This window comes from Schistocerca americana, chromosome 7, assembly GCF_021461395.2.
Source record: "Schistocerca americana isolate TAMUIC-IGC-003095 chromosome 7, iqSchAmer2.1, whole genome shotgun sequence".
Classification (NCBI taxonomy): domain Eukaryota; kingdom Metazoa; phylum Arthropoda; class Insecta; order Orthoptera; family Acrididae; genus Schistocerca; species Schistocerca americana.
The window spans coordinates 606,375,596-606,663,953 of record NC_060125.1 but is presented as its reverse complement, the minus strand read 5'-3'; the positions used below and the strand labels follow the sequence as shown (position 1 = coordinate 606,663,953).

General features: G+C 40.1%; 1 protein-coding gene across 4 annotated transcripts; it reads left to right on the top strand.

Annotated features, from left to right (window-relative positions):
- Positions 1–64,534: 64,534 nt before the first annotated feature.
- On the top strand, positions 64,535–206,659 carry LOC124621912 (protein tramtrack, beta isoform-like). 4 transcript variants are annotated; one of them, XM_047147414.1, is made up of 11 exons: positions 64,535–64,659; positions 65,846–65,956; positions 66,170–66,283; positions 71,934–72,044; positions 99,283–99,540; positions 111,129–111,290; positions 144,331–144,414; positions 145,173–145,254; positions 146,673–146,909; positions 176,354–176,589; positions 204,283–206,659. In XM_047147414.1, exons 2-11 carry the CDS (start codon positions 65,897–65,899, stop codon positions 204,544–204,546), a joined length of 1,608 nt encoding a protein of 535 aa, XP_047003370.1. In that variant the 5' UTR covers positions 64,535–64,659; positions 65,846–65,896; the 3' UTR covers positions 204,547–206,659. The 4 variants fall into 4 exon arrangements, with proteins under 4 accessions (XP_047003370.1, XP_047003371.1, XP_047003373.1 ...); XM_047147415.1 differs by having other exon boundaries at positions 64,540–64,659; positions 65,853–65,956; XM_047147417.1 differs by lacking the exon at positions 64,535–64,659 and adding an exon at positions 64,873–65,152 and having other exon boundaries at positions 65,853–65,956.
- Positions 206,660–288,358: the final 81,699 nt, after the last annotated feature.

The following is a 288,358-nucleotide window of genomic DNA, read 5'->3' as shown; positions in this document are numbered from 1 at the left end:
TCTAACGTCTGCAACAGTAAGAAAACGTCGACAGAGTCGCACACTCCCATTATGTTCAATGTCCATCGTGAGAATACTTAAGCAATCAACAGTGCTCTTCTCTTTCCAAAAACTATATTGTGACATTTTTATTGGGTTCCCACAACCATTCTAAATGTAATTTTGAAGGCATTTAAAAGTCTTTGCTAAACACGATGACAGTGCAGTTAGACGAAATAAATCTGCTGTTAATGGATCTTTACTAGACTTTAGTATAGGTACAATAATTTGTGTGGTTCATTCTTGAGGAATCTCGCTTTCTGGGCATATTGTATTAAAGACCTGCACCAATATGGTTTTTGTTGCTGTCGGTAATTTAGATTTCATAGGGTAATTTATTTGATCGAGTCCTGGTGCCATGAGAGCAGAACATTTAAGCATCATTTCTAATTCTTGGATTGTGAAAGATTTTTTAAATATTAGGTTGGTGCATAATTTCATAGCGTTTCTGTTTTGCATGTTGGCATTCTGGTTGCTATGGGTTTATTTATCGATTGGCATGTGGCTGTGATATTTTTCATGTCTGGTGCAAAGTGATATCAAAAGTGCGTGAGAGTTTTTTTTTGTCATGTGTTATTTTTTATCTTTGCCGTAAGGCTATAGAGTCTCCTAGTTCTTGTTACTTCTCTGTTGTTTTCTTAGTTTCTTCTCATTGTGAGTTTTTGCGAATAAATATGTTTTTGTTAACTCATTATACCGGACGGGTATGCAATTATTTGTTGTAGGCAAGTCGCCTGCATAATTGGTGACCCTGACGTGATCTGAACACGCAACCTTCTGATGTGTAGAAGGGCAATGACAACCACTACGGTTTTTCTCTAAAAAGTTACAGACTGCGCAACAGAAGTGGAGCATGTATGACAGAGAATTATTCACAATCTACGAAGCAATTCGATACTTCCGCCCACAAATAGAGGCTAGACCAGTTACTGTGTTTACATACCACAAACCCATAACATTGGCTTTTAAAAACACCAGTGATAAGTGCTCACCAAGACAGTTCGGTTGCCGGCCGCGGTGGCCGTGCGGTTCTAGGCGCTGCAGTCCGGAACCATGGGACTTCTACGGTCGCAGGTTCGAATCCTGCCTCGGGCATGGATGTGTGTGATGTCCTTAGGTTAGTTAGGTTTAAGTAGTTCTAAGTTCTAGGGGACTGATGACCTAAGATGTTAAGTCCCATAGTGCTCAGAGCCATTTGAACCATTTTGAACAGTTCCGTTATATTGAGTTCATAAGTCAGTTCGCGACAGATATACGCCATTTAAGAGCCACAGAAAATTTAGTGGCTGACTATTTTCCACGTATTTGCGGGATTTCAGAAATTATAGACTATGATAAACTTGCAGTGGAACAGACCAAGGATGCAGAGCTACGACAGCTATTGAACGACCCATCTACAGGTCTGAAGTTCGAGCAAATTCTGGTGCCTAACTCCAAGCGGAAGCTGTGGTGCGACTTTTCTCAAGGCAGACCAAGACCATTCATTTCAGAAATATTGCACAAGACCGCATTCGACAGTGTCCACACACTGTCGCACCCAGGAGACAACGCTACAATCAAGCTGCTGACAGACCGCTATGTGTGGCCTTCTATGAAAAGAGACGATCGCCTTCGGGTACGTTCCTGCATTCCTTGTCATCAAAGTAAAATAGGACGACATGTGCGTGCTGATATTGGAGATTTTCAAGGTACCTCTGCCAGATTCGCACACGTTCACGTCGACCTGGTTGGACCTCTCCAACAGTCAGAGGGTTACAGATATTTGTTTACGGCCATAGATAGGTGCACAAGATGGGCAGAAGCAACTCCAATAGTCGATATTTCAGCCGAAACTACTGCGAAGACGTTTCTGTGAACGTGGGTTGCCCGTTTTGGATGCCCCCTTCATGTCACAATTGACCAAGGACGTCAGTTCGAATCTACGTTGTTCCTCGAGCTATCCAAAATGTGCGGTTTCCAACGCCACCACACGACTACCTATCACCCTGCCAGTAATGGTATAGTCGAACGATGGCACAGAACACTCAAAGCAGTATTGATGTGTCATCAAGAGAGATGGACGGAAGCATTACCATTAGTGTTGTTAGGCCTGCGGACAGCTTACAAACCAGATATTGGTGCATCAATTGCCGAGATGGTTTATGGCGAGCCGCTACGGATTCCTGCAGATTATTTAGTACCAACCTCACTACCTGGATCAGATGGCCTCATACACTGGGTGCAGCAGCTAAAACGTCACTGCACAAATATACGTTGCTCGCCACCTTCTCGCCATGGCAACCGTAAGGTATTTGTACACAAAGACTTATACAATTGCTCTCATGTAATGTTGCGAACAGACTCAGTCAAATCGCCTTTACAAGCACCATATACGGGCCCATTTCAGGTGCTGAGTAGAAATGAGCATACCATGGACATAATGTACACTGGTGTTCCGACAAAGGTATTGATTGAACGTGTCAAGCCAGCATGGGTTTTACCCTCTCCGACCTCTGACACCACGCCTGTGCATCAACACATGATGGACGCAGAGCATACCGAAACACCAGTCAGTACATCGTCCGAGATAGGAACATCACCGCCCCCGAGACACCCGACGCACACCAGAGCTGGACGTCAAATAAAATTCAAGTATCAAGATATCCCTGGGGCTCCGCACTTTAAGGGCGGGGGGGGGGGGGGGGCTGTGAAGCAGTGATATTTTTCGTGTCTGGTGCAAAGTGATATCAAAAGTGCGCGAGGTTTGTTTTTGTCATGTGTTGTTTTTTATCTTTGCCGTAAGACTATAGAGTCTCCTAGTTTTAGTTACTTCTCTGTTGTTTTTTTAGTTTGTTCTCACTGTGAGTTTTTGCGAATAAATATTTTTTCGTTAACTCATTACACCGGACGGCTATGCAATTATTTGCTGTAGGCAAGTCGCCTACAGTCATTTTTTATTTATAGTTAATTGTTTGTCATTTGTAGATAGTGAGTGGAGATGTGGACACTAGAAAATGGGAATGCAAAGTGGAGAAATCGCAACATTTCCGACGTATTCTTCTGTTTGAGTTCAATAGAGAGGTGACAGCCACAGAGGCAGCCAGAAGCATTGACGCCTTGTTTGGAAATAATGTCGTTGGACAAAGCATTGCAAGAGAATGTTTTTTCTTGTTTTAAGGAGCATTGATGATTGTTTAAACGTGTTGCGGAACTAGTTGTATTTACTTAATTGCAACATAAAAACACTGTAACTCATACGACTCCTTTACTAGAAAATTAAACAACAGAACAGCATAAAAACAAATGAGGAAACATAATTCAGAGAGTGCGCCATAGATAATAATTATAAATGGCAATCACTCACACACAGTATTACACTGCACTTCAAACGCATTAATCCACAATGATCCACGTCAGTGTACTCGACAACTGGCAGATGTGATGAGCTGTGATCACTCCACCGTCGTGGTGTGCCATTGGCATGGAATGGGAAGGTTCAAAAATCGAGTGTATGGATATCGCATGCTCTAAGCCAAAATCACAAAAATCAGCAGGTGGCCATATGTACATCACTGCTCAGTCACCATCAATTGGCTTGTGAACAACATCGACCATTCCTATCCTGTATCGTTACTGGTGTTGAGAAATGGTGTCTTTATGCTAACATAAGGAACAGGAAGGAATAGTTCAGCTCAAATAAAACAGCAACTTCGCATACAAAGACCTCTGCATATCCACAAAAGATTATGTTATGCGTCTGGTGGAACAGTGAAAGTATGGCGTACTATGAATTTGCTTCCCAAGGTGTAACCAACGCTGTTGACATTTATTGTCAAGAAACTGAGACATCTAGCAGACGTAGTCTGAGAACAACGACCAGGAAGACTGCATGAAGTGCTGCTGCTTCACAATAATGCCCGCCCGCATACTGTTAGACTGACAAAAAATACCATACAAAGGTTCGGTTGGGAAGTCATTCCACATCCACCTTATTCATCTCATCTTGTGACCTCAGATTTTCACCTTTTCTACTTTCTGTCGAACAACCTTCAAGGAACTTCCCTTCAGGATAAAGATGCGCACATGATTTCTACAGTCGCAGAAACGAAAAACTATACTTGCGTTGGCAGACTGTTGTAAATAGTGAAGGAGAATATATTATTGATGACTAAAATCTGTATCATTTTTATCTGTTGTGCTTATTAATCTCCTTGAGAAACGCTACGAAGTTACACACCAATCCAATAATTCACTAGGTCCTTGTGCTTCTTCATGAATGCTGTTTTAAAACTGTAATGTTTCTCTTCCTGCTGATGGAGGTGCAATATTCTCTGCAAAGTCTACAAGACAACTGTTTACAGATTTTGGCAGTAGAGTTTTACTGTTGATTCATCTTATCTTTGCTCAGATGTCTGAGAGAGCCATATTTCTTCCAATCCTTCCACTGTATTTTTTCTAGGAAGATTTCTTCTGAAGTTTAAGGAATTGTTTAGCTTTTGTATCCTCTTTCTTATAGTTGTGTTTTCCCATGTGCTATTTCGTTTGTACTGTGTAAATCCTAATTTATGTTTAGCAACTACACGTGAACTTTCACCATTGCACCATGTTCTGTGAAATAGAGGCTGCAGTGAGAATATTTGCTAATTTACTGTAGATACTATAATGGTCCTTCTGAAATGTCAAATGTACTATATTCTTTATGTAAAAGGCTTTAATAACTAGTCCAATTTTCTTTCCTTACATTTAGTCTCGGTTTTGGTTCATAGATAATATCAGTTGGTGAATTATATACTGCTATTTCAATTAGAAAGTGATCGGAGCCTATTGGATCTGAGTTAACTTTCCATTAAAGTGTGTCTGTTAGTGATTCTGAGCAAATAGAAAAATAGATTTTCTCCAGTGTGGCACAGTAAGCAGTCTCGGAGACCCATTGTATAATATAAAGAAATTTACACACTGCTTCCAAAATGCTTTTTCTGATGGTGTCATTGATTTCACAGCCCCACGAAGAATTATGAGCTTTTAAGTCTGTGCATATCAATGATGGTGGATTAAATAATGAGTACCATTCTCCCATTGTTATTTTAAATCTTGATGGACAGTACATTGAGATTATAGTTAAAACTTGTGATGACATATGCACTTTTGCTGTTAATGCTTGGAAATTATGTATATTGGCAAAAATCTACATATTGTGCAAGTAAAAGCCACAGATGATCTTATTAACAGAACTACAACTCCTTTTCCATGTACGTTTTCCACATTAATTGTGAGCTGCTACAGGCAGAGGACGTGCTTTGTTAGTGCCGCACTTTTTAGCGATTTTCATCGAGATAAACTTTCGGTACAGCGTTCTTCTTCGGCAAGCTAGTGCAGAAGTGTGCACAGAATCAGCTAAGTGAAAAATCCGAGCAATGCGCATTTTTATTTACTTAGAACAACCGACTTATTTAAAGTTCTAGATACGCGTATTTTACTGTTCGCATCGCTTCTGCGTAATCTTTCGCTGATAGTATCAATGCCCGTCTGTATTGTGAGATACTGTGAAGTTTCGAACATTGGCGAGTGCCATGGTAAACTAGTACTGTTATCGTTAATTGCAGGGCTAAAGTAAATTGTGCTATTTAAAAAAAAAAAAAACAGAACAGTAGGCCTATATTCGTGTATCGTTCAAAACAATCGTCCTCTTATTTCATCGTAAAACTACATGAGAAATAGATTAGTTTGAGAACTTTTGGACGCTTACAAAACTATATTTTCGTAAGTTTCTGGGAAGAGTGTTACGGATACACAATTTATTTCGTAGCAAAACAGCGTTTGTGGTTTACAGTTCAGCCAAAGAATACATCATCCGTGAATTTCATTGTATCTCAACACAAATAAACGTGCATTTTTGATAATTCTGGAAGCTACCATTGTTCTTTACATCATCTATGAGCAATCTGTGGTAAATCCCTGTTTGTAATTCAATTACTGTAACAGATTTTCTAACAAACATATTGTATTACATCTAGTTTTCCCTTAACGACGAGTAGTCCTATATATTAACTGCATTTATCGTAAATTAACTCTGTTTTCAAATCTGCTAACAACTATAATTAACATCAAAATGCTTTAGGAAACTAGTAATTTTTACTAAAGGTTTTTGTGTTGCCTTAGTAGAAATCTTGTTTTTGTGTATCAGCTTCAATTCTTATAGGGATTTGGTCTCTGCACCAGCCAAAATGCAGCCCAACTGTGAATGCTGTTTTCAAAAACGAGACGAGTTGATTGACATTGATAAGCAGCTGAAAATCGCCCTGACTTCTGTCAAACCATTGGCAACTGCTGTGAATCAGTGTGTTAGAAGAGCTTCTAAGACTCGCGTACCTGTGATACCTGTACCAGAGGTACCTCGAGTACTGTCCTCTCCTGTTGATCCTGTGTCCACTGCAGAAAGTACATGACGTGTCATTATCTATACATTTGACTGCGAGTGGCTTATCAGTTGTAGATCTAGGCGTCCTGTAAAGGATGGAAGGGGCTCAGGGAGGACTCAGGGTATTCTACCGATCCCCCTAACCAATAAGTTTGAGGGGCTGTCTTTCACTGAAACCGAAAGTGAGACTCACTTCATCTTTTCTGGGGAAACCTTTCTTGTCCAGTCAGTGGGGGTTAAACACATAGGAGTAGGGGTCTGTTAATCGTTGGCAGTTCAAACATATCGTGAATGACGGTACTCCTGAGTAAAATGGCAGCAAGCGACAGGAAAGGACACCAGGTGCACTCAGTGTGTATACCTCAGTGCCTCATTCAACATGTTGAACAGGCCAACCTGGCAGCCATTTAGGGAACAGGGTGCAACCAACTGCAGATTGTGGCACACGTTGGAACAAATAATGCCTGTTGTCTGAGCTCCAAGGTCATTCTTGGGTCATTTCAGCGACTGGCAGAGAAGGTTGAGAAGATAAACCTTGCACATGGAGATTCAACGAAGCTAATAATTTACCTCACTGTCCCCAGAACTAATTGTGAGCCTTTGGTTCTGAGTCGAGTAGAAGGACTGAACCAAAGATTTCAAAGATTCTGTGACAAGCTATACTGCGACTTCCTGGAATTGCGCCCTGGGGTTGAGAACTTTGGGGTTCCCCTAAATAGGTCAGGTGTGGACTACACATCAGAAGTTGCTACTCAGGTAGCTGACTGTGTGTGGACTGCATGCAAGAATTTTTGTCCAGATAACGACAGCTGTAGAAAACCCAGAAGTATCAGTATAATATCGAAAAAAAGCCTCCCACAGGTGAGAGTATTAAAACCCTAACGGTAAACTGCCAAAGCATTCGCAACAAAGTGCCAGAGTTTGTAGCGCTCGTGAAAAGCAGTCAAGTTCACATAATACTAGGCACAGAAAGCTTGTTGAAACATAATATTGATAGCAGTGAGATTTTTCGGGAAAATTAAGTGTGTATCGAAAGTATAGGGAAATGGGAAATGGAGTTTGTGTATTTGTCACAGTAGACAAGAAATTCAAATCCACTGAGGGAGAAACTGAAGCCTCATTTGATATTGTTAGGCTAGATTCAGTATCAGAGGTGAGCATAAAATGATAATTGGATCTTCCTATCACTCACCAGACTCATCTCCTAATGTAACCAAAAACTTAGAAAGAAAACCTCAATTCACTTTTATGTGAGTTCCCCAGTCATACTGTAATCATCGATGGAAACTTGAATCATCCAACGATTAAATGGGAAAATTAAAGTTTTGTTAGTGGTGGACATGATAGGATATACTGTGAAACTTTGTTAAAGGGCTTCTTTGCAAACTACATAGAACATGTAGTTAGGAACTGAACTCATGATGGAAATATATTGGATCTAATGCCAACAAATAGATCTGACCCCTTTGAGGATGTCTACATCAAAACTGGTATCAGTGAACATGACACAGTTGTGGTAACAATGATTACCACAGTACAGTGGACAACTGAAACAAGCAGAAAGATATAAATGCACAGTCAACTAGATAAAAAACCAGTAGTTTCGTATCTCAATGAATAATTTGAAACTTTCAGCACAGGGCAGGAGCATGTGGAAGAACTCTGGCTCCAATTTGAAAGAACAGTTGACCATGCACTGTATTGATATGTACCCAGTAGTACAGATCATAAAGGGAGGGAACCTCCATGAGAACAGTCACTGTAAAGAGACTTCTAAAGAAACAGACATTACTACATAATAGGTGTAAATCAAAGCATAGGGTTATAGATAGAGAAATGCTAAATGAAATGCATTTGGCTGTCAAGAGAGCAATGTGTGATGCCTTCAGTGACTCCCATAGCAGAATATTGTTGAGTCATCTTTCATAGAACTAAAAAGAATTTTGGTTGTATGTAAAGGATCTTAGAGGCACCAAAATTAGTGTCCAGGCCCTAGCAGTGAGACACGAAGTGATATTAAGGATAGCAAAGCAAACGCTGAAATGCTTAAATTCCTTTTTCAAATGTTCCTTTACAAAGGGAAACCCAGGATAATTGACCCAATTTAAACCTTTTACCATTGAAAAGGTGAATGAAATAAGTATTAGAGCCAATGGTGTTGATAAATAGCTGAAATCGTTAAAACTGGACAAAGCACCAGGCTCCTATGGAATCACTGTCAGATGGTATACTGAACTTATGGCTGAGCTGGCCCCTCTTCTAAATATAATCCACCATAGATCCCCCGAACAAAAAACTGTGCTCAGTTCTTGGAAAAAGGCATAGGTCACATACGTCTACAAGAAGGGTAGTAGAAGTGATCCACAAAACTACCGTCCAATATCCTTGACATCGATTTTATTGTAGAATCTTAGAACACATTCTGAGCTCAAACATAATGAGATATCTAGAACAGAATGGCCTCCTCAATGCTAACCAACATGGATTTTGAAAACATCGATCATGTGAAATCTAAGTCATACTTTTCTCACATTATATTATGAAAGCTTTGTATCAAGGCAACCAGGTAGATGTAGTATTTCTTGATTTCTGAAAAGCATTTGACTCAGTACACCATCTATGATGATTGTCAAAAGTATGATCATTAGGGGTATCAGATGAAATTTGTGACTGGATTGATGATTTTTTAGTTGCGAGGACACAGCATGTTATCTTGGATGAAGGGTCATCCTCAGATGTAACCCCAGGGAAGTGTGTTGGGACCCTTGCTGTTCATACTGTATATTAATTACCTAGTAGACAATATTAACAGGAAAATGAGGTTTTTGCAGGTGATGCAGTGATCTATAATGAAGTACTATCTGAAAGAAGCTGCACAAATATTCTCAGATCTTGATAAGATCCTGCTCCAGTACAGCACTCATGGCTGCCGCATCGCGTTCACTAAGTGGGGCCGAGGCAGTACCAGGTAAGCTTTAGTCTGACGATAATTTATGGATTTGTAGTTTTAGCTTGACGATGTCCACTATGGACAAACCATAGATACTGTTATTCTGAAGAAGGTTGGGTTATCCCAACTGAAACCAAGATATATTCTAGGTAAATGGTGCAACTGAGGCTGTTCTTTATTAAAATTACAATTAATATTTATACAGTTGCTGACAGGGCCGTGAAACGTTAGAGATATTTAAATATGATATTTGTAGCCCTGCCTTTAGGAAGCGTTTTTGGTTAAATGATAATCTGGGTTTCAATAATTAAGGAACATATTTTCAAAACGTATTAAGTGCACTTTTGAACTATGATCTATTTATTGTATGCTCCTCAATGGCACTTTTACTGACAGCTGTCATATGAATAAGCTCTAAATTGTTAATCTAATTAAGACTTCCATGAAGCGGAAAATTTGCCAAAAATTTTATCATCAAGAGATATGAACTCAGCATTCCTGATGCCTTGACTGCTAATGCCAAACCGATCTGTTTATTACAGTTTCACACCTGTGTCTTTCATATTATGATCGTTTAGTTGCAATCAAATACTTCCTGATAAGATCTGTATTACACTGCAAAAGATCACGTAAAATACATATGTGAATATTTGCTCTTGATATAGATAAGAAATTCTCAAAACACATTAGATTCAGCACAAAAAATGCGTAACTAGCGAAGTGTTTCGTTATTTAAACATGAATGCCGTAGTTGTAGGCATTCCAGAAATATCGATTGCCATGAATGAAATTAAGAAATGGCATTTCTTAAATACCTTGTTTATAAATACGAGAGGCTACTTTCATAAGTGCAACTGAAATATTTGGTTGCCCATTCTCAAACAGTTTTCATAGTTATGTCCTCATATTGTATGAAAGATCATGAAGCAGATTGTGGTGAACAGCTATCTGCGGTTTCACGCACAACTGTTTGCATTTTTTCTTTATTTTAAAACAATGAGCTCGTGACCAACAGCGCATTAAATTCTGTTGTGCAGACGATCTTTTACTCTGTAATACAGGTCTAACAATGGGCAGGACAGCAATGACATGGTGTGAGTCAACATCCTCGCTATTAATTAGCGGAGTCGCTGGAATCTGCTAGCTTTGCACGTGTGGCAGCCATTCCACAAAATCTCGTGGGTGGCGGCGCTCGAGTATTCGCACTCGTGCGCGGTTTTTCCCTTTAGGTCAACCGCTGGCAACGGTGTAGCGGCCACACGTATGGAAGAGACAAAAGCGGAAGCCAATGTGCTGGACCTCGGTTGCGCGTGACCGTTTATGCTGATCGCTGATTCTGCCGGCCGCGGACCACTTGCGTGTGTTGCAACGCGCACTTCCCACTGACGCGTAGACGAATTTGAATAGACACGGAGTCCCGTCGCCTTCGCGAATTAAAAGGCGTCCCGCGAGACGAGACGTGTTTTGCGCGTTCAACTCGACATGCGACCCTCATCTCACAGCAAACTCGTGACTACACCGCGCTCTCCATCACTGAGGAGTGTGCACCTTCCAGTGTTAGTGGTTTAGCTATTTACTGCAGTCCGCGACCGCGGGCTGTGAACATTTCGGACCAAACAGATAGCTGTTTAGTCACGTGTTAGGCCGATTTTTTTGAGCCTTCACACTTAACTTCGTGCGTAGGTGTGGCAGTAAAAGCCGGCTCACCGCATGACAGATTTGAAAACCATAAGAACAACCTGTTACTAGCTTAACCCATTTCGAAGGGTCTTATGTGTTATACGGATTAGCATGTCATCATAGTAATGTGGCCATTATGATTCAGTCAAACGACGTGCTGCAACTTACAATATATTGTTGATTAGAGTGTTATGTTTCGTGTAGTTATACTGGAATGGGTTCAAAATATAAACAAGTTTGTGCTTTTCTTTTTCGTCTGCGAACAAAATGAAGTATTTAAAAACAACCGAAATTACACTGATAATGAACATCACTTCAGAACCTGACGAAGACATCTCGCAGCAGTCAGGAACAACAAAACTGAATGGAATACATCATTACCAGCGTACTGAACCACAGCCAGGTACATCTAATTTCAAATTACTCATCCAAACCCAATACAAAACTACAACCAGTATGACATAGGTACCTTTTCTTCACAGACTGCCGACACGATGATCAGGAAATATATGACTAAATTACAAAAGCTTCAGTTTCACTTTGAAGTTAGAGATTTCCTTGTGGCAAAAGAAATTTAAAATTTCAGCATCAGTGGGTCTCAGAGTTTTAGTAGTTAGCTTATCCAGAAATAAATGAGGGCGCTTTCTGCAAATCCTGTGATATTTTTGCAGCTAAATTCCAAACAGAGAAAGGTGCACATATTCAGTTGAGCTCTTTAATAAAAAAAACCGTTCATGATATAGAAAAATGCTAAACAAGAATTCAGAGATCATGAAAAGAAAGGGTATCACGTGAAAACCTGCATTTCTACTCAAAATTTTATATTAGTGTTTGAAAAGAACGCAGATAACGTTAACATCCAGATGAACGCACATTAGAAAAAAAAAACAGTTAGTGAAAACAGAGCAGAGCTTTTCTCTATTGTTAATATTGTTTTGTTTTGTGGACGAGATGGATTACCACTGGGAGGATACAGAGATTATGGACAGCTGTCAATAGATGAACGTGCAAGTCGAAATGATGGTAAATTTAGGGCATTACCAAGATTCCGAATTGAGGGAGGAGATGAAGCTCTAAAAGAACATCTTGATAGTGCAAATGCTTATGTGACGAATCTGGGTAAAGGCATTCAGAATGAAATTGTTAAAGCTGCCAGTGTTTTAATGTCCAAACAACTTGTTGAGAGAATTAACAAATCTAATTTTTCAATCCTCTGAGAGATGACACAGCTGATATTTATGGAACAGAACAGTTCATGTTTTGTGATTGATATGTTGATAAAGACAAAAATGTTGATAAAGATTTCCTCAGATATGTTCTTGTTTATGATCTGCGTGGATCAGCTTTGGCTGGTGTTATAAAACGAAGCCTTCATCATCTGAGATTAAATCCGAATGAAGTCTGTGGATTGGGCTGCGACGGCACAGCAAATGTGAAAGGTATGTTCAATGGCTGTGCCGCAAAATTCGAACAGTTCTAACCACTGGCAATTTATATTCACTGTGCTAACCATTCATTAAATTTAGCTCTTAACTTTTCATGCATTGTTTCTGTAATCAAAAACTCCTTAGGCAGCGCAAACAAAAGCGTTACATTCTTCAGAGCTTTCCCTAAAAAAATACTGAAGGACAAAATATTAAAGGTTAATGCCAAAGTAAGGAGAACAAGGCTTATTAAATTCTGTGAGACCAGGTGGGTAGAGAGCTGGTTGTTGTTTCCTTCTTTGGTGAATTATTTCCTCTCATCATTGAATCCTTGTCCGACATACAAGAATTTCCAGATACAGAAACTTCAAGCCAAGCATTTTCAGTTTTGTCAGCAATACAGAAACCGACATTCTTGGTGTCAGTGGTTGTAGCTAGCCAGGTTTCTAGCCTGTCACATAGTTTAGCGGTTTACTACAATCAAAAGAGATGGACCTTAATATATGTCTTGTTCTGTGTGAGAACCTAGAAAAGGAAATGGAAGATTTTCATCACATTTTCGCCCAGTGCACAGGGAGGCAGAAAGTATGGCTGAACTTACTGGAATTAAGCTGGAAATTCCAGGGACCACAGGGACACAAACATAGCATCCTAACTTCGAGAAAAAGAGTTTAGAAGACTATTCTGGGCTTTCAGTTTTTCTTCCTTTCATATACCGTTTCATCAGTCAGCTCAAGAACAGTTTTCTAAACCATATGGGGATACTAAAAAACACAGACTTTGTTGCCAAAAATCGTAGTGCAAGCATAAGATGAAAACTTAGAAACTACTGTTGATGCTATGGTAAATCAGTGACCTAATGATTCTGATACATCACCAGAGTTTCTTCAATTAACTGAGGATGTGGAGAAGAAATTCCCTGAACCAGACAGATCTTCACTTACTGCCCACAGATTGTATTAGATCTTTGAATATGTGTAATGAAATTATTTTCCTGGTACTAATAAAGTGCTCAAACTTCTCTGTACATGGGGTTGGGTTGATTTAGGGAGGAGACCAAACTGCAAAAGTCATCGGTCTCATCGAATTAGGGAAGGAAGTCAGCCGTGCCCATTAAAAGGAACCATCCTGGCATTTGCTTGAAGCGATTTAGGGAAATCACGTAAAGCCTAAATCAGGATGGCCGGACGCGGGATTGAAACATCGTCCTCTCTGCACATTGCCAGTAGCTACAGCAACACAAGAACATTCGTTCTCAACATTACAGTACATGCAGACATGCGTAAGGAGCACAGTGGGAGGGGACAGATTAAATGGATTGGCCTTGATGTATAATCACAAAAATACAGAAATAAAAACTGATGAAGTATTGGATGAAACGTCTAAGAAGCCTTGTCGCCTTGCCTTGTAACTGCCATTTCGTCATTGCTTGTGTATTAAAATCAGTATAATGTTTGTGACTATGCTACTTTAGTTTTTATTATTAAATTTTACCAATTCCTCGAATCCCCTCCCCTCCGCCCAGAAAAAATCCTGTGTCCGCCCCTGGATAGCATTGGGAAAGCCAGATGTGACAAAAGAGGTCTATCTGGTGTGCAAGATGTATGAGACATGCGAAATACACTCAGAAGAAGTCTTGAGCAGCTACCTAGGCAGCCCACATGCAATGGAAATATCTTAGACCTTGTAACAGCAAATAGGTCAGATCTTATCAACAATGTCAATAGGGGAAGTGGGGGTACTTTGGGACATGGGGCACCTTGAGACAACATCATTTTGAATAAAATTTAGTGCTTTAGTTTGGCTTTTCCTGCAAAGCTGTATAACTTTGCCATGGAAAATGCGAAAGAACTTCATATGTTTTGGCACAATTGTATAGCATCTGAGAAATACTGGAAGGACTGAATTCTCACTAGTGACGTAAATTTTTCTGCACTCAGGTAATTTGATGTATTTAATTTGTTATGGAATTAGTTTTTGTGTAATTTACATCTGCTTATTGCATATGCATTTGTGCTTAACTAAAATTGTTCAAATTAGTTAGAAATTGTTTATGGAGGTTAGGACTATGATTTTACTGTGGGAGGTTATGATGAGGCATATTGAGACAAAGCACAGAGGGGTGGGTTGGGACATCATTTACAGTGTAAATACTCACTTGAAGTTGGAAAGAAATGGATATAGTTATTTTAATTAATGCTTTTTGCTTTCAGAGTGTATGTTGAAGGCTTAGAATGACACGAGAACGAAAAAAGCATAAGGTTAAGGGTACCTTTGATGAAGATACAGTTAAGGAAGTATTAAACTTGTTCTACAGGGAGATTCTATCAGGTGTGCTTTAAAAAGATGAATTTAAAATTTCAGACTCTTGCTAGATATGTAAGGAAATTAAGAACTAATCCTGCCAGTGCTATAGAAACGAAAGCTCACTGTGATGTTCGCAGAGTTTTGTCAGATGAACAAGAAGAGGAATTTGTTAAATTTTAATAGCTAATGCAAAAAGATGTTCTATGGTCTCACAACTTTAGAAACATGTAAGTTAGCACATGAGACAGCAAAAATCAATAAAATAGAATGTCCTGAAACATTGGACAAACATTGTACGGCCAGCAAAGCCTGGCTCTATGGATTTCTCAAGCGCCATTCCAACTGCCCCTCCGAACTGCTGAATTGTGCAGTGTAGCAAGAGCCAGGTCCTTCAATAGCTTCAATGTGGATATGTTTTTCGATAATTTAGATACATTACTTAAGAAACATACAGAACTCTGTGACCCATCTCGCATCTACAACTTGGATGAGACAAAAACCGAAACCACCCAGCAGCCTTCGAAGGTAATAGCACAGAGCAGAATCAAACAAGTGTTCAAAGTTATCAGCGGAGGAAAGGGGACTTTCGTAACAACACTGCTTATGATCAATGCTGTGGGCAACACCATAATGGTTTTTCCATAAGTTCAATTTAAAAAGTACATGCTTTATGCTGCACCTACAGGAACGCTTGGACTGGCTCATTCCTTGGGTTGGGATGATTTCACTTAACTTTGTAGGCGTCATGCAGCATTTTATTAAATATTCCAGGAGTTATATAACTCGTCAAACACTGATAATTTGCGATAAGAACGAAAGTCACATGCCCACTGAAGCCACTAATAGGGCAGAAACTAATGGAGTGCACATATTAACTGTTCCCCCACATTCAATCCACAGAATGCAGCCACTGGACGTTGGAATTATGAAGCCATTTGAGGTTTATTATAATGCTGCTGTAGAAATGTGGATGAGTGAACATCCTGGACAGTCATTCACCATCTATAACGTTGCAGCTTGTGTAGGTACAGCCCATGTACGTGCAATGACTCCAAAAAATATGATCAATTCATTCAAGAAAACTGGCATTTTTCCTGTTAACAGGCATGTTTACACAGATGATATGTTTCTGCCAGGTAAGATCACTGACACACCCCATCCCCCAGATGAACAGAGAGAAACAGTACAGGATCCTACAACTGAAGGACAGAACAGTGACCAGACAGCACTTGAATGCGATCTACCACAACAAAGTGGTGATCCTAGAAGGAAGGCTGATTTTTCACAACAACTGGGAAGTTCACAAAGTTCAAATCACACAGACATCAATTCTCCTCCATCTTCAAGTTACATCAACCTGGAACAGTTCGATGGCTATCCAAAAGCAGAAAGAAACAACAAGACTAGGAAACCTATAGAAAAGGGGAGAAGCAAAATCATCACTGATATGCCAGAAAAGGTAATTCTGGAAGAAAAACAGAAGTAGGCCTACAGGTTATAAGTGTATAGACAAATCTCTTCAAGAAACAGAAAGCTAGGTCTGAGAATGAAGACGAAATGCACTACATTGATGGAACATCAGACTGGAAGATGATATTGCTCAATTAAGTGAAGATGAAGTTACAGTTTAACAAAACCGTGATATTGGACAGCACGTTCTCGTTAAGTTTATCAGCAAGAATATTGTAGTCCATCATATAGAGAAGGGTTTGAAGCCGGCCGGCTATTGAAGCCAGCCAGTGTAGCCGAGCGGTTCTAGGCGCTTCAGTCTGGAACCGCGTGACCGCTACGGTCTCAGGTTCGAATCCTGCCTTGGGCATGGATGTGTTTGATGTCCTTAGGTTAGTCAGTTTTAAGTTGTTCTAAGTTCTAGGGGACTGATGACCTCAGATGTTAAGTCACATAGAGCTCAAAGCCATTTTGATGGGTTTGAAAAAATCTGATGATGAGGACTTTGAAGTTTGTTTTCTAAAAAAGTCGCAGAAGACTGAAAATAATTTCTTTTGCCCTGTAGTTGAAGATATTTCTAATGTCCAGATGTGTGATATAGTTATGGTGTTACCTCAAGCTCAAAAATGTGGAAGAACAAAACGCCAGCAATCGCTGCTTTCTTTCCCTGTTTCGTTTTAGCGGTGTAACATTCGTTAAAATAGTTTTTTATAGAAGTAGTTCATAACATTTTCTTTCTAATTCTATTTCATGTTTTATCTCACAGTAAAACGTTTCAGCATTGCAACTGTTTTGTGCCTTTTTCAACCAATAAAATGTTATTTTCTTCAGAGAAATTTTATCTTATGACTTAGTTTAAAATACTATCCACAAATAATTAAAAAATAGGAACAAAATCAATGTTTCTAATCTAATTGTAAAGTGTCTAATTCTTCCCCATATTGTCTCAACCTTCCCCATACAGCGTCTCGACGTACCCCACCAGTGAGGCAGTATGAGACATTGTATATCGTCCATATTTTGAAAGAATTTTCGAAAACCAGGCAAAATTTACATGTGATTCCATAAATCATTGTATTTACAATAAGTATACTCCCAAAAATAGTGATAAAAACCTGTACAGGGGCTACTTACAAATGTACAGCGCTCTTAATTTTTGTGTCTCAATGTTCCCCGATTTCCCCTACAGAAAAGGGGATTAGAGACCATGATGTCATATGGCAACTATGATAACTGAAGTTAATAAATCAATCAAGAAGGCTAGGAGAGTGTTTCTGCTAGATAGAACTGATAAGCAGTTATTAACATCCTACTTAGTCAGTGAATTGGCACCACTTAACGCCAGTGAGGTGGACATAAGGAGTTATAGGTGAAGTTTAAGCAGATTGTAAATCGTGGTCTGGAGAGTTTCGTGCCTGGTAAGTGGATAAACGACAGAAAACACTCACCATGGTTTAATAACGAAATTCGTAAGACACTAAGGAAGCAGAGGCTATTGCACTCTAGGATCAAAAGGGGACGCACAAACGACGACAAGCGAAAATTAGTAGAGATTCGTGCGTCTGTGAAAAGATCTATGTGTGAAGCGTACAACAACTACCACCGTCGAGCCTCAACAAAAGATTCTGGTCGTATGTAAAATCGCTAAGCGAGTCTAAGACTTCCATTCAGTCCCTTATTGACCTGTCTGGTATGGCAGTTGAAGACAGCAAGCGAGAGCCAAAGCATTAAGTTTCACATTCAATAAACTGTTCATGCCGGACAACCATACAAACATACTATCATTTGACCATTCGACAGACTCCCGTATGGACACATAGAAATAAGCATACCTGGTGTAGAGAAACAACTTAAAAAATTTGAAAACAAATAAATCATCAGGTCCAAATGGAATCCCAGTTCGATTTTACAAATAGTACTCTACGGCATTGGCCCTTTACCTAGCTTGAATTTGTAGTGAATCTCTCGCCCAGCACAAAGCCCCAAGCGACTGGAAAAAAGCGCAAGTGACTTCAGTGTATAAGATAGGTAAAAGAACGGATGAGCAAAATTACAGACCAATATCCCTAACTTATGTTTGTTGCAGAATCCTCGAACACATTCTCAGTTCAAATATAATAAACCTTCTTCAGGCTAAGAAGCTTATGTCCATGAGTCAGCTTGGTTTTAGAAAGCATCAGTAGTGTGAAACTCAGTTGTTATTTTCTCACATGATATACTGAGAACTATGGATCTAGGGCAACAGCCAGATTCCATATTTCTTGACTTCCAAAAAGCATTTGACACGGCGCCCCACTGCAGGCTATTAACGAAGGTACGAGCATATGAAATAAGTTCACAGACATGTGAGTGGCTCGAAGACTTCTTAAATAATAGAACCCAGTATGTTGTACTCGATGGCGAGTGTTCATCAGAGACAAGGGTATCGTCAGGAGCGCCCCAGGGAAATATGATAGGACTGCTGTTGTTCTCTGTATACATAAATGATTTGGCGGACAGAGTGGGCAAAAAAAATGTTTAAATGTGTGTGAAATTTTATGGGACTTAACTGCTAAGGTCATCAGTCCCTAAGCTTACACACTACTTAACCTAAATTATCCTAAGGACAAACACACACACCCATGCCCGATGGAGGACTCAAACCTCCGCCAGGACCAGCCGCACAGTCCATGACCGCAGCGCCTAAGACCACTTGGCTAATCCCGCATGGCCAGGGTGGGCAGCAGTCTACAGTTGTTTGCTGATGATGCTGTGGTACACAGTATGGTGTCGAAGTTGAGTGACATTAGGAAGATATGAGACGACTTAGACAAAGTTTCCAGTTGGTGTGATGAATGGCAGCTAGCCTTGAGTGTAGAAAAATGTAATTTAATGTGGATAAGTGGTGATTACAAACCTGTAATGTTCGGATACGGTACCAGGCCGCATTAAAGGAAGCCATCTAAGCAGTTCAGAGGAGGGCTGCTAATTTTGTTACCAGTAGGTTTGAACTAAACTTAAGAGTCGCAGAGATGCTTCAGGGACTCAAATGGTAATCCCTGGATGGAAGACGGCGTTTTTTCGGGAACCGGCATTTGAAACTGACTGCCGACCGATTCTGCTCCCACCAACATACATTGCAAGTAAGGACCACAAAGATAAGATACAGGAAATTCAGGTTCACATTTAGGCGTACAGACAGTCGTTTCTCCCTTGCTCTATTTGAGAATAGAATGGGAGGAAAAATGACAAGTAGTGGTACGGGGTACCCTCCGCTATACACCTTACGGTGGCTTGCGGAGTATCTAAGTAGATGCAGATGTAGAATATAGTAGTTTCAATTACAAAGGAATCAGTTGCTGACAGGTGTGAAAGTTACCGAACTATCAGTTTAATAACTCCTGGTTACAAAATACGAGTACTAACACGAATTCTTTACAGAAGGATGGAAAAACTGGTGGAAGCCGATCTCGGGGAAGATCAGTTTGGATTCTGGGGAAATGTAGGAACTTGTGAGGCAATACTGACACTGCGAGTTATCTTAGACGATAGGTTAAGGAAAGTCAAACCAACATTATAGCATTTGTAAACTTAGAGAAAGCTTTCGACAAAATTAACTGGAATACTGTCTTTGAAATTTTGTAAGTAGTAGAGGTAAAATACAGGGAGCAAAGGGCTACTTACAACATGTACAGAGATCAGACGGCAATTACAGTACAAGAGTCGTGGGCCATGAAAAGGAGGCACTGGTTGAAAATAGTGATGTGACAGAACTGTGATAACAGAAGCAGAGGGGGAAATAGATGTAAAAAGCAATTTTAGTGGAAGCAGAAACGAAAGCAGATGGCGAAACAGTGGTGTACGTATTAAGAAAGAGTAACAATTCTTTATGAAACACAACTTTTTTTACCTTAATACTCAAATCTTTTCGGCAGCATATGTAACAAAAAGTAATTTTTCCGCTTTTTCACAGTGCAACCTATTTCGTTGTTCTTCATATATGGGGTCAGCTCCACTAAATAATTGTCCACTGGCTATGCTACTGGGAGGAGCTAACCAGTACTGGCGAGCTAAAGGCACTAGATAGTGGTATTTGTGTCTGTTTGATTTCCACCACATTACTGGATCATCTTTTGCTGGAAGTCTTTTTTTCCATTTTGTACTCCAGTAGGTTTGATTGTAGCATGAAAAGCAGATTGTCGTTTTTGTTAGTCATAGTCAGGTCTTGCTGCTCTTTGTTCATATTTAACATGTATTCTAACGTTTGCAACGATGTTTCTAATTGAAATTCTGTGATTAAGACACAAGTTGTTGAAGGCTGATTTTCAATTTCAAATCGGCACCCTTTGGAGTTAGCAGGTATGCAGTCATCTTAAGATGAGTTTGGATCTCTGGCTTGCATCATCATCATTTCAAATATTTGGGATTCAACTTGCTCTCTGACAACATCACTGAAAAATTTTGACTTGTATTGTGGATCTAAATACGTTGCAATTGCGCACATGTCGTTTTTGGTCAGTTCTCCAAATCTCATGCTTGAATTATAGTCATCATGTAATTTTCTTGTAAAATTTTGGAATTGTTCTGAAGTATCAGCGTTTGTGTCTTTATGCTGTAATGTGGTCTCAAGAATTTGAGTTAGCAGTATGACTGATGAAATACTCATTTGAGAACTGCTTAAGTTTCTAGTAATTTCTTTCAATGGTTGCCTTACTTCTACAAAGTTTTGAACATTTATCTAGTCTTCAAAGGAGATCATCATGATTAGATTTGAACATAAGCACAAAATTAACGAATGTTTTAGCTCTGAAAAGCGTTTCATCATACAGAACAGAAATAGAAGAAATTAAATTAACAGATAGGATTTACATAAAACGAAAACATACAATGCTTACACTAAAGATATACCATAAAATTAAAATTCGTTTATATATATTTAACAATATTTTTCCGTGTTGTGTAAGCCTGAATGGCAGATAAATCAGGTTGACTTTTTTCCAGCTCAGTTTGTGCTACCAAGGAATGACTGAAATGGGTGTCAATGTTTTTCAGTTTAGCAGTAAATTGTAGGTGCAATTCACATTATCAAAGCCAGATAACTGCAATGCTTTAATCATGTTAGATCCATGACCACAAACAATAGAATGCTCTCCTTAATGATCTATGCCCCATTCTTGAAGTATCGTTTCAAATTTTGTCGATATAACGTCACCTATATGACGTCCAGTCATGACTACATTTCAGAATTATAGCAATCTTGTGAAAATATTTTGAAATACCATGAGTAATTACACTAAGTAATGGAGTTCCCAGACTGTAGATCAGACCACACATCAGTCCTGAAAGATATTTCTTCAACTTCTTCAAGTAAATTTTTGATTTTTCTTGCTAGCATATTGTGCAAGTTATCTTAGAAATATGAAGTAAAAAATCATGACCTTCCAACTTATACTTTGGAAGAGAATCTTTCATTACTTTGTCAAAGCCAGTACCCTCAACAATATTAAACGATAAGTTCTAGATGCCAATCATATCAGCGATCATTTGCTTAGACTTTAGGTGTAAGGAATCCCAATAATTATTTACTTGCAGACTTTGTTGCAATGTAAGTTGTTGCTTAGCATCTTTGGCTGAGGTAAAAGAAACCTATAACAATGACACAATAAAAGTAGTAAAATATCCCAAGAAATCACATACATAAAAAGTAATATAAAAATAAAATTCCACATTCTTAAGTAAAGCACATCAATAATTCACAGCATGTCCAGCTAAAGAGACAATTGTAAAAGATTGCTTCTGAACCAATTTATAAATTACACTGCAGTTTCTCAGTAGGGTGTTAATTTATAAATAGTGGATTTTATTCTTCATATTGCACACTAGGTTTCGGTAATTAATTTACCATCTCTAGTGTTTATTTTAGAACTGATAATGAAAAGAAGTTATTGACACCTGGTATGCAATATGGAGAATAAATGCAATAAATAAACAAACATTCCACTAAGTAAATGCAACTTGATTGGTTTTTATTCAAATTATAAACAGCTGCATGAGTACCAATACCCTTCTATAGATAAATGGAAGACAAGATTCTTAGAAACGTTCTTCTATAGAGTGCAATAACTTTTTAAAGTGCTCATCTAAGAGGGGCAGGGATGTAAAACCAGTCTAAATTTCGTGCAGTGCTGCCAACATGCACATGTGTGCAGCTCATGTACTACAGTGATGTATTTATTCCGTGTCACAGACTGTTATATGCTTATATCGTTAAGCACTGGCGGCAACAAGGAAAGGCACATTATCTATCTACTTGTATCAACACGACCTGACCAGAGCTAAGGGTTGTCTGAGCTCTTTAAAATGTTATCATATTGTGAATAGTTTGGATAAAACAACTTCGTACCAGCAGTGGACAGAGCTCATTCTATAATAATAGAACTATGTTATTAGTACAAAAATCAGACAATGGAAAATCCATGATGGAATGCAACAATATTATGAAAAGGATAGTTGCTACTCACCATATAGCAGAGATACTGATTCGCAAATAGGCACAACAAAAAGTCTGTCACAAAATAAGCTTTTGGCCACCAAGGTCTTTGTCAAAAATAAATGGCAGACACACAAGTACACACACACACACACACACACACAGACACACACACACACACACACACACACACACACACACACACACAAATGCAACTCACACACACATGACCGCAGTGTCTGGCAGCTGAAGCCACTCATTATCTCCTTGACATTGTGTGTCACAACTGTCCTTTTCATAATATTGTTATGTTATTAGTACTGACTACATTATTATATAAACATTGATTAATCTTTTTTTCGCCGCCACTGAAAGTCTGATAGTTTTATCTAACTTCTCAAACTCTGCAAATTTATTGGTGTGTAATGATTTAAAATCACTCTTCAATGTGGTGGTTGTGAGCTCTTTTCGCAAATATAGTTTGTCAAAATTTGACAATTGGCACTCAAATCATTAATCTCAACGAAGTAGTTCCAAATAAGACTCGTTTTTGGCTTCATTATTGCACTGTTAACTAATGTTAAACCACAAAACTGATGACTAGAAAACGCTGTACATATAGTAGTATTATACAGCAACAAAAAGTCCTACACTGCCACCTCATGAACAAAACACAAGTGCATAGAGTGTCAGACCATCTGTGTGATTGGGCAGAAGAGTTTCTAGTAAACATGATACAGCATGTCATTCTCAATGGAAATAAATTTTCAGACAAAAAAGAAACTTCAGTTGTACCCCAAGGAGGCATTATAGGACCATTACTTTTCACAATATATGCAGGTGACCTAGTGGATAAGATTAGAAGTTTCATGAGGCTTTTCGCAAGTGATGCTGTTGTATACAGAGAATCTGCAGTGCTGGAAAATTGCAGTGCAATGCTGGAAGGCCTGCACAGGATTGATGCTTGGTGCAAGGATTACCAATTGACCCTCAACATAAAGAAATATCACGTATTGAGTATACATAGACAGAAAGACTCATTACTGTATGATAACACCATTGCAGGACAATCACTGGAAGAAGATCGATTAATAAATTATCTAGGCATAAGTGTACAGATCAATTTAAAGCAGCGCGACCATGTAAAACTAACTGCAGGCAAGGCATATATTAGACTGAGATTCATTGGAAAAATCCCCAGAAACTGTAGTTCACCCAATACTTGAATATAACTCGGCAGTTTACGTAGGAAATAGAGTAGATCCAAAGAAGGGCATAGTGTTTCGTTACAGATTCATTTAGTAAGCACAACAGTGTCAATGATATGTTCAACAGATTCGAGTGGCAGACACTGTAACAGAGGCGTTTGCATCACAGTGTGGTTTACTGTTAAAGTTTTGATAGGGTATATTCCTAGAAGAGTCTACAAATATTTTGCTTCCTCCTACACATATATCTCAAACAGACCATCGAAATAAAATTAGAGAGATTCGGGTCCACACAGAAGCTTACCAACAATCGTACATCCCACAAACCATTTGCGACTGGAACAGGAAAGGGTGAAAGTGACACTGGTGCACAAAGTGCTCTCCGCCACACACCGGAAGATGGTTTGTGATGTATAGACGTAGAAGTAGAGATAGAATCAATATACTTCCAGATATATTCCTAATGTCACTATAGTCTTTTGGCATTGGTCTCACAAGCCATCTAACATCATCTAATAGACAATCGGTCCATGCACGAAAATGGATGGTACCAATAGATTACAAAAAGCCAGGCACATAACTTTTGAGGTAGTCATTTCTCGGGTTCTATTGATCACAGAGGTAACAAGTCAAATATTTTGGATAGCCCTTGCGCTAGCGACCGTTTGCATATTTCTATCTGAAGAATGGATATACTGTAGCTACCCTACAGTTCAGGGTCAAAATTTAAACGCTACACACTTCCTTCAGCCAACACAAATAGATCAAATCGGTTGATTATTTTCAGTTAGGTGCAGTGTGGGGCAGGCTTTACACAGTTTGAGTTCCTGAGAAAACTGCGAAAAGCGATAATTTTTGAGTATCAAAAGTACCAATTGTAGTGATGGCCACATCTGTAATTATATCATAATCTGTTATGGAGAACCAGATGTTGGAAGTTACTGTACTGCAGAAAACTGGAAATATAACCATATAAAATGTCTCAAATTGTAACTGTACACTCTTCAGACATTTGCATTAATCTAGAAACGCCATTTTACCATTTTCGAAAATCTTTATCTGTTACCAGAGAACACTCAAAAGTCATGATTTTGTGATACCAAAAGTACCAGTTGTGGAGATAGCCACTTCTACATTTGCTGTTCACGCCAAATCGTCAAAATTTTTACACATATGTTCTTAAGATGATGTTTCTGGGGAACCCTGAAATATTTTTCGATATCGGTATCTGTTAGCAAGATTCAGAAGTTCAAAGTTATTGTACTTATGCACGTATTAATATGCACATAATATCCGGCCTGAGGCTAAAATGTGTATTTAAATGACGTAGTGAATATAATGCAAGGGTTCTGGGGTCATCGCAAAGGTTCTGAGGTCATCAAACTATTTTAGTCGCCATTGGTCAATAAAACTTTATGATACGCTGTCTCTGTATAATGGGCACTTCTTCATGCCTATACAATTTGTCCTGAACTGAAAATTATTCGATGGGGCCACCTAGCGGCGTAATAATATTATTAAACGTTATTTTGTCATACGAAATTCTTTGTACTGCGAATCAAACAGCGCAGTTTTTTTGGTATACTGTAGCTGTAGCCTAAAAATGTTGTGTATTTTTGCGTAAATTAATGAAAAGTAACTTAAGTTGATCGGGTGACCATTTTGTGCCAACCTTATATTATGCATAGTTATTTGTTGTTTATATGTGTCAAAGTATGTAAATGCGCCGAAGTACGTAGATAAACTGTCAAAACTTTACTGACCTACAGAATTCGATCCATACAAGCACCACAACCTACTGTAAATGGGAAAAGAGAACTCGCTGAAAAATGGTCCTACCAGAGAACAAAAAAGGCGAAAATGATCCTCTTTAATAATACTCTGACAGAAAACTAAGGAACCAGCTGTGTCCTCACATAAATTTTAGCATGAAAACATACCTGCACTTTCTTGTGCTTAAGGAGGGTAGCAGAGAGACAGTGACAGTGAAAAAGAGAGGAGACTGTGCCAGTGGGGGAGACAGAGAGAGGAGACTGTGATGGTGGCACAGAGAAAGTGGCAGTGAAAGAGAAAGAGAGATGAAGCAAGATAATAGCAGTGGGTGCCAAGGAGAGAGAAGGTAGTGATGATCAGTGAGAGACAGTGCCAGTAAAAAAGAAAGATGGCTGGAGATAGTAGCAGTGAGAGCAAAAGAGAGAGGTCACAGTGGAAATGAGATAGAGAGAGAGAGAGAGTGGAGGCCACACATATGCCTGAGGGGGTCTGAACTCATCTCCCCCATTCCCACAACAAGCGAAAGTTAACACGAAAACATTTTCCCACTTTCTCTTGTCCCCTTAAAACATGTGTTAAAGCGTGCCAGTCTAGGGGTCAAAAGCAAAACATCCCCAAGGACATGTGTAGAGAGGAGAGAATGGTGGTTGAAGATTAAAACAGCAGACTGCAAGCCAGAAATGAGAGACAGTGGTAAGGAAGAGCAAGAAAACGCACGAAGACAGCGACAGTGGGTGAAACAGAGAGGAGAAAGTTCCAATGGAGAAAAAGGAGGCAGAGGAAGTGAGATATATATAGACAGTGGCTGTAAGATGAAGATACTGAGTATGAAAGCTTAACTACAAATAGAGTGTAGGTAAGGGATTTAGAATGTTCTGTGTCAAAAGTGTGTGAATATGTCCATGAGCCAAAATTTTTCTCGAAGAAGGCAGAATTAGGATTGAGGCAGCTGGTTCCCAACTTTTCTGTCAGAATCTTATAAAGAGGAGCATATTCGCTTTTTTGCACTCCGACAAGAACGCTTTTCAGCTATTTGCATATATATTGTAAACAGTAACATCCCTATTACTCTCCCATGGGGTACGCACAAGATTACCTTCAGTAGGCCAATTTTATCACATTAAGAGTACTAATTGAGTTATATCAGCGAGAAAATCTTGAATTAAATCACAAATCTGTATCAATAGTCTGTACACTCATATTTCGCTCACTGAACAACAGTGCTAATTGGTTACTTACGTCTGAGTCCCATGCTTCATAACTGTGATCTTCTCGGTATGATACGGAAACACACACACACACACACACACACAAACACACATACACAAAATGTCTGATGACCCTCCTTGAAAATGCGCTTTTTTCCAGCTGTACGGTATCCGTTGTTACTCCAGAAAACTATGATAAAGTACTGTATAAAGGGAGCGAATTCTTTCACGTGATCTCTATAGTATCTCACACATATCTCATCCAGTACAGATGTCTTTCAAATACTGAGCGAATGTAGTTGATACTCTATTCGACCATCACTTGTCTCAATATCTAGTATTTCAGCATTGATCTAGTGACTGAGAGGACGAAATGTGTTACAATATTCCACAGTGAAACTACTTTTTGGCCTTCTGTAATCTTCCTTTCTGCTGACACTGTGCTCACTGAGCCGTTGACTGGACGATTTCGATCCGCTTACTCACTTTATCTAAGATTCTTATGAGTTTCAGTCAGATTGGTTGCCAAAAGTTTACTTTTGAATTCATTGAAAGCATTTTGTGTTGCTTTATTTATGATTATTTTGGTTTTATTCAGCTTTTGTTAGTCAAACAGACTTTGTCTTCTCTGTGTTGTTGTTGTGGTCTTCAGTCCAAAGACTGGTGATGCAGTTCTCCACACTACTCTATCATGTGCAAACTGTTACCTCTGAATAACTACCTATAACCCACAGCCTTTTCAACTTGCATCCTGCACTCATCTCCTGATCTCCCTTTACAATTTTTACCTGTCGCACATCTCTCCAATACCTTGGTGTCTCAGAATGTGTCCTATCTACCGATCCCTTTTCTTGGTTAAGTTGCACCACAAATTTCTTTTCTCCCCAATTGTGTTCAGTATCACCTCATTAGTTACAGAATCTCCCATTAAATCTTCAGCATTCTTCTGTGGCACCAAATTTTAATAGCTTCTTTTCTCTTCTTGTCTGAACTGTTTATTGTCTATATCTCACTTCACTACAAGGCTGCACTCCAGACAAACACCTTCAGAAAATACTTCCTAATACTGAAATCTACATTCAATGCTATAAAATTTCTCTTCTACAGAAAGACTTTTCTTACTATTACCAGTTTACATCTTATATCCTCTGTGCTTTGGCTATCATTAGTTGTTTTACTGCCCACATAGCAAAACTTATCTACTCCTTTTACTGTCTCGTTTCCTAATCTAATTCCATAAAAATCGTTTGATTTAATTCACCTTCATTCCATTACCGCCATTTTGCTTTTCTTGATGTTAATCTTATATCCTCCTTTAAAGACACTGTCCTTTCCATTCAATTGCTTTTCCAAGCCCTTTGCTATCTTTGACAGAATTACAATGCCATTGACAAACTTCAAAGCCTTTATTTCTTCTTCCAGAACTGTAATTCCTTCTCTAAATTTTCCTTTGGTTTCCTTTACTGCTTGCTTGGAGTACAGATTGAATAACATCAAGGATAGGCTACAACCCTGTCTCACTCTCTTCTCAATGACTGTTTCCTTTTCATACCCCTGACTATTATAACCGCCGTTTGGTCTCTGTGCAAGATGTAAATAGCTTTTCTTCCATTCTTCTGTAAAGAATTCATGTTAGTATTTTGCAGGCATGAATTATTAAACTGATAGTATGGTAATATTCACACCTCTTAGTTCAAAAATGGCTCTGTGCACTATGGAACTTAACATCTGAGGTCATCAGTCTCCTAGAACTTTCAACTACTTAAACCTAACTAACCTATGGACATCACATACATCCATGCCCGAGGCAGGATTCGAACCTGCGATCATAGCAGTCGTGCAGTTCTGGACTAAAGGACCTAGAACCACTCTGCCACTGTGGCCGGCACACCTCTTAGTACTGACTTTTTTGCAGTTAGAATTATTACATTCTTTTTGAAGCCTGAGGCTATGAATCTATCTCATACATTTTGCACACGTGATAGAATAGTTATCATAGCTGGCTCTCCCTTGGATATCAGTAGTTGTGACGGAATGCTGTCTACTTCAGAGGTCTAGTTTCGACTTAAGTCTTTCAGTGCTCTTTCAGATTCTTCTTGCTGTATCATATCTTCCATATCACCTTCATCCACGTCCTTTCCCTTTCTATAAGCTTTTCCTCAAGTTCATTTTCCTTGTATGGTCACTCAATGCACCTTTCAGGTGTCACTTCTTTGCTTAGTACTCGTTTTCCAACTGAGCGCTTGATATTCATACAAATGGTTCTCTTTTCTCCAAAGGCCTATTTAATTATCCTATAGGTGGTAATTATGTTTCCCCTAGTTAAATATGCTTCTGTATCCTTACATTTATCCTGCTTAGTTATTTTGCACTTCCTATCAGTCTCATTTCTTAGACGTTTGTATTTCCTTTCACCCACATCATTAGCAGCATTTTTATACTTTCTCCTTATATCATTTCATTAGGAATCTCCCGTGACATCCAAGAATTTACTTTAGGTTACTTGATTTGCTCAGAAATTCGATTTCTGAATGATAAATCCATTGTGTAATCTTTCATTGCATACAGAATGTAGATGAAAACACTCTTACCCTATTGCACAGTTGCACTACACTGCTAAACAGTTACATATCCAAGAACATAGCATGCTTCATGGCCCTTTGATGCTGGTCAGATGCTGCCTCCATAGTGTCGCAATTTTAATGCACATGGTGTTGTTATGTAAGGCAATCTACTAACATGCATTGGTCTATATGAAAGTTTTAGTTTTTCTAGTTACATTTCTTATATTTAATTAGCACTCTATATTTATTCTTGAGTCAGAAACATACACATTTACAGTAACGATATATATGTATATGTTCATAACATTATTCAAGTGGCTCTGAGCACTATGGGACTTAACTTCTGAGGTCATCAGTCCCTAGAACTTAGACCTACTTAAACCTAACTTACCTAAGGACATCACACACACACACACAAATATATATACATATATACATATATATATATATATATATATATATATATATATATATATATATATATATAAAAATCATGAATTACAATTGTCATGCATGCATCGTCGTGTGTGGGTCACATGCTCTTACATATTTGCCTTTGCAGCTGTTCTGTTAGTCAGGTAAGTTCACAAATATAAATAATAGCTGAATGAGTAAAATTCAAAAGAATCAGTGACATTATCCAACAATCAAAAATATGGATATATTCAACTGAACATTTATTTTCCATTCTCAAGAATAAAATTTGTGAATGGTGTGATCTACAATGAAACAAATAGATGGTAATAAAAGAGAGCTACCATTGCGAACAAGGACAAACCACAAGCCACATACTTCAGTGCCCTTTGTGCCCTGCATCCTGCACGGTAGTAAATTAGCCCTACTTGTCATAATGCATTACTAATTGTACTTGTCACTAAAAAGTAGCCAAGTAGCAAAAACAAATAAGAGAGATGTGACAGGATGTTAATGAAAGGAATCCTGTGTTCCGTCCATTGAGATAATGAACTCTTGGTGGACAGCCTATTGGAAGATGGACTGAAGGTGTCAAGAAGCAAGCAGAAGAAGCTTGGATACAAAAAGTTGAAGATTGTAATGAATGGAGACGCCTGAAATATCTTGCACGAGGTGACTTATTACTGCAAAAGTGCTGTCGTCCCCTTCCTCCATGAGTTTATTCATTTTAAATATAAAATACCAAAATCTTGTGGTGCATACTATTCTATGAGACTTACTCAGCATTAATGGATTAGCTATTCTCTCCACTTACTCAGCATTAATGGATTAGCTATTCTCTCCACTGCTGTCGATCAGCTGTACTCTTCTTTTTCCAAAGAAAAGGTGTCCCAAAAATGGAAAAGACAAGACCATTGGCGAACTCTATAGCGACTGGAACTGCTAAGTCCGCCTAAGGTGCATTTCTCTCAAGAAAAATGCGTTCCAGAAACGGAAACAACAAGGGGGAAAACAAGACAGTTAAGAGATGTATTGGTTTCCCTGTTTAGTTCGTTAAATACCACCCTTTTCAATAGAATTAATTATTCTTTCCCCAAGAAGAGAGCATACAAATGTGATTGTTGCAAAAAACGTGTGATCAAAAATCGGTATAAATTTGAAAACTTAATAAACCACAGAATAATGTAGATAGAGAGGTAAAAATTGACACACATGCTTGGAATGACATGGGGTTTTACTAGAACAAAAAAAACGTTCACAAAAGGTCCAACAGATGGCTCTGGACAGCAAAACGTCAGTGACTGCGCATGTCAATCGTGTATAAAAGGAGCTGTAATGAGAGAGAGAACCAGATGAGTCAGCAGTCGCAGCATGTTGACGTTACCTGAAAAGGCGCTTTTAGTGAAGTTCTATTATCAGAATGGGGAATGTGCTAGTTCAGCGTTACGATCCTATCGCCATAGGAAGGGGATTCGACGGGTAAAGGTCCATTGACAAATGCAGCTGTGGCGAGAATGATTTCGAAGTTCGAAGCCACGGGTTGTTTGGACAATAGACCCCGTGGTGGGCGACCGAGCACAAGGCGTAATGCTACTGAGACAGTTCAGGAAGAAATGGAGACTGTAGCGGGTTCGTCTATGCACGGGGAAGTCAGCGCACGTGCAGTCGCATGTCGCACCGGCATCCATACACCACCGTCTGGTTGGCACTGAGGCATACACTCCAATGCTATCCGTACAAAATACATCGACATCATGAACTGTTACCTGGCGATTTAGTGAAACGGAGGGCATTTGCGATGTGGGCGTTTCAAAAGATGGCGGAAGATGATGATTGGTTGAGTAATGTGTTGTGGACCGACGAAGCTCATTTCACGCTCCGAGGGTCTGTCAACGCCCACAACTGCAGAATTTGGGCTACCGAAAATTCTAGAACTGTCGTGGAAACTCCATTGCACGACGAGAAAGTCACGGTATGGGTTGGATTTACCACATCTACCGTTATCGGGCCTTTTTTCTTCGAGGAAATGCGTGATTCTGGTTTTGTAACTGCTACCGTGACAGGTGAGAGGTACGCCAATATATTACAGAATCGCATCATCCCCAGCCTGGCTGATAAACACCTGCTGGAACGTACGATGTTTATGCAGGATGGCGCTCCACCCCATATTGCTAGACGCGTGGAAGGTCTCTTGCGCGCGTCGTTTGGTGATGATCGTGTGCTCAGTCGCCACTTTCGTCAAGCTTGGCCTCCCAGGTCCCCAGACCTCAGTCCGTGCGATTATTGGCTTTGGAGTTATCTGAAGTCGCAAATGTATCGCGTTCGACCGACATCTCTAAGGATGCTGAAAGACAACATCCGACGCCAATGGCTCACCGTAACTGTGGACATGCTTTGCAGTGCTGTTCACAACATTATTCAAATGGCTCTGAGCACTATGGGACTTAACTTCTGAGGTCATCAGTCCCCAAGAACTTAGAACTACTTAAACCTAACTTACCTAAGGACATCACACACATCCATGCCCAAGGCAGGAATCGAACCTGCAACCATAGCGGTTGCGCGGTTCCAGACTGAAGCGCCTAGATCCGCTTGGGCACACCAGCCGGCCAACATTATTCCTCGACTACAGCTATTGTTGAGGAATGATGGTGGACATATTGAGCATTTCCTGTAAAGAACATCATCTTTGCTTTATCTTACTTTGTTATACTATTTATTGCTATTCTGATCAGATGAAGCGCCATCTGTCAGACATTTTTTTAACATTTGTATTTTTTGGTTCTAATAAAACCCCATGTCATTCCAAGCATGTTTGTCAATTTGTACCTCTCTATCTACATTATTCTGTGATTTATTCATTTTTCAAATTCATACTGACTTTTTGATCACCCTGTACATAAGTATATAACGATGTAATAATGTGATCAATTATTGCCAATTGCAAAATACTTATACAATCACCTTATGATGTCTCTCTCTTAAATTAAATAATTCAAATAATCGTTAATAAGTTATCAGTGTTACTGACAACATATTATAACGAAGTAAATGTAATGCTGTTCCATTACAGCCTTGAGTAGCAGTTATATGGAAATTAATGTCAAATTTTATTGGCATAGCAAAAAACAATTTCACTCAAGTGATGATAATGTAGTCTTGGTGAGTCCACATGGAATGCAGAACAGGGAATCAGTGATAATAAAGCAATTACAGCATTGGTGATTTCAGCTGTAAATAGAAATATTAAAAAAGGTAGGAAGATTTTTCTGTTTAGTAAAAGAGACAAAAAGCAGATTTCAGAGAACTTGACTGCTCAACACAAAAGTTTTATCTCAAGTACAGATAGTGTTGAGGATCAGTGGACAAAGTTCAGAACCATCGAGCAATATCCACTAGATGAGTATGTGCCAAGCAAGATCGTAAGAGATGGAAAAGAGCCACCGTAGTACAACAACCGAGTTAGAAAACTGCTATGGAAGCAAAGGGAACTTCATAGCAAAAATAAACATAGCCAAAGCCTTGCAGACAAGCAAAAATTACATGAAATGAAATGTAGTGTGAGGAGGGCTATGCGAGAGGCGTTCAATGAATTCGAAAGTAAAGTTCTATGTACTGACTTGGCAGGAAATCCTAAGAAATTTTGGCCTTATGTCAAAGCGGTAGGTGGATCAAAACAAAAACTCCAGACACTCTGTGACCAAAATGGTACTGAAACAGAGGATGACAGACTAAAGGCCGAAATACTAAATGCTTTTTCCAAAGCTGTTTCACAGAGGAAGACTGCACTATAGATTCTTCTCTAGATTGTCGCACAGATGAAAAAATGGTAGATATAGAAATAGATTACAGAGGGATAGAAAAACAGTTAAAATCACTCAAAAGAGGAAAGGCCGCTGGACCTGACGGGATACCAGTTCGATTTTACACAGAGTACGCGAAGGAACCTGCCCCCCTTCTTGCACCGGTGTACCTTAGATCTCTAGAAGAGCATAGCGTTCCAAAGGATTGGAAAAGGGCACAGGTCATCCCAGGTTTCAAAAGGGAAGTCGAACTGATGTGCAGAACTATGCACCTATATCTCTCACGTCGATCAGTTGTAGAATTTTGGAACACGTATTATGTTCGAGTATAATGACTTTCTGGAGACTAGAAATCTACTCTGTAGGAATCAGCATGGGTTTCGAAAAAGACGATCGTGTGAAACCCAGCTCGCGCTATTCTTCCACGAGACTCAGAGGGCCATAGACACGGGTTCCCAAGTAGATGCCGTGTTTCTTGACTTCCGCAAGGCGTTTGGTACAGTTCCCCACAGCCGTTTAATGAACAAAGTAAGAACATATGGACTATCAGACCAATTGTGTGATTGGATTGAAGAGTTCCTAGATAACAGAACGCAGAAATGTCATTCTCAGTGGAGAGAAGTCTTCCGAAGTAAGAGTGATTTCAGGAATGAGGCAGGGGAGTGTCATAGGACCGTTGCTGTTCACAATATATATAAATGACCTTGTGGATAACATCGGAAGTTCACTGAGGCTTTTTGCGGATGATTCTGTAGTATATTGAGAGGTTGTAACAATGGTAAATTGTACTGAAATGCAGGAGGATCTGCAACGAATTGATGCATGGTGCAGGGAATGTCAATTGAATCTCAATGTAGACAAGTGTAATGTGCTGCGAATTCATAGAAAGAAAGATCCTTTGTGATTTAGCTACAACATAGCAGGTCAACAACTGGAAGCAGTTAATTCCATAAATTATCTGGGAGTAGGCACTAGGAGTGATTTAAAATGGAATGATCATATAAAGTTGATCATCGGTAAAGCAGATGCCAGACTGAGATTCATTGGAAGAATCGTAAGGAAATGCAATCCGAAAACAAAGGAAGTAGGTTACAGTACACTTGTTCTCCCACTGCTTGAATATTGCTCACCTGTGTGGGATCCGTACCAGATAGGGTTGATAGACGAGATAGAGAAGATGCAACGGAGAGCAGCGCGCTTCGTTACAGGATCATTTAGTAATCGCGAAAGCGTTACAGAGATGATAGATAAACTCCAGTGGAAGACACTGCAAGAGAGACACTCAGTAGCTCGGTACGGGCTTTTGTTGAAGTTTCGAGAACATACCTTCAGCGAGGAGTGAAGCAGTATATTGCTCCCTCCTATGTATATCTCGCCAAGAGACAATGAGGATAAAAATCAGAGAGATTAGAGCCCACACTGAGGCGTACCGACAATCTTTCTTTCCACTAACAATACTAGACGGGAATAGAAGGGAGAACCGATAGAGGTACTCAATGTACCCTCCGCCACATACTGTCAGGTGGCTTGCGGAGTATGGATGTAGATGTAGATGTAGATCAGGACTGCCACTGGAGTAGTACCACCATCGTTCCGTTTATCCTCTTACTGCATTCCACAAACACATGAAAAAGTGGTTTACTGAGTACAGTATGAGACCAAATTGGTACAGTTTTAGACGTAATAGTTTATACTTTCAGAAAATCTTATCAGACTGTCTTTCTTGTACGTGCATTAGAAAATTATGAGAATAGGAATGATATAATTTGTATTAGTGGGTTAAACATTAATTTTTTTTACTTTATTCACAATTAGTATATAAAAAACAAACATTTGCTGTCATATGATGACATCCTAGAAATTGTCACTGCATAATAACATTATGACAGAAAGGAGAGTATATCAGTTCCACATCAGTTACATAACAATAGCCATTTAGAATTTGTAGCAATTTGACAAAGTGTACAACACGTTTCAAGTTTCCCTCCGTTGTTTTTGATAAACATAAATGACAATACAACTTGCCATTTCAAAACACGCAAATTTTGTCCATTTTGTAGATGATACAACTATAGGAATAAAATGTAACATCAGCCCACTTACTGAAAGGGTTCATTAAGCACAATAATTTTCTATTATTCCAATTTCGAACTTTCGTATTCGAAGGAGGAAGTTGGTGATTGAAATTTCGTTAGAAGATTCCGTCACAACGTAAAACACCTTTTTGTTAATGACATCTGTCTTAAAACTTGTATCATGTCAGTGACACTCTCTCACCTATTACGCCATAATACAAAAAGTATTGCAGTTCTGTGAACTTTCTCGATGTACTCTGTTAAGACTTGAGGTAAGCACCCCACATCACATGACAGTAGTACTAAAGATGATGGACAGATGTAGTGTAGGCAGTCTCTTTACTAGATCTGTTGGATATTCTAAGTTATCTGCTAATAAAACACAGGCCTTGGTACGCCTTCCCCACATTTCCCATGTGTTATTTCCAACTTAAGTTGTTCATAATTATAATTTCTAGGTATTTAGTTGAACTTATGGCATTTAGATTTGACTGATTTATCATGTAACTGAAGCTTAATGTATTCCTTTTAGCTCTCATGTAGATGACCTCACACTTTTCAAAATTTAGTGTCAATTGCGCCAATTTTCGCACCATGTACATACATCTATTCTAATACGTTTTGAAATGTGTTTTGATCTTCTGATGACTTTAGCAGGCAATAAACGACAGCATTATGTGCAAATAACCTAAGATGGTTGCTCAGACTGTATCATAAATCGTTTTTATAGATAAGGAACAGCAGAGGGCCAATAAAACTACCTTGAGGAACTCCAGAAATCACTTTTGTTTTATTCGATGACTTTCTGTCAACTACTACGAACTGTCACCTCTCTGACATGAAATCATGAATCCACTCACTGAGACGATATTCCATTAGTACACAATTTGACTATAAGCCGCTTGTGAGGTATGGTGTCAAAAGCCTTCTGGAAACCTAGAAATAGGGAATCAGTTTGAACCCCTGTCAATAGCACTCATCACTTCATGTGAGTAAAGTAGTTGTGTGTCACGAGAACGATGTTTTCAAAATCCATGTCGACTGTATGTCAATAGACCATTCTGTTCAAGGTAATTCGCAATGTTTGAGCACGAGGGGATGTATATGATTGTTATTTGGGAGCTATTGCATCAGCATACTCTGAAAGGGACCTAACTGGTATGCAGTCTGGATCGGAAGACTTAGTTTTATTAAGTGATTTAAATTGATTTACTGCTTTGAGAATGTCAACTTGTAAGTTATTCATGCTGGCAGCTGTTCTTGATTCGAATTCCGGTATATTTATTTCTTATTCTTTGGTGAAAGAGTTTCGAAAGGCTGTAATTAGTAACTCTGGTTTGGCAGCATTGTCATTGATACTATTTCCACTGCTGTCGCGTGAAGAAGGCATTGACTGTGACTTGCCACTAGATTATTTTACATATGACTAGAATCTCTCTGGATTTTCTGCCAGGTTTTGAGACAAAGTTTCGTTGTGAAAACTATTATAAGCATCTCTTCCTGAAGTCCACACCAAATTTCGAGACTCTGTGCAAGATCTCCAGTCTTGGAGAGTTTGCATGCATTTAAATTTGGCATACTTTTTTTATTGTTTGTGCAACAGTGTTTTGCACCGTTTTGTGTACCAAGGGGCATTAGCTCCGGCGTTTGTTAATTTATCTGGTATGGGTCCTACAACTGCGTCCAATATTGTCACGTAGAAGAAGGTGTAAATAGATGAATGATGAATACTAACTTCACTTAACGAAGGTCTATTCAGCACTTGCACATACAAGAGCGCGGAGCGAACTGCCTCGAGCCAGAACACATACAGAATATATACAGCTACAGAACATTCCATTACAATGATTCTGTCAATTTGTGGATACTTCTAGAATGTACTCAAACCGAATATAGAAATTAAAGCTGTGCAGTCGCGGTGAGTTTGGAACTCACGACCCTCTATGCAATAGTTTAGTATCATAACCTCTACACCACAATGCTACTCAGATTCTTCTGCGACATTGGTCCCTCCCTAAGAGAACATCTTCTCGGTGTTACGTCGTCCTAGTCCGGGAACGAGTCATCGGGCCTGCATACTCCGACTCCTGATGACTGATTCTCGCCCTGGCAGTGATCTTCTTAGAACTTCTTTTGCCGTTACGCTCTTGGTCACCTTTCCGCTTGTTGCCACTCTCTGGAGCTTCGAATTTACCCTGGGTTGCAGGATCCTTATAGTACTCCATTCGAAGGACGTGGACCATATCTCTGGTCTTTCGCCGTTTTGTGTCGGGGTCGAAATCTTCAACTTCATAAGTAACATCAGACAACTATCTTACAACCTTATAAGGTCCAAAGTAGCACCTGAGGAGCTTCTCAGAGAGACCAACCTTCCGAACAGGAGACAAAATTCAGACGACGTCATCAGGCTGGTAGACAACAGGGCAGTGGCTCGTGTCATACCTTCGGCGATCGTTTTCTTGAGCCTGCAGCGTGCAGAGTCGAGCCAACTGCCGAGTTTCCTCAGCTCTGGTTAACAACTGGCCGATGTAGTCGTCGTCCACGTCATCAGGATGTAACGGAAACACTGTGTCCATCGTCGTAGTCGCCTCACGCCGATTCACCAGGAAAAATCGTGTAAATCCTGTGGTGTCTTGTTTGGCGGTGTTGTAGGCAAACGTTACGAAAGGTAGCACATCATCCCAGTTGCTCTGCTCAACACTGACGAACATTGATAGCATGTCGGCCAAGGTCTTATTAAGGCGTCCAGTAAGCCCATTAGTTTGCGGATGGTAGGCAGTCGTCATGTGATGATTAATGTTGCACCTACAGTTTATTTCTGTCACAAGATTCGATTGAAAAACTTTCCCTCGATCCGCAATTGACGAGCTTGGGGCACCGTGTTTTAATACAATGTCTTCCACGATAAATTTGGCTACCTCGGATGCTTCAGCTATTTCCACGGCTTTTGTAATGGCATAGGGTGTCTGGTAATCAGTGCAAACAATAATCCATCTATTGCCACTAGCAGACGTTGGAAATCGTCCGAGGAGGTCAATTCCAACACGCTGGAAAGGCGATTCGGCTGGTGGAATTTGTACGAGTCGGCCAGTTGGTTTCTGAGGAACTGCCTTTCTCCTCTGGCACTCTCGACAGTGCGACACATAGTGATGGACACTCCTAAATAAACCTGGCCAGAAAAATCTCTTGCGGATTCTATTGTGTGTCTTAATAAATCCTAAACGTCTGGTCTCAGGAATGTCATGAAATTTCTGTAGAACATCTAAGCGCATAATTTGAGATATCTTGGCGTCCTTCTTCTGCTCAGCAGAGAGATCCTGGAGTGCAGCAAGACAGTCTCTATCTTCATCAAAGCCTTGGTGGTCTTGCACAGGGTTTCTTGAGAGACAGTCGGCATCTTAGTGTTTTCTTCCACTTCTGTACACTATGGTAATGTCATACTCTTGAAGATGTAGTGCCCAACTGGAGAGTCGTCCTGTTGGATCCTTAAGACCTGTCAACCAACAAAGTGAATGATGGTCTGTAACAACTGTGAATGGCCTTCCATAGAGATACTGTCGAAATTTGCACATGACCCAGATCACAATAAGACCTTCTCTTTCTGTAGTTGAGTAGTTTCTCTCGGGTTTTGTAAGCGTCCTAGAATCACAGGCTATAACCTCCTCTTTTCCGTCCAAAATTTGCACCAGAACAGCAGTGACCCTATACCCGCTGGCATCTGTGTGTAGTTCTGTAGGTGCTCTCTCATCATACAGACCAAATACAGGGTCAGTCGTCAGGGCTTTTCGCAGCACATCGAAAAAATCTTGTTGAGTACCACCCCAGATAAATTTAGCATCAGCTTTTAACAACTCTTGGAGTGGCCTTGCTTGATACAAAAGTCTGATAAAACGACGGTAATAAGAACATAATCTGAGGAAGCTTCTCACATCTCTAAATTCCGTTATAGATCTCAACTTTTCTCGGTCTGGCCGCACACCTTCGTTTGACACAATGTGTCCAAGTATTTTGATATCTTTTACTCCCAAGAGACACTTTCTGGGACTAAGTTTCGGTCTGCCTTGTTGGAGACACTTAAGAACAGCCCTAAGTCTTTTTATCTATCTATATCCGAATCCCACTCCAGCTACTGCCGGGTCTGGGTGCTGATGAGTCCTCTCCATTTGGCTCGGTCCTCCCACCACTTTTCTTCCTCCACTTGCTGCCAGGTCACACCTCTCCTCTCAACCGACACTCTCACTCCCATTTTCCACCGTGTTCTTGGGCGCCCTCTAGGCCTTTTCCCATCCATCTTTAGTTCTTCCATAATTTTGGGGAGTCTCTGGCCATGCATCCTCTTAACATGCCCATACCATCTTAATCTCTTTCTATCAATTTCTTCTCTCATACTTTTTTGTTTGAGGTCCTTTCTAATTTCTACATTCCTTACTCTGTCCATTCTTGTTTTTCCCTTAACTGCTCTGAGAAATTTCATTTCCCCTGCTTGCAGTCTGCTCCAGTCCCTTTCTGTCATTGTCCATGTTTCTCCACCATTGGTGACAATAGGGATGTAATAATTCTTATACATAAGGAGTTTTGCTCTTTCTGAAACCTTATTGTTCCAAATCAGATGTTTTTTGTTTGGTAGAAATTGCCTCCCTTCTGTAACCTCCTATTAATTTCGTTAGTTATTCTTCTATCCCTAGTGAAACTTTCTACCACTTTGAGGGGTTCTCCATTCAAGGTAATATTTCCGTTGATTCCTTTCTCCCTTCCAAATACCATTACTGCACTCTTATCTTTATTTATTTTTAATCCATACCTTGTCATTATTTCCTTCCACGCATCAAGCTATAACTGTACATCTACCTCTTTATCACCCCATATTACCATATCATCTGCAAAAATCATCTTTTTATGTGTTTTATGTGTTCATTAAATGTCTCTGACGACACTATAATGTCATCTAAATAACAAAGACACATCATCCACTTCAGGTGACTTAGAAGATTATCCATCATTCGTTCAAAAGTTGCTGATGCATTACACAAACCAAACAGCATAACCTTAAACTCATACAGGCCCTCGGGGGTGATGAATGCAGTTTTCTCATGATCAGCCTCATCTACTTTGATTTTCCAATATCCCCGAGTACACATTCATGGTTGAGAAAAACTTAGTCCCCTTCAGACAATCTGGTGTATCGTCAATTCATGAAAGAGGGTAAATGTCCTTTTTAATTATCTTATTAAGCTTCCTGTAATCAACACAAAAGCGCCAACTGCCATCCTTCTTCCTGACGAGGACCACTGGTGACGACCATGGGCTCTTCGAAGGCTGAATGATGTCATTCTTCATCATTTTCTCTACCTTGTTGCGAATTATTCGACGTTCCATTGCTGACACATGGTATGCTCTCTGGCTTATTGGTTGATGGTCTCCAGTGCTAATCCGGTGCTTCACCGTCGATTTGTCTAATTTGCTCTTCACCAAGTGGATTGAAGCATTCAGAGAACTCTTGTAGAATGGAAAGTAGCTTCTTCTGTTGTTCCTTAGTGAGATCTGGTGATAGTCGAGCTAGAAGATCTTGTCTCATAGTGGTAGCGCTAATTTCGCCCACAGATTCGGCGTGGGAGGTTTCTATGACCCTCAGCTGTTCTGCAATTAATGGCTCAGCATTTGATACGCACATGCGTCTGGGAAGGATCTGCGGTTCTCGGCGACAGTTAACTATCTACAGTTCACCGAATCCGTTCTTAAATGAGACGACAGAGGTTGGGATGACCAAGTTATACTTCAGTGGTATGCTTGTCTTACATTTCACTACAAGACCCATGGGTTGATGCATGGCATGACACGCGACAGTTACCTTTCTAGCGCTTACTGCAGGAATGATCACTTCATCCAGTACACACAGTCTCCACACACTCGGATGCACATCTTCCTGTCCTCAGTATCTTATCTCATATAGCATAATCTTCAAGCGACCACAGTCTATAATTGCCTGAGAAGCTTTCAAAAAGCCCCATCCAAGAATGACATCATGACTACTCTCTCGTAAGATGATGAATTCTAAGGGCTGTGTATGGCCACTTATACCCATACGAATGACAAATCTTCCTGTAGGTTTTACATATTTCCCATTAGCCACCTTCAGGAGAGATGTTTTGCTGTCGACGAACACGGTTTTCTGCAGCTGGTGACGGTACTTCTCCGAAATGACTGAATATGATGCTCTAGAGTCCACAAGAGCTTGGGCTGGTTGGCCATCCATGAGGATATCAACGAAGTTTCCTATCACTTTTGAAGTGATCGAAGGCGAACGATTTTTCTCTTCAGTGGTCTCATCTCCAAGGAAGGTCGCACCCTTTAGATTTGCAGGTTGCAGTGGCGAAGTGATCGGCTGGAACTTCTAAACGGCGTTGGAGACCTTGATCGGCATGTTGGGGAGCGTGCTCTCCAGCGGCCAGCTTGCGGCGATGGTGACCTACATCGTCCTGCACCCACATCTTCTTGTTCATCTTCGTCGTCCCGGAGTTGGCGTCGGCTAAAATCGGTCTGCTGTCTTCTGGCGCGGTCGTCGTCAAATATCCGCAGCCTTTCTCGACAACGGCGTACCACATATCCTGGTCGTCCGTAGTGGAAACGTACTGGTTGGTTATTCTGGGTCCTCCAGACGTCAGTCTTCACAGGTGCCGAAACAGGTTCCTCATGCTGCATTTTAGGAACATAACTTCGCATGGGTCTCGATTTTTTCTACCGTTTTAAAGGGAAATGAAGGACGCGAGATTGAGTTCAATGTCTGTTCCACTTCCTCCCTTATGACCTCTTGAAGCGTCTCGGTTTATTGCTCGCCGTGCAATCCAAATGCCTTCTGAACTTCCTCTCTCACTATCTGACGAAGAACACTTGTGAAATCAGTTCCTTCCTCCACCACAGACGTCGATACGACGTTTGGAAGCCGTTCAAACTTCTTGCATGTAATTCTTTTTTGATGCATTGTCTCGATATACTGGCACCATTTTATGAAGTTGTCTTCTGTCGAAACCTCCTTCAGGAGTAGGGTTTCATACATGTCCTCAGCAACGCTCTTCATGAGATGTGCAACGTTATCTTCCTCCTTCATTCGAGGCTCCACAATTTTACACAACTCCAAGACGTCTTGAATGTAGGATGCTGTAGTTTCTCCTGGACGCTGTGCCCTGCCCTTTAGTTTATCTTCAGCCTTGCACTTCTGTCGTTGTGTGTCGCCGAAATACTTGCGCATCTCCGCCTGGAATACTTCCCAGTTTGTGAACTTCTCCTCGTTGTTCTCATTCCATTGTTTGGCAGTGCCCTCCAAGTAGAAAATCACGTTAGCAAAACACACAGTGAAATCCCATTTGTTAAATTTGGCTATACGCTCATATACCTTCAGCCACTTGTTTGGATCTTGGCCATGGTCACCAGAGAACCCGGAAGAATTTCTCACGTGGTGGCACACAGTTGCTGTCATCGTAACGTCCTCTTCTTCTTCTGTCTCCGGTAGATTGCGATCTGTTGAATATGGCTCCAACGCGGTTTTCTCGGCACGTAAATGGCGGCCCTGTCGTGTCCAGATAGGAGCCACTGTGTCGTCGATAATGTGCACTATCACAAGTCCCAATGCCCAGCGCTACCAGCAGAATAGTCTCACGTAGAAGAAAGTGTAATTAGGTGAATGACGAATACTAACTTCACTTAACGAAGGTTTAGTTTATTCAGCACTTGCACATACAAGAGTGTGGAGCGATCTGCCTCCGGCCAGAACACATACAGTATATATACAGCTACAGAACATTCCAGTAAAATGATTCTGTCAAATTGTGGATACTTCTAGAATGTACTCGAACCGAATATAGGAATTAAAATTATGCAGTCGAGGTGTGTTTTGAACTCACAAATCACCATTTAGCACTTTAGTATCATTTCAAGATGGCGGTGAAAAAAGGTTCACGAAAATCGAGTTCCGCGAAAAACGTAAAAAAGAATGAGTCTTTATGTATTCAGTGCAAAAAAAGTATCGTTGTTCGACCTGGAAAATGTTACTGCTGCGAAGTTAAAGCAAAAAACGCAAACGAAATCATTACAAGATCAAAATCTAGTGAAAAAACCGTAGCAAATGCAAATTCAGTGACATCGACATGTAAACATTGCGATGATTTTCGTCTCGTTTTAACTGCAAAAAACAGTGAACTCAGTGAACTTAAAAGGACTGTAGCCTTATTGGAGAAACAGCTGCAACATCTTGGCTGTAAAACTCAACAAACAGAGCATGGTCTGAACCTGGAAGAAATATCGGCTACGAGTGATGTAATCAAAGGAAGAACTACTGTGGAAACCAGCACAAAACTTGGAAATAATAAGTGCACCAAATAGTTATAATGACAAACGTGATTCCACAAACAATGTCAATTAGGAACATATGAGTCCAGATAATAATGACAAACAACAGCAGCCGTGCACTGTAAATTTTTCGCGCATGTCGCATCCTAAACAAAGAAATGTGATTAAAAAATCAGTCGACTGGCCTCAAGTGTGCAAAAAAGAACAAAAAGTGTTGATTTTTGCCGATAATCATGGACGTCAGATAGCAGAAAAGGTAGCAGATACACAAACTAACGCAAGTGTCCAAGCCTTTGTCAAACCAGGAGCAGGCATTGCAGAAGTGACAAAAACAGTGGTAAAATCGTGTGAAAACCTTAACCCAAAAGACTGTGTCGTAATTTTTGCAGGTGCGAATGATGTTGCCAGAGATAAAGGTAGTGAACTCATCACTGTTCTTGAAAGTGTGCTACCCAAATTAGGCAACACAAATGTAGCTGTTGTAAATCAACCACACAGATACGACCTTCCTCCTTGGTCATGTGTAAATAAGTTAATAGAAAGAGTAAACAAAGAGATAGATATTGTATGCAAAAAGTTTCTGTACGTGAACTTAATAAATGTAAGCACGTTAGACAGGTCCATGCACACCAGCCATGGCCTTCATTTAAATCACATTGGGAAACAATTTTTGGTTGAAGAAATCTGTCGTCTAGCAAATTGGAATCACAATAGGCCTAATATAGAAGCAGTCCAAAGTACTTTGGACAAATGGGTCATAAAGAAAGATGCAATGTCTTATAAAAAGGGTGAAAGGCACTTTTTAGGGAAGTAGACTGTGTCACAAATAAATGTGATGCAGAATTAAATTGAAAATATAGACTGAAGATTATGCACCAGAATGTACAGTCATTAACAAACAAAGTTGATGAAATAAATATACTCCTCAATAGTGAATGGAAAGATGTATCAGTGTTATGTTTTTGCGACCATTGGTTACAAAATGAGTGTTTTCAGTACTTAAAAATATTATATTTTAACCTTGCAAACTGCTTTTGTAGAATGGAATCAAAACATGGGGGAACTTGTATATATGTAAAAGAAAATGTAGATTATAAGAGTATAACATCTGTTTGCAAACTTGGTTGTGAAAGAGACTTTGAAATCTCAACTGTAGAGTTAATGTCTGAAAACACTATTATTTTATGTGTGTATAGATCTCCTGTTAGCAACATAAGTGTTTTTTTGAAAAAATTGGACCTTGCTTTAGGCAAACTTAAGACAACTGGGAAAACAGTGGTACTATGTGGTGATTTTAATATTGACTTTCTGAGCCATAGCCCTCAGAGGGAAACGTTTTTAAATATTATAAAAGCCTACAATCTTTGTCTTACTGTTAGCTCTCCAACACATGTAACTAAAACTAGTGTCACTCTCCTTGATCAGGTATGTGTAAACATGGACAAGTGTACATCAGAAAACTTTGATACCGGCTATAGTGACCACCTTTCACAATTACTGACCATACCTGTAAATCACATTTCGACCAGTATAGAAAATGTTATCCATAAAAAGATTTATAGTGGGAAAAATATTGAATGCTTCCAGTACCTAATCAGTGAACAATCTTGGAGAGAAGTATATGATACCTCTAATACTAACGAAAAGATGGAACATTTTTTGAACATTTTCAAGCATAACTTTGACATAGCTTTTCCACAAAGGAAAGTTATTTCCAAGAGCACAGATGGATTCAGAAACTGGATTACATCAGGCATCAGAGTATCTTGTAAAGGGAAGGGGGAACTTTTTCTGCAGTCAAAAACTAACAGCAGTCCAGAATTTATTAATTATTTCAAAAAATACAAGCTAGTTTTGAAACGCATCATAAAGGAGGCAAAAATTAAGGAAAATAACAAATATATTATGAAGTCATCCAATAAAACTAAGTCCATGTGGAAAGCTGTGCAGGATCTTACTGGGAAGAAGACAACTCACAAAAATATTGTGATATCACATGATGGCAAGAATGTCACTGACCCTAGGGAAGTTGCAAATAGTTTCAATTCTTACTACGCAACTGTTGCTGGGAAATTAGTGAAGGAAAAATTTGGAAATCCACCTAATACAACATGGAAAGAACTTTCATCTATTGAAATAAATAATATATCCATGTTTCTCAGTCCAGTAAGCCCAACAGAGCTCCTAAATACCATTAATTCACTGAAGAGTAAGTACTCAACTGGTATTGATGATATTCCAGATTATACTATAAAAATAACAGCAAGACAAATACTTTCACCTTTATTGGACATATGCAATTCATCCTTATCATGTGGTGTCTTCCCTCAGCAACTGAAAATGGCAAAAGTAATACCCCTATATAAAAAAGGTGATCATCAATGTATGGGTAACTATAGGCCTGTGTCTCTATTGTCAGGGTTTTCGAAAATTATTGAAAAAGTGTTCCTTTCAAAACTAATTACATTCTTCGACAAGAATAATATTATTTCTGGATGTCAACATGGCTTCAGACCACAGAGATCAATTGAAACTGCCACTTTCAATCTGATAAACCATGTCGTAAATGCAGTGGACAACCACAGAAATATCTCAGGTTTATTCTTGGACCTAACAAAAGCTTTTGATGTGATTGATCATTCTATACTCCTGAGGAAGCTCGAATGGTATGGTGTAAGAGGTGTGCCAAATCAGTGGATCAAATTATATTTGGAATATCGTTCTCAGGTAACTGAAATTAAGTACACAGAAGGAAATGAACTCCAGGTACACGTTTCAGAACCATGTGGACTAACTCATGGTGTTCCAGAGGGCTCCATTTTAGGTCCCTTTCTTTTTTTGGTCTACATTAATGATTTCCCATCACACGTTAGGGATTCTGAACCAGTACTGTTTGCAGATGACACCAGTCTATTGATTGAAGGGAATAATGAAGAAAATCTTACTGCATCTGCAAAAGATATTACAAAAGGAGTGTCTGAATGGTACCAGAAACAGGCTAATAGTTAATCCCCAAAAAACTGTACTAATGAATTTCCACACTGATCAAAATAAAAATCCGGCACAACCTGTAATATGTATAGATAACCAAAACATTAGTTCTGTCAATGAAACTAAATTTCTTGGGCTTCATATCCAGGAAAATCTTAAATGGAACACTCATATCACAGCCCTAAATTCAAAACTAGCAAAAATGAGCTATGTGGTAAGAATTCTCTGCAACAGTACTAGTGCAGAAACAGTTAGGGCTGTATACTTTGCTCGTGTACATTCAATACTGAAGTACAGTATCATTTTCTGGGGAAATGTACATCAGGCCATAACAGTTTTCAGGAAACAAAAGGCAATTATAAGAATAATGAAACAAGTGAGCAGAAGAAAATCATGCAAACCTTTCTTTAAAGATCTAAAGATCCTACCCCTTCCCTGCATTTATATACTGGAAATAGTCACGCATGTCAAAAAAAGCATACTGAGAAAAGAAAACCTTTTTCCTCAAAGCAAAAGTGTCCATGATTACAGTACCAGGTCAGACAGTGACATACATGTCAATCATTGTAACACCACATTATGCCAAAAAGGTGTATATCATGCAGGAACAAAACTTTACAACAGATTACCAAGACATATGAAATCTCTTACTGAACTACAAAGCTTTAAAAAGTCTGTGACATCCTACCTTCTGAAAAACTGCTACTATTCGGTCTCACAGTATCTTATGCAAGAAAAAATGTAATTTGTATCTTTAATTGTAGAAATAAGTTATAAATATACAGTATTTCAAAAATTTGTAATTATTAACTGTATAGATCCAATTTGTCATAAAAATTTATAAAATTTATGTTTGATATTTGAAAATCCAATAGTCAAAAAATGTTTTCTGTCCAATATCCTGTGTACAATATATGTACTTAAAAAGAGATTTATATGGACAAATAAATAAATAAATAAATAAAAACCACTACACCACAGTGCTCAGCTTATTCTGTGACAATGTTATTGCTTTAAATTGAAGCCACATCCGATTGTTTCGTCGAACTTATCTCCGGCTTTAGACAGTTTTCAGTGCCTATAACGATTTGAGCGTCAGTGCTTTCTATTAGTGCTGGGAGCTCTGGTACTTTCCAACACAGCTATGACAATTTACAACAGTTATATTGACAGTTCCTGAATCTACGATCTTCCTGTGTTCGACCTGCACAATTTGAGACTGAAACCCATTCTGTGTTTTCCGAAGACCCTCTGACGTAAAAAATCTCCAAGTCCACGCCACACAGGCCATATAGCCGCCGTCTGCATTTAGTGGACTCCTGACCTATTTCGTGGAAACTGAAACAAAAAGTTGTTACTATTGTTGACTAGTATGATGCACAGGCCTCCAGCCAATCTTATGTCAGCATAAGAAACACATGCAGTCAAAATGTTCTGGAAGAAAAGTGGTATTCTACAAGCTTCAAATTACGGTGGACCATCCTACCAGAAGAGGAAAATTTGTGTCTGTCTGCAGTTTCTTATTCATAATCTGGTGAACATAACTTTCTTCTACTGGTGTTGCTGGAATGAGGTTCACCAGGCTTGGGTGGTCAATTTCGTTTATCTCAGTTTGTTTGTTTACCGCTTTCAAGCAGTTATCTTGCCACTGATCCCACTGGTCCAACAATGAGATGGTATCATGCACGAGGACAGGCTATCGAATCTCAGCGCTTCCTCTACGTGATTCCTCGAATGCTTTCTTGGCTACATTGTTTCCCCATATCCTGAAATTTCATAGGATACAGGATAGCACTAGAGCTTTGTCCTGATTTTGCACCTACTGTCAGGTAGTTCGGATAGTTGAACTTTTTCATCTGCTGGACATTTTTTGTACAGTTTCCAGATCATTAAAAGAGTCAGAGCAGATTAGAAACGTTCTCCTGTGATGGCTTCTTATGTTCTTCCATGCCTTCAGGACTCTGTATACCTCTGTATCGTAATCTGTTATCTGTTCTGGAAGGTTGTGAGGGAAAATGGCTAAATAACTACCCTACTTGTATCCACATAAAGATAAAATCGTGATACAGTCTTGAAACTGAAAGGAGCAAACTGTTCAAAATGCCATGTGCAATATGAGATTTCGTGCACTCTGTCAAGATTCAAATTACTTTGCTTCTCTGAAGATGACAAGGCAGAGTTTGTTTCACCTCTGACTTACTATTGTGACGTCTAATGCATCCACATTCATGAGACATTCTTTAGCACAGATCCAGAACAGCTTGATCCCATGTGGCCGATTACTCATACAGGGAGTGGTCACAAATGTGGAAACACCGACAACACAACATATTACCATGCCTAATATGGTGTAGGAAAACAGTTCGCAAACAAACAGCTTCCAATAGTTTTCGAATGGATTAATACAGGTTCTACACTCCTGGAAATGGAAAAAAGAACACATTGACACCGGTGTGTCAGACCCACCATACTTGCTCCGGACACTGCGAGAGGGCTGTACAAGCAATGATCACACGCACGGCACAGCGGACACACCAGGAACCGCGGTGTTGGCCGTCGAATGGCGCTAGCTGCGCAGCATTTGTGCACCGCCGCCGTCAGTGTCAGCCAGTTTGCCGTGGCATACGGAGCTCCATCGCAGTCTTTAACACTGGTAGCATGCCGCGACAGCGTGGACGTGAACCGTATGTGCAGTTGACGGACTTTGGGCGAGGGCGTATAGCGGGCATGCGGGAGGCCGGGTGGACGTACCGCCGAATTGCTCAACACGTGGGGCGTGAGGTCTCCACAGTATATCGATGTTGTCGCCAGTGGTCGGTGGAAGGTGCACGTGCACGTCGACCTGGGACCGGACCACAGCGACGCACGGATGCACGCCAAGACCGTAGGATCCTACACAGTGCCGTAGGGGACCGCACCGCCACTCCCCAGCAAATTAGGGACATTGTTGCTCCTGGGGTATCGGCGAGGACCATTCGCAACCGTCTCCATGAAGCTGGGCTACGGTCCCGCACACCGTTAGGCCGTCTTCCGCTCACGCCCCAACATCGTGCAGCCCGCCTCCAGTGGTGTCGCGACAGGCGTGAATGGAGGGACGAATGGAGACGTGTCGTCTTCAGCGATGAGAGTCGCTTCTGCCTTGGTGCCAATGATGGTCGTATGCGTGTTTGGCGCCGTGCAGGTGAGCGGCACAATCAGGACTGCATACGACCGAGGCACACAGGGCCAACACCCGGCATCATGGTGTGGGGAGCGATCTCCTACACTGGCCGTACACCATTGGTGATCGTCGAGGGGACACTGAATAGTGCACGGTACATCCAAACCGTCATCGAACCCATCGTTCTACCATTCCTAGACCGGCAAGGGAACTTGCTGTTCCAACAGGACAATGCACGTCCGCATGTATCCCGTGCCACCCAACGTGCTCTAGAAGGTGTAAGTCAACTACCCTGGCCAGCAAGATCTCCGGATCTGTCCCCCATTGAGCATGTTTGGGACTGGATGAAGCGTCGTCTCACGCGGTCTGCACGTCCAGCACGAACGCTGGTCCAACTGAGGCGCCAGGTGGAAATGGCATGGCAAGCCGTTCCACAGGACTACATCCAGCATCTCTACGATCGTCTCCATGGGAGAATAGCAGCCTGCATTGCTGCGAAAGGTGGATATACACTGTACTAGTGCCGACATTGTGCATGCTCTGTTGCCTGTGTCTATGTGCCTGTGGTTCTGTCAGTGTGATCACGTGATGTATCTGACCCCAGGAATGTGTCAATAAAGTTTCCCCTTCCTGGGACAATGAATTCACGGTGTTCTTATTTCAATTTCCAGGAGTGTATTTGGTTTTCAAGGTAATCTTATACCATTCTTTCTGTAAAATAGTAGTAAGTTCAGGCGGAGATCTTTCGAAGTGGATAGCGATCACATGCCCCATTCTCCAAAGTAGACCACAAAAACTCTGTAATATTGGGATCTGGCGATTGTGGCGGCTAGGGGAGATGCGACTACTCATCTTCCTGCTCACAAAACCGCACCTGGGTGGTGCGAGATATGTGAACAGGGGCCTTGTCGGTTTGAAACGGAGCTTCACTATTGGGGAACAAATATTGAACCATGGGACCATGGGACCTTATCAGCCAAAATGGTCACATACTCCTTAGCAGCAACGCGATCTTGCAGAGTACCGTGGGCTTGTCAGATACTATGATATGGTTGCACAGACCATCACCGAACCCCCGCCATGTTTCACTCCAGAGATGTAAACTCTGCTAGAAGTTGGAATGATCACTAGAGCAAATGGCATTCTTCTGTTGCTCCACAGTCTAAGTTTTACGGCTTCAACACGACGTTTCCCTGTTACGGACATTTGTATCACTGAGGACTGGTTTTGGAATTCCAGCTCGCCCTCCAATTTCCTGTTTATGGAGTTCCCTTCATGTTGTTGTAGAGCTGCCAGTGTTCGTGAGTGCAACATTTGATTCTGTAATGACTTTTGCATCTGTCGTCCTCTTACGAGGGTTGGAACTTAAATAGTGGCAACCATTTATTCACAATCGATACAAAAGAGTTACATGTTTGCACTTGTTACTGTCCTTCAAAGTAGTCACCAGCATTGTGTAGAACCCGATGCCAGCGATGTGGTAGGCGTAGTATACTGTAAGCACAGCCTGTTCTGTTGTCATGCAAAATGATGGGTGGGTTGCACAGGAAGTGTCTCCGATCTTTCGCAAAGCTGGTCGCAGGTGAGCCTCCAAAAGCGAACAGTAATACTCTGCATTGACGGTCTGCTGTGCAGGAACATTATGCATTAGGATATCACCATCACAGTCGTACACGAGAACCACCATAACTTTAGACCTCTCCATTCACACCATCAACAGAACAGGCTCTGCCAACAGTATACTAAGCCGTTCACATCCGTGTCAACGCGTTTTACATAACGCTGGTGACTACTTTGAAGGGCAGTGAGAGGTTCAAACAAGTAACTCTTTTGTATCGGTTGTGAATAAATAGTTACCATTATTTAAGTTCCAACTCTCGTAGTTTTCGTCAGTCTACTTCAATGACATCCATGACGATCACTCTACACCTCATTTGTCCACGCTGTGAATTAGCTGATGATGTTTTTTTTTATTTTCCTTGCATACAGTATAAACTTTGATATGACCCCTCTTGAAACACCAAACACTTCAGCTGTATTTGTTATGGAAGCACCCTCCATACGTACACCAATAATTTGCTCATGCTTGAATGCACAGAGCTCTGAAACAATGCACTAACAATTACACAGAACACTATTCTGAAATGGCTGACGCTTGTAATGTACTGAGGACATTGCACAGGTACTGGTCATGATCTATAAACACAGTGCAGATTAGCATCAGCATTTTTGTTCAATGACGAATTTCTCGTTGTGTTTCCGTATTTTTGTCCTCTCCTATACCTGTTGAGTCATTTCAAAATGTACAGTTAGTTTTTGCTTTGTTCTTAGGTCTGTCAGGTGTGGTAGCCAGTTTAGTTTCATGTCGCATATTAGGATAAGAAGTTGCACACGTTCCTTTGAATTTGAAACATTCATTGTCTCCCATTTTGGGCATTGTGGTAGTTAAGATTCAACAAAACAAATGTTGGGCCATCAGTGCATAGTGTAATCTGGTAGTCATTTACCTCGCTCAGCCACAGTGTTCTAAATAAGTTATTGTGAGTGAATTTTGGACACTTCTTGTATCAATTTTTCACCCACTTTTTTTGTTTGTTTGAAATAACGTTGAGCAGTCACCACTCAAGCAGTGTCTTGACGATCCAAAATTTCGAACTAGACTAAATATTGTACAGTTTTATTGCATAGTCTAGGAAGAGCTTCAGAAACTTCCTTATTCTTCTTCTTCACTTCATGGAGTGGATATCCAGCCTTTCTGTCTTCAATGAAGTCCTCTGCTCCATAGTCGTCCTACAACTGGCTTTCATATTGGTTAATAACTAATTACTTGATTAACTAATTATTAACTATTCTGGGAAGATACTACAATTCCCTATGGTACCGTTCACATAGGGATCATGAGGATAAGATCAGAATAATTACTGCATGCACAGAGGTATTGAAACAGTCATTCTTCCTGTACTCTATATGAATGGAACTGGTACAGTGGGATGTACCCTGTGCTATGCACTTCTCAGTGATTTGCAGATGACACATGTAGATGTAGAACTAACCTGTATTCACCCATTCTGTTGATATGAGACGTTGTTTTCATTTTATGTGCCCTAGTTCTGTTTTGTCATTTACACAGAATGTAGTAAGTTCTTTTCTTGTAATATAATTTTATGTTTGATCTCTTAACTTCCATTAAAAGTTTCATTTTGGCTGACTGTATTCTTCTTTTATCATTCTTAGTTAATATCCAATATTCACTTCCCTGTATTAGAGTAGGTGTAGCTATTATTTTGTAAACTCTATCTTTACATCCTTCCTTGTCTTATTATCCAGTCTTCTGTGTTTTGTGACACATATCATTCGGAAGTTATTTCCATATTCACTGCTAATGTCACAGCATAATAGCTGGAAGTATGACAACAGTTGTAACAATTGTTCTCCAAGCACTATTTTGGAGGATCCTGGAAATTTACCTTTGGACTCTGTTACTTCAGTAATTTCACTGACATTTTTAGTTTATAATTCTTACATATTTGACTTAGGTGTTGTATTACAAACCAGAGCTCTTTTTTGTCTTCTGAATCGATATTTGGTCATGGGCAAGGGCAGAGTATTTATGTGTGTATGTATGTGTCTTGGTATTAATGTGGTACATTATTTAACTTCCCATTAATATACTAAGTGTAGTAGATGAAAGGCTACACCATTGTTGCAATTCTCTGTTGATATTTATTGATCCTGTCTTCTATTTATCTGTATTTCTTACAAGTTCTGTGTGCTGGTACAGATCTTCTATTACTTGTATTAAATGTCTTAGACGTTCTCTTTTTTCTGTGTTGTTCTAAAGCTTTCTTCTGTTGCCTCTACTGACAACCTTTTCCATAATCTGTGAATGTAATGAGAGTTTGGAGATAGTGTTCTCATTGTCTTTCAATTAACTGGTGTGCAATAGTAACATTTTCACCACAGTATCAATTAAATCAAATGTTATGTAGCTAGGGCCTCCCATCAGGTGGACCGGTCACTTGGTGCAAGTCATTTGATTTGACGCCAGTTTGCCTACTTGTGCGTCGATGTGGGTGAGATGATGATGATGAAGACAGTGCAACACCTAGTCCCTGAGTGGAGAAAATCTCCGACACAACTGGGAATCGAACCCAGACCCCTTAGTATGGCAGTCCATCGTGCTGACCACTCAGCTATCGGGGCAGACTACAAGATCGATATTTTCTAAAGTAATTTTGCGCCTCCCCTGGTAGGGCATTAGCTATCTTTTTCATTCTATTGTCAGTAATTCTTGTGTAGAGTTTGTAAGAACCATTTAGTAGTTTTATTCCTCTATAGTTCTAACATGCATTTTTCTTCCTTTTTTGTAGAGCCATGTCACCTCTGCTGTCAGAGCCACGTACCACCTGTATTTCTCAGCATTCTTTTAATATGTGTAAGAGCCTTAGTTGTAACTTTAATCCTCTACATTTAAAGAGTTTCCATCAGGCCCAGCATCTTTTCTGTTTTTCATCTGTTTCTGGGTTCTCTGTATCTCATCAAATGTGATGTCATCTCCTTGATACACATGTTAGTCTCCTTAATCCTCTGAAGTTGTCATTTATCCTGTTTCCCATATACATCAGTCCCTTGAAGTTGGTAGTGTTTTGCCCAAGTCTCTTTATCTTTGACAGTTTGGAGATTTCTTTCTTGCTTGTTAAATTATTTCGTGAGTTGATGGGCCAACTGTTTACTTTGTAGATCATTTTCTATAGTTGATATGAATCTATCCCATGATATTTCTTAAATCTTTCTTCTTCCTGAAATTCTTCTTTTCCCTTACAACTTCCATTGCTAGTCTTTTAATGGATGTTTATTTTTCAAAAATATTGGAAACTGCTATGAAAAACAGACTGTCCAACTTCTGTGGAATGAACAGATTGGTTTCAGATCTGAAAAGGGCAAAAACGCTGCTGTAGCAAAATTCACAAAAGTAGTTTTAGGGGCTCTAGATAAAGGAGAACAAGTATCAGGCATTTCCACAGACCTCAGTAGAGCATCTGTCACAGTCGATCATGAAATTCTTGTAGATAAACTTGAAGCATTTGGAAAAAGGGGGCTGTAAATAAATGGTTTAGGAGACAGAGGGTAGAGATAACACAGATATCAAGTAACTCAAACAGTATGGTGGAACATCTTTTAGATCAAGCATTCTGGAATATTGGAGTCCCTCAAGGGAGTGTGTTAGGCCCAATACTGTTTCTCTTTATGTTAATGAATTTCCACTGTTTGTCACATGAGAAGAAATAGTGTTGCTTATGACAGTAATGAAATAATTACAGATAGGACACTAGAAATGTTAGAAGTAAAAGCTGAAAAAGCGCTTATGGTGGTCCACCACTGGTGAAAAAACAAAAAAAGTATCTCTTAATGTGAGAAAGACTAATAACATGAAATTCTACATGAACAAAAAACTTAATGTAACAAAACTTAAAGTACATAATGATACCATAGAGAGTGTAGCTGGCAACAAATTTTTAGGTATTTATGTTGATCAAGAACTAAAATGAACACACTGGAGTACCTGGAAAAATAATTAACACAGCATGCTGTGCCTCATGATGATTAAACATGGTATGTAATAGCTGAAGTGGAAGAACAACATACTTCGCACATATATTTTCTATCAGCAGTTAAGACCCAATATTCTGGGATGTGAGAGCGCATAATGTAGAAAATGTATTCAAACTGCAAAAACGAGCCATCAGAATAATGAGAAATAGTCATAAAAGGGCCCACTGGATCGAGTTATTTCAAAATGGGATAGTCTGACAGTTTCAAGTGATTACTTAGTTCAAACTAAAACGTTGAGCAATATGAGGCACACAGTTCCATATGTGATGTTCAAACCATATACAGCGATTGCATGAACCTAGATAGTATGAAATGAAGCGAAGACTCAAGCCACTATGTTTTATCAACCAGTCAAGTTATATAAAACACTGTTAAAAGAGATCAAAAGCGTAAAGGAACTCTATAAATTAAAAACATATCTTAAAGAATATTTACTAAAAAGTAATTTTCTCTTAGTTAAAGTGTCAGTGCAACTAAAAATTATTACAAGTAAATAATCAGGCTTCCAAGCAACATAATCCATTGTAGTTTGGAATTTAATCCATGCAATACAAAACCAAGGTGTATCATCGGAGGAGTCTTATCATTAATTTATATCGTTTCAAGCAGGTTTTTTCAGCCTTATGTAATTTAGTGATGGATAGTACACACACACACACACACACACACACACACACACACACACAAGGTGAGTCAGGAGGAAAGGTACATGCTTTGATGGGTGATGGTATTAGTGATTCTGAACAAAAAACTTCATGTGGACGTATGTTAGTAAACATGTTAGTTTTCTGTATTGTTCGGTGAAAGAAAATAATAACAACAGTGTATTTAAGTGAAACCACATAGTAACTGTTGTAGTTGGTAGATTATTTATGAAATATGGATGCCTTTCAAATTTACTGCAGAGGAATACGCCGATATTGTGTTTATTTATGTTAAATGTGATCATAATGCTACAGCTGCAGTCAATGCATATCATGTATGTTACCCAACAAATTCAATACACATGAGGCATTCCTTGCTCGCATTATTTATACAGCAGACGAAATTAAGAACAATCCTGTGAAACTGGAACGAGCAACAAAATCTGTTCATACATGTGAATTTAAATGCATTGAACTCGGTGGAGACATTTTTGAAGATTTATTGTGACTTTATTGAGAAAGTCTATGTACACTGTACAAATACCTTAACACTGATCTTTGTTTTGTTCCAGTTGAACATGAATTCACAGGTGCTATGGTGTTAATAAAAGCAGATTATCTGACACATTCATACAGCTTCTGTTGAAAACGTTGTGCAGTTGTCTGGAATTTAAAAAACAAACTTAGTCAAGTAGTTAATAAATTAAAAATTTTGCGAAATTATGCCTTCCCTTCTTTGGATGTTCTGGAAAACTACTGCAGATATGTCTGTGACATATTTTATTGGAGTCACCAGATGAATAACAACAAAATAAATGGAAATCTTGCTTTACTTTAACCTCATACAGTTTTGAGATGGCTTCATGTTATCAAAGGTGTTAAATTTCATGCAAAATCCTTTATTAGTCACAACTGCGTAAGTAAACACTTGAGGGCCTATGTTTATATGAACTTGTTTCTTTAGTTTTACTTGTAGAGTAACATTAAAATATTTACATATCTCCGTGAATCACACAGTGTTTATATATATATATATATATATATATATATATATATATATATATATATATATATATATGTGTGTGTGTGTGTGTGTGTGTGTGTGTGTGTGTATTTATGTATATATGTATATAACACAGCACCATCTAAGTATTTATAGTATATGTGCTGCACAAAAACAGTAGGAAACATCTGTACCAGCAATGGTTTGCACAATGTTTACATAATGAAATAATACAAAACAACGGAAAACCTAAAGCCTTTCATTGTTTATTTATTTGTTCATTCATTTACATGATGACAAATTTCTTTTTTACAGATGTCATAATTACTTATTTTATATATACATTTAAAAGAAATTCACGGTTTGTATTTGTATCATCAATTTCTTACATATGTCTTGTTTTTGTCATAATATTAGGTACCTCTATCATAAATAATGCTTGTAAGTATGTGTATTAATGACATCCACGTAAGGAAACATATCTATAGACGAATGAATGATTGAATAAATAATTAAATAAATGAAGCTTGAACAGTTGTTTTTCAATTCTGTGGTGACATTGTTCTATATTATTTAACTCTGTAGATATTGTGCAAACTATTGTTGGTACAGATGTTTTATACTGTTTCTTGTAACACATACACATTAAATACTTTTCCTTTGGTGTTGTTTGATTTATTTAACTGTTCCTTCCACCTAGCCAACATGATTATCTGTACTGTAACAAGATATTGATCACTTTCTCCATGGACTTTTACATCTTGGAGGAGTGAACTAAGTTTTCTACCTACTGTACAATAATAATTAAGAGACTGATGCTCTCTTACATTCTGTACATTTATAGATTTCTGTTTTCCTACAGAATGTGTTGATAATTTTCGTATCATTGAATTTGGCAAAAATTATAGATTTCTGTTTTCCTACAGAATGTGTTGATAATTTTCGTATCATTGAATTTGGCAAAATCTCTGAGTTCTTGTCTGCATTGACATGTTTTTAATATGTGTACTCGGCTCTCCTCTTATTGTTATGTGTCATATTTAATTTTGACAACTAGTTTTTGTAAATCTTCATGAAATCTCTCCTTTTTCCCCATATTCACATATTGTTGTGTAATATTCTCTATCTGTTTTTAGCTGCACTGTTACAGCTCATACATTTACATAATTATAACTCTGAATTTTTTCCATTGTTTATCGATTAATGCTGTGACTCCAGCATTGTGCTCTTGATTAATTTACACCATTGTAGGTCATTATATAAGAATTAATTTCTTTTTTTTCTTTTAGTTTTTATTTTGTTTCAGGTATAATAGCTATATTTCTTTTTTATTTAAATCACTGTTTGTTTTGTTCTAATACTTTGTACCTTTTTGAAATTCCTAATCCCTTGTCTTTAGTATGCCAGGATCGTGTTCTTAGAGATCGATTTAACTTATTTTCTTTAAGTTTTGTTTTTTTGTAATGGTACTAGCTTCTTGATAGTGTGCTGACACCTCTAGGCCACCCGAAAAGCCCGTTTTAAGGCGGTAGTGATTTGTGTTTCACCGCCGCTTTTGCCTACACTCCATAGAAGTATACAATAACAGCGACCAACTAGAGGCCATTTATGTAGAAGTGAAATGGGGCAAAGTTCCTTTTAATCCATAGATGAATTTCTTAGCAGATAGTGCATTTGTGATAGTGCTACATTTATCAAAATTGGTTGTTGATGAAAACTCATTTATGTAAGTGACCAGGATGCATCCTTTTTTTCTTAGTGGAAATGTATTTTATTTTTAAGCCGAAAACTCACACTGCGACAGTTTGTCACGAATTTGATTCACGTAAAATGCAAAAAACTGAGTAAACTAAAATAACCCAATATACCTGTAACAGAGTTACCTATGTAACTAGTGCATAACGTAAGTGGTTATTTTTGTCTGTAAATATGTTGTGATATACATGGTGATTCTTGATGACATTAAAGATATGTTGTAGAGGGGAAAATGAATCAATCTGTAGTATGGAACCCTGGTTCAGAATGACTGTGTCGGAAGGTCTACGCGAAAATTGTTCTGATATCTATAACAGTGGACTATATGTACCGGAACTGTTGTTGCCAATATTGTAGGGTAGGCAACTTTCAGAGGTAGCAGACTGGACGGAAACAAGAAAAAGATATCTAGTAAACATGGGCTCCAGAACTCATACCTTACGAGCTATGAGCACTTGTTCATATCCGATATTGTGAAACACCTCCATTCTGCTGCAAGCTCTTTGGTTTCCATATTTTTGGAGCAGGTAGTTTGGACCAAAACAAGGGAAAAAAAGTGTAGTAAATATGTGATCTTTGCTGGGCTTTTCCGGATTTGGGTATTTTACCTCTTACTGATACATTTACCCTTCTCCATCATCTGTGATAGTTTGTATTCTCTCTGTGTATGCAGGCTTTTCTAATTAGAAACCAAATAACGATTTAGGTGGCCCAGTGACAAGGCAACTTAAAATGTAAATGTGTAAAATGTGATTTATTAGTCTCATTACATACATTGTACTGATCATATGATCTGTTGTACAGGAGACACATCAAGTTTAGCAAAAATGTATAATGATTTACAGAAATTTTTTTACACTATTTTAAGAATGATGCCAATAAATACAACACTACTGAATTTAGTATAAATTAACAGTTTACTAATTTCCTTTGTTGTACACAGACAACCATGCATCATTAGCTATAGGCTTTTATTGTTCAAAGTGTCAGACTGTCTTCCATGAATTTTTCCATGGTGTAGTAAAATTTCTCTATTAAATTATTTTGAGTAGACTTTCCAGCGAACCAAGGTACAATGTTGAAATATTTCTTCCTTTTAATTTGTTATATATTTTTAGCCCCATGTACAGTGGTGCCTGAGCATAAATCTTTAAGCGATGTGAAGTAAATTTGATGTTTTCCTTGTGAGGCTACCATAGCTATGCTTTTGAAGATTATATTCATTATTATATACAAAAATCAAAATTTCAAAAACGTAGAATGAAGTAATTGTTAGTATTTTTAATTTCTTGGACAATGGGCGATATGCCTTTTTTTTGGACAACGCACGCGATGGAGGTGAATTAAAAGCGCCGTCCTGCTCTCAAAAGTTAGTTTCTCATTGTAACTATAAGCGAATGCCACACTAGTACTATTGTAGAAGTCACGGCCCATTCCCTGCGTCATTTTTGTTCATTCCGAGCAAAGCTTCGTACCGAGTTCAAAAATAAAAGTACGCTGTGAAAGTTCATATCTGAGATCAGTATTTAACCTTGTCGAGAGCCCTGCTTAAAAAGTCATAACGCGAACTACTTTAAGTGGCAGTGGAGCACACCACAGAAACGGTTTTATCAAATGGCATTTCATTTGCAAAACGTCCTGAAGCGATACCAACTTTCACAAAAAAGAGTATACCTCAATTGCGCATATGCACATACAATACGCTCTGTATAAAGAAAGTGTAACTCTGTTATTACAGTGGCTTGCCGCCTCACTTATATCCTAATAGTTTATTTCTTGTTCAGAGATCCCATGTAAGAATTTTAATTTGTCCGAAAACTTAAGTCCTTGAAGTTCGTACAATGTTCACAGATGTTAGAGGTGGGCCAAACGGTTATTCTGGAGTAACCGTTATCACAGTTCCAGTTATTCTTTGATAACCGTTATCGTTAACGGTTATTAATAACTGCCAAGTTATTTTTCGCTAGCGAATACCGATAACTCCGACAGTTAAATAACGACATAGTTGGAATCTATCAGTTTAGTTATCAGTATAACTGCGAATAGTGTGAAATAGCAGGAATGTCGTATGAATCGTGTCATAACCTCAGCTTATTAACTCCGGGTACATTTTAGTTGATGTTAGAACGATTATTAGTGTTTCAGATTCGATGTTTGTAGGTTATCGGTCGCAATTAGAAATATTATCTTCGCAGCTGCGACAGAAAGTACGCGGAACTTCGCCAAAGCAATGTTTAAGTAAAATGTTAACAACGTGCGTTTTTAAGTATGAAGTAATATGTAAACTGAGTACTGTAGGTTAAATTCGAAGCTTAATTTCTTGTGCTGCTCACATAATAGAATAAAGTGTACAGCCTTGTAATACAACAAAAAATATACGTAATGTGACAGATTCGTTTACTCCTGTGCTGTAAAAGCTAGTCCTATTGGGGAAAGTGTGAGTACGCTAATCCAAGTTTTATGTCAGATTTGCAAACTGCTCGATTTCTCCAGCGACAGCATGTTTATAACATATGAAGACATGCAGATCGAAAAGGTTGACAGTGTTACATTTCTGGGACTACAACTCGATAATAAATTCAGTTGGGAAGGGCATACCACATTTTTTCATTCTATTATTTCATAAGGGAACATATTCTGTGGTAACTCATCAAACGTAGCAAAAGTTTTTCGCATGTAAAAGCGTGTAATAAAAATCGTTTGTGGTATCAATTCAGGAACATCATGTAGGAACCTGTTCAAGGAACTTTGTATTCTAACCACTGCTTCCTAGTATATTTATTCCTTAATGAAATTTGTTACAAGTATTTCCAACCAATAGCTTAATACATAATATCAGTACTAGAAATGGGAACAGCAATCTACATAAAGACCTAAAATTACTTACCTTGGTCCAAAAGGGGTCCAATATTCAGCAACATGTATTTTCAATAAGCTGCCAGCAAGTCAGCAACCATTAAAAACTTGGTTTCAGATAAGGCACGGTTTACAGTGTGTTTGAATGACTATTTGATACATAAGTGTCTGATTCCACCCATCATCAATATGCCGGAAATGTCTATTTTAAGTGTGTCCATGACGTCACTACATATACATGGCAACAAACACGAAGATACATATAAATAATACAATAACATTTCCCACCAAAAATACAATCAAACCAATGGGACAACTGCGGGAAGTTGGGGGTTTTAGGGTGAGGACAAGCTAGTAAAAAAAACACACCATGATCCCAAAACACAAAATGAAGAACAAAATGAAAAAAAATACAGCATTCTGCTACACCAACAAAAATCTGCAGGAATCGGACACTTCCCTTGAACAATATAGGTCAACTATAGGTGACCATACCAAAACACCAATACCCACAACTAAAAGTACGAAAATTGGAATCAGACATTTCCCTTGACCTACATAGGTCAACCTCAGATGACGATACTAAAACATCAACACACACAATTATGAAAATGGGAATCGGTCATTATCCGGTGACCTATATAGGTCCACCACAGCTACTGATGCCAAAAGATCAACACCTACAACTGCGAAAAATAAAACCACAATCCCAAAAGTCCACAAATCAATCATCCCTACATAAATTAAATCACATTCAATACTTCATAAATACACAAAACATCACAGCTAGAAAAAAAAAAAAAAAATTAATTACCACCAGCAAATTCCGGCACTGCAACCTAGATCGACAGCCCCCCCCCACACACACACACACACAAAAACCAACTCATAAACACCGTGCCGTAATGACATTCACACATCACAACACCTTTACGTCGAAGCAGACGGGTGGAATCAGACGCTTCCAGTGACCCCTCCTTCTACTCTGTAGATGAATATCGTAACAGAGACTGATGGACCAGCTTAGGTAAAAATTCTGCTATATTTCAGTTTTGACAGCATTTGGTTGCAACAGTCAAGATCGGGTATTCTGTGTACGATAAATTTATTAAAAGTACGTAACTGTGTTTTATTCTGTCAGTGTACCAATTCTGTAAATATTAGCAGTTACTGTGATATATTCACGTATTTTGACAATCTCCTGACAAATGATGAGGATAATAATTATTATATTCCACTGTATTATGTTATACTTTCTGACATGTTATTTGTCATTCGTGATGGCCAGCGGCTATTTCCGTAACAGTACGAAAATATTTGTTCGCTCCAGTTACTATCCTCTCTGGAAATATCACCTGGAACTACGACCTTTAACTGGAGTCACCGAGTCAGGAACGTCTAGACACACAGTTATTCCGTTACCAGCTTCCAGGTTATCTGTGGTGGTAGCCCGATAACTACCAGAGAACTAGAACTACGAGCCAATAACGATAACTGCCAGAGGAGAATACCGGCTCTGACAGTTATTTCCATAGTCGCTCGAATTCCTTAGTAACTTTCCTTGTACTACCCGTCCAAGCTAAATTAACACGTAAGGCGGTGACTTAAGGGAACGACCGTACTTGTTAATGCCTGTACTGCAGCTCCTATCAGCCACGGCTCGGACATTAACTTTATTTAATTGTTTATGCTAAAAGTAACGAAGGCCCACGAAATAGTACACAGTTCTTATCAACAGATGGCGCGCAGTCTCACAGTTATTCCCATGGTCTATAGAACGCCTCTAAATGCGCAGTACGATCTTCGGTCAACAGATGGCGCGAGGCACTGTTGACACTAAACAGTTATTGAAATAACTGCCAGAATCAGAGGAACGGTTATCGCAGTAACCGTTACTTCTCAGTAACCGGTTATTTCTATCAGTTACGTTATTTTTTGCCACCTCTATAACTGCCAGAGGAGAATACCGGCTCTGACAGTTATTTCCATAGTCGCTCGAATTCCTTAGTAACGCTCCTTGTACTACCCGTCCAAGCTAAATTAACACGTAAGGCGGTGACTTAAGGGAACGACCGTACTTGTTAATGCCTGTACTGCAGCTCCTATCAGCCACGGCTCGGACATTAACTTTATTTAATTGTTTATGCTAAAAGTAACGAAGGCCCACGAAATAGTACACAGTTCTTATCAACAGATGGCGCGCAGTCTCACAGTTATTCCCATGGTCTATAGAACGCCTCTAAATGCGCAGTACGATCTTCGGTCAACAGATGGCGCGAGGCACTGTTGACACTAAACAGTTATTGAAATAACTGCCAGAATCAGAGGAACGGTTATCGCAGTAACCGTTACTTCTCAGTAACCGGTTATTTCTATCAGTTACGTTATTTTTTGCCACCTCTAACAGATGTCGTTGCACACGCAATGATTGTTACTCAGTGGTGCTCACCAACAAAATACGGAGTGATATTGCATGTAAAAGCGGAAAGTTCTCAATTGAATTCTATTTTGACAAGTTAACTGCGTTTGTTTGCGTGAGTATAATGTAGATATAACTTGCGACTGGCTTTTAATCATGCTGCAAATCTAATTGAATATGTACAGACGTATTGTTATAATTTGTGTGCAACAGTAAGCTTTATTGTTTGCTGTTAATATGGCGGAGTAGTGTTCATACTCTTGCGGTTTTCGCGCCCGTGGACAATGTGTTATTTTTATAAATTGAGTAACGTTTCTTAACTGGAGGACGTGAACCAGAATTACGAATTTGACCACGCGTATTGTATGCTTTGTTGTCGAAAATTAAGATAACCTCATAGCGATTCAATATGTTAGGTTACGAAAGGAGATAATACAGTATTGTGTATTGTACACATGTATCACTATTGTGTATCAATTATGAATGTCGTTATAGTAGAAATGGAGCGAAGTGTGCATTCTCTTCGCATATCAGTAAATGTGAAGTGCTCAAAGACACATGTTAAGAAAACGAGAGGAATCGGTTAAGACTTGTTTTGATACATCTGTGTGAGTGATTCAGATTGGTTATTTATTCGGCATGTTTTATTTCGTAAGTGTAGTACCATTGACAATAAAATATTTCCAAATCGTTGCAGAATAAATGATCTTGGGGTTTCGGGCAGTGACATTAGGGATTAGGAATGCGCTGTGCCCAATCTTTTACTGATGTAAAATTTTTCACGTCCCTTGTATTTTGTAATGTTTGCGTTGTATGTGTTCAGAACAATTGATCATAATAAAGCCGATTATTTTAGCATTGGAACATAAACTGTGATCCATTGTAATGCCTTAAAGATGCGAACCATAAACTTTAAATACGACATAAACAATACATCTTCGTAAATTGATGGGCACTTACATGAAATCATAGTATGCAAAAAAGGTGAAGACTCGAAATTTAATTATGGTAGTGTTATAGAAATTGTTGATTCATTCATCATTGGCTTTGTGAGGTGGTAATTTTCGGAGTTGGGATGACGAAACCAGATTTAGCAAGAAATCGTTCCATTGAATTGCATTAGTTGTTTTAGTCAGCTTTATACTTTCTTACGTTGGGGAGTATGAACGAGACAGAAGTCCTCAGTTTAAAATGAAAGGGACGATGTTGACAAAGTTTGGTGCATGTGTGAAATGATTACCTGACTGTTAAGTTGTGCTTATATTAAAATGTGGAATGTATCATCTTTCTTTCCTCTATAGCCTCCAGTCTCCAGTCGTATACTCCATTTGGAACTTATCAGAACAGTCGTCATGGCATCAGGTCAGCTTTTCAATCTGAAGTGGAACAATCATACCAACAACATTCTCCAGGTAATTAGTTATCTAATTTGATAGTAACTATAAAAGTGCATCACAAATGGGACAAAATGTTTGTAGTTTACATTTAAATTACATGTGATGTATATTTAGTAAGACAGCTAAAAAAATATTCAACAGTTTTTGAGAAGTTATTGCCCTCCATTTGTCAGACAGAAATAAGTCTCTGTACTTGTTACATTTTACTGATGTGAAAATTTTTTGTAGGTGTTCATGGAGCATTTGAGTTGTGAGAATCTTGTTGATGTCACTCTTTCTTGTCAAGGCCAGTTTCTCAAGGCACATAAAATGATACTTTCTGCATGCAGTCCGTATTTCCAGGTCAGTATGCTGCATTTAATGTTTTGATGTTATGTATGTGTCTCTTCATGGGAAATACGGAAGCGTCCGATCCCACCCGTCTGCTTTGACCCATGACGTCACAAATATGGCGGAAACAAAAACAAACACAAACACTTTCCACAAGAAGCCTAATGACACTAACGGGACAAGCGCGGGAAATGGGGTGTTTTGGGTGGGGGGCAAACTAAATATAAACAAATTTAGACGCCTTGCGTAGCTACAACGTGTAAGTGAAGACAGCCATGCATGAATACCCACCCACCTCCCCAGCGGTCGTAACCCCTGCAACCCATAGAAGATAAAGATGCTTCAGTAGCTGATCAGTGTTTTTTGTCTTTAAAAAAAAAATCTCACGGGATAGAACGAACAGATCAGAAAGATAAATATAATAAACTAAAACAGAAATTCGAGGAAACAGATAATTAAAATAAGTAATAAGTGTTTTTAAATTTAAAAAAAAAATCTCATGAGGTAGAACGAACAGCTCAGAAAAGTAAATAAAATAAGATAAAACAGAACTGGAGACAGCCACACTCAAACCAAACTCCGCGCCGTCATGACGTCACACACGATAACACACTTACGTCATGGGTCAAAGCCGACGCGTGGGATCGGACGCTTCTGTCGACCCTCTTCATGTATTGTGTCTTGATGATTACAGTAGGCATGTTTGGTTTGTTCATCATGGGATTGATGCACCAACAGCTTACCAGCACTTGCTGTGAATATTAATGGAAGTTTAATTTGCTCTGTGTATAGAACACAGTTTCAAAATGTAAAGGACCATTAAGCATTTCCAGACACACACTGTGTATTTAAGGTCTTGAAATTAAATCTGTAACTGGTACACCTTGGTACTACGCCCATGAGGGGAATTTCTTTTTTCGAATGCCGCAGTATGCATGACACCACTGAACTGTGTATTCCTGTACCTCCTTAGCATTCAGTTGTCTACCAACCTACATCATCATCATTGCAGGCATGTCTTTGCTAGTTTTGCTTCTGTAAGGGTGATCGAGTCCGAAGAACGAATGTGTACCATTAGTGAAAGTTGTTTTTCCTTGCCATCATTTTCAATACTTCGCATTTGTGCTACTGTAGTTAATAAAAATGAACGAGATAGATATTACTGATACTCTAAATGAACCACTGGATAGTGATGTTGATGACGTAAGTGGAAGTGACAACAATTGATCCAAACTGTTTCAATACTTAGCATGAATGAAACTACTGAAATTAACTGGTAAAGATACTGAATGATCAAAAACTAAGATATTATAGAAATGTTCTATTTTTCATAAATGACGTAGTCATTCAGCTGAAAATGTTACAATGAAATCTCCACACAAGTTATGTCTGCAGAAATTTTTATACAGAATTTAAATTGTTTCTTAAAATTTTGAAGCATAGCTTATTTTGTGTTCAAATGTAAAGTTTCAGCTGTTTATCTTATATTTGTTGCTGTGTTACTGATGTATAGGGCTTTGGAAAAGTATATTTTTCACGTTCTGCATTTTGTGCACTTCCCTGATTTTGATGTATATGTATAAAATTTTTAGGTGTGCCAGTTGTGTGTTAAAATAATTCTTTTAAGTATTCAGAGGTTCATCAGCCAGCCATTATCATACATTTCATGCAAAGATTGCAATTTTTATTTGAAAGGAGGTCACATGTGTGTTAGATTTGTACTTGATGCTGTTTATCTTGTGACTGCTTTGTGAAAACTTGTAGCAGAATTGAAACAGAATCTTGTAATTTTTGTTAAAGGAACATTTTGCCTTTGTGATCTGTGAGGTATCAATCATTAAATTAGCACAAATATTATTTCTTTTGGTGATTAATAATTTGTTTCTCTGCGGGTTCATGCATGGTTGTATGCGTCAAGTTATAATTCACTTCTTAGTGTTTTATCTGCACTGTCAGTTTAACAGCCAATTCATAAATTTCATAATGGATAGTCTACCGGCCTCACTCATCACAGAGATGTTGCAACCTTAATTGTCTGTTTTGTATTTGATGCCACAGCCATATTTTTATTAATAGACAGTTCCATCTTTCATCTAGGCTGTTAACATAGTAACTGCCATTTACACTACTGGCTATTAAAATTGCTACACCAAGAAGAAATGCAGATGATAAACGGGTATTCATTGGGCAAATATATTATACTAGAACTGACATGTGATTACCTTTTCATGCAATTTGGGTGCATAGATCCTGAGAAATCAGTACCCAGAACAACCACCTCTGGCCGTAATAACGGCCTTGATACGCCTGGGCATTGAGCCAAACAGAGCTTGGATGGCATGTACAGGTACAGCTGCACATGCAGCTGAAATGTAATGTCCACTGTTCAAAGTGCCGTCAGTGTGAACAAGAGGTGACCAGTGGCACCCGATACCATCACACCGGGTGATGCGCCAGTATGGCGATGACGAATACACGCTTCCGATGTGCGTTCACCGCAATGTCGCCAAACACGGATGCGACCATCATGATACTGTAAACAGAATCTGGATCCATCCGAAAAAATGACGTTTTGTCATTTGTGCACCCAGGTTCATCATTGAGTACGCCATCGCAGGCGCTCCTGTCTGTGATGCAGCGTCAAGAGTAACTGCAGCCATGGTCTCCGAGCTGATAGTCCATGCTGCTGCAAACGTAGTCGAACTGTTCGTGCAAATGGTTGTTGTCTTGCAAACGTTTCCGTCTGTTGACTCAGAGATCGAGACATGGCTGCACGATCCGTTACAGCCATGCGGATAAAATGCCTGTCATCTTGACTGCTAGTGATAAGAGGCAGTTGGGATCCAGCACGGCATTCTGTATTACCCTCCTGAACCCACAGATTCAATATTCTGCTATCAGTCATTGGATATTGACCAGTGCGAGCAACAATGTCGCGATATGATAAACTGCAATTGCGATAGGCTACAATCCGACCTTTATGAAAGTCGGAAACATGGTGGTACACATTTCACCTCCTTACACGAGGCATCACAACAATGTTTCACCAGGCAACCCCGGTCAACTGCTGTTTGTGTATGAGAAATCAGTTGGAAACGTTCCTCATGTCAGCAAGTTGTAGGTGTCGCCAACAGCGCCAACCTTGTATGAATGCTCTGAAAAGCTAATCATTTGCATATTACAGCATCTTCTTCCTCTGTAGCACATCATCTTCGTGGTGTAGCAATTTTAATGGCCAGTAGTGTATATTACTTTAGCACCTAATTTTGGCTCTGTGCTGTTTTCAATTGCTTCTTCTATAATTGTAATTTTCTGTTGTAATGCTGTGTGGGCGTATACAGATGTGCATATGCCATTTTAATGTCAGTGCAGTCACAAAGGAAAGGGGCAAGAACAGCATTTCTTACTCATCAGCAAATGTTTTTGCTCATGTCTACTACGATAGCATTAACGTGTTAAAATGACGGACACACGTTTGTAAGCATCGTACTGGGTGATAGTGTAAAATTATGGCAGTAAGAGTATCACTTGAAAATGACAGTGTTGAAATCATCTGACCTTATAGCATTTGACAGTTATTGTATAAAATCCAAAGAGAAAAATGTTATTGCCTTGAGTTAGAAACTGAATTCCTTCAGTCTCGACTTAATGCTGTATAGCAGTTCTCAAAGGTATGGATTTAACGTGAAGCAAAATGTTTGGTATCAAAATAAAAAAGCAGCTTTTGCCATAATTTCTCAGCATTGTTGTTGTTCTTTGTAATAATTTTGATTGCTTGTAATTCTCCTGATATAATTTGATGGTATTCTGTTACATTCCACATTGCAGCCATACTGCCATTCAAGTTGTCACACTTCAGAGTGACAATCTTTTCATCTTCTACATTGTATTGATACCGATAGTGATGTTTGTGCTGTCAGTGAGATTGACTGGTGTGCCTTAGCAGCATTTTCATCTTTGTCCATTGTTGAAGTCTTTGGTTTCTTTTGAGTATAACCCTAGACATGGGCCCTTAGAGAGTGATATTGTCTGAAACCAGAACAACTGTCCTCCTCGTGTAACTTATTTCGGGACTAGCTACGGCTTAGTTACCCAGTCTTGAATCCTCATGTACACTTCTTTAAAGTCTTTGTTGAACCCCATTATATACTCCTGTAATGACATTAGTCATTCCACGCTATTTGATCTCTCATATTTTCTTCGCAGGGTTGGTGCATGACATACTTCCAGTTGTTCCGTGAAATTATTATTTCCATTAAGGTACAATATTTCGACGGCTGATCCAGCATTCTCCTTCAGGTGTTGGATGTATTGCTGTGATATGTACTCACTGCCTCAATTCTAGCCGGGTGGTGTACTTTCATAAGTCCTCCTTATAGGCGGTTCGATTCCGATTCCCGACATTAGCTGCACTCTTTGATGCCCTTTTGTTTCTCGGAGCTGACACTGATATTCTGCGAAATGCAAATTCTCTCAGTGTTTTCCAGACCTGGTGGGCGTGATCACCAATGAGATCTTAATAAATTGAGTGCCTGACTCCAAGACTCATTTAAATTGAAATCTCCATCCTTGTTTATCAGGTTTTCGACATTTTTATTTTGACAAGCTCCTCAATTATACAGTCCCGGAAACTTGGTGTTTACACCACAATACTGCTCTCATTGTGTTTTATTTCATGATTATATTTGAAGCAGTGCTTGGTGACAACTGATTTGCATGGTTGTTGTAGTTGGGCGTGTTGCTGATGTTCCTTGTATCTGTCTTCGACTTTTCTGATGTCTGCCACATATAAGATATGGAACGTTTGCCTGGAATGTGATACATACCCAGCTCTCTTCTCTCAGGGTGTTCAGTGTGACTGATGTTTCTGTTTGGTTCATTGGTGAATTTTATATGTGCTTAAACTCCCAGTAATTTGAGTGACTGTGACCTTTCCAGCTTTGCTGTGTTCATGAGTATTCATTTTCATTCACTATAGGTAATAGGCATTTCTGTAGCTCTTACAAAGTTCCACAGTGTCCTAAGGTGATTCAAAACCAGCCTACTTTCTTGCCCATGGTGTTCTCAGACAAAAGTGACCAGCTAGCATCAGTCAGAGGTTTCTCAGAGCAAAATAATGAACTGTTATTTCATGCATGGGACTAAAGCAGCTATTTGTTGTAGCCAGAATGCATATTTCACTTTGGAGTATTTTGTGGGTAGTTGTAAAGCTTTCTAGCTGATTAAAACTGTGTGTTAGACCAGGACTCAACTCTGGACTCTTTAGCTGCTGAGCACCCAGGTGACCCAGTGTCAATCTGTAATTCTGCCAGTATCTCTCTATTTTTAATTTCCAAACTTCATAGAAGTTATACTGCCTACCTAGCAGAGGAACTAGCATTCCTCCCAAAAAGATATTGAAATGACTTAACAACAGCCTAGGGGGCTGTTTCCAGAATTGAATCTTTCACTCTGCATGGAAGTGTGCATGTGTTTGAAACTCTTGGCAGATTAAAAATCTCCCTCCCTCCCTCCTTCCTTCCTTCCCTCCCTCCCCCCTCCTCCCCTCTCTCTCTCCCCCCCCTGTGGGTGTGTATGCATGTCTGTCTTTGTTACCTATTTTGATTTTATTAAATTTTGATTGCTGCAAGAGTGTCAAAAGTTATTTCTTTTACATGTCCAGGAACTATTCAACCAACATCAACATCAGCAACATCCGGTTATCATTATCAATGGAATGAAGTTTGTGGATATCAAACTGGTTGTTGAATTCATGTACAGGGGAGAAATAAAGGTAAACGAAGCAAAAGGAAAAATATATCTGGATCAATTTATTTTTCATTATGTAACTTGATATGTTATAATGAACTTAACTGAATTTTTGTAAAATTTTACTGGGATGCTTTTTCTAGTAATTGTCATAAATGCTTCAAAGTAAATAAGTGTGCAGTAAATTAGTGCTACACTTAATTTCGATATCTCTTGTGGCAAACTCATAGACTGTAATAGTGTAATAGAATAGGCCATCTTTTGCTGTTATGTGTTCCTCATATTTTTTTCACTATTCTAAGTCATTAGATGTGAGGGACAAGTCTACACATGCGGTGAGGTGTACATGCCATTATTTCAATGTATTTGCCCTCAGTAATATCTCTGGCACCACTAGTAAAGTTTTGCAATCGCGAATTCAATACTTCAGAGATATATCTGATATGATCCATTAAAAATGGTTTTTGAAAATCAGGGATATATGTTTAGTTATTTGTTTGACACCATTGTGCAACTGTCAACATTGCACCAGTGAGTTTTTGGCAACTTTGAGACATTTATATCGGGCAATATTTTTTTAAAGAAGAAAAAACAAGGCCAGCGTATACAACTTTTTTTGCTCTTTCTTTACCAAAATAATAAAAAAGTGATTATTGGGCTATTTTCATGTGGATAATTTGAAGCAAAGTCTGCTGGAAAAAATAGAATTTTGGAAAAAAATGTTATGTTTATCTTTTTATGTATCTGGAAGTAATTATGGGATAATGCTGAAACATTGCATGTAGTAACTTATCAATACAAGATCTTAGAATATAAAATTTCCTTCTCCTACTGCTTTTCAGTAGCTTGCAAATTGAGGACAAAGTTGAAGATTTTTCTTAAAAAACCATTTTCATTGGAAATTCCATGTCCTAACCCACCTGAAAACTATGTTTGGGTTTGCAATGCAAGCACATAAATCACTCTTTAAGAAAGGAGATGTCAATAACTATTGACCTGTTTCACTGCTGACATCATTTTCCAAAATTTTTGAGAATGTTGTGTGTTCTAGAATAGTATCTCATCATAGCAGCAATAGTATCCTTAGCGAATCACGGTTTGGGTTTCAGAAGGGTTGTTCTAATGAGAATGCCATTGTTCACTCAAAAGATATTACAAACATTAAATAATAAACTAATGGTGGCTGGTATATTGTGTGACCTCTCTAAGGCATTTGATTGTGTGAATCCCAGTATTCTCTTGGATAAATTGATGTTGTATGGGATAGAATGTATAGCTAATCAATTGATTATGTCTTACGTAACCAAAAGAAGGCAGAAAGTTGTACTTAGGAATTCAAGCAGTATAGTCCAGGGACATAATTCTGACGGGAGAAATCACATATGGGGTTCCCCAAGATTCAATCTTAGATCCACTACTGTTCCTTATATCTGTAAACGATCTTCCATCTAGTATACAACAAGCTGAATTTGTTCTTTTTGCAGATAAAACTAGTATTGTAATCAATCCCAGCATACATACAAACACAGAAAGAATGGTAAACAAAGATCTTAAAGTATCATTGACTGGCTTTCTAGTTTTTTAGTGGCAGGCATAAGACATCCTGTGAAACTTCATTAAATGCCATCTCCGAAAACTGCCTAGAACGTACAGTTGTTAATCACACTCATGGTGTAATGGCAATTGGACGTAATGGCAACAAATAGATTTGACCTCTCTTAGGGTGCCCACATCAAAACTGGTATCAGTAACTATGACACACTTGTGGCAACAAAGATTACCAAAGTACAAAGGACAACTAAAACAGCCAGAAAGATCTATATGTTCTGTAAACTAGATAAAAAACAAAATCAGTAGTGTCTATCAACGAGGAACATGAAACTTTCAGCACTGGGCAGGAGCATGTAGAGGAGCTCTAGCTCAAATTTAAAAGAATAGTTGACCATTCACTGGATAGATATGTGCCCTGTAGAAAAGATCATAATGGGAAGGAAACTCCGTGGTATACAGCCACTGTAAACAAACTTCTAAAGAAACAGAGATTACTAAATATTAGGTGTAAAACAAAGCATAGGGCTATAAATAGAGAGATGCTAAATGGAACACATTTGGCTGTCAAGAGATCATTGTGTGATGTCATCAGTGACTATTGTAGCATAATATTTTCAAATGACAATTCACAAAATCCAAAGAAATTTTGGTCATATGTAAAAGCTGTTAGTGGCATCAAAGTTAGTGTCCATTCCCTAGCGAATGAGACAGGAACTGAAATTGAGGATAGCAAAGCAAAAGCTGAAATGCTTAACTTTGTTTTCAAATGTTCCTTTACAAGGAACACCCAGGAGAATTTCCCTAGTTTAATTCTCGTACCACTGAAAAGATGCATGAAGTAAGTATTAGTGTCAGTGGTGTTGAGAAACAACTGAAACTGTTCAAATAGAACAAAGTTCCAGGGCCCAATGGTATCCCTATTGGATTCTATACTGAATTTATGGCTGAGTTAGTTCCTCTTCTAACTACAATGTATCATAGATCCCTTGAACAGAAAACCGTGCCCAGTTCTTGGAAAAAGGTACAGGTCACACCCATCTTCAAGAAGTGTAGTAGAAATTATCCACAAAACTACTGTCCATTATCCTTGACATCGATTTGTTGTAGAATATTTAGAATGTATTCTGAGCTCAAATATAATTAGGTACCTTAAAGGAATGACCTCCTCAATGCCAACCAGCACGGATTTAGAAAACGTCGATAATGCGAAACCCAGCTTGCACTTATCTCACATACATAGTGAAAGCTTTGGATCAAGGCAAGTTTCTTGATTTCCGAAAAGCGCTTGATTCAGTACTGCATCTACACTTACTGTCAAAAGTACGATCACAGGGGGTATCAAGTGAAATTTTTGACTGGATTGAGGATTTTTTTGGTAGGGAGGACACATCGTGTTATCTTGGATGGAGAGGCATCGTCAGATGACACTTGCTTTTCATGTTGTATGTTAATGACCTTGTAGGCAGTAGTAGAAGCAGGCTCTTTGCAGATGATAATGAAATACTATCTGAGAGAAGCTGTATAAATATTCAATCAGATCCTAATAAGATTTCAGCTTGATGCAGAAATTGGCAACTTGCTCTAAATGTTCAGAAATGAAAAATTTGCACTTCACAAAACAAAAAAATGTAGTGTCCTGTGACTATAATATCAGTGAGTTACTGTTGCAATTGTCCAACTCATACAAATACTTGGGTGTAACACCTTGTAGGGATATGAAATCGAATGATCACATAGGTTCAGTCATGGGTAAAGCAGATGGCAGATTCAGTTTCTTGGTAGAATGCGGAGGAAGTGCAACCAGTCTACAAAGGAGATTGCTTAAAAATAACTCATGTGACCAGTTCTAGAATGTGTGGGACCTGTACCAGGTAGGACTAACAGTGGATATTGAACATATATAGAGAAGGGTAGCATGAAACAGGTTTGTTTAATCCGTGGGAGAGTGTCACAGAGATAGTGAAGGAACTGAACTGATAGACTCTTGAGGATAACCTATTCTGAGGAAGTACATTAACAAATTTCAAGAACAAGTTTTAAATGATTACTCTAGGAATATACTACAATCACATACGTATCGCTCATGGAGGCATTATGACTATAAGATTAGAATAACTTCTGTACACATGGAGGCATTCAAACAATGATTCTTCCTGCACTCCAAAAGTGAAAGGAACAGGAAGAAACCTCAACAACTGATACAATTGGACACACTCTTTGCCTTGCACCTCACGGTGGTTGGCAGAGTATAGATGTAGATGGTCTCATCCTAAATTGTAAAAAGACAACATATTAAGCTCTGCACAGATGCAGATACTACACCAATGATGAGTGTAACACATGGAGAGGAAATAATAAATAGGGTGGAAATTTCAAAATTCTTATGGGACGTTAGAATTACTGCAAATCCGGGGGAGAGGGAACTCAGTAAGTTGACATATTTCGCGTATTTTCATTCAGTAATCAAACAGTGGAAAATTCAGATCGGAATAATGACAGTATTATGAAAAGGAAAGTTGCTACTCACCATATAGCAGAGGTGCTGAGTCGCAGATAGGTACAACAAAAAAATTGACAGCAAATAAGCTTTTGGCCAAAAAGTCCTTCAGCAGAAATAGACTAAAAACACACACACACACACACACACACACACACACACACACACAAGCACACAAGCACAAATGCAACTCACACACACATGACCGCAGCCAGTGACTGCTGAGGTGGCCTCAGCAGCCAGAGAGACTGTGATCATGTGTGTCTGACAGACAGCAAAGTAAATCAAACAATGGGAAATCCAGGATGGAATGTAGCAATACCAGAGAAGGAAAGTTGCTACTCACCATATAGCAGAGATGCTGAGTTGCGATAGGCACAGTAAAAAGATTCACACACTCATAGCTTTCGGCCATTAAGGCCTTGGTCAGCTGTAGACACGCATACACACGTATGCACACACTCACACAAATGCAACTTGCACACACGTCTACAGTCTCAGAGAGCTGAAACTACACTGCGAGCAGCAGCACCAGTGCATGATGGGAGTGGCGACTGGGTGGGGATAAGGAGGTGGCTGGGGCAGGGAGGGGGAGGGATAGTATGGTGGGAGTGGCAGACAGTGAAGTGTTGCAGTTTAGACGGAAGACAGGAGAGAAGGTGCGGAGGGGGGAGGGGGTAAGTAGCGGAAAGGAGAGAAATAAAAATAAATTAAAAGACTGGGTGTCGTGGTGAAACGACGGCTGTGTGTTGCTGGAATGGGAATAGGGAGGTAGCTGGATGGGTGAGGACAGTAACTAACCAAGGTTGAGGCCAGGAGGGTTACGGGCATGTAGGATGTATTGCAGGGAAAGTTCCCACCTATGCAGTTCAGAAAAGCTGGTGTTGGTGGGAAGGATCCATATGGCACAGGCTGTGAAGTAGTCATTAAGATGAGGGATATCATGTTTGGCAGCGTGTTCAGCAACAGGGTGGTCCACTTGTTTTTTGGCCACAGTTAGTCGCATGTGGACCGACAGCTTGTTGGTTGTCATGCCTACATAGAATGCAGCACAGTGGTTGCAGCTTAGCTTGTAGATCACATGACTAGTTTCACAAGTAGCCCTTCCTTGGGTGGGATAGGTGATGTTAGTGACTGGACTAGAGTATGTGGTGGTGGGAAGATATATGGGACAGGAATTGCATCTATGTCTGTTACAGGCATAATTATCATCCCAACCTTGTACAAAACAAATCTGTCATGCAAAACAAATCTCCCATGCCTTATCTTTCCAGTCCCCCTCACCTCCCAAAGTCCCACTGTCTGGCCACAGAAAAGCATTCCCCTTGTAACTCAGTACCATCCAGGACTGGAGCAACTGAATTACATTCTCCGCCAGGGTTTCAGTTACTTCTCGTAGTGCCCTGAAATGAGAAATGTCCTGCTCATTATCCTTCCCACACCTCCACAGTGGTATTCCGCCATTCTCCAAGCCTACACAATATACTTGTCCATTCTTACACAACTCCTGCTCCCTCCCAATCCCTTACCTCATGGCTCATACCCCCCCCCCCCCCCCTTTTAATTTTTGAATAGGTTGTGTTAAACTGTCAATAGATGAAATACCCGTAATTCACAATTGTTGCTTTTAGTTGGTAGGTAGGTTGCAGCTTTTGGTTGATAATTTCGAATGAGTGCCAATGTCTGCACATTGCTCATGTGTTCCGATATCACAGAAATCTTTGCCATTGAAAGTTTTGTATGCTTACTATCTGCAAAAGAAGAAAGATCAAACAGAAGCTGACAGGTAGCGATATCAGAGACAATCGAAACATTAAACACAGAAAAGAAATAAAATTTGGGGTCATCTTCTTTATGCTGTGTGTACTGAAAAATAAGATAGCCTTCTTGAATGCAGAAACTCGAGGCTCTTCTGCATTAAGAACCGAGAATCTTATTATTGTCACTTCATCATCATGAGTAGCACCAGGGTCCAAGAAAATATCAGTTTTTGAATGAAAACATTGTATGCAGTTGGAATTTTCACACACAAACGGGATCATGAAACAACTTCCATGTCCCAGTACTCGGGGAGTTTCTAGAAACCTTCAATAAAATCCAAAAGTGGATTATTTTTCTGTGGAGGTGATTACAGTAACCCATTGTGGGTCAGATGACAAGCAATGATAAAATGTAAAAAGTGGAACTGCAGGGAACTGTGCAGTCCATCACTAAGGACTAGTCTCATGTGCAGGTTAACGGCATGCCTTAAATTTACAGTTATTCGGGGTGTATATTACCCGGGGCAACTAGGAAATCCGGGAAAGACCCGGGAATTTTTTCATCCGGGAGAAAACCGGGAAAAACCCAGGAATTTTTTAGAATTCCGGGAATTTTTTATTGTTTTAGTTTTCAGTTAAATTTTTCTAACTTTGACTGGTAAGAACCAATACTCTAACAAAGGATATTAATGTATCTCGCTACTGCAAAATAATACTGCACCAATTAAAAGCAAACGAGAGAAAAAAAACACGAAAATAAAGCTTAAGTACTAAAGGCAATGCACCATTTACAACAACAAAACACAGTGCTCACACAAGCGTTTGCTAACAGCAAAATGTGTCAAAAGGCTTTAGGAAGACTATGCAATGTTTCATAACAACAAATAGCCTCCGATGAACGTGATGTCACAACTGTTTACATTAGATTCGTTTGAGTGGTTGCGAGCGAGCTTATGCGCATGTGCACTTGAGCTGTGTTTGAGAAGTGCCTTCTCCCGCTTCTGGCTACAGAAGTGTGGCATTTAGCAGTATAAGCAATAGCAGCAATCAGCCAGATGCTATCCGGAAAAATTTTACTGGTGCGCCTAAGCTGCCAGATTCACGTATGCGGAACAGGCCGGGAACTAGGGGGCGGGGGCATAGGTATCTGACCTGGGCGGAAGTTTCAGAGGAGGGGGGGCTAAATTTATATTGTTGAGGAAATGGACCTTGTTTCACAAAGTGCCTAGCATCCAGCGCACGTTGGTATATCGATTACTCATATGATTTTGAACGCATCCCTGTTAGTTTTTGAACATTTTTGAACAAATTCTAAGATGGTTTCTGAAATAATTGTAAGCTGATTTTTGAATGCGTGCATAGTGTACGTGATGTCTCTGCTAGGGGAATCCCCGTTGCATCTAGAAATAAACTTTCCTGCAGACCAAAGGCGATGGGTCTGTACGAGCTGAGCGGAATAAAGCCGAATGGGTGAATGCCAATTGCCGTTTATGTGGTTGATTGGGTTTGCAAATGATCAGTGTTGTTATAACTACTAGCGAATTCCATAGATTCAGACTAACAGAGTGGAAACAAATGACTAAAAGGAATAACAGGCAACAAATATTGCGTATTGTCTCCTCCGTGTATCCAGGAAAATGAAATTTTGACAGAAAATTTTTGTCCAGACCGCTACACTACTAAGGGCCAGTTATACAGTCCCCAGCTACCAGCCGCTAAAGTTTTATTCTGGGGGTAGTACGGAAAACGCGTTGTACGAACACGTAATAATGCCTAACAGGAGAATAAATGCGGGATAACTAAACTGGTGATAGTGGCTGGGTTAGTGAAGTTAACCAGGGAATAAGTTTTGACACTGGCAGGAGTAGTTACTGAATTAATGATGACAAGATTGTTTGTTAGAACGAGGAAGGAGAAGAAACGGGACTCACACAAATTACGGAAGAATATGACGATTCCAAATTTGTATAAAAATTTCGTACCACTACTTTTCGATCTAATGCTTCATAAGCTAGAGAGTATGAATGAAATGTGAAACTATTTCCTGACATAAAACTTTTTGCTTGTGGTAGGCCTAATAGGCATTTGATATTGGTACTTTGTGAATTATATTCTGTCGTGTTATAAACATAACCATTCTTGCCAAGGCAGTCTAGTTTATTTGGTGTGTGTAACAATTGCTGCAGTATTAGGCAGGCCTATTTTGTTTTATCTAGCAGTGACAAAATACACGTAATCAGATCGAGAAACCACGCCATTCTTGGGTACAATTTGTATTAGCAGCTTTTTTAGTATTAGACAACAACATTTCGTTTTTTCAAGTGGCAAAACGTTTAATGAAGTCTGATGATGAGATAATAGATCCTTTCACAGAAAGGAAAGGACACCATGTAAAACTGCAGCAAGGTTAGAGAGAAAAAAAGCTGGGACGTAAGGATTGAAGAAATGTGTACCGTCTTGCTTGTCACTTGTCTTTACTAATTTTATGTATCCTATATTTAATTTTATGTCACACAAAACAGCAAGTTATTAGCTAATAGGCAGTAAAGACTGCAAATTTTCTGAAGAGTTCTTGTTCTGCCAGTTACAAATAATCCCATCCAGTATTAATTGCGAGATTTTTTAAAAGAGGGGCAGGATGTCAAATCGGCTGACTGGGAGCAGGAGAGGCACCACAGGACATTTCAATTTCGACTGTCCTGAATATAGTTTGATGGCACCCATTACAAAATATTACATGTTTGAGTTCCACAGATCGAAATACAGAGACGTGCGATAGAAGACTGCTGTGTGAAGAAGCGTGGCACTGCACTTCGGCACACTTAAGACCAAATAACATGTTTTACGTTCCCTTGAACATAGATGTTTTATGTATCAGACTCTTCAGAAAGATGTGCGCTACAAAATGAAGATATTTTATAAAAGTTGATTTTTTTAAATTTTTGGCTTCCAATCTCAAACGCTCGAGGGAGGGGTAGCGCCACTATCTAGTATTGCCCCGGTTTGGAAATATCGTAGATCCGGACCTGATGCACAAAGCAGTCTGAGTTGTAGTGGGGAGGTGGTAGCCTCCACATAACCCGTGTTTACGTTAAGTGATTTTGCTGTTTCCTCTTCGTTTATTGCTCTCACGTCAAATGAAAACAAAATGGTTGTCTTGGCTGCGAGCTATCAAGTGAATTAAAATACATTCACATAATTACGGAAGGCTAAAATATGTTGTTAGTTTCGGATTGTATTTTGTTTCCACCTTTCTGACAGTCAAGCATTGATCGCTTTGCAGAACAATGAAGTTATTTTTGTTGGTTTGTTAAAGAAATTTGACTTTTGTTAATCTTTTCTGCTGAGACAGTCAATTTATTTGAAATGAAGTGTTTAATTCCACACTATTGGCTAGTTTCAAATGTTAGCTGCATTTCAAGTTCACATTTTCATCTTCTAGCACATATGGCATTATGCCTTAATAAAGAACCAAACATTAGATAATACAGTACTGTTACTCCAAGAAAATTTACATCAGAATCTGGACATACGAATGTGCACTTTAAGCCGAATGATGCATTTCAGTATGGTTCACAAAATTCCCACGCTCTTGGAGTATCCTCCAATATCTTGTTTCCTTTATGACATAATGTAAGATCTTTTAATGTTTTACATGTACGAACGTATGGGCTTCCTGCGTCATCGTAGCTGCGCAAGCGCGGCGACGCTTGTTATCTGGCGCTCTCTGGCAACTGCTGAAACGAACCTATTTCTAACAGGTCGCGGGAAAATATTCTGAATAGTTCTTTGAAAAGTGTTACTTTCAAAGTAAATTTCCTTTTACGCAAGAAGAACTCTGTGGGCGAATGTCCGATGAATTTCTTAAATCACAGAGCGTTTGACTATCATTCAAAAATCAAATCTTTGAGGACGACCATTTACAATATTTTCGAGCCCGGAAAATCGGACATTTATGTCGTCGTTAAAAATTTTACTGGCACTTTGTGTGATATATCTTAAAGTGTAATTCTCTTGCAGCTTATTAGTCTTAGAGACCAATATTATATGTAAAAGCTTTTCTTTTCTTGTAGCAACGCTATGTATATTAATTTAAACCATTACCTTTTCCTATTTGTGTGTTAGCGATACTTAACAGTGATGTTGCTTTTGGCTGACTACATCATGTGTCCTATGCTCTGAATATCCGCTGTCCTCGGCCGGCTACAAAAGCGCATCGCAATTTTTATTTCAGTCCTTCGGAAAGTAACGTGCGGTGTTTGGTGGAATTGGAATTTATACTTTCGTTACACGAAAATATGCTGTGTGCAGGTTGCTGCACATCAGACATCTTTCCAAAACGTGTTTTTTTTTCCCCTGAGTTTAGTTTTCTGAAGTTCCTGGAAATTATACGCTGGTGTATAAAACCACAACAACTGAAAGGATTGATGAGTTCTACAGTTCTGAGGAAAAAGTGTATCTTCATGTGGGAGAAAGTGTATTTTTAACCGGGAAATCCGGGAATTTTTTTTTTCTCATCCACGTATGCACTCTGTTATTACCTCCTATAATGGTACAGTCGGTCAGGCAGACCTGACATCACATGTGATACAGGGGGTGTCTGGAAAGTAACTCATCATGCTTTAATTAAATTATTGATCGGTTTTTGTACCTCAGCTTAAAAATTCTTCAAAGTATGGCCATTCTGCATCAATACATTTTTGCCAGCATGATTTCCATGTGTCATAAGCTTTCTTGTACATCTCAATTAGGATACTCTTCAGGGAAACTGCCGAAGTAGCTTGCATGTTGTCCACTGACTTGAAATACTTTCCTTTGAGGTCCCTTTTCAGCTGAAGAAACAAAAAGTGTCTTGACAGGGCTGGGTTGGGACTGTAGGGTGGCTGCAGCATTGTGGTCACCCTGATCTGGGTCAGGCAGGCCATGACAACAAAGACGAAGTGAACCAGTGCATTGTTGCGAGGGAGCTTCCACAAAGCGCAGAACTCCTTGATAATACAAGCAACCCAGTGAATCAACATCTGGAGTGCTTCCTTATAAAATTAAGTGGTGATGGTCTGGTCATGGGGTACTAACGCCTTCAGAGGGGGAAAAACTTGTGGGGAGAGAGAGAGAGAGAGAGAGAGAGAGAGAGAGAGAGAGAGCACAGACTTCACCCAGGACATGCCAACCTTTTTAGCACTGACCTGTGCTGATAGGAGTTATATGTAAGTTTCTGTTTTGTGTGGGAAAGTGATGATGTATATAAGATTTTTTGCAGTCTGCAGTCCTTACCTATTTACCTATTACATTTATTTTAAAGAATAAAAGGATTTCCATATTGTATACACATAGTAATGGAGGAATGTCAGATTTCTTAAACAGAGGTTTACAAGAGTCTTTAGGCTTGCACCCAAACAAAATTGTAATGGCCCTTTTTTTGTAATTCAGAAGTGCTATTAGCTGTTTCAGAGTTTCCCCAGAAGGTGAACCCATATCTGAGACGAGAATGAAAGTAGGCATGATATGCATTCATTACTGTTTTCTCATTACAGCATGATTTTAATGAGCAAAGAGGGTAAACATGTTTTGCTCAGTTCTGCATTGAGATATTCAATATGCTTATTCCATCTGACGTTGCTCTGCAGCCAAAGTCCTAAGAATTTGGTTTCAGTACTGTAACCAACTGGTTCGTCATTGGTAGAGACTGATGGGTTGGTGGGGCGAAGGTGTCGTGCCATTCTATACTCTGCCTCTGACTTTGGATTGTACTGAGACTCATCCCCAGTAATCATGTTGTCCAGGTAATTGGGATAGTATTCAGAGAGTTCCTCGAGTTCTTTGCCATTCTTGCACGGTGTTGCTTTTGTGCATCAGGGTCATTCCATGTCAAAATATGCAATAATTCTAGGATTTGTATCCCTATATATCAGATTTTCACAAAACTTTGCACATTTGCTTATAACATGGGAACTTCTGCAAAATCTTATTTGTCTCAGACTTTGACTTTATTTTATATCAAATTTTAAATGTGGTGTTATTCTGATAGCTTGCTCTGTAAGAATGTCAGTGCTAAATGGTACTTATCTACATAAATGCCCATGATTCAGATGTTTATGAAGCTTTTGATTTTGAATTGATTTCAGAAGCTACGTAAGGCATGTACTTAACAGATGTTGAGTTATTGAAGCAGTAAAGTTACAAAGAAAATATTTTATGCAAGGTTATCAAATTAGCATATTTAAGTTTAACTCATTCTGGGCAGGCAAGTTAATCTTTAAGTGTGAAAATTTATTTCCTTTCGCAAGACAAAGTCAGTAATTTTTTAAAGACAATATATATGATTTATGTGTTCAGCCAACCGCCTACTCAAAGTGATTAAAAAGTTTTCTTGGACAGCAATAGCTTTTTGAAACTTTTATAGGCATGAAAACAATGCAACTTGCTGAATTTCATTGTTGAGAATAACTGGCATGCAACAGTTAGTCTATTTGGCCTCAGTTGCTCTTTATCTTTCTGTGAGACAGGTCATGTCTGTTAGTGGTGCAGTCCTATTATTCCACTTGTATAAAGTGTTTTATGTGAATTAGTGCTCAGTTAATTGTAATGGAATATGTGAATTCATGCACTGCTGGCAACTTACTAAAAACACCTTGTCATTTGACAACCTATACCTTTGTAAAAACTCTACAAAAAATAGAAGAGCTGAGTGAAGAGTGAGATTTGATATTGCTGCGATCCAATATAAGCTTTCCACAAGATCAAGAAAGTGCTACTGTATGTGGACATCGCAGATACCATTACTTAAAAAGGTTTTGAAAGTTATCAAAGAACTTGCTGTGATTCTTTCAAAAAACACAAACAGTTAAAAAAAATCCTTGATGTCAGCTTGCTAATCTTTGTCTTAAACATTAAGTGCTAACTTTGTCTTAAACATTAAGTGCTAAAAGAATCTATGTAAAACCAGGCCAAAATCTGTGCACAACATGTCATAAGATTTGTGAACAAAAAACTGACATCAGTGATAGAAATTAAAGTTATGCAGATGACCCAGAGGTGACATTTCACAAATCAGTACCAAAAAGTCAAAGTATTGAGGACGGAAGTAAAACTTTGTATGATTTGGGGTGCTGTCCCTTTAAACTTCACACCATTCCAAATCATGTGGCAAAAAGAAGCTAGAAAAAGTGATGCATGTTTTGGGAAGAAAAGTTTGCCGGGCATTAGATTGCAGTATTGAAGATTCTGACCATAGAGAAGAAACATTTGATGATGAAATTGTTACGAAAACCAAATAATTTCATGTGTTGCTATTGTTAATGAAAGAAAAAGTGGCTAATGTACAAGTACCTGAAAAAATTCACATTTTAACTTTAGCTCCACGCTCTTGGTCAAAAGAAAACAATGTCGGAATTCAATGTTAATGAGTATGTGGTTCAACAAGCAAGGAAAATGAAAATGGGTATTTTATCAATTCCTAAACCAAAAAAAGGGGGGGGGGGGAGTTATTGCTGATGAAGTGGTAAAGATTGTCACTGATTCCTAACAAAATGATGAATATACTCAAGTGTTACCAGGAGCAAAAGACAAAAGTTAGCATTCAGGACTCATCCTTTGCAACTTAAGAGAACTGTAATCTTGTTTTAAATGGGAGAATCCAAACATTTAACATTGGTCTTTCAAAATTTTGTTCACTAAGACTGAAGTGGTGTAGTCTAGCTGATGCTGCCAACACTCATTCAGTGTGCTTTTGGATGCGGAATACATTGAAGAAACATACAATGAACTTATAAAATTTCTTGTATGTGACTCTGTAAGCTATGACTGCATATTTAATCACTGTGATAATTGTCCCAATGATGACAAACTGTCAGAATCGTTAAAACAGAAATTAGCTTACAAAGATGCCGGTGATGAAATTGAGTTCAGCCAGTGGATAAACACAGATCATTGGGCAGAATTGGTAAAGCAGTCTGCAGCTGTTGGTGAATACATAGACTTGTTGATAACAGAATTACAGGCACTTAAACCACGTTCATTTATATATGAGTTTCAGTCAAAATCATTGAAAAACAGAAAGAAAATCTAAAACCAATTTTGTTAGTGGACTTTGCTGAAAACTACAGTTACCATTGGACAAGAAACAGCTGTACACTCCATCCTGTATGTGTTTATGTGGCAAATGAAGAAAGTAAATTGATAACAGTGAACCACTGCCTTATAAGGGATGATGGGGAACATGGTTGTAGGATTTGTAAATGCTTTCCAGAGAGAGATGGTTAAGTGGCTGGCAGAGCATACCCGCAAGTGAAGAAAGTGATTATTTGACTGATGGATGTGCTGCTCAATATAAGTATTTATTTATTTAATCGTGTGGCTAGGGCCCTCCGTCGGGCAGGCCGTTTGCCGGGTGCCAGTCTTTCAATGTGACGCCACTTCGGCGAACTGCAGTCGATGAGGATGATAGGGTGATGATGAGGACAGCACAACACCCAGTCCCTGGGCAGAGAAAATTCCCCGAGCCAGCTGGGAATCGAACCCGGGTCCAGAGGATTGACAATCCGTCACGCTGACCATTCAGCTACCGGGCCGTGATATAAGTATAGAAAAAGCTTTAAAAATTTGTGTGAGCACAAAAACGATTTTTCTATTGATCCTGAGCATTCCTTTTTTGCTACTAGCCATGGTAAATCTGTGTGTGATGGTTTAGGAGGAACTATAAAATATATATTGAGAAGAGTTAGTGTTCAACTAGTGGATGATGCACAAATAACAACTGCATCTGGTGTTTATGATTTCTGCAAAGCTAATATTGACTAATGTTTTTTTCACTTCTTAGAGAAAGTCAGTGTAGGCTTCCTTTGCAAGAACATCGAGAAGAGATTTTCAGCAACCTGCACAATACCTGGTACCAGGAATTTTCACCATTACAAACCACTTTCTTGTGATTCGTTAGAGATTAGAAGAATAATTTCTTCTGCAAAGCCTTTCCTTGTTTTCTTTTTTTTTTTTTTTTCATTTAGTGAAAATGCTCCACAATGGACATGCACTTGTCCTCAACAAAATTCTCTTGCAGCAACTGTGTATGATGACAGGTGGTACTTTACCTTCGTCAGAAATGTCTATGGTGAAGAAGGAGATGTTGAACTACCTTTTCTTCACTCATCTGGACCAACAGTGTCATCCTTTTTTCCTGAAAGGAAGACTCTTGTTACGTGCCTTTGGAAAAATTTTATGGACTGTTGGTGTACCTAAATCAACATCATTAGGCAGAATGTATTACTTTAATGAAAAAGGTATGAAGTTAATAGAATATAATTTGACACAGTGGATTAAAAATAGAGATGCTTGTAAGAAGTTTCATTGATAGTTTAAGGGATCTTCACCGCTGAACATGTACTTTTGTAAGGGATCTTCACTGCTGAACGTGCACATTTTAAATTAACATTAGTGTGGCTAGAATGATGATTATTTAAAGATGCTAATTTAACACCCTAAATAAAGTTAACCCTTGTAATGAAAATTTTTCAATTAAATTTATAACTTTGGCTCTGTACTTTCATGAGACATCCTTACTATATCTTGATGCAATAATTTACCAACAGCCGTATGTATTGTAGTAATTTATTTTATGAACTTCTTATGTGCTACCAGTTTCAGTATTACATTGATGCCATCTTCAGGCCAAAACTGGTAGCACATAAGAAGTTCATAAAATAAATTTCTTCAATACATACGGCTGTTGGTAAATTATTGCATCAAGAAATACATGCCAGCCGTTGTCCCATGGTCCATAATGGGTCAACGAATATCGTTTCTATAGGTTGTCAGTTTACATAATCTGATTTGAATGATCTTCTGAACGAAGATGTGATATACATACGTTAAATAAACATACATCCAATATCTATCAAATCTCAGGGTGCCTTTTCTTCTTCTTGCCCCCCCCCCCCCCCCCCTTTCAGAGTTTCGATAAAAATGAGTCTTGTATCAACTGTCGGAAAGTGTTTTACATATTTAAAAATCGTTTTTTAGACCACGACAACTGAAGTTGACTTTCTGTATTTCCATACGTCAAGAATAGTTATAAATTTGTTTTCTAGTAAAGATACACCCCTTCTGTGACATCTGGAGAAATATGACAGTGATGTGTGTTATTATTATTATTATTATTATTATTATTATTTTTGTCTGAAGTAATGCTATCCAAATGACAAACTTCAGTGTGGAGAAATTTTGCACTGGACTATTACCATGCAGAAAGTAACAAGTAGAAAAAGTTTCATGAAAATCTGAAGCAGTGGGTGTCACGTATGGTGATCTTACTTAGAATTATATTTTTCATCACAACACGAACTATTGTGATTTCAGATTTATTTGTGTATCCATTTGTAGAAAACCCATTAATAATTTTATTTTATTAAAATGTGTACTGTCTTGAGAATTATTTAAGATCAATTATAAGTTCCCACCAGGTTGGAGAAATGTGATATAAGCATTTTTCAATGTGTCTGTACTTGATTCCGGAAATTGGAAAGGAAAACATATTAATTTTTTTGTATTGTTCTTTGTAACTTTACTGCTTAAATAATTACAAGTCTGTTAAGTGTGCGCTTCTCTTAACTTACGAAAAAAAAAAAAATCCATATCAAAATCTTCAAAAAGTACCATTTGGCATTTTGACATTCTTGCAGAGCCCTGTTATCAGAATATTGCTACATTTAATATTCTATATAAAAAATGTTTGATCCTGAGAGCAAAAAGATTTTGCACAAGTTCTTATGTTATTAGTATAAGCAAATGTGCAAAGTTTCATGAAAATCTAAGATGATGGGTGACGTGACCTGCGTGATTTGATGTCAAAGCTCTCCACACAAGTTTTGCACAAATCTTCCATATGGGAAAGTCTTCTGATAGGATCTTGTGAAAAAACCATTTTCGGCAAATCCAATTATTCCAACATCAAGCAGACAATCATTCAGTGGTCTGAATTCAGTAAATGTGCACACGAGTCATATAGTTGTCTGTTCACAATGCTTGGGCCTCGTCGGCAACCTCTTCCCGACCTTCTCTAAACATCTTGTGTCACCTGTTTGACTGCGATCTGGAAAGGCAATCGTACCTGAAGGCCTCGTTCAGCAATCCCAAAGTTTTCAACAGCATCTTGATGAGCTTCTCGTAAAACGTAGTTTGGGTTCAGCTGCCACAGACTGGTCGTGTGTGTGTGTGTGTGTGTGTGTGTGTGTGTGTGTGTGTTGCATTTCTGTGTGTGTGTTTTTTGTCTATTTTTGTCAAAGGCCTTGTTGGCCGAAAGCTTATTTATTTTGTTACATTCTTTTTGTTGTGCCTATCTGCAACTCGGCATCTCCACTATGTAGCGAGTAGCTACTATCCTTTTCATAATATTGTTACCTTCCATCCTGAATTTTCCAGTGTTTGATTTCACATAAAACTTTTATCACATTGTATTGCTCCAAAGTTTTCTCCATTGTGAATTCAACGCGAGCACTTCATTGAGGTTCACAGAAGAAGCCATCCTAACCCTCCAAGAGCACGGAAGAAATTGAGTAACCTATCGCTGGAAAGCTAATGCCCCCCCCCCCCCCGCCCCCCCCCCCGCCCCCATGATTGCGCCACAAAAAAATTCAGTGCATTCATTTCTGGACATCCTGTATGCATTACAGCTGAACTGAAGGTGTGTAAGCCCCTTGAAGGCTTAGAAATCGTTCTAATAAAATGGCTTCTTGGGAAACCATCCTAGTAAACTGTAATCATGAAATAATGCAAATATTCCCATTTTCAGAAATTTGTTTTGATTGAAAATCACCCCGAACCTCAAGATTTAGGATTTCAGTGCATTGAATGATCGCTAGGATCACTTGGGGAAAAAGAAAACTACATAACCTCTTATCAAAATGTTCCATAACCTCTTATCAAAATGTAAGTAGATGAGCCAATCTACCGTATCTTCCTTCGTCGTCGGCGTTGTTGTTACCGTGAGGCACCGTTGTACCAAGTGGCAAGGCGCGTCGATCTTAAGAGCATGAGATATAGTAACCTTAAGTCGTTGACAACACACAACGGTCACGGTAGAACCTGATTTCAGAATAGCTGCAGTAGTTAGGATCTATGAACTACCCCCTCTTGACCAGGTCCCCAAAACTTAACTCGTAACGAGATCCCTTCGAAGGAAATTGCCATAACGATCATCTATAAAGGCTTCGTACAACGATAAGAAATGTTGCAGTTCATGGAATAACAACAGATACGACCAAACTATCTTGTTTCATCTGTTTTATTTAATGTAACTTTGTTCACAGTTTTATTTCGCATTCACTACTGGGTCATTCCATGTCAAGTCACCCAGGCCTTGACACCAACCATGTCAGATTTTGATGAAACTTGGTACAATTACTTCTTTTATCATCCTGAAAGCACTTGTAAAATTTTTTTGCTCTATCTCTTATAGTTTTTTTTATAAATTTTTAAAGTTTTTAGATTTGGCGTTGTTTCAGCAGTCGGAAATCGTAACTTAAACGTGTCCTCACAACTAAAAAAATTTGTATGTTAAAGAATACTCAAGATATCAGTATGAAATTTTGGAATAAGTTTGTGTATTATATCTAAATGTTAAAAAAACTACAATAAAGATATATTAAAATCTTCCAAATGAAAAAAAATTACAAATAGTTGTTGGTTTTTTTTTTTTGTTTAGTTTTACAAAAACTGCAATATCTAGAGTCTCAGATCTGATAGAAAGCTCAAATTTGTTTTAAAATACTCTTAATTGTATAGGCTATTAGATAAAAGAAAAATTATGTTGGCTTTTTAACCTGTTCAATAGTTATCTAATTTTTTAAATAATGTTAATTATATTTTAAAAATAAAAAGTGCCAAGTGACTTAGACACCAAAAATAAGTTTTTGTCTTCTTGGAGTAACAATGTATGCTCGGATTTTGTTTTGTTATTCCTGTGTTTTGAAGTAAAAAATTATTACAGTGTTAAATAGTGCTTGGATAGTATTTTATTAAGTTTATTCGAGATTTCAGTAAGTACTGTTACTTAGTTTACAGAGATTCTTTTCCAATATCCTATAAAAGTAACCAGAACAGTAATCAGACCAAAAGTGAAATCAGTATGTCAGATATTCAAACCTGTAGCGTAGGGTTATTTAAAAAATCTGACTGTTTCCAAACAACCTACACACCTTCAAAAAAGTTACAACCGGTACCTGAATTGAATTGAGTGAGGAAGAAAAAAATTTGATCCACTTACGATCTGGAATTAATCTGTGTGAATTTAAGAATATATGTTCACACCACAGCTGGTACTTTTTAAATGTTTTTGAAAAGTATCAAACAACATGTGTAGACCCACTAAAAAAAACACAAAAAGCCCATCAAAAGTCGTTGAGAAGTGTAGGCTTGGATCTTTCTAAACAATTACTGATAAAAAATAGTAGCATAAAACCTGGACAAAAGCTTTGCTCAACATGTCGTAACTTTTGTGAGGAAAAATTAAGAGTTGAAGTCAATGAAAGTGAAACAGATGATGAAGTCATGGTTGAATTAGAATCATTGGAATCCAGAAATGAATCCCTCGTACAAACAAACATTGCTCTTGATAATTTAGATTTAACACCGATAAAGCTTCATGGCTTGTCAGAACAAAGTAAAGGGTCTTATTTTAAAAGGAAGGTTAGTAGTACTGAAAAGACTGCAAAAAAGGCGGTTTCAAAAGCATTAAAATATGATGCACCAAGTTCTGATGATGACGAAGAAGATACAAGTGTGGTTGAGAAAGCAAAGGATTTTGATGTAATGATTTCTCTTATGAAAGAGAAGATGTCATCTGTTGGAGGTCAGAAAAGTCCAGATTCTGACCTTGGCTCCAGATTCTTGGAGTCGAAATAAAGTGATGAAAGAATTTAATGTAAGTGAGTACATGGTGCGACAAGCTAGAAAGCTAAAATCTGAAAAGGGTATTTTGGAAACTCCTGGTCCAAAAAAAGGTAAAACTCTTTCTGAAAATACAGTAAGACTTGTAACAGTTTTTTATGAAAAGGATGAAAGTTCCAGAGTGCTACCTGGAACAAAAGACAAAGTAAGTGTTCAAAAAAATGTGTACATGCAAAAAAGACTCATTTTGTGTAACTTGAGAGAACTCTATTATTCTTTCAAATGGGATAATCCCGAGGTAGAAGTAGGATTTTCAAAATTTTGTTTCTTTGGACCTAAATGATGTATCCTTGCTGGTGCTGCAGGCACACACACTGTATGTGTATGCAGTATCCACCAGAATGTTAAACTATTATTGGATGCTGTGAAAATTGAAGAATCTTATGAAGACCTAATTAAGATGTTTGTGTGCAACACGGAAAACCAAAACTGCATGCTACATCATTGCGACAGCTGTCCTGCAAATGCTGCACTAACTGAGTACTTGACTGAAAAACTCAAAACTGCATGCTACATCATTGCGACAGCTGTCCTGCAAATGCTGCACTAACTGAGTACTTGACTGAAAAACTAAGTGAAGATTATGATTTAGAAGAAGAAATTGTAATCAGTCAGTGGATTAACACAGACAGGGCAGAAATGATCAAACAGTCTATCAGTGTTGAAGACTACATTTCTTTATTGGTTAGGCCATTGGAAAAGTTCACCCCGCACTCGTTTATAGCAAAATCCCAATCAGCAGCCTTTAAAAGATTGAAAGAAGACCCACCACCCAAAACAGAAATTATTGTGATGGATTTCAGTGAAAATTATTCCTTTGTTATACAAAATGAGATCCAAAGTTACCACTGGAATAGAGGTGGTTGTACTCTACACCCAGTTGGAGTTTTCGTAGGAAATGAGGAAAACAATGTTTTTGTTTCCAACCACTGTTTTATTAGTGATGACCAAGAACATGACACTGGTTTTGTTAACTTTGTACAAAAAGAAATTACAAAGTGGCTGTCATTACATCATACTGACATTGACTCAGTTCACTACTTTACAGATGGTTGTGCTGGGCAGTACAAAAATAGAAACAGTTTTAAAAATTTTGACTGAACACTTGAGAGACTTTAATTTGAAGGCCCAACACTCTTTTTTTGCGACAAGTCATGGGAAGTCAATTTGTGATGGCCTAGGAGGAACTATTAAAAGAATTTTAAGGAAAGCCAGTCTACAGCTTTCAGATGAAGAACAAATAATGACAGCAATCGATGTGTATATGTTTTGTGAAAAAAATATTGAAAACATTCATTTTCACTTTATTGACAAAACAGAGGCTGATTTGCTACGGTTAAAACTAGAAAAACGTTTTTTCAGCAACCCGAACCATTCCTGGAACAAGAAGTTTTCATAACTTCAAACCACTTCCAACAAACAACCTTGAAATTAGAAGGACTACAGATGGTGTAAAACCCTCCTTAGTCTTTTCTTTCCATTCTTCTTCTGATTGGGTTCGTGTTGAACCATGCAAATCATGATGGTAACTGGTACTTTGGACAGGTAAAAACAATATTCAATGATGAAGAAGATGCAGAAATTCTATTTCTACATCCTTCAGGACCAACTGCATCATTTTATTGGCCTGAAAGAGAAGATTCTTGCATAGTGCCTTTGGAGCACACAGTCTGTGTAGTAGACGCACCTCAATCAAGCGGCACTGGAAGAATGTATTACTTCAAAAAAGACTGTATCAAAAGAACTGAAAGCTCTTGGATGAAGTGGAAAAACAGTTTGAATCAGCATTAATGTTTATTAAAAAGACAAAATTACTCAAAAAATTCAATGTTTCAAGCAATCAGTTGGGTTATACAGAAGTGTTGTAAGAACACTATCTTTGTACATAATTCTAATGTAATCTACTATAATTAATAAACATGTTAAAAAGCCATCATTATTTTTGTTTTATCAAGTAGCCTATATGTTTAAGAGTAAATTAAAACAAATTTGAGCATTCTATCAGGTCAGAGACTCTAGATATTGCAATTCTTATAAAACAAAACATCCGTTAAAAAAAAAAAAAAGAAATATATATATATATATATATATATATATATATATATATATATATATAAAATATTAATATATTTTAATAGTATCATTTTTATCTTCAAATATGTATAATAAATAAACTTGCTGCAAAAATTCATGATGTTATCTAAAAGAGTTTTTAAGATAAGCAATTTTAAAGTTTTGAATACAAATTAAATTTACCATTTCCAAAGGTTCGGAAAACGCAAAACATAAAAACTTTAAAAATTTATTTTAAAAAAAACTATAAGAGATACAGCAAAATAAGATTGCAGGTGTTGTCAGGATGGTATTAGAACCATTTGAGCCAAATTTCATGAAAATCTAAGGAGGTGGGTGTAAAATTTATTTTTTATTGGGTGATTTGATATGGAATGACCCTACTCATTCACACTCTGATGTGGAGTATATGTGAGTGCCTGAACCCTAACTCCCAAGTTCCATTGAAACCCTTTGATGAACAGTTTTGGTTGCTCCACACGAACAGTCAATGATAATGATACAGTTTTTCTCCTTTTCATGAACTGGAGCCCGCTGTCCGCGATATATATATATATATATATATATATATATATATATATATATATATATATATATATATATATATATAAAAAATAAAAAAAATACTGCCTCAATACCGTGTCCCTCGTGAGATGCGTATAGATTTATCCTGTAATTGACCGCCCTGTAAGTGTACTCAATTTAATGACCACACTTCGCTATCCGCGATTTCGTGTAACTAAATGTCCATTTGTTAGTCTGATTGTATACCGTAGTTATTTAAAACTCGCTCCTATATTTTTTCACTACGCACAATTAGCACTTCTTTACTTGTTTATTTCTAAGAGTAAACGAAAAAAATGACGCCGCATCATCAGCTTTGTCGATATAAAGCAAAACACCTCAATATGCCCAATTTTACCTCTTCTTATAGGATCAGCTACCTTACTCATTAATTACTACATATTATTTCCAATAACACTAAACAGGTATCGCCGTTATATTTTAATTGTATTCAAAAGTATGTTATTATTATTATTATTATTATTATGACCGACCAAATCATAACAAATCGGGCGGCGTGCGTTTTTAACGATAGCTTTACACTTGCCCAGCCTTTATTCAAGCAGTATTATATATAAATATACAGACAGGACCGAAAGATCGATCTCTCTACCGTAACCAATAGAGGCAAATACCCTATTCAAGTTCTGTTACATCTATCTTGACTCGTATTGTTATTGCAAGTACCACACATTTGGAAAACAATATTTTGCTGATGATAGACACAAGTCCATCAGTACTGATGCAGCTAAGATCTTCTGTAATTTACTTCCCTCGTAAACTTTTTGCATATCTTTCCCCTTTTTCTTTTAGTTGTTGCCTAATGGTGCTTCTCAAGTAAGCCTTTGGAAACAAATACATCTAAGTGGTTTGGTGCAGTACAGCTGTCTATGAAACATTTGGTGCGAAGTCCATAATCATAAAAGCTGGCCAAATTCCTGTATTTTCACTATTGTATGACTTGATGAACACTTTGATTGTAAATCATATATATGCATTTGATGGGTAATGCTATAAATTAGGGATGGATGATATTTAATGTAACTGTACTGTTACTGAGTTGTATCTATGAAGGAAGTAATATCTCTTACATGTCCTCATACTTGGTGAAAAAATTAAATTAGTTACTGAGTTCAGTTGGTCTGATAATGTTCTGACTGTAATTACTGATAATGTGGTGAGGTTGAAAAATGCAATAAATCCAGATGAAGCCAAGCAAATATTTCAGAAAATGTTTTCAATTTGTAAGCATGAGAAGAAAAGTATGAGGAAGAAATGCACACTTTTTTTTTTTTAATCCATCTTTTATTCTACATGTTTGAAAGTTTTTCAGTGTGTAGATACATCCTTTTGGAACAATGTTTTCATTTATCCACATAAATCCATCCCTCTCTACTGCCTTACGCCATCTTGGAACCAGTGTCTGTATAACCGCCCAGTAAAATTCTGGACCAACCTGTTGGAGCCACTGTTTGGCAGCGTGCACAAGGAAGTCATCATCTTCAAACCTTGTTCCACGAAGAGAGTCTTTCAGTTTCCCAAAGAGATAATACTCACATGGAGCCAGGCCAGGACTGCAAGGCGGGTGTTTCAGTGTTGTTCATCCGAGTTTTGTGATCGCTTCCCTGGTTTTTTTACTGACATGTGGCTGTGTATTGTCGTGCAACAGCAAAACATCCTGCTTTTGCCGATGTGGTTGAACACGACTGAAGTCGAGCTTGAAGTTTCTTCAGTGTCGTCACATATGCATCAGAATTTATGGTGGTTCCACTTGGCATGATGTCCACAAGCAAGAGTCCTTCAGAATCGAAAAACGCTGTAGCCTTAACTTTTCCAGAAAGTGTGGTTTTGAATTTTTTTTTCTTGGGTGAATTTGCATGATGCCACTCCACTGATTGCCTCTTCGTCTCTGGTGAAAAAGGATGGAGCCATGTTTCTTTGCCTGTCACAATTCTTCCAAGAAATTCACCTCCACCATTCTCGTACTGTTCCAAAAGTTCGCTGCATACCGTTGTTCTTGTTTCTTTGTGAGCCACTGTCAACATCCTGGGAACCCACCTGGCACAAACCTTTTTTAACGCCAACACTTTCAGTATTCTGCAAACGCTTCCTTCCCCTATCCCAACGTAGTGTGACAATTCGTTCACTGTGATGTGTCTGTCAGCAGTCACCAATTCGTTAACTCTCTGCACATTGTCTGGAGTGTGTGCAGTAAGAGGCCTGCCGCTGCGAGGACAATCCTCAATATTGCCGTGCCTGCTTTCATCACATAACCTGCTTGCCCACCGACTACTGTTCTGTGATCGACAGCAGCATCTCCATACACCTTTTTCAACCTCTTGTGGATGTTTCCCGCTGTCTCATTTTCACAACACAGGAATTCTATAACAGCACGTTGCTTCTGACGAACGTCAAGTATAGCAGCCATCTTGAAGACATGCTGTGACGACGCCACTCACAGGAACAGGTTGAACTAGGTTTGAAAACAAGTGGGAAGGATGTATCTACACATTGTAAAACTTTCACACATGCAGAATGAAAACTGTATTTTTACAAAAATAGTGTGCATTTCTTTTGGAGTGACCGTCGTACATGGCTATTTTTACCTAACTGTCTTCATAGAACCCTGAGAAGAAATGTAGGTTCCCCCCCCACCCCCCCCCCCCCCCCCCACCCTGATATACTGTAAATATTTCAGTTTCGCCAATAAGCATTTTTGTATTAGATTTCAGTGATGAAAATGTCGTTGTCATTGTAAACATGAATTGCTGGTGAGAGGAAGACTATCTTCACAAAGACACATTTGTCGTTTTGGAAACAGAACCAGATTTGTTCAATGTAGCCATGAGTTGTGCACTCTATATTCCACATTACCAACAACAGAGCTTTGTGTGATGATATTTTCAAAAGCAGCCTTTGTAATAAATGATTGTCTTTCTTGCTTAAGCACTAAAGTCTAAAAAAGATAGCGTCTTCAAATGTGAACTTGCATTTGTTGAAGGATTCACAAATACAAGGTCTGTTCAAAAAATTCTATAACTTTGTCCACAAAATTTTTCTACACTTAGCTTTTACTTGTGCATGGGCTCCTTCGAAATATTTCCTCCACAATTGATACTCTGCTCCCAACACCGTTTCCACTTCCGGAAGCAGTCTTGGTACGCCTCTTGCTGGATCACGTGAACCACCAACTGCAAATTCTTTTTTATCTCGTCTGTCATTGAAAATCTTCATCCTTTCAATGGGGTTTTCAGCTTTGGAGGGAGGGGGGAAGTGATTTTGTTTTTTGTGCAATAGTCGTACACCAACAGGGATGAATGTGTGGGTGTGTTACCGTAATGCAATAGCCATGAATTGTCTCGCCCCATTTCAGGCCGTTTCCTTCTCACATTTTCTCGCAGGTGTTGCAACACATCCTGATTGTACCATCAATAATAGTTTGTCCCTGTGGCATGAAATCATAATGAACTAATCCTTCAAAGTCCTGCCGAGCTTTTTTTGGTCTTGGGAGTACCTTTCCCAACCTATTGTGAAGATGGAACCTTGGTCTCAACATGATAACCATAGACCCATGTTTCATCACCAGTTATGATTATCTTAAGGAACATCTTGTTCTCATTTGCGTGATCCAAAAGCTCTTCACAGATTGCGAGGTGAATGTCTTTCTGGTTTTGACTCATGAGCAGTGAGGTGAACTTTGCGGAAACACAGTGCATTCCAAGATGCTGAGTCAAGATTTCATGAAATGATCCAAATGAAATCTTACTTTCTTCTGCAATCCCTCTGACAGTCAGTCTTCGATTGGCACACACAATTTCGTTGATGTTCCTGACATGAGCATCATCAGTAAATGTCAAAGGGCATCCTGAGCTAGGGTGAACTAGGGTCATCTTTTAACTTCCATCCGGCCATTTTTGAACCATGTGAACCATTCATAACACTTGGTATGGCTTAAGCACTCATCACCATAGGCTTCCTGCATCATTTAGTGTCTCTCTGTAAAGGTTTCTGTGAGTTTCGTGCAACATTTAATGCAGATATGTTGCCTCTCTAACACTACACAATGATCTACTTAATTCAGCTCTAAACAGTAACAAGCAGGCATACAACAATGAAAAAAAAAATGGCTCTGAGCACTATGCGACTTCTGAGGTCATCATTCGCCTAGAACTTAGAACTAATTAAACCTAACTAACCTAAGGACATCACACACATCCATGTCCGAGGCAGGATTCGAACCTGCGACCGTAGCGGTCGCCCGGCTCCAGACTGTAGCGCCCAGAACCGCATGGCCACTCCGGCCGGCTACAACAATGAAACTTTCAGCAGTTACACACATTAAACATAGATGTGTGCAGGAATGCTACCTACATTTCACTCCAACAAACCATTGGCACAAAATTACGAATGTTCTGGAATTTTTAGAACAGACCTCATACAGTATTTTGAATCTGCAATAAATCTTGAATAAACCAAAACTTGGAGGATTTCAATGACAACATAAAATACTTACAAAACAGTCCCACATTAATGCATATTATTTCATTGGTTTCAGTGTATTACTCAAACTACATGGATGCTATTTAATAATTAATATATTTCTGTAATGTACTGCCTTATTGGAACTGTGGTGTTGGAACCTATCACTCATTCTTACTTAAGAAAAAGAAAAAGAAGGCTACACAAATTAAACTGTTCGTTAGTGATGCAAAATAGGATTTTAACCCAACAAATGACAGCCTGTACAGCAGAATGCTCAGAAGATGCTATTTTCCCCACAGCTTAGTTGAATATATTTTATTATCATTGTAGTTTGTAGACTATTTTTTTTATGTGTCATCTGGTAGTGTCCGGCCTTATTAGAGCACTTTACATTCCAGGTTCTAGAGACAGAGCTAGACGGCCTTCTCGCTGCTGCAGAAATGCTGCAGGTGAAGGGACTTTCAAACGTACGCAACAAGTACGAGAAGGGCGACATACACAATGCGGAACCCCAGGGCCAGCAGCAGGCAGTGCCACTCTCTGTCGTGATGCCGCAGACCGACTCTCCTCAGTCCGGGCAACATTCGTTGGAGACTGAGGTCACTGGTAGCCCCGCGAGTCAGCGGAGAAAACGACGTAGGATTTCGGAATCGCCAGTGAGTGTGACAACTTTAGTAACCTAGGAGCATGAATTTTGGAATGTGTCACTAATAGGTGTGGGTGAGTATCAGAATAAGAACCTGAAGGACCAAGATTGAGTCCAGTTGATGCTGGTATTTTTTCTCTTACTACAAGGGCCTTCTTCTCTCCCCCCCCCCCCCCCCCCCAACCTGCGATAGGCTATAAATAAAAGAAAAGGTCATAGAAAACAATTATTTTATTACCAAAAGTTTTGTACAGTTATGGTTACTTTTCAACATAATCACCAAAAAGATTGAGAAATTTATCTTTCCTTTGGACAAGCTTTGCAGTACCCCCTTCCAAAAATGTTGCTGCCAATGATTGCAAATGAGCATTGACGTTGATTTGAAGAGCTTCGTTGGTTTGAAAGTGCTGCTCTCGTAGCCAAGTCCTCATTCTGCATTCCTCTTCGTTTGTTTTAATGACCAAATTTACATTTGACTTCAGGAATTGTGTTGATCCATGACAACGCTCGTCCACACCCTGCTGGCACAACCCATCAACTCCTTGAACAATTTCAATGGTTCGTTTTTGATCATCCGCCGTACAGTCGTGACCTGGCACCCAGCGACTTTCACCTTTTCCCTGAACTGAAGACGTGGCTAGGAGGGCGGCACTTTCAAACCAACAAAGATCTTCAAAACAACATCAGTGCTCATTTGCGGCAACATTTTTTGAAGAGGGTATTGCAAAGCGTGTCCACAGATACGATAAATGTCTCAATCTTTACAGTTATTATATTGAAAAGTAATCGTAAGTGCACAAAACATTTGGTAATAAAATAATTGTGTTTTATGAATGTGTCTTTAATTTATAGCCTATTGGAAGTTGGGAAAAAAAAGGCCCTCGTACATTAGCAATAACTTGTTAATATGGAAATCTCAAGTTGCAATGTGACTCAGTTCACCCTACAGCTGACTGGGTCGGTCAGGTGGAAGGTAAATACATACCACCTTCAATAGCACTGTGCTAGTAAAGCACTGCAATCTTTTTACAGTTATTATATTGAAAAGTAATCATAAGTGCACAAAACTTTTGGTAATAAAATAATTGTGTTTTATGAATGTGTCTTTTATTTATAGCCTATTGGAAGTTGGGAAAAAAAGGGCCGTCGTACATTAGCAATAACTTGTTAATATGAAAATCTCAAGTTGCAATGTGACTCAGTTCACCCTACAGCTGACTGGGTCGGTCAGGTGGAAGGTAAATACATACCACCTTCAATAGGACTGTGCTAGTAAAGCACTGCAATTGTCAAACTGTTCTTTTGGTTGAGGATAGCTGTATCTTTCCGTCGCAAATACAGTATAAAGGTAATCCACCATCATTAGGGATAGTAGAGTGACATCTTTCTGCTTCCCTGCATCTAAGTCTGTAATCCGCAAGGCACCTTGCAGTGTATGGAGGACTGTACTCCTGGGCCCACTTTCAACCTACCCCCCCCCCCCCCCCCCTTTTTTCCATTTGCGTATGAGATGTAAGAAGACTTGACTGTTGCCAAACCTCAGTATGAACTTTCTAATTTTCCTAATTTTTCTTGTTGTTAGTTTGAACATGTATGTATGAGAAAGTAATGTATTGCCTGACACTCTTTCTTAAGTATGATCTCATAATTTTAACAGTAAACTTCGTAGTACTCTTTTGTAATACTCATGTATTTATTAAACTAATCCATGCCAAATGCACCGCTCTTCTTCAGATCTACTCTACTAATCAGTTTTTTTTTTTTTTTTTTTTTTTTTTGTGCTGCTGCCAGGCACGATTTTCCTGTATTTATTTTCTGCTTTGCGCATTTCGGGAAATAATTCCTATTCTCAAGTTAAAAATGCCGTAGTATGTGAAAAATAAAACCACTGAAGAATTGGAATTATTTGCCAAAACGTATCTTGCAGAAAATAAAGGAAATTCTGACTTGACAGTAGCCAATGTTATAAACTACCAAACAAAACAATAGAGATAGCAGGTAAGACTCTCCCTGACTGATGGACAGTTATTGAGAATTGTTTGAAAGAGTGTTTTGTAAACCACTTCTTTTCATGAATTAGTTACACTTCCTTATGATTCTCCCAATAAATATCACACTGGAATGTACGTTTTGTACAAACAAGATAGCGGTGGATGCTATTCTTTGATATTTTTTGGTTGTGACTATTTCCAGTAACTTGTCATCAGTAGTGTAACCAAAGATTAGTAGATGTACTAGTACATCAGAAAAGAAAACAAATACTAATTTGGGAAACATCTGAGGAAGTGAAAATTAAGTAGGTGGTTGACAGTGGACATTTGCATTTAATTACAACACTGTACCTCACCACTCATGACGCTGTCTCAATCTCTGCATTTCTCACTTGTGGCCGAATTGCAGATTTCATACAAATGTAATCTAACGACAGTGTCTCAGAGGGTCCAGTCCACCTCTTGCTCGAACCTGACGATACTGCCTGTCTGTTTGGGTCCATGATACCAAATTTGCTGATGAAACTCGCTCTCTGATCTTTAGTAATCAATTTCTTATTGGCACACAGTTACAATACTAAACAGTCCTTTCATCTGCAAAATGTCCAGGATGCTGCAGGAATTAATTTTGAAACTATTCATTGTCTACTATCAGCTCTCAAATCTTTGTCACATAAATTGACAAAATTCTTACAATACCTTAATTTTATTATACAGTGAACACGTGAAGTAAAGGAAATATGAACAACAAGAGACGGAAAAGGTGTTCTTCTATACTTACTGTGTAAATTCATTTCACAGTCAACTTTCTCATCCTCCACTCTCTGCTTTAGGAGATCTGTAAAACATCTGGTACATATGAGCAGTACAGTAGCATATTAAAGACTTCTTGATTAACCTGCCATCATTTAAAAGATAACATTGCGTAGCATATGACATATTCTTTTCCCTCTCATACTGTGCTCTCTCTCTCTCTCTCTCTCTCTCTCTCTCTCTCTCTCTCTCTCTCTCTGGCTCCCTCCCTCCCCTTTTTCCATAAGCTATGCTATTGAAATAAAATATGTATCACTTTCATCATGCAATCAACGTCTGCAAAATGAAAGTGCAATGCCTGTGTAGTGCACACTATCTCCTTACCTACGGACACAATTTTTTTTCCGTTGTGTGTGTGTGTGTGTGTGTGTGTTGTGTTGTTTATTTTCGTATTTTCGACGAAGACCTGGTTGGCAGAAAGCTTACTTTCCGATAGTCTTTTTGTTATGCCTACCTGTGACTCAGCATCTCCGCTATATTGTGAGCAGCAACTATCCTTTTCATAATATTGTTACATTTCATCCTGGATTTTACCATAATTTTATTTAGATTACTAAAATCTTTAAAAGCATAGCTCTCATTTTGATGGCTATAAGGATTGTATACGCTCTTTCTCTTTATAAGTGCAATACATAGTCCAGGTAAACAGACTACTTGCATTTTTCTTTTTAACTTTTGCTATAGCAAAATCTGCATCATGTGTGAGGAACATACACTGTGCCACGAGGAACTTACGTTAGAGGTTTTTCAACCCTTCCTCAGTCATTTATCAACTGACGTAACTCCACTATTGTGAAATCCTTATTTTGGTTATTCATCTTACAACATTATTCACACATCACTGCACATCTTCATAGGAACCATTGTTCCTTTTGGTTTTTGTGCAAAATATTTTTCTTCAGTTTGCTTCATTCGTAAATATTTGTTCCTTTGTAAACATTCTATTTTACCTTATTGGATTTGTTTTCTTTACCAACGTCACTGATTACATTAGCTCAAACAGTTGTTAAATCGGCCATAATTTTAGTTCGTTACGTGTTCAGTAGATCATTTGAATGACCCTTTTATCGAAATGATGTGGAATGATTCATGTATGGAAGGATATGTGGGCAATAAACAGTTTAGATAAAAAGAGAATAGGAGCTTTTGAATTGTGGTGCTACAGAAGAATGCTGAAAATTAGATGGGTTGATTGCCTAACTAGTGAGGAGGTATTGAATAGAAAGGGAGACAAGAAATTTGTGGCACAACTTGACCAGAAGGAGGTATCAGTTGATGGACACTTTCAGAGATGTCAAGGAATCACAAATTTAATATTGGAGGGAAGTAGGAATGGTAAAAATCTAGAAGCAGACCAAGAGATGACTACAGTAAGCAGATTCAAAAAGAAGTAGGTTGCAGTAGTTATTCAGAGATGAAGAGGTTCGCACAAGATAGAGTAGCATGGAGAGCTGTATCAAATTAGTCTTCAGGCTGAAGACTGCAGCAACAGCAATAACAACAACAGTATTGTCTACAAAAAGTACTAATTCTGCTTGTTGAATGTTCAGTGAAGGTCATTCACATGTACACACATCAAAAAAAGTTTTGCATCACCTCAGTTCAGAGAGTTCTCGAACCTGTGCGGAAAATTGGAATAAAGATCATTATAAACATCATTTCTGCCCTTTTTATTGCTCATGAAAACCACACATTTCATGTTGTATCACCATACAGCAACACCTTCAGAGGTGGTGGTCCAGATTGCTGTACACACTGGTACCTCTAATACCCAGTTGCATGTCCTCTTGCATTGATGCATGCCTGTATTTGTCATGGCATACTATCCACAAGTTCATCAAGGCAGTGTTGGTCCAGATTGTCCCACTCCTCAACTGCGATTTGCCGTAGGTTCCTCTGAGTGGTTGGTGAGTCACGTCGTCCATAAACAGTCCTTTTCAATCTATCCCAGGCATGTTCAATAGGGTTCATGTCTGGAGAACATGCTGGCCACTCTAGTCGAGCAATGTCGTTATCCTGAAGGAAGTCATTCACAAGACGTGCATGATGAGATCGCGAGTTGTCATCCATGAAGACAAATGCCTCGCCAATATGCTGCCGATATGGGTGCACCATCGGTCGGAGGATGGCATTCACGTATCGACAGCCATTATGGCACCTTCCATGACCAGCAGCGGCGTACTTCGGCCCCACATAATGCCACTGCAATACAGCAGGGAACCTCCACCTTGCTGCACTCACTGTACAATGTGTCTAAGGCGTTCAGCCTGACTGAGTTGCTGCCAACACATCTCCGACGATTGTCTGGTTGAAGCCATAAGCGGCACTCATTGGTGAACAGAATGTGGTGCCAATCCTGAGCGGTCCATTCGACATGTTGTTGGGCCCATCTATACCTTGCTGCATGGTGTCGTGGTTGCAAAGACGGACCTCGCCATGGATGTCGGGAGTGAAGTTGTGCATCATGCAGCCTATTGTGAAAAATTTGAGTCGTAACACAACGTCCTGTGGCTGCACAAAAAGCATTGTTCAACATGGTGGCGTTGCTGTCAGTGTTCCTCTAACCCATAATCTGTAGGTGGTGGTCATCCACTGCAGTAGTAGCCCTCGGGTGGCCTGAGCGAGGCATGGTATCGACAGTTCCTGTCTCTCTCTATCTCCTGCATGTCCAAACAACATCGCTTTGGTTCACTCCGAGACGCAAGCACGACTCACGCCCTGTCGTCACAGCTTGAATTCTGCCAGTACCTCGTCTCCTACCTTCCAAACTTTACAGTTCTGCTAGATTCGCAGGAGAGCTTCTGTAAAGTTTGGAAGGTAGGAGACGAGGTACTGGCAGAAGTAAAGCTGTGAGGACGGGGCGTGAGTCGTGCTTGAGTAGCTCAGTTGGTAGAGCACTTGCCCGCGAAAGGCAAAGGTCCCGAGTTCGAGTCTCGGTCCTGCACACAGTTTTAATCTGCCAGAAAGTTTCAAAACTTAAGTTTCAAATAACATGCTCCGTTTACAACAACAAAACATAGAGTGCACAAAAATGTCTGCCGACAGCAAAGTGTATCAAAGACCTTAGGACAAAGACTGTGCAGTACTTTGTAACAGCGAACTGCTTTCAAAGAGCATGATGTCACAACTGTTTACATTTCTAACAGGTTGCGGGAAAGTATTTCAAATGGTGGTTTGAGAAGTGTTACTTAAAAAGTAAATTTTCTTTTAAGCAAGTTGAATTATATTACGTGTGAGAATGTGTGATGAATTTCTTAATCGCACAGTGTTTGACTCTCACTCAAAAGTTAGCACTTTGAGGACCAGCCACTTAGAAACATTTTGGGGCCAGAAGACCAGACATTTTTGTCATTAATTAAAATTTTACTGCGACATTTGTGTTTGACATATCTTAGAGGATAATAGACGCAAAAAAAGAAAGAATTTAAGTGTCTCAATTTGTATGGAAGCGTGACACGTGTGGGGCTCGTGCACTTTACACAGAATTGCATCTCCATCTCTCCTTAGCACTGGTTCAAGATAAATACAAATTCCATCAAACATAGCATGTTAATTTCTGAAGCACTGAAATCAAGACAGTGATGGGTTTTGTCAGCCAATCATAGCTCACATCACATAATCTCACCAGCCAATGACAGCAGATATTCAGAGCGCAGAACACGTGATGTAGTCATCCAATAGCAACATCACTGTTAAATAGCATGAACACACAAAATAGGAAAAATTAATGGTTTGAATCAATATATATACAGTATATACAGTATCGCTACAAGAAAAGCTAAGCTTTCATGTACAATATCATGCGCATTTGACTCTCGTATAAGCAGTACCTTCTCCCGCTTCCCGCTACGGCGCTACTTGTAGTTTGGCTGTTAGCAGTATCGGTAGTAGCTGCAAGCAGCCAGATGCAAACGAGAAAAATTTTTCTTGCGCACACTAGCTGCCAGATTCGCGCTTGCACAGAGTTGTCTGAGTTATAGTGGGGAGGGGGTTAACCTGCACGTGACCCGTGTTTACATTAAGTGATTTCGCTGCTTCTCTTCGTTTACAGCTCCCACGTCAAATGAAAACAAAATGGATTTCTGTGGCCGTGAGCTATCAAGTGAATTAAAATACATTCACATAATTACGGAGGGCAAAAATATATTATTAATTTCAGTTTTCTGATTTTATTTTATTTCCAAGTTAGTAGCAGTCAAGCATTAATCGCCTTGCAGAACAATGAAGTTATTTTTGCAAGTTTGCTAAAGAAATTTGGCTTGATTAATCTTTCCGCTGAGGCGATCGTTTTATTTGAAACGAAGTGTTTCATTCTACAGTACTAGCTGGTTCCAACTGTTCGCTGAATTTCAAGTGCACGTTATCATCTTTTGCCATGTATGGCATTATGCCATAATAAAGAACCAAAAATGGATCGTATAGTACTGGTACTCCAAGAAAATTTACATCCCAAAAACCACACTGAAAAGCTTAATATCAGATGGGACCTGCTTCATTGTGAATCTGGAAAAAAACCAATTTGTACTTCAAGCTGAATTATGCGTTTTAGTATGGTTTACGAAATTCCGATGCTCTTTGGAGTATCCTCTGATGCCCTGTTCCTTTTATGGTGTAATCTAAGCTCTCTTAGTGCTTTATACACACGAACATGCGGGCTTCCTAAACCACTGCAGTTGCACACGCACAATAATGTCTGTTTTCTGGCGCTCTCTGGCAACTGGTAAATCGACCCTATTTCTAACAGTCTCCGGATAGTATTGCGAACGGTGGTTAGAAAAGCTTTACTTTCAAAGTAAATTTCTTTTTACCCAAGATGAATTATGTTACGTGTGAGAAAGTGTGATGGATATCTAAATCACAGAGCGTTCGTAACTGAACAGTTTGAGGACCAGCCACTTACAAAAATTTTGAGCCGCGAGACATTTATGTCATAATTTTAAATTTACTGGCATGTTTGTGTGATGTATCTTAAAGTATAACACACGCAAAAAAAAAAAAAAAAAGAAGAAGATCAATATTACATGTGAAAGCTTAGCTTCTGTTGTAGCGTGTTAATCTTAGAGACCAATATTATATGTGAAAGCTTAGCTTTTCTTGTAGATATACGGTACTGTGTACATTAATGTAAACCGTTAACTTTTCCTCTTGTGTGTTCGCGCTATGTAACAAGTGATGTTGCTATTGGCTGACCAGAACACGTGTCCTATGCTCTGAATAGCTGCTGTCATCGGCTGGCAAGATCTCATGGTTTGAGATATGACTGGCTTACAAAAGGACATATCAATCTCGGTTTCAACGCTCCGGAAACTAACGCACTGTGTTTGGTGCAACTCGAATTTATACTTTCGTAATACGAAAATATGCAGCGTATATGTTGCTGCAAAACAAAGGTCTTTCCAAAACTTCTCTGCCCCGTCTTTTCTTTTTTTTCCCGGGAAGTTCTACGCGATTGTATAAAACGTCAACCATTCAAAGGATTGATAAGTTTTACAGTTCCGAGGGAAAATCTATGGAAAACGTACTGTCACTTAGCACGGAAAAAGTGTATTTTCGCCCGGGAAAAAGCATATTTTTTAAACGGGATATCCGGGAATAATCCGGGAATTTTTTTTCCTTGTATACACCCTGTTGTTGTGTAAATGCGAATATGCTGTCTGCAAACATGGGCATATTTAAAATAGTGTGTTCTTGAGAAATTTATACAAATTGCTATTTATCCTTGTTTTAGCCTCTTTCTCGTCCGTTGGCAACATGTCGTACCCTGCAGAGTGTTGTTGGATGTATTATCATTATAGTGGCCGGCACAAAAATAGGGCTTAAAGGCCATCTCACTATCTTACAGCATTGCCAGTTTTTTTATAGTGATACTCTATTTTTAGGCTAGAATATGATGGGTCCAGAATGAGATTTTCACTCTGCAGCAGAGTGTGCGCTGACATGAAACTTCTTGGCAAATTAAAACTGTGTGCCAGACCGAGGCTCGAACTCGGGACCTTTGCCTTTCAGTGCGAAGAAACGTCCGGTGAGAAAGTTATTAAGAAAACTACAAAATTATTTTTCGTAACATTTCAGACATCACTATTGTATTGTATCACATACAGAGACAAATTACTTCCACGATATTCCGTGCGCAGCAGCGCACGAGTCATTGTACGCTGTCTCAAAGAGTTTTGTTCGGACGGCTCGCTTTAATATGCCCGCGAATATTCCCTACTACCCAAAAATATTTTACTGTCTGCTAATACATATCCTTCGCCATTGCATCAATCACTCAAAACGCCAACGTATGCTGCGCAAAAGTAATTGTAGTTATTTTGAAGCCAATATTTTCACTGAAGTCGAACAAAATATTTGTTCGAAAGGTTTCGTGAAAACCGAGTTTTATCTAAATTTGCTGTAAGCCTATTATTCTCAGCACACAATAAATGTTTGGTGCACAAAAACGTCATTCTTACTACTGCAATGTCTCTGTCTTGTGTTACAAATTTCGTCCATCATTACAGTTTCTTGCTGGCCAGTGCATTGAAGTGACTGGCCCAAATAATCATTTTTATCATGGACATTACCCTGTATTTCTCTAAGCATCGGATACTATCTTCTGTCGTACTAAAGTAATACAATTCTACGTTCTAGCTTTTTGTAAAAGTTGTCAAATATAGATTTATATGCTCTTCTCGGAGAATCAGAATAGGTGCTGGGACTTATGTTACTGCACTGTTAATATATAAAGTTGATACAGAAGCACCACAATGTTTCATTGACTGAAAATGAAACATTCTGTCTCTTTAACCACTCCAAAATATCTGGTTTGCACCAATTTGAATGTGGCAGCTTTTCTATCTGAATGGAGGTCATGATAATTGACCCTTCTTCCAGCGCAGACAACAGTCGGATAAACAAATTCTTAAAAACTTCTCCATTCATTTCTGAATGGCAATCGGATTGGCATGAACTTTTCCCACCATGAGAAACAAGTTTGGCCTCTGGTATGAAACCTGTGGTTAATGAACCGGCGTTTGCGATGATTAATCGGCCACCTCTACCAGTAGGCACTTTCAAACCACCATTTCCTTTGGAGTCATGCCATAATGTATGTATTGGTGTGCTTCTGTGAAACCGAAGTTTCATCCAAGTACACTACAGGCCTGGTGTCTTCAGCATGCAAGAAGTGCATTGTACGCAAAAACTTCGCTCTTGCTGCTGCAATGCCTCTGCGCTCCATTAAGAATTTCTGTCCGTCATTAAATTCTTAAATCTGAAACAGAAGGAGCAGAGAAGACGAAGAACGGAGGTCTGGCTGTATTTTTTTAGCCGTTAGATACTCTACTCTGTTGTAATATCCAAGTACAGTTCTACGCACAAGCTCATCGTAAAAGTCGGTTGATTTCCGTTCACGTTTGTATCTTTTCTTGGAAAATCAAAATACTCATTCATGTCTGGAGGTTCTGCCAGCGACACAGATTTGCTAATACAGCCTACAGTTGACTTGGAGCTTTAGCAGTAAGTTTATGAATTTGTGCAAAATTTAAGTTATTCCTCGCTTCTTCATTGTCGGTCAGATCAGTTAAAAAGTGAGTTACATTCGATATGATAATTTTTGATTGTTCACAAATGTCTTTCTGCCCTTTACGCACACCGACCAGAGGAGTACTACAAGTAGGCCGTTGCTCCTGCATTGTCTGCCACTGAACATGTCAAAGCACCTTTCTAAAGACATTAAGACACTGAGATCAGACGTGAACACTCGGTATAGCATGGCTTTCAGCTGCTCTGACCTACCACACCACTAACGGTACCTACATGGCAACAAAGTCGAGAGGCGGTTAAATCAGCCCGCAGCGCCTGCTGGTAGCAGGCAGCGGCCGTGACCTTGAGGACTCTACTTTCGTGCCGGCCACTTTATGAATAGAGCCACTTCACGCATATTTGAGACAAGGTGTTTTTTGGCAACTTCTCTGTAAAATATTAGTTGGAACCTATTGCTAGATGGTACAGTATCTTAACTTACAAGTTCTTTGTTGTTCTTCACGTGTACCCATTTATTAACTTTTCTGCAGCAACATTTTTAGTGCAAGTAATTATAACTATTCAAAAAAGTCAAAATAGACCCATGCTCAGGCAGTGATCATTGGGGAGCAGATGCCGGAATCCCACATCACCATTCTAGGTGAGGTCCTAGTGAAGGTGCTTTGCTGTTGCTCTGGCCTGTTATGAACTGTCAAGTGTGTATGTCCTCCATATGGATGTATAGTGCAGTGTTGGGTTTGTGTTATTATGGATGAATGGGAGGGAGAGTGCGAATCATGTTGCCGGCGCACAGCCTGTTCTTGAATAGCAGTGAGGGGGCTGCAGAACTTAACACACCCATTCGGCGGACAGATCACACTCCACAGTGTGTTATGGTCTCACTTCATGGACACTGCAAAGAGAATTGAAATTTCAATCAGGCTATTGGTATGAGAGTGGTGATCAGAAACTTAACACCGCAATTTCTCCTCCCCTTGCTGGCCAGTTACTGACATTGAAAATATCATCCACCAAGAAGATTCGAACCAACTTACTTTTGAATAGCACCACCATACAGGTGGGACAGATTGTGGTTCTTAAAGATCCTTTTATTCTCTGATTAGAAACAAATGGTTACTGTGTCTCAAATCAGTAATGAGGTGGATCATTTTTGCATTTATTGTAATATTTTTGCATGAAGCTATAAAGTCCCACCTTTCCCTTTTCATCTAATTGTTTTTTCATGTTTCACTTCTTCACAGTTATTAATTCTTCAAATCATTTACAGAACCGTGATGGTACAGGAAATGCAGACACTCCAAACAGTCATAAAAATAAAGACACAGGTAATAAATCAGCGGAAGCTGGAGAGAAAGAAGGGAATCCAAAATTGCCATCATTTGTTAATGTTCCCATGGATGACTATATGGATGAAGATTTACCAGCAACTGTGAGTAAGCTTGAAATTAATCATCACCTTAAGAAGTTTATGTTTTATTGTTATACTACACTACAGCCTGAATTTTATTCTATGAGTTTAAGCAATGCAAAATAATGGAAAGTCCAGGTTGGAATATCGACAGTATTATGAAAAGGACAGATTGCACTCACTGTAAAGAAGAGACATTGAGTTGCAGATAGACACAATGAAAAGACTGTTGCACATTGAGTTTTCGACCAAAGCCTTCTTCAGAAAGGAAGACACGTACACATTCACAAAAGTGCGTGTGCCCCCCCCCCCCCACACACACACTATTGCCATGTCGTGGATAAGCAGTACAATGTGATGTCACATGTTAGATGCCTAGCTGTATCTGTCAACTCTCATTGTACTGTAGTATTTTCTGGCATTAAAGCGACAAAAAGTGCAATGGTATCGAAGGAAATTGACTGTGATCCAAAATGTGAAATAATTTGGGTGAAGGGCATGGTTAAAGCAGGCCCAAACAGGGTAATTGGATGTCTATAGGCCCCCTGGCTCAGTAGCTATTGTGGCAGAACACCTGAAGGAAAATTTGGAAAATATTTCAGGTAAATCTCCCCCCCATGAGCCATCGACCTTGCCGTTGGTGGGGAGGCTTGTGTGCCTCAACGATACAGGTAGCCGTACTGTAGGAGCAACCACAACGGAGGGGTATCTGTTGAGAGGCCAGACAGACGTATGGTTCCTGAAGAGGGGCAGCAGCCTTTTCAGTAGTTGCAGGGGCAACAGTCTGGATGATTGACTGATCTGGCCTTGTAACACTAACCAAAACGGCCTTGCTGTGCTGGTACTGCGAACGGCTGAAAGCAAGGGGAAACTACAGCCGTAATTTTTCCTAAGGGCATGCAGCTTGACTGTATGATTAAATGATGATGGCGTCCTCTTGGGTAAAATATTCCGGAGGTAAAATAGTCCCCCATTCGGATCTCCGGGCGGGGACTACTCAAGAGGACGTCGATATCAGGAGAAAGAAAACTGGCGTTCTACGGATCGGAGTGTGGAATGTCAGATCCCTTAATAGGGCAGGTAGGTCAGAAAATTTAAAAAGGGAAATGGATAGGTTAAAGTTAGATATAGTGGGAATTAGTGAAGTTCAGTGGCAGGAGGATCAAGACTTTTGGTCAGGTGAATACAGGGTTATAAATACAAAATCAAATAGGGGTAATGCAGGAGTAGGTTTAATAATAAATAGAAAAATAGGAGAGTGGGTAAGCTACTACAAACAGCATAGTGAACACATTATTGTGGCCAAGATAGACACGAAGCCCACGCCTACTACAGTAGTACAGTAGTACAAGTTTATATGCCAACTAGCTCTGCAGACGATGAAATGTATGATGAGATAAAAGAAAATATTCAGGTAGTGAAGGGAGACGAAAATTTAATAGTCATGGGTGACTGGAATTCGACAGTAGGAAAAAGAAGAGAAGAAAACATAGTAGGTGAATATGGATTGGAGGTAAGAAATGAAAGAGGAAGCCGCCTGGTAGAATGTTGCACAGAGCATAACTTAATCATAGCTAACACTTGGTTCAAGAATCATGAAAGAAGATTGTATACATGGAAGAGCACTGGAGATACTAGAAGGTTTCAGATAGATTATATAATGGTTAGACAGAGATTTAGGAACCAGGTTTTAAATTGTAAGACATTTCCGGGGGCAGATGTGGACTCTGACCACAATCAATTGGTTATGAACGGTAGATTAAAGCTGAAGAAACTGCAAAAAGGTGGAAATTTAAGGAGATGGGACCTGGATAAACTGAAAGAACCAGAGGTTGTACAGAGATTCAGGGAGAGCGTAAGGGAACAAATGGCAGGAATGGGGGAAAGAAATACGGTAGAAGAAGAATGGGTAGCGTTGAGGGATGAAGTAGTGAAGGCAGCAGAGGATCAAGTAGGTAAAAAGACGAGGGCTAGTAGAAATCCTCCACCTACGTTTCTAGCATTTGTAGACTTAGAGAAAGCTTTTGACAATGTTGACTGGAATACTCTCTTTCAAATTCTGATGGTGGCAGGTGTAAAATACAGGGAGCGAAAGGCTATTTACAATTTGCACAGAAACCAGATTTCAGTTGTAAAGAGTCGAGGGACAGGAAAGGGAAGCAATGGTTGGGAAGGGAGTGAAACAGAGTTGTAGCGTTTCCCCGATGCTATTCAATCTGTATATTGAGCAAGCAGTGAAGGAAACAAAAGAAAAATTCGGAGTAGGAATGAAAATCCGTGGAGAAGAAACAAAAACTTTGAGGTTCACCGATGACATTGTAATTCTGTCAGAGACAGCAAAGGACTTGGAGGAACAGTTGAATGGAATGGACAGTGTCTTGAAAGGAGGGTATAAGATGAACATCAACAAAAGCAAAACGAGGATAATTGAATGTAGTCGAATTAAGTCGAGTGATGCTGAGGGAATTAGATAAGGAAATGAGACACTTAAAATAGTAAAGGAGTTTTGCTATTTGGGAAGCAAAATAACTGATGATGGTCGAAGTAGAGCGGATATAAAATGTGGACTGGCAATGGCAAGGAAAGCTTTTCTGAAGAAGAGAAATTTGTTAACATCGAGTATTGAGTTAAGTGTCAGGAAGTCGTTTCTGAAAGTATTTGTGTGGAGTGTAGGCATGTATGGAAGTGAAACATGGACGATAAATGGTGTGGACAAGAAGAGAACAGAAGCTTTCAAAATGGGGTGCTACAGAAGAATGCTGAAGATTAGATGGGTATATCACATAAGTAATGAGGAAGTATTGGATAGAATTGGGGAGACGAGGAGTTTGTGGCACAACTTGACTAGAAGAACGGATCGGTTGGTTGGACATGTTCTGAGGCATCAAGGGATCACCAATTTAGTACTGGCGGGCAGTGTGGAGGGTAAAAATTGTAGAGGGACACCAAGAGATGAATACACTAAGCAGATTCAGAAGGATGTAGGCTGCAGTAGGTACTGGGAGATGAAGGAGCTTGCACAGGACAGAGTAGCATGATAGTTCTGGGTGGAGATTTTAATTTACCAGATGTAGACTGGGAGACTCAAACGTTTATAATGGGTGGCAGGGACAAAGAATCCAGTGAAATTTTTTTTAAGTGGATTATCTGAAAACTACCTTGTGCACTTAAACAGACTATCAACTTGTGGCGATAACATATTAGACCTTCTGGTGACAAACAGACCCGAACTATTTTAAACAGTTAACGCAGAACAGAGAATCAGTGACCATAAAGTAATTACTGCATTGATGATTTCAGCCGTAAATAGAAATATTAAAAAAGGCAGGAAGATTTTTTAGTTTAGCAAAAGTGACAAAAGCAGATTTCAGAGTACTTGACAGCTCAACACAAAAGTTTTATCTCAAGTACAGATAGTGTTGAGGTTCAGCGGGCAAAGTTCAAAACCATCATACAATATACACTAGATGAGTATGTGCCAAGCAAGATCGCAAGAGATTGAAAAGAGCCAGCGCGGTACAACAACCGAGGTAGAAAACTGCTGTGGAAGCAAAGGGAACTTCACAGCAAACATAAACATAGTCAAAGCCTTGAAGACAAATAAAAATTACACGAAGCGAAATTTAGTTGAGGAGGGCTATGCGATAGGCATTCAATGAATTCAAAAGTACAGTTCTATGTACTGACTTGGCAGAAAATACTAAGAAATTTTGGTCTTATGTCAAAGTGGTAGGTGGATCAAAACAAAATGTCCAGACACTCCGTGACCAAAATGGTACTGAAACAGAGGGTGACAGACTACATGCCGGAATGCTAAATGTCTTTTCCCAAAACTGTTTCACACAGGAAGACTGCACTGTAGTTCCTTCCCTAGATTGTCGCACAGATGACAAAATGGTAGATATCGAAATAGATGACAGAGGGATAGAAAAACAATTAAAATCGCTCAAAAGAGGAAAGGCCACTGGACCTGATGGGATACCAGTTCGATTTTACACAGAGTATGCGAAGGAACTTGCCCCTTCTCGCAGCGGTGTACTGTAGGTCTCTAGAAGAGCGTAGCATTCCAAAAGATTGGAAAAGGGCACAGGTCATCCCCGTTTTCAAGAAGGGACGTCAAACAGATGTGCAGAACTATAGACCTATGTCTCTAACGTCGATCAGTTGTAGAATTTTGGAACATATATTATGTTCGACTATAATGACTTTTCTGGAGACTAGAAATCTACTTTGTAGGAATCAGCATGGTTTTCGAAAAAGATGATCGTTTGAAACCCAGCTCGCGCTATTCTTCCAAGAGACTCAAGAGGGCCATAGGCATGGGTTCCCAGGTAGATGCCATGTTCCTTGACTTCCGCAAGGCGTTTAATACAGTTCCCCACAGTCGTTTAATGAACAAAGTAAGAACATATGGACTATCAGACCAATTGTGTGATTGGATTGAAGAGTTCCTAAATAACAGAACGCAGCATATCATTCTCAATGGAGAGAAGTCTTTTAAAGTAAGAGAGATTTCAGGGTTGCCGCAAGCAAGTGTTGTAGGTCCGTTGCTTTTCACAATATATATAAATGACCTTGTGGATAACATCGGAAGTTCACTGAGGCTTTTTGCAGATGATGCTGTGGTATATTGAGAGGTTGTAACAATGGTAAATTGTACTGAAATGCAGGAGGATCTGCAACGAATTGATGCATGGTGCAGGGAATGTCAATTGAATCTCAATGTAGACAAGTGTAATGTGCTGCGAATTCATAGAAAGAAAGATCCTTTGTGATTTAGCTACAACATAGCAGGTCAACAACTGGAAGCAGTTAATTCCATAAATTATCTGGGAGTAGGCACTAGGAGTGATTTAAAATGGAATGATCATATAAAGTTGATCATCGGTAAAGCAGATGCCAGACTGAGATTCATTGGAAAAATCGTAAGGAAATGCAATCCGAAAACAAAGGAAGTAGGTTACAGTACACTTGTTCTCCCACTGCTTGAATATTGCTCACCTGTGTGGGATCCGTACCAGATAGGGTTGATAGACGAGATAGAGAAGATGCAACGGAGAGCAGCGCGCTTCGTTACAGGATCATTTAGTAATCGCGAAAGCGTTACAGAGATGATAGATAAACTCCAGTGGAAGACACTGCAAGAGAGACACTCAGTAGCTCGGTACGGGCTTTTGTTGAAGTTTCGAGAACATACCTTCACCGAGGAGTGAAGCAGTATATTGCTCCCTCCTACGTATATCTCGCGAAGAGACCATGAGTATAAAATGAGAGAGATTAGAGCACACACAGAGGCATACCGACAATCTTTCTTTCCACGAACAATACTAGACTGAAATAGAAGGGAGAACCGATAGAGGTACTAGAGGTACCCTCCGCCACACACTGTCAGGTGGCTTGCGGAGCATGGATGTAGATGTAGATGTAGGTGTAGGTGTAGAAGCGTTCTGCAGCTGTCAGGTATTATGAACAGGTGTTTTGTGTTGGTGTTGCCTTAATAATAACAGGGCAGCACGCCTGAACACGAGGTTCACATGAAAATTTGTTGTCCAAGAACACATTCACCAGCTGTGAAGATAATGTTCTGCTGCAAAATATTCCTCCGAATTTGACAGTTCTAATGGACAATGTGCATACGACTCTCTGTAATGGACAAAGCTCCAGCTATGCAGTGGAGGAATGCAGATATTCTGCTCTGGGTAGAAAGAAATGTTCCATTGGATCAATCTGAACATAACATGTATAAAGCAGAGTTAATGGAATTTGCAGTGCTGTACAAGCCAAACGCTCCACACTATCAGGCCGACGAACTAATCAGGTTTCCTTCATACCGTGCTTATTTAAATCCAGCTGAGGATATGTGGGCCTAGGTCAAAAGTAATGTGGCAGAAAACAAGAAATTTATGTTTAGTGGGGTTGAAATGCTGACAAAAGAAGCTGTTGCAGATGTTACACCACAGGACTGGTCTCGAGTAATACGTGACTTGTCTTATTGCCATACCGAGCGAGGTGGCGCAGTGGTTAGCACACTGGACTCGCATTCGGGAGGAAGACGGTTCAATCCCGTCTCCGGCCATCCTGATTTAGGTTTTCCGTGATTTCCCTAAATCGCTTCAGGCAAATGCCGGGATGGTTCCTTTGAAAGGGCACGGCCGATTTCCTTCCCCATCCTTCCCTCACTCGAGCTTGCGCTCCGTCTCTAATGACCTCGTTGTCGACGGGACGTTAAACACTAATCTCCTCCTCCTCTTATTGCCATGTTAAAATCTGTTTCGTTTGTGAAAACACAGCAGAGTGTCACTAACATTCTAATGCAGTTTAAAAAGGAATTGAAACAGTATCCTGTAACAGTATAATGTTAAACTAACAACTGAAGGCACGACAGGTCAGTAATTCATGAAAAACCTCATGCTCAGTATAAAAATCAGTGTGTTAACTTTTTCACCCAAAGCAATTCTCATTTCACCAGCTGTCAATGGTACTAAAAAATTACTTTATTTCATTTGGGGGGGGGGGGGGGGGACTGTTGTTACTTGAATGTTTCAGTAGATTTAGAAGTTCAAATATTAATCATATGCCAAAATACTCTCCTTTTTGCATGCTATCATTTGCCAAAATCTTTATTTGATATCTCAGACTGTTTATGAGATACAAGGGGTTTCTGAGTATTTCATTCTGGCTTTTTCAGTGGTGCATGCATTCATGACAAGTGCTTTTTACATACGTTCCATTTAGACTTCAAGTAGGTCTTCATATCCTTCAGTTTACAGACTAATTCAATACGTTACCAACATTTCATATGCAGCAGCATATGATGTAACATGCACCAAACGCAAATTCATAGCGACCCTTATTTTTCATTGCAAACTTTAAGAATTCTTGGCAGTAGTTTACCTAATATCCAATATCACAATAACTGTGACCATTAGTGATATGATAGGTTCATCATAAAGCTGATGAAATAAGCCTTAAGATGTGCAATAATAAGAGTTTATTGCCAAATAGTTTCTTTAAAATTGTTTGAATAAGGTTGTAGATTGGCCGGCTTGCACAGCTTGCTGTTCACACAGGCAAGTGATTCCTTGTGGAGTAGGCTTGGCTTATTGTCACTTGCTGACACACTCACCACATGCAGTCAACAATGCTTCCCTCCACTTGCTCAGTACTGAACAGTCAAAAGATGCAACTAATTTTAAACACAACATATATGAGCAGATGCTGTGTTGTTCTACTTTTCCATTTGTTCCGACAATTACTTCTCTTACTATTGCATACATAATAATAACAACAATTATTACAAAAACATTCTTCTGTTACTGTTAAAAGAAACTGAGTATTATCTTTTAAAATAAGTGTCTGCCTTTGAATTAGCACTTAGTTATGTACTTACTATGGTATCTAAGATGTATGTAAATATTCTAGAAGTATCTAATGGGGTCTTTTGGACAGCCGAGTAAAATGTTATTGTGTCCATTTGCTGTTAGGATGGGATGCGTGGGCGGTAGTTCCAGGTAGTGCAGAATATGGAACACGGAAAACTTAGTTTTACCATTCATTAATAAAGACAGTGTGACAATGCATTACGTGCGTCTGGTAACCCGTCATTACTGTGTCGAGAGCGATAAATGTTCGCAACTGGCCGGTCTCAGACAGACTGCTCTTCGTAGCCGGTGGCCGTGTACATGCCACGGCGCGCAACTCAGATTGCATTTCCCGTCAGCATTCCACGTGATAAGTGCACAGCGTGGCGACTCTGGCGCTGTCCACTACGGCTGTGCAATTCTACCGTTACAATCACCCTCCCTCATGAAAACGAGCTACCGAAGGTTGCTCGAGAAGACCTCCTGGGCATCATGCGTTTGTCTTGCCAATGGCGGCATTGGGGGGCACTTCAACATTTATTCTGTTTGCAGACGCAGTGACGATGGACACTGATGAGCGGGTTTTCAGGACAACAATTTCGTACATTACATAGGCTGTACCTACAAGAGACATCAGTAAAAGCACAAAGAACACAACACTGACAATCAAATATGGATTAGCATTATTGGAAGATTCAATAGACTTAATTTTAGTTGCTGCGTCTAAGAAATTTAACTCATTATTAGTATTTATTACACTTTCATGGATATCTGCAATTAAATTGTCATCCTCGGGTAAGCTGGACAGAGAATGATTTGCATAGGTCAGTAAGTATGATTCATTGTAATAATCAGGTAACATCCTTGTTAAAGGGAATTTTGCATCTGCATGAAAGGTGGTTGGTAATACAGAAGGCATTTCAAACAGATCGCATGATAAATCACAGTGCGTAACATTCTGCATTAATCCACTACCAGTTAATTTGAATGTGAAAGGTAGTTCAAGTGTGTCAAACGTTTTACAGGTAAATGTGATTTCGAGAGTTGAGTTAAACGAATATATTATACCTTCAGAATATCTTTTAAGGAATGGTTGATGAAGATGCATTTAAATCCTAGAGCAGTCACCGCGAGGCAGAGTGTTCATAAACAAATCTTTCTCACAACTGTACACTCTAGTATCTAAGAATACTGCCGTCTCTGTGCAAATTAGCTTATGACTACGTTTACACTTACAAACATCATGTTCATTCAGGGATACAAAATATCTTCTATCTTCACTGATTAATAAATAATCCTTTAGCTGATACATTGCATGAATACCTACTTGGCTCCATTTCACAGGGTAAGTATGAATTTTATACATTTCAAAATTATGCTTTGATTTGGCAATCGGTATAGAAACAATTACAGTTAATTGATCTTCAATCATTAAAGAATATGTGGTAGTTAATCTGTAATAAGCATATAGTTAATCTGTAATAAGCATATAACTTGTAGGAATTGACAGGGTAAATCATGGTAGGTGATGCATCTAGCTTATATTCAGTAAACAGCAACATTTGTAAAAATTGGTCTGGATGCAATAAAACACTACTCAAGCAATCATTTGAACTACTTTCTAAAGCTATTCTTAAATTGAGAGGATCAAATTTAGTGTTGGTAAACTGTCAGTAATTCTTAACAGTAGGGTGTTTAAATCTAAATGTGCACTCACAGCTTGAAGAATTGCGTATAATTCACGGATGGTTGCATTCATTTCACCACGAATTGTGCTAAAATGTGTAAGGAACTCTCTCACAATTTGTTCAATAAACAATGTGTGGTTAGTAACGGTCTTTTGCATATTTCTTAACACAATTATTTCATTAGAAAGGTTAATTGAATTTGTGTTAGACTGCTGCTCTAGAGCTAGTATTTTATTCTTTATGTCAAATAAATCTTGACTGGTTAAGGTACCAAATACAGTACGAAGAACTCTACCTCCAAAATCAAACCAGGCACGTTTGTGCCTGTGCGCCTAATCAAGCTTTGATGTGGCAAGAGTTTTAAGAAACAGTTAATCTCTTGCTCATAGCTAGCGAAAGTGGATTCTACTTGCATTTTTGCAGTAATCCAGTTGTTATACCAAGAGGTTCCAGTTTCCAAGGCTGTATCGTTATTCTTAATTGAACAGATCAAATCAATTTGTTTTTTAACAGAATCAAATTGTTGGTGAATCTCAGACAAATTATATGTAAGCACAATTGTAGCACTGTGCGTTGAGACTGCCATGTCTGATTGTGGTTCAAACAACACACCTGCATTCTGTGGTACTACGTCTACAGCATTAATGGAACACACTAACACGGCAAAGAATCGAATTACAGTAAACATGGTTAATAAGTTCTACACACTAGAATTAAACAATGAATATGAAGAAATATGAGTCTTCAGCGACCTGTGGAACAGATGTTATTTACTCTTGAGCACCTTGCGCAATAGCTGCGATTTTATGTTGCACAGCACATTCGTGTATGCACTTGGCTAAACGCAACACACCTTGCATTCACTCACACTGCACACACTTAACGGAGGTTGTAAGTGTGCCTTGGGCTGGATCGCTGGGTTGGTGGCGGTGACGCCTCGGGCTCGAAGTCTGGACTGTGAACTCATGGTGCTCGGCTCTCCTGGGTTTTGGAGCACGGTCGGTCCTCGTCATCCTGTGTTGCTACGGGGAATCTACCCAGGTAGAGCTTTACACGGTTGACATGGACGACAACCGAATGAAAAGGCAGTTGGAGCTTTAGAGTGACCTCCAATATCGGGTATGGTCCCTTTAGCACTACGTTGCTCGGGTAGACAGAGTCTCCCACTCGATACTGCGGCGCGACTGCTTGGCAATCATGTTGCTTGGCTTGCTGAAGGAAGGACTGATGATTCCGCTGGTTCAATCCCCTCCATGCATCCTTCAGTTTGCGAGCTAACTCCCTTACGTGTTCATTGCTGATTCCAGCTGTTGATCGTGCAAAGTCCAAGGGTGAACACATCTTCCGTCCAAATACAATTTCATAGGGAATGAAGCCCATTGATGATTGCATTTTAGCGTTGTCGGCATTTACAACATATGGAAGACAGACGTCCCAATTATCATGGTTGCTGCTTACATAGTGGCTAAGCATTTTAATGATGGTTCTGTGTAATCTCTCGACACGACCATTGCCTTCAGGGTGTGCTGGTGTGGTTCTCAATTATGTTATTTACATCAGCTTACATGTTTGTTTAAGTAAATCACTCATAAAATTCGTCCCTTGGTCACTGATAATGCTTAGTGGAGATCCAAACTTCAGAATCAATTCCTTCACAAAAACTTTAGCTATGGTTTCAGCACTTTGACCAGGTATTGGTACCATCATAAGATATCTGGAGAAATGATCTAATATCGTCAATATGTACTTGTTTCCATCCTTGGTCTTCGGCAGGGGACCGACGACGTCTAACCCAATTCTTTCAAAAGGTTCACTAGTCTCCGGCAGTTCTTGTAATGGTGCCTTAGTTCTTCCCGAATTATTCCGTCTGTTGCAGGAATCACATAGTGAAACAAACTCAAATACGTCAGCCTTATGACTTGGCCACCAATACTTTTCAGCTGCTTTGATATTCGTTGCGTTTTTACCGCAGTGTCCTGATAGTAAGGAATCATGTTGTTCGGTTAGGATTTGCTCTCTCGTGCTTCGTGGAATAACTAGGCAATTCCCTTTGTTAATAACTTTGTACAGCAATCCATCTTATTTCAACGAACCGTTGATCATTTTTCCATATTTCGCATTGTGGATCTTCTTCTTCGACTGCTTTTAATTCCTCCTCACGGCTTACGGTGACACAAACACGATCCTTATGACTCATCGCATCAGCATTCACATGTTGTTTCCCAGGACGATGGATAAAACTGTGATTGGTAAGCACTCAGTTCTAATGCCCATCTTGTTAGTCTTGAACTGAGATCCTTTAAGCTCAACAGCCATTTAAGTGCAGCATGGTCTGTGATTACAGTGAATTCTCTTCCTGTTAAGAAACATCTGTTCTGTTTGATACCAAAGACCAGAGCACTAAGTTCCTTTTCAGTGGTAGTGTAGTTACATTCTGCCTTATTTAACTGCCGGGAAGCAAATAATACTGGACGTTCTTGGCCATCAAATTTTTGGGACAAAATAGCACCAACTGCAAAATTTGAAGCATCTGTGGAGAGGATGAAGGGCTTACTGAAATCCGGATAGGCCAAAACTGGAGCTGCGGTTAGAGCAGTTTTTCCATTGCATTTTTGCATTCTGTTGACCAATTGATCGTGGCTCCTTTTTTAAGTAACTGTGTCATTGGCCTTGCGATATCTGCATAATGGGTTATGAAGCGACAATAGAAATTTGATAATCCCAAAAATGATTGTAGTTCTTTGACTGTTTGTGGTTCAGGAAAAGTTTTGACAGCTTCGACTAATTTTGGATCAGGGCAGACACCTTCACTGGTTATAACATGTCCGAGGTACTTCACTTCACTTTGTGCAGAGTGACATTTATCTATTAATAAAGACAAGTTCCCACTTCTGATACACTCAAATACTGCTTGAAGTCTCTCAGTGTGGTGCCTCATGTTTTCACCAAAAATTATCACATCGTCAAGGTATACAAGAGCTTGTGTTGGGGTGAGCCCATGTAAAACAGAATCCATTGGGCGTTGGAAGGTAGCTGGAGCGTACGTAGTCCAAAGGGTATACGGAGGTATTTGTACACTCCTGTTGCAGTTACAAATGAAGTTTTTGTTTGATCATCTGGATGCACTGTTAACTGTTGATATCCGATAGTTAGATCACAGACTGAGAATATGCGACATCCGCCCAAATAGTCCAGGGTTTCTACCAAGTTTGGTAATGGGTAAATGTCTGGCGTGGTGATGGCATTTAAAGCTCAGTAATCAACGCAAAATCGGAACTGTGGTTCACCCGAAACAGATTTATTCTTTATTACGACCACTGGTGATGACCATGGTGGATCAGCAGGATCTCTTGGTTTAATAATTCCGGCCTCTAGTTGTTCATTGACCACATCTTCGACCAATTCTCTTTGACTGAATGGAATTCCGTAAGGCTTCTGCGTGATTGGTGCTGCATTTCCAATGTGTATACGATGCTGAACTAAGTGAGTAACAGGTAAATTTGAATGTTCTCTAGAAAGATCTGAATACTCTAAAACAAAACGGGTGCTAAAATCTTCTGATCATCAGCTGACAAATGTTCAATTTTCTTCCAAATTTTGTTCTTTAATTCGATTTCATTTTCAGCTCCTTGTTTCAGTGTTTCAATATCACTACAAGAATCTGTTTTCGTGACTTCTACATCTGCTGCTTCGTTTGGAATCGGTTTTACATCATCTTTACTTATGCTCAACACTTCAGCAACCTTCATTCCTCGTGGAAAAATGACATCTGTATTGCTCATATTCGTTGTTGTTATTGGGACTCTCGCCATGTTTGGCCTCACCATTGTAGCTACGCCTATACTTCAGGCAACATAACAATGCATTTTGTCCTATAATTCACAATTTTCCGACTGTTCGGTCAACAACAGAGCTCCTTTTCTGATCAGTGGCGACTTTACTTTAACATGGAATGTCTTTCCTGTTCCCTGAGGAACTTGCTGTGGCTGAGAAATTTTTAACATGGAATGTCTTTCCTGTTCCCTGAGGAACTTGCTGTGGCTGAGAAATTTGTACTTCGACTCGGAGGGTTCCAACAGATGTGTCGGTTGGGGTGATCGGTCCCTTGACATCAGAATTTCAGCTCCTTTGAGTGCGACATGGAGAATGATTTTCGAGGTTGTAATTGTTACGACCTAGTCTGATCCTTCCTTCTGCAACAAATATCTCTGCCCCGTTAGCAGATAAGAAATCAAGTCCAAGTACACCATTGTAGCACATTTCATTATTAGAAACCACTTGCACCGGTGCTGTGTATTTGTCCTGGCCTAGGCACAACTCTACGTCAACTTCTCCATAGTTACTTTGTTTCCCACCGTTCAGCTCCCGCACATTAAACATTGGCGGTCTCAGCTTGTCCCTTTCGTCTATAGAACACCACATCAATGAGGTCTGTGCTCCCGTGTTGATCAATAATTTAATATTTTTTCTGCGGTAAACAGCACCTATCACGAAGTCATTAACGAATTGATTTTTAGCCGCACTAACAGGAATCACTGCCTCGGGCAAGGGGCGGACGCTGTGGTGGCTCGTACGTCCCCGCACTCGTTTACAGATCTGCCGAGTTGTCTGCTGCTCACATTTGGTTTGTTTTTGTTGCGACAGTTCCTCGCTAAGTGACCCTGTTTCCCACAGTTGCGGCAGGTCCTGTTCTCCTTACAGTCCTTGCACTTGTGACTGGGCGTATTGCATCGGTAACATTCCACATTTGATTTGAACACACGACGTTCTTCTTTTCGCATGTCGTTTGGGCATCTCAGTACTTCGACAAAACCAATTGCCTCTGCTGCTTCTTGACTGCTTTGTTTACTTCTTCCCCATACAACCCGTGGATGAATGTGTCAAGTGCTCTCTGATCGGCTTCGAAAAGCTGGACCCGGTTCTCATTTTCGTCCTCTACAAGCTCGTAAGTCTGAGCATTTATGTTTCGGATTCTATCAGGGAATTGCTCGATAGATTCGTCATGCTGCATGTGCAAACTATGAAGTTGCTCACGGTAGAATCTGATTGCATTTTTGCGTTTGAACCTCTGAACCACTACCGTTTTAAAATCATTGTAAACTTCTGTTTTCACACAAATTGGCTGCACACTAAAGAAATCTTGTGTGGCTCCTTGGATTCTCAATTTAGCAACTGCTAGCTTATCTCAATCAGTCTGTGAACCCAACAGAGCTGCACCTTCGAGTTTCTGAAAAAATACTTTCACATCTTCCTCAGGTTTTCCACTGAACACTGGTACAGATGGCAACAGTGAAAAGTTCTTTATTGGAACAGAAGTGCCGTCATGTGACAAATCAACCGGGAGGCTACACTCGCTTTTATCTGCTTTCAATTGTTGAATCTCTCTTTGTAGTTCTTCTATAACGGTTTGGAGATCAACCGTGTTACTCGCATTTGCGTCTACCATTTTGAATGCAGTCTATACCGGTCACTCAATACAGAAAAATTTAAAATCCATCACTGCCTTTTGTTTTAAGCCAATCTGACTAAACTAACCTGAATTCCAGCGCTGGATGTCCTTGGCTGACTGTTAGTTTTCCGAAAATAATCCCACACCTGGCACCACTTTTCTAACGGTGTCTTTTGGACGGCTGAGTAAAATGTTGTTGCGTCCATTTGCTGTTAGGATGGGATGCATGGGCGGTAGTTCCGGGTAGTGCAGAATGTGGAACACGGAAAACTTAGTTTTACCATTCATTAACAAAGACGGTGCGACAATGCATTACGCGCGTCTGGTAACCCGTCATCACTGTGTCGAGAGCGGTACATGTTCACAACTGGCCGGTCTCAGACAGACTGCTCTTTGTTGCCGGTGGCTGTGTACACGCCACAGCGCGCGACTCAGATTGCGATTCCCGTCAGCATTCCACGTGATAAGCGCACAGCGCGGCAGCTCTGGCGCTGTCCGCTACAGCCGTACAATTCTACCGTTACAAGTACTTACATAAACCATAAACAGCTAACATTTACAGTGACACATTTGCTGGGTTCTTTTTTTGGCATGGCTGTACCAATGTAGGTAGTGGTAGATCCATGTCACACCATTAATTAGGTGATCTCTTTTGCTAAGTTGAACAATAGTCTTCCAGAGAGAAGTGTATGTGTGTCAACTTCACTTCAAAGCTATTTCTGTGTGAAAAAGTGCTGGATCGATAACATCTCTGGGTGGTCTGTGTCTGTTAGATGCACTCAGGTTACACTGTTTTAATTAGTCCTACTATGTGATCTTTTATTTTGGAGAGATATTCAGTTGAATTGTATGGGACATAGGTGAAGCAGATTTTGAGATTTAAATTTTTAAATGTAGGCTTATAAGATGATAAACCTATACGTCTATTATCAAGTTCGCTGTACAAGAGCAGTTCATAAAAAGTTGCATATTAACTGCAGATAATTAGATACTATGGCGTTCTTCCAAAAACAAGGTTACAAAAAACAATTAATTAGCAAAACTTCATATTAATCAAGAAACATAAGGATACAGGATACCAACTGGTGGATGAAAGAGTTGTATGAGGTTAAAAGTTAAAGCACAAATTGTTGGGGAAGTTGCGGAATTTCATTTGTGGGGAATGAGGAAGAGAGAGAGAGGGAAAGAACAATAGTTGCTTTCAAGCAAGGAAACTAGCTTTTATGTCTTCCTATAACTTGAATTTGTATTTATGTTAAGAAATTTCTTGCTGTTGTCAGTCTGGATTTTATGATCTTTCTACATCTACTACTGTCAGTTATTTTGCTACCCAAATACACTGCTGGAAAATAAATCAGCACACCTGGAATGACGACATTGATTTTGATCGAATGACAGTGTATGCCAGCTGCGGGGTAGTAGATCTACTGATAATGGTTTCAACATTGTCTGCCAACCCATAGTGTAGTGGTGTAGCTACCAGAGGACCATCAGTACCTTTGCTTTAATAGGGTATGCCCACAGCCAGGAGGCTCAGTGTGGTGCGAATGTGTGAAGCAAGCAGGCAAACATGCCACACACTTGCATTCATCATTCTTACAGCCAGCTAAGTGAGATTGAAAGGGGTCAAATTGTGGACTTCTGAGTAACGGAATTAACGGAAAAGCCCTTTTGGTGAATTGCCACACAAGTTGGACTACTGCTTCAGTTGTGCAACTGTGGTGGCATCAGTGTGATGCGGTCCTACTCAAGTCTAGATTTATCGTTAAGTAGGAGTGGGGTGGGAGGGCTAGGCCAAGTTCCGGGGGGATCGAGCAATACAGGCTCCGACAGAGATTGCAAGTGGCACGCCTCAGAATAGGCAACGCTCTCCACTCAAATACGCACCCAAGGTACAGGGTACAGGATCACAGTTGGGTGCAGAACATCGGAAACCCATGTCTGCCCTGCAATGATCATAAATACAGACGTTTTTTGTCTTCCCAAACCTTTAACTCAGAAGAATGTATATAAAAGGATATACCAAATTATGGTCACTACGCGATCAAACCAACAACCGGGGCACAATTTCAATAATTCTCAGGCCTGTTGCGACCAAGAACTAGAACTATGTTAACTTGATGACAACGCTAATAATCAGTCGCCAGACCTGCTGCGACCCAAATACGCGTACATAAAAGAACTTACCAAACGAAAGCACTGGCATGTTGATAGACACACAAACATACACACAAAATTCAAGCTTTCACAACCAACGGTTGCTTCGTCAGGAAAGAGGGAAGGAGAGGGAAAGACGAAAGGATGTGGGTTTTAAGGGAGAGGGTAAGGAGTCATTCCAATCCCGGGAGCGGAAAGACTTACCTTAAGGGGAAAAAAGGACAGGTATACACTCGCGCGCACACACACACACACACACACACACACACACACACACACACACACACACATATCCATCCGCACATATACAGACACAAGCAGACATGTGTAAAGGCAAAGAGTTTGGGCAGAGATGTCAGTCGAGGCAGAAGTACAGAGGCAAAGATGTTGTTGAATGTCAGGTGAGGTATGAGCGGCGGCAACTTGAAATTAGCGGAGGTTGAGGCCTGGTGGGTAACGCGAAGAGAAGATATACTGAAGGGCAAGTTTCTCCACCCTTTAACATGTTTTGGCGGCAACACAACCACGTAACCTTTGTGCACATCGTTGTTTACCGACCCAAGTTTACCACTTTTTCGACTTTTTTTATACCAGATCTCCAGTTGCTTTCTGGTTCACCTTTATCTCTCCCCATATATTTTTATTTTCATTTTCATTTCAGCCTCATGTTACACTTTCCACCTTCTAATACCATGTCACCCTCACACCATCCCCACAACGACCCCATTAAGTTTTATTTACATTCACTTCGCAAACATGCCTTCGCCCTAGCCAGATTACGGTCCCATATTTTATTTACTCAGGCTTGTGTGAGATTTGGCATTACTCTCAAAGGCCTGACACTTAAAGTTCCCATCTCTGGCTGTAACCCTTCTTTCCATCAGTCCCTCTACCAGTTCCAAACTGAACAATCCATTGCCCTCACCCACCTAATCCTTCACCTACACATCAACTCAGCCAATGAACACACCCGTCAACTCCTATCCTTAATAAAAGTCCTCAATCTTTTCTCTCTCACATCCACACTGTCTGTTCAGAGCATCCTCCTACAGGCCAACCGTAAATTAGAACAGCATGCCACCCTCCACCTCAAAAAACTATCCAATCTCCTGGTTTCCCACCTCCGGAAAGGCAACTCACTCACCCTTCACAACCTTTCCAGCAAACCTCAACCTCCTCTCATTGCACACAGACCCAGTCTCTCCCATCTACTCAATCTCCCACTTCCAGCCCCACTCCCCCCCCCCCCCCCCCCCCCCCAAACCTCAAAATTCTAATCAACACAATCTGGAACCACAACACCCTAATTCAGTAGTTAACCTTTCCTCCAAACCTCTCTCCCAATCTGAAACCTCTGTCCTATCCAAAGGCCTCACCTTCAGCCCTACTCCCAGATTCAACCAAACAGCCCTCGTCAAAAAGTTACTGTCCTACACTCGTACTCTCTGCTGGAAATATCACTTTGCCATGAAGAAAAATGATCCTAATCCTACTCCTAATGAGCCAACTCCCCAAGACACTATCCGAATTGAACCCTGCCTGGAACAGTTCCGTCCTCCGTCACCGCGGGACCCACCTCCTCTTCCTCAAAATCACCCTCTCCAAACCTTCCAGGAATTTCTCACTTCCAGCCTTGCCTCTCAATCCTTCTTAAAAAAAACCTTAATCCTACTCCCACCATCACCACTGCAGAAGCCCAGGCTATCCGTGATCTGAAGGCTGACCGATCCATCGTCATTCTTCCGGCGGACAAGGGTTCCATGACCGTGGTAATTGATCGTCGGGAGTATGTGGCTGAGGGACTGCGTCAGCTTTCAGACAACACTACATACAAAGTTTGCCAAGGTAATCCCATTCCTGATGTCCAGGCAGAGCTTCAAGGAATCCTCAGAACCTTAGGCCCCCTGCAAAACCTTTCACCTGACTCCATCAACCTCCTGACCCCACCGACACCCCGCACCCCTACCTTCTACCTACTTCATAAAATTCACAAACCCAATCATCCTGGCCGCCCCATTGTAGCTGGTTACCAAGCCCCCACGGAACGTATCTCTGCCTACGTAGATCAACACCTTCAACCCATTACATGCAGTCTCCCATCCTTCATCAAAGACACCAACCACTTTCTCGAACGCCTGGAATCCTTACCCAGTCTGTTACCCCCGGAAACCATGCTTGTAACCATTGGTGCCACTTCCTTATACACAAATATTCCGCACGTCCAGGGCCTTGCTAACCTAACCTAACCTAACCTAACCTAATCATTGATGCCACTTCCTTATACACAACTATTCCGCATGTCCAGGGCCTCGCTGCGATGGAGCACTTCCTTTCAAGGCGATCACCTGCCACCCTAACTAAAACCTCTTTCCTCATTACCTTAGCCAGCGTCATCCTGACTCACAACTTCTTCACTTTCGAAGGCCAGACATACCAACAATTAAAGGGAACAGCCATGAGTACCAGGATAGTCCCCTCGTACGCCAACCTATTTATGGGTCGCTTAGAGGAAGCCTTCCTTGGTTACCCAGGCCTGCCAACCCAATGTTTGGTACAGATTTATTGATGACATCTTCATGATCTGGACTCACAGCGAAGAACAACTCCAGAATTTCCTCTCCAACCTCAACTCCTTTGGTTCCACCAGATTCACCTGGTCCTACTCCAAATCCCATGCCACTTTCCTTGATGTTGACCTCCATCTGTCCAATGGCCAGCTTCACACATGCATCCACATCAAACCCACCAACAAGCAACAGTACCTCCATTATGACAGCTGCCACCCATTCCATATCAAACGGTCCCTTCCCTACAGCCTAACTCGTCGTGGCAAATGAATCTGCTCCAGTCCAGAATCCCTGAACCATTACACCAACAACCTGAAAACAGCTTTTTCATCCCGCAACTACCCTCCCGACCTGGTACAGAAGCAAATTACCAGAGCCACTTCCTCATCCCCTCAAACCCAGAACCTCCCACAGAAGAACCCCAAAAGCGCCCTACTTGTGACAGGATACTTTCCGGGACTGGATCAGACTCTGAATGTGGCTCTCCAGCAGGGATACGACTTCCTCAAATCCTGCCCTGAAATGAGATCCATTCTTCATGAAATCCTCCCCGCTCCACCAAGAGTGTCTTTCCGCCGTCCACCTAACCTTCATAACCTCTTGGTTCATCCCTATGAAATCCCCAAACCACCTTCCTTACCCTCTGGAAAGAGCAATCTTACCACAAGAAACCGAGAACTCGATACTGCAAACAGCAGAACATGAGGCACATCGCCTCACCGCCCTTCTGTATGAGTAGCAACACAAACTGCAACGAGGCGTGGCTTCCCACCTCAAAACAGCTCACCGTATGATTTCATCCCGTTCACAAAACGCGTCCATCCACGCGGGCCACCTACCACCAAAACTGCCCGTACGCTAGTACGTCCTCTTTCACCGAAAGCCGCCAGTGATTGCACGCTAAACACCGTTATCCCCTCAGGCAATGCGCCAGAGTAAGGAGAGCAAGGCTCACAGTGGTGAACATCCTTGCAGCTGTAGACGAGGTTCTGTGTGTCCATGCAGCACAGCCACCTACTGAGCTCATCGTATTGTAAGGGCAGCAGTGGCAGATTTTACAGCTGTCACAGCACAGATAAGAGGGCTGATGAGCCCAGGCGTGTTATCATGAACTGTTGGAAACCAATTATTAGTAGTAGGTTTACAGGCACACACAACAGTAGCCGGTCTTCAATCACCCCACAGCATCGACGTGCATAGCTCGACTGTTGCAGTCAGAGGGTCACTTGGAAGATGGAATGGCACTCACTGGTCTTCAGTGATGAAAGCAGATTCTGCCTGCATGCAAGTGATTATTGTTTGCATGTACGACGTAGACCTGGTGTGCACCGTGTAGTCGAGTGCATTCGTCCAAGACTCAGTAGACAGTCCTTGTGGTATGAGGTATGAAAAAATATGTCTCATTCACCTAGGATACACTAACCAGTGCTCGGTATGTGCAGAATGTTGTTAGACCCATTATTTTGCCGTTCTTGCTACAGGGAGGTGATTTGTTGTTCCAGCAGGATAATGGTCGCCCACACACTGCCTGTGAAACTTAACGTGCCCTGCAATACGAGCATCATTTTCCCTGGACAGCATGATCTCCTGACTTGGCTCCAGTTGAGCATGTGTGGGATATGATAGGACGAGAAGGGCTCATGTGACTCGTCCATGAACAACTCTTACAAAACTACGTGAACAGGTCAAGTGAGTGTGGCATAACATATTCCAGGACAGTAATCGCCATCTGTGTGATCGACTGACTGCGATAGTCGGTGTCCACATTGCCACCCGTGTAGTGTACACCATGTACTAATACAGTGGAACCTCGCTTAGCAAGTGTAATTTGTTCCAGACTCTTATTCGTAGTGCGAAATACTTGTTAAGCAAAACAATTCATCCTGTATAAATGAATGTAAAGTATGATAATGCATTACATGTGGAAGAAGTACTAAAAGTTTTGTCTTATTCATGCCATTTATTCAAAGAAAATTATACATGCAGTGTTATGTACTTTTATTATTCATGATACATAACTAATTCTTTTTCACTAGGGAGCTATCTATGGTCATTAGTTTCTGCCGACACTTCAACACTTGGCAAAAATGCGACACAGCGTTATCCTCAAATAAGTTTGTAGTGTGCAAAGCCACTGCTTTATTGGGTTGATGATTTTTAGTGTATGATGCAGCTGATTTCCATGCTCTCACGTTTCTCTTGTTGTGCCAGAAAATTGCTTCTATGCTGTTACTGCCACCTCCTCCTCCTCCTCGGAACTCCTCTCCACAACTTCCTGCTGTGAAACACGCTGCAACACCATAAGCTCTTTGATGGTCATTTCTTGGTTATGATCTTCAACAAGCTCACCAATATCATTGTTATCCACTTCTAATCCCGTGCTCTTGGCCAAAGGCACAATCTCGTTGAGTACAGTCTACACATGTACTGATTCAAATGCCTCAGAGGTACATTTAGTAGTGAGAGTTCTCTTGGTAACCCCTTCCCATGCCTTGTCGATGCTCTTGACGCAGGCAGCAATATTGAAGTGATATTTCCAAAACACTCTGAGAGTGAAAGTGGTAGTTTCAGTCAGCTCAAAGCAATGCTCAAAGAGTGCTTCACTGTAGAGCTTTGTAAAGTTATAAATAGAAATAATCTGCTGGTCCATAGGCTGTAGTAATTAAGTTATGTTGAGAGGCAGAAATTGGATCTTGATAAATTTAAATTCTCAAAGGAGGTGGTCTTGTAGGCTTGGAGAATTTGCAGGAGCATTGTCCATAACAATCAAGACATGGAGTGGCAGATTCCCCTCAAGCAAATATTTTTTCTCCGGAAGACCAAGGACTTCATTGATACAATCACAAAAAATATCATGTGTCAGGCCTTGTTGTTATACCTCCACATCACATTTACTTGCTCTTCTAGACTTAACACTTCTTGAAGGCTCATGAAGTTTCTGAATGGTAAACAAGTAACAGTTTAATTTTCAAATCCCCGCTTGCATTGGCACAGAGTAGCAGTGTGAGAAACTCTAATTTTCTTGTGACTGTGCAATGCAATGCATTCTCCTCTGCTGTTATAAATGTACGCTTTGGAATCTTTTTCCGGAATAGACCCATCTTGACACAATTAAAAACCTGTTGTGGCAGATAATCCTCAGAATCTACAAGCATCTTAAAGTTGCTAATGAAGTTCTCCACTGTCTTTGTATTGAAGCTGGCTGCTTTGCAGTACCTCCCAATGCTGGTTCTTCTCTAAACTTCTCGAACCACCCACGGCTTTCCTTAAACACTTCTTCGGCCACTGATCCTGGTGTCTTCTTAACGAGGTCAGTGAAAACCATTCTCGCCTTTTTACAAATGATGTTCTCGTTAATAGTGTTGCATTGCAATTGCTTTTCATTACAATTCATAAGGAGCAACCTTTCAACATCGTCCAGAATATGAAACCATTGTTTAGATACTCTTGTCATTGCTTTGAAGCACCTATCTCCTTAATCTTGTCCTTATTCTTGAGGATAGTGCAGGTAGTTGATGTAGACCGATTTTATGTGCATGCTAAATCAGCAATGCTTACAACATGTTCACGTTTTCCAATGATTTTACATTTAATTTCTAAGGGCATTTTCTTTCTTTTATGGTTGTCTTCTTTCGGCTTTATCTTTGGGGCCGTTTCTATGAAGGTTATTAAAATTTGCAAAAAAAAAACAAAAAAACATGTGAATACAAGTGTAGAAAAATGTGAGAGTACAAGCTGCACTAAGATGGTAGCACTAAACACAGACTGCAGTATGTACTAAAGACAGTGTTCATATGCTGCCGCCAGCAATGAAAGGTGTTCATGTTGTTGAACGTTTTCCACACTGCTCACGAATGACTGGTGATCCATCACACTAAATCGTGGTCACTCATTAAGCGAGTATTTTTACAATTTGTTTTGCTCATTATGCGAATTGCTTGTTATGGGAGGTGCTCGTTAAGCGGCATTCCACTGTGTGTGTGTGTGTGTGTGTGTGTGTGTGTGTGTGTGTGTGTGGGGGGGGGGGGGGGGGGGTTCAGTGTCGATCGATGCCTGGTACCTCAGAATGGCTCATGCTGTTGATCTGTAAATGTAATCATTTTGTGTACTCCATATGGACTGTTGCAACAATAAATCTTGAGTGAATTGGAAACCGCAAAATGGACGTACTAATTTTTTTCCGGCAGTGTAGCATAGTTCATTTACTGCTTTTATTGTCTCGTTCACTATTCTGATTCCTCCAGCATTACCTGATTTAATTCAACTATAGTCCAGTACACTGGTGTAGTTTTGTTCTTAAAACCTGTCCTCAAGACAGTAATATCCAGCTATTCAGTTGATCTTCCAACACCTTTCCTGATTCTGATATAATTTCAAAGTTGTTAGTAGACCATAAAGTTTTTATGTTCTTTTGAACTTTTAATACTATTTCCACATTTTTTGTGATGGGTTCCATTGCTGCGTGCTCAATGTACTGAATCATTAACATGGTGTAGAGGCTAAAACCCTAACTCACTCCCATCTTGACCAGTGTCACCCTCTCATCTCTGGCTAAGAACTGCAGGGTGTTACTACCTCCCACTCCCTGTATTTTATTCCTGATAAATTAAGAATTTCAAAGAACATATTCTACCAACATTGTCAAAAACTTCATCTAAGACTATAACTGTAGGTTTGCCATTTTTCAATTGATCTTCCAAAATAAGTCCTAATGACATGTTATTACAAGGTTTTTCTAGGAAGTAATGCTACTAGTTTATTCTGACAATTCTATTGACAGGGGTGTGTTCTACCTGTCAAACTATAGTTCAATTCTTTTATCTTGGCGGTTCGCGCATGCCCGCCAAGACGCGGGAGATTGCTGCGTTGCCAGTTGTACACGCCAAGAGAAGCAGCGCCATAGTATAGTTCGTAAACTTACGTTTAGGGGGGAGCGCACAGTTTATGAAGTAAAGCCACCACGGCCGCATTAACCCTTTCGCTGCTACAGAGACGTGCTCCCCGCATTCTGCGATGTCCGCGATTTTGTCATCATTGTATTGCTCGCCTGTGCAGACATATGGTGTTTCGACTGCTTTGACACACTTTATCATTCGATTTCATAAAAACTATTTGGCCCAAAAATTTGATTTTTACACATCTTCTTGACTGATACCTTCCCCCCATAAATGACTTAATTTTGTTTCGATGTTCAACGCAGTTATTGTGCAGCTTAGATGTAGTAAACCATTGCACGAAATTTTGAAGAGTTTGCAGAGGTAAAAGTCCATAGCGTATACTTTCCATATGGTCGATTTTAGTTGCCACTAGAAATTTCAAAAAATTACTTTCAAATGAATAAAATTCATGAAATAAGACACTTCGATATTGTTTTTTAATAAAGAAAATATTAAGCACCAAACAAGGTTTGAACTTAGAACCTCTCGTTTAGGAGCCATACACTTTAACCATTACGCTAACGCAGCTCGTCATTCAATGCATCTCCTGGAGGACTTAAAAATATCATGCAAAATACCGACAATCACTGTTGGTATGACTATGAATTACTCACGTTTCGTCGAAGTACAATAGGAAATAACAATTACCGCTTGTTCTTTTTTGCAAAAAGGCGGTTAGTGAGAATGATACAAACACCTTTCCTTGCTATTGCCTGAATTAGGAGGCTTATTGCTTGTTTGGTTTAATTAATTAATAGTATATGAAGCAATTGGTATAAAGAATGCTTTTTCCAAACTTCCTATAAAAGAAAGTCTGCTATCAAGACATAGCTTTTGTTCAATTACTTTATTAATGACTGATTCTAAAACTGAAGACACTCGTCCGTGCTCTGCACTGCAGTCGAGCTCTGGCAACGTCATTCTCTGTTCATTGGCTGACTGTGTTTTGTGACGTCAGATGCGCAGAACGACCCTAAACTCGGCCGCCGTCATAAATGATGCGCACTTTAGTTGATGGGGGTTGCTAGCTTCCCAACACGACCAAACCCATTTCCTCCAATGGTATGCAATCAAATTTGGTGTGAAAGGTGGAAAGTCTGCTGTTGAAATGTTTCCAGTTACTGTACAGACATTTTGGAATTAATGTCTGTCAAAACAGCAGGTGTTTCGATGGCACAGGATTTTTTGTGGAAGGCCAGGATGATGCTGAAAATAAAACTCAATCTGGACATCAGTGAACATCAGAAGGTGGAGGTTATGAGACTCGTGTGCATAAAAATTTGAACACTGACTATAGAATGATTGTTTGACGGATAACAATTGTAGAAGAAGAAAGTGTGTGCAAAAATAGTCTCAAAAATTTTGGCTGGCGGCCACAAGTGCTAGTTTGTGCTGAACTTTGAGGGTTGTGTGGAAATGATGATATGTTTTTGGCCAATGTGTAATGGGACATGAGTTGTAGGTTTTTTCATACTATCCTGAGACAAATAGGCAGAATTCTGAGCGGGACACCCCGCCCACTGCTGTCCAAGAAGACCAGCATGAGCAGATCGAATGTGAAAGTAATGTTCATTGTTTTTTACAATGCTAGTGGTATACACCACAGGTTCATATTTTCTGGACAGACCATCAGTGCTGCCTTTATATGAAAGTGCTCAAAGACTGAAGAAATAGGACCTTGCATGTCAGGCCACAATCACTAGTTCAGAAACTCCACCGAGATAATGTGTCTAGCCACACTGCTTTCTATGTGAGGGTTATATGGTCAAAAATGACATGGCAACATCCTCCTACATTTCTGAACTATCCCCCCCTGCCCCCCCTGGCTCAAGATACCTCGAAAGGGCACTTGTTTCGAGACAATCAACAATGTGAAAGCTGCTGTTACTGTGCCCTATAGGAAATTCCAACCCACGCCTTCCAGGATGCTGAAAACTCTTGGAAATCTTACTGACTAAAATGTATTGGCCCAGGTGGGTCCGGCCTGAAAAAATTTTGATGAATTGTACTGTTTTAATCAGTAAATCAGTTTTTATGGGCTCAGTGACATTGTGTTCTGGATAAACCGGTACATTTCTCTGGAACCTAAACTAATTTTACTTGTGGTCAGTTTCAACCTTACTTTTTATTCTCATGTAAATAATTAATATTGTAATTTTGCAGCAATGACTTACGGAACAAATGGTTTGGCAATTTTAACATGTGTTATTGGGATTACTACATTCTTCTTCAAGTCTCTGGTTATTTCAGCAATCCTTATATATCTTGAATATTATCTGTAACAGTTTTGGTCGTTTCTTCCAAAGATGTTCATACTTCTCAAGGAGATTATTTTGCTCCAGGTGCCTTGTTTCCATGTAAGTCTTTCAGAGCTCCAGCAAATTTTTCTTGCAGTACCACTCTGCCATCTCATCTCCACCTTACCTTTCATTTTCCCCCTCTTTGCTTCACACTAGTTTGTCATCTGAGCTCTTTATATTCATTCTGCTGCTTTTCTTTTGTCCAGAGATTTCTTTAGTTTTCCTATAAGCTGCATATATCTTTTGCTTTGTAATGCGTAATTCTACAGCTTTAGATTTCTCTTCTAACTTGTCTGTGTAACCATTTTGCATTTTGTCAACATCATTTCCTAGACATCTATATTCCTTTCTGTGGGCTTTTTTGCCTTGTTTCTATACTGTCTCCTTTCATCAGTTGAATTAAATTCCTTATGTGGTGTCCAAGGATTTCTGCTGGATCTTGCCTTTTTGCTCATGTGATCCTCTACTGGCTTCACTATTTCATCACTTACAGCTACTTGATTATTTCCCGTTTTATTCAGTATTTGCCCAATGCTCGTTTCGCAACTCTCAAGAAGCTCTGGTTCTTCATCATATCCAGGTCCCAGGTCCCCTCTCTCTGATTTGTTACTGTCTGTAGTTTCTTCAGTTTGTATCTGTAGCTTGTAATCGAGAAATTTTGGTCAGAGTCCACAATGGCTCCTGGTAATGTTGGGCAGTTTAAAATCTGATTTCAAAATCCCTTACTTGTCATTATGTTAGGGCCTAGGCATCTCACCATGTAGTGATTCAGCTTGGTGGATACTTGTTGTGAGTAATCGACAAAAATTAATTTCAGAATTTCTTCTGATCTACAAGAGCCTTAAATATAGCATAAATTACAAAACGGCTCTGTAGCCTAGTGGTTAATTTACTTGCTGAATGCTGAGAACTTAAGTTTAAATACTGTCAAATGTAATCAATGTTTTAAAATCTTTATTGAAAAGGATGTGACCATTATTGTCATTAATATTTTTCCCCCTTTCTGATACTTTCTTTAATAGTTTTAATCATGATATTAACTATTTTGCTTGTCCCAATCTTTTATTCCTGTAGTCTTTGCCCATGTGATTTGAATTCTTGTATATATTTACTTCAATTTAATTCCATGCTTTTCATCTTTTTAAGTTTCACCCATGTTGTTGCAGTTGTAAGTCCCGTTAGTCATTTTGCATTAATTTTTATTTTATTTATAAAACAATGTTAATTCTGCATTATTTTGTTCATTGTGTGTGAGCATAACTTGTATTAAATGTTTGTGTGCTGTTTATCATCCAAAGAAGTGTACATGTTGCAAAGAAAACAAAATTTTCATTGCCATTGTGCAGTCAGCATAAATAATTATTTCGTCTATTGTTTTTAAGAAATAGAATTATGTTTTCAAACATTTAAATATAAGAAAGATAAAGAAAAACAATTAAACCACATGGACAAAGATTGCAAATGGAAAAAAGAATAGAAGGCAGTAAAAAATCAGAAGAAATTAAAAAGTTACTGCAATGATTAAAATGATGTGACAAAGTATTACAAATGAAGAAAGTACATTTAAAACAGTTAATTGAAAAAAAAAAGTAGTCCTTTTGATAAAATCATAGAAAATAAGTAGGTTGCGTACAATAGGATTTGAACCCACAACCTTCAGTGTGCATGTCAAGTAACTCTACAGCTAGGCTACAGAGCCATTTTGTAATTAATGTCATTTTTAATGCTCTAGTGGATTATAAGAAATTCTGAAATTCTGTTTTGTTGATACTCGCAAACTAGAACTCACCATGGTGAATGGTTGCAGTTTATTGTAACCTACACCACCATATTCGTAGGTGGTCTCAGAAAGTTGATCTCGCACCTTGGGACATTTCCTTGTGAGTTGTGCTCTGTGAAAAATTCTGCTAGGCAGCTTTCCATGCATTTCTTTCCCACAGTCCCCGTTCTCCTCAAGTGTTTCCTTCTCTTCCTTTTCCTCTTATCAAATTCCAGCACCCTGTCACAATTAAATTTTTGTTCTCTCCCCCCCCCCTCCCCCGCCCCCCTCCCCCCCCCCCACCCCCTCCCCCACCCCAATGAATTAAATAATTCCTTTTATTTCATCAGATACCCTTTCAGTCCCATGTTCATTTGTGGTGGGTCTTGGCGTTGTGACTATTTTGGCTAAAATTCTTTCTGCTGCTGCATTTTGGTATTTCCTGCTGTGTGTAACTTGTGTAACTTCATTCTATAAATTTTTCTATTTAAGTTCTCTAACACTCCTACTCGATGAAGGGGACATCTCTCTTTGGGCATAGGGAAATAAAAAGTATGCTGAATATGATGATATAATTTTATTCTGTACACTTTTGTCTTGAAGAAATATTCTTTGTGTTCGCACCGGACACTCTATGTAACTGCTGCACTGGGTGGAAGCACCGAACTGGGACATTGGTCATCAGCGTAAATTCCCAGAGCTCTGCCATTGGACCTGTAATAACAAAATAATTTTGCATAAGGCTGCAGTCACAGTGGCACTGGTATCTTGTGGAGTCCATGAATGACAGACAGCTGAAGACAGCTGACCTTTTCAAATCAGAATGCCACTATGTGCATGGTCACAATGTAGTCAATCTCATTGCTCAAACATACGGATTTTAAGTGACACTCAGTGAAATTCAAATCAGTTTGTTTTCTTCAGCCATATTGACCGACACAACACGAAACATTGATTGTGAGAAAGTGATAAGTGTAGTCACAGGAGGAGTTTGTGGCGTCTTGAGGACGAAAAATGTCGTAATTGAGATACAGTTTGGAATTTGTGAACTGAAGTTGCAGTTTTAGTGGAAACCACAAGTAGAGAAAAACTTCATCAGAAATTTTAAATGTAAATTACAACCACAAAAAATAATTTGTTTAAGTGAGAAGGATGGTGTATCTTATACCTGGAAAGTTACTGTAGTGGATCTTTTTTGGGTTGTGGTAGGTGGAAATTGGCTGTCTAGAATTTGTTATTACTGCCTACTGGCATTTTTATGCCAGTAGGGTGGTGATTCTGTTACATGAAGTAGTTTGCAAATGCGGCGTATGGGTTTCCACTTCTCATTGCATTAGGTGTTTAGAATATCTTATTTGAAACTTCATGTTTGTCTTTCACACATTTACTGAACGACAGTCATTGGAGGGTAATTGACATGTCTGCACAACTTCAAAAATAAATTCAGCAAAACGGTGTTTGTAATCTTGTTTTTCAAGATCACCATGAATCATCTTGAGCTTGTAAAGCTGATGACCCAACATGAAACACGTTTGGATAACAAAAGATAATTTCGAGTACTTGTAGGGGTGTTATTTGAGCTCTGTTAAAACATAAAATACCCACATTAAAAATGCAGTTCTGCCTCAGCCAAAAGTAGCAATGATATTTCGGTTTTCAACATCTGGTGATTACAACTTTCCATTATTTAGGCCTGTATTATGTTCTGTAAAGTACAATTTCCAAGTTTTAGTGTGGTATGTTGGCTGCTATTTACGATGCGCTAAAAACTAATTTAAAAGCTAACATTTTCATTCTTGCACCCTAAATACTACAAAATTTATTCTGTACAAAGTTTTGGAGCTATGCTTCATGCAAGCGCACTAAAAGACACTATAATTTAGTATATTTTCTTTAATAAAAACTGCTCTTAATAAGAAATAATGGTTCCACCAGAAATCTTCTTACTTCCTTTGTCAAATCCACTGGGCAAGTGTTTAAAGTGCCTTGAAGTTTCCAGTACTAGAATCTGATTATCTGAATGTACATTCAGTATTGCATTAATTTACAACATTTTTTTAATGAGCTTCTTTGAAACCATAAATCTATCTTTCATTAATTAAATAATACTTGCATACTAACACAGATTTTATCCATGTATCATACAATAGAATCATATCTACTTTCTATGCATATGTGAATCATTGTGTGTTCACAACCTCATTGGCAAAACCTTTATACATTGAAGTCGCACATTATACCTCTGTAGCATAATAAATATTTGGAACATGTTTTGGAGAGACCCTTACTACGGTGTATCTTTGAAACTACATATTTTCATAATAAACATGCTTAAATATGAAAAATGTCACATACAGCAATTAGCTTCAGAGGTGGCTGTCTCCTTGGACGCTAACCCGTGGTCGGAGAAGCATTACGACATCTCGAAGCTAAAGCGTTTTTGACATTTGTTGCATGGCGTTTTTGCCTTGTCGGACGTTTTTGCATTCTGGGACATTTTTGCCTTGTCGGACGTTTTTGCCTTGTCAGATGTTTTTGCATTGTCTGGCAATTCCAGTAACTGAGGACAGAGTGTACAGTACTCACTATGTTCTTTTCGAGACAGATGTAGTTCATTTACATACATTCGGCATTGTTTTAATAGCAAATGCTGCATTGCAGCACTCATCTCCAAACACAGAGGCATCATGGTATCCATCCCAGCCTTGAAGCTTAAAATCTAGCCTACTTCGTAGGTAGAATAGATTCTAACCACCTTGACCCCACCAAAAACTGGCAAAGGAGGTCGGATGCACCATGACTGAGCTGTCGGCTGATGTTATCAGCTGACGTCTGATGACTGTTCAATGCTACTGTGAACACTGCCTAAGCCATTTTCAATTATTGTCCATCAGCCTAAAGAGATAATTGAAAAATACTAAGATCTAACAAAATAGTGACGTGTTGAGTATTGAGACAAATATAATTTTCTTTGCCCAAAAAATTGAGACAGAAGTGAGCATAGAAAATAGACTTTTGAAAATATCACAAAACATCTTTGTGCGCTGATAGAGAATTCAATTCAGAATGCTGGCATCAAATTATGATCAAAATCATATGTATCATTCTCAGATTATGTTTCCCGCAAACTTGAAAAATACAGTTTTGAGAAAAATGTGTTTGAAGTTTTGGGTTACATTTTATTTCGTTAAGTTAAACATACATCTAGTCAGTGGTCTCCGGTCCATACAACAATCCTTTCAGATCCAAAAGGAGGTTCTCCGTCTTCTTCATGCCCATGTTGGTCCTGTGGACCTCTTTAACAGCTTCTGTCATTTGCTGCTCTACTTGCTCGATACACTTTTTCTCTGCTTTTGTGCAGAAGTTGTAAAAGACTGGTCTGATCTCAAGTTCTAACCTATTCATAATTTCCACAATCCCTGTTAGGCATTGGAATTGTGTGCTGACACTTTGGTCGCCGTGTCGACTATTTTTTTTTTTTTTTTCTGTGAATCGTTTTTAGAGAAACTTTTTGCAAATTGTCTTGTAACTTGATATGAAGTGTCTGGCAAATTTGAATGAACACTACAATAACTTAGACAACTTGGAGAACATTATAAGCAAAAAAGAATGTTCCAAAGAGGACTACCCTGTTAAGGAATGTAACTTCTTTTTGTTCCTAGTTACTGTGTTTTCCTGAATATTATGCTCTCAGATATCTAGTACACCTCTGAAACATTTGACCTGAGAAGGTGCCATTATTATTAAACCAAACAATATACAGCGGAACCTCAATTTCACGTTCTCTGATTTTATGTTTTTCATGATTCTGTGGCATATGCCCCTGTGAAAGACCCGTGAAATCAATGCTAAAAGTTCACCCATTTAACATCTCTTCCTAGTAAGGTTTACCTCAATTCTAAGTTCTTACTCAGTGTCTCATTTGACTTCACTCCGTTTTCATCCTATTGACGTTTGATGTGACTGAACGAGTTATAAGTGGCACAGAAGGCAGATGGTTCTTACCATGAGTGGTGGCGAAGTTACGGGAACATTTTTGCTGTTGGGGAGAGGGAAGACGTGAGAGAGGAAATGCTGATGTAATCCACTATTTGTGTTGCCAACACAACTTGTTATATTCAGCTTCACCGTGCAATTATGGTACTCCTACTGCTAGGTTGCAGTGGTAGTCTAAAATAATGCCTCTCTTTCATGTGCTTTAACCAGGAGAAAATTACCTAGTAATATACAGAAAAGAATGGTTGACGTAATTAATAGTAAATACTTAAAGTGCTTATTTAACTGTTTAACATGTAACTACCAACTTTCTTTGGTATCTGGATTATTACATTTAAAAATGTTGATAAAGAAACTGATATTAAAAAAATTACGAGAGAGGAAAGAAAGTTATAGTGGCAGAAATGATACTGAATTCATGAAGTGAGATGATAAGAGTGGAATGGAAAATTGAGATATAATGCTTGGAGAGTAAGCATTTTCAGAAGAGATCATTGACAGATAGTGGATCTTGTAGTGTTTGGCACCATTTGTTTTATTATTATTATTATTTCTCCAGAGCTCATTTATTGTGTGTGTAAGGTAGAAATTGGCCACTTCTATAACATCAGTATACATTATAGTGGAAAACTGTACCCAGACCTTTTATAATTCAACATCTTAACAGTTTTTCTGAACCTCCAACTCAAATTTCCCTAGCTCACGCATGTGACAAAAGCACTGGGTCTTCAGTTCACTTGACAATTTGCTTGTGCTACAGCATCACCTGAAGTATTGTGAACATCTGACAATTGTGAAATGTTGATTCATTTTAGATTGTTCTTTTATTTTGTGTTTTTACTTTCAGATAAAGGTAGAGCCTCCAGACATAAGGGACATTGATGAGGAAGGTTGTGGCAGTTGGGAACCACCAAAGTTAGTGATAGACATGGTAAGCATCTTCCTCCTTGACTATTTGGTGCATGGTCAGCACATCTTGGCACAGTGTTACACCGTCCGGGTTATCTGGATACTTCCCACTGACACCAACCTATCAGAACTCCGGAGATGGGAACTTGCCCTTCAATATTTTCTCTCTTCCCATTTCCCACCAGGCCTCAACCTCCACTAATTTCAAGTTGCCGCCTCCCGTACATCACTTGTCATTCAACAACATCTTTGGCCCTATACTTCCGCCTTGGCTGATGTCTCTGCCCAACCTCTCTGCCTTTACACATGTCTGCCTGTGTCTGTATATGTGCAGATGGATATGTGTGTGTGTGTGTGTGCGCGCGCAAGTGTATACCTGTCCTTTATCCCCCCTAAGGTAAGTCTTTCCGCTCCCGGGATTGGAATGACTCTTTACCCTCTCTCTTAAAACCCACATCCTTTTGTCTTTCCCTCTCCTTCCCTCTTTCCTGATGAAGCAACCTAGGGTTGCGAAAGCTTGAAATTTGTGTGTGTGTTTGTGTGTTTTTTATTGTGTCTATCTACCAGCGCTTTCTCGTTTGGTAAGTCACAGCATCTTTGTTTTTTATATATATTTTCCCCACGTGGAATGTGTCTTTCTATTATACTCATACCATTAATTTGAACCCTATATCATATAGTCATAGACATGGTAAGAATCTTCCTTCTAGACCATATCTTATTCATTTACATTTTCAGTGTTGGCATACTTGTGTTTTAAGTTTTCACATACCGTTTCAGCCTGATGGGAAAGAAAATAGCACTAAGACTGAGTCCATGTCCAAGAGCAAGTCTTCAACAAGAGGACATAAAACTACTAAGGGTAATTTCAAAATTTAAATTTCTGTAAAAACTTAAGTTTCAGTAACTCAACTGCATAATATTTTTGCAGGAAGGGTAAAATTCTTGCATGTCTTCTTTCTCTTGTTTAGTTGTATTTGCTATAGAGACCCCCCCCCCCCCCCACACACACACACACACACACACACTCATTCCTATGTTGAATTATAGGATCTTAAATAGTTAAATGCCAGCGAAATCAGTATTTTCTATTTGTAGATAGAAGACACAGACAGATATGGAGAGAGACCAGGAGGGTCTCTTGTCTAAAACGAAGAAATTTAGTTGTAGCCAGTATCAGTTAGTGAGTTGAAATTTATATTAAAATGATGCACAATATAACTCCACTTTTACATTCTCTGAATTAACATTTTCCCTGCATGTACTTAATTTTCTATTTTATTTTGTGTGTGTTGCTTAATTTTTTTTTATTGTTAATTTGCACTTCCTCATGTGTTACCATGATAATAAATTCCTACCGTTTACATGTAATGAAACAATGTTCATAGAGAGAAACAGAAAAATAATGGCATCATTGACATAAAATGATGCTGGCAGTGTGTTGGCTTTTTAAGTAGCATTCACAAACATTGGTGGGGGAGGGGACCATAACATGCATCAGCTATGATATGCAGGAATACATCTTGATTTGCAAGGTATTTGTTTGGTTGAGACCTGACATTAGAGCTAAAATTGTACTGTGCTTTTCAACTGATTTCATGTCTACAGAATTATATTTCATTGTGCTGCAATGTATCCACACACAAATAACAAAATTGTAGTGACTTTTATGGAACGCAATTCTCTCAATGGATCTACCCTTCACACACACACACACACACACACACACACACACACACACACACACACACACACAAGCCAGCAAAAATTCACTAGAAGAATTTGAAGCAAACTATAATTCTGAATGTTTTGGTAAAAATGTATGAACTATCAATGTGTCCATGAAATGAAATGTAAATCTTATGTAAGACTAAGGATTTCAAATGTAAGGTAAGTAAAATTAATAAAATTACTTACTGATGTTTTGTAAAGTACTAGTATGTTCTTCAAAAGTAATTTCCTACCATTTACATTTTCCTGTAATTTACACTATTTTTTTCAAGTCCCTTGAAAAGTCTAAAAGTGGAGGTTTGACTGAAATATGAATTTTCTGTCAGTTATATGTGTCTTCTTTCTTTTATTATGCTTGTGGCACCTATTTGTCTACCATGTATTGAAGCATGTTACTTCTCTCCTTCCTGAGCAAGGAACTGTTAGTTCCAAAAGCTATATTAAGTATCAGATTTCTCATTTTATTTTGTTTAATAACTTAACCTAAACTGAGTAATCGGGAATGCTGTACATTTTGTGCTAAAAATTAATTTCTTGTGCTTCACATAGGTGGGTCGCCATCAGAACGTGCTAATACTCGCAATGCAGATTACAGTCAAGCTGCCGGAAGTAGCAACGATCAGGAAGATAAAGTCCTGACTGCAGTTCAAGAGCAAGAATTGGAGCTGGAACGTAGGCAGGCATGTGAGTGGTTGCGGAAAAGAGCTGGGAAGATACCGAGACCTCCAAATGCGTTTATGATATTTGCAAATGAATGGAGGCGCAAACTCGCTTTTGAGCATCCAAGTAAGTAATTTGTCGGTATGTATTACACCAAATACTATTAGAAAATGTTGCTAAATGTGAAAGAGTAAGATCGTTCATGGCAGCCAGAGACAGTGAAACTCATGCTGAAGTCTGAAATGTGACTGGCGAAAGATTAGAATCTGAAATACATTGCAGTGATGTGACTGATGTAAATCAATAGTGCGCTATATGTAACAATTGTCAGAGGTACTCAAATTGCAAAAAAAAAAAAATTAAAATAGTGTTTAATTTCTAGTTGTTGTTGTTGTTGTGGTCTTCAGTTCTGAGACTGGTTTGATGCAGCTCTCCATGCTACCCTATCATGTGCAAGTTTCTTCATCTCCCAGTACCTACTGCAACCTACATCCTTCTGAAACTGCTTAGTGTATTCATCTCTTGGTCTCCCTCTACGATTTTTACCCTCCACACTGCCCTCCAATGCTAAATTTGTGATCCCTTGATGCCTCAGAACATGTCCTACTAACTGGCCCCTTCTTCTCGTCAAATTGTGCCACAAACTCCTCTTCTCCCCAATTCTATTCAATACCTCCTTATTAGTTATGTGATCTACTCATCTAATCTTCAGGATTCTTCTGTAGCACCACATTTCGAAAGCTTCTATTCTCTTCCTGTCCAAACTATTTATCGTCCATGTTTCAGTTCCATACATGGCTACACTCCATACGAATACTTTCAGAAAAGACTTCCTGACACTTAAATCTATACTTGATGTTAACAAATTTCTCTTCTTCAGGAAAGCTTTCCTTGCCATTGCCAGTCTACATTTTATATCCTCTCTACTTCGACTATCATCAGTTATTTTGCTCCCCAAATAGCAAAACTCCTTTCCTACTTTAAGTGTCTCATTTCCTTATCTAATTCCCTCAGCATCGCCCGACTGAATTCGACTACATTCCATTATCCTCGTTTTGCTTTTGTTGATGTTCATCTTATACCCTCCTTTCAAGACACAGTCCATTCCGTTCAACTGCTCTTCCAAATCCTTTGCTGTTTCTGACAGAATTACAATGTCATCGTCGAATCTCAAAGTTTTTATTTCTTCTCCATGGATTTTAATACCTACTCCGAATTTTTCTTTTGTTTCATTTACTGCTTGCTCAATATACAGATTGAATAACATTGGGGAGAGGCTACAACCCTGTCTCACTCCCTTCCCAACCACTGCTTCCCTTTCATGTCCCTCGACTCTTATAACTGCCATCTGGTTTCTGTACAAATTGTAAATAGCCTTTCGCTCCCTGTATTTTACCCTTACCACCTTTAGAATTTGAAAGAGAGTATTCCAGTCAACATTGTCAAAAGCTTTCTCTAAGTCTACAAATGCTAGAAATGTAGGTTTGCCTTTCCTTAATCTTTCTTCTAAGATAAGTCGTAAGGTCAGTATTGCCTCACGTGTTCCAAAATTTCTACGGAATCCAAACTGATCTTCCCCGAGGTCGGCTTCTACCAGTTTTTCCATTCGTCTGTAAAGAATTCGTGTTAGTATTTTGCAGCTGTGACTTATTAAACTGATAGTTCGGTAATTTACACATCTGTCAACACCTGCTTTCTTTGGGATTGGAATTATTATATTCTTCTTGAAGTCTGAGGGTATTTCGCCTGTCTCATACGTCTTGCTCACCAGATGGTAGAGTTTTGTCAGGACTGGCTCTCCCAAGGCCGTCAGTAGTTCTAATGGAATGTTGTCTACTCCTGGGGCCTTGTTTCGACTCGGGTCTTTTAGCGCTCTGTCAAACTCTTCATGCAGTATCGTATCTCCCATTTCATCTTCATCTACATTCTCTTTCATTTCCATAATATTGTCCTCAAGTACATTGCCCTTGTATAGACCCTCTATACACTCCTTCCACCTTTCTGCTTTCCCTTCTTTGCCTAGAACTAGGTTTCCATCTGAGTTCTTGATATTCATACAAGTGGTTTTCTTTTCTCCAAAGGTCTCCTTAATTTTCCTGTAGGCAGTATCTATCTTACCCCAGTGAGATAAGCATGTACATCCTTACATTTGTCCTCTAGCCGTCCCTGCTTAGCCATTTTGCACTTCCTGTCGATCTCATTTTTGAGACGCTTGTATTCCTTTTTGCCTGCTTCATTTACTGCATTCTTATATTTTCTCCTTTCATCAATTAAATTCAATATTTCTTCCGTAACCCAAGGAGTTCTACTAGCCCTTGTCTTTTTACCTACTTGATCCTCTGCTGCCTTAACTACTTCATCCCTCAAAGCTACCCATTCTTCTTCTACTGTTTTTCTTTCCCCCCATTCCTGCCATTTGTTCCCTTACGCTCTCCCTGAATCTCTGCACAACCTCTGGTGCTTTCAGTTTATCCAGGTCCCATCTCCTTAAATTCCCACTTTTTTGCAGTTTCTTCAGTTTTAATCTACAGTTCATAACCAATAGATTGTGGTCAGAATCCACATCTGCCCCTGGAAATGTCTTACAATTTAAAACCTGGTTCCTAAATCTCTGTCTTACCATTATATAATCTATCTGAAACCTTCTAGTATCTCCAGGGTTCTTCCATGTATACAAGCTTCTTTCATGATTCTTGAACCAAGTGTTAGCTATGATTAAGTTATGCTCTGTGCAAAATTCTACCAGGCGGCTTCCTCTTTCATTTCTTACCCTCGATCCATATTCACCTACTATGTTTTCTTCTCTTCTTTTTCCTACTGTCGAATTCCAGTCACCCATGACTATTAAATTTTCGTCTCCCTTCACTACCTGAATAATTTCTTTTATCTCATCATACATTTCATCAATTTCTTCATCATCTGCAGAGCTAGTTGGCATATAAACTTGTACTACTGTAGTAGGCATGGGCTTCGTGTCTATCTTGGCCACAATAATGTGTTCACTATGCTGTTTGTAGTAGCTTATCCACTCTCCTATTTTTCTATTCATTATTAAACCTACTCCTGCATTACCCTATTTGATTTTGTATTTACAACCCTGTATTCACCTGACCAAAAGTTTTGTTCCTCCTGCCACCGAACTTCACTAATTCCCACATAACAAACTTTAACCTATCCATTTCCCTTTTTAAATTTTCTAACCTACCTGCCCGATTAAGGGATCTGACATTCCACGCTCCGATCCATAGAACGTCAGTTTTCTTTCTCCTGATAACGACGTCCTCTTGAGTAGTCCCCGCCCGGAGATCCGAATGGGGGACTATTTTACCTCCGGAATATTTTACCCAAGAGGACGCCATCATCAGTTAACCATACAGTAAAGCTGCATGCCCTCGGGAAAAATTACGGCTGTAGCTTCCTCTTGCTTTCAGCTGTTCGCAGTACCAGCACAGCAAGGCTGTTTTGGTTATTGTTACAAGGCCAGATCAGTCAATCATCCAGACTTGCTCCTGCAACTACTGAAAAGGCTGCTGCCCCTCTTCAGGAACCACACGTTTGTCTGGCCTCTTAAGAGATACCCCTCCGTTGTGGTTGCACCTACGGCAAGGCCATCTGTATCGCCTCCCCACCAACAGCAAGGTCCATGGTTCATGGGGGGGGGGGGGGGGGGGGGGGGAGTTCTAGTTAATACTTTGAAAATAATATTTAATTTCTACCTTAATACTTGAGAAAGAATATTTAATTTCTGCCTTAATACTGCAGAAAGAATACTTAATTTTTACCGTAATACGTCATTGGAAAGGTTTTGATAAAAATTAGGACTTACCATATGATTTAGGTGCCTGAATTATGTAATTAATGATTACCTTTGCCCCCCCTCAATAAGATCTCTATCTGGCATATTAAACTGCAATATAAAGCATCATCCCCCCCCCCCCCCCCCCACTCTCTCTCTCTCTCTCTCTCTCCTCCCTCTCTCTCTTTCTCTCTCTCCCTCCCTCCCTCCCTCCCCTCCTCCCCCCTCCCTCATTTGTGTGTGTGTGAGAGAGAGAGAGAGAGAGAGAGAGCTATCAGTGTTTCAGCTTAATATTGCAATATTTTGTAGCACCAGCTGAGTCTACCATTAAAAAAGGAATATTTTTGGCAATAGGGTTCATTGTGGATCAGATGTGTAGAGTGAGTGGGCGCCATGCCACTGAGGCGCACTAGAGTTTTTTACAGCAGGCAGGGCAAGTTTGAGAGCAGACAGATTGTGGCTTCTGGAGGCTGAAATGTATTTTGCTGGCAGTAGGATCATTCTACGATCAACTGCAAATGCTGGTACTCCAAATTTTCTCAATAGTGTTCCTTGAAAAGAATGTCACCTTTCCTCCATGTGTTCCCATTTGAGGTCCCAAAACATCTCCTTAACACTTGCGTGTTATTCAAGCGTACGGATAATAAATCTACAGGCCCCCCATTGAATTACTTCCAAGTCTTCTTTTATCCAACCTGGTGCGGATCCCAAAACTTGAGTAGTACCTCAAGAATAGGTCGCGCACTAGCATTCTACATTCGGTGCCCTTATAGGTTAATCACACTTTCTGAAAATTCTGCCAATAAACCAAAGTCAGTAACTCTCCTTACTGATCACAATTTTCATATGCTAATTTCATTTCATATTGCTTTGCACCGCTAGGCCCAGATAGTTAAACGATGTGAGTGTGTCAGACAGGACACTACTAATGCTGTATCCGAACATTAATGGTTTGTTTTTCCTACTGATCTGCATTATATTTTCCTACATTTAGAGTCGACTGCCATTCATCACAGCAATTAGAAGTTTTGTCAAAGTCATCTTGTAGCCTCCTACAGTCATTCAACTTCAACACCTTCCTGTTCAGCACGGCATCATAAGCAAACAACTGCAGATTGCTGCCCATCCTGTCTGCCAGATCATTTTTGTAATTAGAAAATAAGAGTGGTTCTATCACACTTCCTTAGGACACACTCAGCAATACTGTGTCACCAATGAACACTCACCATGGAGGACGGCATACTGGGTTCAATTACTTAAAAAGTATTTTGAGCCTCTCACATATCTGGGAACCTATTCTGTATGCTAGCCAGCCTTCTTGGCGGCCTTCCCACTAGTCTTGGGCCGCATCTCGAACGTATGCGCAACAGCAGCTAGCACTCTGCTCTAGTCAGCGGCTAGTGTTTTCATTAAAAGGTTGCAGTTGATTACCTTGTGAAATGATTTTTGGAAAACTAGGAGTATGGAATCTGCTTGTTGCCCTTCAGCCATAGTTTGCTGTATATCACGTGAGAAAAGGGCAAGGTGAGTTTCACAGTCTCTAATTTATGATATTCGCATTCAGAATACGTTCTACAACTCTGCAACAAACCGATGTTAAGGATATTGGTCTGAAATTTTTCGGCCCTTTTTTTAGCCTTCTTATGCAGGAGTCATTTGTGCTTTCTTCCAGTTGCTGGGGATGTTGTGCTGGACAAGAGATTTGCTATAAATGCCAGTGCTTTAGGGTACTCTTTGTAAAAGCAAATAGGGATTCCATCTTCATCTGGCAACTTATTTGTTTTCATCTCTTTCAGTTGTTTGTCTACACCATTATTACGAGGCATGTTTTTTAAGCAAGTACCATTTTGGCACGCCGCGGCCGCAGCGCTGCGGTCAGCGTTCTCCACATGCACACTGGGTACCTACATCTGTTGTCTACGCACTGACGCCATTAAGATCTGATTCTTCCTTGTTGACGTTGTGTACTGAGTGTTTAACATGCCTCCGATAATTGTGAGTCCCGTTGACTGTGAAGTACAGGCTGTTATAAGATTTCTTAGTGCTAAACGCCTAAAAGCGATCGATATTCGTCGTGAGATCTGTGCAGTTTACGGAGAACACATTATGGGCGATGGAATGGTAAGAAAGTGGATGAGAGCGTTTAAAGATGCCCGCACAAACGTGCGTGATGAACAATGGAGTGGGCGTCCTTCGGTCGTTAATAAAAGTTTGGTGCAGGAAGTGGACAACAAGGTGAGAGAAAACAGATGCTTCACAATTTCCTCCTTGTGGTATGACTTTCCTAATGTTTCTTGTAGTGTTTTGTATGGCATTGTGACTGAGCACTTGAATTACCGAAAATTGCGTGCACGTTGGATTTCGAAAATGTTGATGGATGTGCAAAAAACCAAAAGTTTAGACAGTGCATTGACTTTCCTTGAGCGGTTACACAATGATAGTGATGATTTCTTAAGCCAAATTGTTACAGGCGATCAGGCGATGAAACGTGGGTGGCCTACATCACACCAGAATCAAAGCAACAGTCCATCGAATGGTGGCATTCAGATTCACCCAGAAAAGTGAAGTTTAAGCAAACAATTTCTGCCCAGAAAATCATGTGCACAGTTTTCTGTGACTGAAAAGTAGTATTGCTTGTGGAATTTCTGCCTTTGCATAATATGCGCCGTTCAATTCAGAACAAAAGACGTGGCAAGTTGAGCAAGGGCATCGTTTTGCTGCAAGACAATGCCCGTCTGCGTGTGGCAAATCAGACCAAAGATCTCATCACATCTTTTCGATGGCAAACTCTAGATCATCCTCCGTACAGCCTTGATCTTGCACCCAGTTATTACCATCTGTTCCTGCACTTGAAGAAACACCTGGGCGGTCAGGGTCTTCAGGACGATGACGAAGTCAAAACAGTGGTGATGCAGTGGTTAACAAGTCTATGAGGAGGGTATTCAAAAACTGGTACAACGTTATGACAAGTGCCTCAATATTGATGGAAATTATGTAGAAAAGTAGATTAAGGTACAGGCTTTCATGTAAAAATAAAATTATTGAGATATCTTAGCACGTCTTTTTTTAAATTTCAAAACGGTACTTACTTAAAAAAAAAAAAACACGCCTTGTACTATGTCAGTCATATGGGACTCTGTGTGATGGTCAAACAATGGTATATTTGTACGATTCTCCTGTGTGAATAACTTCTTAAACACAGCATTTAAAACTAAGGCTTTCATTTTGCTCTCTTCGGCTGCCACACCAGACTGGATGGAAGCCTTTGAAACGCTTAGCGATTTTACAAAGGACCAGAATTTTTTAGGGTTCTCAGGCAGATCATTTGCTAAGCTGAGACAGTGGTAGTTGTTACATGCTTCACCCATAGGTCTTTTCACGGATGCATGAATCTTTACTAACCTTTACCTGTCTTCATTTTCGCATCCTCATATGAACCAAGAGTGCACGAGCGTTTGCATCGTTAACATTTCCCGAATTTCGTTGTTAACCCCCCTTACTAGACATGTACTTGCCCAGATCATGATTTACAATCTATTTAAACTTTGCCCATAGTTCCTGTATGCCCATCATACTGGAACTGAATGATTGCAATTCATTGTCTAAGTGAGATCCTAACAACTGCTTATCTGCTCTTTCTAGCAGAAACACTCTCCTAGCCTTATTGACTGATTTTTTAACTTTAGTAACCGTAGTTGCTATAATGACACCATGATCACAAATCCACGTCTCGATATCAGTGCCATCGATAATGTCCGGCCTGTTCGTAGTTACAAGGTTCAAGGTATTTCCATTGCGAGTGGATGCTGAACTTGCTGCTCAAGGCAGTTTTTGGTAAACTGATTTAAAAGTGCTTTGCAAACTTGTCTGTCTGCAACTCTTCCGGTGAATCCATGTGTACCAGTGCATACTCCACTGGTTAAAGTTGCCTGATCTGTATATCTTTGCGTTACCGACCACAGACTTTCTTAGAATGACTTTAGAACAGTCACAGGAGAGTTGGATGCCCGGTAAAAACATCCAACAATTAATTTGATTTCACCTAAAATTGTTATATGCAACTTCAGTAGAGACAATATTTTTGTCAACTGCAATGAACACTCCCCCTCCTGTGGCATCTAATCTCTCCTTCCAATAAACATTCCATGACTTGCTAAATATCTCAGAGCTTTTTACTTCAGGTTTTTATCTCTCAGTCCCAAGAATAGTTTGAGTTCATGAGCTTTTGTACTGATAAAATTTTGACAGTCAAAGCATCTTTTCTCCAATGCTACTGTCTGCGAATCTATTGGTGAGTGTTCATCAGAGTACCTCAAAACTACCAACTGGCCTAAAAAAATCCGTGCGGACTCCACTAGTGCTCTGCTACCCAAGTAGCTCCTTAATCTACCTCTATATCTACATGGCTACTCTCCAAATCACACTTAGTGCCTGGCAGAGGATTCACTGAACCACCTTCATAGACAGTCGAACAGCACGCAGAAGGAACAAACACTTAAATCCTTACCGAGCGAGGTGGCGCTGTGGCTAGCACACTGGACTCTCATTCGGGAGGACGACGGTTCAATCCCGCGTCTGGCCACCCTGATTTAGGTTTTCCGTGATTTCCCTAAATCGCTCCAGGCAAATGCCGGGATGGTTCCTGTGAAAGGGCACGGCCGACTTCCTTCCCCGTCCTTCCTTAATCGTATGAGACCGATGACCTCGCTGTCTGGTCTCCTTCCCCAAACAACCAACCAACCAACTTAAATCCTTCTGTGTGAGCTCTGATTTCCCGTATTTTATTGTGATGATCATTTCTCCCTCTCCCTTTGTAGGTTGGTGTCATCAAAATATTTTTGCATTTGGACAAGAAAGTTGGTGATTAAAATTTTGTGAGAAGATCCTGCCGCAACGAAGAACACCCTTGTTTTAATGTTGTCCACTTCATATCCTGTATCATGTCTGTTATACTCTCTCTCCTGTTTTGTGATAATACAAAATGTGCTGCCCTTCTTCGAACTTTCTCAATGTACTCCTTTAGTCCTATCTGGTAAGGATGCCACACCACTCAGCAGTACTCCAAAAGAGGACAGACAAGCATAGTGTAGGCAGTCTCTTTAGTATATCTGTTGCATCTTTTAAGTGTTCTGCCAATGAAACGCTGTCTTTGGTTTGCCTTCCCCACATCGTCTGCCATGCGTTCTTTCCAATTTAAGTTGTTCATAATTGTGATTCCTAGGTATTTAGTTCAATTTATGGTCTTTAAATTTGATGGAATTATCTTGTAACTGAAATTTAACAGATTCCTTTTAGCACTCTTGTGGATGACCTCACGCTTTTCATTATTTAAGGTCAGTTTCCAATTTTTGCTTCATACAGATATCTAAATAATTTTGCAGTTGGTTTTGATCTTCTGATGACTTTACAAGACGATAAATGACAGCATCATCTGCAAACAACAGATGGATGCACATGTTGTCTCCTAAATCGTTTATATAAATAAGGAACAACAAGAGGGCCTATAACAGTAACTCGGGGAATGCCAGAAATCACTTCCATTTATGTAGTGGAGCATGACCTAACAGGAAGAGTTTTACAATTCCCCACCTGCTAACACAGTATAAAAGTCTGCAGGCAAGACCGTCAAGAGTTGATGAAGTCTTTATTCGAGACCCTCCACTTGGCTCCAAACCAGAGGACACCAGTGCTGCAAATTGCAAGTGCTGCTTGCACCCTGCGCACAAGGCCAGCAGCCCTCACCACCACCACCACCACCACTACCACCACCGTCGCCGCCTCCACCAGCTACCAATATGGACTAAGGATGACCGCAGATCACAAATGACGGGTGTCTTTGGTACCTACTTGAGCCCTTAACAGACGACTGCACCCTGCTAGCATGATAGCCATAGGCAAGGCTGCCTCCATATCTTGGATGAGGCTCCCCTGTCCTAGGCGAACATATCGAATACACATAGGCTTTCTTTCCAGACCTGATGCATCTTCCTAAGTGACTCCATAATGCGTCTAATGTTGGCGTTCCCAATAACTAGCAAGCCTCTGCCCACATGTGCCTGCTCGGACCATTCTGAAGGAACAGCCAACTGTTCACTCACAGAGGGGATAGGCGAGGTCAGACTCCTACATTGACCTTCCACTTTGAACAATGCAGATGTGTTACATGTTGCCACTCACCTTGCTGTGAGGGCAGATCCATTCTGTCAGGTACACTAGGATGTGCTTCAGCAGAAGAACCCATGGGTGAAACAAACAACACGTGAGGTGTCCCATATGATGCACCAGATTCTCTGCCGCAGCTGCAACCCGAGGCAGCAACCTGAAGGCAGCTGACCATAGCCAAAACCACATAACAACAGTTTGCGAATTGTGGCCAGCTCTTCCTGCATCCACACACAGCGCGAACATATCCTCCTAATCCTAACTAGACTGAATGAAGTAGTAAACTATAAAAGCTGACAGATACTTAGATATGCAACTTGTTGCCCTCCTGAAGTACCACCAGTGGACTCTGATATGTTAATGAACTTTGTAGCTGGTTGCTGTTCTGAAGAAATGATAAAAGAGTTACGAATTGCCTGATTTTACACTTATAAAGTACTAGATTAAACATCTTAAATATAATTTACACAACATATACTACAAGAAAATAGAGGAAAAACAAAATACATAATTTGCTGCCCTGGAGATGTGTCACAGGTGACGGCTGGAGTGCTCACTCAAAGAGTACATTTGTCTAGAACCTACTGGTTTTACCCTGGACCTAAAAGGCAGAGTGTGATAAGTTTCAGATTATTCACCTTCGGTGTTTGTGGAGGGAATGCTGACTGGCACTCAGTCTGTGCAAAATGTTATTTGAGCAGTTCCAGCATCCCCACACATGCACGGCTTGTGAAACTTGACATGCATCAACTTCCATGGTCCAAACTTCTCTCCAGTCGAGCATGTGCGGGACACAATGGATCAATAAGTGGAGCAACTCGTCCACCCACAACTCTTGCAGAACTTCCTGAACTGGTGGAGTAAGTGTGAAATAACATCAGCCGAGGCAGTATTTGTTGCCTGTACTGTGCACCAGATGCGGTGTGGGCTGCTGGTGGCACAATTTACTAATGTACGTGTTTCATTATGAGACATTATTCGTTTCATGTTACACAGCTGGGCCACTGCACAGTTTCCATCAACATGTGGTGATTGGAGCTCTTCCACTGACTGGCGCAACCGCATGTTATATGTTACCAGATACATTAATTTCATACACTAGAAGATGGAATTTTAAAATCTCAAAACCAGCTGTTGTTTGAAGAACTAATTGGTACAACTGAAGTGGACACCTTCAAATTAATTATCATGCCTCTCAGTTGTGGATGTCCCACATACCAAATTTTGTGCACAACGAAAAGTCTGTTACAAGTAACAGCTTTTGGCTAAAGCCTTCCTTAGCAAAGAAAACGAACACACATTCACAAAACCAAGCACACCTCACGCACTCATGACTGCTACCACCAGCAGCGTCTACCAGAATCTGGAATGTGGCTGACATGTGAATAGCAATCAGGAGTGGGAAAGGGAAAGGAGAGGGATAGCAGGGTACAGGTGGGGTTGGAAGGGGGGGGGGGGGGGGAGGAAGAGCACTATCTGGTGGGGTGTTGCAGGGACTAGACTGCAGCGTTGAGGGTTAGGTTTGGAGGAAAAAATGGGGGATAGAAAAGGAGAGGAGCAGGGAAGGAGTAAGGATGGGTGGGTATATTGGCAGAGGGGGGCACACAAAGAGGGTGAGGGAATGTGAAATGGAAGGAAGTAATAAGACTAGGAGGCGGACACTGTTTAGTGGAGGCTGGGATAATTTTGGGAGTAAAGAATGTGTTGCAAGGATAACTTACATCTGCACAGTTCAGAAGAGCTGGTGGTGAAGGGGAGCCTCTAAATGGCCCAGGTTGAGAAGTAGCCATTGAAATCTAGCATTTTATGTTTGGCTGCATGTTATGCCACAGGCTGGTCTACATTGCTCTTGGGCAGTTTGGCGGAGGCCATTCATCCTGGTGGACAGCTGGTTGGTAGTCATACCAATATAAATAGCTGTGCAATGGTTGCAGCAGAACTGGTATACATCATCAAAGACTTACTCTCCTTCCCCCAACTCCTCCAATGGAAAAATTTCTTTGGCACCAAACCATCCAAGCAAGGCCAACCTAATTCCAACATTGAACCCGAGTCATTGTGACTACCTGGTGGAAGGCCTTTTCCAATTGTTTGAATTGTCCACATGTAAACTCTGCCAGAGAGATCCTATCCCAGTAGTCCACCATAACCTCCAATCCATCCTTGAAGCCTTAGGCCCTTTCCAGAACTTTTCTCTACCCTATGATACTCTGCACACCTACCTCCTACATGCTTCCCAAAATTCACAGACTCAACAACCCTGGACCATTGTTGCTGGTTATTGTGATGCCTCTGAAAAGATTACGGCTGTCATTGACAAACACCTCCAACCAATTTGCCATAATGTAGCCTCCAGTCTCAAAGACACCAACCACTTCATTCACCGACTACACCATTCCCACCCCTTTACCTCGTGGTTCCCTTCTGCTCACTGTGAATGCCACTTCTCTGTACACCAACATCCCTCATGCCCATGATCTGCTGCAATTTTAACACTATCTCACCCAGCATCCTCCAGATTCCAGACCCGGTACCTCATTCCTCGTCCACCAAACTACTTTATTGTAACACATACCTTCTTCTCCTTTGAATGAAAGACATATAAACAAATACACTGGGCATCTGCATGCCACCCTCTTACGCCAAGCTGCTTATGGGCCATGTAGAGAAAACTTCCCAAGTCTCCCAAACCCCGTACGCCTGGTGTGGTCAGTTTCATTGATGATATCTGCAGGATCTAGACTCAGGGACAAGACATCCTACCCTCATTCTTTCACGGTGTCAACACCTTATCTCACTTCACCAAGCCCTCTTCAACTCAGCATGTCACTTTCCTAGACATTGATCTACATCTTTGTGATGGCTCCATACACATCTCTGTCCACATGAAAACCACCAACAACCAATAGTACCTGCATTTTGACAGCTGCCAACCATCCCACGTAAAAAAAAAAAATCACTTCCATGCAGCCTTGCCACCTGGGGTGGTGTATCTGTAGTGACAACACCACCATTTCCCATTAACCAGAAGGTCTCACCAAGGCCTTCACAGATAGGTATTCCCCACACACCCCAGTCCTCTGCTGCAACCATTGCACAGCATTTTGTATTGGTATGACTACAATCAGCTGTCCACGAGGATGAATGGCCACTGCCAAACTCTGGCCAAGAGTGTAGTAGACCATCCTGCTGAAAAATATGCAGCTGAACATAACATCCTAGATTTCAGTGGCTGCTTTGCAACCAAAGCCATCTGGATCCTACAATATGTTACTGGTATATTGGAAAACTTGGAAGAGTATTCTGACGTTTCTTTCCTGACAGTTTTCAATTCAGCCATGTAAAGGCGCATAGCCCGAATGCAGAGAAGCATGATCGGATCTTTGGTACCTTTGTTATTTCAATTAGCATTATATATATATATATATATATATATATATATATATATATGCGTTTGCTTGCTTTCAAGTAGATTCCTTACCCTTTGACTAATTAATAGGATCACACATGCCCCTGCCAGAGACAGGCTTCGAGCCTGCGACCGTAACGGCTGCGCGAATCTTCACAAAGTTGAATTTCTTCAGCTGTGATATAGCACATGGAAATTATTCATTTTGATTTCCCTCCCTGGGTAAAATAGTTAGAGAGAGAGAGAGAGAGAGAGAGAGAGAGAGAGAGAGAGAGAGAGAGAGACCGGGCGGGGGGGAGTAAAAATAAAACCTTGAAGTTCTGGAAAACAATGCGTGATGTTCCATAAGTCTAACAATTTCATGTTGATGAATACACTATCGAAAGATCAATATATGATAATATTTTTCAGAGACCGTTACCAGTCGCAAAATTTATCGATACCAATATTATTTAATGAAGCAACATGTTTCAAGGTATGAACCTTATCAGGCTACATTGGTAATACAAATCATTTAACAAAAGTTCACACAGATATTAAAGTTGTTTTGTATAGTCTGGATATGTGCTGTTGTCATGTTTTTTTTTTTTCATGTTGGGTGGGTGTCCTCTTATGGTGTGTTTAGTTACCTCCCATGCTGTGGCTCATTGAAGTTGGTAACCACTGTTCACAAATTTGCAGAAGGTGCCTACAACACAGAACGAACGAAGGTTGTTTTGATTCAACTGTTGATTCTATTGTTCTCAGTTTTGATTCAACTATTGATATGTTGAAACTGGTGTTAGTCAGTTGGAATGTCTGCTGCACATCTTGCTGTCACATCACTGGTGTTGGTCGACGAAATAGGTTACGATGAGAGGCTGATGATTTTATTTTAAAGATTACAGTATGAGAATTATTTAAAAGTATTGCAAATATATTGCTGGAATATGGATTTGTGTAGACACCCTTAATTTTGACTTGTTTTGTATTTTAACAGTATTGAATTGAAGTTGGTGAAGAAATGGGTGAATTCTTGAACTCCCTAATTTCATTTAGGCTTTCATATTTTTCCACTTTAGGCCATGGATGAATATTTTCATTTTCTCCATGGTGTCCATTTCCCTCTTCACTAAATTATGTGGTACGTAAAGGTTGTTCGCTATTGCAGCACTGTTCTCATTCATCTCTAGTTGTTCTGTATCTGACATATTAGCATTATCAAGTCTGAAATGTTAATGTGTTCTTTAGAAAGGGTTGTAAAATTTCTACACATTTGGCCAGTGTAATATTTGTTGCAGTGACTCATATTATTTTATAAATTGTGTAATTGCTCGATTCCTCAGCTGGTTGTGAGATATCATACAGCAGTTGTATTGATTGTTTCAAAAGTGATCCTCATTTCTGTTTTGGTGTATAGCTACATACTTAGGTTTCTGTATGTTGTGTGTTGTGACAGTGCCAGTTGGTTTGCTTTAGCTTTCGATTATCTGGGGTGAAAGTGCACCGGTTTCTTGTTCATGGTAACCATTGCTATGTGCATTGTATTTGTGTTTATTTCAGTCTCGTAGTTGGCAGCACTAGTGGGAATTTCTGTCATGTGTTAAAGAGAGTTTTGAATGCAGCTTGTTTATGTGAGTTGGGTTCAAAATGGTTCAAATGGCTCTGAGCACTATGGGACTCAACTGCTGAGGTCATTAGTCCCCTAGAACTTAGAACTAGTTAAACCTAACTAACCTAAGGACATCACAAACATCCATGCCCGAGGCAGGATTTGAACCTGCGACCGTAGCGGTCTTGCAGTTCCAGACTGCAGCGCCTTTAACCGCACGGCCACTTCGGCTGGCATGTGAGTTGGGGCATGTATGACTTCTCAATGATGTGTCTTGTGTTTGTTGGTTTTCTGTGTACACCGATGTTGAGTATCTTGTTTGTGTCAGTTATTGTCATATCTAAAAAAAATTATTTTGTTCTCTTTTTGAATGTTTTTGTGCAAACTATTGAATCTGTTTAACAAAGTTTCTGTTTCTTCTCTTGTTTCTCATATACTATGAGTATTTCATCTGCGTATCTGTGGTAGGGCAAAATTTTCTGATTGATATTGACATCGTTGTACAAAATTTTATTATCAAGGTGGTTAATGAAAATTTCTGCAATGATCACACTGAGTGGGCTTCCCATTGCTAGGCCAACATTCTTGTGTATATTTTGCCATTGAATGTGAATATGGGTGAGAACAAGATCTAGTAACTCTTTTAATTTAGCTGTTTCATATGTGGACATTGTCGATATTTTAATAAATTATATTTAATTATATCTACAGGGTCTGTGATGGGTATGGTGCTGTGTAAGTTTACTATATCTAGAGAAATAAGTTTAGCATTGACTGGGACCCGAAGTTCTTTGATGTCTTGAGTTGCTTGGTAACTGTTTTTTACTGAATAAGCAGTTTGAAATTTGTATTGGTTTTGTAAAACTGATTGCAGCTTTTTCACAGATTTGTAACCTAGATGATCCATTGAATTAACAGTGGGTGTGACAGCGAAATTAATTTTATGGATTTTTGATGGGGCCCATAACTTTGGAACTGTTGGATTCATTGTTGTTAATTTTTGATGTTGTTGCCTTGTAAATAAAAAAAATATTGTATTTGCTGCTGCTTTAGATTAATGTGGGACAATGTGAGATTTCCAGTATCATTTTGAAAGAAATTGAGTGTCTTATTTATGTTCTCACTTTTGTCTGTAATCACAACTGCTGGACCTTTTATCAGCTAACAGTGCTAGGACACTGCCCTCATTAAACTTCTTGTAACTGATTTTAATCCACTGCTTCTCATTTTTAGCAGCTTGTGTTGGTTTTTTGTTGAAGACGCTCTCTTTTAATTTCTTTGTGACATGTGATGGCTGTAGAAAGTAATGAGCAACAAATTTTTAATCTTTCTTTTTAGACAAAGTACATCATCTTGATCTACATACTCTGTCACTTTTCAACATAACCTCCATTTCCTTGCACACATTTTTGCCATCAGTTCTGTCTCATAGAATTGACCTTGAATCTCTTCCTGAAAAGAACTGGAAAGGTGGTAGTCAGAGGACGTGGAAGAGTTTCTCATACAAATTTTTTGACCTTCCCTGCAGTGGCACGAGAATTGTGATGACGTGTTTTATCCTGTTGCAGGATAATCTTTCCATGACGTTTATCGCACAATGCATGGAAGAGCTTCAAAAATGCAGTAATCCCCATAGGCATGTTGAAGTGTCTGAGGTGAATTTCAGCACCACATTTTCCTCTTTAAGAAGAAATTCAATTACAGCAAGCTGTTGAAATGAAATTACTGCCTACAGTCACACGATAGACGCTAATGATGTCACAGTATGACCACATGTGGTATAAAGTCTATAGTTTATGATCTGCAGTTGCTTCTGTTACATTTGTGGCACACCAATGTCAAGATGCCTCTCTTTGCTGTTATGTTAGTGTAAGCCGTGACAGTGGACACTGTGAAGACGGTTTGTGACGCTCCAGACTGTGTCACACTGTTGGTGTGGAGACTCATCTTCCTACAAACAGGCACATTCCTTGACTCCAGGTACACAGCTTTGCTGAACAATGCTATGTGGCCAAGTTCACAACACATCTGTCCTCTCATGTGCTACTTGCGTGGTATCTCAATTATAGGACTTCTGGGCCATCCACATTTGCGTGACAGCTGCGGGGTCCTGGCTGATGTAGCCAACAGTATAATGCAACAATAAACCTGTTTCTTAATAGGCCACAATCCTGCTATGTCAAATTCCTACATGTAGTGGTAGAAATTTCTCCTTCTTATGTGAGACGTAACACATGTTGTCACAAAATGAAATTTAGATGTCATTACTCCTGGACAGTCTCTGTACTCTTGGAGTAGCTGCTTCGCATGTCTACAATGTGTTTACATAAACGTTTCTATGATAACGCCTCTTCATACATCTATAGACAGTAAGTGTTTTTACCTACAGCTGTGAAAAGTGCTGCTGGTGTCAGGGATTTCCTTAAGTGATTTTGACTGTAGGAATGTCTTAGGAGTAAACAAGAAATGTATTAAAACTTCATGCATGGTGCAGCATTTTTCACACATCTCATTGCTTATGACATCATTCTCCTGAACTATGATAGGCATGTGGTTATTAACCCCCACAGCGACTGTTGCCTTATAGGAAGGGGTATTGTTGAAATCGGTCCAGTGGTTTAGGAGATGTGGAAAACAAAAATACACACACACACACACACACACACACACACACACACACATCCACATCCATTCTTACGTGTGGATGATTAGTGAAACTCATTACTAATATTCCCTCCTAGTTTTAGAGAAATTGTAATAATCGGAATATAATACTACTAAAACCGAAGGTCTCCACAATTCTTTCTTAAATCTGTATTTGTATGAAAGGTTTGGATTGAATGGCATTTGTAATCTCTCTTCACTTAAGTAAATAGTGACAAGGGCTCATGAAATAAAAGCCAATGCAGTTTTACAACTTCATTAATCAATGAAATAAGGTCATCTATTTTTTTAAATGAAAATGTTATATTTTATTGTACCAGAATAACAGATTTGCATCAGACTAATTCAATGACATGAGTCTTTCGTTAGTCTGACAAGGGATTACAAAGTTAAAATATAGGGATTTTTGTGTTAAGTTAACAGCTGTTTCAGTGGCAATCTACATGGTTGCAACCTCTGTCCTCCAAACTACTGTGCTGGAGCGTCCTTGTTTTCTTATTAATAAGTTCATAAAACACATTGGCTGTTGTTTTGTGAAGCCATGTTCGCTATTCATTGAGGTTAAAAGAGATTTTCAATATCTCGAGTTTCTGAGGGAGATTGACAATATCTTTAATCAGCCTCTGACGTAGTTGAAATGCCTTACTCTTCATACATTCCCATGCGGGTCTGGGGGTTAGAATAGGCCCAAGGTTTTCCTGCCTGTTGTAAGAGGTGACTAAAAGTAGTCTCAAATGTTTTGGCCTTCTGTGATGGTCCCCTGTAGGGTTCGACCTCCATTCTTCCTAATTTTCCCGAAGAGCGAGCCAATTGGAGAAGGGTACCCTACATAGTGAATCGTGTCCATTGTGCACTGAGATCTGTAGCATACTTTATCATTGTGGATTTGTAATTCTGCTCATTTTCCAGCTGTTGGGCAAGATCATGTGGGTGCGTTTTTCCTCCATCCACTGTGCGGTGTCGTTTTCTGTGCCGACAATGATTGTGGACTTCTTTACATGTCGTATCTGGCACAGTAGCCGGTCCGTTGTGGTGGGGCCGCCATGTACCCTATTGGTTGTAGCCCCCAGACTACACAGGGATCGCTCTGCTGATGCCTGCGCCGTTAATTCCCCACTTATGCCAAGGAGTAGATGCCCATCTACCTGTGGCATGGGGACTCCCGGAAATGGCCATCATGCCAGATGGCCTTTGCTGAGGCCGGGTGGCGCCCATGGGGAGGACCCCTGGTCGGTGTGGGTGGCAGCAGAGCGGATGCCATGCCATGAAGCATACAACGTCATCACTTGCTGGTGGTCAAACACCAGCAGTCTCTAAGCACTCAAGGTCTCAATTTAATACACAGAAGGATGACACCAAATCCCTGGCCACAGCATGGGAGAAACATAGGGTAAGGATGGCAGCAAACCTTATTCGCCCCTGTACCTCACATGTACGAGAGCTGATGGGGAATCCTTCATGTCGATGAAGGCTCAGTTTTTTGTGGAGCACTCAGAGGACAAGTTTGGGTAGGTGGAGGGATTGTCCAAATTGTGATCTGGGTCAGTCTTGATAAAAACAGCATCCTCTGACCTATCGCAGGCATTACTTGCCTCTGACAATCTGGCGGATGTTTCTGTTTCCATCATGTCCCATAAGAGCTAAAATATGGTTCAGGTATTATATTCCATTGGGACCTTCTTTAGCAATTAGATGACGAGCTGCGCGCCAGTTTAGGGCGACGAGGTGTTCATTTTGTCTGGTGCATCCATCGGGGTCTGAGGAACAATCAGGTTGCCACCAAGGCTTTCATCTTGGCCTTTGAGGGTGACACATTACCCGACAAGGTGAAGGTGATGGTACACCACTGTGATTTAAAGCCATATTTCCCTCCTCCGATCGGTGCGTTAAGTGCTGGAAGTTCAGGCATATGTCTTCCCACTGTACTTCCAGCGTCATATGTCACAACTCTGGACGACCATCAAATCCCAATACTTCGTGAATGGAAAATTACGGAACACAAGACCCTGGACGGACTAACCTACACTGAGGTTAAGAGGGAGTTTGAAATGCTCCATCATGTGCGCATGACATCGTCTTATGCCGCTGCTACAACAATGGTTCCAGCCTCATCCATTCCGCAATTGACAGTTGGTCGTCAGGCCCACAAGACTACACCCGCCACCTTGATGGTGGAGGCAATTCCTATCCTTGTTGCTGCCGCACCACCTACTTTGGGAGCAGTCTCCCCCCCCCAACCATCAGGGACATCTATCCCCACTTCTCAGCTGGTGAAGCGAAGTTCCTACGAGTGGGTAAGAGGACACCCGCCAGTGGCTGAAGTGCCCAAAAGCAGATGGTCAAAGGACTTCAAGATCCTCCCAGTCCTGGAAACTGGATCAGTGAAGCCCACCCAGCTAGAGAAACCCTAGGAGCAACGAGAGAAATCTAAAAAGAAGACACCCCAAGAACATGGAAATTGTGGTGGGACCCACACCACCGCTACCTACAAGCACTGCATCTGAGGATGAGCTGTAGATTCTGGCGTTCGCTGAGGACCTAGATCTCATCGGACCCTCGGACACAATGGATATAGAATGCTCAGATACTTAGCCAGTGGCATCAGGTGACCTTGAGTCGTGAACTGCCTCATTTATTGCTTTATGCCTTCCCAACTTCATAACGACATCATCCTCCAGTGGAATTGCGGCAGTTTTTTCCACCACCCGGCTGAGCTACGACAACTGTTAAGCTTAACATCTGCTTTCTGCATGGCTCTCCAGGAAACCTCATTCTAGGCAATGTGGACCCCTGCCCTCCGCGGCTATAGGGGATATTACAAGAACCACAGTGAATATAATAGAGTGTCGGGTGGAGTTTGTGTCTGTGTGCTGAACTCAGTATGTAGTAAACCTGTGTCCCTTCACTTCAAACTCCTCTTGAAGCTTTGGCCGTCAGGATAAGGACGACACAGCAAATAACCGTCTGCAGCCTATATCTTCCTCCAGATGGTGCACTTTTGGGAGATTTTAACACCCATAACCCCTTGTGTGGTGGCACCATGTTTACTGGCAGGTAGAGATGCTGAAAATTTACTGTCTCACCTGACCTCTGCCTCTTAAAAATTCCCTCCCCCCACCCCCCGCACATTTCATCATGGCTCATGGTACTTACTTGGCCATTGATTCATCACTTTGGAGCCCAGGACTTCTCCCATCTGTCCACTGGAGAGCCCAAGATGACTTGCGTGGTAGTGAACACTTCCCCATCTTCCCTGTCACTCCTCTGTATCATTCCCCTGGATGCCTACCCAGATGCCATTTACAGAGTGGGAGCTCCTCAGCACCCTTGTTTGTTGCCCCGACACAGCTCCTGGGCCAGATCAGATCCACCTCAGATGATTAAACATCTCTCGTCAGACTACCAGCGACATATCCTTGTCATCTTCATCTGCATCTGGAGTGATTGTGTATTCCCGTCGCAATGGGAGGAGAGCACTATTGTTCCCGTGCTCAAACCTGGTAAAAATCTGTTTGATGTCGATAGCTTTTGGCCCATGAGCCTAACCAATGTTCTTTGTAAGCTGCTAGAACATACGGTGAGTCGGCGGATGTGTTACCTCCTGGAGTCACGTGGCCTACTGGCTCCATGCCAGGACAGTTTCCACCAGGGTTGCTCTACTGCTGATAATCTAGTGTCCCTCAAGTCTGCCATCCGAACAGCCTTTTCCAGAGGCCAACATCAAGTTGCCTGTTTTTATTTATGAAAAGCTTTCGACACGACCTGGGGACATCAAATCCTTGTTACATTATATGAGTGGGGGCTCGGGGGCCTGCTCCAGATTTTTATCCAAAATTTCCTGTCACATACTTCCTGTGTCCAAGTTGGTGCCTCTCATAGTTCCCCCATATCCAGGAGAATGAGGTTCATAGGGCCGTGTATTGAGTGTATCTCTATATTTAGTGGCCATTAATGGTATAGCAGAAGCTGTAGGGCCGTCTATTTCACCTTCTCTGTATGCAGACGACTTGTACTGCTCCTCCAGTACTGGTGTTGCTGAGTGGCACCACAGGGAGCCATCAACAAGGCGCAGACATGGGCTCTAGCCCATGCCTTCCAGTTTTCAGCCATGAAGTTGTGTGTCCATGCACTTCTGTCAGTATCGTACCATTCGTCCAGACTCAGAACTTTACCTTGATGATGTTCCACTCACTATAGTGGAGACACATTGATTCTTAGGACTGGTCTTAGGACTTGTCTTCCTCACCTTCGCCAGCTTAAGCAGAAGTGCTGGCAGCACCTCAATGTCCTCTGCTGCCTGAGCACCACCAACTGGGGTGCAGATCTCTCTAGACTGATGCAACTCTTCAGAGCACTTGTTCATTCCTTGAGTATGAGAGTTTGGTTTATGTTTCAGCGGCACCCTCAGCATTGCAGTTGCTAGACCCAGTGCACCCCTGTGGAGTTCGACTAGCGACGGGAGCTTTTAGGATGAGTCTGGTGCCAGTGTACTGGTGGAGGCTGGGGTCCCTCCATCGAGATCAGGCATGCACAACTGTTCGCCAGCTACATCGCACGCGTCCGTAGCTCTCCTGAACATCCCAATTACCGTCTCCTTTTTCCAGCCATGGCGGTTCATTTCCTACATTGGCAGCCCAGGTCAGGGCTTAACGATTGTAGTTCGCAGCCAATCCCTTCTGTGTGAACTAGGTTCCTTCCGGTTTCATTCGCATACACCTCCATGGTGTATATCTAGGCTGCAGCTTCGTCTGGAGCTGTCACATTGCCCTAAGGACTCGGTTCCTCCTGTGGTTTTCTGCTGTCACCTCCTCTCAATTCTTGACATGTCCTGGGGCTCTGAAGTTCTTTACACTGACGGCTTGATGGCTTATGGTCACGTTGGCTTCGCCTGTGTGCACAGCAGCCATATTGAACAGCACTCCTTGCCAGATGGCTGCAGGGTTTTCATTGCAGAGCTGGTGGTTATATCTCGTGCACTTGAGTACATCTGTTCATGCACTGGCAAGTTGTTTCTTATCTGTAGTGACTTCTTCAGCAGCCTACAACCTATTGACCAGTGCTAACCTCGCCATCCTCGGTTGCGACCATCCAGGAGTCGGTCTGTGCCTTGGAATGATCCAGTCGTTCTGTGGTGTTTGTCTGGACCCCAGGACATGTCGTAATTCCAGGCAATGAGCTTGCTAACAGGCTGGCCAAACAGGCTATGCGGAAACTGCTTTTGGAGATTGAAAACTGACCTGCCACTGGACTTGCACTCGGGAGGACGACGGTTCAATCCCGCGTCCGGACATCCTGATTTAGGTTTTCTGTGATTTCCCTAAATTGCTCCAGGCAAATGCTGGGATGGTTCCTTTGAAAGGGCACGTCCGACTTCCTTCCCTAATCCGATGAGACCGATGACCTCGCTGTTTGGTCTCTTTCCCCCAAACAACCCAACCCAACCCAACCCAAACTGATCTGCGTTCAGCATTACACTGCAAGGGTTTTCGGCTTTGGGAGATTGAATGGCATAACCTCAGTCTGTACAAAAAATTGTATGCCATTAAGGAGACTATGAATGTGTGGAAGTCATCCATGCGGGTCTCTCCCCCAGACTCTGCAGTTCTCTGCCGGCTCTGCATTGGCCACACTTGGGTGATTGGGGGACCCATGGCTATTTCCTGCACTGTGAACCCCCCCCCTCCCCCCCCCCCCCCCCCCCCCCCCCCCCCCCAAATGTCATTGTGGCGCCTGGTTGACAGTTCTGTTGTGCTGCCTTGCTTTGGCTACCCTGCGACAAAATCTTCGGTTACTGGGCTTGTTACCATTAATTTTAGCTGACTGCACCTCATAGGCTGATTTTAGTCTTACGTTTTATATGTGTGGGCGTTTTTTTTTTTTAAATCATTCTATCCAAGTTTTAGCGCATGTCCCTGTGTGTTCGGTGGCCTAGTGCCTTTAGGCTGGAGGTTTTAATGTGTTGCAGAGTGGCTGGCTTATCGTTTTTATTCTTGTGATCAGTCAGCTATGGTCGTCTGCCTCTTGTTTTAATCCCTTCTACCTGTTTCTTGCATCTCTCTGTGGTTTTCTTGTCCTGTTTTGTCCATTGCAGTGTTTGCTGCCCTTCTGTCATTCTGGTGGTTTTTCCTTTCTCCCGATGTGCTGTATGTCTTGTTTGTTTTATTCTTTTCCTTGTGGAATTGTTTTAATTGGGAACAAGGGACCAAGGACCAAGCAGTTTGGTCCCCCCCTCCCGTAAACCAACCAACCAGTCCTCATACATTGTCCCCGGTGCTATTTACATTTGTAAAAAAATGATTTTAATGGCATGTTGACTATGAAAGTCAAATAATATGTTTCTATACATGGCATTGAACTTAAAAAAATTGTTTCATCTGAGTTTTATTACAAATGCATCAATGTGTTACATTTGTGTGACTAGTTGCTCACATTGTAATAAAATCAGTATATCAAACAAGTTGCAAAAAGTCCTTCATCAAACCTCCAACAAAATTCGTCTGTCTTGTGATAATGCACAACAAATAGACAACAATCTGCAGTTTCGACAAACTTAGCGAAATGAATGTAAATGAAATGCACTGAGCAAGTAATTTATAATGTGGGAATAGTCATATATTGAAAATTGAGCTTGGGTGTTTATAGTGCATAAGTTAGCAGTGACTTAGATATTAATTCTGCCAAAACATCGTGGCAGCTTAAAACTTTGTGTCAGGCCGAGACTCAAACTCAGGACCTTTTCCTTTCCCAGACAAGTGCTCTACCAACTGAGCTACTCAAGCACGACACGTGACCCAACCTCACAGCTTAATACATCCATCAGTATCTTGTCTTCTACCTTTAAGACTTCACAGTGGCTCTCCTGCAAACCTAGCAAAAGTAGCACTCCTGGAAGAAAGGATATTGTGGAGACATGGCTTAACCACAGTCTGGCAGTTGTTTCCAGAAGTTTGCGAAGTTTGGAAGGTAGGAGAAGTAGTGGCGGAAATAAAGGTGTGAGGATGGATTGTGAGTCATGCTCGGGTAGCTCAGTCAGTAGAGAAATTGCCTGAGAAAAGCAAAGGTCCCGAGTTAGAGTATCAGTTCGGCACACAGTTTTAATATTCCAGGAAATTTCACATCAGCACATATTCCGCTGCAGAGTGAAAATGGGTCATTCCATGCCAAGTGGTGTAGAGGCTCCCACATGACCCTCATGGATTTTGATGAAATTTTATATAAACATTCACACATGTTCTCAATGAACACTGGTAAAGTTTCAGTTTCAGAAATTCAATACTTTCGGAGATACAGTCACTTGTTTAAGACCATAACACAGCTTTCTGTAGTGCATCCTTGATTTTTCAGCAACTTTGAGATGAGATATCTCTGTAAGTATTTGATTGAAAGAAATGAAACTTGGCCATCTTATACAACTTTTAGAGCTCTTTAAAGTAAAATATTAATAAAAGGATTTCTGAGCAATTTTCATATAGATAATTTGAAGCAAAGTTGGGCGAAAAAATTGCTGTTTAAAAAAAAAAAAAATGCGAACTTTAGTTTTTTATATCTCCAAAAGTAATTGTGGGATGTACATGAAACTTTGCACACCATAACTCACCAACACAAGGTCTTAGAATATAAAATTTCATTATCCTATTGCTTTCCATTATTTCAAAAATATAGGGTGAAGTTGACGATTTTTCAAAAAGTGCTAAAAATGGTTATTTTTAGTCAAATTTTTCAAGAAAGTGTTTTCTCCAAACTCTTCTAAACTATGGTCATTAGAAAGAGCATAATCTAAACTATCTAGAAAAGTGGATTTGGTTTTGCAATGCAAGCATATAAGGCCCTAAACAGTAGCATCATCAAAGAGGCGCACTGGAAGTTTGAACACATTTTTCTGGCACTCAAATTACACCTGAAATCTTTTATTATGCCTAATAAATGTTTATTAGTGCCTCGAATAATTGAAATATAAAGATCTGGTAAATAGTCAATGAGACTGTCAGAAAAACTTGAAAACTATGAGAAGTAGCCCTTCTGCTTTTATCGTAAGTGTTCATCTGCATACAACTCTTCTCATTTGTAAAAAAAGAAAAGAAAAAAAAATCATAAAGAATTCAATGAATAATAGCTTCATATTTTTTGTACTTCTCAAAATTGTAAATATTTACAAGTGGAAAATTAAGACCTAATTTTTGGATTCAATTGTATAAAACATTTTTCCAAAAAGAATCGGTTTGCTTGAATCATGCATCAAGTGACGTAAATTTTCCAATCACTATTGCAGAGATTTTAATACCTAGGTGTTGTAACCTGTGAATTTTTGTCTTAAAGTTATTAGGGAAACGTGTGAAATTGGTTGGTTAAACATACCAAGCCTGATAAGGGTTTCTTTACACAGGTTCCCAAGCCTGATAGTAAAATTATTTAAGTACCCTGTGTAAAATTAGAAGGCACTCTTGGGTTCCTTAGATTGTTCCTCTAACCTATTTCAATTTTTGATATGCTACATTAATTTTCTGATGAATATCAAGAGGAATGGTGTATTGCCAGCCAGATGAATTTACTGATGGAGCTGGAATAACTGCAATAATGTGGTGTTCTGGAACTCGGCACTTGTCACTTCTTGGTGGCCAATAAAATGAATTTGCTGGACCATGTGGATGCATAAAGTTTATTAATGCATCCCTTTGCTCTGTGGGGGTCTCACAGATATTCCCAATCCACCACACGTTTTCATAGATGCATGAAACATATTGTCCTGGTTGGAGAGCAGACATTAATATGCCTCCTTCATTACTGTGACCCATTTTAGCTAGAAAAGATGAACAATCATTTGAAACTCCGCTGACCTGAATTGTTTCATGAATAGGAAAAAAGTGATGATTTTCTCTAGTGCCTGCTACAGTTTGTCCAAGTTTAAACCTCTCTTCTTGAAATTTTTATATTGAGCACTGGAGCCATCACTGAAATAATGAATGTGGGATATCTGTGCAAACTGTGCTTTTATATATTTAATGAGCTCCTTGATAAAAACGTGAGCTGTAATAGTGTCATGCCGCAAACAATCACTGATAATGCAAAAACTTAAAGATTCTACTTTCTCATTTTGACAAAAGTAGATAACAAATGGATGAATTGTTGATTGACTATTGTCCCAGTGGAAGCCTTGCACAGCATCCTGAATGATAAAAGAATAATTTTCTGCAAAATCCATTAGGACAAGAAGTTCTTCGTCTTTCAGATGACATTTAAGGCCTTTAAGATGCAAGCTTTGATGCTTGGCAATGTAATGATGGCATAACAGACTCCATATTTTATTTTTTACATCTTCAATAAATTCATCCACTACCATTTGCTTCGTGTCCAGTGCGGCCCGATCGGTATGTATCCATTGCTTAAACACAATAACTTCCTGTGGCTCATGATCTAGGAAATAGCTGGCAATTTCAGATGCTATAGCTTCGGGCCCAGGACACCTTTCATAGCAATGTAGCATGCACTGTTTAAAGTTTGGATTGCAAAATGCCTTGCTAAGAATTTTCACGTATACCAGCTCTGCTAAGCATAAGCTTAACATTTTGGTGAATTGCACACATGCAAACTGCATGCATTTCAGCTGATCCTACTGTTGCACACCATTTGGGTCTAAGTTCACAAAACTTTGAGAACCCTATTTCTGGACCATTTATATTCTTATAGATAACATACATTTCCAGTAAATTGCAAAGTAACAATCTTTTCTGCATGTATGTCTTTCTATCTAAAAGTCTAATTGAGATACTATCTTCTTTTCCAGGGCACACCCTACTATACTCATCATCTTCAAAAAAATTTCGCACTCTACTAGCAACTTCTGCTGGTAATTTCCTGCTTTGCCTATTTTCGGGAAGTGCCCGAATGCCCTTCTCTGCCTTAAGCTTCCAAGCATTCTTCACCATTCTTTCAGACACACCGAACTGAGCTGCTGTTTGTCTGACTGTCCAACTTACAGGTTCCAAGGTTAAAATTTGCATCTGTTCTTTATGAATTGCATTCTGCATCTTGGCTTTCAGTTCAGTCAGCAAATGTGCATAGTCGGCACAGTTTCCACATTCCTTAATTTCACTAGCGTCTTCAATTTGTCAGTTTACTCCCATGGCATTTACAATTCTATTTTTAATCACATTTTGAGCCTTCTGAATTTTCTTCTTCACATATTGGGGCTTATCTCTGTAGCTTACTGTTCTCTTCAGGGGTGAAATACCGATAGACAATAAGCTACTATTTAATTCTTCTTTTGGTGTAAAGTCCTCATCAGAATGTGATGATAAGGCTGATAAAGCTTCGTCCAAGTGTTTATTTTAGGTAGTCCTGCAAGCCGGACAAATTTTCTGATCTGGCTTTATGTTATTAACAAGCTGCTTCTTCAACATATCAGAATCCTTATTAGCTGTTTTAGTATCAAGAGTGCGAATTCCTGCCTTAACATTATGATTCACTTTCCCAAAGGGATTTAAGCATTTTTTTTGTAACCTCTCATGTTGTGTCAATAACAGGGCTTCATGGTGTAGGCAAACTTGAGAGGTATTGTCCAGCTTTGCTTCAGAACGTCGGACCAACCGCTCTTTTTCCTCATCACTAAAATAAAAGGTTTCAGGTATAATTTGAGTGCCAGAAAAATGTGTTCAAACTTCCAGTGCGCCTCTTTGATGATGCTACTTTTTAGGGCCTTATATGCTTGCATTGCAAAACCAAATCCACTTTTCTAGATAGTTTAGAATATGCGCTTTATAATGACCATAGTTTAGAAGAGTTTGGAGAAAACACTTTTATGAAAATTTGACTAAAATAACCATTTTTAGCACTTTTTGAAAAATCGTCAACTTCACCCTAGATTTATGAAATAATGGAAAGCAATAGGAGAATTAAATTTTATATTCTAAGACCTTGTGTTGGTGAGGTATGGTGTGCAAAGTTTCATGTACATCCCACAATTACTTTTGGAGATATAAAAAACTAAATTTCGCATTTTTTTTAAACAGCTATTTTTTCGCCCAACTTTGCTTCAAATTATCTATATGAAAATTGCTCAGAAATCCTTTTATTAATATTTTACTTTAAAGAGCTCTAAAAGTTGTATAAGATGGCCAAGTTTTATTTCTTTCATGCAAATACTTACGGAGATGTCTCATCTCACAGTTGCTCAAAATTTAAGGATGCACTGTAGGAAGCTGTGCTATGGTTGCAAACAAGTGACTATATCTCTGCAAGTTTTGAATTTCTGAAACTGAAGCTTTACCAGTGTTCATTGAGAACATGTGTGAATGTTCATACAAAATTTCATCAAAATCCATTATGGTCATGTGGGAACATTTCTCGATATTAGACCACTTGGCACGGAATAGCCCAAATCCCAAATTTTTTCCCTGAAAATTTTCAATCTAAATTGTAACAAGTAATGGAACGTCCAGGCTGCAACAACGAAAAGGATATATTGTCACTCACTGTAAACATGACATGTTGAGTTGCAGACAGTCACAGTGAAAAGACTGTTCCACATTAAGCTTTTGGCCAAAGCCTTCATCAGAAAAAAAGGTATTGGCCAAAAGCTTGACGTGTAACGGTCCTTTCGTTGCACCTGTCTGCAATTCAACATGTCATCTTTACGGTGCGTAGCAAACTACCCTTTCCATAATTATCAATATTTCAGTCTAAAGTATTTTATTCAAGTAATTACATGCACATTGATGTCTACATTAAACAAAGCGTTTGCAGTGGAAACACAAATGAACTAATGTTATGCCAAGTATGTTGTCTTTTGTAAAAACATTTCATTGTTTTAGATGTAATGAAAGTTTGTAATTACAACAAGTCAACATAATCTGTTAGTTATTTATAATTCTCTCTCTACTTTGTATGCTGCACAAAAGTGAGTATCTTATTCCAGATATAGTTGAAGTTTAACAACCATTCTCAATTTTCAGCGGAGAGCAATAAAGAAATATCTGTGCGCTTGGGAGCAATGTGGAAGAATCTGTCGGCAGAAAGAAAAGAGACTTACTATGCAGCTTCAAGGGCAGCTGATGAGGAACATAAACGGAAGTATCCTGGCTACTATTACAGTCCTAAAGAAGCCAGGTTGCGCAAGACATTAAAGCAAGATTTGACTATGTTCTCACGCAAGAATCCAAAGGCAATGGAGGCGATGCACTTAGTGAAGGTAAGCCAGCGACATGCTACAAATTGTAGTTTATGCTGAGATTTGACAGAAGTAACCAAATCAATCATTAAAAAATAATGGAAGGAGAAAGTAACAAACAACTTCTTGTGCTGTAGTTGAGTTGTTATTGGGCACACAAAGAAGATAGAATGTTGCTAACTTTAAGGACCATCCTCCTCAAGAACTACTAGAATACACGCAGCTGCTCAGTTACAGTGTTCTGGCTTAGTACATTGTGCTAGCACTGCAGCTGTAATGAAGTGAGGGATTGTGGCAAGTTGAATGACCAAGGAGAGAGAGCCAGGGAGCAGGAGGAAGGGTTGGAGAACTGGCATTGTGACGAGTTGAGTGGCCAAGGAGAGAAAGGCAGGGAGCAGGAGGGAGGGTTCGAGAAATGTGGTTAATCACTGGGAGGAAGAGGCAGCAGGCATAGAAGCTAAGAGTGTAATACTGGTGAGCTCATTCTGACTACAGACGGGGGATATTCTTCACAGTGCACAATGAAGTGGAGAGTGGAATGGGAGAAAGAAATTGAGAGGGGGAGACTACAGAGAGGACAACGTGATGGTAGGATGAGTGAAGTTAGGGTCATTGGACAAGGGCAAAAGTGGGTAAGGGGCAAGCACTAGAGGAGATTGAGGCCGAGACAATGGGTGTGTGGCAAAGACAATTGCCATCTAAGTAATTCAGGGAAACTGTTGTTGGTGGAGGAGAGGCGAATCCAGATGGTGTAGCTTGTGAAGCAGCGAATTGTGCTCACGACAAGTTCTGTCACTAAGTGGCTAACTGCTCTTTATTACATTTTGGCACTGACCATTCATTTGGTTGAACATCTGGGTGGTGGTTGACGCCCACATAAACTGCTCTGCGAAAGTTTCAGCTGTGATGGTGTTTGATTGCTTTCACAGTTGACTCTGCCCCTGATAAGATATGATACGATTGTGATGGGACAGGAGTAGGATCTGGTGGGTGGATACTTCGGACGGATCTTGAAACTGGGTGTTTTTTACTGGTATGAACCGCGTTGCGCGGGTTTGGGAGTAGGTGTGGCCTAAGGTCACAAACCTCTCAGTGGAGTAAATAACAGGTATCCATAACTTTAAGGGCAGACCTTGATGAAATTGACCAAAAATGTCAATTTTTGATTTATTTTTTATTTGTTAGGGCAACTCGTGGACAATAAGTTCCCAAAGTTTCAATGTTGAAATCGCATCCGAAGTGCCTGAAAATTAATTAAAAGTGTGACATGGCCTCCCTGTCACACCCACGTCTTATAGCAGCACTTCGATACCAGCTCATTGAACAACGATTCTGTGTATTACTTTCAACCAAACGTGTGTGGGATACATGTAGAAGGCCGTGATACATACTCTTTGGTTTTATAGATCATCTTTGACTCTGTTCCGTATATTATAAACAATAACAAACTAGCTGCATCATTTATGACGAAGCAATCCCCCGCCCCCCCCCTCAAGATACTGACGGAAATATCTCCAAGTGTTCGATTCTTTATTCATTCAGTTATGCCATGATCACAAAGAGTATATAAAAAACTGAGTAAACTGTGTTTGAATACGTTAGTGAATGGAAGACGTGAGAAAGAATGACAAACCAGTAATGAGGCTAAGTACGAAGTAAAAACACTGCTGAAAATGTGAACTCGTCTCCTAGCAGCTCCAAGCGAAAAATTGGTGAGGTGAATGGTGCATACTACAGTGATGAATCTCAGTACACTGGATTTAGATTAATTGAACTTGAATTATTGATTGCAGCAGTGAAATTTTCTTGTGTTTGTAAGACGTGTGGTAGTGATAACATTCAGCTTATAGATGATGGTAAGGGAGTAGGCTTGGCAGCCAATCTGCATATTTTGTGCAAAAACTGCGATGCTGATAGCTCATTCAAAACTTCTGAATGTAAAAACTAGTACTATGAAGCTAATATGAGATTTACCTATGGATTGAGGTGCATTGTAGTTGGGAAAGAAGGGGGAAATTTATTGTGTGGAATAATGAATATGCCAGCGCCATGTCTGAGATTTACACAAATAAACTGTGTACTGGAAAACATAATTTCTGGTGTGTGTGAGAACAGTATGATAGCAGCTACAATAGAAGCTGTTGCAGACAATGACCCGTTCGATGAGAATGATTCTGGTCATGTTAGAACAGATCTTGTTCTGTCGTGTGATTGTACATTCATGAAAAGAGGGCATACGTCTTTATATGGTGTGTCAAGTGTCATAAGTATTGACACGGAAGGTTCTAGATGTTCAAGTTATGAGCAAATTTTACCATAACTGTGCACTTAGTGGATACTGTGAAGAAGATGTAAGAGGACATAACTGCAGCAAAACATTTTCTGGTTCTAGTGATGGAATGGAAGGAGCTGGTATGCAAATTATTTTTAAGAGATCTGTCAAAGATCGTGGTGTCAGATATGTGAAATATCTTGGGGTTGGTGACTCCAGTGCATTCAAGTCTGTGAATGAGAGCAAACCTCATGGAGAACTTTCAATTGAGAAACGTGAAGGTATCGGTCACATCCAGAAGAGAATGGGCTCGAGATTGAGGAAACTTGTCAGTGACGTGAAGGGCAAAAAGTTGGAAGATGGAAAGGGCATTGGTGGACGGACACAACAAACTCATAAAGAAGATGACAGACTCTCTTCAAGTGTATCTGTGCCACATGAGGTGGTGTAAATATCTACAAGTTCAGAGGGATAACAACCCCTACATACACACGGAGAGGCTTCCAAATTGTACCCTGGATCTTGTCAAGCCCACTTCCAGGTTTTTTCTCAAAAAGTGTGTTCATGGCAAAACCCAAAATCCAAATGCGTCTCTAAATTCACTCATATGGAAACGATGGCCCTAAAAACACATTTGCATCTGCTACAGTTGTCAGAATTGCAACTTATGATGCAGTTATTGTAGTTAATGATCGAAATGTTGGGAGGATGAAGATATTAGAAATAATGGGCTTCAAGATAGGAAATTTTACTCAAGACATCCTGAGAAAAAATTATTTACAGTGTGTCTCTGCAGCCGAGAAGACAGTTGAAGACCTGGTAAAGGAAAGAAGACGGACAACAAGAAACCAGAAGATAAGCCTTGAAGGGACAGATGACCCAGAGTACAAATGTGGTGCCTTCTGAAGAAGTGACATAAGGAAAAATGTTAGGTTGAACTTTAAATTGCGTTTCCTGAAAAGTTTGTTTTTTAAAGTTTATGTACATTTCCTCAGATTCTATGAATGCTAGAATTATGAAATTTTGTACACGTTTCTGTAAACCTAATAAACGTTGTCTCAAGAGCAAATTGAAATTCTGATTGCAAGCTGAGATATGGGGCAAAGTGCTTGGAATTTTACACGAATTTAAAATTGTACGTGTGGAATTACAATTTAAAAAATATGAAAATTTTCCTATTTGACCTATTCCAAAAAACAACATTCAAAGAGATGTAACAGAGAAATTTTTGTAGAAATCTCTTGAATACTTTCTGAGAAAAAGGAACATACATTATTTTTTGAAAATAAAACTTCAAATTTCATTAAAAAGTTGAATATATATAATTAAAGGATTTTATATGTAAATGTGTTACTTTCATTTAAAGCATGGTACAAAATTTCATTGCCGTATCTCCAAAACTGTGGATTTGGTGCATTTTTTAAATAGTGTGTGTTTTTCATCAGCGTCCCTCTTTAAGACAGTCCTGATGTGATTATCCTTCCTTCAGACAAAGGCTTCACTGTCATGATGACTGCAGTGATTATTTGACAGAAGATATCTGCTGACAGTCTGATTCTATCACCTTCAATCCCTGCCACAGTAATCCCATCCTAGAAGTTGAGCCTAATCCCTTGACCCCTTTAAAAATTCTTGGGCCCATCCCAGAACTTCTCCTCTGAACCTATCTCTTGCCTCAACCCAACTAATCACTATAGGCCCATCTTTTGTATGTTTCACATTTGCCAGAGATTGCAGTAAATTAGAGATACTCACTCAGCAACACCAGTATGCGCGCACGCGCGTGTGTGTGTGTGTGTGTGTGTGTGTGTGTGTGTGTGTGATATCTATTTTTGACGAAGCCTGAAAACTTTATTTGTGACAGTCTTTTTGTTGTTGCTATCTGCGACTCAGCATCTCCACTACTCCACTATATGGTGAGGAGCAACTTTCATAATATTGTAAACTTAACCATTTTCGATGCCTCGTTGTAGCTGGTTGCTGTGTTTCTATGTAACGAATCTTGGCTCTTTTTGACAGACACCTATTGTCCACAGTAACACTACTATTACTTACTGACTCCAAAACCATCACCTCATTCATTAAATATACCTGACAAACCACATCCTTACACATAACTCCTCCTCCTCCTTTGAGTGCAAAGATATAAAACAGTACTGTGGCACAAACACAGCCACCCTCATTGCACCCTGCTATCGCCCACAGCTGTCAGCCATCCTTCCCTGACCTTCCCTCTCATTCCCTGCCCATTTTCTCCTTTCACTCACTCCACCTTACATACCTCCTCACCCTCGTTGAGTTGTGGTGGCAGTAGTCATTTGGAACAATGTAGCCTTGCAGGTATGTGTATGCTATTAGCTCTAAAGGATTCGTCTGAAAGCTATCAATGTTCTCAGTCTTCTTTATGTGCTTATGGACTAGCCAGTGCCTCAACTGTATAGTGAGATGGTAACTTTACGTCTTCCATCACATATATTGCAGGAAAGGCTTTTGATTGCCATGTTTATCGCAAAAAGCTATTAAGGTTTGTAATTGTTTATGCCAGTCAATTTACAGTTTCAGGATTTTGTTAGCATTGGAGAAAACAGCCTAGCAAAACAATAGGTTCCAGTTTGAAAACAAAATGTGATTTTTAGGGCTGTAAACTAGGCTGACCCTTAGGAAGTGTCGCGCTGTTCAGGCGGGTGCTGTGGTTGCTGGTCCTGCATTCCCATTCCTTTGTTTTATGTGGGAGTGATCCCCAATGACTGAGTGGCCTGACTGTCACACATTCATGTTTTCACAGTTACTTGGCGGCACCTGAAGATGAAGCCTTAAGCTTCGAAACCAATCTGGAATACATTAAGAATAGGTGAACCCCAGGCACCTTGAAAATGGAAAATAGTATGCCTTTCAGTTAATTAATTTTAGATGTGGTACACACTTTTCATGGCCTCCATTTCCTTTCGAATTACAAGAGGAATTTATGGAATACATAGAGGCCAACACAGTACTTGGTAAACTACATTATAAATCAAATTTTCCATGAAATATTTTCAAAGACTTTCTGAACAATGTAAAAAGTTGTGTTTTTGTTAATAGCATACTTAACTTTTCCATAAGAGAAATTATTTTTATGTCCAGCCTCTCTTGCACCAAAATATGACATAGGTGAGTAGACATTGCACATTATTTGTTTTTAAGAAAGAATTGAGTACAGGTTGGGCTATGTTTACATGGTGTCTTCTTTTGTAAGAATGTTATTGTAATCTCGGATGAGTTACAAATGTTTCTGCATGCAACATCTATCTTCCAACTTTTTTCAGTTCCACAAATGTAACAAGGATCATCCTTCCAAGTCAAAGGGTCTTTGTTAGTGGACTTTGGTGCTAATAGGAAATCTCCTGAACAAAGGTTTTATACCAGGAGTTTGAGGTGTAACATTCAGTGTGATGATTATCTTCTTTACTTTATTACATGCCCTTGCATTCTTTAGAATTAATGGATTAACAGGTTGTATACCCCCCCCCCCCCCTCCCCAGGACAGCCAAGGAATCCGGGAAAAACGTAGGAATTTTTTCATCTGGCAAAACATGAGAATATTGTAGAATTCTGGGAATTTTTCATTGTTTTTATTTTCAGTTAAATTTTTGTTATGTTGACTGGTAAGAATTGATCTGATATTCTAACAGAAAATTTTGCATAACCAACTAAAAGAGAAATAACATAAAAAAAATAAAAAATAAAAAAATCTAACTTTAGTTGCAAAGAAAAAGTGCCATTTACAACAACAAAATGCAGTGTGCACACAAGTGTCTGCTGACAGCAACATGTGTCTAAGGATTTATTACAAAGACTATGCAATACTTTGTAACAACAAACCAACAAACGGGCCTTGTATGAGTGTGATGCCACAACTGTTTACACCTCTTAACAGGTCGAGGAAAAAAAAAAATTATTGTGAATGGTGCTTTGAGAAGTGTTACTTTCAAGGAAATTTCCTTTTACTCAAGATGAATTATGTCATGTGTGAGGATGTACGATGAATTTCTTAAATCACAGAGCATTTGATTGTCATATAAAACTTAACACTTTGAGGACCAGCCACTTAGAAAAGTTTCGGGCCCAGAAGACCAGCCATTTATGTCATTATTTAGAATTTTACAGTACATTTTCATTTGATATATTTTAAAAGGTAAAGACGCTAAAAAAGACCAGTATTATTCGTAACAACTTAGCTTTTCCTCTAGTTATACTGTACACATATTAATTTAAACCATTAACTTCTTCTGTTTGTGTGTTCGCGCTACTTACATAGTCGTTGCTATTGGCTGACTACTTCACATGTCCTATGCTATGAATGTCTATTGTGTTTAGCTGGCGAGATCACGTGACGTGAAGTATGATTGGCTGACAAAAGCTCATCACAAACTTGATTTCACTGCTTAGGAAGCTGCCATGGTGTGTTGCCACACATCTAAGATCTTTCCAAAATGCATTGTTTTTTTGCTGGGTTTCGTTCCCTGAAGTGCTGGTAATTTCTATGCCATTGTATGAAACCTTCTCCACTCAAATAATTGATCAGTTTTATAGTTCTGAGGGAAAGTATGTTGTCAATTAACAAAGGGGGTGGGGGATTATACACATAATTGAGATTGCTGTAAACTTAGAATTGCCACCCCATACTTCTACTAATAACTTAGTGAGAATCCTGCAGCAATATTATGAAAAGAATAGTTACAACTAACCATAAAGTGGAGTTGCTGAGTCACAAAGGCACAACAAAAAGACTATTAGAAAGTTAGCTTTCGGCCAACAAGGCCTTTGTCAAAAATGCCTCCCCCCCCCCCCCCCCCCCACACACACACACACACACACACACACACACACACACACACACACAAAAGCACAGAGGCTGGCAGCTGTAGCCAGACTCTAGTGAGAATGCTGTTAAGATAACAGCATTTATATCTGCTGCACCAATACGTACATTAATCATTTTATGTTAACACCTTAGTTCAGTATTCAAAATAGCAATGAAATTCGAAGTTCATTTTACATTTCTGATGAGAAGCTTCCATTGTTTGTATATCTATGCTTAGGAAGTCAGCACATCTCAAGGCAGGCAGCAATCAATGGATATCAGTGGATTTCTGTGTCTGATCAGGGATTTCCCCTCATGAAGATGATGTGATTACCATCCCTGTTGGAGACGTGTCATCCCTTGAAGTAGCTCACCACAAGCAAACACAAAAATATCACCCCTTCGCAATATCTGACGTCTTCTTTTATAACTTCATCTTCTTGCTTTCCCTTCATCTTCATCTGATGGCGAAATAACTTGTGCCATATTTGCCTTAACAACTGTTGGAATACCATAATCAGATAAGGGTGATTGTAGTTTCAGAAACTAATAAGGGAACTGTCCAATCCATCATGTCGAAACCTGCCCTGAAATTCTTTTACAGAAAGAATCCATGAAAAGAAACACTGCAAAAATTTCAGCTGCTGATACACCGTGCAAATAGTGGCAGGCATATTCTTTGTTGACAGCACATCGGTAAACAGATAACATGACACAGCATGATCATAATTTGTAAAGCTAATTTTGGTTGCCATTGATAGTTTCTCTGATGCAGTTGTTCACATTTACTTGCACTCGAATTTGCAACTCATTTGAAATCCTTAATTAATAGCAGTTGCCTCCATGGTAACACTAAATGTTAACAACGGAGATGAAACTGATTTAGTTTTCTTTGTGTTTTCTTTGTCTATGCTTGCTAATAGCATCTGTCTTGGTGCAGGTTCCAGAATTTCACAGTAATGGGGAATCCAGTTACCAATGTCCTTGCAAAGATGAAATATGAAGAAGCTGGCATGCAGTCGAAATTACCTAGTTTTTGATGACCTACAAAAGTCTTACTAATAATTCTTGGACATTCATTTGAATGATGTCAACATTGAAATTGTAGAATTGTTACCGGCAATATTTGGACGATTCTGTGAGCTGTGGTTCGAACAATTGTTGTGCTAATTAAAGTCCAGAACAGAAATGAGTACCTTCCAAGCTCAAAGCAAATGTTTACAGTAATAGCTTTCAGTGAGAAAGTAAAGGCAATAAATTTCTTGGTTAAACGAAGAAAGGAGAAAATGCTTATATGCAAGTAGTGCGTAAAGCTGGTTTTATTTTATGAAATGTGAACATGAATTGTTTTATGGGAGAAAGGTATTCACAAAGTATGCAATATGTGCCCAAAAGGAAACTTACATAAGTGTGAAAGAAAAAGATTTAGAGCTGCTTGTGGGAGTAAGTGCACTATTACCATGGGTGATCCCAGAGACTGGGTGCTCTGAATTGCAAGTGAGACAAACATTACTGATTTCAAGGCTTTTTCAATGTGGTTAAACACACTCAGGAAATTATACAGAAAAAAAGTCACAAAATTACAAAGTTTGCCTCAGGTAAATGTGTAAAGGAGGTTTCATTGATAAGAAAACTGTAGAGAACATCGTAGCTGATGTGAAGATGAAGTAGTTCCTTGCTATCCTCTAAAATGCTGCATATGAAGCCAATAATTCAGGTTTAATACAAGACACACTTTATCATTTTGTGCAAAAAAAAAAAGACATGAGTTGCTTTTGAAATAGGTGGATGCTATGACATATTCTAATGTTTCTGACTTAAAGTGTGGAGTGTGAATCTGGGTTATTTCGGTTCATTCCCCCAAACCACCAACCACTTCTTTACGAGGTGACTTACTTGGAATTTGCAGCCACTATTCTTTACTGGATAGCCGGCTGCTGGACACCCTGTTGACCTCTTCTCCATCGAATAACAGAAGGTACAGGAATTTTTAGACTCTTGTCTACTTATAAAATAAGCAGACATACAAACTTTTAATTTTGTTAATTAATTATGTATTTGACCTTCGTACACAATAAAACTCTTACTTTCAACATAAATATATAACTTCTGGTATGTCTCCCGTACAGTCGAATGTCGGAAACAAATTACAGTTAAAAGAAAGTTGGTTTTGATGCCATAACTTTTCTTAACATGAATTGGAAAATAAGTCTTGCCTATAGCAAGGTTACATCAAGAGTTTTCAGGAGTTATTTTTCAACTGTCTTTGTTTTAATAACAATAGTCAATGACGCAATAAGTGCAGAGCTGCCTATAAACTCCATGGTTCTTCCTTACACACTCAGATCGAACACACAATATTTTGTTCGTAGACATTATGCAAATAATCACTCATAATAACATTTCATATTGTAACAGTATACATTTCATACATATGTTTATATACATATCTTTCCTTTCAATAACAATACTCTGTCATCTCTTGAACGATCTTTTGCTTATTGTTTCTCTACTCTTTTTTTTATTTTATTTTGTTTTTAAGACATGAGTATTTACTCGTGTTTTTAGTCAGTTTTACTAATATTTAAGAATTGTGAGGACTCTCTCTCTCTCTCTCTCTCTCTCTCTCTCTCTCTCTCTCTCTCTCTCTCCAGTCATAAACTTCGGGTGTTTATGACCCTATTCCTAGTATGTGCTATTTTCATTATTTGTAGCTTGGAGGAACTCTGGACAAAATGAAAGTGTTCTTTTGACACTCATTTATTTCCATGAAACATCATAATGCTAGTCGTTCGTAGAATTCACACTTCCCAGAATAATCCTTATATAACTTGTGACTTTTGTCACGATGCTGTCCCCTACTCCTATGATCAGCTCCTATCCCTTGCTTGTGGGTTGACCTTATGAGAGCACTTCCTCTTTCCATTCTGGTAGTTACGCCCCTTAGGCCGCAGATCGTCCTATATCCACGTAGGTATGCCTGCTCTATACATAGTGAATGCCGCGTACGCCCTCCTTATCCTTTCTGAATAGGCCTCACAGTTCATTACCCTAGTATACATTTCTGTCTGCTTGTGTCTGTATATGTGTGGATGGATATGTGTGTGTGTGTGTGTGTGTGTGTGTGTGTGTGTGTGTGTGTGTGTGTGTGTGCGCGCGCGAGTGTATACCTGTCCTTTTTTCCCCCTAAGGTAAGTCTTTCTGCTCCTGGGATTGGAATGACTCCTTACCCTCTCCCTTAAAACCCACATCCTTTCGTCTTTCCCTCTCCTTCCCTCTTTCCTGACGAAGCAACCGTTGGTTGCGAAAGCTTGAAATTTTGTCTGTGTGTTTGTGTGTTTTTTTATTGTCTCTATCTACCAGCACTTTCCCGTTTGGTAAGTCATGGAATCTTTGTTTTTAATACTACAATTGAGTATCTTCTGGTAAAGATAGATTTATATCTTAAACTTTGCATTCAGTCTTCAATATATTGTTTACTCTCTAGAGTCCTCCTCTACTTACCAGCTTCTATACAGGGTGTTACAAAAAGGTACGGCCAAACTTTCAGGAAACATTCTTCACACACAAAGAAAGAAAATATGTTATGTGGACATGTGTCCGGAAATGCTTACTTTCCATGTTAGAGCTCATTTTATTACTTCTCTTCAAATCACATTAATCATGGAATGGAAACACACAGCAACAGAACGTACCAGCGTGACTTCAAACACTTTATTACAGGAAATGTTCAAAATGTCCTACGGTAGCGAGGATACATCCATCCACCCTCCATCGCATGGAATCCCTGATGCGCTGATGCAGCCCTGGAGAATGGCGTATTGTATCACAACCGTCCACAATACGAGCACGAAGAGTCTCTACATTTGGTACCGGGATTGCGTAGACAAGAGCTTTCAAATGCCCCCATAAATGAAAGTCAAGAGGGTTGAGGTCAGGAGAGCGTGGAGGCCATGGAATTGGTCCGCCTCTACCAATCCATCGGTCACCGAATCTGTTGTTGAGAAGCGTACGAACACTTTGACTGAAATGTGCAGGAGCTCCATCGTGCATGAACCACATGTTGTGTCGTACTTGTAAAGGCACATGTTCTAACAGCACAGGTAGAGTATCCCTTGTGAAATCATGATAACGTGCTCCATTGAGCGTAGGTGGAAGAACATGGGGCCCAATCAAGACATCACCAACAATGCCTGCCCAAACGTTCACAGAAAATCTGTGTTGATGACGTGATTGCACAATTGCGTGCGGATTCTCATCAGCCCACACATGTTGATTGTGAAAATTTACATTTTGAACACGTTGGAATGAAGCCTCATCCGTAAATGCAGCATTTGCACTGAAATGAGGACTGACACATTGTTGGATGAACCATTCGCAGAAGTGTACCCGTGGAGGCCAATCAGCTGCTGATAGTGCCTGCACACGCTGTACAAGGTACAGAAACAACTGCTTCTCCCGTAGCACTCTCCATAAAGTGACGTGGTCAACGTTACCTTGTACAGCAGCAACTTCTCTGACGCTGACATTAGGGTTGTCGTCAACTGCACGGAGAATTGCCTCGTCCATTGCAGGTGTCCTCGTCGTTCTAGGTCTTCCCCAGTCGCGAGTCATAGGCTGAAATGTTCCGTGCGCCCTAAGATGCCAATCAATTGCTTCGAACGTCTTCCTGTGGGGACACCTTCGTTCTGGAAACCTGTCTCGATACAAACGTACCGCGCCACGACTATTGACCCGTGCTAATCCATACATCAAATGGGCATCTGACAACTCCGCATTTGTAAACATTGCACTGACTGCAAAACATCGTTCGTGATGAACACTAACCTGTTGATGCTACGTACTGATATACTTGATGCTAGTACTGTAGAGCAATGAGTCGCATGTCAACACAAGCACCAAAGTCAACATTACCTTCCTTCAATTAGGCCAGCTGGTGGTGAACGTTACCTTGTACAGCAGCAACTTCTCTGACGCTGACATTAGGGTTGTCGTCAACTGCACGGAGAATTGCCTCGTCCATTGCAGGTGTCCTCGTCGTTCTAGGTCTTCCCCAGTCGCGAGTCATAGGCTGAAATGTTCCGTGCGCCCTAAGATGCCAATCAATTGCTTCGAACGTCTTCCTGTGGGGACACCTTCGTTCTGGAAACCTGTCTCGATACAAACGTACCGCGCCACGACTATTGACCCGTGCTAATCCATACATCAAATGGGCATCTGACAACTCCGCATTTGTAGACATTGCACTGACTGCAAAACATCGTTCGTGATGAACACTAACCTGTTGATGCTATGTACTGATATACTTGATGCTAGTACTGTAGAGCAATGAGTCGCATGTCAACACAAGCACCAAAGTCAACATTACCTTCCTTCAATTAGGCCAGCTGGTGGTGAATTGAGGAAGTACAGTACATACTGACGAAACTAAAATGAGCTCTAACGTGGAAATTAAGCGTTTCCGGACACATGTCCACACAACATCTTTTCTTTATTTGTGTGTGAGGAATGTTCCTGAACGTTTGGCTGTACCTTTTTTGTAACACCCTGTATTTTCAATAGATACTATGTCTACATATACTGTTTACATCCCACTATCCTGCAGTTCATCAGAGTATTTATTACACTGACATTTCTTAATGATCAAAATGACTAATTCCTCTCCTACTTTAATTTTATTTCTTTGCTGACGCCTTTTTCTTATTTATCCATTACTCATTACTGCTTTATAGTTGTTAGTTATGTAGCATTTCCGTTCAATAAACTTATGTGCATTTGTCTCTCTTTGCGCATGAGTTCATTGTGCCTATGCTAATCTCTGTGCCTATGCTTATCTCTTTACTTATGTGCACCTCTTCTTATGTATATTTGATGTATAACTGTCATAGCTTCCTATATATGGGTACATATTTCCATATGTACACACACTTTCCCCTACAACACCAGGTGGTTCTCACATTGTGACAGGCTTTGTCTTATGTAATTTAATGTTTGCGTAGAAGTGTATATTTGTGTATATGTGGATGTGTGTTCATGTAGTCTGACTTTTCGGCCTTCTTATCTAAAGATAAGATTTAGGTTATAGTAAACACTGGAATAAGGAAGGACTTCAGCGATAGAAGTTTGTGAATATGAAAAGAGGAAAAAATAGACAGGTCCACAAATGAGAAGTAAGAAAAGAAAAATATACAAACCCTCTCCTCTGTATCACATCTCATAAAAGGTATAAAATACTGTATACAAAATACACTCCGGTATAAGGGTTGTTCAGCTAGTCACACCATATTATATTTTCCACAAATGTAATACTCTATTCAGTTTATTTTGTAAAGATATCACGTTTTTTCTGTGATTCTCTTAACTTGTTCTCTATTTTATGGTCTTATCTGGTTTTCTAAGCAATAAGATTACAGGATAGTTCTAGATCTTAAAGAAATTCGATGCAGGAAAACTATTTTGGAAGTAACATCGAAGACAACTCGGGATCTGATGGTCGTTACTCCACCCGTTAACTCAAAATGTGGGGGATATACAATTTTACATCCTTTACATTGTATTTCCCCTTCTCTAATCTAGTTGTGGGACCTACTAAAAATGATGTCGTAGGATGGACCATTGTTTGTACCCGGTACGGTCCCTCATATTTTTGAAAAATGTAAGAGTCTCTTTCTTCAGAGTCGAGCTGTGAAGATGTTGTTTTATAAGAACCAGGTCATCGACATGGTACTGAGGTTCCACAGTCTTTTCGTTATGCTTACTTATTCTTTGTAGTGTCTTTTCAATTAAATTATTAGAAACTATTTCCTGATTTACTTCGTAATTGACTCTAGGCTGTTCAGACCAATTAAAACACTTAATTAGAGGTTCTCCTATAAAAGGTTTGCCTATAACTTGTAAAGGTGTCAACCCAGTTGATAAATGGGATAATTCATTTAGGATAAGTTCAAAGTCCTTAATTTTAGTTGCCCACGAAGTATGTTTTTCATGGCAGTAAGTACGACATAATTTTCCAATTTCCTTCATTTCTCCTTCACATGGATTTGATGACTGGTTATAATTGGATATTAATAGGTGTCAAATACTTTCCCACGTTAGGAATTCACTAAATTTGTTACTCACAAATTGTGGTCTGTTATCCATAAGAAACTGTTTTGGTTTACACACTTCTAGCTAGTATTGTTGTAAACAGTATATAACCATCTCTGTATTTGCTCTTTTAATGGGATATAATTTAATATATTTTGACCAGCATTCTGTTTTTGTTGTTGTTGTTGTGGTCTTCAGTTCTGAGACTAGTTTGATGCAGCTCTCCATGCTACTCTATCCTGTGCAAGCTTCTTGATCTCCCAGTACCTACTGCAACCTACATCCTTTTGAATCTGCTTAGTGTATTCATCTCTTGGTCTCCCTCTATGATTTTTACCCTCCACGCTGCCCTCCAATACTAAATTGGTGATCCCTTGATGCCTCAGAACATGTCTTGCCAATTGATCCTTTCTTCTAGTCAAGTTGTCCCACAAACTCCTCTTCTCCTCAATCCTATTCAATACCTCCTCATTAGTTATGTGATCTACCCATCTAATCTTCAGGATTCTTCTGTAGCACTACATTTCGAAAGCTTCTATTCTCTTCTTTTCCAAACTATTTATCGTCCATGTGTCACTTCCATACATGGCTACACTCCATATACTTTCAGAAACGACTTCCTGACACTTAAATCTATTCTCGATGTTAACAAATTTCTCTTCTTCAGAAACGCTTTCCTTGCCATTGCCGGTCTACATTTTATATCCTCTCTACTTCGACCATCATCGGTTATTTTACTCCCCAAATAGCAAAACTCCTTTACTGCTTTAAGTGTCTCATTTCCTAATCTAATTCCCTCAGCATCACCTGACTTAATTTGACGACGTTCCATTATCCTCGTTTTGCTTTTGTTGATATTCATCTTATATCCTCCTTTCAAGACACTAACCATTCCGTTCAACTGTTCTCCCAAGTCTTGCTGTCTTGACAGAATTACAATGTAATCGGCGAACCTCAAAGTTTTTATTTATTCTCCATGGATTTTAATTCATACTCCGAATTTTTCTTTTGTTTCCTTCACTGCTTGCTCAATGTACAGATTGAATAACATTGGGGAAAGACTGCAACCCTGTCTCACTCCCTTCCCAACCACTGCTTCCCTTTCATGTCCCTCGACTCTTATAACTGCCATCTGGTTTCTGTACAAATTGTAAATAGCCTTTCGCTCCCTGTATTTTACCCCTGCCACCTTCAGAATTTGAAAGAGAGTATTCCAGTCAACATTGTCAAAAGCTTTCTCTAAGTCTACAAATGCTAGAAACGTAGGTTTGCCTTTCCTTAATCTTTCTTCTAGGATAAGTCGTAGGGTCAGTATTGCCTCACGTGTTCCAGTGTTTCTACGGAATCCAAACTGATCTTCCCCAAAGTCAGCTTCTACTAGTTTTTCCATTCGTCTGTAAAGAATTCGCGTTAGTATTTTGCAGCTGTGACTTATTAAACTGATTGTTTGGTAATTTTCACATCTGTCAACACCTGCTTTCTTTGGGATTGGAATTACTATATTCTTCTTGAAGTCTGAGGGTATTTTGCCTGTCTCATACATCTTGCTGACCAGATGGTACAGTTTTGTCAGGACTGGTTCTCCCAAGGCTGTCAGTAGTTCTAATGGAATGTTGTCTACTCCTGGGGCCTTGTTTCGACTCTGGTCTTTCAGTGCTCTGTCAAACTCTTCACGCAGTATCGTATCTCCCATTTTATCTTCATCTACATCCTCTTCCATTTCCATAATATTGTCCTCAAGCACATCGCCCTTGTATAGACCCTCTATATATTCCTTCCACCTCTCTGCATCCCTTCTTTGCCTAGAACTGGGTTTCCATCTGAGTTCTTGATATTCATACAAGTGGTTCTCTTTTCTCCAAAGGTCTCTTTAATTTTCGTGTAGGCAGTATCTATCTTACCCCTAGTGAGATAAGCATCTACATCCTTACATTCGTCCTCTAGCCATCCCTGCTTAGCCATTTTGCACTTCCTGTCGATCTCATTTTTGAGACGTTTGTATTCCTTTTTACCTGCTTCATTTACTGCATTTTTATATTTTCTCCTTTCATTAATTAAATTCAATATTTCTTCTGTTACCCAAGGATTTCTACTAGCCCTTGTCTTTTTACCTACTTGATCCTCTGCTGCCTTCACTACTTCGTCCCTCAGAGCTACCCATTCTTCTTCTACTGTATTTCTTTCCCCCATTCCTGTCAATTGTTCCCTTATGCTCTCTCTGAAACTCTGTACAACCTCTGGTTCTTTCAGTTTATCCAGGTCCCATCTCCTTAAATTCCCACCTTTTTGCAGTTTCTTCAGTTTTAATCTACAGTTCATAACCAATAGATTGTGGTCAGAGTCCAAATCTGCCCCTGGAAATGTTTTACAATTTAAAACCTGGTTCCTAAATCTCTGTCTTACCATTATATAATCTACCTGAAACCTTCTAGTATCTCCAGGGTTATTAAAGCTACTCCTGCATTACCCCTATTTGATTTTGTATTTATAACCCTGTATTCGTCTGACCAACAGTCTTGTTCCTCCTGCCACCGAACTTCACTAATTCCCACTATATCTAACTTTAACCTATCAATTTTCCTTTTTAAATTTTCTAACCTACCTGCCCGATTAAGGGATCTGACAGTCCACGCTCCAATCCGTAGAACGCCAGTTTTCTTTCTCCTGAAAACGGCGTCCTCTTGAGTAGTCCCTGCCCGGAGATCCGAATGGGGGATTGTTTTACCTCCAGAATATTTTACCCAAGATGACGCCATCATCATTTAACCATACAGTAAAGTTGCCTGCCCTCGGGAAAAATTACGGCTGTAGTTTCCCCTTGCTTTCAGCCGTTCGCAGTACCAGCACAGCAATGCCGTTTTGGTTAGTGTTACAAGGCCAGATCAGTCCATCATCCAGACTGTTGCCCCTGCAACTACTGAAAAGGCTGCTGCCCCTCTTCAGGAACCATGCGTTTGTCTGGCCTCTCAACAGATACCCCTCGGTTGTGGTTGCACAGCTATCTGTATTGCTGAGACACACAAGCCTCCCCACCAACGGCAAGGTCCATGGTTCATGGGGGGAGGATCAGCATTCTATTATAACCAAAATATATGATACTCCTTGCTCTCCTTGTGGAATTCGTCCAAAAAAATCTTCCTCTGTGAGGTCGTGTAATGATGTAGGAATAATAGGATACATTTTGTATTTCACATGAGTATTATTCTCTTTTACTTTCTGGCATATTTCACAGGCTGTAATCAAAAATGCTATTTTATGACCTAGTTTCTTGAAATAATGAGACTTATTCATATGGGATATACATTTTTTTAATTCTGAAGTCTCCATATCCTGGTGAACATACCACACAAGTTTGTGTTCCAATACCTTCGGAATACATACGCGCCAATGCTGTGATATTACACTGTCTCTCCAAAACAAGTTATGATCTATAATTTTCCATTTTCCTAATTGATTAGGAGATAACGAGTTCTGGTTACACATACAAAATATTTCTGTGAAATAAGGATCTTGATGGATATTCCTTGTTATTCTTTGAGCCATTTCCTTTACAATGATGTTTGGATATTCTGCTGACATAAAATTAATGGAAAAAATAACGCCAGGCCCTTCCATACGTTTCGATTCTTTCATTCCTATGGGTAGCCTCGATAAAGCGTCAGGTGCAATATTTTCGTAACCTTTTACGTATCGTATCTTAATATCATATTCCTGTAGGAAAAGCATCCATCACAGCAACCTACTGTGCAGAAATCGACTTCTCATAAGAAAGGATAAAGCTTGATGATCTGTGTGAATATGGATTTCTGATCCCCATACTAGTGTTTGAAACTTTTGAATACTCCACACAATTGCCAGTAGTTCCTTTTCGGTAGTTGTGTAATTTAGTTTTTGCTTATCTAAGCTGTGGCTAGCAAAATGTATGGTTCTGTGTTCTACATTACTTGGATCCCATTCTCCTTGGAAAAGTTCGGCAGCAACACCGTAATCAAATGCGTCTGTCAAAAATTTAAACGGTTCGCCCATAACTGGATGATGTAATATGGGTGATTCAACAAGTGCTCTTTTAACGTTTTCAAACACATCATTTGCACCTTGTTCCCAAGTCCACGGTACTCCCTTTCTTAATAAACATAAAATTCTTGGGTCATTTAACTCTTGTCCTCGTACATACCATCGATAGTATCTGGCCATACCTATAAATCCTTTTAATTGTCTTACATTTCTGGAGTGCGGACATTCTTTGATAGCTTTTATGCGTTCAGGGTCTGGTCTAATTCCCTTTACCCCTATAATATGACCTAAGAACTTAGGTCCTTGGTGCGCGAAAAACGATTTAGACAGCTTCACTGTGATATCTATTTCTTTAAATTTTTTCAGAGTGTTGCACAAAGTTGGACAACGGTCCTCCCAAGCAGCTGATATTATTATGATATTGTCTATGTATATTATCAAATCCTTCAATAAGTCTCTCCCTATCTCTTCATCTAACGCACGTATAAATACGGGCACAGAGGTATTAAGTCCAGATGGCAATACATTGAAATGATGACGATTTTCTTTCAAACAGAAAGGCTGTATACTTTTTGGATTCTGAATGTATTTTTATCTGCCAATATCCCGCGGTCAAGTCCATTGTACTAAATAATCTCCCCTATTCAAATTTGGATAACAATTCTTCCATATTAATCGGTTGATCTCTCTCCGTTTCTATATGTCTATTTAATGTATGAGCATCTAAGACTAATTGTACCCTGCCTGTAGCTTTCTTCACCACAATCAGAGGATTATTCATTACACTGGAACTTTGTTCTATAATATTATTATCTATAATTTTGTTAATTCATCCTGAACTGCTTCCTTGAAACTCACTGGTATTGGATACGGTTTGCAAAAGAATGGACTGTCATCTTTGATTTTGAACTTACGGATATAGTCGTTGATGTTACCTGGACAATTGGAAAACACCACTTCATACTCCATTAAAATTTTATACAAATCTTGTCTTTGTTGATTGGTTGATATTAGGGATTCATTAACTTTGTTTTGTGTATCAGTTTGACGTGTACTTGATCCACATTATCGATCCACAGCAAAAACAAGTAACTTTTAAGTTTTTTAATAAATACTCGCAGAGCACCATAGCAGCTCAGATTTTGACAGTACTTTTCTTTCAATGTGTTCTTCCTGCGTGAAAAATTTCAAGTTAGGTTTTCACATGTCGGATTAGGTCATTCTCTTGTAAGTACAAGAGGCAGTTGGAATTTTTTTTGCTACAGCCTTACCGATTTCCAGATCATTGCTTTTTATTAACAGGAATACATTATGAGGTCCTTTAATTTCTTCTGATCCAGAAGCTGAGCATGTACGACATTTGAGGAAGAAAAATATGTATTCTTAGGAGTTGTTCTTCCTTGGAGATAATTGAAGTTGTTTCGTGTCTCGCACTTGCACAGCGGCATGTTCCCTAGGTATAACTGAGCTGCTGTATCTGATGTTACTTTAGATCTGGCGTGATTGTGTATCTGCACTCTCACCTGCAGATGGCAGCCAGTTGGACCATCGTAATGGTGTGCAATCAGGATGATGAAATCCAGCTACATATGGATAAAGAGCATCAACTGAAATTGTAGTATATGAAGCAATATCCTGTTCTTTGGGACATAACCATTGAAATGTGGGAAAGTGACATATTATCAGTGAAGTTAGTGAGCAGTTACGTTCTTTTATTTTTTATGTAACTTTCCTGAAAGGACTTCACAATACCACAACAGGTTTCGATCACTCGGTGGTCGCTGGTCACCCTCAGAGTAAAAGCACATGCTGCAAGCAGTTATGTAAAGTTCCAGCTGCATTGCCAATGTAACATACATTACACTTGGAGCATGTACTTGCAGTTATATGGTGACAAATGAGTGAACAAAACCACTTACATATTGTAAAGTATTTTTATTGTCATAAAAATAACATCACAGTCCAAAAATTCTCAGTTGTCATCTCATTTTTATTTCTGCATGGAAAGGTGACTTTCAAGAAATCCATGAATGTTACAGTGTACGTTATCAGGCACTTCGCTGCTTCATGTAAACTTTCTCGTTGTGTTTTGTCCGTACAAAAGTGTCATGTTCGATGAAAAGTTGCACTAGCAGCAAGTTCAAACTGCTCCTCAAAAGTGGCCAAAAATGCGATAACAGCAAAAAATCAGGATTAAATAAACTGCTTGTGTTTTTGTAAGTGCAGTTTAGTTGATCTGCGTGTTTTGGTGTCGTATCAAAATGGAGTGATTGAAGTTTAGTGATTATACCTCACTTCTCCATTGTTAAGTAAAGAGCTAAGGCTTGCTCTTCTGAAGATGCTGGGATTTGATGGTCTCCTCTCAATTTCTCCTTCCCTTTAAATGTTACTGATGGTCTCCCCTCAATTTCTTCTAGCTGTAAAATGTTGTTGTTATTATGTTTATCAAATTTTTCAACATAAGAGTGCTGGAAGCAGATTTCCATCCTGCTGCAACTTTTGGCAAGTGTTAAATTTGTACCGCGCTTTTGTGTGTCTTGCTTCTCCAAATTTACAGTATCATCCCCAAAAGCTTCTGCAGTAGCTTTAATTTGTAAATAAAATATCTGCAATTATGAAAAGGATAGATTGCCACTCATCATAAAGATGGGGTGACATTGAGTTGCAGACAGGCACAATGAAAAGACTGTTACAAACACACACACACACACACACACACACACACACACACACACATGACTGCTATCTCAGGATGCTCTGGCCATTATGTAAATAAAGTCTGCCCACCCCCCTTCCTTCCCTTCCATCTTCCATCATTACCCAACATTTTTCTTAATCCTCCCTCTCCCTTTTTTCACGTACAAATCGTGTATGTCACATTATTTTATATTTGATTCAATTCATTGGTTTCTATAAAAAAGAATTTGGGCAATAACCTAATAAGATGCCATTGTTTGTTTTTTTATATTGTTACCCATCATTTTACTATTTCTTCCTCCCCCCTTTTACCACTTACAAATGATGTACATCACATTATTTTGTATTTGACTTAATTCATTGATCTCTATAACAAAAATTTGGGCAGTAACCTAATAAGAGGCCATTGTTTATCTTTTTATACTGCCATTAGTGGTATTAAGTCCATCTTTTTTATATCAGTATTTTAATAATTTAGTTATTTTCTGGCTATTTGAGTGCTATGCTCTCCTGCACTTCTGCACATTTATTCCTTGCATACATGTACTGCCCTCTTGTGTCCTAAATTTTCATTAACTCAAGAGACATTGACATACTGTCAGTTCACTAGTTGGACATTCAGCATGATATTATCCGGTTATATTATTGTGGTGGTGAATTTGACCTTCATTTGTGCCTTATGGCTACATAATTAACATTCCTCCACAATATCATGTGAACAGTTAAGAGCAAAAATTCTGTATAAGTCAGTGATTTGTTTTTACTTTTGCCCTATACCTATTTTTTCACGTGTATATAATGTTAACCATGTTAGGTGTTAACCTTTGATCCTTCTAGAGATGCTTTTAAAGATGTCGAAACCTAGGTCGAGTGATTTTCAATAAACCTTGTACTGTTGCCACTGATTTGACTGGCGTCTTCATTTAATAATGGATGTGGGACTTGTTGCATAGTTTAATCTTCTTAAATCAGTCCTCATAATTTTCCGTTTTGATATCTTACTTGATGAGTTAACGTTTATTTCCTTTGTACTCAGTGGTTCAAGGATAATGTGCCAGACAACGAATCCAATGTCTGGGGTTTGATCCTAGGCCAGTCCTAGATTTTTATCTGTAACTTACCACTTCTTTCACCTCAGGCAGTATTTGTTAATGTGAAAAATATGTAATTTACACCATGGTTTGGAATCCATGTAAACTGTAGGTCCCCCCATTATTGGCACAGTAAGCCCATTCAGACGTTGGAGGAAGGCAATGGCATACCATCTCTGATGATGGGGCAAGGCCTAGCAGAGCACTGTGGTATTCAAAACAACCTTCAGCTGTATTTTGATAGATAGATATATTGGCATTCTGCTTCTTAATTAGCCTGATCATTTGCCATTTGAATGGGATTTAGGGTCTTCACAATTCGAATAATTTCAATATTGTTTGGATTCGTTTTTTGTGCTCCTGCTTTTGGCCAGATAGGGATCACATAATAATTTCAGTTCCACCTCCTTTGCTCTTTTTTTTTGTCCTCTAATATTCTTTAATATTTTCACCATATTACTTTTTATCTTTCTTACTTAGCATGGCATCAGATGTTAGGGTGTCTTCCCTTTCAAATTGTGTAGGAGAAAATATCTTGCACGTACTGTAGACAAGCAGGCGACTGAAGAATAAAGGGCAATTCAGGCAATCTATTCACCTCCAGTATTTCCAGAACTGTTTAAGACATTGTAATTCTGTTTTCACACAGATAAATTGTGCTCACTAAACAACATATAGTCTCTTTTTCAGAGCTATATTAATTACAGAAGTATTGGCAACAAATACACTTTCTTCAAATGGAACCACAATGGAACATTTCTGGGATGCAAGGAAGTATACCAGCACTGGATTGAATCCACCTGGCAGATTTATGGTGTGGGCCAGTGTGCCATCCTTCTTGGATGTGGTTTTTAGGCAGCTTTCCATACCCAACTAGGTGAATACAAGGCTAGTACGCACATCCCATTTCTATTACACCATTCGCAAACACTTCAACAAGTTCTCACACTTGTACATGGACAACAAGAGATACAGACATACGGAGCACTTAGAATCTGTCCTGGGGGCAATAGGTGTGGGGACAGGAAGGGGATTGAGCAACCCTCTACTTCTAACTTTGCAAATCCAGGTTAACATGCTGACCACATGAAGATATGGGATAAGGCTTGAAAAAGGAGGAGGAGGAGAAGAAGAAGAAGAAGAAGAAGAAAGCAACAGAACCACAGTATTTCTGCAGCTAGTATCGTAATTCAGAAGATATGGATTCAACAACATTTTAGTCTTCAACATCCAGTTACTAGCTTTGAAGTAATTATGACATCTAAAACTTATGATTTACCTGTTGTGACCATGAAACCGCAATCCATGTTTTACGCAAAAATGCATGATTTCTTATCCAATTAATGAAAGAAATCACATCAGATTAAGAGAAACACACTGTTACACTGCTGTGGTATTGGTATAAATGTGGTACACAGGAAATCTAGCTCACATTCTTTCTTTGTCGTTCACTTGCATCAAGTGGTGGCAAGTTTGAAAATAAATAAATATCTTTCATAGGCCAAGAGAAACTGAATATGCTATTTATTTACAGAGGTTGCAGATGGAACGTGAATAGATCATTGAATTGTATGCACGAAGGTATCCTGACAGATGGTGTCCGACGAGAATGACAATTCAATGAATGTGCAAAAAATTGTTATTGGTGGAAGGACACTGGGATACTACTAGAGGTTACGGAGCAAGCCAGCAAAGAGTGGAGTTAACAAAACAGTTTTTCTGGCAGCCATTGTTCATAGTCCACGTTAGCTGCAGAGAGACTGTGAATGCCTGTGAAATAAATGAGCCCAGCATAAGTGTGTATCTTGACATTAAATTCAGGGTGTGAAATTATTACTTAACAGTGTTTGTACCTTAATTCCCTGTTTTACAAACCCATCTAGTTTTTTTTACGTCGACCATTGTTTCAAGGCTCTGGCAGGAACAATAGCAGAACTGTTGTTATAGTTAACTAGTGACCAATCTTAGATACCATATCCCATGCCTTCCTGTTTGTGTATTGGTCCAGCTACATGCAGCCAAGTGTAATTAATATTAGTTTTGAGTGAAACTTCTCTATATTAGTCTGCTTTTGTAAATAAACTCTCATAGCTGTGTAAAGCTGGAGCACCCCTGTAGCCTGATGCAACTGTTTTGTATAACAACACAAACTTCCGCAGAGGACGGCAATCCATTTCATGTGAAAAACAGATGAATCATAAGTTTTAAATATTGTAATTTCACCGAAACTAGTAATCGGAATTTGAAGAGTGAAGTGCAGTTGAATTCATCTCTTATAACTATGAGGGGCTTTCAATAAGTAATGCAAAACATTTTTTCTGAATGCAGATTGGTTTTATTCGGGATTCTAATGCACCATATTATTCCCTGGCACTCTTTTAGCTACAAAACCCTATTTTTCAATTCATCTTTGTTCAGTGTGATGACCTTATGACATCTTAGAGGGAGAGCCTCTTATGCCAGGTTGGTACGACTGTACTGGTTGATGTCAGAGCCAACGTCTGGCTGCATCAATAACCTCCCCTTCTGATTCCCATGGACTGCACCCTTTATTGGGCGAAACAGATGGCAGTTGAAAGGGTAAGATCTGGACTGTACGGCAGATGAGGAAGAACGGTCCTAAAGTTTTGTGAGCTGCTCTCGGGTGCGCAGACTTGTGTAAGGCCTTGGACAGTAATGGAAAAGGAGAAGTTGGTTTGTATTTTTGTGGTGACGTACACACTAAAGTTGTTACTTCAATTTCCTGAGGGTAGCATGGCACACTTTAGAAATGATAATTGAACTATGATGGAGGACATGAGCAGAATAACCCCTTTTTAGAGTCGCAGAAAACTGTCTCCATGACTTTACCGGCTGAGGGTGTGGCTTTAAACTTCTTTGGAGGAGAGATGGTATGGTGCTATTTTTTTCTAGTTTGAAGTGATGAACTCATGTGACGATGTTTGACAAAAAATTATCACAAGCAATTCCACACAGATGGTCCTTTGTTGCTCTTTATGATCTTCTGTTAGGTTGTGAGGCACACCCAGCAGGTGCTCACCTTTCAGTATCCCAACTGGTGGACAAGTGTGTCAGCTCTACCAACAGAGACATACAGTTGAGCAGTGAGGCGTTCGATTGTGAACCATCAGTCACTTTGAATGAGAGTGTCCGCACATGCCAACAGTGCAGGAGTCTCAGCCATGTGTGGCTGGAGACAGGTTTGCACGACCTTGTTGCGATGATGGCAGACATCTCGCCCAACCCCATGCCAGGTCTCCATAGATATTATAAAAATGCCTATGAATATCTCCAATGCCCTGATTTTCTGCCAAAGGAAACTCAATTACAGTTATCTGCGTGGAACACACCTCCCTTACAGAAACCATTTTGAAGGCTACACATAACACCACTGTATGTCAGAACTTTTTGAAGCTGTAAGGCTGAAGAGGGAGCATCCCATGATGTCCCACAACAAATTCCGCATCCCCCCCCCCCCCCCCCCTAACCGAAATTGGTTTGGGGATGGGGGGGGGGGGGGGTGTCTGTTGCATTACTTACTGAATGACCCTCGTGTGATACTAGCAGCAGAAATTAACAGTAGTTCCATTTGAAAATGTGAGGTTGATACTGATATTGCTGTAATTAATACAGCTTTGAGAAAACCGTGCACTGTTAAGTGAGCCTCGCCCCCCTCCCCCACACAACACACACACACACACACACACAATTAATCTGAGTGAAAAGAGAATTATGATAACTTAAACAGTTCATGGAATATTTGAGGCAACAACTTATGTGGATCATTCTGTATAACTAGATTCTGCACCTGAGACGGGTAATTGAAACTTTGTAAGTAGATATCTTTAGGACAATTGACATGTATTTTCAAAGATCTATCAATTCAGATTTTTAACATTTATGCAATGCTCACCTACAAGTCAAACAAATCTCTGAGAACACTTTCTTTGTATATATTCAATAACCAATGTTAATTCTGTTTGATATGGTTCCAATAGACTTGAGTAATATTATAAGATGGGATACAAAAGCGATCTAGAGGCAGTCTCTTTGTTGACTGCATTTTCCAGTTATTCTGCCAGTTAACTAAAGTCTGCCCTCTGCCTTGCATATTGTTGCTGCTCGCATGAGTTGTGGCTTATTAATATTGTAGTCACAGGACATACATTTCTGCATTTTTGTGATGTACATAATTTCGCATTTCTCAATGTTTGAAGTAAATTTCGAAATGTTGTACTGTTATGAAATCTTATCAATATCTGTGTGGATACTTGTGCATCTTTTTCGGATACACTTCATTGTAGATAATTGTATCACTTGCAAGGTTATTAAAACATAACATGAATGACAAGGGTCCCAAAACACTTCCATAGGGCATGCCTGAATCCTCCCTACCAATAAATCCTCGATCCAGTCACATAATTGAAATTCATTTGTGGACATTGGTGTGGAACTGAGTCAGATGCATTTCAAAAGTCAAGAAATACTTTGTGCACCTGATTTGCCTTGATCCATGGGTTTTGAGTGTCATGATAAAAACATACAAGTTGAGTTTTGCACAATTGATGTTGTTGGAATCATGCTGGTTGGCATGGAGGCCATTTTGTCAGAAGTACCTCATTGGTTTTGAGCTCAAGTGTCTGTTCTTTGATTTTACAAGAAATGGATGTAAGTGCGATGGGACAGTAGTTTCATGGATCAATTCTGTTACCTTTCTTGCAGCCGGATGTAATATGTGCTTTCTTCCAACAACTGGACACAGTTTTTACTTCAGCTGATCCACAGCATAATACAGTTAAATTGAGGCCTAATTTGGCTGCAAATTCTGCATGGAAACTGACAGGTATCCAATCAGCTATGGAGCATTGCTTAAAATAGCCATTTCTCAATGTCACAGACTCTAATATCTGTGTCACCCACTTTTGCAGTGGTGTGGGAAGTAAATTGGAGTATTACTTCTGTACCTTCCTTAACAAATGAGTATTTAAAAATGGGGTTCAGCATTTCTGCTTTTGCTACCTTCGATTTCAGTTCTTGTGTTCCCCACGAGTGTCTGGATTCTAACTTTGGTGCCACTGACAGCCTTTGCATATGACCAGAATTTCTTTGGGTTTTGTGGAAGATCTTTTGATAATGCACAGTACTCATGGTAGAAAACCTGTATTACTCTGTTAACAGCCAAACACATTTCTTTCAACATTGTATTAGCAATGCAGACTGTGTCTCAACTGTCAGTTCTTTTCTGTATTCAGCATTTCAGCATCTAATGAGAAGCAGACATCACTGTCTCCTGTAACGGTACTCTGTGGCCCTTGATTGCAGTACTGTCTGTCTGTCTGTCCTACATCGCATTGTCAGCAGCTTGATGACTGAGCCATGTGCCCTGCTGCGTACATGAATGCAATGTCTTAATAAAGCGTCGCTCCCTTAATTGAGAAATAAAGTGTTGTGCGCATAATTTAAATGATTTATGTGGTTGCATAAACCAAAATATTATTATTTATGTTTGAGGGTAATTTAAAAATTAGTATCTTAAGCGATTCAGGAATGCACACTTAAATGCCCCTAGCTTTGCATATCAGGAATTTGATTTCAGAGAAGATGAATAAATGTGCATGCATTAAAGTGAGTTAGATACTACTTTTTCAGACATTGTGTGAATGTAAAAATTGGCCTACATTCGAGAGTTAATTATGAAATTGATTTTGCAGGTTTTAATGGCTGATGCCAATGAATCCTCATCACTGCTTGTAAATGAACCTCGAAAGAAGGAGCGTCGGAAGCAGAATATACAGTGTAAAAATGATGAAAGTGGCGTTGATGAAGAAGAGCATACTGTTTCCAAGATTGATGATGATATTGATTTTACAAATGAGTTAAGTGAAGATATGCTCCAAGGTGAAGAGACTAGTTGTCATAAAACTGTAATAAAAACAGAAAATGGAGAAGAAGATAAACAAGATGACGATAAGTGAGGCAAGATCCAGCTTGCATCATCTTAAATTTGTGACGGCATTTTGTTGATAAATCATGAGTATCTCTAATAGTGATTCAGCATGTTGAAATATAATTAGAAACACTTATGGATCACTGACAGTTGAATTGATGAAAGGCCTGGGGCAGTTATAAAAAACCCAGAGTTAAATAATGAAATAAGGTGAGATGATCAAATAGAAACTGCAATAACTAAGGTACTTTTCCGTGAGAAACACATTTAAATAGTGGAGAACCCCCCCCCCCCCCCCCTTTTGCCCCATGTTCCCGTGAGGTGTGTGTGTGTGTGTGTGTGTGTGTGTGTGTTTTAGAGAGATGGAGATATTCCTATTCCGTCGCTCGACTTGATTCTCTGGTTAAGTACTCCAGCAATGTTTTCCTTGTTTATTGATCCTATAGTTGATGGTGATTTTAGTTCACGATGTAAAAAGTTTTTAGCAGATGTGAATATTGTATATTGGGTCACACTTTCCATAATGTCTTCTGCCCATTCAGTGATCATTCCCTGCTGCATTTGTGTGTAACGCTACTTAATCAGTTGAAGCTAAAGTCATTATAGAAAGTGTGCAGTTGCTAAACATAATTGTTTTATGTAGCGGGAGAGCTCTAAAGAAGTGTAAGTTTTGAGGTCACTTACATTACACACAGTCTCAGAGTCCTTATTGCAGCTTATCAAAAGCAGTACACAGTTCCATTAGTTTTTGTGGGGAGCAGTTAATAGCAAAATTTACTTCCCATGTCCTTCCAGTCTCGATAACATAAATGTGTAGTAGATACTTTAAACGAAAGAATAGTTGTAACATGATTTATGAGATATAATTTTCATTTTTATATGTGAAAATTAGTAGATAAAGAAGAAATTCTCCCTTTATTGTGGCCTTCAATTAAGCAAGTAAAAAAGCAATTTAGATAAATAACTGTGATCCTTTACAGTTAATTGTGATTTATATTGTTAGGGACTGGACAACCGGTCTTAAGTCTTTGTCAGTCACTCGTTGAATAGTGTCATTAATTTGTTGTAATTTGTGGGTTAACTGTGACTACTATGTTCATATTTCTGTTTCACTGTTACTTTTATGATATATTGAACATAATTTAATAGGCAGTAAGGAAGAACAGACTAAGTCATAGTTTGAAGCTTTAAAACAATCTTCGTACTTGCATTTGACAGTCTTGCAGTTAAAGTGTGAAACAGAGCTCATACAATCAGTTAAAATCATGCCACACGTAGTTCTATATGTGTAAATTTTCTTTTTTAGTTCTTTTTGTGCAGAGGTACTGTGAATGAATTTAATATCTGTAAATTAAGATATTTTTGTAGTATTATTTTGTTTTGTTGCCTTGTAGTATATTTGTGATGAGGGCTTGTTTTGTACATATTGTTAGTGAAGATTTGTACATACATTTGAGCTTTTACAACTAATGTGTCATCGATGGAAGTTCTATCTTTTGACAAATTTGTTTCAGCAGCAGTTTGTTAGCAGTCTTAATCGAGGCACTTTGTGAAATTGAATTCACTGACATGTTACTTGTTGGGCATGAAATCTATTTCAAAAATAATTGCCCATATATTCAGCAGTGATTGACTGTGATTTATTAACTGTGAAATCTCAGAAATTCTACTTCCCCTTCTCATCTTTGCCTCTGGTTTACTACTCCTTCCTTCATATATATATTTACATATATATTGTTGTTGTTGTTAACTGAAGAGACGTCTGTTTTTTACACTGAATAATCGTTTCAAGAAATATTGTTCGCATATATCACTAAAAAAATACGAGATCTGAAAATGGTTTGTGTGCTTTATGTTAATAGAAACAGAATCAAAGATCAAATTTAGTTTGTTAACTTTATTTTAACTGCAAACTTGTTTATTTTTTTGAAATGTAAGTCAGTATTTCAGTATACTAATGTTTTTGACTAGGAAATTGTAGCAGATTGTAACAGGATGAGAGGATACACTGATGTGAGGGCCCACCTTTTCATGGTGAGCTGTGAAGTCTGTGTATAAACTAGCTAAAAGTTTATGAAATAAATTGCTACCAGGCTTTTTGATTTGCGAATAATAAAAGATCTGCTACTTGGTTTCCAGTACATTTGTTTTGTTTGTCACCTTCCCCTACTCCACTATCCATTGGAATTTGGTAGTGTTTCTTAATTTTAGGTGTGCCATACAGTTGAAGCTCATTATTCCAGCAAATATTATCATCTTCAAATTGTTTCAGTTATTTGTAATTTGTTATAAACTTACTTAGTATATACTAGAAACTTCTTTCTTTAGTTGGATGTGATGAAACTGGTCAAATGTGTGCACCTGCGCGCGCACGCGCCCACACACACACACACACACACACACACACACACACACACACACACACACACACACCTTGCAATATAAGAAAGAAAGATGATGTGTTCATGTACTATTCAAAATTACCATGAGTGGCAGGCAGTGTTGACTTATTCTAGAGTTTAAACGTTACTTTCTCTGTCATCATTCTGCAGATGGGAATATATGCCACTGAGTATAGTGTAGAGATTATTCTGGAGATTAGAACTTTGTGTGGTGGCATTGAGTAAAGTCATCAATAAAAACTTTCATTTTGAGAGTCAACTTTTATGGCTTAGAAAAATATTTAGTATTTTTTTTTTTAAAATATTGAGACATGTTTCTTATAAATGATTATTATAATTGATTATACAAGAACTTAATTAGTCTGTGAATTCAGAATGAAACATTGATGAATAAATATTGCACAAGCACATAAATATTTCCACAATTCTGTGTCAGCTATCTTTGTATAGACATTCATGGTGAACTGTAAATCACACAATTGAAGTTTATATAAAATTAAAATTATGACAGCAGTTTTGTCTTTGACCTCATAGAGTGTGTGGAATTAGCTGACAGAAAAGCATTGACTTTTTGTGTGTCATTTCTTGCTGTAAAGTAACATTTTGGCAGAAAAATTGAATGTCTCGCACAGCAGTGATTTCCTGTTGATAGGCTAGAGACTAGGTCTATGTTTCAGTACTAGTGCCTTACCATTTTTGTTATACGGGTTTACGTAGTTATGTTCTAGCTTCTTGTGAATATAAAATGGTGCATGCTTTTGTTACATAGAAGAGACCAATCTCCATTTAATAATTGCATAGGCTCAACAATATGTGTTAAAAGTGCCACTTGCCTGTGTAGTTTTCCTTGTAGCTGTGTATAAGGGGAAAAAATCTGAAATAAGGCACTGGTTTTGTATGATAGTACAGGGATGTACACAATTTCATTATCCCTTAGATTATTTATTTATTATGTATTTTGCGTATGGCTAGAGATACAGTATCTGTCATGATTGAAATTTACACTTGTATGTCTAGATTATATATGTAGTCTACAGTTTGTGGAGTCGCGAGAGCAAAGTCACTAGCACTGCCGTTATACTTTCTTGTCCTACATTCAGTGATGATGTGCTGGATTGCCTGTTGTGTAGCACCACAGTCTCACTCGGGCATTGAAGTTACGTTCCAGTTGAAGTGGGAGGCTGCACAATTCCCATAGTTCGGATTCTGTTTAGTGTGGACCATTGTGTGCAAGGCAGATTGAAACCAGGTGGCATCTTCTTCTTCACAGAAGGCATTTTTGAGCAGCATTTGTCATTAAGTCTCTTCTGCCACTCAATGGTGGTTTGGTAGTTGCTGTTCCTCAAGTTCATGCCGTCTCTTGGTGGTTTTCTCAAACGCAGGTGACTAGCATTTGTGTTGCTGATATCAGACTATCGGTAGTTCTGGATTGTCCATTATTTTGTTGAATTCTCTTGAGAGAACGTCTTTACATCTGATATCTGGTGGGGGGATATGACTTAGTACTGGTAGCCAGTGTCTGGGAGTAGATTTGATTGTGCCGGTGATAAGATGTATCCAGCAGTCACATTAGTTTGTGGCAGTGAGTGAACCTCATTTGAAAATTGTTCAAGTTGGAGTGTGTGGTATAGATGGGCAGTTGTGTCAGGTGTGATGGATTAGAGGAGGGAGGATCGGGGAAGATTGGCTGACAGCTCAGGGGAAGGCAGCAGGAATACCAGATAGGAACATGGGAGGGAGAGCCAACAGTTGCACAGGATAGGGAAGCATCACACTGGAACCAATGAATTTAGAGCACAAGATGGCGAGGTGGTGTAATGGATTGGGAAGGTAGTGGAACAGAGGAAGGGGAGACTGCGAGAAAGAGGGTGCTGTTGCAGTGGATTAGCCGAGAACTGGAAATATGGTTGTGTTGCAAGGATAACTCCCATCTATGTAGCTTAGAAAAGTAAGTGCTGGGGCAAAAGATCAAGATGGCACAAGTTGTGAAAGCCGATGAAATCGAGTGTATTATGTTCGACCACTGTGTGGTCGACTCTGCTCTTGGCCACAGTTCGGCAATAGCTGTATAGCAGGTGGACAGCTGATTAGTCGTCTTGGCCACATAAAATGCAGTGTAGGTATTACAGCAGAACTGGCGTATGAAATGGCTGCTTTCCCAGATGGTTGTGCCTGTAGTGATATTCTGTAAGTTTATGAGGGGACTAGAGTAGGATGTGCCAAGTGGGTGAGTCAGGCAGGTCTTGCACCTGGGCATCCACAGGGATGTGACTCTCTGCGGAAAAGGGTTAGGAATGGGAGTGACGTAATGATCGACCAAGATATTCTGTAGATAGGGTAGGTGGTGGAATATTGGTTGAGTTGGGATGGGAAGGATTTGGGGTAGAATTTCCATCATTTTCAAGTGCTATGATATGTAGTTGAAGCTATAGATGGGCAATCAGCTCCTGAACTGGCTCAAAGAGCCAGACTCTTCTAAGGAGTGAGTGATCGGTGACTCGGAAAAAAGGAGCGCTAGCTCGTCTAATCTGAAATGTCTATGGTGACACTGTTGAGCAGAATGGAGATCCTGCCTGCAGCAGGCTGCTGCAACAGCACCTCACTTCTCAAGCTTTTATTTCTTTTGTTTTGCATGTCGAGTTCCATAGGACCAAATTGAGGAGCAAATCTCGATGGTCACGTAACATGTCGGTGCATGAAGTTACTGCAGAAAAGTAATAATAGATAAAATAAAATGTTTATATGAATTCTAAAAAAAATGACAAGCTATAAGTTTATATATACACAGTCATCAATGTTGTACAAATTTTTCAAGAAACTCCTTGATGGAATACAAGAAGTGACCAATGAGTATACTCTTCAATTTAGATTTGAAAGCATGTGGACTCTGCAAAGATTTTTGAATTTGTGTGGTAGCGTATTGAAAATGGATGCAGCAGAATACTGCACACCTTTCTGCAGTAGAGTCAGGGAGGTGTGATCCAAATGCAGATTGGATTTCTGCTTAGTATTAATTGAGTGACAGCTGCTAATTCTTAGGGATAACCTGATACTGTTAACAAGAAATCACATTAAAGAATAGAGGCCAGTGTCAGAATACCCAGACTAGTGAACAGGGGTTGACAAGAGGTTCACGAACTTGCACCATGTATTGCGAGAACAACCCGTTTACGAGCAAAAAATACCCTTTGAGAATGGGAAGAGTTACCCCAAAATATAATACCATATGCCATAAGCAAATGAAAAAAAGCATAGAAAACTATTTTTTGTATTGAACTATCACTTATTTCAGGCACTGTTCTGATATTAAAAATGGCATCATTAAGTCTTTGAACATGATCCGAAACATGGGCTTTCCATGACAGTTTACTATCTATATCAACAGTCTCACCAATCACATACCCATTCTATGTAATTAGAACATTAGTTTTTGTTGAATCGTGTTAGAAACGTAAAAACTGAGTCTTAACTGTGGTGTAGCATTAGTTTGTTTTCCACAGGCCATGAACTTATTCCTTGAACTGCACTATTTGAAACAGTGCCACCATTGCACACAACATCCTTTACTATCAAGCTAGTATCATCAGCAAACAGAAATATTTTAGAATCACCTGTAATACTAGAAGGCATATAAATAAGGTATAGGATTGGCCCCACACCGATCCCTGGGCAGACGACAACCCCCCCCCTTCCCAGTTCCATTTAACCATACTGCGCACTAACCCTCCACATCATAGCCATTCTCAGTACTGTGAAGAACGTACTTTTGCTATCTGTTCGTAAAGTAAGAGGTGAATCAGTTGTGGGCCACTCCCCATATTGCATAATGGTCCAACTTCTGGAGAAGTATTTTGTGATTGACACTGTCCAAAACCTTTGTTAAATCAAAGCAGATGCCTAGTGTTCAAAACCTTTTGCGAAAGAAAATGTTTACACACTTCCACCCACCCATCCCCCCCCCCCCCCCCCCCAAAAAAAAAAAAAAACTTAGCACCTTCTACTGGGTGTAAACAATAACTGTTTACAACATACCACAGTGATATGGAGTAAGTTGAGAAGAAGAAATTTGATATACGACACTTGTGGTCTGTCAAGTTGGGAAACTACCACAGATTGGTCCACAAAAATTACCTAAGCTGTAGAGCATGTGCCTTGTGCGGGTTTTTCAGTATTCTCCCACTCTGTTCATGCAGATGGGTAGTTCTAGTGGGAAAAAAATGAATAGGACCTTTTTTTGTAGGAAATTTAATGTAGTTTAATTTTTTACTGGTATATGTTTTTGTTAGATGCAGTGTTTTTCAAGTTAATCAAGAGAAACGTACAGAAGTGACCTTCAAACGCACCCACACTCAGCCCCCAGTAGTCAGTATTCCAATATGTTGTTGATGGTACTCCCTCCTACCATTGTATAAAATTATATGGCTACACAAATTATTTCCTATATTTGATCTTTTCTTCATCTTCGTTGACTCTGCTATTACACTACCAGCTTAGTCATGGACTTTCAGATTGTCGAATGGATGGTAGTGTAAAGTTTACCACATAGTTCAGTGCATATTTGCAACATAAAATTAACAATTGAAACTTTTTGTTTGTCTAGCCTTCTCACTACAAAATTCTTGTGCTTATAAGGGTAGCTTTAGAGTTAACCATAAACATAAGTAGCTTCTGCATAACATTTAAAGTTTTTTTTTTCTTTTATTGCTATTGTGGGAAACTTTTATGTTAACCCAGCTCTTCGGATAATAGCCCAGTCAGAGAAGACGTAGAAAGGTTGAATATAGAAAATAATTTGAGTTGTTGCACATTTTTGTACAGTGGGAGGTGGCAGAGCTATGAATTATTGGTTTGGTCCATAGGTTTAATAGACACCACAGACACACATAATGGAGACTAGTCACCAGCATACGTTGTCCTTTACTGATTAGAACAGTCTGCTAGTGGTGGCATAGCATCTCATTTAAATGACTGTAGAAATCACAAGATTTTGAAGCAATGAGCTTGTGGAGCGCATTTTTATGCGGAAAGGGAAGTTTCCAAGGTTGTTCAGTAGAGAGTGGAAAAGGTGAAAATCTGAGGGTGAGAGAGCAAGATCATGTGAATAAGGTGGGTGCGGAATGACTTCCCAATCCAACTCCTGTATAGTGTTTTTTGTCAGTCTAGCAGAATGCGGGTGATCGTTACCATGGAGTAGCATCACTTCATGCAGTCTTCCTGGTCGTTGTTCTTGGATTGCATCTGCAAGGTGTCCCAGTTGTTGACAATAAATGTCAGCAGTGATGTTTACACCTCGGGGAAGCAATATGTAGTACACCAAACCATTGCAGTTTATTTATTTTTCCAACCATAGACAATCAGGATTGTATGGATGTTGTCAACATAAGTATATACAATAGGTACACAAATTTATAATTATCAGAATCGGAATTCATGAATATTGTAACATAAGGATACATTGTTAAACCACTTAATAACACAGTTGATAATTTTTACATATAATTATATATTTACATCATTCCAAATAATCCTTGACAGTATAAAAACACTTTTCCAAGAGATTTTTTTAAAGTGATTTCCTGAAGTTATCTTATGTTTTTCCTATTGAGGTTTAAGTGTTGTCTGTGTCTGGTTTCATGTGCATGTATGGAACTGTTTATCGGGAACTAGTCAATGTGTGTTTTTTTTTTATGTGTGTGTTACTGTCTGCAAAATGTATTCACACGGAATTGTGATGCAATATTTTGTGTAATGTAATATCTTGTACAGACATCTTTTATTAACCTGACACATTCCACATCATTGCAAAGTGTCGTATTCATGATCAATGGAACAAGTATTAATCTAATCTGTCAATATACCCAAACATTTGAGTAACTCTGTGCAGTGGGGTCTATTGCTGTTTTTCGTTGTGATTCGTATGGCCCTTTTTTGCAACTTAAATATGGTTTGTCTGTTCTGCTCTGTTGATCCCCAGAAGGATATGCCATAACTAATTATAGAGTGGACATATGCAAAATATGCAGTTGTAGTACACAAGCTGCTACACACTGAATTTATTATCCTAAGTGCAGAGCATGCTGAAGCTATTCACTTTCCAAGTACCGCAATGTGCTTGGTCCAATTTAGTTGAGAGTTGAGGTGCATGCCTAAAGATTTTGTTGATGGTACACATCTTTATGTGCTCTTCATTACCTTTTAGCGTGACACGGTTCGGTTTCCTGTTTTAAGTGGAAACTAATACTGTTGGTTGTTTTTACATTTAGGGTTAATTTATTAGCCAGTATCCATTGGCATACATGCTTAACTGTTTTCTTGGCTTTTCCATTGAGTACACTTGGTGACTCAGCTTTACTCTCGTCAGCAAACAGTACTGATTCACCATGTTTGACACTTTGTAGAAAATCGTTGATGTATATTAAAAAGAGGATTGGGCCCAGCACGGTTCCTTTGGGGACTTCTATATTGATGTATTCTGGTTTTGAAAGGTATGATTAGAGTTAGTTTGAGTGATCTCCAGCTGTTGGATCCTGTTTTGCAGGTATGAATGAAACCACATTAGTTACTCCTCTTACTCTTAGTGCATTTAGTTTGTTTAGCAAAATTGTGTGGTCTGCTGTGTCAAACGCTGGCACCAAATAAAGGAAGATCTCTGTTATGTGGTCTCCTTTGTCTGGTGCTTTGAGGATATCATTTGAGAAATGAGATACAGCTGAATTTGTGATTTTGCCAGCTCGGAAACTAAATTGCTCTTTACTCAGAAGATTGAACTTTGTTAAGTACCACATGAGCCTGTTTTTCAGTATGGTCTCTACGACTTTTTAAAGAAGGATGACAGTAATGAGATTGGTATGTAATTTTCTATGGTTTCTGTGTCACCTTTCTTATATATAGGTAGGATTTTTGCATGCTTTAGTATGTCTGGGAAGCAACCTGTGGAGAAGGATTCATTGATGATGTGCTCTAAAGGGTCTTTGATGTTGTCTATACAGTCCTTCAGTAAGCACACAGGTACTTCATCTATGCCTGCTGAATTTTTACATTTTAGGTTACACACAACATTGCATACTACTTCTGCTGTGGTTGGTCGTAGCATCATTGTGTGTGGTATTTTGTTCAGCATTTGTAAATGCTTTGTTTGGTTGAACTTCTGTTGTAGTTTGGTTGCTATGTTGCTGAAATACTGATTGGCAAAGTTTGCTAGTTTTTTGGGGTCATTTATTTTGGTACCATTGTGTTGAAACAGTAGGTTATTGGCTTTAATTTTTTGCTATTTGGTGATTTTCCATGCTGCTGTGATTTTATCATTAGCTTTGTCTGTAAATTTGTCATTTTGGTACCTTTTAGCCGCTAGCAATACTTTTCTATAGATCTTTCTGTATGTTTGATAATAGTTATGAAATGGTGAATCATTGCAGTAGTTTTTCATTGAGCTAAGGTGCTTGAGGGTTTAAGAGGATTTCCTTATCCCATTGGTTACCCAGCTGTTATTGTTGTATGATTTAGTGATTCTTAGAACTTTAGGAAACACTTCTTCAAATCTGAATTTAAATATTGGCATAACCTTTGAAAACTTCCCATTTCTGGTAGTTTCTCTGTACACTTCCTCCCATGTTTCACTGTTAATTAGTGAGGAAGATAGAGCTCTATTTGACTTAGAGAAAACCCTACTGTACTTGCATATTTTGGTGTTATTATCTAATTCTATGCCTAATTTTAATAACTGACTGGAATGGTCTCAGATGCCAAGGTCATCTATGACAATGTCACACCTATCTTTCTTTCTGTCTGTTAGCATATGGTCAATACTTGATGCTGAATGTCTCATTATCCTAGTGACAGTGTTAATTAATGGTGATATACCATAGGTGTACACAATGTTCAGAAAACATTTGGGTTCATCATGTTAATGTTTAGATCTCCAAAAAATGATGATTCTGCCGTTAGGGCTGGAGACCATATCTAATGCTTGGATTAACTTTGTAGTGGATGTGTCCATGTTACCACTGGGAGCACGATAAATACATAGTACATAAGCCTTTGGAATACATCTAGGTTTTTTATCTCTAAAGCTGATATTTCTATGTGTTTATCCTCACTTAATGCCATAGCGTCATTTCTAATTTTTTTACATATATGTATGACCCCACTACATTTCATAGTGTTTCTACTGTAATGACAGGCTAGACTGATGGAATTTAGTGCTACATTTGTTAATTCTGAACCATTACATCAATGTTCTTTTATGCAAACAAGTGAGCTGTCAATAGACTGTAGTTCCACTTCTAATTGTTACACTTTGTTTCTTATGCATTGCATATTTTTTGGTGGATGACTGGGGAGCACTGAGCACTGCTTACCCTGTAGACTTTACATTTCTCTTACCTTGGTTTAAAAAATCCTTTTGGTGATAAGGTGATACAGTTATCCTACCAATTGATGCACTGGCCACTGTTTCTTCCATTGGATCCTCACATTTTCTTGCTGTTTTTGCTGAAGATGATTCTGGCACTGCCTCTTCTTGTTCAAGTGATGATCCTGGCTGTGCTGATGCTGTGGCTGTGACTGGTTTTCTTGTTGTGGAGCTGTTCTGGTGTTTTCGTATTTCCTTGATCGAAGCTGGCTGTATAGCAATTATATTTCTTGCAGCGTGGTCATCTTTCTGTATTAGTTTTGCCGAAGCATGACCTTCCAGCGCTGTTATAGTTGAGTTGGGAAGCTCAAAGAATGTTACGTTTTGATAATACGTAGCACATTGTAAGAAATTGTCAGTTTATTTTTGTAAGCTCCAAATTTACAATTGAGTTGTCCTGCAGATCATGTCTGTGAGGCATGCTTCTCACTACGATATTCAGCACTTTGAGGTGCAGTATTGTTGTTTTTAGACACTGTGTGGCAAATTTAACCGCATTTCAGTGTACGTAGTTGCTTCCACCCATGATTATGACTGCGTCATTCTTAGATAACTCATTTAGTGAATACTGTTTTTCATTATCTCGGTCAAAGGCACGCTCGGCTTAGTTATTCCTGTGGCTGTAAATGATGAACTGTTTTCATTCTTTTTCTCAGCGATTTTCTTGGTGTGACTGACACCAAGTAAAAAGACTCATTTTTTGTAGTTCCCTGTTTTATTGGTTGTACAGATTTTCTTGACTGTGCACTTTATTGGACGTTTTGTCACTGATTTTGGTTCATCTGTGTTTGCTGTTTTATTACAGTCTTCGTCTAGAACCAAGTATTTATTTGATAGTGGTATCACCAGAGCTCTTCTTACTGTTTGTTTACATACATTAGTTAGCACACACCTCGTTTTCTGCATAGAAAGACCGTTTACAGCAACATCTTGTGCTAGGCGATGATTCTGCTCCAATCCTTGATATTTTATTTTCAGTTCTTGATATTTCTTCCGGAGTTCTTGGTATTTATAGTCACTAAATCATCTGTAAGAATCCTTATTATTGTTTCTTTTTCGTTTTTCGCAGCATTCGTAAAGCACTTGACGGCATGTCCAGTCATGATCATCTTTTATATACTTCAGATTAACTTTTAATCGTTTTTGCACTTGATACACAGGATACCTTGTATAACATTTTTTACACCAATTTTACACACATCACTGTCACAGTTTATAGTAACTGAGACATCATTATATGACGAAGTTTCACCCGGCGCCATCTTGGCACCCCCGATGCGTAACATTATCTTTTGTGGATGCATACAGGCCTTTGTAGGGGGAGTTGCTGTGTCATTTGGGCTCAACCATTCTTTTCTTTTCCGTATGTGAGCATAAAGACATCATTTCTTGTGAGCAGACAGCATAAGAATGGTCGGTGTTGTTCATTAGCCAATTGATGACGAACAAGCAGAGGTGCATAATGGCCACCCGCTGATTTTTGTTATTTTGGCTTAGAGGATGCTGTACCCATAAACCCGATTTTTTAACTTTTCCCATTGCATGCGAACGCTGCATGATCATGGAATGATCACATTTGCTATTTCTCGTGTACACTGACAGGGAATATTGTGAATTAATGCATTCGAATAATGTTTATCAAACCCCGAAGTCTTTTTGAACATGGAAAGTCGCTAATGTCAAAACACTCCACCTTGAAACGAGAAAGCAGTTTTCGTGCCATGCTCTGACCAGTGGCATTACCTTCGTAAACTAAAAAACTAAACTAAACTACTCCCACACAGGCCATGAAGGCCCAAACGTACTGACCAGCCGCTGTGTCATCCTCAGGCGTCACTGGATGCAGATATGGAGAGGCATGTGGTCAGCACACCGCTCTGCCGGCCGTATGTCTTTCTTCGAGATCGAAGCCGCTATTTCTCAATCAAGTAGCTCCTCAGTTTGCCTCACAAGGGCTGAGTGCACCCTGCTTGCCAACAGTGCTCAGCGGACCGGATGGTCACCCATCCGATTGCTAGCCCAGCCTGACAGCACTTAACTTTGGTGATCTGACGGGAACCAGTTTTACCACTGCGGCAAGCCATTGGCTCATTATCCTCATACACGGCGCAAATGTTTCTGGTTGTCTCTGCTGCTGTCAACCCTCTATTGAACTCAATACAGAAGAATATGTCAGAACTGTTCCAATTTCTCCAGTTGGTACCCTATTTTCTAGCATCCACAGCTCCACTCACTATCTTCAGATAACAAAATGACAATATGTAAACTCAAATAGCAGTGAACAAGAAATGGCAATCCACAAGTAAACCCATAGCAACCAGACTGCCACATGCCAAATAAAAATGCTATGAACTTACGCACCACACAGAGATGAGTGTGTGTGTGTGTGTTGGGGGGGGGGGGGGGGGGGTGTTTGAAGTCACTTTCATATTTTTTCTGGAATAACTCAAAAAAATGTGGCCCCTAGCAAAAACATATCCCTGTATAAAAATAAACTACAATAAATTTCCTATATGAAAGAGGTCCTGTTCATTTTTTTCTGTGCAACGAATAATTTGCATGAAGAGAGGGAGATATTTGTGAAAACCTCTCATTCATATGCCCAAGCTTAGGTACGTTTTTGGCCAGTTTGAGGTACTTTGCCGACTTGATGGACCACAAGTGTCCTACACCAAATTGTTCGTGTCGAGTTCCCCTACACTACTGTGGTGTGTGGTAAACAGTTACTGTTGTTGCCATGTATTTCTGATCTTGATTTAAAAGAAAATCTCAAATAAAGAAGCTCAACAAACATTTACATATTACTGAATGAGTTGTTACTTCTTATCTTTTGCCTCAACATTGTACTCGGAATATGGTGTTGGTGATCTACATCTACATTGATACTCCGCAAGCCACCCAACGGTGTGTGGCGGAGGGCACTTTACGTGCCACTGTCATTACCTCCCTTTCCTGTTCCAGTCGCGTATAGTTCGCGGGAAGAACGACTGTCTGAAAGCCTCCGTGCGCGCTCTAATCTCTCTAATTTTACATTCGTGATCTCCTCGGGAGGTATAAGTAGGGGGAAGCAATATATTCGATACCTCATCCAGAAACGCACCCTCTCGAAACCTGGCGAGCAAGTTACACCGCGATGCAGAGCGCCTCTCTTGCAGAGTCTGCCACTTGAGTTTATTAAACATCTCCGTAACGCTATCACGGTTACCAAATAACCCGGTAACGAAACGCGCCGCTCTTCTTTGGATCTTCTCTATCTCTTCCGTCAACCCGACCTGGTACGGATCCCACACTGATGAGCAATACTCAAGTATAGGTCGAACGAGTGTTTTGTAAGCCACCTCCTTTGTTGATGGACTACATTTTCTAAGCACTCTCCCAATGAATCTCAACCTGGTACCCGCCTTACCAACAATTAATTTTATATGATCATTCCACTTCAAATCGTTCCGTACGCATACTCCCAGATATTTTACAGAAGTAACTGGTACCAGTGTTTGTTCCGCTATCATATAATCATACAATAAAGGATCCTTCTTTCTATGTATTCGCAATACAGTACATTTGTCTATGTTAAGGGTCAGTTGCCACTCCCTGCACCAAGTGCCTATCCGCTGCAGATCTTCCTGCATTTCGCTACAATTTTCTAATGGTGCAACTTCTCTGTATACTACAGCATCATCCGCGAAAAGCCGCATGGAACTTCCGACACTATCTACTAAGTCATTTATATATATTGTAAAAAGCAATGGTCCCGTAACACTCCCCTGTGGCACGCCAGAGGTTACTTTAACGTCTGTAGACGTCTCTCCATTGATAACAACATGCTGTGTTCTGTTTGCTAAAAACTCTTCAATCCAGCCACACAGCTGGTCTGATATTCTGTAGGCTCTTACTTTGTTTATCAGGCGACAGTGCGGAACTGTATCGAACGCCTTCCGGAAGTCAAGAAAAATAGCATCTACCTGGGAGCCTGTATCTAATATTTTCTGGGTCTCATGAACAAATAAGGCGAGTTGGGTCTCACACGATCGCTGTTTCCGGAATCCGTGTTGATTCCTACATAGTAGATTCTGGGTTTCCAGAAATGACATGATACGCGAGCAAAAAACATGTTCTAAAATTCTACAAGAGATCGACGTAAGAGATATAGGTCTATAGTTTTGCGCATCTGCTCGACGACCCTTCTTGAAGACTGGGACTATCTGTGCTCTTTTCCAATCATTTGGAACCCTCCGTTCCTCTAGAGACTTGCGGTACACGGCTGTTAGAAGGGGGGCAAGTTCTTTCGCGTACTCTGTGTAGAATCGAATTGGAATCCCGTCAGGTCCAGTGGACTTTCCTCTATTGAGTGATTCCAGTTGCTTCTCTATTCCTTGGACACTTATTTCGATGTCAGCCATTTTTTCGTTTGTGCGAGGATTTAGAGAAGGAACTGCAGTGCGGTCTTCCTCTGTGAAACACACGAACAATGGTCTTCAGCCACCACTTGCATGGAGTGGATTACAAAGCAACCCCTCCTTATGGGTCAGTGGCCAATCCTGTAATCTCTTTGCACACCTGGCTTTCTCTGATTTAGCTTGCAGCTCACTTTTTGTCTCAGCACCTCTGTTTCATTTCAGCTCTAATGAGCATTGTTATTCATCGTAATAACAGTATGTATTTACATAATTATTTTTACATGTATGATGATGCATATGTATATTGCTTTTATTTATATATTTATTTAATGTGATTGATTTATACTTTCAGGATACCTCTTGCATCAGACTAGGATTTTGTGTATAATTTCAAAACTTTAAAAAAAAAATCATAATCTTTTTAATATGAGATGTCTTCTTCCTTTATCTGCATGTATTATGTAGTTGTCTGTTACACCCCACTTGGATGAAATTGTTGATTTTTCCTCCTCCTCTGCAGAATTCCTATAGACCTTACTACCCAGTGGGTAACAAGTCGTCATTAATTCAGTTATTGTGTCATCTTACATCCGCTCATTTAAGCTTTTCACTTCCTGTCGTCTAATTTCAGCATTCATCCTGTGTATATCAATGACCTTTCATCAGTAACATTACCAGATGCCAAGTTCGTTTTGTTTGCCGATGATACAAACATTGCAATAAATAGCAAATCAAGTGTCGTCTTAGAGAGATCAGCTAATAAAATATTTGTGGACATTAATCACTGGTTCCCAGGCAATTCTTTGTCACTAAACTTTGAAAAAAACACTACATGCAGTTCTGAACTTCTAAGGGGTGTCCCACGATTATATGCCTAACATACGATGACAAGCAGATAGAAGAAGTTTACAGTGTTAAATTCGTGGGATTACAGCTTGATAATAAATTCAACTGGGAGGAGCACACCACAGAACTGCTGAAGCGTTGTAACAAATCTCTATTTACAATGTGAATTGTGTCAGACATAGAGGATATAAATTGAAAAAGCTGGCATACTATGCTTACTCTCATTCCATGTCATATGGGATTATTTTTTGGGGTAATTCATCAAGACAAGCTAAAGCTTTCCAGGCACAAAAATGTGCAGTAAGAGTTGTATGTGGTGTGAACTCAAGAACATCCTGCAGAAGCCTGTTTAGGGAACTACTGCTTCCCAATATATTTATTCCTTCATGAAATTTGTCATTAAAAATATATCACTTTTTCAAACCAACAGCACAATTCATGGAATTAATACTAGAAATAAGAACAATCTTGACAAGGATTTAAAGTCACTTAGTCTTGTACAAAAAGGTGTGCATTATTCAGGAACACACATTTTCAATAACTTGCCAGCAGCCATAAAAAGCTTAACAACCAATGAAATTCAGATTAAGAGAAGCCTAAAGGATTTATTTGTGGCCAACTCCTGAGGGAAAGACGAAAGGATGTGGGTTTTAAGGGAGAGGGTAAGGACTCATTCCAATCCTGGGAGCGGAAAGACTTACCTTAGGGGGAAAAAAGGACGGGTATACACTCGCACACACACACATATCCATTCACACATATACAGACACAAGCAGACATATTTAAAGACAAAGAGTTTGGGCAGAGATGTCAGTCGAGGCAGAAGTGCAGAGGCAAAGATGTTGTTGAATGACAGGTGAGGTATGAGTGGCGGCAACTTGAAATTAGCGGAGATTGAGGCCTGGTGGATAACGGGAAGGGAGGATATATTGAAGAGCAAGTTCCCATCTCCGGAGTTCGGATAGGTTGGTGTTAGTGGGAAGTATCCAGATAACCCGGACGGTGTAACACTGTGCCAAGATGTGCTGGCCGTGCACCAAGGCATGTTTAGCCACAGGGTGATCCTCATTACCAACAAACACTGTCTGCCTGTGTCCATTCATGCGAATGGACAGTTTGTTGCTGGTCATTCCCACATAGAATGCGTCACAGTGTAGGCAGGTCAGTTGGTAGATCACGTGGGTGCTTTCACACGTGGCTCTGCCTCTGATCGTGTACACCTTCCGGGTTACAGGACTGGAGTAGGTGGTGGTGGGAGGGTGCATGGGACAGGTTTTACACCGGGGGCGGTTACAAGGGTAGGAGCCAGAGGGTAGGGAAGGTGGTTTGGGGATTTCATAGGGATGAACTAAGAGGTTACGAAGGTTAGGTGGACGGCGGAAAGACACTCTTGGTGGAGTGGGGAGGATTTCATGAAGGATGGATCTCATTTCAGGGCAGGATTTGAGGAAGTCGTATCCCTGCTGGAGAGCCACATTCAGAATCTGATCCAGTCCTGGAAAGTATCCTGTCACAAGTGGGGCACTTTTGTGGTTCTTCTGTGGGAGGTTCTGGGTTTGAGAGGATGAGGAAGTGGCTCTGGTTATTTGCTTCTGTATCGGGTCGGGAGGGTAGTTGCGGGATGCGAAAGCTGTTGTCAGGTTGTTGGTGTAATGCTTCAGGGATTCCGGACTGGAGCAGATTCGTTTGCCACGAAGACCTAGGCTGTAGGGAAGGGACCGTTTGATGTGGAATGGGTGGCAGCTGTCGTAATGGAGGTACTGCTGCTTGTTGGTGGGTTTGATGTGGACGGACGTGTGAAGCTGGCCATTGGACAGGTGGAGGTCAACATCAAGGAAAGTGGCATGGGATTTGGAGTAGGACCAGGTGAATCTGATGGAACCAAAGCAGTTGAGGTTGGAGAGGAAATTCTGGAGTTCTTCTTCACTGTGAGTCCAGATCATGAAGATGTCATCAATAAATCTGTACCAAACTTTGGGTTGGCAGGCCTGGGTAACCGAGAAGGCTTCCTCTAAGCGACCCATGAATAGGTTGGCGTACGAAGGGGCCATCCTGGTACCCATGGCTGTTCCCTTTAATTGTTGGTATGTCTGGCCTTCAAAAGTGAAGAAGTTGTGGGTCAGGATGAAGCTGGCTAAGGTAATGAGGAAAGAGGTTTTAGGTAGGGTGGCAGGTGATCGGCGTGGAAGGAAGTGCTCCATCGCAGCGAGGCCCTGGACGTGTGGGATATTTGTGTATAAGGAAGTGGCATCAATGGTTACAAGGATGGTTTCTGGGGGTAACGGATTAGGTAAGGATTCCAGGCGTTTGAGAAAGTGGTTGGTGTCCTTGATGAAGGATGAGAGACTGCATGTAATGGGTTGAAGGTGTTGATCTACGTAGGCAGAGATATGTTCTGTGGGGGCTTGGTCACCAGCTACAATGGGGCGGCCAGGATGATTGGGTTTGTGAATTTTAGGATGAAGGTAGAAGGTAGGGGTGCGGGATGTCGGTGGGGTCAGGAGGTTGATGGAGTCAGGTGAAAGGTTTTGTAGGGGGCCTAAGGTTCTGAGGATTCCTTGAAGCTCCGCCTGGACATCAGGAATGGGATTACCTTGGCAAACTTTTTATGTGGTGTTGTCTGAAAGCTGACGCAGTCCCTCAGCCACATACTCCCGACGATCAAGTACCACGGTCGTGGAACCCCTGTCCGCCGGAAGAATGATGATGGACCGGTCAGCCTTCAGATCACGGATAGCCTGGGCTTCAGCAGTGGTGATGTTGGGAGTAGGATTAAGGTTTTTTAAGAAGGATTGAGAGGCAAGGCTGGAAGTCAGAAATTCCTGGAAGGTTTGGAGAGGGTGATTTTGAGGAAGAGGAGGTGGGTCCCGCTGTGACGGAGGATGGAACTGTTCCAGGCAGGGTTCAATTTGGATAGTGTCTTGGGGAGTTGGATCGTTAGTGGTAGGATTAGGATCATTTTTCTTCGTGGCAAAGTGATACTTCCAGCAGAGAGTATGGGTGTAGGACAGTAAATCTTTGACGAGGGCTGTTTGGTTGAATCTGGGAGTGGGGCTGAAGGTGAGGCCTTTGGATAGGACAGAGGTTTCGGATTGGGAGAGAGGTTTGGAGGAAAGGTTAACTACTGAATTAGGGTGTTGTGGTGCCAGATTGTGTTGCTTGGAATTTTGCGGTTTTGGAGGGAGTGGAGCTGGAAGTGGGAGACTGAGTAGGTGGGAGAGACTGGGTTTGTGTGCAATGAGAGGAGCTTGAGGTTTGCTGGAAGGGTTGTGAAGGGTGAGTGTGTTGCCTTTCCGGAGGTGGGAAACCAGGAGATTGGATAGTTTTTTAAGGTGAAGGGTGGCATGCTGCTCTAATTTGCGGTTGGCCTGTAGGAGGATGCTCTGAATAGCCGGTGTGGATGTGGGAGAGGAAAGATTGAGGACTCTCATTAAGGATAGGAGTTGATGGGTGTGTTCATTGGCTGAGTTGATGTGTAGGTGAAGGATTAGGTGGGTGAGGGCAATGGATTGTTCAGTTTGGAACTGGTATAGGGACTGATGGAAAGAAGGGTTGCAGCCAGAGATGGGAACTTTAAGTGTGAGGCCTTTGGGGGTTATGCCAAATGTCAGACAAGCCTGAGAAAATAAAATATGCGAGCGTAATCTGGCTAGGGTGAAGGCATGTTTGCGGAGGGAATGTAAATAAAACTTAATGGGGTCGTGGTGGGGGTGTTGTGAGGGTGCCATGGTATTAGAAGGTGGAAAGTGTAGCATGAGGTTGAAATGAAAATGAAAGATAAAAATATATGGGGAGAGATAAGGGTGAACTAGAAAATAACTGGAGATCTGGTATGAAAAAAGGCGAAAAAGTGTTGGTTAAGTTGATCCTGTGGTGAACTTGGGTTGGTAGACAGCGATATGCATGAAGGTTAGGTGGTTGTGTTGCCGCTAAAACACGTTAAAGAGTGGAGAAATTCGGGAAAATTTCGAAAAAACGTGTGAATGTATTAAAAGGAGTGGTGTTGTGGGAAAGATTACGAAAATGGGGCTAACAATTGTAAATAATGACGTTAAAACCTGTGGGGAGCGGCTAAAAATGATCAGTGATGTGCGAAAAGCGGAAGTGGAAATAAAGTAAAAGTTATTAGAACTAGCCGAAATGGTTGTTTAATACGTGAAAGCAGCTGTTATTGAACTAGAAACGGTGGATTTTATAGCAGCGGTATTGTTGAAAGCGCAAAATAAAAATTTTTTTGGTTATGGTTTGGAAGTGGGTTACGTATTATAGAGTATATATAGGCGGGATAAAATTGTATTACGGTAAAAAGGGGGAGGTGAATACAAAGTGAGGCTACTGGTAAAAACAGAAAGAGAAAATAAGACGACAGGATAGATTTCGAGTTGCAACAGCGACAATAACAAACGTAATTGTTGGGTTCAAATTAATGATATGGTTATAATAGAGGGAAACATTCCACGTAGGAAAAATATATCTAAAAACAAAGATGATGTGACTTACCAAATGAAAGTGCTGGCAGGTTGACAGACACACAAACAAACACAAACATACACACAAAATTCAAGCTTTCGCAACAAACTGTTGCCTCATCAGGAAAGAGGGAAGGAGAGGGAAAGACGAAAGGATGTGGGTTTTAAGGGAGAGGGTAAGGAGTCATTCCAATCCCGGGAGCGGAAACTTACCTTAGGGGGAAAAAAGGACGGGTATACACTCGCGCACACACACACATATCCATCCGCACACACACAGACACAAGCAGACATTGTAAAGGCAAAGAGTTTGGGCAGAGATCTCAGTCGAGGCAGAAGTAAAGGGGCAAAGATGTTGTTGAAAGACAGGTGAGGTATGAGTGGCGGCAACTTGAAATTAGCGGAGGTTGAGGCCTGGCGGATAACAAGAAGAGAGGATATACTGAAGGGCAAGTTCCCATCTCCAGAGTTCTGACAGGTTGGTGTTAGTGGGAAGTATCCAGATAACCCGGACGGTGTAACACTGTGCCAAGATGTGCTGGCCGTGCACCAAGGCATGTTTAGCCACAGGGTGATCCTTATTACCAACAAACACTGTCTGCCTGTGTCCATTCATGCCAATGGACAGTTTGTTGCTGGTCATTCCCACATAGAAAGCTTCACAGTGTAGGCAGGTCAGTTGGTAAATCACGTGGGTGCTTTCACACGTGGCTCTGCCTTTGATAGTGTACACCTTCCGGGTTACAGGACTGGAGTAGGTGGTGGTGGGAGGGTGCATGGGACAGGTTTTACACCGGGGGCGGTTGCAAGGGCAGGAGCCAGAGGGTAGGGAAGGTGGTTTGGGGATTTCATAGGGATGAACTAAGAGGTTAGGAAGGTTAGGTGGATGGCGGAAAGACACTCTTGGTGAAGTGGGGAGTATTTCATGAAGGATGGATCTCATTTCAGGGCAGGATTTGAGGAAGTCGTATCCCTGCTGGAGAGCCACATTCAGAGTCTGATCCAGTCCCGGAAAGTATCCTGTCACAAGTGGGGCACTTTCGGGGTTCTTCTGTGGGAGGTTCTGAAAAAAAACCACATCCTTTCGTCTTTCCCTCTCCTTCCCTCTTCCCTGATGAAGCAACTGTTAGTTGCAAAAGCTTGAATTTTGTGTGTATGTTTGTGTGTGTGTATCGACCCGTCAGCGCTTTTGTTTGGTAAGTCTCAAAATCTTTGTTTTTAGATATATTTTTCCCACGTGGTTGTTTCCCTCTATTATATTCATATCATTAATTTGAACCCAACAATTACGTTTGTTATTGTCACTGTTGCATTTCGAAATCTTTCCTGTCGTCTTATTTTCTCTTTCTGTTTTTGCCAGTAGTTTCACTTTGTATTCACCTTCTCCTTTTTACCGTAATCTACTATACAATTTTATCCCACTGATATATATTCAATAATACGTAATACGTAACCCACTTCCAAACCATAACCAAAAAAATTTTTTTCTGCTTTCAACACTACCGCTACTATAAAATCCACCATTTCTAGTTCACAAACTGTTCCTTTCACCAATTAAACAACCATTTCGGCCAGTTCTAATAACTTTTGCTTTATTTCCATTTCCGTTTTTCTCACATCACTGATCATTTTTAGCCGCTTCCCACAGGTTTTAACGTCATTATTTCTTCGTCAGACAATTGTTAGCCTCATTTTCATAATCGGTCACCACAAAACCACTCCTTTTAATACATTTACACGTAGTTTTTTCGAAATTTTCCCGAATTTCTCCACCCTTTAACGTGTTTTGGCGGCAACACAACCACCTAACCTTCATGCACATCGTTGTCTACCTACACAAGTTCACCACAGGATCAACATAGCCCAGCTCTAACCAACACTTTTTCGCCTTTTTTCACACCAGATCTCCAGTGGCTTTCTAGTTCACCTTTATCTCTCCCCATATATTTTATTTTCATTTTCATTTCAGCCTCATGTTACACTTTCCACCTTCTAATACCATGTCACCCTCACAACACCCCCACCACGACCCCATTAAGTTTTATTTACATTCCCTCCGCAAACATGCCTTCACCCTAGCCAGATTACGCTCGCATATTTTATTTTCTCAGGCTTGTCTGACATTTGGCATAACCCCCAAAGGCCTCACACTTAAAGTTCCCATCTCTGGCTGCAACCCTTCTTTCCATCAGTCCCTATACCAGTTCCAAACTGAACAATCCATTGCCCTCACCCACCTAATCCTTCACCTACACATCAACTCAGCCAATGAACACACCCATCAACTCCTATCCTTAATGAGAGTCCTCAATCTTTCCTCTCCCACATCCACACTGTCTGTTCAGAGCATCCTCCTACAGGCCAACCGCAAATTAGAGCAGCATGCCACCCTCCACCTTAAAAAACTATCCAATCTCCTGGTTTCCCACCTCCGGAAAGGCAACACACTCACCCTTCACAACCTTTCCAGCAAACCTCAAGCTCCTCTCATTGCACACAAACCCAGTCTCTCCCATCTACTCAATCTCCCACTTCCAGCTCCACTCCCTCCATAACCTCAAAGTTCCAATCAACACAATCTGGAACCACAACACCCTAATTCAGTAGTTAACCTTTCCTCCAAACCTCTCTCCCAATCCGAAACCTCTGTCCTATCCAAAGGCCTCACCTTCAGCCCCACTCCCAGATTCAACCAAGCAGCCCTTGTCAAAGATTTACTGTCCTACACTCGTACTCTCTGCTGGAAATATCACTTTGCCACGAAGAAAAATGATCCTAATCCTACTCTTAATGATCCAACTCCCCAAGACACTATCCAAATTGAACCCTGCCTGGAACAGTTCTGTCCTCCGTCACAGTGGGACCCACCTCCTCTTCCTCAAAATCACCCCCTCCAAACCTTCCAGGAATTTCTGACTTCCAGCCTTGCCTCTCAATCCTTCATAAAAAACCTTAATCCTACTCCCAACATCACCACTGCTGAAGCCCAAGCTGTCCGTGATCTGAAGGCTGACCGTTCCATCGTCATTCTTCCGGCAGTCAAGGGTTCCATGACAGTTGTACTTGATCGTCGGGAGTATGTGGCTGAGGGACTGCGTCAGCTTTCAGACGCCACCTCATACAAAGTTTGCCTAGGTAATCCCATTCCTGATGTCCAGGCGGAGCTTCAAGGAATCCTCAGAACCTTAGGCCCCCTACAAAACCTTTCACCTGACTCCATCAACCTCCTGACCCCACCGACATCCTGCACCCCTACCTTCTACCTTCATCCTAAAATTCACAAACCCAATCATCCTGGCCGCCCCATTGTAGCTGGTTACCAAGCCCCCACAGAACGTATCTCTGCCTACGTAGATCAACACCTTCAACCCATTACATGCAGTCTCTCATCCTTCATCAAGGACACCAACCACTTTCTCGAACGCCTGGAATCCTTACCCAGTCTGTTACCCGCGGAAACCATCCTTGTAACCATTGATGCCACTTCCTTATACACAAATATTCCGCATGTCCAGGGCCTCGCTGCGATGGAGCACTTCCTTTCATGCCGATCACCTGCCACCCTACCTAAAACCTCTTTCCTCATTACCTTAGCCAGCTTCATCCTGACCCACAACTTCTTCACTCTCGAAGGCTAGACATACCAACAATTAAAGGGAACAGCCATGGGTACCAGGATGGCCCCCTCGTACGCCAACCTATTCATGGGTCGCTTAGAGGAAGCCTTCTTGGTTACCCAGGCCTGCAAACCCAAAGTTTGGTACAGATTTATTGATGACATCTTCATGATCTGGACTCACAGTGAAGAAGAACTCCAGAATTTCCTCTCCAACCTCAACTGCTTTGGTTCCATCAGATTCACCTGGTCCTACTCCAAATCCCTTGCCACTTTCCTTGATGTTGACCTCCACCTGTCCAATGGCCAGCTTCACACGTCCGTCCACATCAAACCCACCAACAAGCAGCAGTACCTCCATTACGACAGCTGCCACCCATTCCACATCAAACGGTCCCTTCCCTACAGCCTAGGTCTTCGTGGCAAACGAATCTGCTCCAGTCCGGAATCCCTGAAGCATTACACCAACAACCTGAAAAAAGTTTTCGCATCCCGCAACTACCCTCCCGACTTGGTACAGAAGCAAATAACCAGAGCCACTTCCTCATCCCTTCAAACCCAGAACCTCCCACAGAAGAACCCCAAAAGCGCCCCACTTGTGACAGTATACTTTCCGGGACTGGATCAGACTCTGAATGTGACTTTCCAGCAGGGATACGACTTCCTCAAATCCTGCCCTGAAATGAGATCCATCCTTCATGAAATCCTCCCCACTCCACCAAGAGTGTCTTTCCGCCATCCACCTAACCTTTGTAACCTGTTAGTTCATCCCTATGTAATCCCCAAACCACCTTCCCTACCCTCTGGCTCCTACCCTTGCAACCGCCCCCGGTGTAAAACCTGTCCCATGCACCCTCCCACCACCACCTACTCCAGTCCTGTAACCCGGAAGGTGTACACTATCAAAGGCAGAGCCACGTGTGAAAGCACCCACGTGATTTACCAACTGACCTGCCTACACTGCGAAGCTTTCTATGTGGGAATGACCAGCAACAAACTGTCCATTGGCATGAATGGACACAGGCAGACAGTGTTTGTTGGTAATGAGGATCACCCTGTGGCTAAACATGCCTTGGTGCACGGCCAGCACATCTTGGCACAGTGTTACACCGTCCGGGTTATCTGGATACTTCCCACTAACACCAACCTGTCAGAACTCTGGAGATGGGAACTTGCCCTTCAGTATATCCTCTCTTCTCGTTATCTGCCAGGCCTCAACCTCCGCTAATTTCAAGTTGCCGCCACTCATACCTCACCTGTCTTTCAACAACATCTTTGCCTCTTTACTTCCGCCTCGACTGACATCTCTGCCCAAACTCTTTGCCTTTACAAATGTCTGCTTGTGTCTGTGTGTGTGCGGATGGATATGTGCGTGTGTGCGAGTGTATGCCTGTCCTTTTTTCATCCTGAGGTAAATCTTTCTTTATATATATATAAATGTGATGTGACTTACCAAAAGAAAGCGCTGGCAGGTCAATAGACACACAAACGTACACACAAAATTCTAGCTTTCGCAACCAACGGCTGCTTCGTCAGGAAAGAGGGAAGGAGAGGGAAAGACGAAAGGATGTGGGTTTTAAGGGAGAGGGTAAGGAGTCATTCCAATCCCAGGAGTGGAAAGACTTACCTTAGGGGGAAAAAAGGACGGGTATACACTCGCACACACACACACATATCCATCCACACATATATAGACACAAGCAGACATATTTAAAGGCCTTCCACTTGGGACCTGTGGAATGGTACATTAGCTTATTTGTTTTAGTTGTAAATATTTGTCATGTATTGTTGTTTTTCTGACATGTTCTACATCCTGGAGGACCTCCTCACTACAGATCAATTGGAATGAAAGTAAATCTAATCTAATCTAATCTAAAAAGACAGATAATGTGCACCCTGCTGCTCTTCCTAGGAATTACATCTTCAGTACTTGTATTCTATTTTTTTAGCTGTCCGTGATTCACTTTCAAATGTCATAGTTGGTTCTACGTAGTTTTGTAGAACGTAGGCAGAGCTTCCTTTCTTGCTTTAGATCTGAAGGTTCTATACATTTTTCTGTGAATGTAGTTAAATATTTCCATTTAGCGGTCGTGGATAAAATAGTAACAGCTGTCTGGTGTGTATTCTCAGCTCCAAGGAAGTCATGAGCTACAACGTACTGTGATTGTTGAACTAGGAAAATATTTCTATTAATCATATTTGCCTGCAAACAGCGATCCATTAAACTAAAGGGAAACCAGAAAATTCTTGTACTCAACTGCATACAAATTGGTCTTGAAAATATTATGTATCCCAGCTAAGTGTTTTTCCCTGTGAGTGTATCTTTTCAAAAGTAGGACAGCTAAACACTAAGAAAAGAAACTGACTTACTTTGAATGAAATACATCAAATTTTGTTTATAAATCATAATATTGACCAATTTTTCCTTCTTGCATGTATGTATTGCCATACTGGTTGTAAACCACTACTGTTGATACTTAAATTAATTAAAATTATGCTATGTGTCTTAAATTGTATTTTGTTACCAGCAAAAGTATGAAAATATAACTAGAATCAGCCTTACTTTTAAAATTTTCCCACTTGATAAAAAATATTTAGGACTTTGTTGTAATATTTTTAATTTTTACAGTAGATGAAATGCAGAACATTTGAGTCTTAAAACTACTAGGGACATAACATAAACTTACTATGTTTCTTTCAATGATCTTTTCTTTCTACGATCTTTCAAAATAGCACAAATGAGATAAAAATACAGGCATAATGACCTGATTAAAAAGGCGAGGTGACTTCCTTTTATTTATTTTTCTGAGTGAATGGTGATTGGTGAGTCATGGGAAAGAGCTACTTCATTCCAGTAAGTGAGCAGTTCTGATCTGATCTCTGAAAAGAACTGTTTTACCCAGCTCTAGTTGAAGCCCTGGCAAAGACAAGGTTCAGTTGTCCAGTTTGGAATGATATACCTCGCCCAGTATGCTGAGGCACTCACAAAGGCCTGTGTGCAGACGGATGCTATCTACCAGAGCCTAGTCCAGAAACAGACTTCTCCCACCAATTCCTCACACACCCTAATCGTCTCACTCTCATCCTAAAGTGCATACACACCTTCTTCTTAATAGTCCCCCTACCTCTGTTCTGTCACCCCCACCCGGTCCACTCCCCCACATTGTCCTCATTGTGTGCTGTGCAAACTTGATGGCTCTGGTTCCCGTTTGTTGCATCCTATCCCATACACCTGCTGCCCCTCTGTCCCTCACACATTTCTGTCCTGTACCCCTGGTGCCTCCCTCGGAACTGTCAGCCATCCATCCCAACCCTCCCTCCTGCTCCTCACCCTTTTGCTGTTGTCACCCACGTTTTCTACACTATTTGGTGAGTAGTTTCCTTTACTCCTAGAATTATTTACATTCTGCTAGAATTTTCCACACCCTGTTTGTGTATTATTGTTATGTTTAGGCCATGTACTCAGTTGTTTCCCTTCCCCAGTTAAGTTTACTTGTAAATCTTCTGGACTTTGGCACTAGTGACCACAGAAGTTCAAACAAGAACAAACTTTTGTGCTTGTTCTGTAGGCTCATACTGCCAAAGCATGACCAGAGTGGAGGCAGTGCCTTACCTTAAGGGTTATGTTCAGGAAATTGATCGAAAGTGTCAAGTGTAATTTTATTTTTGACTTATTGACTTATTAGTAGAACTCGTGTACAATAACTACCCAGAGTTTTAATGATGAAATTACATCCAAAGTGCCTGAGAAATAATTAAATGTCTGATATGACATGCCTGCCCTTTTGAAGTAACACTTAAAAAGAACTAACGTGGTGAACAATGATTCTGTGAATTACTTCCAAGCAAACTTACCCAAGATACGTCTAGAAGGCTGTGATATATACTCATTGTTTTTATAGACTGTCTGCGACTCTGTTGTTAGAATAAGAAAGCAACTGCTTCATTTATGAAGAAGCAGTTCTTGTTTTGCCACATTTCCATCTTCCACAGTTTTCAGAGTTGCAACTTACGATGCAGTTTTTGCATTTAATGATGGGAACGTAGAAAGGATGAAGGTATTGAAGAGAATGGGCTTTAAGACAGGAAATTTCACTCTAGACTTTTGAGAAAAAGGTATTTATAGTGCCACTCTGTAGCTGAAAAGTCAGTTGAAGATCTGGTAAAGGAAAGAAGGCGGGAAACAAGAAACCAGATGAGAAGATCTGGTAAACGAAAAAAGGCGGAAACAAGAAACCAGAAGAAAAGTCTTTAAAGGAAAGAGGACTGCGAGGACAAATCTGAGACATTCTTAAGAGGTGACATAAGAAAAAAATGCCAAGTTGAACTTCAAAATTACATCCTGAAAATTATGTTTTTTAAAGTTTATGTATCCTTTACTCAGAATCTATGAAGAGCAGAATTATGAAATTTTGTGCACTTTTTTTTGTATAAACTCAGTAAATGTCACAGGAGTAAATTTTCAAATTCTGAGTGTAAGCTGAGATACGGGACAAAGTGCTTGGAATTTTGCGTGAATTTTATATTATACGTATGATCTATAATTGAAAAATATTGAAATTCGATGTATTCAAAACAACCTTAAGAGAAGCTTATTATTTGCAAAGAGACTGAACACAGAAAATTTTGTAGAAATCTGTTGAAGAATTTATAAGAAAAAGGTACATAAATTATTCTTTGAAAATAAAATTTTTAATTTCCAAGAAAAAGTTAAATATATATTCCCCCATGAACCATGGACCTTGCCATTGGTGATGAGGCTTGCGTGCCACAGCAATACAGATGGCCGTACCGTAGGTGCAACCACAACGGAGGGGTATTTGTTGAGAGGCCAGACAAATGTGTGGTTCCTGAAGAGGGGCAGCAGTCTTTTCAGTAGTTGCAGGGGCAACAGTCTGGATAATTGACTGATCTGGCCTTGCAACACTAACCAAAACGGCCTTGCTGTGCTGGTACTGCGAACGGCTGAAAGCAAGGGGAAACTACAGCCGTAATTTTTCCCGAGGGCATGCAGCTTTACTGTATGGTTAAATGATGATGGCGTCCTCATGGGTAAAATATTCCGGAGGTAAAATAGTCCCCCATTCGGATCTCCGGGCGGGGACTACTCAAGAGGACGTCGTTATCAGGAGAAAGAAAACTGGCGTTCTACAGATCAGAGCATGGAATGTCAGATCCCTTAATCGGGCAGGTAGGTTAGAAAATTTAAAAAGGGAAATGGATAGGTTGAAGTTAAATATAGTGGGAATTAGTGAAGTTTGGTGGCAGGAGGAACAAGACTTTTGGTCAGGTGAGCACAGAGCTATAAACACAAAATCAAATAGGGGTAATGCAGGAGTAGGTTTAATATTGAATAAAAAAATAGGAGTGCGGGTAAGCTACTACCAATAGCATAGTGAACGCATTATTGTGGCCAAGATAGACACGAAGCCCATGCGTACTACAGTAGTACAAGTTTATATGCCAACTAGCTCTGCAGATGATGAAGAAATTGATGAAATGTATGACGAGATAAAAGAAATTATTCAGGTAGTGAAGGGAGACGAAAATTTAATAGTCATGGGTGACTGGAATTCGAGAGTAGGAAAAGGGAGAGAAGGAAACGTAGTAGGTGAATATGGATTGGGGTTAAGAAATGAAAGAGGAAGCCACCTGGTAGAATTTTGCACGGAGCAAAACTTAATCATCTAACACTTGGTTCAAGAATCATAAAAGAAGGTTGTATACATATAAGAATCCTGGAGATACTAGAAGGTATCAGATGGATTATATAATGGTAAGACAGAGATTTAGGAATCAGGTTTTAAATTGTAAGACATTTCCAGGGGCAGATGTGAACTCTGACCACAATCTATTGGTCATGAACTGTAGATTAAAACTGAAGAAACTGCAAAAAGGTGGGAATTTAAAGAGATGAGACTTGGACAAACTGACTAAACCAGAGGTTGTACAGAGTTTCAGGGAGAGCATAAGGGATCAATTGACAGGAATGGGGGAAAGAAATACAGTAGGAGAAGAATGGGTAGCTCTGAGGGATGAAGTAGTGAAGGCAGCAGAGGATCAAGTAGGTAAAAAGACGAGGGCTAGTAGAAATCCTTGGGTAACAGAAGAAATATTGAATTTAATTGATGAAAGGAGAAAATATAAAAACGCATTAAATGAAGCAGGCAAAAGGGAATACAAACGTCTCAATGACGGCCTTGGGAGAGCCAGTCCTGACAAAACTCTACCATCTGGTGAGCAAGACATATGAGACAGGCGAAATACCCTCAGACTTCAAGAAGAATATAATAATTCCGATCCCAAAGAAAGCAGGTGTTGACAGATGTGAAAATTACCGAACAATCAGTTTAATAAGTCTCAGTTGCAAAATACTAACGCGAATTCTTTACAGACGAATGGAAAAACCGGTAGAAGCCGACCTCGGCGAAGATCAGTTTCGATTCCGCGGAAATGTTGGAACACGTGAGGCAATACTGACCCTACGACTTATCTTAGAAAATAGATTAAGGAAAGGCAAACCTACATTTCTAGCATTTGTAGACTTAGAGAAAGCTTTTGACAATGTTGACTGGAGTCCTCTCTTTCAAATTCTAAAGGTGGCAGGGGTAAAATACAGGGAGCGAAAGGCTATTTACAATTTGTACAGAGACCAGATGGCAGTTATAAGAGTCGAGGGGCATGAAAGGGAAGCAGTGGTTGGCATGGAAGTGAGACAGGGTTGTAGCCTGTCCCTGATGTTATTCAAATTGTATATTGAGCGAGCAGTAAATGAAACAAAAGAAAAATTTGGAGTAGGTATTAAAGTCCATGGAGAAGAAATAAAAATCTTGAGGTTCGCCGATGACATTGTAATTCTGTTAGAAACAGCTAAGGACTTGGAAGAGCAGTTGAACGGAATGAACAGTGTCTTGAAAGGAGGATATAAGATGAACATCAACAAAAGCAAAACGTGGATAATGGAATGTAGTCGAATTAAGTCGGGTGATGCTGAGGGAATTAGATTAGGAAGTGAGACACTTAAAGGAGTTTTGCTATTTGGGGAGCAATATAACTGATGATGGTCGAAGTAGAGAGGATATAAAATGTAGACTGGCAATGGCAAGGAAAGCGTTTCTGAAGAAGAGAAATTTGTTAACATCGAGTATAGATTTAAGTGTCAGGAAGTCGTTTCTGAAAGTATTTGTATGGAGTGTAGCCATGTATGGAAGTGAAACATGGACAATAACTAGTTTGGACAAGAAGAGAATAGAAGCTCTCGAAATGTGGTGCTACAGAAGAATGCTGAAGATTAGATGGGTAAATCACATAACTAATAAGGAGGTATTGAATAGAATTGGGGAGAAGAGGAGTTTGTGGCACAACTTGACAAGAAGAAGGGACCGGTTGATAGGACATGTTCTGAAGCATCAAGGGATCACAAATTTAGCATTGGAGCGTAGCGTGGAGGGTAAAAATCGTAGAGGGAGACCAAGAGATGAATACACTAAGCAGATTCAGAAGGATGTAGGTTGCAGTAAGTACTGGGAGATGAAGAATCTTGCACAGGATAGAGTAGCATGGAGAGCTGCATCAAACCAGTCTCAGGACTGAAGACAACAACAACAACAATTTAAGGAACTTAACAGTAAATGTGTTAATTTCATGTAAGATATGGTACAAAGTTTTGTTGTTGTAATGGAAATGTCGTGTGGCTAGGGCCTCCCGTCGGGTGGACCGTTCGCCTAGTGCCACTTCGGCGACCTGCGTGTCGATGGGGATGAAATGATGATGATTAGGAAAACACAACACCCAGTCCCTGAGCGGAGATAATTTCCGACCCAGCCGGGAATCGAACCCGGGCCCTTGGGATTGACAGTCTGTCACGCTGACCACTCAGCTACCGGGGCGGACTCCCCCCCTCCATTAATACAGCACCTTTCATGCTATAAAAATCCTTGGACAACAGGCCACTGCTACCATTTTAAACAAACTGTATATCTCTCATCAGTGGTTCCAGGCTGTTGCTTTGTAATTCCTCGAGAATATCTTTGAGAAATAGGCAAACTGATTTCATACGAGTGATTCTTTCTAAATCCGTGCTGATTTCTAGACAGAAGCTTTTGTGTCTCAATGAAATTTATTATATTCAAAATAAGAATGTTTCCAAGGATTATGCAGCAAACCAATTTAAGATTATTGTTTTGTAATTATGCAGGTCTGTTGTTTTAACTTTCTTATATGCTGGAGTTACCTGCACTTTTTCACTCAGGGCTTTGCTCTGGGCGAGAGATTGGCGATAAACGCAAACTAGATAAGAGGACAATGCCGCAGAGTAATCTCTGTGAAACTGAATTAGAACTCCATCAGGACCTGGCACTCAGGCATAACCAGGATTTGATTTCCGGGAGTGTTTTCAACAAATGGTCACGTAACGGAGAGTACTTGTAGAAGAACAAAAACGGCATTATACAGGGTGAACATTAATAAGACCGACAGACTGCAGCGAGGGATTCCTGACCGGAAATGAAGGGGAAAAGGTCCTATGAACATGTGTCTGAAAGGACCCACGATCACACAAACGCCCAAACAGGACGTGAAGTTTGAGTGATGGGGTAGTGTCTGTGAGGGTATTTGTTTTGGTGTAGCCATGTGCCTCTTGAACATTTCAGTCTGCTTGGCCGTACACAAACACCGTCTCGGTTTGTTCCTGGCATAAATACCGGACCATTCTGCTGCTTACAGTATGCTGCAGAATTAACTTATGCAGACAGGGTTGTTGCTTAAGAATTTCAGGTCAGCTGGGCAATACCAAGAGACAAGGTTATGTTAAGATAATGTATTTGGAATGTGTTCCTATCCACGGTGCCTTTTTTATTAGTATAGAATGTTTCTAAAGTACTGCTGTTATTTTTCTCATAGACAAAAAATATTTTGAATTTGTATCATATATATGTTTTTAAAATATGTAGTCCTTCATTACAAAATCTAGATAGTTTTGTACGGAAACTGCATTATATTTAACGCCATATTTGTCAGTTAACAATAAATTGATGGTATCGACATGAAAGTAACCGAGGAAAATTTGTAGTCTTGTAAGGATTTATTTTCAGAGTACATATTTTTGGCATCTCCTGCTTTATGTCTTTGTTACTTGATGTTGTTACAAATGTGAAGTTGGTGCAAAATTGGTAGTTTTGACTGCATCCATTGTATGATTGCAACGCAATTGGTAACACCAAGTTTCTGCAAAATTTAATTGCTATTACTGCCATTTCATTGTACTGTATTGCTGGACATATTTTATAATTCTTTCATTGCCATAGTAGCTAAAATCTGTATTTATGTCAGCAGTGCATACAGCAATTCAAAGCTCTCAATATGCATACCGTGTAGGTCTTTGTATGGGGAAAATAAAGTTGCTGACAAAGGATGTCTTCTATAATGGGTATACTGGAGTACAACCCGTCCATATGCATTTGAAAGGCCTTTGTATTGCGTTAAATAATATTCTCCTGCAAGTACACTGGGCATGCATTTGATCTCCAGTTAAAAAGGACTAGTGTATAAAAAAATGGAGTTTAAATGTAGACAAAGTTTTTGGTTATTTGGTCATCAAGAGTATGTTTTATTTCTAAAATCAGCAAAGACGTGGAAAATCATTTTTGCGGGTTTGCTACTCAGCTGATATAAGGTCAAGAGTTAAACAGAGACTGTAGAGCACAGCTTCACAGCAGACTTGGTCCTCGAGCAGACGACGTAGTCAGGCTCGCAGCCAGAGAGTACTGTAGCCGTCCACCTCCAATGTCACAATGGGAGCCGTATGGAGACACCGCATATTTTTCATCTAATTAATACTGCAACCACTAATGTGTAAGTCACAGTAAATGATGTTTCACTACCATAAAGTAATCAAATCATTTAAAAATGCAATGCTGACACATAATTTTGTTATTAAATAGTCATACATATCGCATTTTCAAGGTCCTGAATTCGGGTCTCGGTCCGGCGCAGAGCTTTAATCTGCAGGAAGTTTCGTATCGGGACACAGTCTGCTGCAGAGTGAATATTTCATTCTGGAAACAGTGCTCAGGCAGTGGATAAGCTATGTCTCAGCAATATGCTTTCTTCAGTGAGCGCAAGTCCTGCAAATTTCACAGGAAAACTTTTGTGAAGTTTGGAAGGTAGGAGATGAGGTAACGCCAGAAGTAAATAAAATGATAAATAGTGAGTCATACTTGAGCAGCTCAGTCAGTAGAGCACATGCCTGGGATGAAGTGCAAAACAATCGAAAGAGGCTTTATGTAAGACTGCTCTCATGTTTTATTTAACAGGTATGCTTCCATTTATACATTCTGATACATATAATTGGGAAATTATACCATTTTACGTATATAAGTGAAGTTATTTCTGTGTTGTAGAAATGCTACATTGCGTAAATGTGGTCCCCACTCAAGAACACACTATTTCATGTGCAATGGGCAATTAGTTACGTGTGCCATGGATCAATTTGCATAATAGATTGTAATGATATGAAACGAGATTGTAATGATATGAAACGAGTTATTTACATTCACATCGCAGATTAATTTTTATGTATGGTTACACACTGAACATTAATAAGGTTTTTTTTCCCCACAAGTTGAGAGAGCTAATTCGTTTCAATGATAACAGCACTAAAAGACAAATGACTGCTATTTATATTTTAATTTAATTCTATAGTTATAAAGAAATTCATAACATAAGGTAACACAGATAATCAAGCAGCATAATATCTGTACCTGCCCATAAATAGTTTAAATTTTTAAATGCCATTGTTTTGAAAATAAAACAAGATAACATCAACTATTCTGAAATAAAAAAAAACTTTTTCCTATTTTAGTTCTGCAAACTTTATTATTGCATCATTTAAATTTACTTCGTCTGCAATTTCATGCTAAATTACCTAAGTGGTCAAATCATTAAGGTGATCTTGTGTAGTAGTCAAATTAAGAAGTTCTTAATTAACTTTAACTTAGACAAACTTTTTTTGCCGTTTCATACAGTATTTGGTACCCTTAGCAATATTGTTAAGCCAGTAGTAAGATTTGGGGCAAAATATAACTTTGTAATTAAGTTCAGTGCATTGCTTAGGCCTTCTATGTTGCCCAAAAGCGCGGTTACATATTTTGAAATTTCCTCTGCTATGCCACGTGGAGTAGCCGCACGGTCTGAGCGTCTTGTCACACTCCTTGTGGCTTCCCACGTCGGAGGTTCGAGTCCTCTCTCGGGCATGGGTGTGTATGTGTTGTCCATAGCGTAAGTTAGGTTAAGTACTGTGCCAGCTTAGGGACTGATGACCTCAGCAGTTTGGTCCCATAAGGCATTACCAAATGGTTCAAACGGCTCTGAGCACTATGGGACTTAACTGCTGAGGTCATCAGTCCCCTAGAACTTAGAACTACGTAAACCTAACTAACCTAAGGACATCACACACATCCATGCCCGAGGCAGGATTCGAACCTGCGACCTTAGTGGTCGTGCGGTTCCAGACTGTAGCACCATTTGGTCTTAGTATTGAAGTCATGTGCATTATATAAGAATTGAAAATATCTATGTCTGTATACATCATAATATGCATTGCGGAGGGTCCCATGTACCACTGCTAGTTATTTCCTTTCCTGCCCCATTCACAGAGCAAGGGGAAAATGACCGTCTATTAGCCTCCATCGAGCCCTAATTTATCCATCATACGTTCATGGCCCTGACTTGAAATGTACGTTGACGGCTGTAGAATCGATCTGCAAAACGATACACCTAGATTTTCAAGCAGCACACTACTAATGTTGTATTGGAACATTACAGGATTGGTTTTCCTACGTACCTGCATTAACTTATTTTCCTATATAGAGCAGCTGCCATTCATCACACCAACTAGAACCGTACACGGCAGCATCATCATCAGCAAGTAGCTGTAAATGCTGTTTACCCTTTCCGTAGGATCATTTATGTGCACAGAGAATAAAAGTGGTTCTGTCACACTTCCCTGGCTCGTTCGTCTCGATACCCTTGTCTCTGACGAACATTAACCGCCGGGAACAACATACTGGGGTCTATTACTTCCAAAGTCTTTGAGCCAGTCACATATCAGGGAACTTCCATATGCTCGGAGCTTTGTCAATGTTCTGCAGTGCACTATGTCAAATGCATTGCAGAAGTCTAGAAGTATGGAATCCGTGGTTTGTAGGATATCTTTGAGAAATAGGCAAGCTGATTTCGTACGAGTGATTCTTTCTAAATTTGTGCTGATTTCTGGACAGAAGCTTTTGTGTCTCAATGAAATTTATTATATTCAAAATAAGAATGTTTCCAAGAATTATACAGCAAACCGATGTTAAGATTATTGTTTTGTAATTATGCAGGTCCTTCTTTTACGTTTCTTATATACTGGAGTCACTTGCACTTTTTTCCATTCACTTAAGACTTTGCTCTGGGCGAGAGATTGGCGATAAGCGCAAGCTAGATAAGGCGACAATGCCACAGAGAAATCTCTGTGAAAGCGAATTAGAACTCCATCTGGACCTGGCGCATAGGCATAGCCAGGATTTGATTTCCAGGAGAGTTTTCAACAAATGGTCACGTAACAGAGTGGACTTGTAGAAGAACATAAAACGGCATTATACAGGGTAAACATTAATAAGACCGACAGACTGCAGTCTGGTCCTGGTATGCCTATTACATTTCACGATTCGCGCGGGCTATATCTGTCGCCTATCAGCGCATGCGCCCTAGACTGCAGCGGCGGATTCCTGACTGGAAATGAAGGGAAAATGTCGTATGAACATGTGTCTGAAAGGACCCACGATCACACAAACACCCAAACAGTTGGTGTGATGTGGTTGGTGTCTTTGAGGGTATTTGTTTTGGTGTAGCCAAGCTGCCTCTCGAACATTTCAGTCTGCTTGGCCGTACACAAACACCATCTCGGTTTGTTCCCGACATAATTACCGGGCCATTCTGCTGCTTACAGTACGGCGCGTCAGTGACATAGCCTGTATAACAAAAGGGACATGGCACATGGTCAGAAGAAAATTCATTCGTCAGCACCATCCACCATGGCAACGATGCAGATCCGGACATATACTCGTAGGACCTTTTTTCCTCTGTTTCCAGGGAGGAATCCGGCCGTGCAGTTTGTCGGTTTTATTAATGTTCGCCCTGTATAGTGTGTCGATTTATACACAAAATTTAAGTTATTGTGGGTCATAAATTACCTATAACATTCATCATCAAATAGAAATCAGCTAGTAAAATTCTTTTATCAATGGTATGCCCATGAAGTTGTGTTTCTGTATGTCAGTAAACATCATTCAGAGACGGTACTGAACATTCGCTGATACATGTCGGCAATCCACGTCTTTCCAAATAGTGATACAGCTTCAACCAATAACAAGGTAGCTGGGGAGGCAGCACAATGACCGCCACGAAGAGAAGTACATGAAAAGAATTTCCATCCTGCTCAGTGCTGACAACAGACGCACAGTTTCACTTCGTAGTTCCATCGTGGAAGTAAGAAAGTAAGTTTAGTATTTTACGCCTCGTCGACATCTAAGGTCATAGCTCGGATTTTCTAATAGTGGAGAGGAAGGAAGCGGCTTGGCCTTTCAAGGAACCATGACGGTATTCGCCTAGAGTGAACTGGAAAACCACGGAAAGCCCAGATTTGGATAACTGGATCTGGGGTTGAACCTAGGTCTCCCGAGTGCGAAGGCCTACTGATTTCAAAACAGCTCGTAAAAGTTTTCATGCGGGGGTTTTATCCCCTTTTGCAGATCGCTAGATGGAAATCGTCATGCCGTTCGTGCTCTGTTATTGAGGTCCCTGCCAACCTTGGCCAGTGGCGGCGGCGACTGCTGACGGCCTCGCGCGTGTGGGGACCTCGCAAAAAAGTTGTTAAAGCTGTTAAAATTTTAGCTACGTACTTGTTCGTCTCTATTTCCGTATGAATGATGTAGTATTTATTTAGGGTCATCTGCCAACATTATGACAGTTAAGCCCCATTACAAGATGCATCTGTGGTGTACACCTATGCGGCAGCGCGCCAAGCGCACAAGTTTGGGACTGCAGTCTGGTCCTGGTATGCCTATTACATTTCACGATTCGCGCGGGCTATATCTGTCGCCTATCAGCGCATGCGCCCTAGACGGCAATAACGCGTAGAACTCGAGCAGAGTCGTTCATACAGACTAAAAAAAGTAAAATAAATTATAAAGTACACTCCTGGAAATTGAAATAAGAACACCGTGAATTCATTGTCCCAGGAAGGGGAAACTTTATTGACACATTCCTGGGGTCAGATACAGCACATGATCACACTGACAGAACCACAGGCACATAGACACAGGCAACAGAGCATGCACAATGTCGGCACTAGTACAGTGTATATCCACCTTTCGCAGCAATGCAGGCTGCTATTCTCCCATGGAGACGATCGTAGAGATGCTGGATGTAGTCCTGTGGAACGGCTTGCCATGCCATTTCCACCTGGCGCCTCAGTTGGACCAGCGTTCATGCTGGACGTGCAGACCGCGTGAGACGACGCTTCATCCAGTCCCAAACATGCTCAATGGGGGACAGATCCGGAGATCTTGCTGGCCAGGGTAGTTGACTTACACCTTCTAGAGCACGTTGGGTGGCACGGGATACATGCGGACGTGCATTGTCCTGTTGGAACAGCAAGTTCCCTTGCTGGTCTAGGAATGGTAGAACGATGGGTTCGATGACGGTTTGGATGTACCGTGCACTATTCAGTGTCCCCTCGACGATCACCAGTGGTGTACGGCCAGTGTAGGAGATCGCTCCCCACACCATGATGCCGGGTGTTGGCCCTGTGTGCCTCGGTCGTATGCAGTCCTGATTGTGGCGCTCACCTGCACAGCGCCAAACACGCATACGACCATCATTGGCACCAAGGCAGAAGCGACTCTCATCGCTGAAGACGACACGTCTCCATTCGTCCCTCCATTCACGCCTGTCGCGACACCACTGGAGGCGGGCTGCACGATGTTGGGGCGTGAGCGGAAGACGGCCTAACGGTGTGCGGGACCGTAGCCCAGCTTCATGGAGACGGTTGCGAATGGTCCTCGCCGATACCCCAGGAGCAACAGTGTCCCTAATTTGCTGGGAAGTGGCGGTGCGGTCCCCTACGGCACTGCGTAGGATCCTACGGTCTTGGCGTGCATCCGTGCGTCGCTGCGGTCCGGTCCTAGGTCGACGGGCACGTGCACCTTCCGCCGACCACTGGCGACAACATCGATTTACTGTGGAGACCTCACGCCCCACGTGTTGAGCAATTCGGCGGTATGTCCACCCTGCCTCCCGCATGCCCACTATACGCCCTCGCTCAAAGTCCGTCAACTGCACATACGGTTCACGTCCACGCTGTCGCGGCATGCTACCAGTGTTAAAGACTGCGATGGAGCTCCATATGCCACGGCAAACTGGCTGACACTGACGGTGGCGGTGCACAAATGCTGCGCAGCTAGCGCCATTCGACGGGCAACACCGCGGTTCCTGGTGTGTCCGCTGTGCCGTGCGTGTGATCATTGCTTGTACAGCCCTCTCGCAGTATCCGGAGCAAGTATGGTGGGTCTGACACACCGGTGTCAATGTGTTCTTTTTTCCATTTCCAGGAGTGTATGTACTCAGAGAGGAAGCTGATCGCCATATTAAAGAAAGATGCACGTTAAACGGGAAATACACTTACTTCTCTTCATACCATATTCACAGCCCAGCTCTCTGAAACAAATCCTACCAAGTGACACTTCACCTTTTTTTCCAAGTTATTGAACTGGTACAAGTGAACAAGTCTTATCTCTGAAGGTGTGGTTGTACCAATTTCAGCCATACATACTGAATGAACCTCTCCAATCGTAAGTCAGTACACAAATACATTTCTTGGCGTATTTACGACAGAATAAAAAATAAAAAAAGATATTCTGCCATGTATGATAATCGCACAGACTATTCGCTCTATACTATGACATTGTACTTTAAGTACCCTACTGTACTTATCAACGTATTTAGCAGAAAATGCTTTTTGGATCATCACGTCTATAGGACCCCAAGAGACAGAGACATGGAGAAAATTGGAATCCCGTGCATCAAGAAGAAAGACCGATGGTGCATCAAAAAGAAGTAGAAAGACTGAGACGATTATATCTAAGCAAGCTATGAGTTCGAGCATTGTGAAATTTCTTAAGAAAACTTCAGGCGTAACTGTTCCAGAGGCCTCCGATGAAGCTCTTATCCAAGTGTCTGTAGTTGAACCAGCTTCAGGGTCTAATGAATCTGTTACCCTTTCTGATACAGCATCAGAGTTGGGTAAACTGCTGTGATCCGAGATCGTGATCCGAATAAAGACTTTGAAAATGATACTCAAGAGCAAACTGTTCATATAAGAGTGTCATTTATAGAATTAGATCCGGGAAATTTGCTTTTTCTAGTAACAGACTCGCAGCGACGTGATTTAATTCAAAATGGTCCCCAACAAAACCTAGCGAAACCTGATGAAAGTTACCCCAAAGATGCAAAACGTACTGCTTTCCATGTCGACTTTTCTTCACATTTGCAAGCACTGATGGTGAAAGGATGACGTTATGACTGGAAAAATATGAATGAGTAGGATATTTTTGAACAAAGTCATGGGTAGCTGGATGGAATTCTGTGTCCGCAGCTCATGGTCGTGCGGTAGCGTTCTCACTTCCCGCGCCGGGGTCGATTCCCGGCGGGGTCAGGGATTTTCTCTGCCTCGTGATGACTGGGTGTTGTGTGATGTCCTTAGGTTAGTTAGGTTTAAGTAGTTCTAACTTCTATGGGACTGATGACCATAGGTGTTAAGTCCCATAGTGCTCAGAGCCATTTTTTTTTTAATTCTGTAAAGAATTCAAATATGGAGAAACAGTAGATAAGGAGAACGAGAGACTGATTAGGGAATCACAAAAGTATTGGTATAACTTGTTTGAAAGATTGATCAGTATCATAAAATACTTAGCTTCACACAAACCGCCGTTTAGAGGGCATCGAGGATACCTTAACCTGAGTGATAGCAGAAACAGTGGAAATTTTATTCATCTATTTAAATTGTTATCCAAATATGGTCTAACACTAAAAGAACACTTGTAGCATATTAACGAAAAGCAACTTTGTTACCATTATCTGAGCCATGACATACAAAATGAATTAATTACATTAATGTCCAAATCTGTTATCAACGAAATTATAAACAGAGTCAAACAAGCAAAATATTATGCCTTCAAGCTCTTTTGTACCAGAGATTCGAGCCATGTGGAACAAATGTTAATATTATTAAGATTTTGTAATTCCTCAACTGGAGAGATAGAGGAACATTTCGCTGGGTTTGTAGCCGGCGGAGAAACAACGGGAGGGTATTTAACAAATGTCATTTTAAAGGAGCAGGACAGGGTTGTGGTAACGGTGCCGATATGGTTGGCATTGTGGCGCCGATGAAATCGAGACAAACATCGATGCATCCATCTTTGAACTAAGCTAAGATTATCTTTGGCCTCTTCCGCCATAGCCAGTTCTTTGTGAGCCTTGCTTGTGTAAAGTGGTGAATAAATGAACTACTGTTAAATGGGGGTTGTTTGGTGTAACTAACCCGAACTTTCCCCTCACTGGTGACCCCGAGTTGTAACGTCCTCCGTTTTCGCCGTTTTACTGTGTCCGCGACTTCCGCGTCGGTTATTTTCGCGTGTATTACATCTACACAGCATTCGAACAATGACTTCGGCCCAGCGCCTAACGCCAGATTTTGTGATCGACATGCATCGTGTTGCGGGCGATGTACACCCACCAAGACTGCAACACGATGCCTCTCACTCGACGATTACGCCGATTTTGCCGGACGTTTTCGAGCCTGCAACAACAAGTGAGGTTAGGAGTGTGCATGACTCCGGCTATCAAACGCCTTTGTTCCCACCACATGTGCCCTCCCTCATCGACTGTGCAGTTACATCTTACGGATCTACGTGCAGTGCGGGACCAATGTTGATTTCTGCAAATGCTTCGTTGGGCAACATACCACCGCCAGGACAACGATTTGCCACGTTGCAATCCGTGAAGTACCACGCGGATACCTGCCACATGGCCGGAACTGATTGGTTCATAGGTCAACCTCCTCAGCATCCGACCACGCCCATGCCTGCCTCTGTTCAGCATCAGCACATGCCTTCCTACTTCGATACCTCGGCCTGTAACAGGAACAATAACTTGTTATCTGTGCCTGACCTCCACCTCCGTCCCACTGCTACGCCTCAGTGTTTTGTGCCACGACATTCACCTTATCCGCACATCGTTTTGGGTGGAGTGGCTATGAACAATGAACATTCACACATTCCGTCCCATGTTCAGCATCATTTCCCACACTGTGCTTCTGGACAGTCCGCACCTCCACAGCCTCCCTGCAACACAGGTGGCCCTGGCCCTGATCAAACGTCGAGCTTTCCACAGACTAACACGCATTCTCAAATTTGGAACTTTTTCTCACCTGTCGTCCCCGCGTCTGCTCTAGTCGAGCTTCCGCTACCATTCTCGGCACATCTCGGTGCCTCGTCCGCATCGGTCTTCGCGAATCCGAACACACCTGCAACATTTTGAGCTTCCACGACTGCAATCGACACATTATGGTGTCTCACCCATGTCGGCCTTCTGCGTCGCGATGGATGGTGCTCAACCACAATGTGTTACCTTCACGCTGCCACCCGAACAGCCGTGGTTGCCACATCCCCTGGAGGCACACTCTCCAGGAATATTGCAGCAACAGCTCGTTTCAGGCAGTGCCCCGACAAACTCAACCTGTTCTTCCGAACATTCTACAATGCTTACCGACGCTGCTGAGGGAATTAGATTAGGAAATGAGACACTTAAAGTAGTAAAGGAATTTTGCTATTTGGGGAGCAAAATAACTGGTCAAACTAGAGAGGATATAAAATGTAGACTGGCAATGGCAAGGAAAGCTTTTCTGAAGAAGAGAAATTTGTTAACATCAAGTATAGATTTAAGTGTCAGGAAGTCTTTTCTGAAAGTATTCGTATGGAGTGTAGCCATGTATGGAACTGAAACATGGACGATAAATAGTTTGGACAGGAAGAGAGTAGAAGCTTTCGAAATGTGGTGCTACAGAAGAATGCTGAAGATTAGATGGGTAGATCACATAACTAATAAGGAGGTATTGAATAGAATTGGGGAGAAGAGGAGTTTGTGGCACAATTTGACGAGAAGAAGGGGCCAGTTAGTAGGACATGTTCTGAGGCATCAAGGGATCACAAATTTAGCATTGGAGGGCAGTGTGGAGGGTAAAAATCGTAGAGGGAGACCAAGAGATGAATACACTAAGCAGATTCAGAAGGATGTAGGTTGCAGTAAGTACTGGGAGATGAAGAAGCTTGCACAGGATAGAGTAGCATGGAGAGCTGCATCAAACCAGTCTCAGGACTGAAGACCACAACAACAACCGACGCTGCCGCCGTTTAGTCCTGACAGAGCTACAACCTGGTTCAAAAGTGTGGTCCAAGTGTTTGACCATTACAAACTCGACGAGTCAACCAGGTTTATGTGCCTCATCACCCATCTGCACGACCGGGAGGACTTGATTGCTGACCTGGTCGACGCCGCGGACTCATCTACACAGTACACTCTAGCCAAAAAGACAGTTCTACGTCGGCTTGCACACTCAACTGAGGCAGCAATACGGCAAGTGCTCCATGTCGAGCAACTAGGTAGTGACAAACCTTCCCAGCTCTGGACATGGCTACATGCTCTGGTCAGCGCCAATCTATTCTCTGACACAGCTCTCCTCGCCATCTGGTCAGATATACTTTCTCCTCACATCCGCTTTGCTCTGGCTTAGAGGTCACCCGAACCTATCGAACAAAGAATGACAATTGCTGACAAGCTACACGATGCTTCACTGCTCTATTTCGCCAGCCACTGCCTACCTGACAAGTCTCAGGTCAGGCTCATCGTCCTGAGGCCGGACGCGGCCGGGGCCGCACTGTGCCGACTGTTCTGCTCTCTCCAGGAAGCAGTAAACAAGCTACTTGGACGTCACCGGCTCCACCCACAGTCACGCCCCCTCCTGCAACCGAGCCTGCTGCGGCCACCGAACCTCGACCACAGCCACTCGCAATGAACGTTCCACGGGAAATGCACCCTCACTACCCGTACTGTTACTTCCAAACACGGTTTTGTGAGGTGGCACGGAACTGCAGACCACCCTGCTACTTCCCAAACGCCAATCGCAAGTAGGTCCGGGTGCTGCCTCCTGCGCATAACATGATAGGCACCCCCCAGTGCTCCATTCTGTCCGGGAACGACCGGATAATTGCGGACGACCTTACATTAATGACATTTTGTAGGGATACCTTTTCCTAGTGGACACAGGCGCCGGTGGTTCGCTGCTGCCTACGTCCTTAGCGTTGTCGAACATCCGCCCTCATCATACTTCACTGCAGGCCGTGAATTCAACTAAACTACAATGCTCGGGTTCAGCTTCCCACGTCGTCTCACTCTCCGCAAACTGCAAACTCGAGTTGACTTTTTTAGTGTGCGAAATTGACGAACCTATACTAGGCATTGACTTCTTGTGACACCACAAACTTTCACCGCACCTAGTAGAGAACACCATGTTTCATCACCCATCCGAGACTCACTTCCCCTGTGCTCCGTCGAGCAAACCTTCCCATGACACATCGGTCCGGGCTAATCTCATCCGTACATGCTTGTCTCTGTCGACGACGTTACAAGCATCAACGCACAGTGCCTTGTCGAGCTTGAAAACGTCGATCGCCTATGCAAGGAAAACTTCGAGCTCTCCCTCCGGTTCTAGGAAACTCAGCTCCAGCTCTCCGATGCAGCAAAGGAATTACAGACACTACAGCAAGGACAAAGCAAGGTCAGTAAGTGCGCCGAATCTGCCTGCAGTCCCAGCAATCCTGCCTCCATGTGTTTACCTTCCGCTACCCCTCGCAACTGTGCTATCAAGACTGCCATAACATGTACTGACAGCTCCGCAGGGCCACACCCTCCTAACACGGCAGTGTTTGACACTTGGCCTGACACAAGTGCGTGTGCGTGACGAGCATCACGTGTTCCCGAACTGACAGCTCTTACCCCACCCCTTGCGGACAGCACCTCAAAGTATGCAACTTCGGCTCCTGCGCGCCGCCATGCGACTGCCACTGACAACACAAACAGTGCACTTGCGCCAAGTGTTTCGCCTGCAACCGTGCAGCCACAGGCCGTACCCTCATACAATGGACTCACTAACAGCTCACGAGCTCACCCGGCGACGGTGCCACTACTTCGGGCCGGCGGCCATCTTGTCGCCTTGACTCCTTGGACACTTTGCCACCTCGGCTCCCGTCGGATCCTCCGAGTGGCTCAGAACACAACGCTTCGCCTGCCCTGCCTGCCTCACATTGTATACAAACTGCCTCCCGCGCCGCAGGCAACATTTCCATCGTCACCAATGGCACGGTTCACAAGCTTCGCCTCATGCCAGGTCCTCTGATCTCCAGTAAACCATGTCGACTTTGTCCCGAGCGCCTCTCCGACCTTAAAAATCAGATTTCTGAACTACTAAGCTCTGGCGTCATTGAACCCTCAGCCAGTAGTAGATGGTCTACGCCCATACATATGACACCCAAGAAAGATGGGTCCTGGCGCATGTGCGGAGACTATCGTCGACTAAATGCACGAACCATTATGGACACCTACCCCATACCCAACATTGCCAACTTTACCAGTTCCCTTGCAGGTGCGACCACGTTCTCTGTCACTGATTGCAAACGGGCCTACCACCAGATCCCCATGGCACCTGAAGACATCGAGAAGACTGAAATAACCCAATCGGGGTGGTGATTGCTGTTTCGATTCATGCCCTTCGGTCTGAAAAACGCAACCCAGACCTGATAACGCTTCATCAACGAAGTGCTATTCGACCTAAAACTGCTTTGCATATCTTGATAACATTCTGTCGAGGCTAACATTCGACATGTGCAAACTGTTATGAACACTCGCGGCAGCAGGCATCGAGACCAACCAGGACAAACAGCAGCTACATCAACCCACTGTCACTTTTCTTGGTTTTCGGGTCTCTGCCGATGGCATTACACCGCCCCCTGAGAAAGTACAAACAATACTAAACCTACCCAGACCTTCGTCGTTCAAAGAGCTCTGTCGCTTTCTGGGGATGGTTAATTATTATCGCCGACATCTACCTCAGGCTGCAGAGATTCAGGCTCCACTGACAGACACCTTGGCAGGCACCAACACTTCTGGATGTCGGCCCGTTCCATGGACCCCTGCTATGACTGACTCTTTCACTGCCCTCAAAAATCTTCTTGCCGAGGCCTGCACCATCGTGCATCCTCATCCCAATGCACAGCTTTTCATCACCACGGACACGAGCGATACTGCCATCGGCGCTGTCCTTAGCCAGACAATTGGTGGCCACACTTTGCCTCTGCCGTTCTTTTCGCGCAAGCTCACCAATGCACAACGGAAATATTCTGCGTTTGACAGGGAGTTGCTCGTGGTCTATGAAGCAATCAAGCATTTTAAGACTGACGTTGAGGGACGCTCTTTCTGTTTTAATGGACCACAAACCCCTGGCTGTGGCCATTACAAACCCGCCAGCTGACCCGTCTCCTCACTGCTTCAGATACATGGACTTCATATCTCAGTTCATCACTGATGTCAGACACATAAAGGGTGCTGACAATATAGTTTCACGAGTCGACGCCGTCCATTTGTTGTTAGCCCTCTCTGAACTGCCTAACCTCCAACCCGCCGACGAGGAAAAACAAAACCTGATTTCAGACACTACCTCTTCACTACACTTCGTCCGCACCACCTTCCCTGGCATTTCTGGTGAGATTGGTGCGACGACAGTATGGGCACGTTACGCCCCCTCATCCCAACCACGCTCCGTCGAGCTGTCTTCAACGCATTGCATAATTTAGCCCACCCTGGTGTTCGTGCGTCCGCCCGCTTCGTAGTGGAGCGCTTTGTGTGGAGAAATGTCAACAAGGACTGCCAGCAATGGGCACGCTCCTGCATCGCGTGCCAATGCTGCAAAGTACATAAGCACACTTCACCCCCCTCGGCGCCTTTTCGATCCCTCCTGGACGTTTCCCCCCCTCTAATGGCTTTCGGTATGTTGTCTCGTCTATCGATTGAGCAACTCACTGGGTTGACGCTGTCCCCCTCCCCAATATTACGGCAGAAACTGTTGCTCGAGCTTTCGTCGAGTCATGGATATCGTGTTTCGGATGTCCAGCTATCATCACGATTGACCAGGGCAGACAATTTGAGTTAGCCCTGTTCAACGAGATTTGTAACATTTGCAGCATCCGTCACATCCATACCACAGAATATCACCCACAACATAACGGGGTAGTTGAGCGCTGGCACTGCACTTTCAAGGCGGCTATTTGATGCCACAACTCTCTATGGACGGATGCCCTTCCCCGGCATTCGTGCGATCTATAAGGAAGACCTCAAAGGCACAATAGCTGAGTTCGTATACGGCTAGAACATTGTTCTCCCTGGCGAACTTGTGAGCCCTCCCACTTCTCTCCTTCAGTCCTTCGTGGACCGCGTCAGATGCCACTTCATCAACCTGTATATCCCTCCGCCCACCAGCCACTCCCGCCCTATAGTTCACGTCCCGAAATATCTGGACACTTGCGAGTAAGAGTGATTTCAGGTGTGCCGCAAGGGAGTGTCGTGGGACCGTTGCTATTCACATTATACATAAATGAACTTGTGGATGACATCAGAAGTTGACTGAGGCATTTTGCGGATGATGCCGTGGTATATCGAGAGGTTGTAACAATGGAAAATTGTACTGAAATGCAGGAGGATCTACAGCGAATTGACGCATGGTGCAGGGAATGGCAATTGAATCTCAGTGTAGACAAGTGTAATGTGCTGCGAATACATAGGAGGAAAGATCCCTTATCATTTAGCTACAATATAGCAGGTCAGCAACTGGAAGCAGTTAATTCCATAAATTATCTGGGAGTACGCATTAGGAGTGATTTAAAATGGAATGATCATATAAAGTTGATCGTCGGTAAAGCAGATGCCAGACTGAGATTCATTGGAAGAATCCTAAGGAAATGCAATCCGAAAACAAAGGAAGTAGGTTACAGCACGCTTGTTCGCCCACTGCTTGAATACTGCTCAGCAGTGTGGGATCTGTACCAGATGGGGTTGATAGAAGAGATAGAGAAGATCCAACGGGGAGCAGCGCGCTTCATTACAGGATCGCGAAAGCGTTATGGAGATGATAGAAAAAACTCCAGTGGAAGACTCTGCAGGAGAGACGCTCAGTAGCTCGGTACGGGCTTTTGTTGAAGTTTTGAGAACATACCTTCACCAAGGAGTCAAGCTCCTACGTATATCTCGCGAAGAGACCATGAGGATAAAATCAGAGAGAGTAGAGCCCACACAGAGGCATACCGACAATCCTTCTTTCCACAAACAATACGACACTGGAATAGAAGGGAGAACAGATAGAGGTACTCAAGGTACCCTCCGCCACACACCGTCAGGTGGCTTGCGGAGTATGGATGAAGATGTAGATGTAGATATGTCATGCTCTGAGATGACACTGTCCGTGCTCCCCTCCAACCTCCATATACCTCCCGTACCGAGTTCTCCGGCGCTCAGCCAACACCTATGACATCCAAATAAAAGATTCAGCTGTTACGGTCTGTTTCAACAGACTTAAACCTGCTCATGTCGAGCCTTCTTCTACCTCCTTCAGGCCACGACCACGCGACTCACCGTCGTGGCTCATGACGCTCCGACCACTCCCTTCACTTCGGACTTACACACTCGGTCGAGTGACTTCCAGCTCAAGTCGTCGAGCTCTCCTCTGACATCGCCTTCTACTCCGGCCTCACGCACTCCGTCGAGTGACCACATGCTCCCCACGTTGACCTTACCTACGATCACGCCCTCATCGCCGGGCCCTTCGCCGGTCCCTTCGACCTCTCCACCGTCGCCTGCCTCGCCCTATCGAGGTTTCTCACGCTTCCCTATGTGTAATGTGCCCTCGCTCAAGGTATTTGTGCCTGTCCTCCTGGACATAATCCACGACATCTCAATAATACTGCGCGATTATACACTGTTGGCCGTGTGTTTCTCTTCATCCAGTGCTCATGACACAACCTCCGCCATACCCTGCCACCTGGTGAAATGTGTTTCCTTCCCGCTCAACGTCTACCTGGACATGCTTCGTGTGTTTGCCACGCCCACTGGAGACATCGTCGTCGTCGCTCCGTTCCACCCGCAAACTGCCAGCTTACCTGTCGCCGCACGACCAGCACGCCCAATACGACTCCTGGCTCGCTTCAACGACTTCCAGGTTCGGTGGCTGAGCCTTTCTTCACACAGCTCCCCGACGACGCTGTAGAGCTGACTGTGGTCCGGCTCCCGCGGGCCACTCCTGCCGACGCCATAGTCACCCCCCTGGCCTCTCAAGAGTACTCCATATTGTGGGGGGGGGGGGGGGGGGAGGCTATGTGGTGCCGATGAAATCGACACCAACATCAATGCGTACATTTTTGAACTAAGCTAAGATTATCTTTGGCCTCTTCCGCCATAACCAGTTCTTTTGTGAGCCTTGCTTGTGTGAAGTGTTGAATAAATGAACTACTGCTAAATGGGGGTTGTTTGGTGTAACTAACTCGAACTTTCCCCTCAGCATTAATAAAGGTGTTAGAACAAGAATTCGCAATATTAATCCACGTGCTTTGTTAAAGCTGTGCGGATGCCATTGTTGGAATTTGCTTTTGCTAGATGCTGCTAACACTTTTACAACAGCTAGTACGTTTTTCGGATTCATCAATAAAGTTTATGTGCTTTTTACAAAATCAAACAAGAGTTGGGATCTTATAAAAACTAAATTTAAATTGATATTGAAACATCTGTCTGAAACACGATGCGAAAGTAAAATCGGAGCTGTAAAAGCGATATTTTTGCAATTTGGTGATGATGATGATGTCCTTTCAAGTGAACTTGAAAGTAGCTATTGATATTTTACGCTCATTTCGTGACTGGATTCAAGAGTCTCGTAACACAGGACTTGAAACAAGCGTTGCAGAAGCTTGATTGTTTGTAGAAAAAAGTAGTTACGAAATTGAGTCTCATTTAAAAAATTGAATTGCACAGAAAAAACGAATGTTCGGTTACGAACAAATTTATCATTTAATCTGCTGAAATGCAGTACAGGGTTAGCTTTTTTAACACAATCATAGACGCTATATAGTAGTAGACGCTGAATGTCGATTCAAACCGCTGAACGAATATTTTGAACGATTTGGTCTTATTTGCGGTATGAATTATTTGAATCGTTATCTAAGGACGACCTTCGCAAACATTGTAATGATTTAGGTGCAATACTTCGAGAAGCCGAAAATTGCGACGCACAGCCTTTCGAACTTTGTAAGGAACTCCAACTTTTAAAATCCAACCTACAGGACACAATCAAAGACGCAAGGCAACTTATTCAGCACATATTAGAAAATAAGACGTTGTAAGTAGGCTGTTTAGGTTTTTATCTTGGTAACGCCACGTAGCGCGCTTTATGACAATCACTGACTGTGCTGTGTGCAGTCTGTGGCTGGTTTGCATTGTTGGAATATTTACTATTGTAGTGTTGGGCAGTTGGATGTGGACAGCGCGTAGCGTTGCGCAGTTGGAGGTGAGCCGCCAGCAGTGGTGGATGTGGGGAAGGAGGTGGCAGAGTTTTGAGAGCGGATGATCTGGACGTGTGTCCATCAGAGACAGTATTTGTAAGACTGGATGTCATTAACTGATACATACATACATATATATATATATATATATATATATATATATATATATATATATAACACTTTTGGACGCTATTAAGGTAAATACATTGTTTGTTCTCTATCAAAATCTTTCATTTGGTAACTATGCCTATCAGTAGTTAGTTACTGCAGTAGTTAGAATCTTTTCTTTAGCTGTCAGTATTGGCGCTCGCTGTATTACAGTAGTTCGAGTAACGAAGATCTTTGTGGGGTATAGGTTGTTGTTAGTCAGGTCCATTCTTTTGTAGAGAGTATTGAAAGTCAGATTGCGTTGCGCTAAAAATATTGTGTGTCAGCTTAGTGTTGATCAGAATAAGTAAAGAGCGAAATGTCTGAGTACGTTCAGTTCTGCTCAGCTGTGTGAAAATCAAATAACGTAAGCGGTTTATCAGCACAATCATTCATAAATTTTTCTAAGGGGACGTTGCATATGTCGACCCTTAGCCGAGGATACCTCACTGGAATCTTTTGATTTTTTCTTGTAGTTTGTGTAATTAGTGTAGCTATTGTTTATTGCTAGAGCTTAATTGTAGAGAAAATTTCCTTTGTAGTTGTAATTTTTCATTGTTGTACAGTAAAACAGTTGTGGCATGCATATAGATTTCCACCAAGTACACTCCTGGAAATGGAAAAAAGAACACATTGACACCGGTGTGTCAGACCCACTATACTTGCTCCGGACACTGCGAGAGGGCTGTACAAGCAATGATCACACGCACGGCACAGCGGACACACCAGGAACCGCGGTGTTGGCCGTCGAATGGCGCTAGCTGCGCAGCATTTGTGCACCGCCGCCGTCAGTGTCAGCCAGTTTGCCGTGGCATACGGAGCTCCATCGCAGTCTTTTACACTGGTAGCATGCTGCGACAGCGTGGACGTGAACCGTATGTGCAGTTGACGGACTTTGAGCGAGGGCGTATAGTGGGCATGCGGGAGGCCGGGTGGACGTACCGCCGAATTGCTCAACACGTGGGGCGTGAGGTCTGCACAGTACATCGATGTTGTCGCCAGTGGTCGGCGGAAGGTGCACCTGCCCGTCGACCTGGGACCGGACCGCAGCGACGCACGGATGCACGCCAAGACCGTAGGATCCTACGCAGTGCCGTAGGGAACCGCACCGCCACTTCCCAGCAAATTAGGGACACTGTTGCTCCTGGGGTATCGGCGAGGACCATTCGCAACCGTCTCCATGAAGCTGGGCTACGGTCCCGCACACCGTTAGGCCGTCTTCCGCTCACGCCCCAACATCGTGCAGCCCGCCTCCAGTGGTGTCGCGACAGGCGTGAATGGAGGGACGAATGGAGACGTGTCGTCTTCAGCGATGAGAGTCGCTTCTGCCTTGGTGCCAATGATGGTCGTATGCGTGTTTGGCGCCGTGCAGGTGAGCGCCACAATCAGGACTGCATACGACCGAGGCACACAGGGCCAACACCCGGCATCATGGTGTGGGGAGCGATCTCCTACACTGGCCGTACACCACTGGTGATCGTCGAGGGCACACTGAATAGTGCACGGTACATCCAAACTGTCATCGAACCCATCGTTCTACCATTCCTAGACCGGCAAGGGAACTTGCTGTTCCAACAGGACAATGCACGTCCGCATGTATCCCGTGCCACCCAACGTGCTCTAGAAGGTGTAAGTCAACTACCCTGGCCAGCAAGATCTCCGGATCTGTTCCCCATTTAGCATGTTTGGGACTGGATGAAGCGTCGTCTCACGCGGTCTGCACGTCCAGCACGAACGCTGGTCCAACTGAGGCGCCAGGTGGAAATGGCATGGCAAGCCGTTCCACAGGACTACATCCAGCATCTCTACGATCGTCTCCATGGGAGAATAGCAGCCTGCATTGCTGCGAAAGGTGGATATACACTGTACTAGTGCCGACATTGTGCATGCTCTGTTGCCTGTGTCTATGTGCCTGTGGTTCTGTCAGTGTGATCATGTGATGTATCTGACCCCAGGAATGTGTCAATAAAGTTTCCCCTTCCTGGGACAATGAATTCACGGTGTTCTTATTTCAATTTCCAGGAGTGTATTTCGCAGCTGCGCTTGCAATTAACTAGATATTATTTTCAGTGCTATGTTAGTGTGTTTTCTTATTTTTGCTCTTCAAATTGTGCTTTTCTTGTTATCGTGTGGCCGACGCGGTGGTCTAGCGGTTCTAGGCGCTCAGTCCGGAACCGCGCGACTGCTACGGTCGCAGGTTCGAATCCTGCCTCGGGCGTGGATTTGTGTGATGTCCTTAGGTTAGTTAGGTTTAAGTAGTTCTACGTTCTAGGGGACTGATGACCACAGATTTAAAGTCCCATAGTGCTGAGAGCCATTTGAACCATTTGTTATCGTGTGAAATACATGACAATAATGGCGTGTGAAAAACGTAACACTAGGCTCCAAACAAAACTGAGAAATGAAAGTGACGACGAATGTAGCTTATCAGCACCTCCGTGTAATAAATTAACAGACTTTCAAAGTAGTAATTTGGTTATTGTGCATAGGGAAATGGAGCGGGCGGCGAATAATGGTGTCGACAGTGAAACAATTAGTGAACAGGGAAGCATTATCGATCGATCGGTCGGCAACAACTCGCCTCAGGATTCCGAAATGACAGGACACAATCTTGCAAATACTGTAGATTCAGGTTTTGCGTCCTCACCGTTTTCTCAAATAAGTCAAGACACATTTTCTGCTTTTCAAAATGCGAATATTGCCGGTTCAAATGCACTGCCGAATAGCACTGAGGAACATGTTTCAGACACCAGTGCATTGTTATTACAGTTAATGCAACAAATGGGACAAAGGCTACAAAAGTTAGACACAACGCTTGAACAAAATCTTTGAAAGTTAGACACAATGGAACAAAATCTTCAAAAGTTAGACACAATGGAACATCACCAGAGACAAACACAGCAACAACTTCAAATGTTAGACACCACGCTTGAACAAACACGTGAAGGTTTAACTGCTGAGTTACTTAAAATCGAATCGTAATGTCAAAAAGTCTGTAATGACGTATAAACACAAATTTGTGAGCATTTCCAACCTATTTTTTCGCGCCATGAAAATGCATTACAGAATCACGAAGCAGCCATAAAGGAACTGCAAACTATTATTCATGAAAATCATGACACCTTGCAAGCTAAAACTGACTCAGTTGCATCTACCGATTCGGTTACGCAACTTGCAAAAACTCAGAAAAACTTAAAGGACACAGTAGATACGTTTTCAACACAAATGGATACTCTGAAACTTGGTTCAGAAAAACACACTGAGGAAATCAGTTCATTATCGGAGAAAGTAGCCCGAACTTTCGGATCAGTTCACTAATTTATCTACAAAGGTAGATGATGATCTGAATGACAAAAGACCTGTAGCCATCACTGACACACAAGAGTATGAACAGATTAAGAAATTCAAACAAAATCAGAATCAAATTACTACGCAACACTAAAGAGAAATCCGGGAAGTACAAGACCAGTTGGCACAAGTAATACAAGAATTACATATTTCAGAGGATACTCGCGCTCCAACACGGGAAGAGGGACTTAGAAATACGGAAAAGCCACAAAATAATAACACAGGGCATTTCGGAAATTATGAAAGAAATTGGCAAGGTGCACCGAATTTTGAGGTGGAACCGCCGACACGACGTCACAATGACCGATATGTGACACGGTGACCTTGACTATAAGCTGTTCATTACTACACGTAAATTCAAAACATTTAAGAATTCTGGCAACGACATTCATCCACAAGCGTGGATTCATCAATTCTCTCATTGTTTTCCTCCCAACTGGTCATTAGAGCACAGATTAGAATTTATATGTGGCTACCTAGAGAATGAACCAGCTGTAAGAATGCGATCGGTCATTCACGATTGTCACAGTGAAGGAGAATTTTAGCATGCCTTCCTCTCAGCATATTGGTCTCAAGCCACACAAGACCGAGTAAAATATAGCATCATAATGATGAAACATTTCGAACAATCTGAATTTTCCAGTCTTGTGAAATATTTTGAAGACATGTTGCTCAAGAATCAGCACCTGTCAAACCCATACAGCGCCTCAGAACTCATCCGCATCTGCTTAATGAAATTCTCTGAACATTTAAGACACATTATTTTGGCAGGACGTTGCAAAGACTACATTGAAGCTTTTCAAGAACTCTTACAAGAATTGGAAATTGACACTGACAATCACGGGACGTGAAAACAGGAACACAACAATTACAGGTCACATCCGTCACAATTCCGCGATAAAAGAAATAATAACTGGACATGATAAGGCTATTCTAACAACGCAAATCGTGACCAAAACAGACACCACCCGTATGACAACCGTTGGCAGAGTACTAATAGTTACAGAGAAAGATCGCATTTCCATAGTAATGACCACCGCGCAGTTACGACTTATGGAGAAATTCTCCACCACGTGGCCTACAAGAAATAAATTACAGAAACTACCGACATGACGACAAACGATATAATCTTAACAACAGACCAGAATTTAACCAAAATTGGCGTGGTTCAAATAGGGTAGGGGCCTCTCGACAAGGTGAATTTGTAAAGTTAGATCTCCAAATCCTAGCAACGACGCGCGACAACAAAGAGAGAGACAATGACTCGCACCGCAGGCAGCCAAGTGCGCCGGATGGCTCAGAGGAAAATAACATAGACGCTAACCATGACAAAAATTTTAGCATTCCTTACCCACGTATACCACATGACAATTGCATTGAAGTTGAAACTCTACATACTAGGAAGAATAAAGGATTGCACCACATTTCACATGTAAACCGTTTATTGAGAGATAATCTGCTTTTTAACTTAGTCTTTGCCATAAAATCTTTCACTTCACGTTACTAGTATGCTTTGTCACACTTAGAAACTGTTAACATGCAACTATGTTTTAAAGTTAACTATCCAGTCAAGAACCTAGGAAACTTATTTAGACAGTAATTACAAATGCGTTGTTATACTGAACAGAGGACACAGTTTTATTGTGTGTGTACATTCTTGCTTGTTAGTTGCACAATTATGTAACGACTATAAGGCTTACATACTTAGAACATATACCGGTACTGCTAATGAGATTTTAATGCGACATTTTGGTTTACTTGAAAATACATTCTGAATTTAAAGTACTTTCTGAGAGATACCAGATGACACAGTGGTTAGTTTGTTTGACAGCTACACGATTATATCACGACACTACTAATGAGTGACACAATTTACATTGTTGCTATCAGAATATCTGTTTTACATCTGCACAGTTTTTCTGAGTTATTCTGGAAAGTAAATCATGTTTTAGTTGTAACTTTGTGGTATAGCTACAATGAGACAGCCTTTTCCATAGCACAACAATACGTTACAGTACAGTACTTTCTTCATCATGGCAATAAGCATAATAACTACGATATCTATACGCAAAGCATTTCACTTTTGTTTGTGATGAGGGGAGTACATTGACTTCTGCAGAACTTTGCTTACGGAGGACGATAACTACGACACTTCCACAGAATTATCTTACACCAAGATGCACATTTAGGGCTACAGGACACACATTTGAGTGATTAATTTTGTACTTAAAACATTTATTTTTAAATATTTTTGAATTACAAAGTTACAAAGGTTTTCATTCCATTGCTGTAATCTGTAACACCTGAGGGTATAATTACATTAATCCTCAGAGGGGTCCACGCTTACTTTGTGTACCATGTGTGGGGCAAGCACAAGGAGCCCTAGCTAATATGGTATTTGCTTATACAACTTTACATATCGGTACAATATTTCTCTAACACAGAATTATACAGCTATCTGACTATTTAATAGAGGAACAAACTATTTTTTACTATGTCAGTGACACATGTTTATGCAATTACACAGTTGGATAACTTCACCCTTATGAAGTTGTATTTTGTCTGTACTTTGTGAACTGTTCATATTTTTTCGGAACCATTATGATACTATGAGAGCTTTGAAGGATGTATTTGGTATGGGATCATGATTTTTTAAGTACATTTGAGGTAGATGACACTTGAAATGAGCAGAGAATTTTTTTTAGGTTTTGAAATTATTGCAGAAAGCTACGAAGTTTTTGAGATTTGACTGAGGTGTTATGATGTTATTATTACGATGACGATATGTATTACGCTGTTGAGGTATGTTTATGATCAATAAGCTGATGCTATATGAGGAATTTGATTATGCTACGTATTTATTATGATGAAATATTGAAGAAGTGTTGACGAATATGTATATGTGTAATAAAGTAAGGAATAATGAATAGTGGTTAGGGAGTCTGATTTGTGAAAAAGGATGTTGGAAACCAAGAACCGTACTTTAAGAGTTATGAAATGTGTGTAAATGCGTGAATGTATCACAATGCCGGCGAAAATTTTTTGGACACTGTTATATTTATAGGATTTTGTTTCTACACATTTGTAACGCAAATCCTCGACCTGTGAAATTTTTTATATGAGACTGTCACTGTAGCTCAAACTGCTGTCGTGAATATTTCTGTAAGAAAGCTAAGCGACCTTGATGTAATGCGTTATGGGCGCCCAGCTGTGCCAGTTGCCTGGAGAAAAAGCCATTAGGTGAAAGAAACCATTAACTTAGCTATTGACATTTCTTTGTAGAAAGCATTTCAAATAAGACACGCTCATACTTGAAACATATGGTTATAGATATGAGCTCATACTTTCTGATATTTACTGAAATGTCTAATGAACTGATGAGAAATATTTTATGTCTATACACCTGATTATGACTACTGCCTATCTAGTTGAGAGATTTTTTTACTGCCTTATTAAATGCCATATGGCTAGTGAATGATGTTTCATGTTTTGCTTTGTATATATATTTGCCTACTTTGTTTAAGGGGATACGGAATCGGATTTTGGATTAAAAAATCGAATTTTTTTTATTGGCGTATTATATTCTGCCATGTTTCCTCTTTAAAATGACGTATCATACATAGCTCTACTACAATTATAACTATTTTATTTTTATATATTTGTGAGATCGGGTATTGCGCTTTAGTTATACACGTCTCTCGTGGCTGACCATGAACTTTTTGGCAGTACCTTTAAAGTGACATGAATTCAAATATCCCAGTTTCCAGCGACTATTTATACACTAGTTGCCCGAAAATGTTTCTCTCTGGTTTCCTCAAGTTACTCTTTGACTTTGTGGTGGGACTGTTTTGTAAACAGTGTGATATAAGAAAGTAGTTGTTGTTGAGTTATTTCGTATTTAGTGCTTCATTTTTCGCAGTGAAAATGCCTAGAGCTAAAGCAAAAGTATTTAAAAAGCGTGTGAACTGGCAAAAGAAAAGAAATAATGATTCATTAGCAAAGCAAAGCAGTTCATCATCATCACTGTTGGAAAATGTGAATCCACTTATTACTGATTTGCCGAACGAACTTACACCAAATGAAAACAGTGCTTCTCATAAAAAACTAAGAGATTTGGAAGAGAAATATAATTTACTTGATAGAGGGAATGAAGTTTTTGAACTCATTGATACGAATATATTGTGTGAAGCTCCTGAAAACAGTTTGTGCTGCAAAAAATGTCATGGAAACGTTTCTCTGAAAGTAGAATCCCATGTTGGCCTGGCTGCCCAGTTTAATTTAATATGCAGTGTTTGTAAATACAGCTGTAAGTTTCCAAGTTCGGTTTCAGTAACTGTAAATAATGGATACAAGAAAACTGAACTTTATAGTGTAAATATTAGGTTAGTTTATGGATTGCGAGCAATTGGTAAGGGCAAAGCAGCTGGTGATATGCTATGTGGTGTTCTAAATCTTCCAAGTGCACCTTCAAAGTTTGAAGCTTACAATTATGTACTAGGATCTGCAGTTGAAGATGTAGCACAGAAGTCAATGCAGGTTGCTGTGGAAGAAGCAGTGGAAGAAAATGACGGCAGTCGTGACCTCACAGTGGCGTTTGATGGCACGTGGCAGAAAAGGGGCCACACCTCCAACAATGGTGTTGTAACAGCAACTAGTGTTGATACTGGCAAGGTTATTGATGTTGCAATAATGTCTAAATACTGTAGGTGCACAGGCAGGCTGAAAAATGAACACAGTGATGACTGTATTGCTAATTATTATGGTAGTAGTGGTGGCATGGAGGTTGCTGGGGTGAAGAAAATTTTTCATCGCTCTTCACAGTGGTATAATGTTCGCTATGTCAAATATCTGGGAGATGGTGACTCTAAAGCATTCAAAGAAGTTTTGGAAAGCAAACTTGAATGTATAGGACATGTGCAGAAGAGAATGGGTGCCAGGCTGAGAAGGTTAAAATCAGTTATGAAAGGGAAAAAAACTAGATGATGGGAAAACCTTGGATGGCAGAGGAAGATTGACTGATTCCATAATAGACCACATTCAGAACTGCTATGGCCTTGCAATCAGGCAAAATACAGGCAATCTTGAAGAAATGAGGAGAGCTATATGGGCTTTATATTTCCACACCGCATCCACGGATGAGCATCCACAACATGGTTTGTGCCCCAAAGGTGAAAACAGCTGGTGTAAATACAATAGGGGACTAACAACAGGAGAGAAATACATTCACCACCACAGTCTACCATCAGCCATCATGGCAGAAATAAAGCCCATTTTCAGAGATCTGGCTGACAGAAGTCTTCTGATGAAATGTCTTCACGGAAAAACGCAGAACCCCAACGAGTGCTTGAATAGTGTGATATGGCATCGTCTCCCAAAAACAGTGTTTGTTGGAATTAATACACTACATTTTGGTGTGTATGATGCTGTGGCAACCTTCAATCTTGGAAATATAACTAAATGCCAGGTCCTTCAAAAGTTGGGTATGTGTGTTGGTTCCCGTACGGTACGTGCTATGTTCTTTTTAGATCAGCACAGACTAAGGCATGCTGATAATATAATCAAGACATTAGTGAAAAAAGCAAGACAGGTGCAGAGGGGTGCCAAAAGAAGACTTGAAGATGATTATGAAGACTGTGAAGGGGGTATTAGCTACGGATCAGGAATGTTTTAATCTTCTTTCTCCGTTTCCCGTAAGTTTACTTTTTACTTCATCTAGGAACATTATCTCAGGTACTGGTCAACCTAGAAGTCTGAAATTTTTATGACGTAGTGACATAGGTCCCTATTACATACTGAAACAACGATTTTTTAATTACTTGATTTACAAAAGACTTAGGGGTGATAGTCTAGTAAAAAGCGATGGAAAAAATTTACTTAAAAATAAATGTATAATATCTCTGTAAGAAAATACTTTGACAATAAACTGTTGTTTCAGTATTGTTGTAACATATGAATGCACATACAGTAAAATTTTTACCTCTCTGTCTCCAGTAGTTTGTGAGAAAATGTTCCCTATAGTAGGCATATATTAACATTGCGGGGATAGGTGATTCCGTATCCCCTTAATATCTAATTTGTAGCTCCACTGCAGCATCGGTTAAAATAAAATGTAATAAATGCACTGATGTAAATTTTTTCTGTCTACAGATCCATTAAACAATAATTTTATGATCTACTTTCTTAAAAAAAAAAGGGAACACAAATAGACTTTTTCCTCCACAGGAATTGCATAAATAATTTTTTCACGATTTAGTAACTTGTCTGCTAGAGTAAGTTATCGTGATGCATCACTCTAGTGTTACGATGTGACATAGGTATTAGACATGGCCATCTTTACGATAATATTTTTTCTGCTTGAGCTTTGTCATGTTTAGGTATGTTATAGCATTTGCTGCTGCTGTTTACCAGGCATAGTGCTACTAAATTTCACTTTATATAACTCTGTTAAGCCAGTTTTACTACTGATTTATTTTTCTTATAGCTGCACATTGGCTCATATTAGTTGTAATGTTGCATTTTCTTTGCTAATTTAGATATACTGCTGCTTGCTTTGCCAGTTTGTATTTTTTGTCATTGCTGTTTGTGTTAATTGTTTTGTGCTGCTGCATTGCCTTGTCCTTGGTTTATGCATCTGAGCTCAGTAGATTTAAGTTAGCTTAAGAGGGGGCAGACTATATAAGAAACTAACTATGAAGAATAGGGAAAGAATGCATTGAGAAGTTATATGGCAAAAATTTGGGCAAAAGGGAGTATTGTACAATGAGAAATATTTATTTTGAAAGATGATACGATAAAAACCGTAGGGGTTTTTTTTGTTTTTTTTTTGTTTTTTTGCAGGAGCAAATGTTGAAATAAGAGGAAAGATCTATGAAATGAAGTTTTGGGTTGGACTGCAGTACCAGACGTCTCACTGAAAACAAACCCTGTCTTTTCCTTTTGTGTTATTCTGCTATGTGTTTGTGTACCCTCGTGTATTTGTGTTTTTCCTGTCTTTATGTGTTTAGCTAATAAGATTAGATGTTGTAGAATTTTTCTAATACTAAGCTACATTCACTTTGATGAGGAATACTGTTATCCTCAAAAATAATTTGCATTAATAATATGTTATTTACTTTGTAAAAATGTTAAACATTATTAATTCTGTTCTGTTTGAATGTTCATGTGTGAAATTAATGTTTCAAAAACTATTCTCATTATTTTATTTATTTACTTATGTCATAATTCCTGTAACATGATGTACATGTTTATTTCTATTCTTTTGTAAAGCCCATATTACTACAAATGTTATCTGTACTATTATGTTCTTTAATGATGTATTTTGTACCTTTGTAATTGTATTCTTATGTTGTAAATTTATAATTGTATAGACACGAGTTCTTCAAATTAAGTTTCATTTCACTGCACACGTTTCTGTTGGTCATAATATATGCACAATATGTGAGAAGTTGGGACTATTATGTTTGAACATGTGTAAATAATTCATCAAGGGAATGGTTAACAGCATAGCTGGTTCTAAGGACAATTCCAAAAACTTTGTGAGTGCACAAGTGGTGGTTCACGGACTTGCTATAATGTCTGCAAGACTCTTTGATGATGATTGTGCACCCACACAGTCGCAACAGATGGATGCTGGCCATCTCTACAAGGACTACTGTGGAACTGCACCTTTGATGACCCACCAATACCATACTCTCTACCAAGACTACAGTGGCTCTGCTCTGTGATGACCTACCTACCAATATTCTTCAAAACTTCCAGTTACTCTGCTGTGGGTTTGTTCTGTTGTGGCCCATTACCTGCATGTCAAGAGACAGCACTGTCTTTCCGTTGGAAGGACAACACTAGTTCTTCAAGACTGCATGGAAATCCATTACTTCCATGTGTATTTTCTTTTACTGCTCAAATTGGAGAAAAAATGCAATAACTATTGTGATGAATGATCAGGACTGTCTTTAAGAGAACAATTTTTGCTTTTGACCAACATTGCATCAATAAGGGTGTGCATTTGATATCTTTGTTATTGTAATTATGAAAAATTTTATCAAATCATTATTGGCCACTGCCCAAAACAATTTGTAATTTTTTTTTCTTTTGGAGAAAGGGGGCTATGTAAGTAGGCTGTTTATGTTTATATGTTGGTAACACCACATAGCGCTCTGTATGAAAATCACTGACTGCTGTGTGCAGTCTGTGGCTGGTTTGCATTGTTGGAGACTTTACTATTGTAGTGTTGGGCAGTTGGATGTGAACAACGCATAGCATTGCGCAGATGAAGGTGAGCTGCCAGCAGTGGTGGATATGGGGAGAGAGGTGGCAGAGTCTTGAGAGTGGATGATCTGGATGTGTGTCCATCAGAGACAGTGAATTTGTAAGACTGGATGTCATGAACTGATTTTATATATATGACTTTTGAACACTATTAAGGTAAATACATTGTTTGTTCACTATCAAAATCTTTCATTTGGTAACTATGCCTATCAGTAGTTAGTGACTTCAATAGTTAGAATTTTTTATTTCGCTGGCAGTATTGGCACTCGTTGTATTGCAGTAGTTCGAGTAACAAAGATTTTTGTGGGGTAAGTGATTCATGAAAGGCATAGGTTATTTTTAGTTAGGGCCATTCTTTTGTAGAGATTGTTGAAAGTCAGCTTGCGTTGCGCTAAAAATATTGTGTGGCAGTTTAGTGTTGATCAGAATAAGTTCTGCTCAGCCGATTGATAATCAAATTATGTAAGGGGTTTATCAGCACAATCATTCATAAATTTTTGTAAGGGGAGGTTTCAAAGTATATCCAAATCTTTACATAACAATCAGAATAATGCTCACAGTTCCAGTCAGTACATCTTCTACTGAGAGAAGTTTCTCAAAGTTGAAATTGATAAAGACATATTCAAAAAGCATGATGTGCCAAGAAAGACTATCTGCGTTGTCAGCACTATCAATTGAAGTGGAAATCCCGGCTGGTATTAACTACAACTTAATCATAAAAAAATTCAGTGAGGCGAAAAGCTGGAAGTTACATTTATTTTAATATGTTTTTATGTAATATAATTTTTGTCATTGCAATAATCCTTGTCTGTTATAATAATAAAATTTGTGTATAATTATTATTGGTGTATAATCCCGCTCATTTAATCTAACATTTCCTTTCTGATTGGAAAGTCAAGGGGCCTCTCAAACTGGTACGTCGCCGACATTCAGTTTTCGCCTAGCACCGCCACTGACCTTAGCAATCAACTGATTTAGTGTTAGAACAGGATTAATTTAATTTCCTCATCATTGCTACAAATAAGCACCACATTTGAATGTGATCGTATCTATAATACGCTTTCACGAAACATTGTTACTTTCACGATACATCATAAAACGCTAGTTTTTCATGTTTCGATAAACACCTGTCACGTCGCCCTAAAACGTGCGATATCTGAGAACTGGTGAATGTGGTGAAAACATTTCTAGGGGAAAAGTTGTAGGGCATTAAGATATGTTTTCAAAACGTCAAAGAAAGTGTCGAAAAATCTAGCTGCTTAATAAGTATAGTCATTTAGCAGTTTTATGGAAATAGCTTGATTAATGGTAGTTGTTTTTCCCTTTCAATTAATTTTTTTTTCAAGATTCATTCTTGTTGTTTCATTTATTTATCATTACAGCCAATTCTATATATTGGTGCTCCATTGTTGAAAACGTGTGCTTTTTGCTATATCTTTTGTTGGCCACTGCTAAACCTGGCAGTGAAGGAGCTGACCATTGTGTAGGTACGACCGTGAGTGGAAGTCCACGTGACGTCTGAATGATTTGTGGTGAAACTGTTCTGGTCGGGGTAGACCTGTCACAGTGAAGGAAAAGGCCGTACAACATTTATTGAGAGGATTAAGACGGTAAAGGATGGTAAACATGTTGTTTTGGTGACCATTGTGCTAGAACGGGTACAGTGGAAAATGGGACACACATTTTATCGATCGTCAATTCAAAAATTTTACCTTAACTGAAATTGTTTATTTTGTGGGGGAAGGTGCATCATAGGATTATATGAAAAACTAAGTGATGAAACAAATTCTTTAAAAAAATGGACGTGACGTTACAAGAACATTTTCAAGACCTATAATGAAAATGGTGACAAAGCGGAATAATTACTGGGCACTCAAGTAAAACTTCGAATAGTGCACACCGGAGATCGGGTAACTGAGCGAAAAGGTTTTGCTAATCTGAAGTTGCAATTCGCTGTAGCATTGAACGACGAGACGTATTTACCAGGGTGAATTTCATTGGTAATCATTCGGAAGATAATGACGATGAACGACAGACAGTTCGCACTCTAAGACAGTCTGAATAACTATAATTGGTACTTTCCAAAGACCGAGAGAGTACAAAACGGCTGTTCTAAAAATTCTACAATGAAGATTTGTTATTCGTTCGAAAAATAAGTCGGCACAAAAAACTATTATTAGGTTTCGAAACACAAGCTATTCCATTTTATCTGACATCTGGTATGAGACAAGGTCTCAGAAGACCAATAGGAGCAACGCATGTGTATGCTGAAACTGCTGCTGTAATTCTGGAGGACATTAGATCACGAATTTATGTTCTTGGTATGAATGCTAAAACTGCTGCTGTAATCCTGGAGGACATTAGATCACGAATTTATGTTCTTGGGTAAAGCTGAAAATGGCAGTTGGAGTCACTGAAGTTTTTAGATGGATCATTGGTCCTAAGAAGAAAGTCTACAAGTGTAAGGACGACAATTAGGCTAACTACTTTTCACACACTGTTATTTCAGCTGCAAGACCGAGATACTTCGTTTCTAATACACAGCTAGATACTGAGAAAATTTTACATAAAAATATGGATCAACACGTATTGTAGATGTACTGTCTGCTTTTGAATTAACCCTATAATGATATCAGAAGTATACAGTATGCAAAAAGGCAGTAGAAATCTCTCAAAGAGAATTCTTTTATCCAGTTTTTGTTCAAAAATGTTGACGCCCATATTAACAATGAACATAACCAACACTCATGCAAACAAAGTCTGAACTTTATTTAACATTATTTTGTTAATATTATCGTTTCCAAAACTGCATTGGTGTGCAAAACTTAAGAACGAATTATTCGCAACCATGTCGCAGCTTGTGAATGTAACCTTCACAGTTGTCAACCACACAGGTCGAGGAATAGAACACCCTGCCACAAGATCGTTGTACTAACCTCGTGGCCAGCATGGTAGGACATTTCAGAAATGTATTGCCGTCCGTGGTGGGCGCACACGCCATTAAAAACTATGCCGCGACTTTTGTTATGTCTGAGGGACCATTATGAATCGTAGTGACTTCAGTGTAATTATTACCTCTCAGTAAGAGTTCTATTCGTCTCATGGCGTATTTTTTTCAGTTACCTCCTGTACTGTACAGTAGCAGCCATTCCTATGTATAGTATACGTTTCATAGTGCTGTGTTACTGGGCTGTGACGTATCATGCGCAAGTTACTTTTGTCCTTCAGTTTTGAACACGAGTGTATTGTCTTGTATGCGATTTCTGTTAAATAAATGGTGATATTTACTTTGCAGTTGTGGTTTTTCGTCACTTTGTTAGAAAACCCACATTGATGCTCAACTACTTTTCTAACATTATAATCCGTTTATCATATGAATAAAGCTGATGCAAACATTGCGCTGTATATTCTTACGCGTTTGCTGGAACCTCATTGTATTATCGTTCCACATGGGACTGCAGCTATGCTGTCTCGAGTATTGTCAAGTACGATAATAAGTGTAAGTTTTGTGTTGTACATTACGCGCACACCGACTTAGCGATGATACGGGACAAGAGCTTTATTGGCGCATTCAACTTGGACACCAATGGTCGGTCAGCTGGTACAGCTAGCCTGCACTGACGTGGCCAGTTGCAGTTCACACGTAAAAAGAGATGATCAGAGGAGCAATACCGTTTTGAATGCCATTTAATTTTTAAGCAGAATGAAATACTACACTGCAAATCTCCCACAATACGCTCCTTCGACGAATAGACGAAAACCGCAACAATTGTTTTTCGAACGGGCTGTTGTAATTAAAAACCAGAATGATGAAAATTCTTGACAAACACACGGTAATTTTTCTGCATAAGCTGTGTGTAACGTAAGAGAGTATTGAAGGTTCACCGTATAGTTAAATACTGAACAGTCTTTCATAAAACATCGATAATTAGAAATTTGTATTTGAAATAGAAACAAGTATTGCGCATCCAACATGTAATTAAAAACAAGAAGACGTGCATTATTCATAAAAAATGATGGTGAGTTTTATAATTACAGGGTGTAGGTATTTCATATAGAACGAGAGGAAAAAAGTAAGGATACTGGGGAGATACGAACCAACGCAGGAAAAACCGCCGATGTTTCTCCTTCCAGTGGAAACGGTACTGAAAGTATACAAAGCTGGGAAAAGTTCAAAGTCGATTATCTCCGTAAATTTATGAAAAACATTAAGAACAGCCTATTTCTCGGAACTTTTAAGTGTTCCACGCGCGTGTTTCACTACGGAACAGAAAGCAGCCTCAGTTATTTTCATACTGCTTATTAACAGCGCGATAATCAGGGCACAATGCTGCAGAGACTGTGACTGCACACGATTTTTGAAATAAAAATTACGTAGCTAAAGCGTGATTAACAAAAACGTTGATGTCTAGTAATACATTAAAATATCTTCAAGTTCCATTTAATCCAATACGTAAATAGGACCTACTTCCAAGAGCGTAACAACACCAGTGTATGTGTGCTTCAGCTTCTGACCAATCATCATGTTTGTGTTTGTTTACATCAGGTTTATTTTTGTGATGCACGGATTATAGCTGTTCATGTCTCCTACATAAAATTATTTAAGCATTTAAAAAATACCACGATCATAACAATTGGTGCAGTTTTCAGGAAGAGCGATGACAGCAGTAGTTAGCAGTTGAGATCTACCTGGACTTTGCAGAGCTCCAGACAGACAACATTCCACACATTATACTGTCGCCAACGGTGGCTCATTGCTGCCGTATTCCCTTTGAGGCTGCACTCTGGCAGTAGCCGCGGTAATTTTGAAATAAAAGTTACAATGCAATCAGTTTTAAGATCGCTTCTGTCTTTCTTTTAGCTTCGTGAACATTTCGGGAGGTGTTAATTAGTTAGTTAGTTAGTTGCATGTTCCATTGATCAATCGCATGGTATGGTAGCTGTTATGATGTGGAATGTGTCAAATGCACAATAAATGCACATATGAAACAAATTTTTTTAACATATATATATTTAAAAATTTTTGTTTCATATATATATATATATATATATATATGAAACTATATATATATATTACAATACAGAGTTAAAGTTAATATTTCTGTTATTTACCCCATTCCCTTAAATGGCACAAAATGCATATACTATATTTATAGATTTATTTATTCCTACTCAAGAAGTCATCTATGGTATAGAAGAGTTGTCAAGGAGATACGATTTCAATTTATTTTTGAAGCTATTACTGCTGTCTGTCAGACACCTTATTTCATCTGGTAATTTGTCAAAAATTTGTATAGCAGCATATTTTACCCGTTTCTGTGACAAAAATAGGTTGAGCAAAGGATAGTGTAAGTCTTTCCTTTTTTCTGGTGTTATAATCATGAATATCACTGTTGTTTTTAAATTGGCCCATGTTGTTGAGAACCAATTTCATTAGTGAATAGATATGTTGTGAGGCTGTTGTAAGAATTCCCAATCTTTTAAAAAGATGCCTACAAGATGTGCGACCATGAACCCCAGACATTATTCTAACCACTTTCTTTTGAGCAGTGAATACTTTTTGTCTAAATGTTGAGTTACCCCAAAAATATTATTCTGTATGATATCAGAGAGTGAAAGTATGGAAAGTATGTTAGGTTACTAATTTCTATATCCTCAAAATTGGCAGTTATTCTGATTGCAAAAGTTGCTGAACCTAGTTGCTTTAGGAGATCCAAAACATGAATTTTCCGATTAAGATTCCCATCTATATGTACACCCAAAAACTTAGCATGCTCTACCCAGTCTACTGACTTCTGTTGGTATGTTATATTTATTGAAGGAACTGTACTTTTTGCAGCAAAAAATTGGATGTACTGTGTTTTTTCAAAGTTTAGAGCAAGCGCATTTGCAGAAAACCAATTAATGACTTTTCCAAAGACCTTATTTGTATAATTTTCAATTGGACTTTCTTCCAACCCCTCCCTCTCCCTCTGCCTACGCCCTTGACCTGGCGACTCACTTGTTTTCAACTCTTAGACTTGCTTGTCTACTTCAAAATACCTGTTTCTATATTCTCTTTGCGGGAATCTGTGTGATAGTCAAATGACAGTATGTTATTATGTCCTCTTCTGTGACTATTTAGTGAATGCAAAATTTAAAACTCCATCTTTCCTTGACTGACTTCTATTGCCACCCCAAAATGGTCGGTGAATGATTGGATAGAAGCCTTAGATCAACTTATTGACTTCACGTATGACCAGAATTTACTCAGGTTCTCTGCCAGATCTTTAGCTAAGATATGATGATGGAAGTTGTTGTGTACTTTGTGCATTGATCTTATGGACATACGAATTTCTACTAACCTTTTCCTGTCAACATTTGCGTCCTCATCACTTTTAGTATCAAGTTTTTTTGCATTAATAATAGTTTCATCTTTTGTTTGCATGAACTTGTTTTTTGGATTACTGAAATCTAGTATTTTATGTCAAATAACTAATGAACAAAAAACTTAAATTGTTTAATCAAATTTAATAACCCAATGGCCTTGAATTTTATTAAATTATTAATTTCATAGCTTTCGTAAATGCTTAGCAAGGCGACGTATGCATCTTCCAATTGCAATCTCGAAGGCCTTAGGACCTGTATCATACTCTCCCCTGTAGTGTCACTCAATGATTTTGAAATTAAGCCTTGATCATTTTTAAAAAGAATATTCCGTCGTAAACTAGAAGCTGAAAAAAAATAAATATATTTTGTGGACAATATTGAAGAAATTATCGACCTCCAAGGATGCTTTTGCTGTAACATTAACAAGATTGAGAGAGATAGAATTTTTGCGAATTATATTGTTTAATTCTAGATCGCACTCCTGTTTTATCGTCCCTTGTACTGGGCCTGTTATATTCCTGCCGACATCCTGCAAAAATAAAGCCAATCATAGATCTATAGGAAGGTGTTGATCACTGCAAGAAAGTGAAAAAGTCATTTCATGACAAAATAATATAGAATGGAGAGAATAAAAGTAAAGCAGTATGGGATGTTATAAAAAAGGAAATGGGGAGAAGCAAACAAACACAGAATAACATACTGCTAAAGGAGGGGGGGTAAAGTAATAAATGATCCATAACACTATGTAAATGAGCATTTTTCAAGTATTGCAGAGAAGTTACAGCAAAAATTCCCCAAAACAAATATAATGCCTGTAAATAATGTTGCACTAAATACAATGATGTTACTCCCAACCACAGAGAATGAAAATAAAACTGTTCAAAAACTAAAAAATAAGAAGTCAGTTAGCTTAGATGAAGTACCAATGTGTGTACTGAAACAATGCATAGGGAGTATGCAAGGCCCCTAAACAAATATAGTAAATGAAATCTTCACATCGGAGACATTTCCATAGCAGTTAAAACAGGCAAGAGTTGTAGCTTTGCTTAAGAAAGGCAATGCAGAAGACATAGAAAATTACCAGCCAATTTCCCTGCTTACACCAGTCTCAAAAATGATAGAAGCAATTATGAAAGACAGATTAATGAATTACCTGAATAAATACAATCATTTAAGCGAATCACAGTTTGCTTTCTGAAGTGGCAAAAATATGGAGTCAGCCATAGTAGAATTCACTACAGTTGTACTTAATGCTTTTGATAAATATAAGAGTCTCACAGGCATATTTTTGGATCTTTCTGAGGCCTTTGATGAAAAATCACAATTTTAAATTAAATGTAGCTGGCACCTCTATAGACTGTGTAACAAGAGCAAAATTTCTAGGAATGAATACTGATTCTCAGTTGAAGTGGTGTGAACACACATAGATACTAAGTTACTTGCAAACAGAATGTCATCAGCGTGTAGCATGCAATGTCTTTTAGTTACATACTGTTCATATGTACACTCAGTTCATAGCTATGGAATTCTTTTTTGGGGAACAAATGCACAAAATATGGACACAATTTTCAAATTCCAGAAAGGAGCCATAAGAATAATAACCTAAAATAGAAATCGAGCTCATTGTAAAGATCTGTTCAAAACACTGTGGATTTTAACTGCTCCATGTGAATACATTTACCAGTCAGTTGTACTTATCAAAAATAACATTGGTAATTACTGCACAAATAGCTCTGTTCATGACCATGGAACAAGAGCTAGACTCAACCTACATTCACCAAGAAAAAATAAACATAAAACTCTAAACAGCATTTTGTACCAAGGAATAAAACTGTACAATAAATTACCAAAAGAGATTAAAGAAATTGCAAAAATAGACTTATCTAGAAAGACAGCAAAAAAGTACCTGTTATGCAATACATTTTATGCATTGAAGCATTACTTCGGTAAAACAGAGCAGGGGCTTAATAAAAAAAAGTTATACAAATAAATAATAATAACGATTATAAACATCCAACATTCCATATAACACCTTCACATATTGTTTTTTTCCTTCCTTTTTCCTTTCTATAAATACTTATCCCCAATCTGTGGATAGCACAATACTGACACCTCTTCCTCTTTCTGAGCTCAACATATCACTTATTATAGAGGGATGCTGAATCAGTTTTTCAGCATAGCAAATGGGAAGTTGCAGTACAGAAAATAGCCCAGAGATCACCAGTGTGTGTATGTTTGTGTTGTAGTGAGTGAAGTGTTATGAAACCATGTGTGTGCAGTGTGTGCAGTAACTGATATGAAAAATGAGTGAGCAGTATGGCATTACATTATTTAATAAGTTATTTGTGAAAAAAGGATTGTATACCAGGAGTAAATCTAATTATTGTCTCTAACTATAAGTCTGTAAATGTGTGTGTTTACGAATTAGCTTATTTTCATTTAGTGTACACTTATAAATACTTTGACATTGTCCTATATCCTTCTAAAAAGAGATCTACAGATGAATAAAGCTACTACTGCTACTACTAAGTTATTAAATTATTCAACTATAATATCAGACATTTGTTTGCCTGCGGATGTTTCAACTGATAAGATGCCAAAAAAGTTTTCATTAATTTTAATTTAAACATCAGAATCATATTTCTTGATTGAAACACATCTGTTTACATCTCCTCTATCTAGGGTGCCATATCTAACTGGGAGCTCGTCGGGAGACACTGAGATGGGGCTGTAGAAATGAAACAAACAGCTCATAGCAGTATTTTGCAAAATTGGGACAACATTGGGTCATGTCAGGACAAAGGTCCATAATGGTAAAAGTCCCAGTACATCGGAACAGGCAATCCAAGCTCTACCTCAATGATGTCAGATGTACCATCTAAAATTATAGAAAAATATTTGAATTTTTTCATTTCATTAATAATATGAGACTTAACAGTTTGATGCAACAGATCTATTATCTTGTTTTGTATATTTTTCTTGAGACAGTTAGCGTTAATCTCTTCTTTCTTTAGCGTTCTATGAACATACACGTTCATAATGGGATCAAATCCAGACAGCAACCCAATTATTTTTGAGAAATTACCTTGTAACTTGAAAAGCCAGACAGTTTTTACCAGGCATTTTACTAACTGATACAGTTCTTAAGAAGCCCCATTCTAACGATTTGTTTGACATTAGTAATTGTTTAAATCTATAGTTTTGTTACAATTAAGCCTTTGGTTCATATATAGCTATGATTTTTGTAAATTTCATATAAAGTATCATCGATGTTGTTCCAACCTTTACAACCTCCTTTGAAAGAGAGCTCGCTAATAGAAGCAGTGAATGCAATTTTGTGAAAGAGATTACACTAGCCAGTAGTAGTAGGGCAAAGCAGGCATCACCCACATTGTGGGTTGTGTACATCAGGGACAAGTATACATTCAGGGGCAAACTTATTCTCGTTTGATTGCCAGGTCCTTAACCTATTGTTCTGCTAAGAAGATTATGACCCCCTGGATGTAATCAATCCTTCCAAAATAAAACCCTCCACCTCCCCCTTCTCCACCTCCTCACCCACCCCTCTGGGATCTCCTCTCGCAGTTACAGACACACTTTTGATATCAATTTGAGTGGCTAATTAATTAAATCGATAAATTAACTAACCCTTCCCCTCTGAGAACCGCCCCTGCCCTCCCCCTTCCCTCCCTCACCTGGGAATTGGCGCTTTTTTAATCCCGATCACACAAGGAATACTGTCAACATAACTCCCCGCACGTAACTACACTGTTAAAAATCTTTCGCACCACCGCAGGGCATTGTGCACCAGGCCGACTGCTTCACCAGGCCACACCATGCTCCAGTGTCCAAGAGACTGTGTTATGCCCCCTTGGATCGCACAACTGACAGACCGGATGTCGCACTAATGCCTGAACAAAAGCGTCAGATGGCGGCAACCCTTTGATATTGATATCTGAAAAATTCCTGTCAAAACACATGCTCGCTTGCTCTCAAGTGACCATGCCCTCTCATGTGCCACTGTCGAGTCTGCATGTGGCATTGGTCATGCTCCAACCAAACTGCAAGCCCCCAGCAGTGGATGTCTCACAAATATTCCCACACTCTGTCAGATTGATTGGCTAATTAATTAAACTGATACCCTTTCTGTGGGACAGTTTTATCCTTGCTTCCTGTTGGTGGATACTAGGACTGGAATATTTGGTGCACTCTATCCTGCAACCACCCGGTTTTCAAATCTTACTAGAGTTTTTTCTCTTGCCTCTTATTAGTGGATACTGACACAGTTAGGTCATTTGGCTGGAAGTCCATTACGCTAAAGTTAGCTGAAAATTTCAAATTTCAGCTCAGTTGCATGCTATGTCCTTAAACCACCAGTGAAGGGGCTAGACTGGTGTGCACAATACCACTATCAGAAACAATAAATTGATCAATCGGGAATTTGATGTTGCATTTGGGTTCCTAAAGCACTGTATAACTCCAAAACGGGTTCTCTCCACGTTTGAGAGGAGGAAAAAGGGCTTACTGCTTGATAGGATATAGACAACAACAACAAAAATATCTGTGTAGGACAGAGTGCACTGTAATGTATTGAGAAGCACTAAACACAAAACACTTAAACCACAATCCAGTATGTAGTAGCAGTAGTAGTGGTAGTAGTTGTTGTCGTAGCTACATGTCAAAGATTACTATCAGTTGGGAACTTGAGGTTACGATTGGGTTTTTAAAGCACTGTACCATTCCTATATTGGTTCTCTCCACATTTGGTAGAAGGAGGAGGAAGAGGAAGGATCTAATGCACAATAGAATAGGAACAACAACAGCAAATACCACTGTAAGAGTCCACTGAAAAGTATTGAGAAGCACTAAACATGACTCACTTAAACCACAATCCAGTTCATAATTGCAGTAGTTGTTGTGGCTACATTTCGGAGATCGCTATCAGTCTGGAACTTGACATCATGATTGGGTTTTTAAAGCATTATAGAATTCCTAAATTGGTTCTGTCTGCTATATTTAGAAGGAGGAGGAGGAAGGAAGGTTCTGCTGCGTGATAGGATAGAGACAACAGCAAATACCACTGCCAAGGCAGAGTCCACTGCATTGAAATGAGAAACGCTAAACCTGACACACTTAAACACAATCCAGTCTGCAGCAGTAGTTGTCATTGCTACGTGTCGGAAATCACTGAAACACTCACACACCCCACACACTATGTCCCCTCATACAACACCAGAACCAACAATTAAAGGTTGGTGAAAACTGCTCCAACAGCTGCAGTCTTGGACGCACGTGTATGCCAGAGTGCACCACCCCCAGCCATGGAGGGCATCAGAGGATGATTGTAGTGGTAGGAATTCGGATGTTATCAATGCATCCATCACCAACACCCATAATTTTGAATCACCTTTCACATCACACACACGTCCACTTCTGTTCCTGCTCACCCAGCAACCCGCTCACTTTGCTAGCTCCTGCTACCACAGACAAGAGCAGACAGGACACCACCTTCTTTGTACCTAACCGTCAAAGTCTGAGATAATTTGTTACTTCCGGTCTCAAACTCCTTGTGGCCTCCCTTGCAGCCAGCCGTGGTGCACTGCAGAAGAAACACCTGTGGCTTGGATGTATACAGTAGCTCTAACCAATTACACCCTGACATCGACACCCAATTTAAGGAATCCACTTTATCCAATCCAAGTCAGCAATGCTGTTGACCATACATGTCGAATTCCTCACGCAAAATGTAAACTTCTGCCCTTTGTACCAGTTATATTCGAAGACAGAAGAAATCAGCATACATGCTTTTTTTCATCGCTAAAGTATTGTTACCTATTGTGATTATCCTGAAACAGCATGGCATAGGCTACATTTCCTCTACGTATTTTCTCATCAGGTAGAAAGAAATCTGTTCTAATATCTTTTACATCACGCATCACAGGACTAAAGTATTAAATTCATTTTTGGCTCATGATTGAGTCCTAAGATCTATCTCTCTCACAGGACACCTCCTCACTTTCGAGCTTCCTTACAGGAACCAACTGCCTCACCACGTACAAAGTCTCTGAAGGTAATAGCTCAGAGAAGTTGTAAATATCAGGTTTATGCTAAGAATAACGTTATAAATTCGCTAATACATCTGATTTTATGACGATGGTCGTCTCTTCCTGCGTAGTCGTAAGACTGAAATTTCGTTAAAAGATATTGTTGCAACGAAAAACAAAAAACAAAAAAACTACTGATTACCACTCCAAGTCAATCATATCCATGGTACCCTAGCCATCGATTCCACCTGCCAGGCAGCATGTCATTTATATCAAATTGACAGGCTGATGAATTACATTGATCATAAGCCACTTTGTATGGAGAGTAATTTTTTTTTCAGCAGTCGAATTACACTCACCAGGTAGCTCAATGGGAAACTCTGGAGGGAAGATGATGTTATTTTCAAGGAACACTATTGAGAACCAACATTTGAAGCTGATCACAGAAGAATTCTACTCCTGGCAACATACATTACACATAAGGACTGTGCTATTAAAAAGATGATTGCAACGACTGTGTTACTGTCGCTCGCATGCAACTGGTCTTGGTTCTACAGGCACACACAAGAGTTGCTGATAGTGTAACGCTTTCTGGTAGAAATGCTGGATCCTGTGTAGACGTCTTTTAGTAATAACAGCCACCGTTGAATCATATTCATGCCATTGTATCTCCATATGAGTCACCTTTTTCGAATCTATCTGCTAAGGATCTCATACAGCAAGACTCCAGTGTGATCTTTTAGACAGTTGCTCTGCAACTTGCAACTGTTCCACAGTCTTTGCCCTGCCCTCCCATGTGATTGTTCCAAGTTAAGTTGGAACTGAACCAAAGTCGGAGAATGCTATTTGTAAGATCTGCATCCCATCGAGAAACATGGTAAGCTAAGTTAATGCGACAGGGCCATGTTTTGATCACTTGGTGGAAATGGAAATCTGTTGTTATAGCTCAGTCAACCATGTACAGTGTGTAAGGCCAGCACAAATGAAGCTTTCTCCTGCAACACAATCAACCATGTACAGTGTGTAAGGCCAGCACAAATGAAGCTTTCTCCTGCAACACAATCAACCATGCACAGTGTGTAAGGCCAGCACAAATGAAGCTTTCTCCTGCAGCGCATAGAACAGTACAAGCAGTTAAATGGTGTTTTTTATTGGAAAACTAGGAAGACTCCACAACATACTGGATCTAGAAGAAAGACAAGGATTTTGCTACGTACATGTGCTGCAGTCCAAAGGACATCTGCATCTGTTAGGGTGGATTCATGTCTGTAATGCTAACATTCTCTCCCTCCTCATTATTTTGTACCATCCAGAAGAGGAAAACTACAAACTATTAAAAACTCCTCTAATGTCACCTGGTAGAGAACTTTATAAGATATTACCGTGCCCCCGTCTTCCAGTATATTGGGAAACAAATACCATCTGCATGCTGGCATTTACGCTATGTGGAGATCCCATTAAATATATATGTACTGGTGCACTGAGCAGGTGAGGTGGCCAGCGATCGAAGTCTCTTCCACAGACCAGGGTAAAGTTTCATTACCTGTACTGTAGGATGACCATACCCCAGAGACTTATCAATCACTAGAGAGGATCCCTATGTTGTTCTTGCATAAGCAGTTTGATATATTGTTTTTTCTGCTGTAACACATCGAAGCAGTGTATGACTACAGCTTTGCACACCACCATACATTTTGTCTTTCCACCACGACTTCGAGGTCTGTGTCAGGTGCTAAACTGACATTAACACGTTTCAATCCATTGACTCTCACAGAAAACTAGACATTGCATGGTGTAAATTATGCTGCTGCTCCCACAACACACAGGAAGATTGAAATAAAAGACAGAGGTGGTGTTTCTTATTGACAAAAATGTGGAAGACATCATAACATATGGAAACAGGAAGAGTTTTTCAGCTTTGTGGGGCATTTCCAAACAGCCACCCAAAGGTGATTGATGACCTCTAGATTTAAACTCATCTTTCACAGCGACGTGGTAGCAGACGTCTAGGTGTTCTGTTTCGATTGATTCTTCATATTTCAGTCGTGTACCCAAACATTGTTCGCTGCAGGCCATCCCCAGAAGTTGATGCTTCCACCAAGACTCTCTCCATTTGAAACAAACGACGTCAGTGAAATATTATGTGGTAATCAACAGCATACCAATGGATGGATGAGATGGAAATGACACTGTTGCTATGGGGTGATGTGCTGTAATAAGCACCACAGTTGATATTGTGATCAATTTTAGCAATTTTACCAGTGTTTTCTGTAATGTCAATGCCAATCAATGATACAACAGCATGCTTCCCAATGCTTTATTATCGCTAAACCACCACTCCACTACTCTGCAAGTACCGTATACAAGATTGTGAATGTAGATAGATGACTACAGTACGTTCATCCATAGTTAATTCTCGAACATCTACACCAAAGTATACCAGACAGTGTCCTATACTGATCTACGTTTTTCTAGCACTTCGAACATAGTGCATAATTTACAATAACTACTGTCCATCTTTCGCTATGTGGATGAGAGTCACAGAGTATTCTTACATTCATAGGATAAGTTGGAGATTGGAAGATCACTATGCATTGTCTTTGACCAACCATCTAAACAACACTGTCCTCGACGTAATTTGCAGCTGATCAGAAGTAGGAGGGTACTATATCTGCACCAATCTTACTCACTACTCCCATCCAAGTACACCAGATCTCTCCACATGGGCACATATCGAGGAGCTTAGCAACCATTACCGGTTATAATAGATATGAGATTGTTGGGGTGATATAACCGTCGGTTATGAAGAAGAAAACGTGTGGTTTATGCATCATGGAGCTCCAGACAGATGTAGTTTGAAACATTTTTTGTAAATCAACTGTGTTACCAATTGTAAAGTATTGTCCTAGTGTCTGGGATTAGTGCCAAGAAGGCATTGGTAAGACAGTAATGATCGTGGAACATGAGCACATGCTCTCCTAAGGCTACATGGTTCTGCACGTAAATATCTATAATGCTAGAGCGGTTCCGACCTATTAGTCTTGTGGAATGCAATGCTGTTAACATTCCAATTTAAGAAATGTACTTCCAGCGCATGACATACACTCTGCCAGCAAGTTGCTCTACGATGAACTATGGTGGCAAACTGTAAAGTGATAAAATTTCTATCATGCACACCAAAGAAAACATCGATCCTTTGTAACAAAACACTACATAGGTTTCCAGAGGCGTATGACACTTTCTGTTTATGAAGTTCAAGCCCAATTGAAGCTCAGAAATTGTGAAATGCAGTGAACAATTCTACAAAATGATCGTCGGCAGGCGAAAATGCATATAAAGAAAGAGTGACGTATTGCGAGGAAATAAACATCACAATCAGTAGCCAGAGGAGATGTAACAGTTTTATCGCAGTTTACCACCGCCTCTGGTAACCATCATCGTGCACACAGAAGTTGTGGTCTCATGTTACAATTGTTTTGCTCTTGTGCAGGATAATATTGCTGTTTTGCCTTGATGCCTCCTGTCTCCACTACTAAGGTGTGTGTTTGTAGCAGCAGTATACTCTCCTCCTCCAGAACACGCAATTTTATTGAATTTTCTCAGCACTAATTTCATGGTATTTTTCTCTAATTTTATGTATTCTCATTCAATTTCGGTAATTTTATTAAGGTTTCGCCATTTTACATATTTCATTGTATCTCCCTCAATTTTTACGTATCTCACATCAATGTTTCGTAATTATACCAGGCTTTCCTGGAATTTTACGGATTTCATCTCATTTTTCGTATTTTTCCACAGTTTTCGATGCATTCTTGGTCACATTGCTGACACATCCATGTGATGTTTGACTTTCTACAAGAATGTTTGCGCATCTTGTACTCCACTCTACTAAAAAATTTGAAGACCTGTTCCCGACGATCCACACGCATGCATTTTGAACAGGACACAGATGAGATGTATAGTAACATTCACTCCTGTAAGTATAGTGACATTCACAACTGATGCAGCCTGAGAGAACAAGGAAAAAAATTCGTTAAATGCGTGATAAAGTACCTGCAGCAACATCTCCCTCATTTATACAACGGTTGGAATAGAATGTTTAACGTGGATGAGTACCAGATGTAGAGTAATTAAGTTATATATGTCAGATCACAAGCCCAAGTGTGACACGAAAGTTATCGGCAACCGTCTTATACATTTTTACAAATTGTCCTTAGCTAAAGAATGTTGTATTACCAGCAAGAGTGATTTCAATATACTAGAAGGAATCGTGTATTTAACCCTTTGCAGAACTCTTTTGGTGCTTTAAACACTGACAATCAATATTTACAATGTACTTGTCTGTACTCTCCAATCACAACAGTGTTTTGTCAGCTAACAACTGTCACGAACAGTTGCTGCATAGTTTTTTAACAACATACCACTGTGTGTCTATTGAAATGATAATGATACATGCAAGTTGACTGCTGTCTTTAACGATTTCCTGGAAAAAGAAACCCATCTGCCTCTAAATTGACATGGATGATAGAAATTAGATGGAGTGATCGTTTGAGACGGGTTATAACGAGGTATGATTTAATGGTAGACTCATGATTCGTTTTACAGAGAGGGGGATGATGCTGTAGGTCATTTATCACGCATTTAACCAATTTTTTTCCGTTGTTCTCTCGAGGTGCATCAGTTGTCTGGTTCAATTTGCGATTGATTCCTATACATTTGCGTGTCCTGTGTGTGACTTAGAGCACTATCTACCTGCAATGATTAAGACCAAAATGCTCCACACCACAGTCATCAGAGGACTTCCAACTCGTGTGATGAAACATGTCAATTGATGACAAACCTATTTCGCTACCTTCCTCTAGACGAAGGAAGATGTATGTGTAGTACTCCAGTGAATGTTGCTACAGTGAAAAAGAAAAATTACTCGCCATGCAAAGTGACTCATGATCAATTTTATTAGTTAGCTTATCAATTTGATATCAGGGATATGCTGCCTGGCAAGTGTAGGTGATGGCAAGAGCACCACGGATATGATTTTTCACTTGGTATTTTTTTTCGTTGCGGCCATACCTTTTAATGATATTTCAATCGTCCAGCTATATAAGGAGAGACAACCATCATAATAAAATCAAATGTACTACCAAATTTGTAAGTGATACATAGTATAAAACACTTCTCTGTGGTGTTACCTTAAGAGACTTTGTATGTGTCGAGACATATGGTTACCTTAAGGGGAGTTGGAACGCCCTAGCCCGAGTATGTTAAATTTAGTGACTTGGCTTCCCTGTATTTCAGGAACCACTGTAGCCATTGAGATGAAACTTTTACAGGACATTAAACTGTATGTACTGAGTCTACTGAAGTACAGTAATTGTATTTCAGCCACTGCTTTCGGAAATACAAATTTTAATTACAGAGTTAAAATTTTGTATGCTTTTTTGTACATTATCGTAAATAATTTTAATTATACATTACATGTTCTTCTTTTAGTTCAGTAGACTCAGGATATGTATGTTATTACTCCGTGAAAATTAGAATACTGTGCTCGAAGTGGTTTCTGAGATATAGGAAAAATGCAACAGAAAACGTAAATTTTCAGGAAGGGCTTCTAAAGTTTCAAAAGACTGTAACTCAATATATGCTTAATTTTTTTTATTTTTAGTCACTAAGAAGCACTCTGCACCATACTGTATATCATCCTCTTGATCTTTTTACAAGTTTTTTCTTCTTTCTGGACTCCTTAGTGGCCAACTGGGCTGCATACTCTGCTTTGTCAATGCGAACCTTGTCTATCTGTTCAAGTTCTGTGATGCAGTTTGCTCTAGGACTAATTCCCATATGCTGTAGCACTTTCACCCAACCAATGTTGCCATCATTAAAAGCAATAACAGCATAACTGACCCCCACTTTAGTGTCTTCATTCCAACAAAAAAAATTTTTGGTAAGCGAGTCCATATAAGATTATTGAACGACTCATTGGTATTTTGAGTCTGACCATGCAGACACTTCTTGAGTAATTCAGGATTTGCCAAGTCTCTGTAAGTAGGTTTTAAGATATCCATGGCTGCTGCTGGGATGGAATGTTTATGGCTGTATGAACTGTTTGAGTACTGGGCATTACAGTAATTGCACCATGAATCAGGTCCAGGAAGGCAAAGGTCGTAAACTGGTTTTTCATCAACTGACAGCCTGTGGAAGAAGGCAACCCATATTGCCTGCTTCATTTTCAACAAATCTTCAGTATTATTTCTAATGGCCATCCCATAATACTGCTGTAGTTCATCAATCATATTGTCTGTCAGCGTGCCTCGTATGGTTTTACTATCAGAAAGTTTCTCGTCTCTCAAACTTTGTTTCAACTTCCTCAACCTGGTGCCCATCCTCTTCTGGACATGACCAACACATTCCAGTGTTGTGATGATCTTCTCACCATAAGGCTGAGCGGCTTCTATACTGTTGTACGCTTTTGAGTTTCCATCACCTAAGAACTTAGTGTAACACACTCCCCTTTCGTTCACAGATCGACTAAAAATTTCAATAGCTGCAGAGGCCTCCATACCACCACTTGTTTATTCATAATTTCTGTCACAGGTATGCCCCTCTTCATTCTCTGATTTACACGTATAACAGTGTTTGGTTACAATCTGGAAATCTACTATCTTTCCAGTATCCACACTGGTCACCGAAGCAACAGAATTCTTAGAACTGTAGCCGCACTTGTGCCAAGAGCCATCAAAAGCTAATGGTATGTCAGTCATACCATCATTTATTTCAACAGCTTCGTTTGCAGCACCCTTCATTGACTCACATGCAACAGATTCCACAGCAGCTCCAATAAATCCTGCATACTTGCCGATTTTACAAGGTGGGCATGACATATTCATCGCGGTACACATTGTTTATGCTGCAGTGTGTCCTTTGCCAATAGCTCTCAAAGCATAAAAGCACCTAACATTTATTTCAAAATAATTTTACACTTATCAGAATTCCAAATTGAATGAGTATATTTACAACTGGGACAATTAATGCTAAGAATCCTGGCTAGTCCATTTGAGACCTCACTGTCTTCATATAAACTACCTGGCCCTCCACATGTTTTACAACACACATTCACCTAACACCCTTGTTAAGATGTGTCAATCTATCAGAATATAACCTAACCTGCCATTTAAATCACTTTCATTTTGAGAAGACTGTGTATCACTTGTCTCCGATGAACGCTCGCCATCGATGACCTCATACTTCGTTCTATTATTTAAGAAGTCTTCGAGCCACTCACGTATCTGTGAACATATTGCGTAAAGTCGTACCTTCGTTAACAGCCTGCAGTGTGGCACCGTGCCAAATGCTTTTCGGAAATCTAGAAATGTGGAATCTGCCTGTTGCCCTTCATTCATAGTTCGCAGTATATCACGTGAGAAAAGGGCAAGATGAGATCCGCAGGAGTGATACTTTCTAAAACCATGCTGATTTACGGACATAAGCTTCTCAGTCTCAAGAAAATTTCCTGTATTTGAACTGCGAATATGTTCAAGGATTCTGTAGCAAACCGAAGGTAGAGATATTGGTCTGTAATTTTGCTGGTCCATTCTGTTGCCCTTCTTATACACAGTTGTCACCTGAGCTTTTTTGCAGTCTCTTGGGGCTTTTCGTTGGGCAAAAGATTCGCGACAAATGCACGATGGGTAAGTGGCCAGTGCCGTAGACTACTCTTTGAAAAACCGAATTGAGATTCCATCTGGACCTGGTGACTTATTTATTTCCAGCTCCTTCAGCTGTTTCTGCAGCCAGGGATTCTTATTACTATGTCGTGCATATGGGAGTGTGGTCAATGGTCAAACGATCGTATGTTTGTACGATTCTCCTGCGTGAACGATTTCATGAACGTGAAATTTAAATTTTCGGCTTTCGTTTTGCTGTCTTCAACTGCCATACCAGGCTCGTCAACAAGTGACTGGATGGAAGCCTTAGACTCACTCAGCGATTTTACGTAAGACGAGAATTTCTTTGGGTTCCCTCGTGGTGAACACATCAGATGGCCATACTGCTTGAAATTGCTTAAATAAAGACTGATGTCCAAGTCCTTTTCCCACGAATCCTTAGGGAGGTGGCGTTCGGGTGACTGAGGTTAGTACAAGTGTCCTTTCTTTCGCGCCATTTTCTTAGCTTAGTAGAGATATGCGAATTGACCTTTGTCTACCGCCAAAATTCAAACTTGACGCCAGTTCATTGGAGAAAGTGGCGGTCGAGTGACTTAGGTTAGTGGAGGTAGCCCAAGTGATCTATCTTCCCGCGATTTTCTTTACTTAGTAGAGATAACTGTGGTGTGTTGAATTATCCTGTTGGAATTTGAACTTACCCACCATTTTTCTGGGGGAGGGAAGGGAGTTAGGTTAGTGGAGGTAGCCCAATTGACCTTCTTCCCGCCATTTTCAATGACGTCATCGCCGCCATCTTGTATGACATCATGAGCTGTTGTCAAGACTACATGATGCCATCTTGGATGACATCATCGCCGCCATCTTGAATTCATCTGGCAACAATGCAGAGTGGCCTCGTACTCTCTTTGCCCCAATACGCACGTGCCCCAATACTCACATAATATAGCTGCTTTCCTGTTTTTTTAATAGAGGTTTCAAAAATTTGCATTATATTGTGAAGAAAATAGCAGTAGCATAATGGAAGACAGTTGTCATCTATAAAGGCCTTCCAAGTTATTGCTGCTCTTTCATCCTCCCCTTCATTACGAAAATATTCTCTCAAAACAGGGGAAT

Bases quoted from the DNA above. Each gene is read 5' to 3' on its own strand.
- LOC124621912 (XM_047147414.1), top strand. From the start codon at position 65,897: ATGGCATCAGGTCAGCTTTTCAATCTGAAGTGGAACAATCATACCAAC. The intron at 145,255-146,672 runs GTAATTTCAAAA...TGCTTCACATAG, and splicing joins AGGACATAAAACTACTAAGG to GTGGGTCGCCATCAGAACGT. The intron at 176,590-204,282 runs GTAAGCCAGCGA...TTGATTTTGCAG, and splicing joins AGGCGATGCACTTAGTGAAG to GTTTTAATGGCTGATGCCAA.